At 45.2% G+C, this 285,535-nt stretch overlaps 5 protein-coding genes, 6 long non-coding RNA genes and 2 pseudogenes across 49 annotated transcripts; 6 read left to right on the top strand and 7 right to left on the bottom strand.

The window, feature by feature from the left end:
- The first annotated feature begins 1,476 nt into the window (after positions 1 to 1,476).
- LOC144581386 (uncharacterized) lies at positions 1,477 to 2,860 on the top strand. The gene is made up of 3 exons (XR_013532058.1): positions 1,477 to 1,615; positions 2,433 to 2,477; positions 2,724 to 2,860. It is a non-coding gene; the product is annotated as an uncharacterized LOC144581386 (long non-coding RNA).
- Positions 2,861 to 13,264: 10,404 nt separating this feature from the next.
- Positions 13,265 to 15,379, bottom strand: LOC144581384 (uncharacterized). The gene is made up of 2 exons (XR_013532056.1): positions 14,944 to 15,379; positions 13,265 to 14,316 (listed from the first exon to the last, which is right to left on the bottom strand). It is a non-coding gene; the product is annotated as an uncharacterized LOC144581384 (long non-coding RNA).
- A 1,248-nt stretch (positions 15,380 to 16,627) lies between these two features.
- LOC108590307 (uncharacterized) lies at positions 16,628 to 43,470 on the bottom strand. 2 transcript variants are annotated; one of them, XR_013532054.1, is made up of 3 exons: positions 43,400 to 43,470; positions 26,085 to 26,203; positions 16,628 to 17,879 (listed from the first exon to the last, which is right to left on the bottom strand). It is a non-coding gene; the product is annotated as an uncharacterized LOC108590307 (long non-coding RNA). The 2 variants fall into 2 exon arrangements; XR_013532055.1 differs by lacking the exon at positions 16,628 to 17,879 and adding an exon at positions 20,865 to 21,240.
- Positions 19,930 to 115,203, top strand: RUFY1 (RUN and FYVE domain containing 1). Of its 15 annotated transcripts, XM_054251951.2 has the most exons (20): positions 19,930 to 20,053; positions 42,396 to 42,521; positions 53,010 to 53,183; positions 55,879 to 55,996; positions 60,845 to 60,946; positions 63,636 to 63,759; positions 74,168 to 74,229; positions 77,622 to 77,687; positions 86,187 to 86,256; positions 90,173 to 90,274; positions 91,342 to 91,458; positions 92,884 to 93,051; positions 93,500 to 93,721; positions 99,428 to 99,525; positions 101,930 to 102,049; positions 103,735 to 103,864; positions 106,513 to 106,607; positions 111,460 to 111,508; positions 113,128 to 113,205; positions 114,584 to 115,203. In XM_054251951.2, exons 3-20 carry the CDS (start codon positions 53,024 to 53,026, stop codon positions 114,725 to 114,727), a joined length of 2,025 nt encoding a protein of 674 aa, XP_054107926.2. In that variant the 5' UTR covers positions 19,930 to 20,053; positions 42,396 to 42,521; positions 53,010 to 53,023; the 3' UTR covers positions 114,728 to 115,203. The 15 variants fall into 15 exon arrangements, with proteins under 15 accessions (XP_054107926.2, XP_054107925.2, XP_078220899.1 ...); XM_054251950.2 differs by lacking the exon at positions 42,396 to 42,521; XM_078364773.1 differs by lacking the exon at positions 93,500 to 93,721.
- LOC144581383 (peroxiredoxin-2 pseudogene) lies at positions 65,597 to 66,499 on the top strand (annotated as a pseudogene).
- Positions 94,693 to 95,707, bottom strand: LOC144581387 (uncharacterized). Its single transcript, XR_013532059.1, has 2 exons — positions 95,221 to 95,707; positions 94,693 to 94,986 (listed from the first exon to the last, which is right to left on the bottom strand). It is a non-coding gene; the product is annotated as an uncharacterized LOC144581387 (long non-coding RNA).
- On the bottom strand, positions 101,257 to 103,256 carry LOC144581385 (uncharacterized). Its single transcript, XR_013532057.1, has 2 exons — positions 103,165 to 103,256; positions 101,257 to 102,273 (listed from the first exon to the last, which is right to left on the bottom strand). It is a non-coding gene; the product is annotated as an uncharacterized LOC144581385 (long non-coding RNA).
- A 3,743-nt stretch (positions 115,204 to 118,946) lies between the features above and the next one.
- Positions 118,947 to 129,225, bottom strand: HNRNPH1 (heterogeneous nuclear ribonucleoprotein H1). Of its 18 annotated transcripts, none has more exons than XM_078364777.1 (14): positions 129,026 to 129,225; positions 127,734 to 127,861; positions 125,870 to 126,025; positions 125,521 to 125,664; positions 123,904 to 124,042; positions 122,781 to 122,959; positions 122,621 to 122,692; positions 122,431 to 122,564; positions 122,139 to 122,274; positions 121,689 to 121,748; positions 121,507 to 121,596; positions 120,776 to 120,868; positions 120,284 to 120,333; positions 118,947 to 119,705 (listed from the first exon to the last, which is right to left on the bottom strand). In XM_078364777.1, exons 2-13 carry the CDS (start codon positions 127,828 to 127,830, stop codon positions 120,284 to 120,286), a joined length of 1,350 nt encoding a protein of 449 aa, XP_078220903.1. In that variant the 5' UTR covers positions 127,831 to 127,861; positions 129,026 to 129,225; the 3' UTR covers positions 118,947 to 119,705. The 18 variants fall into 18 exon arrangements, with proteins under 18 accessions (XP_078220903.1, XP_078220905.1, XP_078220904.1 ...); XM_078364779.1 differs by having other exon boundaries at positions 129,139 to 129,225; XM_078364778.1 differs by lacking the exon at positions 129,026 to 129,225 and adding an exon at positions 127,984 to 128,387.
- A 40,747-nt stretch (positions 129,226 to 169,972) lies between these two features.
- LOC128931317 (uncharacterized) lies at positions 169,973 to 176,566 on the top strand. Its single transcript, XR_013532051.1, has 6 exons — positions 169,973 to 170,084; positions 171,621 to 171,691; positions 172,137 to 172,161; positions 174,147 to 174,215; positions 175,947 to 175,996; positions 176,383 to 176,566. It is a non-coding gene; the product is annotated as an uncharacterized LOC128931317 (long non-coding RNA).
- On the bottom strand, positions 173,683 to 182,577 carry CBY3 (chibby family member 3). Its single transcript, XM_078365975.1, has 3 exons — positions 182,560 to 182,577; positions 181,536 to 182,504; positions 173,683 to 176,407 (listed from the first exon to the last, which is right to left on the bottom strand). Exons 1-2 carry the CDS (start codon positions 182,575 to 182,577, stop codon positions 181,848 to 181,850), a joined length of 675 nt encoding a protein of 224 aa, XP_078222101.1. The 3' UTR covers positions 173,683 to 176,407; positions 181,536 to 181,847.
- CANX (calnexin) lies at positions 181,903 to 235,826 on the top strand. 7 transcript variants are annotated; one of them, XM_078364754.1, is made up of 16 exons: positions 181,903 to 181,964; positions 183,486 to 183,606; positions 214,104 to 214,277; positions 214,676 to 214,749; positions 215,545 to 215,603; positions 216,695 to 216,836; positions 217,300 to 217,381; positions 217,883 to 218,075; positions 222,617 to 222,806; positions 225,637 to 225,750; positions 226,357 to 226,513; positions 228,810 to 229,025; positions 229,678 to 229,797; positions 230,684 to 230,810; positions 231,615 to 231,694; positions 233,522 to 235,826. In XM_078364754.1, the coding sequence occupies exons 3-16, from the start codon at positions 214,107 to 214,109 to the stop codon at positions 233,573 to 233,575; spliced, it is 1,779 nt and encodes a 592-aa protein (XP_078220880.1). In that variant the 5' UTR covers positions 181,903 to 181,964; positions 183,486 to 183,606; positions 214,104 to 214,106; the 3' UTR covers positions 233,576 to 235,826. The 7 variants fall into 7 exon arrangements, with proteins under 7 accessions (XP_078220880.1, XP_078220879.1, XP_035146657.1 ...); XM_078364753.1 differs by having other exon boundaries at positions 181,903 to 182,024; XM_035290766.3 differs by having other exon boundaries at positions 181,903 to 182,219.
- A 2,229-nt stretch (positions 235,827 to 238,055) lies between these two features.
- Positions 238,056 to 283,713, top strand: MAML1 (mastermind like transcriptional coactivator 1). The gene is made up of 5 exons (XM_002744469.6): positions 238,056 to 238,646; positions 271,218 to 272,633; positions 274,447 to 274,686; positions 277,009 to 277,105; positions 280,042 to 283,713. Exons 1-5 carry the CDS (start codon positions 238,335 to 238,337, stop codon positions 281,019 to 281,021), a joined length of 3,045 nt encoding a protein of 1,014 aa, XP_002744515.3. The 5' UTR covers positions 238,056 to 238,334; the 3' UTR covers positions 281,022 to 283,713.
- LOC100896707 (small ribosomal subunit protein uS19 pseudogene) lies at positions 241,514 to 242,077 on the bottom strand (annotated as a pseudogene).
- Positions 283,714 to 285,535: the final 1,822 nt, after the last annotated feature.

The raw sequence follows: 285,535 nt of genomic DNA, 5'->3' as shown, positions 1-285,535 counted from the left end.
TGCATGAAGCCCTTAGACTTGCAGGAAGGATCTCGATATTTCCTGAAATGGGGAGAAATGAGTGGGATCCAAAGGGCCTGCAGCTTCCTGTTTGCCTGGGACGATTGTGCACCGCGAATGGCGCGATGGAGCCTTCCCATGACAAGAGTACTCAAGAACAGCCCAACCCGACCACTTAGTCTGTTTCCCCTTCCTTCAAAACATAAAGAAGGGGGGCCCATTCTCTGCTTCTTGGGTTTTGTCAGCTGATACCACTTTCTCAGACTCTCTAGTTGCATTAGTGGGGTGCCCTGCTGTCCAGAAATCAATGGTGTTCAGTATTGCCCAAGGTTTGACCCCCAAGAACAATTCACCCAAAGCAATTTTCTCTATCATATCATGACACTGACATCAATCCGTTGATTTGCTGATGAAATGACACATGTGCCAAGAGAAGCTTAGCCACCATGCAATGTGCATGAGTGATGAGAGGCTCTCTGTATTTTTAGTAGTGTGGCCTCCATACAAGGAAGCAAGAGTACTTGGACGTCCGAGACCCTATGAGAAGCCTATGAGAGACGAAAACTACCTGGTAGTAACTGTGCTTCCACCTCAGCTCCATGGCGTTCGCCAGGGACGACGGTGCACCTGCAGTCTGCAGGATGGAGTCGGCTGTGAGGACTGCTGTCTGCTGAGCCCCGTTCCTGTGTGGACCATCTCCTTCCACAGGAGGGTAGCCCCTGTCTAGAAGAGGTCATGTTGACTCTGCCACAGAGCAGCTGGCAGCCTGCAGTTTGAGCATCGGGGTGCCCATCGCAACTGCAATTCCTAGGTCCTCCTGATGCTGGTAGTGCCCAAGGAGGAAAGCATCTTTTGTCTGCGGGATATGAATGGGTCCATCCGTTACAGGGCTGGATGCCTCACTTACCTGTGCCACCAGAGGAACGGGGTCACTGCAAGTGATACAATCATGATGTACAGGAACTGAGGAGCAGGGGGTGTTTGGAGAGAGCTGGAGGTAGCTGGTTGGGGGTGGAGGTGGGACAACAAGGCAGAACATTCAGAACATTCAGGTCATTGCCCATCCATGTCCTATCCAGGCCCCAACCCCCTTGACTCTAGAACGCAGGGGAGACTGCAAGAGTGGCTTGAGTCCTCGGTGGATGTCAACAGAGAGGCAGGTTGGATCCCAAAGGCCTAGGCCAGCTCTGCCTCGCTGTCTGCCCAGATCCAGCTTCAGGCCCCCACGCCTCTGGGCAGCTGACCCCTCGCGGCACACTCATGCACAGCTGGCTCCCTCAGCCCAGCTTGGGTCAGCTCCTGCCTCCGAAGCCTCTTGGGGCACAACTGGGTGCCACACATCTGGCTGTCACCGTTGGGGTGAGGGGATCCTGAGCTGCACCTCAGATCTTTTTTTCTTCCCTAGGCACTGGTAGGGGTGGCTGGAAGGGGGCTTTGAGCCGTAGTCTGTTCAAAGGACATGGTGTAGGCTGCTGGTATAACTGCAGTTCTTCCCACTGGGAGAAGAGGCAGCACAACTGTATGGTTTTGCCTTCTTTCTCACATCGCCTCAAGTTCCCTTCTCCCTCCTGATGCAGTGTTCCCAGGACCAGGGCTGCAACTACAGTTGTCAGAGGTAGGGCTGATTCCTAAGCAAGAAACTGTGACTTTACTTTTAAACCTTGACATTAGAATTCCCAAGGGCCTAATTGCATGGGTTGCTCTTTCACTGCATATGGCAAGAAAAGGGGTCAATGGTGAGTGCAAGTGTATCACCTAGTGGTCGAAATTGCTCATTAGTCCTGTGCAATGGAGTGAAGGGGAAAATAACAGTTGAGGGAAAGGGATGAGAAAGTGGGTAATGTATATTGGTATTGGTAAGGGAAATCCAATATTTTTTCAAAGAAGCTCAGGGCAAGAGATGATATGTCTCTTATATCAAGTAAAGCAGATGCTGCAAAATATGAAGCCATATATTCTGAGAACACTCCCACTTTGAACCCGACAATATGGAATGGAAGCCTGCAAACATGAGTGGCTTTGCCCTGAAGACATTTTGGGCATACAATATGTTGACAGGGGCTGGGCATGGTGGCTCACACCTGTAATTCCAGCACTTTGGAAGGTCAAGGTGGGTGGATCATCAGGTCAGGAGTTTGAGAGCAGACTAACCAACATGGTGAAACCTTGTCTCTACTAAAAATACAAAAATTAGCCAGGCATGGTGGCTCATGTCTGTAGTCCCAGCTACTCAGGAGGCTGAAACAGGAGAATCGCTTGAACCTAGGAGGCGGAGGTTGCAGTGAGCCGGGATTGCACCACTGCACTGTAGCCTGGGCGATAGAGTGAGACTCTATTTAAAAAAGAAAATGATCATGACAGGCTGGACCAATTATTAATGACTGAAAGAAACTCTGGTAAACCACTAGCACCTTTTAATTTTTATTTTTCAGGTGACAACTACCATTTGGTAACGTGCTCTAACACTGGCATTGTTGGTAAGATTACAAAATTGACATTGATAGTCAAATGTATTGGGAAGCTGAGTTTAAAACTGTCCATACCCCACATTAGCTCCTCCAAACATTCTGTATATTCATGCTGTACTGCTGCATCTGCTACACAAACGCTGCTCCAAATGCAGGTGCTCAGACAGGAGTGTGCAGTTTGCTATTAGGTAATTGTGATCAAAGACAAGGGTGTTCTATGGCATCAGAAAGAATGTATTTTATCTCTGTCCCCAGGTTCTAGCACAGTGCTCCAAAACTCCTGGACTGTCCTGAGAGAGAGGAGTGCCTTTGTTATGCCAATGAGATGACCCACAGCGGGCCCAACATAGCTGCAAGATGGAGCTGATCTCCAGAAAGACCAAGAATGTGATTAGAGGGTGGGAACTTTGGGCTGACCCACCCTCAGGGATGAGAGAGGTTTTCAATCATGTAGACAACGTTTTAATCAACCATGTCTCTGTAATACAATCCCATAAAAACTCTGGACATCAGAGGTCAGGCTGGGCGCAGTGGCTCATGCCTATAATCCCAGCAATTTGGGAGGCCAAGGTGGATGGATCACTTGAGGTCAGGAGTTCAAGACCAGCCTGACCAACATGGCAAAACCCCATCTCTACCAAAAATATAAAAATTAGCCGGGCGTGGTAGCACATGCCTGTATTTCCAGCTACACGGGAGGCTGAGGCACAAGAATCGCTTAAACTTGGGAGATAGAGGTTCTTTCAAAAGCACCCCTTAGTGCATGTAAATTTCTGATTTTCTGCACATAATCTGTTTTGGAACCTAAATGACAAACAACCAAACATGTTAGAATTGTTTGTAAATGTAAATAAATATCAAGTAAGCTATAGTAATGGATAATTTTCAACGAAAGCTAAGATAGTCATAAGGATATGGAATGAGCACATGGTAAGGATTTTATTTAACTCATGATTATTGAGGACATCGGCGAGATGTTACAGCAGTTCAAAGGAGAATCCAAAGGACATATTAATAGATGAGAAATGCTGAAATTACAATGGGACACCAAACTGCAGGAGAGAGTTGTCCCTCCAGAAGGACAGAATTCACTTACATGTCTACAGACAAGATGTTACTTGCATATTACTCTCAGCTGCAATTTACAAAGTTGTAAATATACCAAAGGCAATGAAAGGCTATGACCAGATAACAGGGAAAAATATGCTTTATACTCAAGGTCGACAAATACTTTTCTTTTCTTTTTTTTTTTTGAGACAAAGTCTCACCCTGTCACCCAGGCTGGAGTGTGCAGTGGCACAATCCTGGCTCACTGCAACTTCCGCCTCCTGGGTTCAAGCAATTCTCCTGCCCCAGCCTCCCGAGTAGCTGGGATTACAGACATGCACCACCATCCCCAGCTAATTTTGTATTTTAGTAGAGACAGGGTTTTGGCATATTGGTCAGGCTGGTCTCGAGCTCCTGACCTCAAGTGATCTGACTGCCTCAGCCTCCCAAAGTGCTGGGATTACAGGTGTAAGCCAGCGTGCCTGGCAGACAAATATTTTCTACAAGGACCCCATAATAAATATTTTAGGCTTTGTGGGTTCTAAGATCTGTTCCAGCTACTAAACTCTGCAGTAGGAGGAAAGCAACCAGAGATGACGTGTCAACCAGTGGTCATGATTGTGTACCACAAACACTTATTCACTATTAATAAAACAAGCTGCCAGTTACACAATGCATAGTTTTCCATTAGAAACACCCGGTCATCTTTTTTGCTTATTCCAAATTTCTTTGCAGCCAAATAAATAAGCTTTGGTGCAAACGTTTTTGTAACAATGGTTTTGGCTTTACAGAGCCTGGGTTTTAAGTATATAGCTTTTATATACGTTCGTGCTAAATGCAAAAGTGACAGTGGCTATAGCAAGGTCTGAATAGGTAGGCTTTGCTTGTTCTCATTTGGGTGAGTTCTCATTTCCACACTTACAAAGTTCAACAAATGCTTGCCATGTTACCCAGAAATCACACTTGTAGGAATGTACCTAAGAGAAATGAAAACACGAATCCCCATGTAAGGGCTGGGCATGGTGGCTCACACCTGGTGGTAATGCCAGCAGTTTGGGAGGCCGAGGAGGATGGATCACCTGACTTCAGGAGTTGGGAGACCAGCCTTGGCAACATGGCAAAACCCCATCTCTACTAGAAATACAGCCCGGGTTGTCCTCATGGTGCCAGACATCTTGGCAGGCGCAGGCTCTCCTTGTAGTGCTGCGTATGTTGGCTGACCCAGACTGTCATGGTGCTGGCTGCACAGTCCAGCCCATTCTGTCTTCATGGTGCTGGGCATGCTGACTGACTGTCGGTCCACATGATGCTGTGAATTCTGGCTAACCCTGGCTGTCTCCGTGGTGCTGGGTGTACCGTGTGACTCGTACTGTCCTGGTCCTGGGCATGTTGGCTGGCTCATGCTTTCCTCATGGTGCTGAGTGTGCTGGCTCTCCCGGATTTTCCCATGGTTCTGTGATTGAAGGCTGACCCAGTCTGTACTTAAAGTGCAGGACATGTTGGCTGGCCCAGAGTTGGGGGGCATGGTGGATGATCCTGGCTCTCCTCATGGTGCTGACTGTGCTGTCTGGCTCACTCTGTCCTCGTGGTGCTGGGCATGCTGACTGGCTCAGTTTGTCCACATGATGCTGTGAATTCTGTCTGACCCTGGCTGTCCTCATGGTGCTGGCTCGGCTGGCTGGGCCAGCCTCCTTTTACTGCTGGGTGTGCTGGCTGGCACAGGCTTTCTGCATGGTTCTGGGCTTGCATCTGACTTGGGCTGGATCCTCATGGTGGTGGGCATGCTGGCCAGGCTCTTCTCATGCTGCTTGGCATATCTGATGGCCCAGGCTGTCTTCATGCTGCCAGGCATGCTGGCTGGCTCAGGCTGTTATAAACCTGGGTGTTCTGGCTGGCTTATGCAGTCCTCCTTTTTATGGGTGTGCTGGCCGACCTAGGCTGTTCTTGTGGTACTGTGTATGCAGGCTTACCATGGTCGTCTTCATTTTGCCGGGCATGCTAGCTTGCGAGGGCATTCCTCCTTGTTTTGGACATGTGGCTGACCGAGGCTGTCACCAGGGCACTGGGTGTGCTGGGTGCCCTGGGCTGTTCATATTGTGTTGGGTGCATTGAGTGGCCCAGATTCTGGGTGTGTTGGTTAGTCTAGGCTGCTGGCTGGAGCTGTGTTGTGCTGACTGGCCCAGGCTGCACTCATGGTGCTGGGTGTGTAGGCCCATAACGGTGAGGACACTCTGGGCCAACACTCCCCAAATAGGACACTGTGGTCCAGGCAGCAAACTCAGCACCTTGAGGACAGCCTGGACCAGCCAGAATTCACAGCATCAACTGGATAGACTGAGCCAGTCAGCATGCCTGGTACCATGAAAACAGAATGGGCCCAACAGCATGGCGGGCACCACCAGATAAGCCTGGGTCATCAACAAAATAAGGACATTCTGGGCCAGCAGCACACCCAGCACCTCAAGCACAGACTAGGTCAGTGACAAGCCCAGAACATGGGACAAGCCTGGAACAGCCAGCACATCCAGCACGAGGAAGACAGCCTAGGCCAGCCAACATGCCCAGGACCGTGACAGCAGAAGTCATGCAGCACACCCAGCACCATGGCATAGCCTGGGACAGACAGCACAAGTCACACAGCTGCCAGCTTGAGCCAGGCAGCACACCCATCACTTTGAGGACAGCCAAAATCAGGCAGATTTCTTTCTGGACCTCTATTGTGTTCCACTGGCCTTTGCATCTCTCTTTCTGCCAGCACCATGCTGGTTACCATGCCTTTGTAAAATATTTTTAAGTCAGGTAGTGTGATGCCTCCAGCTTTGTTCTTTTCCCTTGGGATTTCTTTGGTTATATAGTAATTTTAGCATTGTTATTCTACTTCAGCGAAGAATTTTCTTGGTATTTTGAAAGACATTGCATTTCATCTGTAGACTGCTTTGTATATTATAGATTTTTTTCATTTTTTGACCTCATTAATATATTTATTTTGTGTTTTATCATTTTTGTTGTAGAAATTTTTCACTTATTTGGTGACATCTATTCCCAGGTATTTTCCTTTTTTTATGTGGCTATAGTAACTGAGATTGCTCTCTTGTTTTTTTTTTTTTTTTTCTTTTTTAAGAATGTTCACTATTTTTGTACAGTAACACTACTTGTTTTTGTGTGTTGATTTTGGATCCTGTAACTTGACTGAATTTGCTTGTCAGTTTCAACAGTTTTTGGTGGACTCTAGGTTTCTCTAAATGTGAGATCCTGTCATCTGCAAACAAGGACAATTTAGCTTCTTCCTTTCCAATGTGGACACCTATTATTTCTTTCTCTTGTCAAATTCCTCTTGCTAAGACTTATAGTGAATAAAAGTGGTTGTCTTTGTCTTGTTCTCAATCTTAGAGGAAAGGCTTTGAACTCCTTACTGTTCAGTATGATATTAGTTCTGGGTTTGTCAGAGATTGTTTGGTGTTTATTGTTTTGAAGTATGTTTCTTCCATACACAGTTTCTTGGGGGTTGTATGCTGAAGTTCTATTGAATTTTATCAAATGCTTTGTATTCATCTGTGGAGCTGATTGAATGGATTTTGTCCTTCGTCCTACTGATGTGGTGTGGTGTGGTGTGTTGTATTGAATGATGTGTGTCGAATCATCCTTGCATACCTGGGATGAATCCCACTCAATCATGCACAATTATCTTTCTGATGTGTTCTTGAGGTCAGTTTGGCAGTAGTTTGTTGATTTTTGCACCTTGTTCATCAGAAATATCTATTTTTGTTGTGTCCTTGTCTGGTTTTGGTATCAGGGTAATGCTTACCTCATGAAATGCATAAGAAGAATTTCCTCCTCTTCGTTTTTTTGGGATCCTTGGAGAAGAACTGATGTTAGTTCTTCTTTAAAAGTTTGATAGCATTCAGCAGTAAGGGCATACAGTGCTGAGCTTTCTTTGTTGGGAGATTTTATTACAGACTCAATCTTGTTGCTCGTTATTGTCCTGTTCAGATTTTCTGCTTCTTCCTGGTTAGATCTTGGTAGGTTCTGTTTACCCAGGAATCTGTCCGTTTCCTGCAGGTTTCTCCAGGTGCTGGCATAGAGTTGTTCATAAGAGTCTCTCATGAGCTTTTGTATTTCTGGGTTATCAGTAGTAATGTCTGCTTTTTTGTTTCTGGTTTTATTTGGCAGCGGGGCAGGGAGCGGCGGGGGGGGGGTCCTTCTCTTATTTTGTTAGTCTAGCTAATCATTTCTCAAGTTTTTAATCTTTTTTTAAAAAAACAACTTGTTCATTGATCTTTTGTTGTCCTTTTTAGCCTTTCTTTTGTTTGGATCTACTCTGATCTTGTTTCTTTCCTTCTTCAAATTTTGGGGTGTGTGTGTGCTTTTCATATTCTTTGAGGTGCACTGTGAGGTTGTTCAATTGAAATCTTTTTACGTTTTTTTTTTTTTTCTGGTGACATGGTTTCACTTTGTTGCCCAGGCTGGAGTGCAATGGTGTGATTTTGGCTCACTGCAATCTCTACCTTCTGGCTTCAGGCAATTCTCGTGATTTAGCCTCCTGGTGGCTGGGATTACAGGTGCACGCCACCACACCTGGCTACTTTTTATATTATTAGACATGGGGTTTCACCATGTTGGCCAGGCCCTGGTCTTGAACTCCTGACCTCAAGTGATCAACCCACCTTGGCCTCTCAAAGTGCTGGGATTACAGGCATGAGCCACTGCACCCGGCCATCTTACTACTTTTTTGATGTAGGCACTTATTGCTACAAAACTTCCCTCTGAGTACTGCTTTTGCTGTATCCCCTAAGTTCTCTTTACATTGTGTTTCCAGTTTCATTTGTTTCAGGAAATGCCTTGCTTTCCTTTTTCATTTATTCACTGACCCAATGGTTATTCAGGAGCATGTTATTTAAATATCATGTATTCGTACAGTTTCCATAGTTCTTATGGTTATTGATTTTCAGTTGTATGACATTTTCATCTGAAAGAATAGTCAATATGATTTCCATTTTAAAAACACATTTTTTTTTTTCTGAGGTGGAGTTTCACTCTTGCTACCCAGGCTGGAGTGCAATGCTGCGATCTCAGCTCACTGCAACCTCCGCCTCCTGTGTTCAAGCAATTCTCCTGCCTCAGCCTCCTGAGTAGCTGGGACTACAGGCGCACGCCACCATGCCCAGCTAATTTTTTTTTTTTTTTTTTTTTGTATTTTTAGTAGAAATGGGATTTCACCATGTTGACCAGGATGGTCTCAATCTCTTGACCTCGTGATCCACCCGCCTCGGCCTCCTAAAGTGCTGGGATTATAGGCATGGGCCACTGCACCCAGCCCTTAAAAATGCTTTTTGAGATTTGTTTAGTGTGGTCTATCCTGGAGAATGTTTCATGTACTGATGAGAAAAATGTAAATTTTTCAGTTGTTGAATGAAATGTTTTTTAATTATCTGTCGGATCCATTTGGTCTATGTTGCAGTTTAAGTCTGAAACTTCTTGGTTGATGTTCTGCCTAGAGGAGTTTCCAGTGCTGAAACTGGGTGTTAAAGCCCCCAGCTGTGATTGCCTTTGGGTTTATCGTTAGCTTTAATCATATTTACTTTGATAACTGATGTTCATGAGTTGAGTGCATATGTATTTAATATTCTGTCTTCTTCCAGAATTGATCTCTTAATTATTTTATAATCTTTATTGTTTCTTTTTGTGTTTTTTGACTTAAAGTCTATTTTGTCTGACTCAAGGATAGCTACATCTGCACACTTTTGGTGATGCCTTTCATTTTTCAGCATTGTCAGTGAATCTCATATCTTCACATTTACCCACATTTAGCTCTCGCTTATGAATGAGAACACACAGTGTTTGGTTTTTTGTACCAGTATTAATTTGCTAAGAATAACGGCCTCCATCTCCATCCGTGTCCCCTGCAAAGGACATGATACTCTTCTTTTTATGGCTGCATAGTATTCCATAATGTATACGTACCACATTTGCTTTATCCAGCCTATCATATATGGACATTTAGAGTGATTCCAAATCTTTGTTATCATGGATAGTGCTGCAATGAACATATGCATGCATGTGTCTTTATAACAGAATGATTTATATTCCTTTGGGTATATACCCAGTAATGAGATTGCTGGATAAAATGGTAGTTCTGTCTTTAGGTCTTTGAGGAATTACCACACTGTCTTCCATGATGGTTGAATTAATTTACAGTCTCTTATTGTGGTTTTGATTTGCATTTCTCTAATGATCAGTGATGTTAAAATTGTTTCCATATGATTGTTGGCTACATGTATGTCTTCTTTTGAAAAGTATCTCTGCATGTCCTTTGCCCACTTTTTAATGGGGTTATTTGCTTTTTTTGTACATTTGTTTAAGTTTCTTATAGATGCTGGATATTAGACCTTTGTCAGATACACAATTTGCAAATTTTTCTCCCATTCTGTAGGTTGATTACTCTGTTGGTAGTTTCTTTTGCTATGCAAAACTCTTTAGTTATATCCCATTTGTGAATTTTTGCTTTAGTTGCAATTGCTTTTGACATCTTCATCATAAAATCTTTGCCCAGGCCATGTCCTGAATGATATTTCCTAAGTTGTCTTCCAGGGTTTTTATAGTTTTGGTTTTTTCCATTTAAGTCTCTAATCAATTCTGAGTTAATTTTTGTATATGGTGTAAGGAAGGGGTTGAGTTTCAATCTTCTGCTCATGGCTAGCTAGTTATCCAAGCATCATTTACTGAATAGAGAATCCTTTACGCATTAGTTGTTTTTATCGTGTTTGTTGAAGATCAGATAGCTGTAGGTGTGTAGTCTTTGCTATCTGATCTTGGTCTATTCTGTTCCATTGGTCTATGCTTCCACTCTTGTGCAGTACCACACTGTTTTGGTTACTGCAGCAGTGTAGTACAGTTTGAAGTTAGGTAACATGATGCCTCCAGCTTTGTTGGTTTGGCTTGGGACTGCCTTGGCTATTTGGGGTATTTTTGGGTTCCATATGAATTTTAAAGTAGTATTCTCTAATTCTGTGAAGAATGTCAATGATAGTTTAATGAGAATAGCATTGAATCGATACATTGTTTTGGGGAGTGTGGTCATTTTTATGATATTGACTCTTCCTATTCATGAGCATGGAATGTTTTTCCATTTGTTTATGTCTTCTCTGATTTCTTTGAGCAGTGACTTATAGTTTTCCTTGTGATCTTTCACCTCCCTAGTTAGCAATATTCCTAGGTATTTTCATCATGTTGTGGCAATCGTGAATGGGAGTTCATTCATGATTTGGCTCTCACTTTGACTGTTGTTGGCGTATAGGAATGCCAGCAATTTTTACACATTGATTTTGTATCCTGACACTTTGCCGAAGTTACTCATCAGCTTAAGAAACTTTTGGGCTGAAATGATGGGGTTTCTAGATATAGAATCATGTCATCTGCAAACTGGGATAGTTTGACTTCCTCTCTTCCTATTTGGATGCCCTTTATTTCTTTCTCTTACCTGATTGCTCTGGCCAGAAATTCCCATACTATGTTGAATAGAAGTGGTGAGAGAGGGCATCCTTGTCATGTGCCAGTTTTCAAGGGGAATGCTTCCAGAATTTGCCCATTCAGTATGATGTTGGCTGTGGGTTTGTCATACATATAAGCCTCTTATTATTTTGAGGCATGTTCTTTCAATATCAGTTTATTGAGTGCTTTTAACTTGAAAAAATGTTGAATTTTATCAAAAGTCTCTTCTGCCTCTATTGAGATAATCATGTGGTTTTTGTCTTTAGTTCTGTTTATGTGATAAATCACATTTATTGATTTGTAGATGTTGAACCAATTTTGCATCCCAGAAAATAAGCCTGCTTGATCATGATCGGTGAGCTTTTTGATGTGTTGCTGGATTAGATGTGCTAGTATTTTGTTGAGGATTCTTGCATCAAGGATATTGGCCCAAAGTTTTCTTTTTCTGTTGTGTCTCTGCCAGGTTTTGGTATCAGGATGATGCTGGCCTCATAGGATGAGTTAGGAAGGAATCTCTCCTTTTCAATTTTTTGAAATAGTTCATCAGGAATGGTACCAGCTCTTCTTTCTATATCTGATAGAATTCAGCTGTGAATCTATCTGATTCCGAGCTTCTTTTTTTTTGTTAGTAAGGCTGTTTACTACTGCCTTAATTTCAGAACTTGTTCTTGGTCCATTCAGGGATTCAATTTCTTCCCGGTTCAGTCTTGGGATAGTGTATGTTTCCAGGAATTTATTCATTTCTTCTAGATTTTCTAGTTTATGTGCATACAGTGTTTATAATATTCTCTGATTGTTGTCTGTATTTCTGTGGGGTCTGTGGTAATTTTCTCCTTACTGTTTTTGATTGTGTTAATATTTGAGTCTTCTCTTTTTTCTTTATTAGTCTAGCTAGAAGTCTATGTATTTTTTTTTCTTCAAAAAACAGATCCTGGATTCGTTGATCTTTTGAATGTTTTTTGGTAATGTGTCTCTGTCTCCTTCAGTTCAGCTCTGATTTTGGTTATTTCTTATCTTCTGCTAGCTTTGGGATTTGTTCGCTCTTGCTTCTCTATTTCTTTTAGTAGATCCAACAAATTGTAATTAAGTATTCTTATTTTATTTACTGTTAATATATTTTTTTTCTGAGAAAGAGTCTCACTTTGTCGCCCATATTGGAGTGCAGTGGTGCAATCTCAGCACGATGCAACCTCCACCTCCCGCGTTCAATTAATTCTCCTGCCTCAGAATCCTAAGTAGCTGGAATTACAGGCATGCACAATGCCTAGCTAATTTTTTGTATTTTTAGTAGAGACACCGTTTCACCATGTTGGCCAGGCTGGTCTTGAACTCCTGACCTCGTGATCCGCCCACCTCAGCCTCCCCAAGTGCTGACTACAGGCGTGAGCCACCACATCCGGCTCATTTACCTCTACTGTAAAATATCCAAAATAGCAATTCATATAAGAAAATCTGGGAAGGAAATATAAATCTATAGAAAAAATGTGTTCTTATAGTTAATGAAATTTCTTATTATAAAGTGTCATGGACAATAAAATGGATTTTTTAGTCTGTCATAAGTTGTAATATTTTAGTCTCTAGCTACTTTTTTTTTTTGAGATGGAGTCTCGCTCTGTCACCAGGCCGGAATACAGTGGCACAGTCTCGGCTTACTACAACCTCCACCTCCCAGTTTCAAGTGATTTTCCTGCCTCAGCCACCTTAGTAGCTGGGATTACAGGCAGGTGCCACCACACCCAACTAATTTTTTATTTTTAGTAGAGGTGGGGGTTTCACAATGTTGGTCAGGCTGGTCTTGAACATGTGACCTTGTGATCTACACACTTCAGCCTCCCAAAGTGCTGGGATTACAGGCATGGGCCACCATGCCGGGCCTCTACTACTTTTTTAAATATTACATTTTTAATATTAAATACTGTAATAAACTGATTTTTAATCATTTGATAGGCTGAGTGCAGTGGCTCATGCCTTGTAATTCCAGCACTTTGGGAGGCCTAAGTGAGTGGATCACTTGAGGTCAAGAGTTCGAGATCAGCCTGACCAACATGATGACACCCCGTATCTACTAAAAATGCAAAATTAGCCGGGTATGGTGGTGCACGTCTGTAATTTCAGCTACTTGGGAGGCTGAGGCAGGAGAATCACTTGAACCTGTGAGGTGCATGTTGCAGTGAGTCAAGATCGCACCATTGCCCTCCAGGCTGGGAAACAAGAAAGAACTCCGTCACAGAAAAAAAAATGAGAGAGACCTCTGACTTAAATTTCAAATTGTATTTTAGCTTACTTGTTTGTTGTGACTTATACTGTATATTATTGAGTGTATGAATAAAATAAATATTTTGAATGGCTCTTACTACTTGTGTGGTTAACTAAATGTTAGAGGCTGAACCACATACAAATGCCAGGATGAACTTGTATGTAACAAAGAAAAGGAAAACTGCATGAGCACATTCTGAAAGTGGAAGGCGTGTGCTGCGACCACAAGCATGAGAATGATTTGTTCTCTTTCCTCTGTCTGTGCTCATCTTGGCCATTGGCAGTGCTTCAGAGTCTATGGACAGTGGAGTCTGCCTAGGGTAGTGTTTGACCAGCCAGGCACTTCATTTGCCCTTCATTGTCTTTCTGGCTTTCCACAGTGCTGCATCCATCCAGTGTTCCTATCACACAGCGGATTACTCTTGATGACAGCATTTTTTTGGTGCTCATGAAGACTTTTTCAAAGTCATTTCCTTGTGTTACAGATATTAGGAACTCGATATAAGCTTTCCTTCGGAATCATCGATGGAGTTTGAAACTTGTAGGAACCTTATGCTGCCCAAACTCTTGATTTTCAGGACTCTAAGTTCCAGAAAATCCCAGAACTGACACAGAGTTCCTGCCTGACACAATCCTATGAAAATTCTGCAAACTGTGATCTGTCACTAAGTACTTCATAGTTGCATTTTCAGTAGTGTTGGTGAAATTTAGGCCACATAGAGGCAGGAGGAAAGTAGGAACTTCAGCTCTGTCGCTGATGCCACCAGGTGGCAGGACCTGGAGCTCCTGGCTTATGTAGCTTCACATGCAGGCGGTGCTGAATCTGGCACTGGGAAGGAGGGATGTTGACCCAAAGAATGCACTGCCAAGGGGAGATTCTTGCCATGGTCCCCAGAATGTGGTGCAGCTGAGCAGTTTAAGAACCAAGCCAACATCCTGTCTGCTTGACCTGTCTTGAGAAGCCCTTGTATTTGGAAAGTGGGCATGGCTTCTGTCTCCAAAGCTTCCCTCTTTTGGAAAAGAGGCCCTCAGTGGGTGGGGTTTATTGTCCTCAAGTCTGTAGGAAAAAAATGCGTAAGTCATCCTATACCTTTCAGCTTAAATGGCAGCATTTTCTTCTTTGTTATTTTGTTAAATTACAAAATTTGTGAGACATTTCATTGGACTTTGCTTGTCTAGGCAATTCATAGGACTTTGCTTGTCTAGGGAAATGGTGGACAGAGCAGGCGTGTGTTACTGGTGCATCCGCCAGCACCCAAGGATTCCAATAGTGAGGGAGTAGGACTGGGGGGCAGAGAGCCACATGGAGGCACATTGGCCGCAAGCCAGATAGCATCTGAGTATGTGGAGGTATTGGGAGAACATGAGATGCAGACAGACAACACAGACAGGATGGATATGAAATTGGTTTTTATGAGCACATAAACTACATGTAGTTAAATATAGTGAGGTGAATGACAGCCAGTTTCTCACTGTTAAAACATGGGAAAGGAACACTCTATAAAGAATTCCAGGGGGTGGATTAGAATTAGAGACATTGTGAAGACCTTATTGTTATACACACACACACATGCACACACACAGACACTCACAATGAAATACAGAAACATAAAGTATAGATGTCTGTATATAAGAAATATATAAATTTACTGGTTATGTCTACTGAGAGGGCCCAGTGACTCACCAGATGAAATGACCACAGGTAATACTGGATCTCAAATTCTTCATAGCACACTCTGGGAGAAGGAATCACATATCTCGATGAAGTTGCTGATAACAACATCGCACCTGGAATGGTGAAGGAGGAGCCTAGAATGCCTTGCGTAAAAATATGAGAGCTGGCCGAGCATGATGGCTCACACCTGTAATCCCAGCACTTTGGGAGGTTGAGGTGGGTGGATCACCTGATGTTAGGAGTTCAAGACCAGCCTGACTAACTTGGTGAAACCCTGTCTCTACTAAAAATACAAAAATTAGCTGGGCATGGTGGCGCACACCTGTAATCCCAGCTACTCAGGAGGCTGAGGCAGGAGAATTGCTTGAACCCAGTAGGCAGAGGTTATAGTGAGGCAGGATCACATCATTGCACTCCAACCTGGGCAACAAGAGTGAAACTCCATCTTAAAAGAGAGAGAGAGAGAGAGAGAGAGAGAGAGAGAGAGAGAGAGAGCTTTAGAAGTCTCCACCTCCCAAATCTGGCTAAGAAGCATGAAAATAAATGATTGTAACAAAATGCAGCTCATTGAATAATGTACTGATTGAGGAATTTTTTTTTATATGAAGATAGATAGATAGATAGATGGTAGATAGATGAATAGACACAGATAGGAACTGACCAGCTAGTTAGATAAGAAAGAGCTAATACACATTGTGTTACACTATCTCCCCACAAAATTCTATTCAGAGTAAAGTCCCCCTTGTAAATTGAAGGTGGATGGGTCTGGCAGATGCCACCCCACCAGGCCATGAATGATGACATCACCGGGGCTGGGACAGGTAACAAATATGGGCCCTGGAGGGAGGCACCAAGCAGAGTGCGACACAGTTTCTGTGTTCTTCCAGCCAGGGGAGATAACTGAGCCCGGTTGTGAGGGAGCCTCAGAGGTCCCAGGGAGGCTCATTCTGAGGAATGAAGAATACTGGGGATGAGAGAGGCAACAGGTGAGGAAGATTTGAGCCATGAACTTTTAAAAGTGTCACTGGTGGATACTGTTTGAGCTCATACTGCTTTTTTTTCTTTCTTTCTTTTTTTTTTTTTTTTTTGAGACCGAGATTCACTGTTACCCAGGCTGGAGTGCAATAGCATGATCTCGGCTCACCGCAACCTCCACCTCCTGGGTTCAAGCAATTCTCCTGCCTCAGCCTCCCGAGTAGCTGGGACTACAGGTGCGCACCACCATACCCAGCTAATTTTTGTAGTTTTAGTAGAGACGGGGTTTCACCTTGTTGACCAGGAGGGTCTTGATCTCTTGACCTCGTGATCCACCCGCCTCGGCCTCCCAAAGTGCTGGGATTATAGGCGTGAGCCACTGTGCCCGGCCCTGCTTTTCTTTTTTTTTCTTTCGTTTTGTTTTGTTTTGTGACATGGAGTCTTGCCCTGTCACCCAGGCTGGAGTGCAATGGTAGGATCTCGGCTCACGGCAACCTCTGCCTCCTGGGTTCAAGCAAATCCCTTGCCTCAGCCTCCAAAGTAGCTGGGACTACAGGCGCATGCCACCATGCCTGGCTAATTTTTGTATTTTTAGTAGAGACAGGGTTTTACCATGCTGGCCAGGCTGGTCTTGAACTCCTCACCTCATGATCCACCCGCCTTAGCTTCCCAAAGTGCTGGGATTACAGGTGTAAGCCACCACACCCAGCCACTTGTCTTTTTTAAAGAAGGTTTTCTTTATTTTTGCAATATCATGACTTGCTCTATTGACAAGTACCAAATGCATACCGTAAACTTACATCAAACCCATCCACCTAACAGCTCAATTCAACGTGTTTGACAGCTCAGAGCCCTGAATGACATCTTGATAAAAGGCCAAAAATTGTTTCCATGAAGATCTTCAAGGTGTTTGGCTCTGAGCACACCTTGTTAGATGCCTGTAAAGGAAGCTGACTCTCAGTGGGTCCCAGGAATTACGTGGTTACATCCAGAACAGCCCATCTGACAAGTGGCAAATACCTGTGGAAAACCAATTAACTCTGCTCCTCAGCTTACCCTGGAGGATGGTGGGGCATGACTAAATTCGAGGCTGCTTCACGTTCCAAGTTTCTTGGATTAAGCCTCATTTACAATTTAAAACATGCAAAATCCATGTTTGTACATGAAATTCATGTTTCTTCAGAACAAGAGGCTAGAATAACATGGATATTAGCACTTTGTCAGATGGGTAGCTTGCAAAAATGTTTTCCCATTCTATTGATTGCTGGTTCACTCTAATGCTTGTTTCTTTTGCTGTGCAGAAGTTCTTAAGTTTACTTAGATCCCATTTGTCTATTTTGGCTTTTGTTGCCATTGCTTTTGGTGTTTTAGTTATGAAGTCCTTGCCTATGCCTATGTCCTGAATGGTATTGCTAGGTTTTCTTCTAGGGTTTTTATGGTGTTAGGTCTTATGTTTAAATCTTTAATCCATCTGGACTTAATTTTTGCATAAGGTATAAGGAAGGGGTCCAGTTTCAGCTTTCTGCATATGGCTAGGCAGTTTTCCCAAAACCATTTATTAAACAGGGAATCCTTTCCCATTGCTTGTTTTTGTCAGGTTTGTCAAAGATCAGATGGTTGTAGATGTGTGGTGTCACTTCCGAGGCCTCTGTTCTGTTCCATTGGTCTATACTTCTGTTTTGGTACCAGAACCATGCTGTTTTTATTACTGCAGCATTGTAGTATAGTTTGAAGTCAGGTAGTGTGATGCTTTCAGTTTTGTTCTTTTTGCTTAGGATTGTCTTGGCTATGCGGGCTCTTTCTTGGTTCCACATAAAGTTTAAGGTGGTTTTTTTCCAGTTCTGTGATGAAGGTCAATGGTAGCTTTATGGGGATAGCACTGAATCTATAAATTACTTTGGGCAGTATTGCCATTTTCATGATACTGGTTCTTCTTAACCATGAGCATGGAATGTTTTTCCTTCTAATATCTACAAAGAACAAAAACAAATTTACTAGAAAAAACACCATCAAAAAGTGGGCAAAGTATATGAACAGACACTTTTCAAAAGAAGACATTTATGTGGCCAACAAACATGAAAAAATGCTCATCATCACTGGTCATTAGAGAAATGCAAATCAAAACCACATTGAGATACCATCTTACGCCAGTTAGAATGGTGATCGTTAAAAAATCTGGAGATGGCTGGGCGCGGTGGCTGAAGCCTGTAATCCCAGCACTTTGGGAGGCCGAGGCGGGTGGATCATGAGGTCAAGAGATCGAGACCATCCTGGTCAACATGGTGAAACCACGTCTCTACTAAAAATACAAAAAAAAAATTAGCTGGGCATGATGGCGCATGCCTGTAGTCCCAGCTACTCAGGAGGCTGAGGCAGGAGAATTGCTTGAACCCAGGAGGCAGAGGTTGCGGTCAGCCGAGATCGCGCCATTGCCCTCCAGCCTGGGTAACAAGAGCGAAACTCCGTCTCAAAAAAAAAAAATCTGGAGACAACAGATGCTGGAGAGGATGTGGAGAAATAGGAACGCTTTTACACTGTTGGTGGGAGTGTAAATTAGTTCAACCATGTGGAAGACAGTGTGGCAATTCCTCAAGGATCTAGAAATAGAAATACCATTTGACCCAGCAATCCCATTACTGGGTATATACCCAAAGGATTATAAATTGCTCTATTATACGGACACATGCACACATATGTTCATTGCAGCACTGTTTACAATAGCAAAGACTTGGAACCAACCCAAATGCCCATCAATGATAGACTGGATAAAGAAAATGTGGCACATATACACCATGGAATACTATGCAGCCATTAAAAAATGATGAGTTCATGTCCTTTGCAGGGACATGGATGAATCTGAAACCATCATTCTCAGCAAACTGACATAAGAACAGAAAACCAAACACCGCATGTTCTCACTCACAGGTCAGTGTTGAACAATAAGAACACACGGACACAGGGAGGGGAACATCACACACTGGGGTCTGTTGTGGGGTGGGAGGCTAGGGGAAGGATAGCAGGGGATGGGGGGATTGGGGAGGGATAACACTGGGAGAAATACCTAATGTAAGTGAGGAGGGTAGGGAATGGAGGCAGTAAAGCACCATGGCATGTGTATACCCATGTAACGATCTTGCAAGATCTGCACATGTACCTCAGAACTTAAAAGTATATATATATATATATTTTTAAAAAAGGTTATTATGGGATGACGGGCTGTTCACAGAGAAATCCCTGACCCGGGCACACACAGGCCTGGCGCCTAGCCTGCAGCTCACCTGGCAGGAGGAAGGGTTTCTCTGGGTTGCCCGAGGCGGCACAGGTAGCCCACGTACAGGAGCCTCAAGGGGCTCTGAGAACCCAGCGTCCACTCAAGCTCGTCCTGCACCTGGCAATTCACGCAGGTGGGTAGATGCACGGGAGCCAGGTCAAAGTCCCCCTCCCCACTCATGTGCCTGGGGCTCCCCGCTGCTTTTGAGGTCAACAGGGTGGGTTTATTGCACATCGCATCCTTCTTCAACTGGAGGACCCCAGAAAGCCAGAGGCCCTGTCCAGAGTATGCTGGTCCCTGCCGCAGGCCTGCTCCCAGATGCCCTGGGGTCCCGGCTAAAGACCTGGGGGTAGCAGGAGCCGGGTTTCCTCACTATGTTGCTCACAGCCACCACCTCCTCCCCGGACGCCCAGTCTGTGTGAGGTCGCCGGGTCTGTGGACGCGGATCCGAACTGGAGCTTCCCAAGGGTAATCTCCACTCCAAAGTCACTCCAGAGGAGCCCTCTGCATCCTGCTCTTTGTCAGCGCTGGTCATTTCGCCTGAGGGCCTTCAGGAGGAGCGACGCTCTCAGGCTGCTGGCGACTCTGCCGCTCGACCCATTCGGCCCCACTCGCCCACTCGCCTCTCCTTATCCCCCCTCACCTCCCTCGCCTTCCTCGGCCCCTCCCCCCCGCCCTCCCTCGCCCTCCTCCGGCTTCCGGCGCCTTCCCGCCCTCCTCCGGCTTCCCGCGCCTCCCGGGGACTCTGCGCTTCCGTCGGAGGTGCCCTTTCCCGGGACGACAGTGCTTCGCAGGCTGCTGTCAGGGCGGAGTCCGCAGGGCGAGAGCGGGGCGAGACGCTTGGGCGGAGAGATCCTGTTAGAAAACTTTCAGGTATGTTTGAAACGATTCGCGTATGTGAATCTACTTTTTGAAGTGTAAATTTTATAAAACCTAAATACAAACCACGTATTTATGAAAATTTAGTGTCTGAATTCAGAAATAATATCAATATAAAATACCAGATTTCAAAAACTTAGTGCAAAAATAGAAGGTGAGATATTTCATTCATGTTTATGTTGATAACATATTGAAACGACACTACTTTGGATATATTGAATTATTCATTTCACATACTTCTTTTTGCTTTTTAAAGTCGCTACTACAAACATTAAATTGCATGTGTTTTACATTATATTTCTACTGGATAGTGCGCTGTACAAAAAAATAGAAAAAGTATAAAAATTATCCAATTCATCTTATGTAACTAGAATTTTAAATTCTCAAATCAGATAAGATGAACACAAAAAATAAAATTATAGGGTGGGTGCGGTGGCTCACGCCTGTAATCCTAGCACTTTGGGAGGCTGAGGTGGGCGGACCTCTAGGTCAGGAGACTGAGACCATTCTCACCAACATGGTGAAACCCCGTCTCTACTACAAATTAAATAATTAGCTGGGCATGGGGGCACGCACCTGTAATTCCAGCTACTCGGGAGGCTGAGGCAGGAGAATCGCTTGAACCCAGGAGGCAGGGGTTGCAGTGAGCCCAGATCTCGCCACCGCACTCCAGCCTGGGCCACAGAGCGAGACTCCATCTCAAAAACAAAAATTAATTAATTAATTAAATTATAAAACCATATTTTACTTATGATCACTGATGTAAAACAAAATATAGCCAATAGAATCAAATAGTATACATATATATCAACTTATTATATTTTATTTAAGATCTTTATTTCTGTAACATTTCTGGTCCTATCAAAATACTTCAGCATACAAAATAAAAACCATCATAGTCTATATGCCAGTCATCACCCTCAACATGGTATAATTTTAAAACATAGGCCAGGCACGGTGGTTCACGAGGTCAAGAGATCGAGACCATCCTGGTCAACATGGTGAAACCCCGTCTCTACTAAAAATACAAAAAATTAGCTGGGCATGTTGGCGCATGCCTGTAATCCCAGCTACTCAGGAGGCTGAGGCAGGAGAATTGCCTGATCCCAGGAGGCGGAGGTTGCGGAGAGCCGAGATTGCGCCATTGCACTCCAGCCTGTGTAACAAGAGTGAAACTCCGTCTCAAAAATAAAAAAAAAATGAAATAAACAATCTTGCCCTGTAGATGTATATATACAGCAGTCCCTCCGTATCCGCAGGGGGGTTGCTCTAGGACCCTCCTCCCAAAATCCACAACGCTCAAGTCCCTTATATAAAATAGCATCATACAGTCAGTCCCCAATTTATGATGGCTTCAACTGGGATTTTTTGACTTGCTAATGGTATGAAAGCAATGGGCATTCAGAACGCTTCTCAACTTACAATGGAGTTACATCTGGATAAACCCATTGTAAATTCAACTCACCATATCTTCAGTCTATACTATGGGTGTAAGTCAAGGAGTGTCTGTATTTACATATAACCTATGCACATACTCTGTGTAATTTAAATCGCCTCTAAATTATTTGCATTACTACCTAATACAATGTAAATGCTACACTATTACCTATTACAATGTAAATGCTATGTAAATAGTTGTTAGGGCCAGGCACCGTGGCTCACTCCTGTAATCCCAACACTTTGGGAGGCTGAGCCCGTATGATCACTTGAGCCCAGGAGTTCAAGACCAGCCTGTTAGAAGGCTGAAGTGGGAGGATCACTTGAGCTCAGGAGGTCATGGCTGCAATGAGCTATGATGGTGCCACTGCACTCAAGCCTAGGCAGCAAAGCAAGACTGTCTCAAAAAAAAAAAGTTGTTGATGGCCAGGCACAGTGGTTCATGCCTGTAATCACAGCACTTTGGGAGGCTGAGGCAGGCAGATCATGAGGTCAGGGGTTCGAGACCAGCCTGACCAACATGGGGAAACGCTGTCTCTACTAAAAATACAAAAATTAGCCAGGTGTGGTGGCACATGCCTGTAATCCCTACTCAGGAGGCTGAGGCAGGAGAATCACTTGAACCCGGGAGGCAGAGGTTGCAGTGAGCTGAGATCGTGCCACTACACTCCAGCCTGAACGACAGAGTGAGACTCCATCTTAAAAAAAAAAAAAAAAAAAAAAAAGTTGTTGCATTGATTTCTTATTTGTATTATTTTTTCTTCTTGTTATTTTGATTGCTTTTGTTTTCCCAATATTTCTGATCCACGGTTAGTTGAAACTACGAATGTAAATGCCCAGGATACAAGAGCCAACTGCATATAAAATCAACTAAAACTCAGTTTAGGAATGTAAGAATTTTTCTTGTAGGCCGGGCGCGGTGGCTCAAGCCTGTAATCCCAGCACTTTGGGAGGCCGAGGCGGGTGGATCACGAGGTCAACAGATCGAGACCATCCTGGTCAACATGGTGAAACCCCGTCGCTACTAAAAATACAAAAATTTAGCTGGGCACGGTGGCGCGTGCCTGTAATCCCAGCTACTCAGGAGGCTGAGGCAGGAGAATTGCCTGAACCCAGGAGGCGGAGGTTGCGGTGAGCCGAGATCGCGCCATTGCACTCCAGCCTGGGTAACAAGAGCGAAACTCCGTCTCAAAAAAAAAAAAAAAAAATAGGAATTTTTCTTGTTTATATTATGTATATATGTGTGTGTGTATGTATATATATATATGTGTATGTATATATACACATTTTTTTAATAGGGAGGCTGGTCTCAAACTCCTGAGCTCAAGCAATCGTCCTGCTTCAGCCTCCCAAAGTCCTGAGAAGAATTTTACAACATCAAAAAATCTATTAATGTGAGCTACCACATTAAAAAGGAAAAAATATATAGTTATCTCAGTCTATTCAAAAAAGAAATTTGATAAGATTCAAAGCCTACTTATGTTTTTTTTCCCTTTTAGCTAATTAAGACTGGAAGAAACTTTCTCAACTAGTAAATTTCATATACCAAAACCTTATCTCAAAATTTTGCTTGATAAAAAAAATTGCAAAAATCCTTAATTAATTAACCCTTTAAGGTCAGGGCTAATTAACACAAAAATACTCAGTAATCTCCTATGGTTTAACACAGAACTCCACTGTCCTGGTCAATGCCACAAGAAAAGAAAAAGAAAGAAAAGATGTAAGAATCGGAAGATGAGACAAAACTGTCATAATTTGAAGATGATATCACCATCTACCTAGAAAGAAATTGTGGGCTGGGCATGGTGGCTGATGCCTGTAATCCCAGCACTTTGAGGGGCCAAGGTGGGTGAATCACTCGACGTCAGGAGTTTGAGACCAGCCTGGCCAACATGCTGAAACCCAGTCTCTACTAAAAATATAAAAATTAGCCAGGTGTGGTGGCACATGCTTGTAATCTCAGCTATTCAGGAGGCTGAGGCAGGAGAATCACTTGAACCTGGGAGGCAGAGGTTGCAGTGAGCCGAGATCATGCCACTGCACTGCAGCCTGGGGGACAGTTAGACTCTCTCTCAAAAGAAAAAAGAGGCTGGGCGCGGTGGCTCACACCTATAATCCCAGCACTTTGGGAGGCTGAGGCAGGCAGATCACTTGATGTCAGAAGTTCGAAACCAGCCTGGCCGAAATGGTAAAACTCCATCTCATCTCTACTAAAACTGTTTTAAAATTTAGCCCAGCATGGTGGCAGGTGCCTATAATCTCAGCTACCTGGGAGGCTGAGACAGGAGAATTGCTTGAACCTGGGAAGCAGAGGTTGCAGTGAGCCAAGATCATGCCCTGCACTCCAGCCCAGGCAACGGAGCAAGACTCTATCTAAAATAATTAATTAATTAATTAAAATAGTCAAACTCACAGAAGTAGAGAGTACAACGGTGGTTTCTGGGGCTGAGGGGAGGAGGAAGTGGGACATTGCTGTTGAAAGTTTCAGCAATGCAACATGAACACGTTCTGGAGATGCGCTGCACAACATCCTGCCTAGAGTCCGTAACACTGCAATGTACACTTAATTTGTGAAGAGGGTAGATCCCATGTTAAATGTTCTTACCACAAATTAAACAAAAAGAATCAGCCAATTAGAAATCCTTACTTTTAGTAAGTTTTTCTTTGAGATAAGTTATCTTCTGAGGTTTTAAAGTAAAGAATATAGGCCAGGTGCAGTGGCTCACACCTGTAATCCCAGCACTTTGGGAGGCCTAGGTGGGCAGATAGCTTGAGCTCAGGCATTCAAGACCAGCCTGGGCAACATGGCGAAACCCCATCTCTACAAAAAATGCAAAAACTAGTGGTGTGTGGTGGTGTGCGCCTGTGGTCCTAGCTACTTAGAAGGCTAAGGCGGGAGGATCACTTGAGCCCAGGAGGCAAGGGTTGCAGTGAGCCAAGATCATGCCACTTCACTCCAGCCTGGGTGACAGAACAAGACCCAGTCTCAAACAACAACAACAACAAAACAAAAAACCCTTACACGATGTTGACTCTAGATTGGTGCAACTCACTGTATGCTAAAGTGAAAGTGTAGAAGGATGGATGGAAGAAAGGAAGCGTGGGTAAATGAGGCATGTGGTAAGACAGGACTGCAAAGTGTTTATTCTAAAACCTAGGTGGTTATGAGTGTTCATTCTGTAATTCTTGCAATTTTTCTGTAGGTTTTTCAGGACAAAATGTTAGAGGGAAATACCAAAACCAAAACTCTTTGTTTTACAAGTCTATGTCTGTAAGTAAATGTGAAGGAAACATATGTGCAAGAGTTGATGTAAAAAAAATAAATAAATAATAAAAAGAAAAAACAATGTGAAGCAAACAGTTTAAATGGATACCCGGAAAGGGAAAGGAAGGAACTGGGCAGGTGGCAGGGGGGTAAGGAAGTTTGGAGAACAAAAACTTGGACTTTTGCTGTTCCATGTTTTGATTTTTTGCAATGAAAATATACTCATTTAGTCATGTGCTTTTTTTTTAAGTTAAAAAGCTCAGCATGTGAGGGTCCCCACAAGCTCATGAGGCAGCATCCCTCTTGTGCAGAAGAAGAAGTCTAGAACCAAACAGTTACAGGAGCCCACCAAGTTTATCCAGTCAGGAACGACAGGGAGGACAGGAACGAGAGCCCAGCCTGTGCTCCTCCGGGTAAAGAGGCTTTGGTAGGAAGGTCTGGACCCTCCTCTTCCTGCTCCACCCAGCTCTTCCTCCTACCTTGGGCTGACATGTATACCAGCATCCCTTCATGGCTGTCTGTGGGGCAGGAGACACACACAGCTGCACTCCTGGACTACTCCCAGGCCTGGGCATCCACCTGAATGTCCACATTGGATATGTCCTCTGCCCCCCAACTCACCCACATCCTGCTCAGCAAGCCCAGCAGATCCTTCATTCCCCTCCCCTAGTCCATGTCCAACCAACAGCCTCAACCTCCCCACCACCCTTCTCAAGCATCTGTGGTCTTAGACTCCTTTTTGAAATCCCCACTGCTTCTGCCTCAGTTCAGTCCTCATCTCTCACATGGATGACTGTGGATAGTTTCCCAACTGTCTACCAATCCTTGATCTCATCTGCCCTTGATCAAACTATCTGCCTCCAGATTCTCATTTCTGAAGCACAATTCTGAACACATCCCTCCCCTACTTTGCAAGCTACACTGTCCCCGTTACTTATGGAGAATCAAGTCCAGATGGGACCCTCCAAGACCTGCACTCAGATCGTATTTCCAGATTCCCCACCACCCACTGCGTCACTCAAAGCCAGACACACCCCTTTCCCACAGGGCGCAGGTCCTGGCACAGTCACAGGGCTCCGTGCCTTTGCTATGGCTGGCCCCTCTGCCCAGTGCCCGACCCTGCCCCAGCTCCACCATGCTGGTGAGCAGCTGCTGCTCTTTCCAGGCTCAAGCCATGTTAGCTTCTCTGAATACTTTCTTATACCGGCCCATCACCACTCAAAGAAACCAACCCCTGGCTCCTTCACGTATCAGCAGAGTCTACACTCAGCTGCCCCTTCCAACAAAGCCCCTCAGAGCATTTATTGCTTGTGGCTGCCTCACCTAGGTGGAAGTCATGAGCCTTGGTCACCTCCAGGTCTGGTTCTTCTTCTAGGTACATGGTGGGACCGCAGTTCCCCACACGCTTGAAGTTAGGTATGGCCAAATGTCCACTCTGACAACTGAAATGTGAGCAAAAAGTAGCCCAGGTCACTTTGTGAGGAAGCCTTTGGGGGTAGGTCACTATCCCCTGTTCCCTTCCTCCTGCAGGGAGGATGAAGGAAGTTCCAGAGGGTGAAGGCTTGTCCAGCCAGGTCTCTAAGTGAGAGAGCTATGGGGTAACAATGCTAACTCACAGTGGCTGTGCAGTGTGAACATGTGATATGGTTTGGCTACGTCCCCACCCAACTCTCATCTTTTTTTTTTTTTTTTGAGATGGAGTTTCCCTCATTACCCAGGCTGGAATGCAATGGCACGATCTCGGCTTACTGCAACCTCTGTCTCCTGGGTTCAGGCAATTCTCCTGCCTCAGCCGCCTGAGTAGCTGGGATTACAGGCAGGCACCACCATGCCCAGCTAATTTTTTTTTTTTTTGTATTTTTTAGTAGAGACAGGGTTTCACTATGTTGACCAGGATGGTCTCGATCTCTTGACCTCGTGATCCACCCGCCTCGGCCTCCCAAAGCGCTGGGATTACAGGTTTGAGCCACCATGCCCGGCCTCCAACTCTCATCTTAAATTCCACCTGTTGTGGGAGGGACCAAGTAGGAGGTAATTGAATCACAGGGGCAGTTCTTTCCTGTGCTATTCTCTTGATAGTTGGTAAGTCTTATTATCAAGATCTGATGGTTTTAAAAAGGGGAGTTTCCCTGCACAAGCTCTCTTCTCTGGTCTGCCACCATGTGAGATGTGCCTTTCACCTTCCGCCATGATTGTGAGGCCTCCCCATGATTGTGAGGCCTCCCCATGATTGTGAGGTCAGAGACCTCCTTCTTTTGTAAACTTCTCAGTTTCAGGTATGTCTTTATCAGCAGTGTGAAAACAGACTAATACAACATGAAATAAATTTTTGTTTGTTTGAAGTCACTAACATTAAGGGTACTTTGTTCTGAGTATTAGGATCCAGCTGTGAGCAATCCAGACAAGCTTTCTAGAGGAAACATAGCTTTCTAGCTACATTCTGGAAGGGGAAGCAGACAATACCAAATAAAACTCCAACAAGAAAATACTAGAAAGTAATAAGAACTGTAAATGAAAGAAAACCATGTAAAGTGGCAGAGGGACTTGAGGTTGGGAGGGGTGCATATTTTACAATGGCCAGGAAAAGTCTGTCTGAAAAGTTGAATTGAGCTTAGATATGAATGATGATGATAAAAAGCCAGTTAGGGCAAGACTACAAGAAAATCAGTCCAGAGGGGGAAAGCACACGCAAAGAATAGAGTTGGTGCATTTAAGGAACAGAAAGAAATCACTGGAGACTTAAGAAATCCATAGATAATGATTTTTAAAATGGGGTCACAAAGATTGGCAGGGGCCAGATCACTTAAGGCTGGTGGGCCAGAATAGATGGACAGATGGGAGAATGGATATTGGTGACGGATGTATTGAAAGATAAATAAGGGTGGAGGCTGAGAGGAGGGAAAGGATCAGGAAAAATAACGAATGGGTACCAGGCTTAGTACCTGGGTGATGAATTAATATGTACAATAAACCCTCACGACACGTTTACCTATGTAACAAACCTGCACATGTACCCCTGAACTTAAATAAAAGGGTTAAAAAGGAAAAGAAAAGGGGATAAAGATAAATGGATGGAAGAACGAGAAGATGGCTGGATGGGTGGGTGGGTGAATGGATGGATGGGAGGTTGGGTGAATGGGTGGGTAAATGGTGGATGGGAGGGTGGACAGATGGGTGGAAGGGCAGATGGATGGTTGGATGGAAGAGTAGAAGGGTGGGTGGATGAATGGATGGATGAAAACAGTCAAACTCCAGATAATTAGAAACACAAATCCATTTTAGATCACTAGGTGGTAGCCAAACATTTAGAATTGTTATGTAGTTGTGTAATCTTGATATTGGCATTTTTTTTTTTGAGAGAGGCTTGCTCTGTTGCCCAGGCTGTAGTGCAGTGACCTCCCAGGTTCAAGTGATTCTCCTGCCTCAGCCTCCTGAGTAGCTGGGATTACAGGTGCCCACCACCACGCCCAGCTAATTTTTATATTTTTAGTAGAGATGGGGTTTCATCATGTTGTCTAGGCTTGTCTCAAACTCCTGACCTGAAATGATCTGCCCGCCTTGGCCTCCCAAAGTGCTGAAATTACAGGCATGAGCCATCTCGCCTGGCCAATACCAGCATAAATTTTAAAGAATCATGATATTCTTCACTGAGGGGTAAACGAACTTTCAGCTCTGTGCAGAGCAAAGCTTCTAGACTAGGGTGGCCACTGGGCTATTAGCTGTGCAGAGATATTATGCCCTTGGCCTAGAGGCGAGCAGGTAAAATTTGGGGGGAGCTGACTTCCCAAGTGTTATGTCTGTAGCAAGCAGGCTCTGTCCATTTACAATGCTGTGTTATATAACAAATAGTATCATGTCAGATGGGTCATAATGTGAAAAAGAGTAAGAGGCACAGTTTTAGAAAGTGAGAATTTCCAGTCCTAATAAAGGAGTAAAAGACCAACAAGTTTGAGAATATTGGTTTAAGAAATGACTAGGAAGAGCTGCCTACCCTAGAAAAGTAAAGGTTCGAGTCAGGCATGGTGGCTCAAACCTGTAATCCCAGCACTTTGGGAGGCCGAGGAGGGTGGATCACGAGGTCAAGAGATCGAGACCATCCTGGTCAACAAGGTGAAACCCCGTCTCTACTAAAAATACAAAAATTAGCTGGGCATGGTGGCGTGCACCTGTAGTCCCAGCTACTCAGGAGGCTGAGGCAAGAGAATTGCTTGAACCCAGGAGGCAGAGGTTGAGGTGAGCCGAGATTGTGCCATTGCACTCCAGCCTGGGTAAGAAAAGCGAAACTCCGTCTCAAAAAAAAAAAAAGAAAAGTAAAGGTTCATTCTGGACTCTCCATTGGAAAAACAGTTTGCCTATGGAATTAAATCGTATCACTCATTCCTTCAAAACAGACTTAATGACTGTTATGGTTTGAATACAGTTTGAATATGGTTCCCTCCAAAGTTCATGTTGAAACTTAATCCCCAATGTGATAGCATTGAGAGGTGGGGCCTTTAAGAAGTGATTGGATCATGAAGGCTCTATTCCCATGAATGAATAGATTCATCATGGAAAACTAGCTGCCTTTTTTTTTTTTTTTTTTTTTTTTTTTTTTGAGACAGCCTTGCTGTTGTTACCCAGGCTGGAGTGCAGTGGCCGAGATCTTGGCTCACTGTAGCCTCCATAATTCTCGTGCCTCAGCCTCCCAAATGGCTGGGATTACAGGCATGTACCACCAAGCCCAGCTAAGTTTTGTATTTTTAGTAGAGACAGCATTTCACCATGTTGGCCAGGTTAGTATCAAACTCCTAGTCTCAAGTGATTGGCCCACCTCAGCATCTCAAAGTGTTGAGATTACAGGTGTGAGCCACCGTGTCCAGCCAGAACTGATGGGTTTATAAGAAAAGGAAGAGAGACCTGAGCTAGCTCAGTCCCCCACCATGTGTTGCCCTGCATCACACTCAGAACTCTGCTGAGAGTCCCCACCAGCAAGAAGCTCTTCATCAGATGTGGCTTCTCAACCTTGGACTTCCTAATTGAAAGAAATAAATTACTTTTCTTTATAAATTAGGTATATTTAGTTTCAGTTTCAGGTATTCTGTCATAAGCAACAGAAACCAGACTAAGGCCACGAACACTCACTCTGCATCCACTCTGCAACACAGAAGGGGCTTTCACCAGAAACCCCCAATAGAGAGGAGCCAGAGAGACAAAGGAAGGGCTATCATACAGCATACAAACTGATGCTCAGCTGCCCTGTGAACATCATTTAGGAGTACTTTCAGCGGCAAGTAGGAGAGTTACTGTGGCTTACACAGGGTCATTTACCTTGACCACTCCCTCATACTTGTCATTTTATGATGGCAGAAAGGCTGCCCTAGCTCCACGTATCACATGTACGGTCAAAGCAGGAATAAAAGAGAAAAGACACAGATCATTAGCTATATTTTCCCATATATCGAGAAAAGCAAAAGACTTCCCAGAAGTCCCAACATATTTGGTTACAGCTCATTGGTTAGAACTATGTCACATGGCACCCCAGGCTGCCAGGGAGGTAGCAAACATGGGTATCTCACCTAAGGCTAAACGGACTAACAAAATCAAGTTGCCATTAGCAAAACAACAGGTACTGGATATTGGGTGTGCAGTTAACAATGCATCAATGAAATGCAAATTAGGCCAGGTGCAGTGGCTCCTGCCTGTAATCCCAGTGATTTGGGAGGCTTTGTTGGGGGGAATCACTTCAGGCCAGGAGTTGATCAGCCTGGTCAATGTAGCAAGACCCCCATCTCCACATACACAAAAAATTAAGAAATAAAAAAATAGAAAATAGCCAGCACTTTGGGAGGCCGAGACAGGCGGATCACCTGAAGTCGGGAGTTTGAGACCAGACTGACCCACCTGGTGAAAAACCCCATCTCTACTAAAAATACAAAAATTAGCCAGGCATGGTGGTGGGCACCTGTAATCTCAGCTACTCAGGAGGCTGAGACAGCAGAATCACTTGAACCCTAGAGATGGAGGTTGCAGTAAGCCAAGATCACACCACTGCACTCCAACCTGGGTGACAGCAAGACTCTGTGTCAAAAAAAAAAAAAAAAAAAAAAAAAGGCTGGGTGTGGTAGCTCACACCTATAATCACAACACTTTGGGAAGCGGAGGCAAGTATATCACTTGATGTCAGTAGTTCAAGAACAGCTTGATCAACATGGTGAAACTCTTAGTCTCTACTAAAAATACAAAAAAATTAGCCAGGTGTGGCAGTACATGCCTGTGATCTTAGCTACTGGGGAGGCTGAGGTGGGAGGATCACTTGAACCCAGGAGGTGGAGGTTGCAATGAGCTGAGATCGTGCCATTGCACTCCAGACTGAGTGACAAAGTGAGACTCCATCTCTAAATTAATTAATTAATTAAATAAGTTAGCCAGGCATGGTGATTCGTACCTGTAGCCCCAGCTACTCAGGTGGCTGAGGTGGAAGGATCACTTAAGCCCAGAAGTTTGAGGCTGCAAGGAACCATGATTGCACCACTGCACTCCAGCCTGGGTTACAGAGCAAGACCCTGTCTCTAAAAAAAAAGTAAAGAAATGCAAATTAAGCCTCACGCCTATAATCCCAGCACTTTGGGAGGCTGAGGTGGGTGGATCACGAGGTCAAGAGATCGAGACCATCCTGGTCAACAAGGTGAAACCCCGTTTCTACTAAAAATACAAAAATTAGCTGGGCATGGTGGTACGCGCCTGTAGTCCCAGCTACTCGGGAGGCTGAGGCAGGAGAATTGCTTGAACCTAGGAGGCGGAGGTTGCAGTGAGCCGAGATTGTGCCATTGCACTCCAGTCTGGAGTAACAACAGTGAAACTCCGTCTCAAAAAAATAATAATAATAATAATAAAAATAAAATAAATAATAAAAATAAGAAATGCAAATTAAAATGAAAGGTCTTTCTTGCTTATAAAAGGTTGATAATACCCAGTGTTGGAAAGATGGAGGAAAGTTAACATTTTCAGAATTTTTCTTTTTGGGGGCAGGGTGTGGAGTCTTGCTCTATTACCCAGGCTGGAGTGAAATGGCAAGCCTGCAACCTCTGCCCACCTAGGTTCAAGTGACCCTCCCACCTCAGCCTCCCAAGTAGCTGGGACTACAAGCATGCACCACCACACTCAGCAGGTTTTTGTAATTTTAGAAGAGATGGGGTTTTGTCATGTTGCTCAGGCTGGTCTCAAACCCCGGGGCTCAAGGGATACACCTGCCTTTGCCTCCCAAAGTGCTGGGATTACAGGGGTGAGCCACTGTACCCAATCTGAACATTTTCATAATTTGTTGTTAGAAGTATATAATCCTGGCCGGTCACAGTGGCTTATGCCTGTAATCCAAGCACTCTGGAGGCTAAGGCAGGCAGATCACCTGAGGTCAGGAGTTTGAAATCAGCCTAGCCAACATGGTGAAACCCTGTCTCTATTAAAAATAAAAAATTAGCCAGTCATGGTGGTTTGCTCCTGTATTCCCAGCTCCTGGAGAGGCTAAGACAGGAGAATCACTTGAACCCAGAGGTTACAGTGAGCCAAGATCGTGCCACTGCACTCCAGCCTGGGTGACAGAGTGAGACTCTGTTTTAAAATAAATAAATAATAAAAACAAAGTGCATAATTCCCACTTGGCAGTATACTGCAAATCAAGATCTTTTTATTTTTATTTTTTTATTTTTTTGAGACGGAGTTTCGCTCTTGTTACTCAGGCTGGAGGGCAATGGTGCAATCTCGGCTCACCGCAACCTCCAGCTCCTGGGTTCAGGCAATTCTCTGCCTCAGCCTCCTGAGTAGCTGGGATTACAGGCAGGCGCCACCATGCCCACCTAATTTTTTGTATTTTTAGTAGAGACGGGGTTTCACCATGTTGACCAGGATGGTCTCGATCTGTTGACCTTGTAAACCACCCGCCTCGGCCTCCCAAAGTGTTGGGATTACAGGTTTGAGCCACCGCACCTGGCCTCAAGATCTTTTTAAATGTTAATATACTTTGAACTAGCAATTCCATTCCTAGAAAGTTATTCTAAGAATATAAGCACATGAAAATAAGGTGTTAGCCGGATGTGGTGCCTCACGCCTGTAATCCCCAGCACTTTGGGAGGCTGAGGTGGGTGGAACACCTGAGGTCAGGAGGTCGCGACCAGCCTGACCAACATGGTGAAACCTGTCTCTACTAAAAACACAAAAATTAGCCGAATGAGGTGGCACACGCCTGTAATCCCAGCTACTCAGGAGGCTAAGGCAGGAGAATCACTTGAACCCGGAAGGCAGAGGTTGCAGTGAGCTGACATTTTGCCACTGCAATCCAGTCTGGTAACAGAGAGAGACTCCATCTCAAAAAATAAAAATAAAAAATAAAGTGGTGTTAAATTAGAAAACTACCACATATCTAACAATAGGGAATTGGTAAAATAAATGAAGACAGCTCCATATAATGTAATGCAATACAATCATTTTTTAAAATTAAGAATTGGATAAAATGCAAGATTAGATTAAAAGTATGTATCAGCCGGACGTGGTGGCTCATGCCTGTAATCCCAGCACTTTGGGAGGCTGAGGTGGGCATATCACCTCCTGAGGTGGGGGGTTTTGAGACCAGCCTGATCATCATGGAAAAACCCCATCTCTACTAAAAATACAAAATTATTGGGATGTGGTGGCACATGCCTGTAACCCCAGCTACTGGGGAAGCTGAAGCAGGAGAATCGCTTGAACCTGGGAGGCAGAGGTATGATAAGCTGAGATCACGCCATTGCACTCCAGCCTGGGCAACGAGTGAAACTCCGTCTCAAAAACAAAAAAAGTATGTTTCAATTTTAAATGTACTTAAGGTGAGAATTTACCATGGTTATATAAGAGAACATACTAGATCTCAAAAAATATGCCCTGCTGTTGGTAGGAATGTAAATTAGTACAGCCATTATGGAAAACAGTATCGAGGTTCCTCAAGAAATGAAAAATAGAACTACCCATATGATTCAGCAATTCCACTTCTGAGTATGTAACTGAAGGAAATGACATCAGTACATTGAATATTTCTCTGCACTCCCACGTTCATTGCAGCGTTATTCACAATAGCCAAGATATTGAAAAAACCTAAGTGAATTTACAAATAAAGAAAATGTGTTGGCCAGGTGTGGTGGCCCACTCCTATACTCCCAACACTTTGGGAGGCCAAGGCAGGCAGATCACAAGGTCTGGAAATCAAGACCACCCTGGCCAAAATGGTGAAACCCCATCCCTACTAAAATATGAAAAAATGCACCACACCTGGTTACTTTTTTTTATTTGTAGTGGAGATGGGGTTTCACTATGTTGGCCAGGCTGGTCTTGAACTCTTGACCTCATGATACGCCCGCCTCAGCATCCCAAAGCGCTGGGATTACAAGAGTGAGCCACCATGCCCGGACAAAACAGAGTTTTTCAAATCCTAACCAATGGGTTATCTTCATATAATAAAATTTGAATATAGTTTTTTTAAAAAGAAATATATCCTGAAAGATTTAAAGATAAAAGGTCATGATGTATGTAATTTACCCTCAAAAAGTCCAAGGGAAAATGTGGATATATATATATAGATACAGGGAGAGAGCACATGTAGATTATGAGAGAAAGTGAAATGTGAGCTCCAGGTGAATCTGGGTCAAGGATATACAGTTGTACTTTGTGCCATCTTTATTCTTGTAACTTTTCTGTAATATTGAAATAATTTCTAAACAGAAAGCTTTTTAAAGTATTAGGATTTGGAATTTCCTTTGAAATATAACAACAAGTAAAATAGAATAATAGATGAACTTAGGAATGATAAATGGATAGATATGGTAAAATGTTATAATCTATGTTCAATTGGTTTTTCTTTTTTTTTCTGACTCTGTTGCCCAAGCTGGAGTGCAGTGGCACAATCTAGACTCACTGGAATTTCTGCGTCCCAGGTTCAAGCAGTTTTTGTGCCTCAGCCTCCCTAGTAGCTGGGATTATAGGCATGAGCTACTGTGCCCAGCCAATGTTCAAATTTTTTTTATAATAAAATGATGTGGGCAGAGGGGAGAACAAGGCAAAACAATATGACATGTCATGGAAAAATGTCACCAAATCAGGAAGTCTGTTGTTTTAGAAGCCACTGGAAAGGGCTTTATGCCCACCTTCCTGTTCCTACTGTCTCCTGGTATTTCCTCCGAAAGCAGAAGTTCAGGTGAACTTGAGATTCTTACTACCTTGTGGCCATTGTGAGGTGCAAAGCAGGGAAAGGACAGGTCACTCAGCCAACATAATGACAGCTCTCTCTTAGAGACACATTACACAAATTCTCAGGTTAACTTTTTCGCAAGTGAAATACCCATTTTTTAATAAATACAAGACTGTTTTTATAAAATAACTTCCATATTCTGATTGATCCTAGCAATAGCACCTACACCCCATTTAGTTACAACCACCACAAAAAAATCTGATGTTCCCAACTCAAGATAGAGAGGGTCCTCTTTATCTGAAGATACTTTCCCCAAGTCCCTGAAGCTACAAGACCATTTAAAGAAGCAAAGGTATTCATAATAACATATTCACTAATGAATTAGCCACTTAAAAACCGATCCCTACTCAAAATTTACTCCCGGCTCAACCCCAAAACATCAATCCCCATGTTCTGTACCAATGGCTAGCCAGCCTCTCACCCATTCTCAGATGTTTATGATGTAAGTCAGTTGGACAGTTACAATTGTGAATCTTACACACAATGCAAGATTTCACAGAATCAACAAGTAACGTTTGTGTGCCACACACACAAAGCCACAGGAAGGCAAGGTCAGCAGAGTTATGGACCAATCAACAAATGAACAAAAGGAAATTAATACTGACAACTCACCAGGAGCTTCAAAATAGAATGGTTTAAAAAAGTAATAAATTTAAAACAAATTAAAGTGAAGACTAAGCTTAGGCTCAAAATATAAAGTGGGCAGCAACATCATAAAATAGCTTCTTTTTTTTCTATGAGATATCCCACAAAAATATCCAGAATGATGAATAACATGGTAAATGGGAGAATTACTTTACAACTTTTGGTCAATTAGCTGAGGACTAGCTTCATCCAAAGAGATATGAATAAAAGGAAAACAGAGACACCAAAAAAAATGAGTGATTCGATTACCAAAGGATTAAAGAGGCCTTTGAGAAGAAAACAAAGAAGTCTAAATATTTTTAGACCCTCTTTCTGACTCTACAGTGAGTCAGATGTAAAATGAATGATACTGTATCTTGAATTATGTAATTTTCCAGAAAAATTAAGCACAAGAATCAACACTTGTTCATTCTTGATTCATTCTAAAAACTAGCACACAGTTGCAAACACATTCTAAATTTTGTTAAATATAAGATAAATTTATTTGGTGCAATGGCTCACTGCAACATCTGCCTCCTGGGTTCAAGCGAATCTCCTGCCTCAGCCTCCGGAGTAACTGGGATTACAGGCACGCGCCACCATGCCCAACTAATTTTGTATTTTTAGTAGAGATGCGGTTTCTCCTTGTTGGCCATGCTGGTCTCGAACTCCTGGCCTCATGTGTTCATCCACCTCCCAAAGTGCTGGTATTACAGGCATGAGCCACGGTACCCAGCCCATCTTTTTACCTTTTATTATGAAAACTCAGACATTCAGAGAAGTAGACAGAATATAACTCTTTTATATTAGTTACCTAAATTAAAAAATGTTAAACACTTTGCCATATTTGTACCATCTATTTTATTTTTTGGAAGTATTTTAAGGTGGAGCTTAGACCTTATGACATGATGCCACTTAATACTCTAATGCAGTTCCTAAAAATAAGGGCATTTTCCTACACAAGCAATCCATTATCATATTTAACAAAATGTACAATAATTCCATAATATCATCTAATATCCAGTCCATAGTCAAAGTTCCCCATTGAAAAAATGTCTTTCCCAGAAGATTGCTCTGATCTCATCAGGATTGTCTGTGGGGTTTACTACAGGTGTTGTTTTAACTTCCTCCTTTCTGCTCTACATTTTCTGCAAACTGGAAGTTAGCTCTTAAGCTGTGCTGTGCAGTACAGTAGCCACTAGCCACATATAAATTTTAATTAATTGAACTGAAGTAAAATTCAGTTCCTAGGTCATGCAAAACACATTTCAAGAGCTCAGCAGCTGCTTGCAGCCACTGGCTATCATATTGGACAGTGCAAATGGAAAACATTTCTGTCACCTCAGAAGACTCTGTTGGGCAGTGCTGCTCCAGATACCTGATGGATGGATGGATGGATGGATGTGTGTGTGTGTGTTTAGATGGAGTCTCGCTCTATCACCAGATCACCAGGCTGGAATGCAGTGGTGTGATCTCAGCTCACTGAAACCTCTGCCTCCCAGGTTCGAGCAATTCTGCCTCAGCCTCCCAAGTAGCTGGGACTATAGACACATGCCACCATGCCCAGCTAATTTTTTTAATTTTAGTAGAGATTAGGTTTCACCACATTTGTTGCCAGCCTGGTCTCGAATTCCTGACCTTGTGATCTGCCCACCTCGGCCTCCCAAAGTGCTGGGATTACAGGCGTGAGCCACCACGCCCAGCCACCCGATGTGTTTTTAAGCAAACTTCTTTTTTTAACCACTTTACTTTTCATGGATCATACCTCTGATTTTTTTTTTTTGAGACGAGTCTTGCATAGCTGAAACTTTCAACCCATTGAACAGCAATTCCCCACTTCCTCTCCCCTCAGCCCCTGGAAACCACCATTGTACTCTCTGCTTCTGTGAGTTTGACTATTTTATTTAATTAATTTATTTATTTATTAGACAGAGTCTTGCTTCGTTGCCCAGGGTGGAGTGCAGTGGCATGATCTTGGCTCACTGCAACCTCCGCTTCCCAAGTTCAAGCGATCTTCCAGCCTCAGCCTCCCAAGTAGCTGGGATCACAGGTGCCAGCCAACATGCCTGGCTAATTTTTGTTTTTTGTAGAGATAGGGTTTCACCATGTTGCCCAGGCTGGTCTCTGAGCTCAAAGCAATCCACCCACTTCAACCTCCCAAAGTTCTGAGACTACAGGCATGAGCCACCATGCCCAGCATAGGCAAACATTTTTGCCAAGAAAACTTCATATTGCATCATTCAGAAAATGATTTCACTGGTTGGGTGTTGTGGCTCATGCCTGTAATCCTAGCACTTTGGGAGGCTGAGGTGGGCAGATCACTTGAGGTCAGGAGTTTAAGACCAGCCTGGCCAACATGGTGAAACCCTATCTCTACTAAAAATACCAATGTTAGAGGGATGTAGCACCTGTAATGCCAGTTACTTTAGGAGGCTGAGGCTGGAGAATCACTCAAACTGAGAGGCATAAGTTGCAGTGAGCCGAGATTGCGCCATTGTACTCCAGGCTGGGTGACAGCAAGACTCAGTCTCAAAAAAAAAAATGGTTTACAGTGAGGTGTGGTGGTTCATGCCTGTAATCTTAGCACTTTGGGAGGTTGAGGTGGGCGGATCACTTGAGGTCAGGAGTTCAACACCAGACTGGGTAACATGGCAAAATCTGGTCTCTACTATAAATACAAAATTTAGCTGGGTGTGGTGATGCATGCCTGTAATCCCAGCTACTCAGAAGGCTAAGGGAGGAGAATCACTTGACCCTAAGAGGCAGAGTTTGCAGTGAGCCAAGATCGCACCACTGCACTCCAGCCTGAACAACACAGTAAGACTCCATCTCAAAAAAAAAAAAAAAAAAGATATATATATGGCTGAAAAATGTTGGCCAAACATGGTGGCTCATACCTGTAATCCAACACTTTGGAAGGCTGAGGTGGACTAATCAGTTGAGGTCAGGAGTCTGAGAGCAGTCTGGCCAACATGGTAAAACCCGGTCTCTACTAAAAACACAAAAATTAGCTGGGCATGGTGGCACCCGCCTGTAGTCTCAGCTACTCTATTTACGAGGCTCAGGCAGGAGAAGGCTGAGGCAGGAGAAGTGCTTGAACCCAAGAGGCAGAGGTTGCAGTGAGCTGAGATTGCACCACTGCACTCCAACCTGGGCAACAGAGCAAGACTCCATCTCAAAAGTAAATAAAAATAAGTAAAAATAAAAAATACAGCCAGGTGTGGTAGCTCACACCTGTAATCCCAGCACTTTGGAAGGCCAAGGCAGGCAGATCACCTGAGATTGGGAGTTTGAGATCACCCTGGCCAACAGGGTGAAACCCCATCTCTACTAAAAATAAAAAATTAGCTGGGTGTGGTGGCACCCAGCCACTCGGGAGACTGAGGCAGGAGAATCACTTGAACCTATGAGGTGGAGGTTGCAGTGAGCAGAGACTGCACCACTGCACTCCAGCCTAGGCAACAAAGTGAGACTCCATCTTAAAAAAATATATACAAAACTCTAAAGATCATCTGAGCCTTTCATAATCTTCTTGCTGGTTGAGGGTTGCCTTGATGTTGAGGGCCTTGCTCTGGATTACACTTTGACTTAGGGGAATGTTGTGGTTGATCTATTCAGATCACCAAAACTTCCTCCATGTCAGAAATAAGGCTGTTTCACTTTTTTTTTTTTTTACGCAATGGAGTCTTGCTCTGTTGCCCAGGCTGGAGTGTAGTGGCTCAAGTTCAGTTAACTGCAATCTCCACCTCCCGGGTTCAAGCGATTCTCCTGACTCACACCCAGAGCAACTGGGATTACATGGCCTACCACCAAGCCCAGCTGATTTTTGTATTTTTAACAGAGAGTGTTTCACCATGTTGGTTATGCTGGTCTCGAACCCCTGACTTCAAGTGATCCACCCACCTCAGCCTCCCAAAGTGCTCAGATTATAGGCATGAGCCACCCTACCTGGACTTTTTTCTTTTTTGAGACAGAGTCTTGCTCTGTTGCCAAGGCTGGAGTGCAATGGCACAATCTCAGCTCACTGCAACCTTTGTTTCCTGGGTTCAAGTGATTCTCATGCCACAGCTTCCCAAGTAGGTGAGAATACAGGCACACCATGGTGCCTGGCTAATTTCTGTATTTTAAATAAAGACAGGGTTTCACCATGTTGGCCAGGCTGGTCTCGAACTCCTGGCCTCAACTGATTGGCCACCTCAGTCTTTCAAAGTGCTGGGATTACAGGCATGAGCCACCGTTCCCGGCCACCACAAAACTTTAATTTGTTAAAAAAGAAATAAAGCGAAGCACCATAAGATGGGCCGGACGCAGTGGCTCATGCCTGTAAATCCTAGCACTTGGGGAGGCTGAGGTGGGCAGATCACAAGGTCAGGAATTTGAGACCAGCCTGGCCAGCACAGTGAAACCCCATCTCTACTAAAAAAAAAAAAACAAAAATTAGCTGGTCACGATGGCTTGCCTGTAGTTCCAGCTACTCAGGAGGCTGAGGCAGGAGAATCGCTTGAACCCGGGAGGTGGAGGTTGCAGTGAGCCAAGATAACGCCACTGCACTCCAGCCTGGGCAACAGAGCAAGACTCTGACTCAAAAAAAAAAAAAGAGATGTATTTCAATATATAAATGAGGCACAACTACCACTGAAATAACATAGCCAGACATTTGCAAGTGTAGTTCTGAACAAATCAATTTAGCTACATTCCAGGAAAATTTAGGGTACACTTACAGTAATCGTTACACTGCTCACAAAGATTTCCAGTTCTGCTTTTTCTAGACAGAAGTAGGTCTAAACTTCCCAACTCCCTAGAAATTAAACGTGGCCATGTGATTTGTCATTCAAGGCTAGTGCAGGTAATGTTTATGCAAAACTCCGAACAGGGCCTGAGAGACTACTATGAGTTGGGGCAGAGTACTCACCCCATCTACATTGACATGTAGCACAATGGGAAATGAACTTTTAGGTTAAGCCATTGAGATTTGAGGGTTACTTGTTACTGAAGGTTACTTGTAACCTTGCCTGATAAATATTGAAACTGTTCTGTGCAAAAAGAGTTTATGTTTTTCTGCAAAATGAAATTCAGTTCCAGGCTCTGATCATTATAAACAAGCTTTTCACCTACATAAATGTCCAGCAGCATTGGAAAGTCAGGAAGGATTCAGGACAATTCTGTTATTCTAGACGATTTTCATCCCTGTCTACCCACACCCAGTAAACACTAGAAGGATGCCCTCAATCTTTATACAACTCAAACACCAACTCCACAAATTCCCAAAACACTCCCATATGAACTGGCCTTTAGGGACCAGACATATCACAAAAACTAGTGCTGTGGGCTGGACCAAAACAGGTCCAGGGAGCAGCTGGGCTTCTAAAGAGGCAACACAGTTCACTCCCAATTGTTTGGTGCCATCAGGGAATATACCATGAATTACCAAATCTTCTAGTGATTCCAGGGAAAGCTAAAATGCAGATTCTATGTGAAATCGTTTGATTTCTCAATATTGGCAACAACTTTTAAAGATTTTTAAATATTCTGGGAACCAAACAAAACAGTTCTGCTGGTTTGGTGTGGCTCATGTTGCCTCACTTTGCAAAGTGTTAAGTGCTAGTGAACTTTTTGTGTTTTTTTGAGACAGGGTCCCACTCTGTCGCCCAGGCTGGAGTACAGTGGCCATGACCTCCACTCACCATAGGCTCGACCTCCCGGGCTCAAGCAAACCTTCCACCCTCAGCCCCACAAGGAGCTGGGAGTACAGCTGCCCCGCCACCGGAGCCAGCTAATTATTATTATTATTGGTATTTTAGTAGATATGGGGTTTCACTATGTTGGCCAAGCTGGTCTGAACTCTTGGTGTCAAGTGATCCACCTTCCTCAGCCTTCCAAAGTGCTGAGATTAAAGGTGTGCGCTACCCCGCACAATCGGAAAAAAAAAGTTGTTTTTTGAGACAGTCTCTGTTGCCAGGCAGGAGTGCAATAGCGCGATCTTGGCTCACTGCAACCTCCGCCTTCCAGGTTCAAGCGTTTCTCCTGCCTTAGCCTCCCCAGTAGCTGGGGCTACAGGCACGCACCACCATGCCCAGCTAATTTTTGTATTTTTAGTAGAGACAGGGTTTCACCATGTTGGCCAGGATGGTCTCGTGTGGGGATTGCTTCCGTGTGAGGCCCCTAGGAAATGGGCCTCAACATACGGTGAGCTTGAGCCCGGACACAGATCCCTGGTTGGGGGAGTCGAGCTGAGGGAAAGCAGGAACTGAGAGAGGGACTACGTTATTCAAAATAATTAACAGACATTACTTTATGGATATGAGGACATGGGAAGCATTGTGTCTACTTTCGGCTTCTTATGGTTTATTGCTTGATTGTGTCCATTTTGGACCCTTGTTACCTTCATTGTAAAATATTAACTTAAGTATTTACACTTGGTAACTTACTTATCATAACTTACTGGGTGTAACTGTAACTTACTTACCATAACTTACTGGGCTTGACTGTAACTTACTTACCTTGACCTATTGGGTGTAACCTACTTACTGGGCGTAACCTACTTACTGGACTTAACTTACTTACTGGGCGTAACTTAGAGGGTGTAACTTGCTTACTGTAACTTAAGTACATTGATCTAGCATAAACAACTTTGACTTCAGAAAAGTATATAATGAAACGTATTGCAAAAATAAAATTGCTGCTTGGACATAGCCTAAGCAAGCCCTCCAGACCCCGCTTTTCTCTTTTCTTTCCCTTCCGCGCACTCTCTCCCTCAGGTTGAACGAGACATTTAGTTGGCGGTCTCGCGGACTCCCGCAGGTCGGCAGCCCCTCGGCAGACATGCCGGACTCCAACAGTCTCAATCTCTCGAGCTCATGATCTGCCTGCCTCGGCGTCCCAAGGTATTAGAATTACAGGCGTGAGCCACCGCGCCTGGTCAAAATTTTACTCTGCATTTAGTGAAATTCTCTTCTTTTCCAAGTGAAGAAACAGATTGAATAACTCTGTCCAAGTGTATAGTGACTTACACAGGCCACATAGTTGTATACTGTAGTTAGTGACAATCGCTAACATCTGCCATGTGGTCCTTACTGCAAATCTCGTTCGTGTGTGTTGCGGGGGAAGAGAGAAAAAGAGGGGGGAGGGGGAGAGGGAGACAGAGACAGAGAGGCAGACAGACAGACAGACACACACACATACACACACGAAGTTTCACTCTTGTTGCCCAGCCTTGAGTGCAATGGCCAGATGTTGGCTTACCGCAACCTCCGCCTCCCAGGTTCAAGCGATTTTGGGAGCCTGCCTCAGCCTCCTAAAGTGCTGGGATTACAGGGATGAGCCACCGTGCCCGGTTGCAAATCTTATTTAATAATGAGGTCAGCTTTTTGTTATCCCACTTAACTAATTAATAGGAGAAGCCAGCTCTGATTTCCAGTGCACTATGGTGCACTCTTTCCTGCCAAGCCGTCGTAGTCATTCGATTAAAAAAAGAAATTCCTGCTTTCCTGCCTCGCCTGTGCGTTTCCTTAGTCGCCCTTTCAGGGCCTGTTCTCATGAGTGCCGCAGAAAAACGACGAAGTGAAAATACAGAACATAAAATGAAAATTTAAAAGAGGAAATGGTGTCACAAGGAAAACGAAGGCCAGGGGACCCCGTGAAGCGCCAGGCAGGGTGCACAACGGTCCTGGGAGAAAGTTCAAGAAGAACTTCCCGCGAACAGGTCCCGCCGGCGGCCAGGAATGCATGCACTTCTTACGTTATGATTTGGACTTTACCGAACCTCTTGAAGCGGAAGGAAGGCTTGGCAGTGAGGAAGTCGAATCCGGCAAACCAAAGAGAAAGGCGGTGCCCAGCCGCGCCCGCTCGCCCGCTGGGTCACGTGACACGGCCAAGATGGCCGACCGGGTAAGAGGCTGCCATGTGAGTTTGGAGCCGGAGCCCGGGCCGCAGCTGGCGCCCGGGTCAGAGCTCGAGCCGGAAGAAGAGTTCGAAGTTGTGGATCGAAGCCAGCTGCCTTGCCCCGGCGACCTGCCTAACGCATCGAGGCGGCGGGAGGCGGAGAGCTGGTCCGCGCCCATCCTGACCCTGGCCCGCAGGGCCACGGGGAACCTCTCGGCGGGCTGCGGGAGCGCGCTGCGCGCGGCCACGGGGCTGGGCGGCGGGGACGACGGGGACGGCGCGGCGCGCGCAGGTAGGCTTGGGCCAGGTCTGTCCCGCGGACCCGCGTGTCCCCGCTGGCCGCCGGCGCGGGCGCGGTGGGGACCAGGCTTGGAGGGCACGGCCTGCCCGGCAGGTTACGGGAGCTGTTGGTCGGCGGGCGGCGCCTGGCTGTGCGTGGGTCTTTACCCTGGCGGTTAAGCCGAGACCGCACCCCTGCAGCCCCGCGTACCTGAGCGCGCTCCCGCACCCGCGCTTCTATACTCACCCACTAATTAGATGAAGGACCTGTGCGCGTGCAGGCTCCGGGACTCTGTAGTAACTCCACACACGAAACGGAGCTGGCACTCTTCTGCTTTTCAACCACTCGGTGCGGTGAGGGTGTGGGCCCTGTGCGCAGCGGACCCAGCAGTGCCTCGGTTCACCAGCCGTACCTCCGCTCACCTCTGGCTGTGAGATGGGGATTTTAAAGTCACCCGATGATCTCTTAAAGACGTTTTCAGCCCCTGTAATGAATAGAGTGCCAGCATATCAGTGACAGTAAGATTTTGATTTAGCCCTCTAACTCCAGGCATCCAGAGCTGTGATGTCCAATACAGCAGCACGTATATGTTTTGTTTGTTTTGTTATTGTTGGGTTTTTGTGTTTTTTTTGTTTGTTTTCGAGACAGAGTCTCGATCTGTCAGCCAGGCTGGAGTGCAGTAGCGCGGTCTCGGCTCACTACAACTTCTGCCTCCCGGGTTCAAGCGGTCTCTGCATCAGCCTCCCAAGTAGCTGGGATTACAGGTGCCCACTACCACGCCCGGCTAATTTTTTTGTGTTTTTAGTGGAGACGGGGTTTCACCACCTTGGCCAGACTGGTCTTGAACTTCTAACCGTGATCCATCCACCTCAGCCTCCCAAAGTGCTGGGATTACAGGCGTGAGCCACTGTGCCCGGCCAGCAGCACACTTAGTTTAAATGTAAGATTAAAATTCTATTGAAAAATTACATCTCTCAATTTTTTTTTCCCGAGGTGGAGTTTCACTCTTGTTGCCCAGGCTGGAGTACAATGTTGGGATCTCGACCAATTCTCCTGCCTCAGGCTCCAGAGTAGCTGGGATTAGAGGCATGCGTCACCATGCCCAGGTAATTTTTTTTTGGAGACAGAATCTCATTCTGTCACACAGACGAGAGTGCAGTGGCTTGATCTCAGCTCCCTGCAACCTCAGCCTCCTGGGTTCAAGCAGTTCTCCTGCGTCAGCCTCCTGAGTAGCTGGGACTACAGACATGCCCACAGTCGGCTAATTTTTCTATTTTTAGTAGAGATGGGGTTTCACCATCTTGCCCAGGCTGGTCTTGAACTCCTGACCTTAGGTGATCTGCCTGCCTCGGCCTCCCAAAGTGCTGGGATTACAGGCTTGAGCCACTGCACCTGGCCGTCGCCCGGCTACACTTGTATCTTTAGTAGAGACAGGTTTCTCCATGTTAGTCAGGCTGGTCTCGAACTCCCGACCTTAGGCCACCCCCCCCACCCCCACCTTGGCATCCCAAAGTGCTGGGATTACAGGTGTGAGCCACCATGCCTGGCCGAATTGAATACTTTTAAATTGGAATAAAAATTGAGTGCCTGGATTACAGCGGCCACATTTTAAGTACTCGGTGGCCTTTGTCTGGCCAGTGGCTACTGATATGGGATAGTGCAGCATAGAAAATTTCCAGCTTCGTAGAAAATGCTGGGACAGAGCCAAGGAAAGGCTGTGGTGCCTTCCAAGGAGCATCATAGCACACCCTTGAGGTTTCTGATTCCTCCTCATCCACTGGTACTTTAGCTGATTACTTCAGGTAGTGATTGTGAGATTTTCAGTGGTTAAGAATGATTAATTAATAAAGTTAAAAGGCTGACTCGTTTTGAGATCCTGGCAGTGGAAAGTAGCATTAGAGGGTGATGAGATTCTGTGCAGCCCGGGAATCAGGTTCCCACTAGCTTGACACCTATTCCCAAGACTTTTTCACACATCAGTGGATGCTGGATTGCATACTCATTGACAGTCAGTACTGAAAGTCAGGCATGACATCTTCTGGGGGCTCTTAGATTTTCATGGCAGGAGTAAGCAAATAATAAATGTTAGTTCTTCCCTGATAAGTAAAATTTCCTTCCTTTAATGCAGAATCAAGGAAAAAAATTAAAAAGATAAAATGAAATGTGTCTGTACGTAGCACAGAATAATAAGTATTTGCTGAAAAAAATGCATATTTGAAAAATACCTGTTTTCCATCTATGGAAGTGATACAAACAACAGCCACCACTTATATTATCCTTCCAAGGTGCCAGGCATTAGTCTTTTTTTTTTGTCTTTTTTTTTTTGAGACGGAGTTTTGCTCTTGTTACCCAGGCGGAGTGCAATGGCACAATCTCGGCTCACTGCAACCTCTGCCTCCTGGGTTCAGGCAATTCTCCTGCCTCAGCCTCCTGAGTAGCTGGGATTACAGGCACGCGCCACCATGCCCAGCCAATTTTTTGTATCTTTTTTAGTAGAGACGGGGTTTCACCAGGTTGACCAAGGTGGTCTCGATCTTTTGACCTTGTGATCCACCCACCTCGGCCAGGCATTAGTCTTAAATCTGTACAAGTATTCATTTATTCCTTACAACAACCCGATGTGATAGCGGGACTAGCTTCATGTGTGTACGATCAGTGCAGGCTTTGATCACTGTGGTCAAAAGGGCCAGGTACTCAGAAGTGTCCCATGCTTGAAATTCTTAATAATTTTATTTTTGAATTTGTGGCTTTTGAGTGAAGTCAGTCCAATGGGACAGGTTCTCACAGCTGACCCACTTGAGCTGCCCTGGGGCTTCTCCCTACCCTCCCTGATCCTACTCTTGCCCAGGCATCACTGGGGTTGCACCTTCTGAATCTAAGGGCAGGGTGGTGGGTACCACAGCACATTAGGCAGGCAGGTGGACAGGGGCCTCTCACTCGTCGCATCCCTGCAGGGAAGTTGCAATCCATTAGGGCTGTGGTAAGGGGATACTGACTTCTGCACTTTACTCCGGGCCTGGAATTTTGCACTGGGCCTTGCAAATTATGTAGATGGCACTGAATGATGAGTACCAATATTATCCCTGTTTTATAAAGAGGTAAACTAAATTAAAGAGAAGTAACTTCACCAAGTGTAAAATGTCAATGTATATATACCATATGGATTTAAAAAATTAATTTAAGGTAAGTATTAATAACTGCCACTCAATCTAGCAAAAACTGTGACCATGGCTTACAAAGGCATGAAATTCAGGGAACTGCTGAGTAGAGCAGTGTGGCTGGTCCCAGAGGTCACCAGGATTTGAAGCCATCAGGTAGGACATGAGCAGAGACAGGGAACGAAGAAGGGCCAAGGACAGCACACTCTGCAGCAGCCCAAGAAAAGCAGTTTGGGAGAAAGACAGTGACACCACTTCAACCAGGGCCAGGCCCAAGACTGACTCATGATCTCTTCCCCGCTGATCTGCCTACACAGCAATGAAAACAGGCAGGACTTTCAGAAGGAGCAGTTTAGGAGCAGATATTGAATGTGAACAGCACTCTTGCTGCATAACATTTTTGTCAGTGGTAGAGGCTAAAGGAAATGCTGTGGAATGTTTTGAATACTTGTTTTAAAATGTCCCATGTGGGGTCTGGCATGTGATTGCATTGTCCAAGTTATCCTATTTGGTTTGGGGATTCTTTTTTAAGGTAATAAACGAACATGAATTTTTTTTTTTTTTTGAGTCGGAGCCTCACTCTGTTGCCCAGGCTGGAGTGCAGTGGTGTAATCTTGGCTCGCTGCAACCTTTGCCTCCAGAGTAGCTGGGACTACAGGCACCTGCCACCACGGCCAGCTAGTTGTTGTGGTTTTGTTTTGTTTGTTTGTTTTTTTGTATTTTTAGTAGAGATGGGGTTTTACTTTTACTGTGTTAGTGAGGATGGTCTCGATCTCCTGACCCTGTGATCCACCCGCCTCGGCCTCCCAAAGCGCTAGGATTACTGGAGTGAGCCACTGTGCCTAGCTAATGAACATGAATTTTAATAATCAAACCACACAAAAGAATATTCAGTTGAGCGCAGTGACTCAAGGCTGTAATCCCAGCACTTTGGGAGGCCGAGGCAGGTCGATCACTTGAGGTCAGGCATTCAAGACCAGGCTGGCCAACGTGGTGAAACCCCAACTCTACTAAAAATACAAAAATTAGCTGGGCATGGTGGTGCACTTTTGTAATCCTAGCTATTCAGGAGGCTGAGGCAGGAGAATTGAAACTGGGAGGTGGAAGTTGCAGTGAGCGGAAATCGCACCACTGCACTCCAGCCTAGGTGACAAGAACAAAACTCTCTCAAAACAAAACTGACAAATACTGAGTCTTCCTTCCCAGAAAATTTCCCCAGTACTATTGTATCTTTGGGTGTTTCTGCACATAGTACATGTGCTTTCCTTTCTCAACACTGGCTATTTTTACACAAGCAATTAGGATGTACACACAAGGAATAAATCTTGCTTTTTAGAGTAATGCTTCCCAAAGGATGAGTAACAAAAATGCATGTTATAAGAATTAACATGCTGGCAGGGTGTAGGTGGCTCACACCTGTAATTCCAGTACTTTGAGAGGCCAAGGAGGGAAGATTGCTTGAGCTCAGGAATCTGAGACGGGCCTGGCAATTTATTTGGCAATTCAGTAAGTGTAGAACTTCGTGATATTCTGTGTGTCATGTTAAACTATTATTAATGAAGCTTAGAGATGTGAATAGTTTGGCCAAGGTCACAAAGCCAGTAAAATTGAGAGATGGAACCACTAAAAGATTGCTCCAGGTTTAATTTTCTATGACTCTAACTTAAGTACTAACAGGACCAGGTAACCCATGGTAGGGAATGCACAAGATAGCAAAACACTGCAGGCAGCTCTCCCAGAGATAGCGTCATCCAGCACTGATTGCCAGGAACACTAGTCTTAACATTTTTTGCTATATAACCCCCTAATAAAACTCCAACTCTTTTTTTTTTTTTTTTTGACCCGGCATTTCGTTCTTGTCGCCCAGGCTGGAGTGCAAAGGTACAATCTTGGCTCACTGCAACCTCCACCTTCAAAGTGCAAGCAATTCTTCTGCCTCAGCCTTCCAAGTAGCTGGGATTACAAGCATGCGCCACCACACCCAGCTAAATTTTTGTTTTTAGTAGAGATGGGTTTTCACCATGTTGGTCAGGCTGGTTTTGAATTCTTGACCTCAAGTGATCTGCCTGCCTCAGCCTCCCAAAATGCTGAGATTACAGGCACGAGACACAGAGACCAACCGAAAACTCCAACTTTTAAAGTTAACATAAAATTCTTCATTTTTTGTTTTTTTTTTTGAGACACAGTCTTGTTCTGTCGCCAGGCGTCAGGCTGGAGTGCAGTGGTGGGATCTCGGCTCACTGCAACCTCCATCCCCTGGGTTCAAGCAGTTCTCCTGCCTTAGCCTCCTGTGTAGGTGGGACTATAGGCGCGCACCACCACGCCCAGCTAACTTTTGTATTTTTAGTAGAGATGGGGTTTCACCATGTTGGCCAAGCTGGTCTCAAACTCCTGACCTCAGGTAATCCTCCCACCTCGGCCTCCCAAAGTGCTGGTGTTACAGGCGTTAAGCCACCGCACCCAGCCTCTTCATCATATTTTAAAGTTGCTTAGAATTCATTTTCTGGTTTAATATATTGACTTTTTAAAATAAAACTCTTACATTGTTTTTTGAAATGTATCAAATGGTATGTAAATACCTTAATGAATTGGTATTTACCATCTATCTTTAAAATAGCAAGTTATTTAATATTTGAAAATTTTACATTTTCCTTTTTATTCATTGAACTTTCCATCCCAATTCTGCCATAGAATTAATGTAATAGATTTGTATGTTTTTAAAAGTGTTATTGCTCATCCTATTATGTCTCATCAAGAAATATGTAAATAAAGTTTAATAAATTTTTCTTGTGACTAAAGCTCGAATGTATAAAAACTTTTTCTTCTAGAGTGAATACCATTAAGTTTATTGGTAATGCTATGTTGATAACAGTACATAAATATAATTTTATAAAGAATTACACATACATTTTCCTTGAATTGCATTTTTCTTTTTTTGAGACAGGATCTTACTCTGTTGCTCACGCTTGAGTGCAGTGGTTCAGTCTCGGCTAACTACAACCTCCGCCTCCCAGGTTCAAGCAATTATCCTGTTTCAGCCTCCCAAATAGCTGGAACTACAGGTGCCCATCACCACACCCCGCTACCTGTTACATTTTTTGTAGAGATGGGGTTTCACCATGTTGGCCAGGCTGGTCTTGAACTCCTGACCTGAGGTGATCTGCCCACCTCGGTCTCCCAAAGTGTTGGGATTATAGGCGAGAGCCACCACACTCAGCCAATGAATTGCATCTCTTAACGACATGAATGGTGTTGCTTTTTATAATTAGCATGTATCTGTAGATGAATATATATGATTTACTGCTAAAGTGTGATAGAATTCAGCATCAATTTTAGTCCCTTTTTTTTTCTTGTTTTAGCAATATTGGTCATCTTTGAACTCTTTCCAAATTATATGCCCCAAATCACACTGATCTATTGCCAAAAATTATTTTTTGTTCCCTTATTTTCATTTAAAGCAAATAATTGAAAATTACCTGACCTGCAACCTAATCATATTAAGGACATTTTTCAACTTTTTGGAGTTACAAAAAAAAAAAGTTTTATTAAGACTTATCAAGTGGTAATTTCACTTCTTATTCTTTCACTTAGGCACTTTGTTTAACCCAGAATACTCAAAATGGTTGGAGACATCTAAATATTGCTTATTTCATTCACCTTTGCCAATGCAATACTTTTTGACAAAAATACTTTTAGTTTAATCATGTATTTCAGATCCATTTTCATCAAAAACTTAGCTGCAGTTTAGGCTCATTTAAGTTATGGAAAATGGCCATCAAGCTAATGGCACATCTTAGGATTATGAATAGTGACTGGCTGAACATAATTACATGTATTTGTTGGGGGAAAAAATTTAACTTTCTAAATTCAGTATACCCAAATAGAGGGTTAGAGACCACCCCTATTCCCCCAAGACCAAGCTTAACTAAATACTATAAAGCAGTAAAAGATTGGTCTTAACGTTTTTGGTTATTAATCATCAAGAGCAATTCCACCTCCATTTGGTGTGTGAGACCTACTGCACCCCAGGTCACTGCATCAAGAGGAAGACAGGTTAGGGAGTGAATTGCCCTTCTGTAGAGGGAGGAGAGAGTGCCTGTGAAACTTGGGAATCTGGAAATTGAGTTCCTTAAAACATCTGGGCATGCCTAGCTTTGGCAAGACTACTGTATATGTATTCCAATTTCAAGACCACTAGATTATGGAACTTGGCTTGCTGTCTTTTTTAAGGATAAATCTTTATTGATTTTTCGATTATTGCTCTCTTCAGGGTTTCTCCCTTCTCTTAAGTTTTACAAGTTATATTTCCTTTGCTAATCATTAAAGTTTTAGAATTTATAGATGTAATACAGAGGCTTCTCTCGAAATTTAAAAATAATTTGAGAGGCTGAGGCAGGCGGATCACCTAAGGTTGGGGGTTTATAACCAGCCTGACCTATATAAGGAAACCCCGTCCCTACTAAAAATACAAAATTAGCCGGGCATGGTGGTGCATGCCTGTAATCCCAGCTACTCCTTAGGCTAAGGCAGGAGAATCGCTTGAACCCGGGAGGTGGAGGTTGCGGTAAGCCAAGATCGCACCATTGCACTCCAGCCTGGGCAACAAGAGCAAAAGAACTCCGTCTCAAAAAAAATTTAAAAATAAGTAAATAATTATACCACTCCCAACCAAATGCTTTGCTTAACCCACTTTTAACCCTCTCCACAACCAAGATAAAATGCTTAGGCTGTTTCTTCTTTCCCAGCAGCTCTACCCCTACCTTCTTGGGTTTTGCTGAGATAATTTTCAAGTTTTAGTCCCCCGGTATCTCAATAATACTTATTTAAGATTTTTACTACAAGTTCACAGCCATAATATTATCGTTCTTTTAGATTTAACTGTAGTTAAGTATAAAAAATATAGTATGTATAAATATGCTCTTTAATTGTTCATATTAATAAATGTTCGTGAAATAAAACAGGCAAACAAAGGGTTAATATCCAAAATATACAGGCCAGTAAGACAAAGGCAAGCAAATCAACACGAAAGTCAATTGAGCAAGCAATTCACAGAATACTAGGAGACAATAAATAGAAGTTGGTTAACCTCAGTAGTAGTTGGGCTGCAAACCAAAAACATTATGATTCTCCAGCCCCCAATCCAATTGGCAAATAATTCTAAAACAACGTAGGTGCACGCCTGCCCCTGGGAGGGCCACGCTTTGCACTTTGAGATCTAAATTTTTAGTTTCTCAGATGCCAGCTTACTGGGTTTGAAAGAACATTTGGCAAGCACGTATACATATTCGATAATAATTGCAGACAGTCTTTATTACACTCTCAAAACAATGCGACAAGATAATGGGAATTGAAATGGAACTGTCTCTGAATTCATTTGACCCCCCCAACGGCTTTACTTACCAAAAAAAAAAAAAAATGTGCGTTAAACCTAAAATTGTACACTAGTAGTGGACGAAAGATCGGCGACAACAATTTGAGTGAGCCTGGAACTGAGGGGAAAATGCTTCCCTGCAGGTACTGGGCAAGAGAGGATGCTCTAGAAGCTTCTAGGCGGGGTGTGCACCTGCCCCAGTGCTGGACAGAGGATGCAAAATGGCGCCCACTAGCTCCGTAGGAGTGGCCTTGAGCTGGACTGGCCGAATAGGAATGTTTGGAGGCGGGATGCTTTCCCCAGCACGCCCTCTAAGAGCTTGGGGCAGGGCTTCCTGTAGTTAGCACCCTTCCATTGGTCAAAAATGGACTGGGGTTGGGAGAAGCCAATCGTTGACAGTCTTGCTAAAGCCGTCACCGTAGCAACGCGCGGAGCCGCTTGGGAGAGGCCTCTGGAGCAGAAGGCCGAGTGGCTCAAGACCCCGCTGTCCAGGTGAGGGGCTGTGGTTTTTTGGGATCCGGGACTAGTTACTGCCAATGCCGGCTATCTGCCCGCCAGGACGTCCGTGCCGTGAGCAGATCGCCTGGCCTCCTGCCTGACCCGTCTTCTCACCATTGCCGGGAGTCTGACCTCCTCACAGGCTACTAACGAAGCTGTCCCTGCCCCTGCCCCTGCCCCACAGGTTCTAGGTGCCAGATGATGGAGGAGCGTGCTAACCTGATGCACATGATGAAACTCAGTATCAAGGTCTTGCTCCAGTCGGCTCTGAGCCTGGGCCGCAGCCTGGATGCGGACCATGCCCCCTTGCAGCAGTTCTTTATAGTGATGGAGCACTGCCTGAAACATGGTCTGAAAGGTGAGCCTGAGGGGCGTTTGGGAACGTGGAAATTCGGGCTAGATATTTGCTCAGCATTTATTAATCAATGCCAGACATCATTCTAGGTGCTGGAATGCCAGCAGTGTACAGAACAGACAAGGTTCCTGTCCTCAGAAGGGACATTCTACCATGCCAGCTATATAGGCAATTTTAAATTTTCTAATAGCTAGGTTTCTTTAAAAATGTTAGATGAGATACCTTTCTGTGGGGATAAAAGAAAAATTTAAAGAAAAAAAACGGTTAAAAACCTAATTTGTTGAAATATTTTGAAATTAATTTTAATAATATATTTTATGGAACCCAGTATATCCAAAATATCGTTCAACACATAATCAGTATTTAAAAGCCTTATTAGGCCAGATGCGGTGACTCACGCCTGTAATCCCAGCACTTTGGGAGGCCAAAGAGGGCAGAGACCACCTTGGCCAACGTGGTGAAACCCTGTCTCTACTAACAACACACAAATTGGCCAGATGTGGTGATGTACTCCTATAATCCCAGGTACATGGGAGGCTGACGCGGGAGAATCGCTTGAACCTAGAAAGCAGAGGTTGGTGTGGGGCTAGATGAGATTGACCCACTGCACTCCAGCCTGGGCAAAGAGAGAGAGACTCTGTCTCAAAAAATAAAAATTAATTAATTAAAAGCCTTGTTGATGAGAAATTTTACATTCTTTTTTATACTAAGGCTTAAAAATTCACTGTATGTCTTATACTTAAAACACATCTCAATTCAGTTCCTCTGTTGCACTAACCACATCTCAGGTGCTCAGTAGCACATGTGGCTTGTGACTGCCTTCGACAGTGATGCTCTAGAGGATGAGATGGAGAATAAAGGTAGAAACAAACATAATTACAAAATGCTACCCTTTCAAGGTAGCAAAATGGGTTAAATGATAGAAAACCAAAGAAGGAACCTTTCAAATAGGGTAAAAGAAGAAGGTCTTGGCTGGGCGCAGTAGCTCACACCTGTAATCCCAGCACTTTGGGAGGCTGAATTGGGTGGATCACCTGAGGTCAGGAGTTCAAGACCAGCCTGGCCAACATAGAGAAACCCTGTCTCTACTAAAAATACAAAATTAGCCAGGCATAGTGGCGCGCCTGCCTATAATCCCAGCTACTCAGGAGGCTGAGGCAAGAGAATTGCTTGAACCATCTCTTGAACCAGGAGGCGGAGGTTGCAGTGAGCTGAGATTATGCCATTGCACTCCAGCGTGGGCAACAAGAGCAAAACTCCAACTGAAAAAAAAAAAGAGAGAGAAGAAGGTCTTTCTGGGAAGGTGAAATGTGAGCCCAGAGACTTAAAGGAGAAGAAAGAGCCAGCCATACAAGGATTTGGAGCAGGAGCATTCCTAGCTTAAAAAAAGAAATAAATAAAACAGATGCAAAGGTCCTGAGTGAGACCAACCTTTCTCAGCTTGAGAAAGACTCCAGGTAACAGATGTGCTAAGTATACTGAGGGAGAGGAGGGGAGGACATGAGGTCAGGGGAGTAGGGAGAGGCTTGACCATATATTCCCTTAAAGGTCACGGTGAGGAGTTGCATTTTATTCTAAGTGTCTTTGGAAGATCCTAAACAAGGGAAAAACGTGTCCTAACTTAAGTTCTTAAAAGAACTTATAGCTATATAGAGAATAGATTGTAATGGTGGGCAGGTGACAATATTAGGAGCAGAAAGACCAATTTTTTTTTTTTTTTGAGATGCAGTCTCCCTCTGTCACCCAGGCTGGAGTCATTGATGTGATCTCGGCTCACAGCAACCTCTGCCTCCCAGGTTCAAGTGATGATTCTCCTGCCTCAGCCTCCCAAATAACTGGGACTACGGATGCCCGCCACTATACCCAGCTAATTTTTGCATTTTTAGTAGAGATGGTGTTTCACCATGCTGGCCAGGCTGGTTTCGAACTTCTGACCTCAAATGATCTGCCTGCTTCAGCCTCCCAAAGTGCTGGGATTATAGGCAAGAACCATCATGCCCAGCCAGGAAGACCGATTTCTGCAGTTCAGATGATTATGAGGGTTTGGGGGAAAAAAAATAATCAATCATTGATTTTGCCATCAAGAAAGAAAAAGGAGGATTCTATAGGTGATTATATGAGGCAGCTGTTTTATTCCATGGGCGATACATACTTGGAGAAAGCACAGTAGGTATATCAGGGAAACTCTGTTGCCAGAGAAAGAGAGACTTACTTACTTACTTCATTTCTTTTTTTTGAGACAGAGTCTTGCTCTGTTGCCCAGGTTGGAGTGCAACAGCGTGATCTCAGCTCACTGCAACCTCCACCTCCCAGGTTCAAGCGATTCTCCTGCCTCAGCCTCCTGTAATCCCTCCTGGGATTACAGATGTGTGCCACCACGCCCAGCTAATTTTTTTCTTTTTTTAATTTTTATTAGAGACAGGGTTTCACCATGTTGATCAGGCTGGTCTCAAACTCCTGACCTCTTGATCCACCCACCTCGGCCTCCCAAAGTGCTGTGATTACAGGCTGAGCCTATGCGTCCAGCCAGAGAGACTAATTTATTACATGGCCTCTCCCAGTCCCCAAGACAAAATCAAGAAGGATTAAAGCAATGAAGTTTAGCAGCTTTCACTTGACTTTTTGGGGGGAGGCTGTGGGCCCCTGAGTAAATTTTGCAACCTGTTCTTATTAATAACACTTTTGTTTTTCTTTTTAGTTAAGAAGAGTTTTATTGGCCAAAATAAATCTTTCTTTGGTCCTTTGGAGCTGGTGGAGAAACTTTGTCCAGAAGCATCAGATATAGCAACTAGTGTCAGAAATCTGCCAGAATTAAAGTGAGTGAGAAATAGTTATGCCGATTTGATGATTTTTAAAACTTCCTCAATTTACTCATTTTTCAATTCCTTGCTGATAAAGCCCTTTCTAATTGGAAAGAGCTCTATTGCTCATTATCGACATGATCTCCAGTAAGATTTGACTCTCTCTGAGCCTCAGTTTTCTTTTCTTTAAAATGGGGACGGTGATTCCTGCTTGCCACACAGGCCAAATGACACCTTTGATTGTAAAGGTGTTGTCAACCAGAGGGCACTCACAGGAGGAAAAGGAGCTACTGGTACACCTGGAATCACTGCTTCAGATATATGTGGGTAGTTTTCTGAATAATACATTTTGGGCCAGATTGTAGCATCCAGGCCAAGGGACATTTGTAATTTGTTAGGATAGGACTAGCAAGTTATTTGCCATGTCTGGATTTGCCCTTGGGGTAGCTATGCTTAGGCTCAAAGTCAAAAACAGGCCAGAACACAAATAAGTAATCTTCTTGGAATTTGACATCTAGAAAGGGTCTTAGGGATCCTTGAGCCAATGCAAAACAGCCCTCTGCAGAGTTTTCCAGAGGGACTTGGACTGTTCAGCCTTTATTTGACCCTTCTCCTAGGGAACCAGCCTATTCCATTTTCGGATAATAACAGCCACCACCCTAGGACCTGCTCTGTGACAGGCATTGTGCTGTGAACATTCCTTTTCATTATCTCATTTAATCCTCTGCAACTGTCCTCTAGGATAGCTGTTAGTATCCTCATCTGCAAGTGTGGGAACTGAGATGAAAAGTGGCTAAGTAACTTGACCATGGTGCCTCGATAGGTGAGTGATGGGGTAGGAAGAGGACACAGGTTGTAAACCCTGAAGCCTTCTAAATCCCATGAAACTCCATTGCTGCCAAGCCCTGTGCATGCTTCTAAAGATTGGATTTAAACCTTCTATGCCAGTTCTGCCTGCCCAGCCTGTGTTGCTTATATTTAAGGCCTTTTTCACCTGCCAACCTTTCAAATGTTTATTTGATGATGACCCCCCTTTTTTTTTTTTTGAGACAGAGTCTGACTCTGTCGCCCAGGCTGGAGTGCAGTGGCACAATCTCAGCTCACTGCAACCTCCGCTTCCTAAGTTCAAATGATTCTCATGCCTTAGCCTCCTGAGTAGCTGGGATTACAGGTGCGTGCCACCACACCCAGCTAATTTTTGTATTATTTATAGAGTTGGGGTTTGGCCATGTTGGCCAGGCTAGTCTCAAACTCCTGACTGCAAGTGATCCACCTGCCTTGGCCTCCCACAGTGGTGGGATTACAGGCGTGAGCCACCACGCCAGCCTTAATGAGCTCTTTCATGAGCCTATTAAGTCTACTGCCTTGTTTCTTTAGTTGTTTTTTATATGGTACAATTTCTCATACTCTTTCTGCCCAGCTCACTCACTCCCTCAAGAGTAAAGCACCTACACAGACAAATAGTGTCCTGATGTTTTCTTTGTGCTTTGTTTATTTTGTTTTTGAGATGGAGTCTTGCTCTGTCACCCAGGCTGGAGTTTAGTGGTGGGATCTTGGCTCACTGCAACCTCCGCCCAGGCTGTAGGTTAGTGGTGGAATCTTGGCTCACTGCAACCTCCGCCTCCCAGATTCAAGCGATTTCTCCTGCCTCTACCTCCTGAGTAGCTGGGATTAAGGGGGCCCACCACCACACCCAGCTAATTTTTGTATTTTCAGTGGAGACGGGGTTTCACCATGTTGGCCAGGCTGTTTTCCAACTCCTGACCTCAGGTGATCCATCCACCTCAGTCTCCCAAAGTGCTGGCATGAGCTACTGCTCCTGGCTGGTTTTTTGTTTGTTTGTTTTAAGACAAGGTCTTTGTCACCCAAGCTGGAGTGCAATGGTACAGTCTCTCAGCTCACTGCAACCTCCACCTCCCAGGCTCAAGAAGTGATCCTTCCACAGCCTCCCCAGTAGTTGGGACTGTAGGCTGAGGCAGGAGAACTGCCTGAACCCAGGAGGTGGAGATTACAGTGAGCTAAGATCATGCCACTGTGCTCCAGCCTGGGCTACAGAGTGAGACTCCGTCTAAAAAAAAAAAAAAAAAATGCGCCTGCACCCAGTAGTTCTACTTACATGCATTTTATCCTACACCCTGTAACACATGAAAACGATATGTTCAGAATGGTCTGTTGCAGTCGTTATTTATAACAGCAGATTAGAACCACCCTAGATTTTTTTAACCCAGCTAAATATGGTGCTGTCCAATAAAGACACACTAAAGCTATTCTGTGTACTGATAATGGAAAGATTTTCAAGATGACGGATACTCGGTGAAATAAGTAGGTTGAGAACTGCATGTAAAACATGTTCAATTTTTTTGTAAAAAGGGAAAAATAATTTATAACATTTTTATGTGTAGAAACATGTCTTGGAAATGAATTTAGACAAAAAACACTATATTAATATATAGGGAAGGGGGATGGGAAGGTAGAGGACAAGGAGACAAGTACATATCTTTTAATACTGGGTTTTTTTTGAAACAGAGTCTCACTCTGTCACCCAGGCTGGAGCACAGTGGCATGGATCTTGGCCCACTGCAGTCTCTGTCTCCCAGGTTCAAGCAATTCTTGCCCCTCAGCTTCATGAGTAGCCGGGATTACAGGCATGAGTCACCATACCGAACTAATTTTTGTATTTCTAGTTGAGATGGGGTTTCACCATGTTGGTCAGGCTGGTGTCGAGCTCCTGGCCTCACGTGATCCACTGTGCCCAGCCTACTTTCTAGGCTTTAAACCAAGTGAAGATATTACCCATTCAAAAATAATGCAGCATTAAAGTGCACATACTGTTTCTGTAGCCTTTTTTTCATGTATTCTACTTAGTAATAGATTTTAAATCTCTTTGTGTATCAAATATTTATCTACAGTATCATTTTTTAAATGGCCAAATCATGTTCTGTTATATATCTAATTTAGCCCTTGTAGCTGTCTTCAAATTCTCAGTACCATAAACCATGATAATGATCTGATAACCATCCCCAAACATACATCTTTGTGTCCATCTTCAGTTATTTCCCTAGGATATATTACTAGATGTAGAATTTTGGTAATCTCTTGTCATCAAATTGCCACTAGAAAATTACACAGTTGGCTGGGCCCAGTGGCTCACACCTATAATCCCAACACTTTGAGAGGCCAAGGCAGGAAGACTGCTTGAGCCCAAGAGTTTGAAACCAGCCTGGGCAACATGGCAAAACCCTATCTCTACAAAAAAAAAAAAAAAAAATCAGCTGGGCATGATAGCGTGTGCCTACTGTCCCAGCTACACTGGAGGTTTAACACAGGATTATCTCTTGAGCCTGGGAGGTGGAGGCTGCAGTGAGCCATGATCATTCCATTGCACAACAGCATGGGTGACTGAGCAAGACCCTATCTCAAAAAAAAAAAAAGTTGGAAAGTTTATAGTCTCACCAAGCAGCACTTGAGAGGCCTTTTTTCTTTTAACATTTATGCAGGCCTGTTCCTTTTTTCCTTTCTTTTCTTTTTCTCTCTTTTCTTTCCTCTTCTCTTCTACTTCTCTGGAGAGAATGCTGGAATGCAGAAATATTACGCCTTTAAGATTAGGGCCAGGTGCATTGGCTCACAGTTGTAATCCCAGCAGTTTGGGAGGCTGAGGTAGGCAGATCACTTGCGGTCAGGAGTTAGATATGAACCTGGCCAACATGGTAAGCCCCCATCTCTACTAAAAATATAAAACTTAGCCGGGCATGGTGGCATGTGCCTGTAATCCCAGCTACTTGGGAGGCCAGAAGTCTGAGCAGGAGAATCACTTGAACCTGGGAGGCGGAGGATGCAGTGAGCTGAGATCACGCCAGTGAGTTATCTTGCCACTACACTCTATCTAGCTAGCCTGGGTGGCAGAGTGAGACTCCATCTCAAAAAAAAAAAAATAAAGATTGGTTGCACAACATTGTGAATGTACTTAATACTACTTAACTGTAAGACTAAAAATGATTAAGATGGTTAATTTTATGTTCTATGTATTTTACCCCAATTAATAATAAAACATAAAATTGTACCTTTGAGGCCAGGTGCAGTGGCTCATGCCTGTAATCCCAGTACTTTGGTATGCCAAGACAGGCCAGTCACTTGAGGCAAGGAGTTTGAAACCAGCCTGACCAACATGGCAAAACCCTGCCTCTACTGCATACACAAAAATCTGCCAGGTGCAGTGGCACATGCCTATAATCCCAGCTGCTTGGAGGCTGAGGCATGAGAATCACTTGAACCCAAGGGGCGGAGGTTGCAGTGAGCTGACATCACACCACTGCACTCCAGCCTGGGTGACAGAGCAAGACTCTATCTCAAAAAATGTTGTACCTTTGAGCTAACCCCTTAGAGATTTTATGAGCTTCAGCACTTTAACAATACTAAGTTCTCTATTAGTCTTTTGAAAGAATGTTTATCCATTGTACAAATCTGACCTGATATCTTCCTGTGATATTTTTTGAATATAAGCAAAGCAGATTGCCATTAGAAAATTGCACAGTTGGCTGGGCACAGTGGCTCCCACCTATAATCCCAACAGTTTGAGAGGCCAAGGCAGGAAGATTGCTTGAGCCCAAGAGTTTGAGCCCGGATATTGTATTATTACAAATATAGTATCTAATTGTATTTGTAGTAATACCCAAAGATGTGTGGCGAGCCATTTTCTCTGCCTGCCCAGGCCATGTGCATCCCTCCCCAACCACAAATAGCTATTCTTAGAGTATCCTCTGCATTTACAAGGCTGTGTATCATATGTGTTTTCCTGGCTAAATCCGGTTTCTTTTCTGTGTTATCGTTATGCCACAATAGTTTGATTTTCTGTTTGAATTCTAGGACAGCTGTGGGAAGAGGCCGAGCTTGGCTGTATCTTGCACTCATGCAAAAGAAACTGGCAGATTATCTGAAAGTACTTATAGACAATAAACATCTCTTAAGGTATTTCATCAACTATATTTGCTTATCTTTTGCTTGCTAAATAATTAGAACATAGGCTAGGCACGGTGGCTCACGCCTATAATCCCAGCACTTTGGGAAGCCACGATGGGTGGATTGCTTGAGGTTGGGAGTTCAAGACCAGCCTGACCAACATGGTGAAACCCCATCTCCACTAAAAATAACAAAAATTAGCCAGGCATGGTGGCAGGTACCTGTAATCCCAGCTACTCGGGAGGCTGAGGCAGGAGAATCACTTGAACCCAGAAGGCAGAGGTTGCAGTGAGCTGAGATCACACCAGTGCACTCTAGCCTGGACAACAGAGTGAGACTCCGTCTAAAAATAATAATAGGCTAGGTACAGTGGTTTGCGCCTGTAATGCCAGCACTTTGGGAGGCTGAGGTGGGCAGATCATGAGGTCAGGAGTTTGAGACCAGCCTGGCCAACATGGTGAATCCCCTGCTAAAAATAAAAAATCAGCCAGGCATGGTGGCTTATGCCTGTAATCCCAGCTACTCAGGAGGCTGAAGTAGGAGAATCTCTTGAACCTGGGAGGTGGAGGTTGCAGTGAGCTGAGATCACACCGCTGTAACTCTCCAGCCTGGGAAACAGAGTGAGACTCTGTCTCAAAATAAAAAATAAAATAAGTGTATAATGTTTACAGAAATTTACGACTGGTTCATTTTTTTATATTTGTAACTAAGCAAACATCATTATAAAAGGAATTTTCTCTAGACTATGGTAATTTACGAGGGAGGACTCTTTCCAGAGTTAAAGCTCTCTTTAATTGAGAAACAGATAAAAATAGGTAATTGAGAAATAGATCTTTTACAGCATAGCCTAAAACCCAAGTTTCTCAGTGTTTTCAAGTCATAGCTCATTATCAAACATATCTTTACACCGCAAATAATAATTTACAATATTTCACATACTCTTGAGTACAGTTACACTGAGTAACTTTGAGTTATAGATTTTGTTGTAATGAACTCTTTTTCAATTAATTTTTTATTTATAATTGACACAAAATTGTACATATTTATGAGGTACCATGTGTATGTATATACTATATAATGAGCATATCAGGGTAATTACTGTATCTCTCACTTTACTAATAAACTAATTCTTTTTCTTTTCTTTTTTTGAGATGGAGTTTTGCTTTTGTTGCCCAGGCTGGAGTGCAATGGCATGATCTTGGCTCACTGCAGCCTCCACCTCCCAGGTTCAAGCGATTCTCCTGCCTCAGCCTCCCGAGTAGCTGGGATTACAGGTGTGCACCACCACACCCGGCTAATTTTGTATTTTTAGTAGAGACAGGGTTTCTCCATGTTGGTCAGGCTGTTCTCGAGCTCCCGACCTCAGGTGATCCGAATGCCTTGACCTCCCACAGTGCTGGGATTACAGGCATGAGTCACCATGCCGGGTAGCCTTTTTTTTTTTTTTTTTTTTTTTTAAGATGGAGTTTCACGGCTGGGCGCGGTGGCTCATGCCTATAATCCCAGCACTTTGGGAGGCCAAGGCTGGTGGATCACGAGGTCAAGAGCTCGAGACCATCCTGGTCAACAAGGTGAAACCCCATCTCTACTAAAAATAAAAAAATTAGCTGGGCATGGTGGTGTACACCTGTAGTCCCAGCTACTCGGGAGGCTGAGGCAGGAGAATTGCTTGAACCCAGAAGGCGGAAGTTGCGCTGAGCCGAGATCGTGCCATTGCACTCCAGTCTGGGTAACAACAGCAAAACTCCAGCTCAAAAAAAAAAAAAAAAAAAAAAAAAAAAAAGATGGAGTTTTGCTCTTGTTACCCAGCCTGGAGTGCAGTGGAACGATCTCAGCTCACTATAACCTCCACCTCCTGGGTTTAAGCAATTCTCCTATCTCAGCCTCCTAAGTAGCTCTGATTACAGGTGCATGCCACCACACCTGGCTGATTTTTGTGTTTTTAGTAGAGACGGGGTTTCATCATATTGGTCAGGCTGGTCTCAAACTCTTGACCTCAGGTGATCTGCCCACGTCAGCCTCCCAAAGTATTAGGATTACAGGCGTGAGCCATCATACTCACCCACTAATGAGGTAATTCTTAAGATAAAAGTTCTTGTACACACACACACACACACACACACACACACACACACCCAGAGTAGCCTGGATGCCACTGGATTTGGTATATTAGCAAATCATTGCTGACCAGAGCAGTAACAGACAGGGTATGGACCCCCCACTGCAAATGGCCGAGATAACTGGGCAATAAGGAAGTAAAAGCAGCAGATGTTGCTAGTGGGATGTAAGAAGGAGTTTTATGCTTGGATGTGGGATCCCATTTCCTGTTTATATGAGCGTAAGTGGAGAAGTAGTTCATATCAACACAGAAGAGGAGCCATTGGAGACACAGGAAGGGAGAGTGACAGTCAGGAGTACAGTGGCCAAGAGGAGATGAGAACAACTGGGGTCCAGGGTCCGCATGGAGGAGTTAACCTTAGACGGGGAGGGGAGAGCCCATTCTAAGCCACGGAAGAAGAGAGGACAGAGAAGAAAAAGTGGCCCTTGAAGCAGTGAACAGAAATGAAAGGGAGGGAGGAAACCCACAGTAGTATCTACTGTCTCCAGGATACGGTTGAAAAGGCAGTGCAGGGTGGGGAAGGAATGGTGATGGCAAAGCTGTTTGTGAGCGGTGCTCTGGCCTGTCCATCTCTTTTAGTGAGTTCTATGAGCCTGAGGCTTTAATGATGGAGGAAGAAGGGATGGTGATTGTCGGTCTGCTGGTGGGACTCAATGTTCTCGATGCCAATCTCTGCCTAAAAGGAGAAGACTTGGATTCTCAGGTAAAGTGAAATTTTGGCTCTAAGTGAAACACCTTCATTAGTCCAGGGACTTTACAGAGGATCTGCAGACAGGTATTAAACCTAAAGAAGGGCCAATGGCAAAGAGCCCTCTGGTAAAGGACCGGCCAGGGGCAGGTGGGGAAGCAGCTGGAGAAGGTCTTGGAAGGGTGAAGAAGTTGCATAGCCAGAAGTACACCTGGAAAGTTTGGCAGGTTTGGGAATAGGTAGACAGCTCTCCATGGCTGGAGCAGAGGATGCTCCGTGGGTGAGGTGAAAGTGGAAGCTAGGCCCGGTTTTTAGGCCATCAGTGCCATGCTGAAAGGTGTAGCTTTTATCCCCTGAGCTTTGGGAAGCTGTCGGAAGCTTTTTTTGTTTTGTTTTGTTTTTTGGTTTTTGTTTTTTTTGATAGAGACAGGGTTTCTCCATGTTGGTCAGTCTGGTCTCCAACTCCTGACCACACATGATCTGCCTGCCTCAGCCTCCCAAAGTGCTGGGATTATAGGCGAGAGCCACCACATCCGGCCACTGTTGGAAGTTTTTAAGAAGTACACAGAAATGATCATGCCTGGATTTGAGAAAGCTCAATCTAGCAGCCATTCAGGTCATGAGTTAGAAGTGGCCAAGAGTAGATACAGCAAAAGCTTTGAGGAAACTAGTCTAGAAGTCTCGCAAGGTTGGATGGGGAGTAGGAAGATAGAGTCGGCCAGGTGCTGTGGCTCAGGCCTGTAATCCCAGCACTTTGGGAGGCCCAGGCGGGTGGATCGCGAGGTCAAGAGATCGAGACCATCCTGGTCAACATGGTGAAACCCGGTCTCTATTAAAAATACAAAAAATTAGCTGGGCATGGTGGCGCGTGCCTGTAATCCCAGCTACTCAGGAGGCTGAGGCAGGAGAATTGCCTCAACCCAGGAGACGGAGGTTGTGGTGAGCCGAGATTGCGCCATTGCACTCCAGCCTGGGTAACAAGAGCGAAACTTCGTCTTAAAAACAAACAAACAAAAAAACCAAGATATGTAAACCATTTCAAATGGCTATGTAATATTTCATTTTTTAATGTACCTATTATATAACTAGTACCTTATTAATTACCTAATTAATTTAGATTGTTTCCATATTGTGACAATATTATTGCTGAGCACATGGCTGACGCCTATAATCCCAACACTTTGGGAGGCCAAGGCAGGAGGATCACTGGAGCCCAGGAATTTGAGACCACCCTGGACAACATAGTGAGACCTTGTGTCTACTAAAAATAAAAAAAATTAGCCAGGCATGGTGGCATGCTGCCTGTCATCCCCACTACTCTGGAGCCTGAGGCGGGAGGATTGCTTGAGCCTAGGAGATCAAGGCTGCAGTGAGCTATAATCATGCCACTGCACTCCAATTTAGGCAATAGAGCCAGATTCTGGCTGGAAAAAAAAAAAAAGCAAACCCAATATTATAAACATCCTTAAAGTTTTTTGTACTCTTGTCCATTTATTTCCTTAGGATAAATTTGGGGTTGTTGTGTCAAAGTATATAGCCTACATTTTGCTAGATAAGGTAAAACAGACCTCCAGAAAGGTATTCATTTTAGACACCCACCAGCAGTGTGGGGGAGAACCCATTTCCTCCTGACACTAGATGTGATGAGCATTCTAGGTCTTTTTCAGTCTCATTGACAAAACAACTCATTGTCTCAAATTTACAAGTATTTTCATGTTTTATTTATCATTGGTGGTTCATATCCTTTGTCCATTTTTTTGAGTTTTCTTTCTGTACTTCTTTAAAGACTAAGCATGTTGACCCTTTTTCAGAATTATTTGTTAGGAATTTTTTTTTTTTTCTGGTTTCTCAGGGGTGGTTTGCTCTGTAAAATTTTTTATTTTTTGGCGACCAAGTTTAGCAAATGTTCCTTTATACCTTCTAAAGTATTGTGCTTTGAAGATCCTTCTCTATCTAAAAATTACCCTAACTTATAACATCAAATGTGGGGTGCCAGAATGCGGGTCCACGCATCTGGTTGTCCATGTGTCCAGCCTTTACCCATGCCGCTTTCAGTCATGGACTCTGGTCAGGCACAGCTCAGAAAGCCAGCCCCTGACTTCAAGGCCACTGCCCTGGTGGATGGCCTTAGGCAGGGCAAAGCTGTCAACTACAAAGGGAAATACTTCATCCTCTTTTTCTACCCTCTGGACTTCACTTTTCTGTGGCCCACAGAGATCATAGTGTTCAGCGACCATGCCGAGGATTTCCATAAGCTGGGTTATGAAGTGCTGGGCATCTCGATGGACTCAGTTCACCCACCTGACTTGGATCATCTACAACCCCCGGAAGGAGGGAGGCTTAGGCCCCCTGAGCATCCCCTGCCTATTGACATGACAGGAAGCTTGTCCGAGGATTATGGCATGCTGAAAACAGATGAGGGCATTGCCTAACAGGGCCTCTTTATCATCGATGGCAGAGGTGACCTTTGCCAGATCACTGTTAATGATTTGCCTGTGGTGTGCTCTGTGGATGAGGCTCTGTGACTGGTCCAGGCCTTCCAGTACACAGACAAGCACGGGGAAGTTTGTCCCACTGGCTAGAAGCCTGGCAGCTACGATTAAGCCCAGTGTGGATGACAAGGAATACCTCTCCAAACACAACTAGGCTGGCCGATGGATAGTGAGCTTGTGCCCCTACCTGGGTACCCTGTGCTGACCCAGGAAAGGCCAGACCTGCCCCTTCGATCTCCACAGTCTGGGACCCTGGAGGGCTAGGCCAAGGCCTTTTCCTGCTTCCACCTGGATAGTTTTTTACACACTTAATATGTAAAATGTGTAAATTTTACACATTTTTGTCATTTGTTTTGGCATAGTGTGAAGTAGGAATCTAAATTTATTAATAGTTAACCAATTTTCTCAGTGTCATTTATGTATTATACTTTTTTCTACTAATTTGAAAGTCCACTTTTATAATATGTGAAATATCCATGATATGCATTGGGTTATTTCTGAACTCTTCTGTTAGATCCCTGAATCTCTGTTCCTATGCCAGTGGCTCATTCTTTTAATGACTGGAGCCATATAGTATATTCTAGACTCTGGTAGTTAAGCACCTGCCTACTCTACTGTTCTTCTGTTTCAAACATTTCTGGGCCATCCATTCTGCCAGATGAACTTGAACATCATTTGTCAAATTCCAGAATAAAAACTCCATTGAGAGTTTAATTAGATAATAGATGTGAGTGAGCATTCTGGTCTAGTGCTGTTTTGAATGGCAGTGCCTGTAGTGTGTCATCATAAAGCATATGTGTTTGCTGCTGCTTTCTGAGGGATGCTGTTTCTTATGTTTAGAGAGTGCTGTTCCACTCCAGTTTACTTTGTGTTTCTATTAGAAATGAATGTTGAATGTTGTCAAATACTTTTTATTGGATCTATCAACATGTCATAGCTGTTTTTAACCCATAAATATAATTGAATTAATGCATAGGTTTCTTAGTGAATATTAGCCCTGAATTTCTAAAATAATCCCTACTTGATCATTGTAAACCCTTGGATTTCATGTTTACTATTTGTTTGGAATTTTTGTGTTGCTGCTTTTAAGTGAAACTGTCTGGAATTTTCTATACTACCTTTGCCATCTTTTGGTGTCAGAATTATGTTAGCTTCATAAAATAAACTGGAAGGCCAGGCACAGTGGCTCACACCTATAATCCCAGAACTTTGGGAGCCCAAGGCAGGTGGATCACCTGAGGTCAGGAGTTTGAGATCAGCCTGGCCAACATGCTGAAAGCCTGTCTCTACTAAAAATATAAAAATAAGCCAGGTGTGGTGGCGTGCACCTGTAATTCCAGCTATCAGGAGGCTGAGGCAGGAGAATCGCTGGAACCTGGGAAACAGAGGCTGCAGTGAACCAAGATCACGCCACTGCACTCCAGCCTGGGCAACAGAGCAAGACTCTGTCGCAAAAAAAATAAATAAATAAACATATAAAATAAAATCAACTGGAAAATAGCCTTCCTTTTCCTGTTTTCTACAAGTTTATTCTACAAGATCAGGAATTATTTTTTCTTTGCAGGCTTTCCAGATCTTACTGGTATGACCACTTCACCCTTATTCCTTTTTTCGGTGTTTGTTCTTTGACTACCTTAACTTTTTGCATGGTTTTGATCAACTTACTGGTTTTCTAAGTCTTGGGACAATTTTTAAAGTCATTTACAATTTTTTTTTTTTTTTTGAGACGGAGTCTCACACTATCTCTGAGCTCGAGTGCAATGACACAATCTCAGCTCACTGCAATCTCCGCCTCCCAGGTTCATGCGATTCTCCTGCCTCATCCTCTCTAGTAGCTGGGATTACAGATGCATACCACCACACTTGGCTAATTTTTTGTATTTTTAGTAGAAATGTGGTTTCACTATGTTGGCCAGACTGGTCTCAAATTCCTGACCTCGTGATCTACCTACCTCAGCCTCCTGAAGCGCTGGGATTACAGGCATGAGCCACCACGCCTGGTCCATTTATAATTTTTTTAGATATCATTTCATTCATATTTATTATGCTAGAGTTGTATGAAAGCATTCTCTTACAGCTTTAGAAAAATTTCACTGTTCTCATTTATAATGTGTATTTGCTAAATATTGATCACATTAGTAGAAATTTGTCTGCTTTGTTGAACTTTGACAAACGAGTGCTCTTATTTATCACTTCTGCTTTGGTAGTAGGGCTTTATTTGCTTTCTAATCCATTACTTTTTGCTTTGGGTATTAATTCTTTCTTATCTTTCTATTGTTGGGTTTTTTGGCTGAATTTTTTTAGATTTGGTTTTTTATTGTAAAAGAAATTCTTGCTTTTTTTTTTTTAGAATTTCTTTGAAGAGTCTTTCTCCTTATAAAAATCTTGAGTGTAGTATTTTAGGCCTGATCCTAGGCAAATTACAAAGAAAACAACTGGTAGGCCTCATGGGGGAAACTTCCCTGCCCATATCAGACTTGGGGACTACCACTGTGTTGCAGCAAGAACTCAGGCCCCTGTAACAGGTCGTAGCTGTATTCCTACTGCAGGCATCTCTGTATGGAAACCTCCTTACTGGAGGCTTGTGAGTGCAGGTTCTATCAGGAATTTCTGCTGAGACTACCTTATTAGGTTGTCCTTAATGACACATTCTTCACCCTGAGTCAGTACCTGGTACTTTCCCACTCTGAGCCCTTTCTACTCTCTCTCCCCTGGCACCAGGGTACACAAAATCCCAAAGCCTTTTGTTCAGGGCTTACTCAGCACTGGGAATCCTCCCACATGTGCATTGACCCACTTGGCCCTCCCAAGGCATCATCAGTCCATAGAGAAAATGGAACATAGGGGTGATCCTTGTGTCCTTAGCCTTTTGCTTATAAGTGGTTAAAGAGTTGCTTGATGGTTACATTCATTTTTAGTTTGTTATCATAGTTGACTATTTTGACACCTGGCAGCTGAGTTCTTGACATATTTTCTTTCAGCAATGTTTTTTAGATTCAAGAGTATAAGTTGGACACTTTTGTTAAGTGCATTCCTAAGATTTTATTCTTTTTGATGCTACTGTGAATATAAATTTTTCTATTTCATGTTAGTTGGGGAATTAAAGTCTGTCATTGTTTTTATTTATTGCATGTAGTTTTGTTCCTCTATTTTTCTTACACTTTTTTTTTGCCATTAATTTTGTATTCAGCAGAGAGAGGTGGAAGAAAGAATAATTTGGGTTGAAATACCTCAAAGTTATTCCTTTCATATGAAGTTTTCATGAATTTTATTGAATTGTTATTATTTTATTTTGCTATTTGTTTTTTATTTTTTATTTTGAAAGAAAAAAAGAGAAAGAGAAAGAGGGAGAGAGAACAGGAGTCTTGCTCTATTGCCCAGGCTGAAATACAATCTAAAAATAGGTATTAAAAACCTCTTTTATGCCGGTAATTGTACTTATCAGTGGAGACAGGAGGGAATAAGGGAAGAAAATAACAAACAGCCTACCAAGATTTCATTTAAGTCTGTGAAATGCTATGCAAATGCTGAAGAATGATTTACTTCCAATTATGTGGTCACTTTCAAAATACGTATAATGTGATACTGAGAAAAATGTATGTTCTGTGGACCTGGGGTGAAGAATTCTATAGATACTCACTGAATTTACTTGTTGCAGGTCTGAGATCAAATAATAAATGTCTCTGTTAATTTTCTATCTTGTTGATCCATCGAATATTAACAATGGGGTGTCAAAGTCTCCTGCTATTATTGTGCAGGAGTCCAAGTCTCTTTATAAGTCATTGAGAACTTGTCTCATGTATCTGGGTGTTCCTATATTGGGTGCATATATATTTATGATCATTGACTCCTATTGTTGTATTGATCCTTTTAGTCTTTGTTGCTATTAAAGTCTATTTTGTCAGAGACGAAAGTTACAACTCCTGCTTTTTTTTTTCTCTCCATTTGATTGGTAAGTCTTCCACCAAAGCTTTGTTTTGAGTCTTTGTGTGTCCTTGCTTATGAGATGGATCTGGATACAGCATACTGATGGGTTTTGACTTTTCCTTTCTGTGTCTTTGATTGGTGCATTTAATCCATTTGAATTTAGGATTAATATTGATATTTGTGAGTTTAATATTGTCGTTTAATGCTAGCTGGGTATTTTGCCCATTAGTTGATGTAGAGTCTTCATTATGGAGATACTCTTTACCTTTTGGTAAGTTTTTGGGATGACTGATACTGGTCGTTCCTGTGTGTAGTGCTTCTTTCAAAGCTCTTGTAAAGCAGGCCTGGTGGTGATGAAATCTCTGAGTGCTTGCTTGTTCATGAAAAATTTTATTTTTCCTTCATTTATAAAGTTCAGTTTGGCTGGATATGAGATTCTGGGTTGAAAATTCTTTTCTTTGAGGATATTGAATATTGACCCCCACTCTCTTCTAGTTTGTAGGGTTTCTGCCGAGAGATCTGCTGTGAGTCTGATAGGCTTCCCTTTATGGGGAACCTGACCCTTCTCTCTAGCAGCCTTTAGAATTTTCTCCTTTATTTCAACCCTGGTGAATCTAACGATTATGTGTCTTGGGGTTGCTCTACTTGAGGAATATCTTTGTGGTGTTCTCTGTATTACCTGGAGTTGAATACTGTCCTGCCTTACTAGGTTAGGAAAGTTTTTCTGAATAATATCATGAAGAATATTTTCCAGCTTGGATTCATTCTCTTCATGACATTCAGGTACACCTATCAAACGTAAATTAGGTCTTTTCATATAGTCCCATATTTCTTGGAGACTTAGCTCATTCCTTTTTACTCTTTCTTCTCTAATCTTGTCTTCTTGTTTCATTTCATTAAGTTGGTCTTTGACCTCTGATATCCTTTCTTCTGCTTGATCAATTCTACTGTTAAAACCTGTGCATACTTTGCAGCGTTCTTGCATTATATTCTTCAGTTCCATAATTCACTTATATTCCTCTCTAAATTGTCTATTCTTGTTAGGATTTCGTCAAACCTTTTTTCAAAGTTCTTAGTTTCTTTGCATTGGGTTAGAACATGTTCTTTTAACTCACAGAAGTTTCTTATCATCCACCTTCTGAAGCCTACTTCTGTTAATGGAATGTACTCCTCCATCAGGCCTTGTTCTGTTGCTGATGAGGAACTGTGATCCCCTGTAGAGGGAGAGGCATTCTGATGTTGGGTATTCTCAGCCTTTTTAGGCTGGTTTCTTCCCATCATTGTAAATTTATCCACCTGTCGTCTTTGTAATTACCGACTTTCTAATTAGGTCTCTGAGTGGATGTCCAACTTGTTGATTCCCAACGCTGGAATCTGAGCAACCCACTGTGCCGGCTAAAACAGTGGCATTAAGATTGATGGTGCTTTTCTGCCCGGGAATCTCCAGTCTGGCTTCCTTCTTAGTCCCTCCTTCAATCAGCTGAATAGGCTGCCTTCCCGGAGCTCCAAACATCGACCAAAAGGGGACCCAGTCCCGTTTACTCTGCACCAAGAACTGCTGTGCCGGCCACAAGAGTCGGACTGGCGACCTGTGGGGCTCCTCCGCAGGGAATCTCCTGGTCCGTGAGCAAAAAAATTCGTCTGAAAGTGTGGCATCCTCTCGTTCTCTGTGCTTTCACTAGGAGCTACAATCCCAAGCTGCTAGTGATCAGCCATCTTGGATCTCTCTCCGTTTTGTTTTATTTTTCTAGATAACATCTTCAGGACAATAGTTGCTTGCTTGTTGAAAAAGTTGGTACTAAAGTGTGTAATGTGAAGAGAAGTTCAACCTCCTCTTCTCACCCCACCCTCTGCCCCTGCCCCAGTCACTCTTTCTTTCCCACAGGTAATGGTAAAGATTCTGGGGGAAATCTTTCTAGAAGCTTTTCTACTTTTTCTGTGCATTTATTTACACATAGGTTTTGTTTTAAATTAAATCTTTTCTGGTCTTCTATTACTGTGTAACAAGTCAGCAGCACTTAAACAATAGCAATCACTGTATCTTTCACAGCTGGGGGCCAACTGGGTTCAGCTGTTTGTTCTTGTTCAAGAGCTCATGAGATTACAGTCAGATGGTGGCTGGGGCTGGAATCACCTGAAGGTTTGCTCTCTCCCACGTCTGTCTGTTGTGCTGAGAAGACCAAGGAGCTGGAGGCTGGAATGGCAGGGGTTTCTTGGACATCTGTATCTTTTTTTTTTTTTTTTTGAGACGGAGTTCGCTCTTGCTACCCAGGCTGGAGTGCAGTGGCGCAATCTCGGCTCACCGCAACCTCCGCCTCCTGGGTTCAGGCAATTCTCCTGCCTCAGCCTCCCGAGTAGTTGGGATTACAGGCACGCGCCACCATGCCCAGCTAATTTTTTGTATTTTTAGTAGAGACGGGGTTTCACCATGTTGACCAGGATGGTCTCGATCTCTTGACCTTGTGATCCACCCGCCTGGGCCTCCCAAAGTGCTGGGATTACAGGCTTGAGCCACCGCGCCTGGCGGACATCTGTATCTTTACATGGTCTCCAGCATTGTGGCTTCAGGGCAGCCAAGACTTTTTACATGAAAGCTCAGAACTTCAAATGCATATGCCTCAAGAGAAAGAGCTGAGTGCAAGCTGTATTCCCCTTTTTTTTTTTTAAGACGGGGTATCAACATGTTGGTCAGGCTGGTCTTAAACTCCCGACCTCAGGTGATCCGCCTGCCTTTGCCTCCAAAGTGCTTGGATTACAGGCGTGAGCTTCCACGCCTGGCCTATGTATTGCCCTTTTTAACCTAGCTGCAGAAGTCACACAGCATCATTTCTGCTGCATTTTACTCATCAAGACAGGCACTTAGGCCTCCCAGAGTCGAAAGTTGGAAATATAGTTGCCTTTTGGTATGTGTGTCAGAGAGGTTGCAGACATATGTTAGAACCATTACACATAGCCTTGGTTGCGACATAGTAGAATTACTACAATGAGGTTGTATGTATTATTGGTTGACTTGAAATTATATTCTTGAGTTTTGTTGGGTATCTTTTGTTTTGTTTTTTTGTGTGTGTGTGAGACAGTGTCTCACTCTGTCACTCAGATTGGAGTGCAGTGGCATGATCTCAGCTCACTGCAGCCTCAGCCTTCAGGGCTCAGGCAATCCTCCTCCCTCAGCCTCTCAAGTAGCTAGGACTACAGGCATGTACCACCGAATCTGGCTAATTTTTGTATTTTTGTAGACACAGATCTCACTGTGTTGCCCAGGCTGATCTTAAACTTCTGAGCTCAAGCCATCCACCCATCTCAGACTCCCAGCATGCTGGGAGTAGAGGCATGAGCCACTGTGCCCAGCTTTTCTATATTACTACACATGCCTCCACTGCATTCTTTGTTAATAGTTGCCTAGGTTCTGTGATATAGCTGTAACATGATTGAGTTAACTATTGATGAACATTAGGGTGCACCCAGTTTTCCTATATGTCAGATAAGAATGACCTCGTTTACTCATTTTCAAGTGCTTTATTTCTTGACAAAGCTGTTGATGTTTAGATGTGTAAGCGGTCTTGGTTCTCCAACTAGGGAGTGGAGAATTTTCCTGAAATACTGTTTAGACCATTTTACCAAGATTTGGGGGAAGAAAGACTCAGAAATGTCAGCTAAGGTCACCACTTTAGAGATCCAGATATTTTTTCTTATTATAATTACTTTGTACACAAATAATTTTGTTGATCTTTGTAAACAATTTGATTAGTGAATAAACAGAGAAAACTAAACTAGGTCGTGAAATTTCAGAATATTCTCTGAAATCTGCTATCTACTAAGTTTTTCTTCTAGAAGGTGGTAGGTTGGGTTTTTTTGGTTTGTTCAATTGACTGCCACTTCATAGAGCTGGTAAATGTTCATAGGAAAGAGATAAGAATGTAAATACCCTGAATTTCAAAGGTTGTTAAGGTTTGTGAAAAATAGAAAATTTTTTAAAATTTAAACGTGCATTTTATTTCATTTAGGTTGGAGTAATAGATTTTTCCCTATACCTTAAGGATGTGCAGGATCTTGATGGCGGCAAGGAGTAAGTACTGCGTTGTACATCACATTTTTAATACAATTCTGGCAAAGGTGGGTCTTCGGGCCTAGCCTAGCACTGGGTCTCCAGAAGGCTAGCAGAGACCCCAAGCCTGGAGGGGTGGTTGGGGTGGGGAATTTTGGGCAGAAGCAAATCCAGATCTGACTGCGTGATTGGGACTCGGGGTCAGGCTGAGTGACTGGGACTCGGGGTCAGACTCTGTGATTGGGCCTGGTGGAGGTGGGCAGGGCAAGTTAGGTGTGTCTGCTGTTTTCACACTCGTGGAGCCAAGAAGCGCGAGGGACAGAGGGCGTTCTGGGTTGGATATGCGCGTTCTGGGTTGGATATGCGCACCCTGGGTGTTTTCCTCCACTTGCAGAACAGGTAATGAGGCTCTTCTCTGCAAAAAAAAAAAAAAAGATTAAAAAATTCTGGCAAAGAACACTTTTTCTTGTTTTTGCTTTGAGATTTTAGTTTCTGTTTAGTTATTTTTAAGTGCAGAAGCAATGCATTATTCTCATTGTTTAAGGAATTTGGCTCTGCAGAATAGAGTGCGGGTGGAATTTCCCCATTCACACTGTCCCCGCACCTCCATGTCAATCCCACTCCTCCCCTCAGAGGAAGCTACCCTTATGGCTCCTTCCAAGACTGTTCAATGCTTTGCAGGTATTTGTTTGTTGGGCGTGTATTTTGCTTGACCATTTGTTCAAATATAAATGGACCAGAACTATATAAGTTGCCCTTGGACTTGTTCTTTAATCGTTGTATTTTAGATGTCTTTTTATGCCACTGTATAAGTCTCCCTCACCCTTGATAACAAGAGTATTCTTTTAAAATAAGTTGGGGGGGGTGGACTATAACATACTACCGTTTATGTTATAATAAAAAAAGATATGCATACATATTTATATGTTTTACTGTCTTTTTTTTTTTTTTTGAGATGGAGTCTTGCACTGTCACCCAGGCTGGATTACAGTGGCACGATCTCGGCTCACTGCAATCTCCACCTTTCGGATTCAAGCGATTCTCTTGCCTCAGCCTCCCAAATAGCTGGGATTATAGGCACCTGCCACCACACCCAGCTAATTTTTTGTATTTTTTGTGGAGAGGGGGTTTCATCATGTTGGCCAGGCTGGTCTGGAACTCCTGACTTTGTGATTCACCCGCCTCTGCCTCCCAAAGTGCTGAGATTACAGTCACGAGTCACTGCACCCAGCCCATATGTTTTATTTTTATATGTATGCATGGAACATTTCTAGATTGGCATATCAACCTTATAGTAGTGGTTGTCTGTGGAGCCAGGCATGGTAGGGAGTTTTCACTGTAAACCCTGGGATCTCATTTGACTATTTCACCTTGTGCATATGTTACCTGCCTTCCAACTCCTTTTTTTTTTCGTAGAGATGAGGGTTCACTGTGTTGGCCAGGCTGGTCTCAAACTCTTGACCTCAGGTGATCCGCCCGCCTCAGCCTCCCAAAGTACTGGGATTACAGGCGTGTGCCAACACGTGTAACCACAAAATAAACTTTAAAAAAAATTTTTTTTTTATTTTAAAGATGGCGTTTCACCATGTTGGTCAGGCTGGTCTTAAACTCCTGACCTCAGGTGATCTGCCTGCCTCGGCCTCCCAGAGTGCTGGGATTACAGACGTGAGCCACCGCGGCTGGCCAAAATAAACTCTAAATGTCAAGAAACAAAAGCTAAAATAAACCGAGTATCTACCAGTAAGGAAATAATTGAATTAACTATGGAACATCCGTAATATTCTACACTGTGGTATATTTTGCAGACAAAAAAAAAAAAAAAAAAAGACACGGGTCTATTGTGGGGAAAAGGGGAGGGCCGGTGGGAGGGGGAGGTGGGGAGGGATAGCCTGGGGAGAAATGCCAAATGTGGGTGAAGGGGAGAAAGGAAGCAAAACACACTGCCATGTGTGTACCTATGCAACTGTCTTGCATAGGTACACACCTATGCATATATACACACCTTGCATATATACAAGTCAAAAAATTCCTGGTATATATTTTATATTGTAATTATATGTACTATATGTATATTAGATAGATACCATGATTATATGCACATAGAAGGATACTCTGGCTAGGCATGGTGGCTCATGCCTTTAATCTCCACACTTACACAAGGTCAAGTGATTGAGACTATACTGGCCAACATGGTGAAACCCTGTCTCTACTAAAAATACAAAAATTAGCTGGGCATGGTAGCTGGCACTTGTAGTCCCAGCTACTCAGGAGGCTGAGGCAGGAGAATCACTTGAACTGGGGAGGTGGTGGTTCAGTGAGCTGAGATTGTACCTCTGTACTCCTGCCTGGTAACAGAGCAAGTTGCATCAAAAAAAAAAAAAAAAAAGATACTCCACAGGCTATCAGTATGGGCAACCTGGGAGAGCAGAACAAGTTAAAGGAAAAATATGACTATACCAGAAAACAAATACAGCACCCATGGCATGAACCTGTGTAGGATAATCCCCTTTTATGTGGATTGCATATGGATATATGTATGTAAAGAAATTAGGAGAGCCTTGATTGCCTGATGCTCTATTAAAAAAAAAAGAGAGAGAGAGAGAGAGAGAAAAAGAAATTAGGAGAACCTAACTTTAAAATGTTAAAGACTTTTCTTTTTTTTTTTTGCCTCACAATCTTACTCTGTCACCCAGGCTAGAGTGCAGTGGCATGGTCATCACTCAGTGTAGCTTCAACCTCCTGGGTTCAAGCAATCCTCCACCTTAGGAGGTGGAGGGACCACAGGAGTAGCTGGGACTACAGGTGTGCATCACCATGCCCAGCTAATTTCTGTATTTTTTTGTAGAGACAGGGTTTCATTATGTTCCCCAGGCTGGTCTTAAACTCCTGGGCTCAAGTGATCCACCTGCCTTGGCCTCCCAAAGTGCTGAGATTACAGCACTTTTTATTTTTATTTTTTTCTTTCTCTGTTTCTGTAGAAATGATGAGCATAAATATATATATATTTTTTAACCCAAACTGCCCTAGACTTTAGACTGATCAGCTTGGTGTTTTGGAAAGTCTCATGCTCTCGTTTCCTTCAGTATAATAAGGGTTGTGTCATCTGCTACTTGCAAAGCCATTTGCATGTGGCAGGTTGGTATTTTCACCTTGCTTGCTTGCTCATCCTGAAACCTTGGTCTGCAGGGAGCCTAATCTCCTGGCAGTCTGGCCCTGGAGGCGCTGGCTACTGTGTCCCTGGCCAGCCTTGCTCTCTGTACTCTGGGAATGTGGATGTTACTAAGCTCTGGTTGTCTCTTGGTTTCTTGAAGACACTGGTACTTCTACAAGGTGATTGGAAGGTTGGGGAACAGTTACAAAGTATTAACCATGAATTTTTTTAAAATTCTCCCTTTTTGTACTCCTTTTAAAAGGCATGAAAGAATTACTGATGTCCTAGATCAAAAAAATTATGTGGAAGAACTTAACCGGCACTTGAGGTAAGACTCTTTTTTTTTTCAATGTGACAGTTACATACTCAGTATCCTATCATTGTTTCATGGAACTTCTTTGAGTTGCCGTATATTTATAAATAACTTGTTTTCAAACCAAGAAAAAAAGCTCATGATTCAGACAACATTTATTTGTGCAAACTGGAGAAGTATGATTTCTTCTTGATAAATGCCTGGGAAATCTTTATTCTGTGCTTTATGCAGTTATATAATACAGAAAATAACTACATTAAACCTTGACTCTCCACTCCTCACCCCACAGCTTTGTGGTTGGAAATCCCTTCATAGCAAGCACTGTTGCTGCTGGGAATTGGCACACAGCACCCAGTGCATTACGGCAGGAAAAAGAGTCAAGAACCACTGGGCTAGGCTCTCTAGAGCAACATACTAGGGATCACAGGCATCTTTATCTTGATTTTTAAATTTTTTGCTGGATGCTGAATATCTGTGGATATGTTTCATGAAATACTAATCCTTGGAGGTATTTGTGGGCAATGCAGAGACATGTCATTCCATTTCTGAGTCCTCTCTGGAGAGTACATTGCATGTTACAGTTCTCCATAGGGGCAGCCTCTGGCTCCAAAAGCCAAGTGAAAAAGCCGACATGTTCCTTCCAATATAGTTAGGGACACATCGCTTTGGGGCTGTTTTTTTTATTATTTATTTATTTATTTTTTGACAGGGTATCTCGGCTCACTGTAGCCTCAAATTCCCCGGCTCAAGCAATTTATTCTCCCACCTCAGCCTCCTGGGTAGCTGGGACCACAGGCATGCGCCACCTGTCCTGGCTAATTTTTGTAGAGACAGGGGTTTGCCATGTTGCCCAGACTGATCTCAAACTCCTGCACTCAAGCAGTCCTCCTGCCTCAGCTGCCCAAAGTGCTAGGATTACAGGCGTAAGCCACCACACCCAGCCTGGAGCTCTTCTTAACTGTGCTGTTGGCTATTTTTTGAAAGAGGTTTTCGGTTGATTCCTAGTTTATTGAGAATAGTTATAAGAAATAGGCCAGGCTGGGCGTAGTGGCTCACGCCTGTAATCCAAGCACTTTGGAGGCCAAGGCGGGCAGATGGCCTGAGGTCAGGAGTTCAAGACCAGCCTGACCAACATGGAGAAACCCTGTCTCTACTAAAAATACAAAATTAGCCGGGTGTGATGGCGCATGCCTGTAATTCAGCTACTCAGGAGGCTGAGGCAGGGGAATCACTTGAACCGGGGAGGCAGAGGTTGTGGTGAGCCAAGATCACACCATTGCACTCCAGCCTGGGCAACAAGAGCAAAACTCTGTCTCCAAAAAACAAAAAGATAGATATTGAATTTTATCAAATGCCTTTTAGTGTCCCTTAAAATAATCATGGTTTTTATCCCTTAATCTACTGTGTGGTATATTTTATTAATGGGCATCTTCACACTGGGCCCTTGGGATAAACTCCACTTGATCATTTTTTATTATGATTTTTTTTTTGAGGGGGGAGGAAGGGAGGAAGGCAGGAAGGGAGGGAAGGAGGAAGGGAGGGAGGAAGAAAGGGATAAAGGAAGGAAGGGAGGGAAGGGAAGGAAGGAAATCAAGCAATGAGAGAGACATTGCCGACCTGGATCTAGAGGTTTACAAGTTGATTTCTTTTTTTTTTTAGAGAAGGAAAGAAAAAAAATGAGTAAAGGAGAGGAAGAAAGAGGAAGAGAAAGAGGGAGGGTGAACGGAAATATTGCTTTATTCTGAAAAAAAATGGGTATTAATAATGGCCAATCAATGTTTCATTTAAACCTATGAGTAGGTGTGATGTGGTATTGACAAGAATGTATATTTTGTGTATTTGAAGTGGAGAGCTCTATAAATATTTATTAAGTTTACTTGTTCCAGATCTGAGTTCGAGTCCTTGATATCCTTATTAATTTTCTGTCTCATTGAGTCTAAGTCTCTGTGTATCTGGGTGTTAGGATCATTAGCTCTTGTTGCATTGATCCTTTTACCACTATATCTTTGTTGCTTTAAAATCTATTTTATCCGATATTAGAATTGCAACTCTGCTTTTTATTTATTTATTTATTTATTTATTTATTTTTGCTCTCCATTTGGTTGGTAAATCTTTCTCCATTCCTTTGTTTTGAGTCTTTGTGTATCCTTGCATGTGAAACAGGTCTGGATGTAACATGGTGTTGGGTTTTGGCTGTGTCTTTTGATTGGGGGGATTTAGTCGATTTAAGTTTAGAGTTACTGCCATTTGATGTTAACTGGCTGTTTTATCCATTTGTTGATGTAAATTCTTCTTTATGTTGGTGCTCTTTACTTTTTGGTATATTTTTAGAAAGGCTAATACTGGTTGTTTCTTTCTGTGTGTAATGCTTCTTTCAGAAGCTCTTGTAAAGCAGGCCTGGTGGTAATAAAATCTCTGAGTACTTGCTTGTTCATAAAAGATTTTATTTTTCCTTCAGTTGTAAAGCTTAGTTTGGCTGGATATGAAATTCTGGGCTGAAGGTTCTGTTCTTTAAGGATGTTGAATATTGGCCCCCACTCTCTTCTGGCTTGTAGAGTTTCTGCTGAGAGATCTGCTGTAAGTCTGATAGGCTTGCCTTTGTGGGTAACCTGACCATTCTCTCTGGCTGCCCTTAGTATTTTCTCCTTTGTTTCAACCCTGGTGAATCTAACGATTATGTGCCTTGGGGTTGCTCTTCCTGAGGAATATCTTTGTGGTGTTCTCTGTATTCAGAACCTGGGGTTGAATATTGACCTGCTTTGCTAGTTTAGGAAAATTTTCCTGAATTATATCCTGAAGAGTATTTTCCAGCTTGGATTCATTCTCTCCGTCACATTCAGGTACACCTATCAAACGTAAATTTGGTCTTTTCACATAGTCCCACATTTCTTGGAGACTTTGCTCATTCCTTTTTATCCTTTTTTCTCTAATCTTTTCTTCACGTTTTATTTCATTAAGTTGGACTTTGACCTCTGATATCCTTTCTTCTGTTTGAACAATTCGAGTGTTTAAACCTGTGCATACTTTTCGGAGTTCCTGTATTGTATTCTTCAGTTCCATTAATTCACTTATATTCGTCTCTAAGTTGTCTATTCTCAATAGGATTTCATCAAACCTTTTTTCAAAGTTCTTAGTTTCTTTACGTTGGACTACAACATGTTCTTTTAACTTACAGAAGTTTCTTTTTTTTTTTTTTTTGGGGGGGGGAAGGAAGGCAGAAAGGAAGGGAATAAGGACGGTAGGGAGGAAGGAAGGGATGAAGGAAGGAAGGAAGGGAGGAAGCGGGGAAGCGGGGAGGGAGGGAGGGAGGGAGGGAAGGGAAGAAAGGAAATCAAGCATTGAAAGAGACATTGCCGACCTGGATCTAGAGGTTTACAAGTTGATTTCTTTTTTTTTGAGAGAAGGAAAATTAAAAAAAAAAAAAAAAGTAAAGGAGAGGAAGAAAGAGGAAGAGAAAGAGGGAGAGTAAATGGAAATATTGCTTTATTTTGAAAAAAATTGGGTATTAATAATGGCCAATCAATGTTTCATTTAAACTAATGGGTAGGTGTGATGTGGTATTGACAAGAATGTATATTTTGTGTTTTTGAAGTGGAGAGCTCTATAAATATTTATTAAGTTTACTTGTTCTGGATCTGAGTTCGAGTCCTTGATATCCTTATTAATTTTCTGTCTCATTGAATCTATGTCTCCTATCTGGGTGTTAGGATCGTTAGCTCTTGTTGTTGCATTGATCCTTTTACCACTATATCTTTGTTGCTTTAAAGTCTATTTTTTCCGATACAAGAATTGCAACTCCTGCTTTTTATTTATTTATTATTTATTTTTGCTCTCCATTTGGTTGGTAAATCTTTCTCCATCCCTTTGTTTTGAGTCTTTGTGTATCCTTGCATGTGAAACAGGTCTGGATGTAACATGCCATTGGGTTTTGGCTGTGTCTTTTGATTGGGAATTCAGTCCATTTAAATTTAGGGTTACTGCCATTTGATGTTGACTGGCTGTTTTATCCATTTGTTGGTGTAAATTCTTCTTTATGTTGGTGCTCTTTACTTTTTGGTGTATTTTTAGAAAGGCTAATACTGGTTGTTTCTTTCTGTGTGTAATGCTTCTTTCAGAAGCTCTTGTAAAGCAGGCCTGGTGGTAATAAAATCTCTGAGTTCTTGCTTGTTCATAAAAGATTTTATTTTTCCTTCAGTTGTGAAGCTTAGTTTGGCTGGATATGAAATTCTGGGCTGAAGGTTCTGTTCTTTGAGGATGTTGAATATTGGCCCCCACTCTCTTCTGGCCTGTAGAGTTTCTGCCGAGAGATCTGCTGTAAGTCTGATAGGCTTGCCTTTGTGGGTAACCTGACCTTTCTCTCTGGCTGCCCTTAGTATCCTCTCCTTCGTTTCAACCCTGGTGAATCTAACGATTATGTGCCTTGGGGTTGCTCTTCTTGAGGAATATCTTTGTGGTGTTCTCTGTATTACCTGGGGTTGAATGTTGACCTGCTTTGCTAGTTTAGGAAAATTTTCCTGAATAATATCCTGAAGGGTATTTTCCAGCTTGGATTCATTCTCTCCGTCGCATTCCGGTACACCTATCAAACGTAAATTTGGTCTTTTCACATAGTCCCACATTTCTTGGAGACTTTGCTCATTCCTTTTTATCCTTTTTTCTCTAATCTTTTCTTCACGTTTTATTTCATTAAGTTGGACTTTGACCTCTGATATCCCTTCTTCTGCTTGAACAATTCGAGTGTTTAAACCTGTGCATACTTCTCGGAGTTCCTGTATTGTATTCTTCAGTTCCATTAATTCACTTATATTCGTCTCTAAGTTGTCTATTCTCAATAGGATTTCATCAAACCTTTTTTCAAAATTCCTAGTTTCTTTACGTTGGGCTACAACATGTTCTTTTAACTCACCGAAGTTTGTTATTATCCATTCCTTGAAGAGTGATTCTGTCATCAGGAGGCGCTCGTTCTCCATCAAGCCTTGTTCCATTGTTGATGTGGAACTGTGATCATCTTTAGAGGGAGAGGCGTTCTGACTTTGAGTATTCTCAGCTTTTTTACGCTGGTTTCTTCCCGTCATTGTAAATTTATCCTCCTGTCCTCTTTGAAATTACCAACTTTCAGATTAGGTCTCTTGAGTGGACGTCCGGGTTGTTAGTTCCCAGGGTCAGAGCAGCGGCATTAAAACTGATGGTGCTTTTCTGCCCAGGATTCTCCTGTCGGGCTTCCTTCTTGTTTCCGTAGTAGGCGACTCTGCCTTCCCGGGGCTCCAAACCCCGGTCAGAAGGGGAACCTGTCCCGTTTACTCTGCGCTGAGTGCTGCCGCGTCAAGGTGCCGGCGGAACCGCTGCGCCGACCACGAGAGTCGTGCTGGCGACTCGTGTGTTTCCACCACTGGGGGATCTTCTGCTCCGTGAGCGACCAGACTGTCTGAAAGTGTGGCGTCCTCTAGTTCTCCGCGCCTTCCCTGAGAGCTGCAATCCCGGGATGTTAGCGATTGGCCATCTTGGATCGTTCCCAGAAGTTTCTTATTATCCATTCCCTGAAGTGTGATTCTGTTATTGGGATGCGCTCTTTCTCCATCAAGCCTTGTTCCATTGTTGATGGGGAACTGTGATTATCTTTAGAGGGAGAGGCATTCTAATTTTGAGTATTCTCAGCCTTTTTACTCTGGTTTCTTCCCATCATTGTAAATTTATCCTCCTGTCGTCTTTGAAATTACCAACTTTCAGATTAGGTCTCTTGAGTGGACGTCCAAGTTGTTAGTTCCCAGGGCCAGAACAGCGGTGTTAAGACTGATGGTGCTTTTCTGCCCAGGTTTCTCCTGTCTGGCTTCCTTCTTGTGTCCGTAATAGGCAACTCTGCCTTCCCAGGGCTCCAAACCTTGGTCAGAAGGGGAACCAGTCTCGTTTACTCTGCGCCGAGAGCTGCTGCGCTGAGGTGCTGTCACAGCCGCTGCACTGGCCTCAGGAGTCGTGCTGGGGACCCGTGTGGGTCCTCCAAACCTCAGTCGGAAGAGGAGCCAGCCCTGTTTACTCTGCTCCGAGAGCTGCGGCGCCGAGGTGCCGGCGCTGCGCCGGCCGCAAGAGTCGCGCTGGCGACCCATGTCACTCCTCCACTGGGGTTCTTCTGCTCCGTGAGCAACCAGAATTTGTCTGAAAGTGTGGCGTCCTCTAGTTCTCTGCGCTTCCACTGAGAGCTGCAATCCCGAGATGTTAGCGATTGGCCATCTTGGATCGTTCCTATTATGATTTTTTTGAGACAAGTGGCTTACACTGTCACCCAGGCTGGAGTACAGTGGTAGAATCATGGCTCACTGCAGCCTCCACCTCCCTGGGCTCACGTGATTTGCCTACCTTAGCCTCCCAAGTAGCAGGAACTACAAGTACACACCACCATGCCTGGGGTCTCAGTTTGTTGCCCAGGGTGGTCTCAAACTCTTGTCCTCAAGCGGTCCTCCCCACTTAGCCTCCAAAGTGCTGGGATTATAGGCATGAGCCACCTTGTTCAGCCAGGATTATAGTTTTAATAATTCAATTATCCTTTTAATATGTAACTTGACTTTCTGGGAATTTTATAGTTTCTTTCTCTGCCATCATATCAGGCTTATGTAGCATTGCAAAATGAATTAGTAAGCTTTACCTTATGCCTGGGAACAGTTTCTAGGTCATGGGCATTATTTGTCCCTTGAAAATATGAAGTAGCCGGGCACAGTGGCTCACACCTGTAATCTCACACCTTATCCCTGTCATACAGGAGGTGGTTAGATTACCAGAAATCAGGAGTTTGAGACCAGTTTGGCCAACATGTTAAAACCCTATCTCTGCTAAAAATACAAAAATTAGCTAGGCGTGGTGTTGGGCACATGTAGTCCCACCTACTTGAGGCTGAAGCCTGAGAATCGGTTGAACCCAGGGAGCAGAGGTTGCAGTGAGCCAAGATGCTGCCACTGGACTCCAGCCTGGGCGACAGAGCGAGACTCCATCCCAAAACAAAAAAAATGAAGTTAAGCATTTATGAGGCAGTGGCTTACTAGCGTTTTAGTTGTTAGTTCATTTAGGTTTTCTTTGGAGGATATATCTTTCTTTGGTTATTTATATTTTTAAGAAAAAATATAAAATTTTGGGGGTATTTTCTAAGTTGTCAAGTTGGCACAGAATTGACTCTTAAAATTTTTCATTCCCTCTGTATCTTTGTTTTTTTCCCTTTTTCATTTTGTGTCTTTTTATTTTTATATTTGCTCCTGGTTCCTAAACCTTGGTTCATTAGCCCTGCCAAGTTTATTTCTTTGTCCCCTACTCACTGGCAGCAGGGACTGGTCTTTGGCAGCATGGCCTGTTGCCCAGAAGTACAGGCTCTAGAGCCAAATCGCCTGGGTTCAGATGCCAGCAGCCCTTTGCAGATGTGTAAACTTGAGTTAATTCTTTTATGTAAAATTATGGCTGTTTGTCTGTAACATAGGCTAACAATAGGATCTACCTCATCAAATCGTGGGGAAGATTAAATGAGTTGATGTATTTAAAGTGCATAGAGGCCAGGCATGGAAGCTCATGCCTATAATGTCAGCAGTTTGGGAGGCTGAGGCAGGAGGGGGATACCCTGAGCCCAGGAGTTCAAGATTATCCTGGGCAATGTAGTGAAACCCCACCTCTACAAAAAAATAGAAACTAGCTTTACATGGTGGCAAGGTGGGAGGCCAAGGTGGGAGGATCACTTGAGCCTGCGAGGTCGAGACTGCACTGAGCCATGATCACACCACTGCACTCCAGCCTGGGCAACAGAGCAAGATCCTGTTTCAAAAACAAAAAAGAAAAAAAGTAATACATATTACTTAAAGAATATTTTTTAAATGGGGAAGGTATAAAAGGTATTTTAAAATATCCTGGATCTTTTTACCCCAAAATACCAATACCTTGTTAATGAATTTTATTTTAGGTATGTGACTGCCAGCACATTTTGGTTTCTGTCACCTTTTGTGTTGGGAGAAAAAAATTATCTTTCTAAATGACTAAAAAAGAAATAGACCAGGCACAGTGGCTCACACCTGTAATCTCAGCGCTTTGGGAGGCCAAGGCAGGCAGCGTCACCTGAGGTCAGGAATTTGAGACCACCCTGGCAAACATGGTGAAACCCCGTCTCTACTAAAAATACAAAAAAATTAGCCAGGTGCAGTGTCACATACCTGTAGTCTTAGCTACTTGGGAGGCTGAGGCTGGAGAATCTCTTGAACCCAGGAGCCAGAGGTTGCAATGAGCTGAGATCACTCCACTGCGCTCTAGCCTGGGCAACAGAGTGAGACTTCGTCTCAAAAAAAAAATATATATATATTTTAGGGATAAAACTTATTGAAAAGTATGTTGCATATGTATATTTAGAATTCTCATCTTCTCTGAGTTAATTGGAGACTCCTTTGCCTTTCCATTTAATACAGGAAATCTAGGAATCTCTCTTATTGTTTACGGGGTGAGAAAACAGTCAATTTTTAGAAGTTTATGTTTACCTAATATTATTTTCTACAGCTGCACAGTTGGGGATCTTCAAACCAAGATAGATGGCTTGGAAAAGACTAATTCAAAGCTTCAAGAGGAGGTTTGTAAGTTTTATTGAAATTTTTAGACAAAACAGAATGACCCAAGGTTAAGAGAAATGGGGCAGTCGGTCTGTGTTAAGTAGAGCTTCTTGCTGGTGGAAAGGGGACTTGTGAGCCACCAGTTGCCCCATGTGGGACAGGAGAATGTCTGTGTTCTGCCCTGTCCGAGGTGTTCCATAAGACACTGCAGCTGATCACAAGCCAGTTCTGAGTGACTTCAATTTTATCACCTCAAAGTCATCCCATAGAAGGAAATGCTCTTTGGGAAAGCCCAGCTTCTGTTGCGGAAGTGCCGTGTTGTCCTCTTTTTCTGCCTTCCTGTGATGCCATATGCCCCCTGCTGTCCAGAAAGCACAGACTCTGTCATAAGGAATAAGTATCCTAGCCCACCCCTTCTGCTTTGGCCTCCGGAGCGTGCAACCAGCCTCCCCACAGTGCGGTCTTTCTCTGTTTCCTCACTAGGAAGAGAGAATGGAAGGACAGGACAAAGGAGGGCTGAGGCCGAGGAAGAGAGCTTGCTGTTAGCTGCCCGGCAGGCTCCTTGGTGGACACATCTTGTCTCCTGTTAGCAGGAGGAGGGTGCTCTTCTGAGGCTTTCCACAGGTAGCTGTCCCCGGCTGCGTAGGCCTCCCACCTGGAAGAACGAGGGCTCTGAGAGGGACTTGAGAAGGAACACCTCCACAGCATGGAGGCAGGTTACAGCAGAAAGGAGAGCCTCAGAGCACACCTCTACAATGAGAGACCCCGTGTAAGGCTCCCTTTATGCTGACTGCTCCTTCCTGAGGCACCAGCCCTGAAAGGCTTTCAGGAAAGGCACTCATTTGTGTGAGTAGAAGGAAATTCAAGACAGTATCATAGATGGGGGTGTCATGGGAGAAACTTCATGGAACTTAGAATTGGAGGCTTCACAGTTGCCTTGGTAGATATTAGGTAGATCAGTCGTTGAGCGTCACTTTTCTCACCTCCAAATTAGGTAATAATACATACTTCACAATATTGTTGTAAAGACTAAGATTAATATCCTGTAAATGTGCTTAGGATAACACTTGGCATGTGGGAGCACTCCAGAGTTGTTTGATTTTAGAACAAGTAGATTCACTGTATCTCAGACAAGATGGCGTGCTTTGGTGAACATCCAGTTTAACTTTTGAAACTAAACAGAGTTATGTGGGGTCGTTTTGCTTTTTGAGACAGGGTCTCACTCTGTCATCCAGGCTTGAATGCAGTTTCACAATCATAGCTTACTGTAACCTCAGACTCCTGAGCTCAAGAGACCCTCCTGCCTCAACCTCCTTAGTAGCTGGGACTCTAGGCACATACCACCAACACCCGGCTAATTTTTTAACTTTTTGTAGAGATGGGATCTCACTTTGTTGCCCAGGTTGTTCTCAAACTCCTAGGCTAAAGTGATCCACACACCTTGGCCTCCCAAAGTGTTAGGATTACAGACATGAGTCACCGCGCCCAGCTTGGGTTATGTTTTCTTTAAAGGCAAATTGATGTAATAGAAAATGTGTTTCTGCCAGGTGTGGTGGCTCATGCCTCTAAATCCCAGCTCTTTGGGAGGCCAAGGTAGAAGTCTCACTTGAGCCCAGGAGTTTGAGACCAGCATGGGCAACATGGCAATACCCTGTCTCTACAAAAAATTTAAAAATTAGTTGTGGTGGCACGCACCTGTACTCCTAGCTATTTGGGAGGCTGAGGTGGGAGGATCACTTGAGCCTAGGAGTTTGAGGCTGCAGTGAGACAGAGTGACACCCTGTCTCAAAAAAAGGAAAGAAATATGCTTAGTCAAAAGCATAGCTCTCTTCAGGGTGCGCTCTCTGCATCTCCAGAGAGTGGAATGGGAATTAGCTTATGGTTTTTGCCTGCTTCTTCCCTTTGAGCAACTAACACTCCTTTTAAAGCCTTGATGTTTCTTATTTTGGGCACAGCAATTATGTGTAGAAACCCCAAGGGCCGGGCGTGGTGGCTCACGCCTGTAATCCCAGCACTTTGGGAGGCCGAGGCGGGTGGATCACAAGGTCAAGAGATCGAGACCATCCTGGTCAACATGGTGAAACCCCGTCTCTACTAAAAATACAAAAAATTAGCTGGGCATAGTGACACGTGCCTGTAATCCCAGCTACTCAGGAGGCTGAGGCAGGAGAATCGCCTGAACCCAGGAGGCAGAGGTTGCGGTGAGCCGAGATCGTGCCATTGCACTCCAGCCTGGGTAAATGAGTGAAACTCCGTCTCAAAAAAAAAAAAGAAACCCCAGGCCTGGGTTCTAAGTCTAAGTAGAGAGTAATTCTGAGGAGTTTTCGATATTGTTGACAGAGAAAGTGAGGCATTAGGTGTTTCTAGGTCCCTCCACTAGTGAATGAGAGCCCAGCCAAATACCAAGGACAGAGATCTTGCTTCTTTCTCCCCAGCTCCACCTTTCTCTCTGTATGCTATGTAATGAGACTGGAATGAGGAGGGGCTGGTTGGTGTGTTTATTCATCTGCCCTGCCTCTTGTGACAGGCTCTCCTTAGGCAGGTCCCTGACAGTGTCCTGCTCCCTTATGCTTTTCCTTCAGCCATGAGAAGTCCTTCCAGAGGAAGAAGAGGGCCTCTCGGGCATATCTTCAATGATTTGTTTTTTATTCCTCCCTACAAATTCAGTAATTCTCCCTCTAGGGATTTAAATCTACTTTTACCGATTATTATCTAGAAAAACTGGAAAGAGCCGGGCACGGTGGCTCAGGCCTATAATCCCAGCACTTTGGGAGGCTGAGGCGGGTGGATCACGAGGTCAAGAGATCAAGACCATCCTGGTCAACAAGGTGAAACGCCGTCTCTACTAAAAATACAAAAATTAGCTGGGCATGGTGGCATGCGCCTGTAGTCCCAGCTACTCGGGAGGCTGAGGCAGGAGAATTGCTTGAACCCAGGAGGCAGAGGTTGCGGTGAGCCGAGATCATGCCATTGCACTCCAGTCTGGGTAACAACAGCGAAACTCCGTCTCAAAAACAAAAAACTGGAAAGAATGAAGAGTCAGGAAAAAAAGCCCATGATCCCTTTACTAAGTGACAACTGTTCCTATCATTTTATTATTTGAAATACATTGTCTCCATCTTTTTCTTTTTTTTGAGACGGGATCTGTCTTTGTCACCCAGGCTGGAGTGCAGTGGTACAATCTTGGCTCATTGCAACCTCTGCCTCCTGGGCTCAAGCCATCCTCCCACCTCAGCCTCCTAAGTAGCTGGGATTACAGGCATGAGACATCGTGCCTGGCTGATTTTGTATTTTTTGTAGAGATGGAGTTTCACCATGTTGCCCAGGCTGGTCTTGAACTCCTGGGCTCAAGCAATCTGACCACCTCAGGCTCCCAAAGTGCTGGAATACAGGTGTGAGCCACTGTGTCCAGCCACTCTGTCTTTTCTTAACCATTTTTAATGTAGTTGATTTTTTTTTTAATACAGGTGAGAACATACCGTATAACCTTTTTTCCGTATTATTATATCTTAAGTATGTTCTCAAGTCATTAAAAGCTTTTGTAAACATTTTATTGATTACATAGTTCTGTTTTATGCTTTCACTATGATTTAACTATTTCTCTCTAATAGTGAACATTCAGGCTGTTTCTAATTTTTTGTGTTTATAAATCTTTGTCCACATTAAGCAGTATGCTATCATTTTTGTAAAGAGGGAGAAAGTTTGGAGAGGGCAAAGATGGCTCGGGGCAAGGGTGGAGGAGAGATTGTACTATATACATTTTCATGTCTTTGGAATTTAGAACCATATATTATTACCTGTTGAAAACAAGTAAATAAAATATCAAACCTGTGAACAAACATTGTCAACTGTGAAGATACAAAATTAATGTTAGTTTTTATTTGAACAGTAAGATTAATTTTGATGTTGAGAACTGTTAAAATTTTCCTTAATCAGCTTTCAGCTGCAACAGACCGGATTTGTTCACTTCAAGAAGAACAGCAGCAGTTAAGAGAACAAAATGAATTAATTCGAGAAAGAAGTGAAAAGAGTGTAGAGGTGAGAAATTGACCTTACAGTTGGACAGCAAGTTCCTTACTCAGACACACCTGCTGTCAATCTCAAGCTCATAGCTTAATAATGACCCAGTCTTCTGAATGCAAAGGTACCTTGCTTGATGTCGGAAAGTGCCTCTCACTGCCATCCCTGCCCACATCACTCTGAGACCACCTGAATCACTTGGATGGGGACTCCCTGCCTGGCCTATGGGCCTTTGCATGCCAAAGTTCCTGCTAATTCTTCAGCATCCACTCATATGCCATGTCCTCTGTGTTGCCATCCCAGGGGCCATGGGCGGGCCTGGGCCCTCCTCCCACATTCCCATGGCTCTCTGTGTCCTTCCATGATAGAGTCCATTGGCTGTTTTGTAGAATTGTTGGCTTGCAGCTCTGTCACCCGATAACTTGAGGATAGAGACCATATCTGATTCACTTTTAAATTCACTCAGTGCTAAAAACATGTTCATAAGTACTGGATGATGGGTTGAATGAGAGCTTTTTTCCATGAATGGAGCCTTGTTCTGTTTTAAAGAAAATTAAATTTAAATAGCTTTATGAACGTAACTTTTTTTTTTTTTGAAACAGAGTCTTGCTCTTTTGCCCAGGCTGGAATGCTGCGGCAGGATCTCTTGCTCACTGCACCCTCCACCTCCCGGGTTCAAGTGATTTTTCCTGCCTCTGCCTCCCTAGTAGCTGGAATTACAGGCTCATGCCACCACACCCAACTGATTTTTGTATTTTTAGTAGAGACAGAGTTTCGCCATGTTGCTCAGGCTGATGTCAAGCCCCTGACCTCAAGTGATCCACCTGCCTGGGCTTCCCAAAGTGCTGGGATTACAGGCATTAGCCACTGCACCCAGCCTATGAACTTACTTTTCGAATATCTGTTAACTTACTCTCATTCTTTATCTTCAAGTTCCAATATCTAAAATTTTAACCTTTTTCTATCATGCTTAAAAAATAAAAATTAACCTACTTTTTAAAAATTGTGGTATATTTTTAAATACTTTGTAATTAGCTTGCTTTCCATAAGCAAACAGTTCCTCTTGGTGTCCTTGTTTGATATAGATAACAAAACAGGATACCAAAGTTGAGCTGGAGACTTACAAGCAAACCCGGCAAGGTCTGGATGAAATGTATAGTAATGTGTGGAAGCAGCTAAAAGAGGAGAAGAAAGTCCGGTTGGTGAGTGTGCAAGACTACTGAGTGTCTTTAGAAAGAGTTTCCCAGTAGCCCTCTAAGTTAATTCTGTCAGCACTTTTCACAGACATGCTTAACCCTGCTGATGCTTACAGAAAGTCAGAAGCTGTTTATTTTAAAAAAAGCCTACATTTACAACTCACTTGTGGATTGTCACTTACCTTTCTTTCTGTTTTATAAATTTTGTTCAGGGATTGCTATGAGACCAGATTCATGGTTTCTTAGACAATCACTTCTCAATCATAGCCTCTGGCCTATCTATTTCCACTCAACCTGTGCATCAGTGATAGAAGTTCTTTATAAACACTGTTCTTGTGTCTGCTTTATTTCTTTGCTTGTTTGCATGGATGCAGGGAAACATGTCTTGGGTCAGGACAGAACCATTTCAAAATGGTTGCACTTTTATTGCTGTAAGCTAGCAAACCATTCCAGAAATTCTAACATTGCACTATCAGATCCCCACCAGCACTCAAACAAGACAGATACTCTTTGAGACCATGCATTCTGATCTGTGGGTGTGGAAAACATGGTTGCTAGAACCTAGACTCACCCAGCCACTGACCAGCTTTCTATTGACTTGATATGGAGCCAGCTTTAACTGGACAGTAAGGAAAAGAGGGAAACACCATCAAATCCTGCTCCAGACAGACTCTTTTCAATCTCCCTCACCTATTCTCACCTTCAGTTTGTTTTGTTTTGTTTTTTTCTTTAAGACAGTCTCACCCTATCACCCAGGCTGGAGTGCAGTGGTGTGATCTCAGCTCACTGCAACCTCTGCCTCTCGGATTCAAGCAATTCTCGTGCCTCGGCCTCCTGAGTAGCTGAGATTACAGGCGCACGTCACCACACTGACTAATTTTTGTATTTTTAATAGAGACGGGGTTTTGCTTTGTTGGCCAGGCTGCTCTCACCTGCCTGGGCCTCCCAAATTGTTGAGATTATAGGTGTGAGCCACCCCTCCCAACCTTCAGTTTGTATTTTGTTTTTTGTTGTGGGTTTTTTTTTTTTTTTTTTTTTTTTTTTGTCATGAAGTCTTGCTCTGTCACCCAGGCTGGAGTGCAGTGGCACAATCTTGGCTCACTGCAACCTCCACTTCCTGGGTTTAAGTGATTCTCCTCTCTCAGCCTCCCTAGTAGCTGGGATTACAGGTACCCACTACCGCACCCAGCTAATTTTCTGTATTTTTAGTAGAAATAGGGTTTCACCATGTTGGACAGGCTGGTCTCGGACTCCTGACCTCAGGTGACCCACCCGCCTTGGCCTCCCAAAGTGCTGGAATTACGGGTGTGAGCCACAGTCCATCGCCAGGCCTTCAGTTTGTATTTTAAGCATTGCCTAAGATTCAACCTCAATTAAATACATTTGTGTGATCTATTTTAATAACATTTTTCTTGTAAATATCCTTTGAAGGAACTGGAAAAAGAACTGGAGTTACAAATTGGAATGAAAACTGAAATGGAAATTGCAATGAAGTTACTGGAAAAGGACACCCATGAGAAGCAGGACACACTAGTTGCGCTCCGCCAGCAGCTGGAAGAAGTCAAAGCGATTAATTTACAGATGTTTCACAAAGCTCAGGTGGGAGTTGGCTTTGTGTCCATAGCACAGCCTGGTTTCTACTGCTTGCCCGTCTTGTGTCATTCTTATAGAACAATCGAGTATACACATAGAGCCCTTTGTATGTGTCAGACCTGTTCCTAGGATCTATTACGTGTTACTGATTTTTATCATCACAGTAGTCCCTGAGAAATGGGGGGAAATGTAAATGACAAGGCAGAACCAAGTGACTAAATTACATGCCCCTGGTGACATAGCTTATAAGGAAAGGTCTTTTTAACCCAGACCCAAACTTTGTCCTTCCATCTTCACTGTCTCTCCACTGTCTGTTTCCTTCTATTTCCATGATTCATTGTTTATACCAAGCATGGAGGAGTGAATTAAAGATGTAATTTAGTATTGTCTTTTCAAACTTTACCATTAAGTTAATCTCACACAGGTAACTACTTGCCTCTCCGTGTCATTTCAGGGTGGTCCAGAGGAGCTATCACAGACAGAATCAGTCATGCCAGAGTTTGAAAAATGCCATCTAAAAATTAGAAAGATTTTATTGCCCAGAACCTACCCAGAAGGGCACCATTCTGCATCCTTCTCAAAACTTTTATTTGGGCCGGGCACTCACGCCTGTAATCCCAGCACTTTTGGATGCCGAGGCGGGCAGATCGAGGATATCGAGACCATCCTGGCCATGGTGAAACCCCGTCTCTACTAAAATACAAAAAAAAAAATTAGCTGGGTGTGATGGCACGCGCCTGTAGTCCCAACTACTCAGGAGGCTGAGGCAGGGGAATCACTTGAATCTGAGAGACGGAGGTTGCAGTGAGCTGAGATTGTGCACTGCACTCCAGCCTGGCAAAAGAGCAAGACTCCATCTCAAAAAAAAAAAAAACAACTTTTATTTAACATTTCTGGTTCCTATTTTCTTGCTGAAACAGTCCCATTTCATTTTCCATGGATATAGCTTTACTCTTCCTATAACATCTATGTCACAGATAATATGAGACAGCAATAATAAACTTATTTTTTCCTGTCATTTTAAAACTTAATCGGCTGGGCACAGTGGCTCATGCCTGTAATCCCAGCACTTTGGGAGGCCTAGGTGGGCGGATTGCCTGAGGTCTGGAGTTCAAGACCAGCCTGACCAACATGGAGAAACCCCGTTTCTACTACAAATACAAAATTAGCCAGGCATGGTGGCGCATGCCTATAATCCCAGCTACTCGGGAGGCTGAGGCAGATAATTGCTTGAACCCAGAAGGCAGAGGTTGCCGTGAGCCAAGATCGCACCATTGCACTCCAGCGTAGGCAACAAGAGCAAAACTCTGTCTCAAAAAAAATATGTATTAATCAAGATTATAATAGCAACAGTAAAAATTGAAGTAAAACAAAAGAAGAAAGGAAGAATAAGCATCTCTTCCCCAGTGATAAAAAAATTTTAAGGGAAGAAAGAAAATAGTTTCACCTTTCTGACAAATCATCTATTTTAATTTTTTTAAGGTTTTCTTCTGGTATTAATTAGTAAATAGGCATAATATAAATGTGTGTTTGTTAGGGAAAACTGAACTGCTGTAAGAACTTAGCAGACCCTAAAATTTCTATTTGTTGACCAAATTTCCATGCTTAAAGGCAATGAAAAAAAAAATACACACACATTCCCATGTATATGGGAATTTGTATTTCTGTTATGTAATGGTTGCAGGATGGGCATTTCAGACTAGCACTTTTGTTCTCCGCAGTCATTCAGGGCCCCAACTGTCTGGGCCACTCTAGTTGTCACCATTCTTGCCATTGGAAGGTAGAGGAAAAACAAAAGTCCAGAGCCGGGACTTCCTCTCAGGAGTGAGACAGAAGTTGCACACATTGCTTCTAGTCATTTCCATGGGAAGGGATTGGTCACCAGTGCCACACTTGTCTCCTAGGGGGTCCTGGAAGCTCCTTTTTTCCTGAGCTACAAGCCTGGGGAAGGAAAGAGAGATGTTGGTAGACAGATCATTGTCTCTACCACAGTCGGCCCATGGAAGCTGCTGTGACATCCCAGCTGGACCCTGCATCCTCCTCAAATCTGCAGTCCCTGGCTGATGTGTAGCCCTATCCAGCAGCCCATGGGACTTGTGGCCCAGAAGGCTAGCGTCTTTCTCATGTTAGCCCATCACCCACAGCATGAAACAGTGGAGCAGAAACAAGACATACATAGTGGAAGTGCCCGTGTGGAAAAGGGAGACACAGCAGTTGCCAGCTCATGGGGCAGGAACCACGAAGGCTGCTGCACCTAATGGTGGGCTCTGTTTTTTAGCATGCCTGGCCACCCTGGTTCTGCCTTTGGAAGAATTTTTTGATCAGCTGAGGCCACATCTGAAGAGGGTTCAGAGCATACTCTCCTCGGGGGCTGTGCAGCTTCTTCAACCAGCTTCTTGCTGGGATCTCTTGGCCAGCCTGACTGTTGTAGTAGGGATCAGTCACAGGTGTTTTTCAGACCAGACTCGATGCCTTTCATAAGGCAGTTGCCTCAGTCGCAGCCTCTGTTCAGTTTACTTCTCCTTAGTCTGTGTGTTAGTGACCAGAGTTCTTCCCTGAACTCTATTGTTCTTGCTCCTGTCTTATTGCTTTGCTTCTTTGCTGTGTGTGTCTGTGTGTCTTTCCTTCTCCCTCTTCCTCTGTCATGTTAATGAGCGGTCATCTGAAACAACAGATTTAGGTGTGAGAGAAGCACCTTTGAAACAGTCTTCACTGCACCGCTGTTCTATAGCACCTTCATTGCTGTTTTTAGTCTTACCTATTTCAGGGTCCAGAAGCAGTTAACGTTTCTGGTTCTGTGAGGTCCCTACTGTTGGCCTCTTTATTCCTGTTCATCTCTCCATGCCAGCCAGCTAGCTGACTTCCACCTGTGCATGGCCCTTCCTCACAACACCTTGTTCATACAGCAGGATAGCCAACACACACTGTCCTGGCTCCTGTAGCTCTTCCCAGGCATTGCTGGCACTGCTGGCCTGTGCTGTTTGCCAAGCTTAGGCAGGTGACAGTTTTACCCAACACTTTGCCATAGCTAACAGGGATCACCAGCTTTATGGCTGCCAGCGTCTATTTTGACAGCACCCACCCCTGCCTCCCAAGTCAGTTCCACATATGGTCAGTTTTCCTTTTTTTGAGACAGGGTCTGGCTTTGTTGCCCACGCTGGAGTGCCATGGTGAGATCTCAACTCACTGCAACCTCCACCTCCCAGGTTCAACCAGTTCTCCTACCTTAGCCCCCCGTGTAGTTGGGATTATAAGTGCATGCCACCATGCCAGCTAATTTTTGTATTTTTGGTGGAGACAGGGTTTCACCATGTTTCCCGGGCTGGTCTTGAACTCCAGAGCTCAAGCAGTCCGGTCCGCTTCAGCCTCCCAAAGTATTGTGATTACAAGTGTGAGCCACCGCACCTGGCCCAATATGGTTGGTTTTCATTCGAGAAACGCCACACACCGAGTGACCCTCTGGTACTGCTAGGATTGTATCCTCTTGTTTTCACTTCAAACCCTTTTCCTCCTTTGGGCTTCCAATGTAGATGGTTGGGTCAATCATACTCCTTTTTTTTTTTTTTTTTTTTTTTTTTTTTTTTCTTTTTGAGAGGGAGTTTCACTCTTGTTGCCCAGGCTGGAGTGCAATGGTGTGATCTCAGCTCACTGCAACCTCCAGTCTCTACCCTCCTGGTTCAAGTGTTTCTCCTTGCTCAGCCTCCCAAGTAGCTGGGATTACAGGCATGCACCACCATGCCCAGCTAAGTTTTGAATTTTAGTGGAGATGGGATTTCACCATTTTGGTCAGGCTGGTCTTGAACTCCTGACCTCAAGTGATCCACCCGCCTCCCAAAGTGCTGGTATTACAGGCATGAGCCACCGCGCCTGGCCTATCTTAATATTCTTTACTGTTGTTGTTTCATACTTAATTGATTTCTCCCACAGCATAACAAGAAATATATATTTGGTTTCTGCCCCTGGTTTCTAGTATGCAGCTTCTTAAACCCTTAGATACTCTAGAGCGATAAGAGTCTTTTGTATGCTAACAACAGGTATAGCTGGGGGCTTCTAGGTAGCTTCAGGATGGTCACTGGTCGCCCAGCAGGATTATAGAGTTATAACTTTTCAGCCGCACTCCTGGAGGGAGGAGAGAAGGACTGGAGATTGAGCTAATCACCAGTGATCAGTGATTTAATCAGTCATGGCTACATAATGAGATCTCCCTAAAAACCCTAAACAACAAGGTTCAGAGAGCTTCTGGGCTAATGACTCCCTCAAGGTGCTGGGAGGGTGGCGTATTCGAAGAGATGTGGAAGCTCTGCACCCCTTCCCCCATCCTGTGTCCTGTGTGTCTCTTCCATTTGGCTGTTTCTTTATAAGAAACCAGTAATAGTAAAGTGCCTTCCTGAGTTCCGCAGCCATTCTAGCAAAGCTGAGGAGGGGGTTGTGGGAACCCCCAGGGTATAGCCACTTGGTCAAAAATGCTGTGGAAATCTGGGATTTGGAACTGGTGTTTCAAGTGGGACAGTCTTGTGGGACTGAGCCCTTAACCTGTGGAGTGTGCAGTAACTCTCAGTAATTATGGTAGTATCAGATTTGAATTCTCAGACATCTAATTAGTGTCAGAATTGGTCGTTGGTGTGGAAAACACAGTTGGTGTCAGTAATGTGACTGGAACAGCTCACCCTCACCTTTATGTTCTACTTGCTTTATTTGGGTTTGCTCTGTAGCTCATTTTCAACTTCTGAAATGCACACTAAGTGCATTGGTTTTGTCTGTTTCATTAAAAAACTTATTTAAAGTTAAAAATTACCCACAAGATCTACTTTAGCTGTGTCTGTCAAATTGTGACTGAAGTATTTCATAATCACAGAAGCACATTTTTCCCATTTTAGCATCTCTGAAATTGAGATGCATCTTTTAGTCAAGATGGCATATCCTGTTTCAATCAGCACTGTTTTCCTTTCTTAGTTGTGTATGAAATTATGGTGTTTCCTAGACTCAGTGGCATCTTCAATGCAGTGAAATAGCATATGGTATTTGCATTCTTTTAGCTCTAAGTATTTCATAATTTCCCCCCTTTTTTTTTTTTAGCTCAATGCTTTCTAGTAATATGCCATTTAGTTTTCAGATGAGACGTGTTTCTGGCTATCCTTTTGTTGTTAATGTCTGATTTTGGCTGAGCATGGTGGCTCATGCCTATAATCCCAGCACTTTGGGAGACCAGTGCAGGTGGATCATGAGGTCAGGAGATCAGGACCATCCTGGCTAACACAGTGAAACCCCATCTCTATTTAAAAAAAAAATACAAAAAATAGCCAGGGCATGGTGGCAGGCGCCTGTGGTCCCAGCTACTTGGGAGGCAGAGGCAAGAGAATCGCTTAAACCTGGGAGATGGAGGTTCCAGTGAGTCAAGATCATTCCACTGCACTCCAGCCTGGACTATAGAGTGAGACTCTGTCTCAAAAAAAAAAAAAAAAAAAGGTCTGATTTTATTACATTAAGGTCAGAGAATACAGTGTATGTCATTTTTCAGGAATTTATTAGGGCTTCTGTCTTCAGGCTTTTTTTTTTTTTTTTTTAAGACAGAGTCTCCCTCTATCCACACTCACTTCAGCCTCTGTCTCCTGGGCTCAATCGATTCTCCTGCCTCAGCCTCCTTAGTAGCTGGGATTACAGGTATATACCACCACACCCAGCTAGTTTTTATAGTTTTAGTAGAGACAGGGTTTCACCATGTTGGTCAGGCCAATCTTGAACTCCTGACCTCAGGTAATGCACCCGCCTTTGCCTCCCAAAGTGCTGGGATTATAGGCATGAACCATCGCTCCCCACTACCCCCCTGCCCCTGGCTTGTCTTCAGGTTTTTTAAAGGTGTCTCTTATAAACACTCAGGAACACACAGTGCCCCCTCCTGGCCACTCTGTATCTGTCATGGCTAAAAGCTGTACTCGTAGAAAATCACACAGATGTAGGTGTGAACCCAGTTCCACTCCTCATTTGCTCTTAACCTTCATCCAGTATCTTTCTTCTGAGCTTCCATTTCTCAGTGGGAAAAGTGGGGTGAGAGCATGTTCCTTGAGAACCCTTCAGGGCTGAGATGAACTAGTGGATGTGCCTGGCACATGGGGACAGCTGGGGAACACTGAGTCTAACCTGACTGGAATACACTGTCAAAAAGGAGCAGACACTCCAGGACCTCCCTCTCTGCCTTCCCTTCTGTTGTCAAAGCTGGGAGCCTTGACTCAGTTTGTCTTCCAGGGCTCTGGAGAAGAGCAGCAATTAGCAGAATACTCTTGAAAGTGTCACGAAGGTACAAGGTTAAAAGCCCCATTTGTAATCCAGAGCATGCTCAAGGATGCGGGACAGGCAGAGTATGAAGCCCTCCTTTGCTTTTTAGAATGCAGAGAGCAGTCTGCAGCAAAAGAATGAAGCCATCACTTCCTTTGAAGGAAAAACCAACCAAGTGATGTCCAGCATGAAACAAATGGAAGAGAGGTAATTACCTCCCACTGGCAGATATTCTCTGGAAGTATACTGAGTATTCCCTGGGCCTGGAAACTTATTCAGAGTCCCTCTCAGAAGTGCAGGGGTAATGGGATGACTGTCCTTCAAGCAATAGTCTTACCCAACAAGAGGACTAGATCAGCAGTCTTGCCTACCGTTTTTTTTTTTTTTTTTTTTTGAGACAGTCTCACTCTGTTGCCCAGGCTGGAGTGCAGTGGCATGATCTTGGCTCACTGCAATCTCCACCTCCCGGGTTCAAGCCGTTCTCTTGCTTCAGCCTCCCCAGTATCTGGAATTACAGGCTGGAACCACCACTCCCAGCGTTGCCTAGCTTTTAATCAACCTTTTGGCCACTGCATCAGATTCTCCTGTTGGTGCATTAGAACTGTACTATGAACTCCTTGACACTATCACATTTAAATACCAGGTCAGCAATTATTCAGTATAAAGTTTTAAAAAAGACCCAGACAAATAAGACCAACTTCTTTTTACGAAGTTGCTGAGGCAGTTCAGTGGAGAAAGGATAGTTTTGTCAATAAATGATGTTGGGTGCTGGGCACAGTGGCTCATGCCTGTAACTCCAGCACTTTGGGAGGCTGAGGTGGGAGGATCACTGGAGGCCAGGAGTCCAAAACCAGCCTGAGCAACAGAGGAAGATGCTGTCTTAAAAAAAAAATTATGTGGCCGGGCTCAGTGGCTCACGCCTATAATCCCAGCACTTTGGGAGGCCGAGGCAGATGGATCACGAGGTCAAGAGATCAAGACCATCCTGGTCAACAAGGTGAAACCCCGTCTCTACTAAAAATATTTAAAAAAATTAGCTGGGCATGGTGGCGCGCGCCTGTAGTCCCAGCTACTCGGGAGGCTGAGGCGGGAGAATTGCTTGAACCCAGGAGGCAGAGGTTGCAGTGAGCCAAGATCGCGCCATTGCACTCCAGCCTGGGTAACGAGCGAAACTCCATCTCAAAAAAAAATTATGTTGGAGCAATTAGCTATTCCATATGCCAGAAAATGAACCTTGGCCAGGTGCAGTGGCTCACACCTTTAATCCCAACAGTTTGGGAAGCCGAGGTGGGTGGATCACAGGATCAGGCGTTCAAAACCAGCCTGGCCAACAAACAGTGAAACCTCATCCCTACTAAAAATACAAAAAAAAAATTAGCCAGGTGTGATGGCACATGCCTGTAGTCCCAGCTACTCAGGAGGCTGAGGCAGAAAAATTGCTTGAACCCGGGAGGCTAAGGTTACAGTGAGTCGAGATGGTGCCAATTGCACTCCATTCTGGGCAGCAGAGCAAGACTCTGTCTCAAAAAAAAAGAGAAAGAGAAAGGAGCGACACAATCCCACCACACACCTGTTAGAAAAGCTACGGTTTCTTTTTTTTTTTTTGAGACAAAGTTTAGCTCTTGTTACCCAGGCTGGAGTGCAATGGCACAATCTCGGCTCACCGCAACCTCCGCCTCCTGGGTTCAGGTGATTCTCCTGCCTCAGCCTCCTGAGTAGCTGGGATTACAAGCACGCGCCACCATGCCCAGCTAATCTTTTGTATTTTTAGTAGAGATGGGGTTTCACCATGTTGACCAGGATGGTCTCGATCTCTTGACCTCGTGATCCACCCGCCTTGGCCTCCCAAAGTGCTGGGATTACAGGCTTGAGCCACTGCGCCCGGCCAGCTACGGTTTCTTTAATGACAATACCAAGTGCCAATGAGGACACAGAACAAATGGATCTCTCATACGTATATTATTGGTGGGAATGCAAAATGGCACAACCACTTAGGAAAACAGTTTCTCAAAAAGCGGAACAGCCTCTTACCATATGATCCAAATAGAAGTGAAACTTACGTCTACGCAAAAACCAGTACACATGTTTATAGCAGCTCTGTTCACTACTGTCAAATACTAGAAGCAATTACAATGTTCTGCTCTAGGTGAGTGGATAAACTGGCACATCTGTGCAGTGAAATACAGCTCAGCCATAAAAAGGAATGGCAGGGAGAAAAAAGGAATGAACCATTAATATACACAGAAACTTGGATTGATCGCAAAGATATTCTGAGAAAAAGCCAGTCTCAAGGTTATATAAAGTATAATTACATTTATATTACATTCTCAAAAAGCCAAAGCCATATTGTTGCAGAACAGATGAGTGGTTGCCAGGGGCTGAGGTGGGAGACTGTGTGACTTCAGAGGGGCAGCACTTGGGAGTTTTGGGAGTGGTGGAACTGTTCTGTATCCTGATTGTAGTGGAGCTGAATCTCCACATGTTAAAACTCACAAGAGTTAATTTTACTGTGTGTCAATTTTTAAAAGTTCAGACAGCAAAAGTATGCAAAAGTCTCCTTTCCTTACAAGATTTGCTTCATTTGTGCTCTTCTTGCTGGTGTTGCATCCAGGTTGCAGCACTCAGAGCGGGCAAGGCAGTGGGCCGAGGATCGGAGCCACAAGCTGCAGCAGGAGCTCAGTGGGAGGATCGGCGCCCTGCAGCTGCAGCACTCCCAGCTGCATGAGCAATGGTAGGGAGCTGGCAGTGAGCCTAGGCTGGGGCATGGCTCAGAAGGGACTGGGAAGAATTGGGGGCAGGTAGTGTCCTGCTTCAGCATTCATCCCTGCAGGTTTAGTATATTCCTAGGGAGCTTCTCGTCACGGGGCTCCTCACGTGGTCCAGCTAGCCTCCAGGAGGTCTGGCCACTCTCAGACCATGGTCCCAGGTTGTAGCCTTTATCATCCTTGACCAGCCCTTTCCAAAAAAACAACTTTGTCAGTGTTAAGCAGAAAGCCACCTTTCACCTAGCCTTTGCTGATGCAGGCTTCATATAATTTTATGCCCAGTTTGTCTACAGATTTTTTTAACAGTCTCACTCTGTCATCAAGGCTGGAGTGCGATGGCGCAGTCTCTGCACCTGCAACCTCCGCCTCCCAGGCTCAAGCAATTCTTGTGCCTCAGCCTCATGAGCAGCTAGGCCTACAGGTGCAAACCAAAATACCCGGCTATTTGTATTTTTAGTAGAGACAGGCTTTTGCCATGTTGGCCAGGCTGGTCTCAATCTTCTGGCCTCAAGTGATCCACCCACCTCGGCCTCTAAAACTGCCAGGATTACAGGCGTAAGCCACCATGCCTGGCCTTTAGATTTTTTGAGATGGTTTAAATGCCAAGCTAAAAGCCTGATGTTGAGAGAAGAGAGAGAGTTATCTTTATTCCCACAAAGAGAAGACTCCAGGGGTCCAGCAGTGCCCCCAGGGCCACTGAGCTGGTACAAGGGAGGAGTCAGGTTCAAGCTGAGGCTCACTCCTGGCCTCCCTCCAGGATCCTCCATTGTCAGCCTGGCCACAGGATATAGAAAGCAGAATGAGGCTGGGTGCAGTGACTCACACCTGTAATTCCAACACTTTGGGAGGCCAAGGCAGGGGGATCACAAGGTGGACGGATCACAAGGTCAGGAGTTCGACACCAGCCTGGCCAACATGGTAAAACCTTGTCTCTACTAAAAATACAAAAAATTAGCCAGGCATGGTGGTGGGTGCTTGTAATCCCAGATACTCGGGAGGCTGAGGCAGGAGAATCACTTGAACCCAGGAGGGTTCAAGGATCTCTGCAAGGAGGGTTAAAGGATACAGTGTCCCTGCTCACCTGTATGCAGAGGTTGCAGTGAGCCGAGATCACGCCACTACACTCCAGCCTGGGCAACAGAGCAAGACTCCATCTCAAAAAAAGAAAAAAAGAAGAAAGCAGAATGAATTGGCCAGAATGGAGTGGCTCATGCCTGTAATCCCCATACCTTGGGTAGCCAGAGTGGGAGGATCAGTTGAGCCCAGGAGGTTGAGGCTGCAGTGAGCTGAGGTTGCACCACTGCTCTCCAGCTGGGGTGACAGAGCTAGACCCTGCCTCAAAAAAAAGAAGCCTTTCTTCAGGTCTCTATGTCGGGAGATTCTGCTTATGTGGTCCTAAGTGTTTTAGAGCTCTCTTTCTTCTCTCCTGCATTAAGTGTCCAGTGTGTCCCTGCAGGCTTTTCTCTCCCTGGTTTCTGCTCTTTTTTGTGGAAGGGTAGGTGACCTGGGGGAGAGGGAAGCCTTGCCAAAGGGTTTAGATGCTCAAGTGCCAATTCTGAGAGTTCTCCATTTCCTGGGCAGTGAATTGGGTTGTGGATCTTCCATGAAAATCTCCCACTGGGACTAACTCAAGTTCCTTTTGGGAAAACAGCTCAAGCCTAGAGAAAGAATTGAAATCAGAAAAAGAGCAAAGACAAGCTCTTCAGCGTGAATTACAGCACGAGAAAGATACTTCCTCTCTACTCAGAACAGAGCTACAACAAGTGGAAGGATTGAAAAAGGTGAGGTGGGCCAGCCTGGGAGAATTGAGTCTGGCAGCCCCAGAAGCCCCTGCCGTGCTCCTGGCAGGCTCCTCTCTGCCCACTTTGTGTGGGAGCCAGGCAGCTCCAGGGTGTGGGAGGCTGTTCCCCGCCTAGGGAGCTCCTGTTTTAGGATCTTAAGGCAAAGACGAAGCCTAAGCCATTAAGCCTGCTGGCCAGCTCAGATAAAGGTGAGTGCAATGAAGAGAATAAAGCAGAATAGTGTCCTCAGTCGCCTGTGTGCAGAGGTCTGGGTAGGGAGCAATCTGGTGAGTAGAGGCTCTAGTGAGTGATGCCCTGCAAAGTACCTCTGGGCAGAGACTCCAGGAGCAGACAGAGGAGTGTGAGGAGCAAAGGGAAGGCCTCAGGTGGCAGGCAGGAGGGAGCCCTTCATGGGCCCTGTGAGCAGGGGGAGGAACGTGAGTTTTATTCTGAGCACAATGGGAAGCTGCTGGAGGGACAGCATCCATTTCATTCGTGGACAGTCATTGGCCACTGTGTGGAGAGTGGGTGGTAGACTTGCAGGAGAGGAAGCTGGGAGGAACCAGTAAACATCTTCAACCACATGCCAGTCCTCACCTCAGCCACTCTGCCCAAGGTCAGGTCATCCCTGGGAAGCAGACTGACCCCACCCTCCACTTCCTCAACATCACCTCAGTCTCCTGGAACACCCTCTCACTTGGAGGCATAGCCTGGATGCTGTGGGCTTCAGAGGGCAAGAGAAGTAGGGTCCAGCAGGCCCTCACTGTCTGGCTGTGGAGTTGGACCTCCCAGGAAACTCTGAGGCAGTGTGAAAAACATTTGCCCTAATGTAAAATCATCGGCTGTCTTTCCAGAGGGGAGGAGGCTCTGCGATCCTGAACAGAGCTGACTGCAGCCCGGGTTGCTATGGGGGCTCCTCTCTTGTGAGGATGGGGTGCTGTCTTCTCAGGCCCCTGCACTACTGAGTGCTGCAGGGCAACTGAGCCCAAACTGGGCTTCTCTAGGCACCTTCCCAGGAGGGGCCTTCAGGGCTGGAGTGACTTCTGGACCTGGATTTTGTTGCATTGAATGTGGTAATGGACACCGCTGCACAAGTCGAGTGAGTCAGGAAAGGCCCTTTTGATTTCTAGTGGAAAGTGCCTGGAGTTGTTGGGGAAGGGAGAGCTTCCTCAAGAGCCAGGTCAGGCTTGGAGAGTGAAAGGGAGGAAGGGGAGGGCAGAAGAGGACTTTTAGAAAGTTCTGCCTCATCCTGGGGCATACCTCCTTTATTCTGCTTCAGAATGCTTTGGTCAAAAGATTTGAATTACACAATTACTGCCTGCCCCAACAATAGGAACAGAACAATGTCTAATATCCCCTGTGAAGCCCAAGCGTGCCTCATGAGTGTGTGCACAGAAGCAGAAGCTGCAGCACAGAGTGTGCAGGGAGCTGCCCCCTGCTCAGGTCTAAGCTCCACCGTTGCTCTCCATGGTCCCAGAAACCCCAGTTACTTTCTGGGTTTCCGTCCTGGCCTTACCAGCCCGGCTCAAGGTGTCCTGATCCCAGGTGTCAGTGCCATTGTCCCTGGGGAGCTCCCTCCCTGCAGGGCTCCTCACATGGTCCAGCCAGCCTCCAGGTGTTCTAGCCATGAAATGAGGCCCAGATGACCCTCTTCATCACCCTTGACTAGTGCTTTCCAAAAAAGCAGCTTTTTGAGAGAAACAGAAAACCACCTTTCAAACTATTCTTTGCTGATGCAAGTTTCATGTAATTTTGTGTAGGGTTTTTCTATAGATTTTTTGAGACTGCGATCTGTTTTGTAAAAAGTTTATCTTTTGAAAAGAAGCTCAAATAGGCAAAGCCTCATTTGTCCTGTGAGGGTAACTTTTTTTTTTTTTTTTTTTTGAGATGGAGTCTTGCTCTGTCACGCAGCGTCGACTGTAGTGGCACAATCTCAGCTCACTGCAACCTTTACCTACCCAGTTCAAGCGATTCTCATGCCACAGCCTCCCAAGTAGCTGGGATTACAGGCATGTGCCACCATTCCCTGCTAATTTTTCTATTTTTAGTAGAGGAGGGGTTTTGCCATTGGCTGGGCTGGTCTTGAATGCCTGACCTCAGGTGATCCACCCACCTCAGACTCCCACAGTGCTGGTATTACAGCTGTTTGAACCACCGCGCCTGGCCAAGGGTAACTTTTTTTTTTTTTTTGAGATGGAGTCTCATGCTGTTGCCTAGGCTAGAGTGCAGTGGCATGATCTTGGCTCACTGCAACCTCTGCCTCCCGGGTTCAAGCAATTTTTCTGCCTCAGCCTCCTGAGTAGCTGGGGTTACTGGCATGTGCCACCACACCCAGCTAATTTTTTGTATTTTTAGTAGAAATGGGGTTTCACCATGTTGGCCAGGCTGGTCTCGAACTCCTGACCTCAAGTGATCCACCCGCCTCAGCCTCTTAAAGTGCTGGGATGATAGGCATGAGCCACCGCACTCAGCTACTTGTGAGGCTGAGGCAGGAGAATTGCTTGAACCCAGGAGGTGGAGATTGTAGTGAGCCGAGATCGCACCACTGCACTACAGCTTGGGCAACAATGCGAGACTCCGTCAAAAAAAAAAAAAAAAAAACTTGTAATCCTCTATCCAGCAGCATCTGGTTGGTTTGTTCATTTTAGGAGTTGCGGGAGCTTCAGGACGAGAAGACAGAGCTGCAGAAGATCTGCAAGGAGCAGGAACAAGCCCTCCAGGAAATGGGCCTGCACCTCAGCCAGTAAGAACCCTACTCCCCTCATCTGCCTCTGCCAGCACGCCAGTCTACCCACCACATCCCTCAGACCCCAAACCGACCTCCTTTTGGCAAAAGGAGGGTGGGCTGTTTAGGAGTCCTATCCGCTGTTCACCAATGAGCTTTCAGCAAGCTAAGCCTCAGCGGGACCCATCACTGATTTGTGCTAACCACATGGGTATGTTAGTCAGCTCTTAGTTAATTCATTGAGCACATTCATTCCTAGTGACCAGGACACTCATGTTCCTTAGCTTCATATCCAGGGCCTTAGGGAACAGATAGGTAATGAGAGGGTTGCTTGATCAGCCTACAGTCAGGCCAGAGGGAGCATGGCTTGTTTGAGAATGGAAGCCTGGCATGGGTGGCGGTGCACTCACCGGCCTTGCACAGCACAGCCCAGTCCCCTTCCTTTCTGGGAACTGGCCATTGCATCTGCCAGAGTCTGTCTGTCTGCTGTCGGTGCTGGTAGTTCTGCTCCCCTCCCACTTGACAGCTCTCCTCCCTAATGTCCCAGTCTGGACACATTGCTGTGGATACCTGGGCCTTGGGGTAGATCACACTGCAGATGGTAGAACTTGTCCGACATTTGTGTGATGATTGCATTTTCAACAGAATGGGTGGCTTTTTCTCCTCGAGTCAGGACTCATGGTTGCAAGTAACAGAAATCCAACTCAAAGTGGCTTAAGCAAAAGAAGCCATCAGGAATCGGTCTCTGTCTCCTACCTCTGCTGTCCTGTCTACCTCACAGGTGGGTCTGGATCATGCAGGGGCAAAACAGCACCCAGCAGGGCCATCTGTCAGAGGAACAAAGTCTCTCTTTCTGCATAGCTCCTAAGATGACCCAAGGTTGACTCTCTGCTCCCCAAGTACCTGTGTCTGACATAAGCACTGTGACCAAGGAGATGGCCTCGCGACCTCAGCACAGCCTGGGCTCAGGTCCAGCACTGCATACATGTGACCAGAAAAGGTCCACACATGGAGACCAAAATGAGAATCAACTTGAAACACACTAGTGTATAGACATGTGCAGCCTTAGAATTTTTCTCACAGTTTAGAAATTCTGAGAATCTAGTACTATTAAGAAAATGGGCTGGGCACAGTGGCTCACACCTGTAATCCCAGCACTTTGGGAGGCCAAGGTGGGTGGATCACAAGGTCAGGGGTTCCAAGACCAGCTGGCCAACATGGTGAAAACCCCGTCTCAACTAAAAAATACAAAAATTAGCTGGGTGTGGTGGCACGCACCTGTAATCCCAGCTACTCGGAAGGCTGAGGTAGAGAATTGCTTGAACCCAGGAGGCAGAGGTTGCAGTGAGCCGAGATCGAGCCACTGCACTCCAGCCTGGGCAACACAGCGAGATTCTGTCTCAAAAAAAAAAAGAAAGAAAAATAGGCCGGACACAGTGGCTCACACCTATAATCCCAGCACTTTGAGAGGCTGAGGCAGACAGATCACCTGAGGTCAGGAGTTCAAGACCACTGTGGCCAACATGGTGAAACCCTGTCTTTACTAAAATTACAAAAATTAGCCAGATGTGGTGGCGGGCGCCTGTAATCCCAGCTACTCAGGAGGCTGAGACATGAGTATGGCTTGAACCTGGGAGGCAGAGGTTGTAGTAAGTCAAGATTGTGCCACTGCATTCCAGCCTGGGTGACAAAAGTGAGATTACTGCTCAGAAAAAAAAAAAAAAATATATATATATATATATAGCTGGGCAAGGAATCTGATATCTCTGGTGGGAATGTGGTCTGCCAACTCCCAGATACAGGTGTTGCCCACTCACCATCTCTCCTACACCCCCTACCTTTTTAGACCAGTTCATGGCTGCTGCCCCCTCCCCTCCCGCCCTCTACCCTGCCTGCTGCCCACTTGACTGAATGCCCTATGCTGCTCTCTTCTGGCCTGTCAACTTGCCATGCTCTGGCCCCTGCCCTCCCCAACCCCCAGGGAACTCCTTGAGCAGAGCAAGGCCCGGTGTCTATCCCAATCCTCAGAGCGTAGGCCAGCTCTGAGCGCATCCCAAGAGCACTCACCAGAAGCAGACATGGAACACAGGCTGGCGTGGAGCTGGCTTCTGGGGGTTGCAGCCAGTGTTTTCCTCTTTACATTAGATGGACAACAAGGCAGTGTCAACAGGTCCACTCCTAGTGGACCACAGACCTCGAAACTGTGGATGGTCTCTAATCTTTAAAATATATCATTGCTCTTTGTGTCTGCCTGGTGCTATGAGCTCACCTAGCTTCTGAATCCCAGTGTGAGCTGCCTGGCCACTGTTCCCTCACAGCAAGTGCTGTGGGTGTCACATCATCAGGTGTATGCAAACCCAGAAAGGACTGCCTGAGGAGTTGCTTTTGTGCTCTCTCCCCTTTTCCCTTCTTCCTCTTCCAAGCCTATATCTGTTGACAGAGATGGCAAAGCCTCTTCGCAGACCCCTACATTAGCTACAGGATAATTTTCCAGTTTCATTATCTTGGGACATCTGGATTCTTCCTAAATTGTGTTTCCCAGAGTTCTTATATGTTCAGTTTGCCATCTTGACATAGCTTCCTGAGGTCTGTCCATCTGGGCAGCCTCTTTTGATCCTGTAAATATGCTGGCCTATTTTCTGTTTCTGCAGCCAGACCAGGAAGGGAAGGAGCTGCCTCTCAATCATTAGTAAAAGCCACAGGGTTTTTTCTAAATGCCTTAATGCTGTTTCCTAATCCCTCCCTTAGAAGTCTAGCCTGTGTTTCCCAGAGAACTGGCATTTTGTCACCTAGATTAGTCTAATCTGATAATAGTTCAGATTAATCTCAGTTTTGTTTTTTTGTTTTTTGAGACAGAATCTTGCTCTGTTGCCCAGGCTGGAGTGCAGTGGCACAATCTTGGCTCACTGCAACCTCTGCCTCCCAGGTTCAGGTGATCTGCCTGCCTCAGCCCTTCTATTAGCTAGGATTACAGGCATGTGCCACACTGCCTGGCATATTTTCATATTTTTAGTAGAGACAGGATTTCACCATGTTGGTCAGGCTGGTCTCAAACTCCTGACCTCAGGTGATTCACTCTCCTCAGCCTCCCAAAGTGCTGGGATTACAGGTGTGAGCCACTGCACCTGGCCAATCTCCATTTTTAAGAAAGACTTAGGTCAGGTTGGGCACATTGGCTCACACCTGTAATCCCAGCACTTTGGGAGGCCGAGGCGGGTGGATCTACTAAAAATACAAAAATGTGGCAGGTGGCTGTAATCCCAGCAACTTGGGAGGCTGAGGCAGAGAATTGCTCGAACCCGGGAAATGGAGGTTCCAGTGAACCTCCTGCATTCCAGGCCGGGTGCGGTGGCTCAAGCCTGTAATCCCAGCACTTTGGGAGGCCAAGGTGGGTGGATCACGAGGTCAAGAAATCGAGACCATCCTGGTCAACATGGTGAAACCCCTTCTCTACTAAAGATGCAAAAAATTAGCTGGGCATGGTGGTGCATGCCTGTAATCCCAGCTACTCAGGAGGCTGAGGCAGGAGCATTGCCTGAACCCAGGAGGTGGAGGTTGCGGTGAGCCGAGATCGCGCCATTGCACTCCAGCCTGGGTAACGGGCGAAACTCCGTCTCAAAAAAAAAAAATCCTGCATTCCAGCCTGGGCGAAAGAGAGAGACTCCTTTGCAAAAAAAAAAAAAAAAGTAAAAGAAAGGGCCGGGCACGGTGGCTGACCCCTCTAATCCCAGCACTTTGAGAGGCTGAGGCAGGCGGATCATGAAGTCAAGAGTTCGAGACTAGCCTGACCAACATGGTGAAATCCCTTCTCTACTGAGAATCCAAAAATTAGCTGGGCGTGGTGGCGCATGCCAGTAGTCCCAGCTACTCAGGAGGCTGAGGCAGGAGAATCGCTTGAACCCAGGAAGTAGAGGTTGCAGTGAGCTGAAATTCCGCCACTGCATCCCAGCCTGGGCGACAGAGCAAGATTCTCTCTCAGAAAAAAAAAAAAAGTACAAGAAAATTACCTGGGATGACAGGTTGTGAGCACCTGTCATCCCAGCTTCTTGGGAAGCTGAGGCAGGATAATTGCTTGAACCCAGGAAGCAGAGGTTTGCAGTGAACTGAGATCACACCACTGCACTCCAGCCTGGGCGACTCAGCAAGCTGGGCATGATGGCTCGCACCTTTAGTCCCAGCTACTTGGAAGGCTGAAGTGGGAGGATCGCTTGAGCCCAGGAGGCCAAGGCTAGTGACCTGTGATTGCACCACTGCATTCCAGCTTGGGCAATAGAGCAAGACCCTGTCTCCAAAAAAAAATTAGACTGTTTCCCCAAATTGCACAAACTGCTCATTTTATTTGCCATAGTTCTGCCAATTTAGACCATGTTCAGCCCTCTTACAGAAACAAAGGAATTGTTGTTCTGATGCTAACAAGAATGGAGCAAGAACAAATGACTGTGCCCTCTGAGCCTGCCCCTTCCAAACAGCAGGCAACAGAATGTAGGCCAGGGAGAAGCCTGCAGACTCAGGTTCCTGCTGCGGAGAGCAGTAGAGACTAGTGCAGAACAGGGCCAGGCCTTGGACTTCTGGCCTTAGGCGAACCTCTTGCCTCAGCCTCCCCCAAAATCTTTTCAACCCCTGCAGGCTAAGTGGTGTGTTTTTGTGCCAGTTGCAGCCCTCAGGCTCAGCCTCAGCCCTCAGCAGACATGGGGGCCAGTGTGATGAGGCAACTCTGGGATTGTACAAAGGCAGAAGGTATTTTAGAACATCTCATATTCTGGGTCTCCTCACAAGTCCGTTATCCTCATGGAGCTAGTCATGAACACTGGCTGTGTTAGGGATTCAGGGCCTCGCTCTCTCTGCTATGATATGGCCTTTTTCCCCTTAGGTCCAAGCTGAAGATGGAAGACATAAAAGAAGTGAACCAGGCACTGAAGGTACTGGCTTGCTAAGAACGACCTCACTGTCAGCTTGCGCTGATTGCCTATGTGCTTGTACATTTAAGCATCCCAACAGTCAGGTGAGAGTGTGTGGTTAAGGCAGTGGTGGTGATGACATATTTATAGAGAAGCCAAATGCTGCTCAGAAATGTGTCCCTCAGCTGAGAGGACAGTGATGACAGGTGGCAGGGCCAAAGCTGAACCTAGGTCTTCTGACTCCAGTTCTTCCGCCATGAGCTGTGCTTTGACAATAGGCTTAATGGGTATTCCTAAAGGGAAGCAGATGGCAGAGAGGAGAGACCCTCTCTCACAGATGTCTTTAAACAGTGAAAACCAGGCCCTTCTGTTGAAGTCAGAGGCTGGAGGCCAGCCAGCCCCACTGCAGTGCCCTGTGCCATTGCTAGGAACCACTCAAGCCAAACCCTGAGTTGGGCCAGGTTTCCACACCGTTTTGGGGAGGGCAGAATGACACATTCCACTAAAGAGCAGGAACTTGCAGGTGGCCCAGTGTGCGTGCAGGTGCCAGGCTGACCTGTAGGGCAGAGAGCGTGGGAGAGGAGGCAGACATCTGGGGGCAGAGCAGCCTGGCTTTCAGGATGGCCTTGCCTGCAGGAGCATCTGCCCTTTCACCTCAGCTGTGCGTGGCAGCAGTGCAAAAGCAGTCCTTTTCCACATGGCACTCTTCCACCTGGTGCACAGCAGGGACCCTAATGTCTCGGCATCTAACTAACAGCAGCCTGAACTTCTAGGTAACATCAGTTTTACAGCACCAGAGGGAGGATAAGAATCATAAAACAGGACTCTAGAGCCCTCAAAGCTTTCTGATGTGAGGATGAACGTCCTGGGTACACACTGGCAGCCCCAGGGGTGTGCGACTCTAGTTCAGTCATGAGGATCTGTTTGTCAGCAAGAAAATCACTTCCAGCAGATGCAAACAGGCCAGAAAAGTACCTCATGCTTCTGGAGCACCCCTGTCCCTAAGGCTGAATAAATCATAGGTGCTGCTTCTCCCTGATAAAGCCCTCCTAAGAGCCACCTTTCAAAGCCTCAGCCACCTCCCCCGTGGGATGGAATCTATCTGCTTTCCAGGGCTGTTCGGGGATAGGGCTTTGGCCCGTATGGAGAAGGGCTTCTTCAGGCCCATGGGACGCAGTGCCTGCTGTCCATTGCCTTCTGTCTTTCCACAGGGATCAGCGTCACCAAGTGTCCTAATCTTACTCAGATTTGGCCCTTCTCCCACACCTAGCAGTCCAGCTAGTCACTTCGGGCAGTGTCTCAGGCAGGGTCTGGGGTTGCAGGCACCAGAAGCTCACTCTACTTACTTCAATCAAAGGGAACTGATTGAAAGTGGGAGTGCGCCTGAGTGAGTGGATGCTGGAGACTGCCTTGAGGCCCCGGGGCAGCCTGCAGAGCCCAGGAGGCGGAGCACAGCTAGGACACGGGTCTCTGGCTTCAGCCCAACCAGGGAAGGGCCCTTCATGACAGTCCTGTGAGGCCACATCTGATGGTGAAGAAAAACAGTGCTATGAGGGACAATGGATGCAGTCAGAACACAGCTACTCACTCATCAGGGGCTTAGACAGAAAGCGGATTCTAGAATGTCCTTTCCTCTTCAGGGCCATGCCTGGCTGAAAGATGACGAAGCGACACACTGTAGGCAGTGTGAGAAGGAGTTCTCCATTTCCCGGAGGAAGGTATGTAGGGCTCCACCCACCCTCCCAGTGCCCTGAGTCATTCATTGCCTGCTGGGATTCCCCTTTCTCTGGTTCCAGAAGCCTGCATCAGACCAGGCTCACTGCCCCATGACTGTGCTCACTGGTTGGCAGATGGGCAGGCCCACCTGTCCTGCTTGCCCATGCAGATGGCTTTCTATCCTGACACCCTTTTTCTAGGAGGCCCTGGCCAGTAATAGGCCCCTGGTCCCCCAGCACATCCTTTCAGTGATTGACAGTGATTTGGGCCGGAGTGGTGGCTCACGCCTCTAATCCCAGTACGTTGGGAGGCCGAGGTGGGTGGATCACAAGGTCAGGAGTTCGAGACCAGCCTGGCCAACATGGTAAAACCCCATCTCTACTAAATATATAAAAATTAGCCAGATGTGGTGGCAGATGCCTGTAATCCCAGCTACATGGGAGGCAGAGGAAGGAGAATTGCTTGAACCCAGGAGGCAGAGGTAGTGGTGAGCTGGGATCATGCCACTGCACTCCAACCTGGGTGACAGAGCAAGACTCTGTCTCCCAAAAAAAAAAGTGATTTGATGGGAGATGGGGCTCCTTGTGTGCAGAGCTACTCTAGAGGAGTGTCACTGAAAATTCTCTGCAGCAGTACTAAAAAATCTGGCCAACTGAGGCAAAAACAGCATTTATGGGGAATCTGCAGGGCAGCAGATCACCAAAAATTCACTGGTGATCTAGGCAGGGTGCTTGCCCCTGCCTTATAGGTTCTGGGAACAAGATCACTCACCCTTGGGTCCAGGGTTAACAGTCTCACCAAGACCAGCTGGGCAGGGGAAGAGTTGGGTTTAAGCAAAACAGAGAGCTAAAGGAAACACTGCCACTGCCACCCCGCTTTCCTGCCACATCCATGTTTTGTCTGGTCCTATTAACAGCCTAGCTCTGTGGAAAAGAGGAAGCCACAGCTCCCCAAGTTTCAGGCAGTGCCTCGCAGTAAGCTCAGAGCTACAAACCATGTCCTGAGGCTGCCTTTGAGATCACATGTGCCGCTCCTGTCTTTGGAGCCACAGGAGCAGAGGCTGCAGAGGTGCTCATCTCAGTGTCTTATTAGGCACCCAGGAAACCTGTTTAGAAAGCCAAAGACCCACTCCCACCACCTTGGAATGCAGCAGTCAAAGAGAATGAACCAGACTCTTAATGTGACATGGACTAGCAGCTCACTGGCTTAGTGATGAAGTACAGCATAAGTCAATTTTTTGTCTTAAAAAAATCCCTATTTGCACAGAGCCCCTCACCACTCCATAGAAACAAATGATACCCTTCTGTGTTGGGAAGCAGGGAGGGTGTGCAGATGGCTTTTCCCTGGGTGTCCCATGACTGCCTTTTTCCTGTTCTCTAGCACCACTGCCGGAACTGCGGCCACATTTTCTGCAACACCTGCTCCAGCAACGAGCTGGCCCTGCCCTCCTACCCCAAGCCAGTGCGGGTGTGTGACAGTTGCCACACCCTGCTCCTGCAGCGCTGCTCCTCCACAGGCTCCTGAGCATCCATCCTTGGGAGCACAGCCTCAGATAGTGCCAAACTCTGGGTCTTCAGAGGCTTGGGAATTGTATGCATTCCCAAGAATCAAAGAATCAAATTCTTGCCTGGCTACTCCAGAAGATATGCCGGAACCAGCAGCTCTCACCTTTCTGTGATTTATAGAGTTAATTCCTCTGGATGGAAACTTCCATCTTACTTGGTCATATCATGGCTCTGGTTCAGATATAACTTCATGACTTTACTACTACCATTTTTCTTCACTTTTCAAAGAATTTAACCTATTTTACAGTTCAGTTCTGCTCATGAGTAATCCCATTTTCCTCTCCCACCTCCCTTCTAAAAACCTAATTTGTGCATAGCGTTTGACACACATGGGGTCTTGGAAGTGTGCCTTCTCTGCTTCAGTCAAGAGATCTGCCATTTCATGCCCTTGTGAATACCTATCGTTGGCCCTGCAATAAAATCATTTATTTTTCACTCTGGTGCATGCAGAAGCTTGTTTCAACTTCCATCACACCCTCACCTGCTGCCTCAGAGCAGCCCCTCACGCAGTCAGAGACCCAAGCTGAGTGTGAGCGGGAGGCTGCTGGTGCTGTTCCAGAGCCTGCAGGGCTGGGCCTGGTGAGCCAAAGGTAATTTGCAGTCAGCCTGCCATCAACTGGCAGAAGAAGTGACCCCTAAGTCTGTTGACAAAGTCCAAGAGTAGTTCACCTATGTAATTGGGAGTGTGATTGGTGACAGAGACACCTGTGGAAAAGCATTTGCCAGGCCACTCTTTTTGAGACAGTCTCGCTCCGTCACCCAGGCTGGAGTGCAATGGAGTGATTTCAGCCTCAGCCTTCTAGGTTCAAGTGATTCTCCCGCCTCAGCCTCCAAGTAGCTAGCTGGGATTACAGGTGCCCACCACCATGCCCAGCTACTTTTTTGTACTTTTAGTAGAGATGGGGTTTCACTGTGTTGGCCAAGCTGGTCTGGAACTCCTGACCTTGTGATCCACCCACCTTAGCCTCCCAAAGTGCTGATTACAGGTGTGAGCCATTAACACAGTGCTAGAACTGGCTTCTAGTCCCTCCCTCAGAGCCCCAGACAGGAGCCAATGGCCTAGGGCTCTTAGGGTACAGATAACTGCATTGTCAAGTACAAACAACCAAGTCTTCCAGGCCTCATCCTTATCCACCTTCTATACATATATCTTGCTGACCACCCTACCTTCACTTCCCACAGGCTCCCTACCCTCACCAAATCCAGACCTCAGGTTCCCAGCCTTTCTTTTCCTTTAAAGAGATGGGGTCTCACTATGTTGCCCAGGCTTGAGTGCAGTGGCTTTTCACAGGCACAATCCCACTACTGATCAGCACGGGAGTTTTGACCTGTTCCATTTCCGACCTGGGCCTGTTCACACCTCCTTAGCCAACCTGGTGGCTGTATACAAGTACAAATGGCTGCTGTCCAGATGGCGAGAAGCAATCTCCACCACCCAGGTTTAGGAAAGAGGGAATTCTGACTCTAAACAAGAAGCATGTTTGGGAAAGGGGAATCCCGACTCCAAACAAGTCTCAATTAATGCCTTTTCTCTGCAGTACCTTTACCAGACCAGGGATTGGTGGTTCCAAAGTTTAGTAAAGATGGTAACCTTTACCCAGCCTGAGAAATGAGGGATAGATATTCTGTGCTTCCCATGTCAACTGAAATAGGGGTGAGTGGTCAGGGTTTTGTTGTTTAAAATGCAGATTCTAGCCAGCCACAGTGGCTCACGCCTGTGATCTCAACACTTTGGGAGGCCAAGGCAGGTGGATCACCTGAAGTCAGGAGTTTGCAACAAGCCTGGGCAATGATGAAACCGTCTCTACTAAAAATACAAAAAAAATTAGCTGGGCCTGGCAGCAGGCACTTGTAATCCCAGCTACTCAGGAGGCTGAGGCAGGACAATTACTTGAACCCAGGAGGCAGAAGCTGCAGTGAGCCAAGATTGCACCATGCACTCCAGCCTGGGCAACAAGCAAAACTTTATCTCAAAAAAAAAAATAAAATGCAGATTCCAGCTGACAGGGTCAGGAGGTTGAGTCACTGCAGACAAGCTATGGAGCACAAGATTCCAAAGAACCATAATGCTTCTAGACTCCTTTCTGAGATGAAGTTTCACTCTTGGTGCCCACCCAGGCTGGAGTGCAATGGCACAATCTCAGGTCACTCCAAACTCCGCCTCCTGGGTTCAAGCGATTCTTCTGCCTCAGCCTCTGGAGTAGCTGGGATTACAGGCACGTGCTACCACACCCAGCTTGTTTTGTATTTTTAGTAGAGATTGGGTTTCTCCATGTTTGTCAGGCTGGTCTCAAACTCCCGACCTCAGACTCCGAAAATGCTGGAATTGGTATTACAGGCATTGGACAGTTTCCCTCATCACCTAGACTAGAGTGCAATGGCAAGATCTCAGCTCACTGCAACCTCCACCTCCCAGGTTCAAGCAATTCTCCTGCCTCAGTGTCCCAGTAGCTGAGATTACAAGTGTGCGCCAACACGCCAGGCTGATTTTTGTACTTTTAGTAGAGATGGGTTTTCACTGTGTTGGACAGACTGGTCTTGAGCTCCTGACCTCAGGTGATCCACCCACCTCAGCCTCCCAAAGTGTTGAGATTACAGGTGTCAGCCACTGCACCTGGCCTAGACTCGTTTCTTAAAAGCCATAGGGCTCTGGATTTAGCTTACTACTACTCCAAGTTCCTTCTTATTAGTCCCTTCTCTAACAGGGCAAGTTTTATCCCTAAATGTACCAGTTAACTAAAGGACCCAGAGAAGGAACCTTCAAGCTTTCTCAACACTGGGCCTCAATACCAAACTACATTAACCCAACAAGATTTCAGGCGCAGCACCAGGCTTATAACACAGCTCAACTCTCAACACTGCCTGCCCACTGAGAACTGCTGCTCTCTCTAGACATGCCTAAGACAAAACAAAGAATACATTCCAGACCTTTCCCTCCGCTGGTTTCCAGTCCTGGTAAGGCACGCAGCCAAGGTAGGATCTGCAAGCCCCTCCTGCTGCCCATGTCTCCTGTATGCACTGCTTCTGTGGGCAGATGGTTAGAAACAACCAACACTAAGCCCCACTCTGTCCACCCTACCTAGCCCTACCCCAAAAACTCAAGAACAGCTTCTGTGTAAACCACAGGAAGAGAAAGCTTATCCACACTTTGCTTTAAAGGGCACAAGCCTATGTTATGTGACAGCCTAGCTTGGACTCTACATTCTGAATCCATTATCAGGGACTTTGAATCTAAAGGGATGAAATAGTGGCAGTTCCTAAACTGCAGTGCCCCTAAGCATCTACTGAAGGAACTCTGCAATCACACTTTCCAAGTTGCTTTAAAGCAACTTGAATACTTGCTAGCATGTTGGCGCTCCAAACTACCATAAAGGGGATACATTTGAAGAGTTCATTTAAACCAGTCATGTTTGCTCTCAATCACTACCTATCATTCTACCTGAAGAGGTTTACATGGAATTTTGACCCCAATTGGAACTGATTTTTAGAAATTAGCCCAAAACATAAAGTTCAAAACCTCAATTTGAAAACCATCTGTGAAGGCTGGACATGGTGGCTCATGCCTGTAATCCCAGCATTTTGGGAGGCCCCCCCAAGGTCAGGAGTTGGGAGACCAGCCCGGTCAACATGGCGAAACCCCGTGCCTCAATTAATACAAAAATGAGGTGGTGGGCACACGCCTGTAACCCCAGCTAGAGAGGCTGAAACAGTAGAACTGCTTGAGCCCAGGAGGTGGTGGTTGCAGTGAGCTGAGACTATGCCACTGCAATGCAGCCTCAGCTGACATTGACACTCCACCACAAATAAATCTTCCGTGAGCTAGCTCCTTCTAGAAGGCACCCGCATATTCATCACACCTCCCTTGCCTCTGGCAACTTCCCAGCCATGCACAAAGTCCTCCTAGACATGCAGGCCATGCAGTGAGGGCACTGGTGCCTCCCGCTTTGCTTCGTGCAAGTGCTTAAAACGTTATAGGCAGTTCAGATCAGGTCCTGTGCAGCCAAATGACATACAGCCCCTCCACAAGGGCCCCAAAGCTGAGTTTACCTTCAGTTGCACTGGAGGGAAGAACAGCCTCAGCTACCAAGCCTCTCTGCCACAGCCAGAGATGTGGCCCTTGGCCCCAGGTGGGCACAGAGGACCAAGACTCACTCCACATGACACTGAAGCAGACAGTGCAGTTTTTAAAAGGAGGATTTATTTGACAAGTTTCACTTAGCGCAATATACCTAAAAGGAAATCACAATACAATGAAAGATTTAAATCAAGGCCTCAGAATTTCATACAAACACCAAGACCAAAATCCTGAAGGACTGGTATTGCGTCTCAAATTTTTCCCATTAACTTAAAAAAAGCTTAAACTTACGTGCCTTACAGGTTATTAAATGAAACTAGAATTAACAAACATGCCAAAATGTTTCACTTTTAATTGTAGACACAGCTCCTATATTGAGTTTAAAAAAAAAAAAGCATGTCTTTCAACATGCATCTGAACAGTGTTCAATGCAAAGGGTAACACTTAATATAATTCAACTGCTTTTACCTAAATACGCTTACTGCTTAAGTATATCCTACAATATAACTAACTTGAGAAAAGTTGGAACTTGTTTAACAGTTATAGTTTACTCAGCTTCACTCATATCCTAGATAAGTATTGTATTCAAAAATACTGAGCCCCAAGTCTTCATAAGAATCCTGATTTCCACTTAAAGAGAAAGCATAAATCACAAGCTTGTATTACAGAAACTGTTAAACTGAAGTTTTGTTTTTTCTTTAAAAAAAAAAGTTGACCAAGAGTCAGTGATCAGGATCAATCAATTACATTCCCCATCCACCACTCATACTGGACATGCTAGACATCCCTCCCATTCCATTCACGCCCAAAGATGCACGGCTTCCACTACTGTAGTAGCTGCTGTTCATTGCTCCTTGGCTACCTGCAAAGAGACCAATTTGACAAGTTAGAAGTAATGTCAGACTATCAGTCAAATAAAATATAGTATTACAAAAAAAAGTTTAAAAATATACGAGTATAAATGGCTGCTGTCCAAGTGGCGAGAAGCATGTTTGGGAAAGGGGAATCCCACTCCAAACAAGTCTCAATTAACCCCTTTTCTCTGCAGTACCAACTTGCCAGACTCTTGTGCTACCATGTTAACGAAATTCAGGATCAACGTGAAAAATTAAGTTTAAAGGAAAACTAGTGTTTTTCAAAAATTGCAAAATTACTTCATATTTTTAAAGCTAAACAAGGCATTTAAAAAAAAATTTACCATAAACATTCACAATGTGTCCCTCAAATGACATGAGAATAGGGAGCACAGGGGAAATCTCTCGCTTTTCCTATTCATGGTGGGCAAAAGTGAGACAACTAAGTTGGACTAAAGGCAACTCACTGTGCCCAAATGGCAGCCTCGGTTAAGTCAGAGCCATTGACTGCTATAAAAAGTGTTATTACAACATATCAGTATTTGCTATTGGGAATTTAAATTATATTTTTTGAGAAAATATTTACCTATGCAATGTTTGATTGAAAATCACTGGAGTTTTCCTGTAAAACTTGGTCTGCAAAAGGATTTTGTAGGGTAAGACTATAATACCAAAATCACCATTTAGACCAATTGAAAAAAATAAAACCAATCCTAGGTTAACAACTGACTAATAAATACGATCCTGAACCCAACCACCATTCTATTTAAAATTCTCCCTCCATCTAAAATTGATTTAAAGCTAACCAAAAGACAAAAAAGTGAACAACTTTAATGTTTTAATAAATGGAGGCAGATATTTTCTGGCTCGACAGTATTCCAAAGCTGCAATAACTAGTTTTTAATTCACAAAACACGTCCCCCTCCCAATGATTGTTTCTGGAAATTAAACTAAAAAAAGTTTACATATGAAGCATACATTAAACAACCCAATTTCACCAAAATGGAGCCTGCATGTATTCCCAACTAAAAAAAACCTGCCTAAAACTTATTCTAAGTATATTTAAAAAAATGCTTACCGTATCCACTCATGCTGCTCTGGCCACCATAGCCGCCTCCATAACCACCACTCAGCTGCTGGCTGGCTGGGCCACCATAACTGGACTGGTTTGCTGTTAAGTTAAGAAAACATTAGATCCTTGCTCCTTATGTAATGTGGTACCTGGTGGTACCGGGCTTGTAATTCTCTATCTATGATTTTCCAGTCTTGATCTTCTATTACTATAACCCTCTGCCTCCTTCTGCCTATTGTCTATAACCAGGCTGCCCTTCTATCCATCATTTGAGCTAATCAAGTATTTATAAACCAAAGTGCTAACGGTATACACATCGGCAGGACTAAAATTCACGATTCCATTAGTTAGAGGCATTTTGTGAAGATCTTATGAAATTGCTTGACTGGATTTAGTGGGGTTTCCCCTTAGTTTGATATATCAAGGTATGTTCAATATAAAGGTTTATCAGTTAACACCTAATTTATCTTAATTAGACTTTATACTCAGAAAATTTCAGTAATTTCACTCCATAGGTCCCTCCCCCAAGAGTACTTATATCTAATTTGAATTATCTATCCTAAGCAACTTCATAGTACACAAGGTTTAAGCCAGATACAAAATTCATTCAAATATCAAGAAACTGCTTTCTTTGCCTAAGTTTGTTATACTAAACTCATTAAATAGATTAACTTAACTTATAATTGACTTATACAGATATAAACGTTTTGGTTTTTAAAAAAACTAACGATATTTACACAAGCCCATGCCTCCCATCATTTGGCTACCATAAGCACCACCGCTTGCTCCTGCTGTAGAATTCAAGAAGAGTTCTACATATCTGTGTTCTGAAATGAGAGAAAAGGCATACAAGGTTAGCTTAAAAAAAGGACACTAAAGTGATATTTACACAAACCCATGCCTCCTAGCATTTGGCTACCGTAAGCACCACCGCTTGCTCCTGCTGTAGAATTCAAGAAGAGTTCTACATATCTGTGTTCTGAAATGAGAAAAAAAAAGTTTGAAAATGTTTGTTGGTGAAAGAAAACAGGATAAGCACTTTTTAAACACGTAGATCTATGAACTTCAAATACTTGGGCAAAGACTTGTTACTTCTCTTAGGTGATCTTTATAACTTCAAAATCTAGCCTTTACATATTCATCTATATTGTCAATAAAGGATATATACTTCAAGATGTAAGATGTGTATCACAAATCTGTTAAACTAATTTTTAAAAACCAAACCTTTAACACACCCCACCCTGTTCCCCAAGAATCAATCTATTACTGGAAAGGAAACTTCTCATATATTATTTTTCTATTCCTCTATTGTAAATGTTAGTCACACAATCACCTAAGAATGAGCCCATAAGTGCTCAATCACACTTACGCATATTTGCTTTGTCTTTTGACATAGCTGCCACAGCATCTTCATGAGTTGCAAACTCGACATCTGCTTCACCAGTTACTCTGCCATCAGGACCAATTTCAATGTGTACTCTCACAGGATTGAGTGGTGAAAAAAACTACAACACAAGGCAGTTCAAAAAACTGAATCAACTTCCTAACGTTACAAAATGAAACTAAAATCTCTAACATGGTGTTCCCTTTATAGTACAATAAAGTTGAGACTTTTACTGTCATACTGAAATACTGACTTGTGAGTTCCGTCTTACACTTACATTGTAAATGTCATTCTCAGTAGCTCTGTAAGGTAATCCACGCATGTGTACACAGTGTCCTGTTGTGCTCTGGAAAGTAGAGCCACCATCCCCGTATCTGTGATCAGACATTCCTGAAAAACAGTAATTGAGGTCTAGATGGACAAGAGTGTAAGCATCCTTCAACTGAGAAATTCAATTCTTACCTTACCTCTTCCAAATCTATCTGACCCAAATCCATAGCCATCATTATAGCCATTGTAATCATCATAGCCTCCATAGCCTGAAAGACAAAAAAAAATGTACCATCAATCAAACACAACACCTACACAAAGGAACTGACTTGCCAAACCTTAAGAATCCTCACGCACCTCCACCATAAGCACCACGCCTCATCCTTTCAAAGCCTGCTCCTCTGCCAATGCTGTTATATCCTCTGCCAGCCCCAGGTCTGTCATAGGGACCTGGCCGCTGCATGGCCATAAGCTTTCGTGGTGGGTCATAGTGAGTTCTAACTTCAGCTCTACTGCTCTTAAAGATTTCAATATACCTAAAGCATTGTTCATAAGGAAGGGGTAGGGAGGGGAGAGAGAACATTAGTTCATTTTATACAGGTATTTAGTTATACAAGAAAACAATCTAGTCACAGCCATGAAACTGACTAATATTTAGAGCCAGATTTCTTATATTTGCATAGGCAATGACCAGAAATCCACTCAATAAATAGTAAGACTTAATGTATACTTTATAGGAAAAAAAAAACTCACTCCTCTGAGGCAGAGCCCAACCTTAGGGGTAAGAGAGGAGTACTGTATATAAATGTTTTAGGAGGGAAATAATTCCACTCAACTTTCAACATTTCAAGTCTTAAATCCATTGGCAGCATGTATAGCAAGTGGGCTAAAAAGCCAGTCTCCACCAACAGTCTAGCCCACACTACACATTTCCTTTCGCCAATAAATATCCCAGCCTATGCTTTTAGTAAGAATCAGCATAGGTAAGCGCATGCTTCAATGAAAAATAGTCACAAGCAAAGAGAATAAAACCTTTTGTGACAATTTCTTGAAAGCTATGCTTATTAATACTATGCAGAATATTTATATACAGCAAGAAAAAGTTTGTTGCATTTCAACTTTAAAAACAAGATCAGAAAGTATCACAATTTCTTATGGTAATATTAATTTACTAGGTGGTTGTTATTACAGCTAAAGCGAGGTTTGCATTAATTTTTTAAAGCCATAGTCTCTCAACTCTATTGGGGTTAATAAGACTCACAAAATTGTAAAGTAGACCAATTAACTAGGGACAAATTTTAAACCTAAAATTTAGTTTTCATATGACATGGGACTCTGACACAGGAAGTTTAGAAATCATGGCAAAACATCAATTAACTAGGACTACAAAACATTAATTTCTTCTTTTAAGCAGAGAGAATATGGATTTAATTATTTACCATAAGAAAAGTGACATATCCAACCAACCATCCATCCCCACCTGTGCCCTATTCTTTCCTTGTGTTTCTTTAGAGCCTTTTCAGCTATTTCCTGTGAAGCAAACTGCACGAAGGCCTCCCCCGTACTCCTCCCCTGGAAGTCCACCGGCAATGTTATCCCATTTGGCACGATTTCCAACCCTTCAACCCAAGGACAAATAACCCCAGTAGGGGGGCAATATTAACATCACAAGCCCAGAAATGATTCTTCTTATAGCTTTAAATAAACCAGAATTTTTAACTTTAGGTGAATGGTATGCTTTCAACAAGTACTCTTTAAATATGCATTTCAATAATATGAAGTTCCATTATTACAAAATATAACTATTCTTAACACACCCATGGTACAGTATATATTTTTTTAAAACCAACTTGCTGAACACAGGATGCATTAAGAATTCAACTTAAGAACACGTATCAATACAACTAACTTAATGTTGAGAATTATACAAAAATTCAATTAAGTTTTAAGCATTAAACAGTTTTACTAAATTCAAAACACCTTTTACCTCATTTTATATTTCAATGCTTTAAGTTATTGGAACTTCAGCTTTTAAAAAAGGTACACATTTAAACATTTCATATAAAAACTGAAAACATTAAATCATTATTGACAAACATAACAATCTAAATTTTCAACAAAACTGATCTACACCAGACAATCATGCTTGCTTATGCTCTAACAGTAGTATGATTCACTTCTGGAAATTCCGTCTATGAAAAATCCTTTCCGTGGATACATTCTCAAGCTTACAAAAAGGACTTAAAGCACTTTCCTAGAAGATATGAAATTATGTTCATATTTAACGTTGACAGATAGCATTCAATTCTCACCAATGTAGATTAAAAACAAAATAGACGATTTTAAAAATTCTGACATTAGGACTTTATACATATATAAATTTCTAATATACAATAAACCATGAAAGGACTTCTTGCTTCCAGTTTATCACATCATAAATATTAATACTTAAAACATAAGATATCTAACATTCTGTTAAACATGCAATCTTATCAGCTCTTCAGCATAAAAACATTCAAATACTTTAGGCCCACAAACAATTTCAACACTTGTTACTTCAGATACTGAAACTACAAGCATTCAACCTACTCTCATTACATCTGATTTTCAATAAGTTTGTAACACACTGGTTAAACCAAGTCTTTCATAATAGACTTTTGCATTAAAGAGAATTAAGACCATTAGAAGAGATGTTTCTGGTCCCATGACCCAAGCGTCTCTTGCAACACAGACACCTGCCATAACTTACAACAACCTAATTCATCATACTAATCTGATGTTAAGGGATCTTACCTTTAACTTGAGGTACTTAGCTGGACAGCAATGTGAGGAAAGTAGTTAAGCTGTTGAGGGCAATCCTCAATGAAAGATCTACTCTGAACTATAATACTAAATATAGGCAAAGTTAACATTTTGGAAGTATTTCATTTCCACCTTTAAGATGGGCTTAAATTATTTGAAGGTCTCTAGGAAGAAAATATTGGCATAAATTTACAACCTAGTTAAAGACCTAAGCTACTCAACTTTAAGGTTTATTAAATCACCTTGCCAGAAGCTAGCCAAAACTCACTGCTCAGCAACAAACAGGACTACATACCTGAGAAGAACTGAACAATTTCTTCCTTGCTACATCCAAAGGGAAGTCCTCTAAGACGTACAAAGCCATCATTGGCCGTGTCAGGACTATTTGGACCAGTATGCTTCAACACCCAATCCATTTCAACGTTGTTTGACTTGAATACTGAAAGAGGTGCTTAGAATTAGTCAATTTTGGAAAATTAGATATCGAAGTTCAGACTTCCTGGGTCTTTAGATAAGCTAGGAAGAGCTGCCACAAACTCCCTTAGATAACCATTTCCATGCGGTCAAATACCTAAAATTCAGAAGGGGTAAGACCTCTATATGCAACGCTTTATTTACTGTTACTAGGGCAACGTAAATCAAACCTTCAACATATCTGTGTCCCATAGTTTCTCTGTCTTTTTTCAGGGCCAATTTGACTTCATCTTCTGATTCAAGTTCAACAAAAGCCTCGCCACTCGGTCTGCCTTCTCTGGTGTAGATGAAACGAATACCTTGAGCCCCATTTTGAATTTTGCAGTCTGGAAAGAAAACAACCGTTAATACAGAATTTAAAACCTAAAACCACCTCTGGGTGACACAGATGAAATACCTATTCCATGTCCCCCACGCCAAAAATTACATTAACTTGTGAAGACTATAATGACCACGGTATCACCAACTCCTAGAATGCCAATTAAAAAAGAAATCTCATTCCCAAGGGGATCTATTTCCAACCCATCAACATCCAATATTCAAAGCAGTTACAGAATGAATTTCTCTTTTGAGTCCTTGTTACTCATGTCTCCATCACAAATCTTTTATCAATTTCTCAGAATACTATCAAGTCTGTACTTTGTGACTTTATGGCAAACATACTTCGTTGTGAGTTGTTTTGGTCTGGTGCATTTGTCAGTTTTACTTTACCAGCAGCGACATTACGGTTTCTCATTCAAATCCAAATTGCAGGCCCAATACTAACCTGAAAGGGAATCAGTGTTACCAAGCTAAAATGCTCCAAGCTGCACAGCTGCAGCCAAACCCAGTGTTGCCCCCTGCAAGGTGGCTTCCAGTGTACTTGGTTCTTGTTTTACAGGTCGTTTTCCATTACCAACGCTAAATTCAGATAGTAAGTCAACACTACAAACGTCTTACCAAAAGCTGTCAATTTCATCCAAATAGAATTTCATCAGTCTAAACTAATTTCTTTTCCCCAGTCTAATGCTGCGAACAAGAACATTCTGATAGAAAATACTCAGGAAAACTGTGTACTGGAAAAAAATTTACACAGGCAAGAAAACTTCCCTGGGCTTCAGCGTCTTCAACTGTATAGAGAGCCATATCAAGAACTAGACTAGCAAACACATCTCAATTACCAAATCTTGATTAGGAAAACCGAAATTAAGACGTGACACTTTAACTTTCCGAAGCAGAATGCTCATTTTCAAGGAAACACCGAAACTGTAAACAAGAGGTTACACTTCAAGATATTCCAAAACATTACAATTTGTCTAATCACTCGGGAGATTTTTCTCAAGATTCAAGAAGAAATCCCATCTATGCCAATTTATCCTTTCCAAAAGATACCCAGACAGGGAGCAGTGGCTCACGCCTGTAATCCCAAGCACTTCTGGGAGGCCGAGGCAGCCGATCATTTCAGGTCAGGAGTTCGAGACCGGCCTGTCCAATATGGTGAAACCCCCGTCTCTACTAAAAATACAAAAAGATGGCCGGGCGTGGTGGTTCACGCCTGTAATCCACGCACTTTGGAGGCCAAGGCGGGCGGATCACCTGAGATCGGGAATTCAAGACCAGCCCAACCAACATGTTGAAACCCCGTCTTAAAAAAGAAAAAGAGTACAGTAAGTTAGCCAGGCATAGTGACACACGCCTGTAATCCCACCTATTCCGGAGCCTGCGGCAAGGAGAATCGCTTCAACCCGAATCGCAGTGAGCCGAAAACGGAAAAAAAAAGAAGAGCTGGTGTTCAAAGGCAGGTAAAGAAAACAAGTCTACCAGATCGGCAGCACTCCAAGAAACAGGAAGGCGGCGGGGCTTTCGAAATTTCCATTGCGTAACAGCGGTCGGCGGGGCGCGAACAGCACAGCGGGAACTGCAGTCATCCGCGCCACGCCAGGGGGCGCCCCGAGTCCCGCCCGGCCCGCCCCAGCCCGGCTGCCCGCCAGCCCGCCCGCCAGCCCGCCCGCCCAGGCCTCGAACTCGAACTCCCGCGTTCTAGTGGTAACTCACCAGAAAAAAACCTCTGCACTTCATCGGCCGAGCAAGACCAGGGCAACCCCCGGACCTTCACCACGAATCCCTCTCCACCTTCGGTGCCCAACATCATTGTCTCTTACGCGGTCCGACGTCGAAACAAACTGCAAGGCGGGGAGGAGGACCAGACCTGAGAGCGCCCATTAAGCTGTGCTCCGCCCCCGATGTACCCCCCCGGGCCCGCGCCACCCGCCCTACGGAGCAAAAACCGGGCGGATGCACCCACCCCGGCGACTCCAACACCCAACACTTCCTCGGCCAGCGAGCGGACCCCCAAAGCTGCTCTGGGGAGCAGCTGTCGGCGCTCCGAACCCTGGGGGCGGGGGTCGAGAGCCAGCGTGGAGACAAGGAAATGGCGGCGGCCGCTTCCGCTCCGCCTCCTCCGACTTCTCACACAATAGAGTCCGCGCGGCCTGCAGGCCTCGGCGGCGGTGCTGGGATTCAGCGAACAACTTTCGGTTCTCGATGGCTGCCCGCAGCTAGCCAAGATCCCCGCAGCCCTCCCAGAGGTCGGGAGGAAAACAATCCTAGCAAAAACGGACCCCACAGCGGGGGTCGCTGGACAGCTAGGGAGGACCGACCGCAACTCACCCTGACACCCAACTCCAGCGTGGGTAAGACGAAATGGCCAACAGGCGCTTGCGCAACCTAAATAAGGCCCTTTGTGCGAGCTCTGCGCACGCGCAGCCAGCTGCTCGCCCCGCCCCCTTGCGTCACAAAGAGCTCTGACGCATGCGTAACTTCAAGAATCAGCCTACCTCCGGTTGGTAGATTATTACACGCCTGCGTTTTGGACTCAGCACCCCCACCCATTAACCCGCCGGGCTTTTTATTGCGCCTGCGCTTGATCGCGAATATTGAACTTGGAGCCTCAGCGGTTTATAATTGTTTCTTGCGCATGCGTCTTCCTTGAAACCGTTCTCTAGCGTTACCCGCCAACGTGGGGGAGGGGAATGGCGCCGCCAGTTCCCTATGGGGCTGTATAGGAGTCCCGACCTCTGGGTTGTGATGAGGTGGGCGTCTTTCTACCCCTTACCCCCAGTCTTACCGGGGCGCTCCTGGCCGACCTGAAAGGAGGAGCGCGGCCTTCGGGTGTTCCCACTCCCCGCGCCGCCTGTCTCCCCTTTATCCCAAAGCTGGCCGGAGCTGATCAGCTGCAGATTGCCGAGCGTCTTGGGAACTATAGGGCTGCGGACGTCCAGCACCCGAAGCCTCCCGGATGGTGCCTGGGGCACGCCCCAGCCGTGTGTGCCTCCACTTCCCCTTACCTGCCGTCGTCGGGCCTAGGGCGCTGGTCGGCGCGGGGTTCCCGTGCCTGTGGCTCGCGCCTGTACCCCGCTTTTGCCTAACGAACTTGCATCCTTTGTACCTCTTGACCCACCTCCGGGTCGGCGGGCCTGGAACGCCCTGGGGCCCTGGCACGAGGACGGGTCGCCGGGTACTGCCTCGCGAGCGCGATCTCCTCTACGGGTGCGTGCCGGCCTCTGTGCTGGGATAGGCTCCGGCTGAATCATCCCAGCGCTGAATTGGTAACAGTGCGTGATTCCCCAGGTGGAGACCCTGCATTCGAGGCCCCTGGGTCACCCGGTGTGCACATAGGCTGCGAGATGAGTAATGTTCGTGGTTTCTAGCAGCACTGCCCAAAACCGAAGACTCCAGAGCTTCCCAGGCCTCCCTCTGTCTAATCTGGCTGCCCTCTTCACCCCAGCTCTCGTGGACACAGGCAATAAATTAACCATAAGGTAGTGTTGGACCCTGCCGCAGGGCTAACTCAGGTAGTGCAGGCCTGAGTGCCACCCTCGGAAGATTCGGGCAAAGCATGTTTCCAAACCCAGTGCCACAGAGGCCGAATCCAGTTTTGACAGGTTTGAGGAAAGTAGAGAGGACATCCAAAGAAACACAGGAGCCCAGAGCTAAGGAGGGCCTGATCTTCAAAGGCCACTTCGGCCTTGGCAAGGGTGTTAACTGCAAGTCCTGTATAAAGGAAAAGTCTTGCTGGATGTGAGGGAGACGCAAATAGAGAGCAGGCAGAGGGAATGATGGTACATGCCATGCACTCTGCTGCAAACAGAACTAGAAGCACATACCTGTGGTACCATTTCAGAAGGCACTGTGGCTGAGGTCATCAGAAAGAGAGACTCCCACCAGGTGCAGTGGCTCAGACCCGTAATCCCAGCACTTTGGGAGGCTGAGGCAGGTGAATCACTTGAGGTCAGGAGTTGGAGACCATCCCGGCCAACATGGTGAAACCCTACCTCTACTAAAGATAACAAAAATCAGCCAGGTGTGGTGGCATGTGCCTGTAATCCCAGCTACTCAGGAGGGCTAGGCAGGAGAATTGCCTGAACCCAGGAAGCAGAGGAAGCGGTGAGCAGAGATCACACCACTGCCCTCCAGCCTGGGCAACAAAGCAAGACTCCAACTCAAAGAAAACAAAACAAAAATTAGCCAGGCATGGTGGCGCTTGCATGTAATCCCAGCTACTTTGGAGGCTGAGGCAGGAGAATTGCTTAAACCCAGGAGGCAGAGGTTGCAGAGAGCTGAGGTCACGCCATTGCACTCCAGCCTGGGCAACAAGAATGAAACTCCATCTCAAAAAAAAAAAAAATACTAGTGAGGTAGAATAAATTTCATACATTTATAGCCAATTCTCTTTTACATAAATTGTCCAACTTACGTAAAAAAGGTTTTTTAATTTTTATTTTTATTTTCCTTTTTTTTTTTTTCTGAGACATGGCCTCACTCCGTCACCCAGACTGGAGTGCAGTAGTGCAAACATGGCTCACCACAACCTCTACCTCCTGGGTTCAAATGATCCTCCTGCCCCAACCTCCTGAGTAGGTAGACCACAGGCATGTGCCACCTTGCTCAGATAACTTTTTTATTTTTTTGTAGCAATGGCATCTTACATTGTTGCCCAGGCTGGTCTTGAACTCTTGGGCTCAAGGAATCATCCCACCTCAGCCTCCCAAAGAAACGTACTAGGATTACAGGTGAGAGCCACCATGTTTGGTCATGAAAGAAGGTTTTTTTGTTTGGTTTTGTTTTTGAGACAGTCTCACTCCGTCATCACCCAGGCTGGAGTGCAGTGGTGCAATCTTGCCTCACTGCAACCTCTGCCTCCCAGGTTCAACCAATTCTCGCGCCTCAGCCTCCCAAGTAGAAGTATTACACGTTTGCCACCACACCTTGCTACTTTTTAAAAGTTTTTAGTCCAGATGGGGTTTCACCATGTTGGCCAAGCTGTTCTGGAACTCCTGGCCTCAAGTGACCTGCCCACCTGGCCCCCCAAAGTGCTGAGATTAGGGGCATCCGCCACCATGCTCGGGCAAAGGTTTTTTTAATATAAAAAGTTCATAATCAGGCTGGGTGAAGTAGCTCATGTCTGTAACTCCAGCACTTTGAGAGGCCTATGCAGGTGGATCACAAGGTTGGGAGTTCAAGACCAGCCTGACCAACATGCTGAAACCCTGTCTCTACTAAAAATTTAAAAAATAGCCAGGTGTGGTGGCATGTACCTGTAATTCTAGCTACTCAGGAGGCTGAGGCAGGAGAATCATTTGAACCCAGGAGGTGGAGGTTGCAGTGAAATGAGATCATACCACTCCACTCAAGCCTGGGCAACAGAGCAAGACTCCGTCTCAAAAAAAAAAAAAAATAGTTCATCATCTTGCCTCATTGATCTTACTGTCTTGGTATACATCTTATACTTTACAGAGCTCTTTTTTTTTTTTTTTTTTTTTGAGACAGAGTTTTGCTCTTGTTACCCAGGCTGGAGTGCAATGGCGCGATCTCGGCTCACTGCAACCTCCACCTCCTGGGTTCAAGCAATTCTTGCAATAGCTGGGATAGACTGAGCACAGTGGCTCACACCTGTAATCCCAGCACTTTCGGAGGCTAAGGTGAGTGGATCACTTGATGTCAGGAGTTTGAGACAGCCTGGCCAACATGGTGAAACCCAGTCTCTACTAAAAACACAAAATTTAGCTGGGCATGGTGGTGGGCACCACCACCAGCTACTCAAGAGGCTGAGGCAGGAGAATCACTTGAACCCAGGAGGTGAAAGTTGCAGTGAGCAGAGATCCTGCCACTGTACTCCAGCCTGGGCAAGGGAGAGAGATTCCCACTCAAAAAAAGGAAAAAAAAAACAACAACAAATAGCTGGGATTACAGGTATACACCATCACACTCAGCTAATTTTTGTATTTTTAGTAGAGATGAGGTTCACCATGTTGGCCAGGCTGGTCTGGAACCCCTGACCTCAAGTGATCTGCCCACCTCAGCCTCCCAAAGTGCTGGGATTACAGATGTGAGCCACTGCACCCAGCCTATGATTGGTTTTTAATGTTTAGACATGTAGAAGTTTTAAATTTTGAGATGTCAAAGCCATGGATGTGTTCCTTTGAGATTTGTCTTGAAGCTTAGAAAGTCCTTTCCCATCCAGAGATTAAGCACATATTCGTTATCTTTGGTATCATTTGTAAGACACATTTTGTACAATTTAACCTCAATAAGATAGGAATGTGTTTTATTTTCTTCTTACTACTTTTTTTGAAATGGAGTCTCTCTCTGTCACCCAGGCTGGAGTGCAATGCTTTGGCCTCAGCTCACTGCAACCTCGGTTTTCTGATTCGAGTGATTTTCCTCCCTCAGCCTCCAGAGTAGCTGGGATTATGGAAGAGCACTACCATGTGCAACTCATTTTTGTGTTTTTAGTAGAAACAGGATTTAGTAATGTTGGCCTCAGGTGAGCTGCCTGCCTCTGCCTCCCAAAGTGCTGGGATTACAAACATGAGCCACCATGCCTTGACCAGGAATATGTTTTTTTCTGTTTTTGTTTCTTTTTTCTTTTTTTTTTTGAGATGGAGTTTCGCTCTTGTTACCTAGACTGGAGTGCAATGGCGCGATCTTGGCTCACAGCAACCTCCGTCTCCTGGGTTCAAACAATTCTCCTGACTCAGCCTCCTGAGTAGCTGGGACTACAGGCGCGCGCCACCATGCCCAGCTAATTTTTTCGTTTTTTTTTTTTTTTTTTGAGACGGAGTTTCACTCTTGTTACCCAGGCTGGAGTGCAATGGTGCAATCTCGGCTCACCACAACCTCCGCCTCTTGGGTTCAGGCAATTCTCCTGCCTCAGCCTCCTGAGTAGCTGGGATTACAGGCGTGTGCCACCATGCCCAGCTAATTTTTTGTATTTTTAGTAGAGATGGGGTTTCACCATATTGACCAGGATGGTCTCGATCTCTTGACCTCGTGATCCACCCGCCTCGGTCTCCCAAAGTGCTGGGAGGGCACCACCGCGCCCGGTCTGTTTTTGTTTCTTTGTTGTTGTTGACAAGGAGTCTCACTCTGTTGCCCAGGCTGGAGTGCAAGGGCATGATCTCATCTCACTGCAACTTCCTCCTTCCTGGTTCAAGTGATTCTCCTGCCTCAGACTACCAAGCAGCTGCGATTACAGGCACTTGTCACTACGCCCAACTAAAGTTTGTACTTTTAGTAGAGACGGGTTTCACCATGTTGGACAGGCTGGGCAAGAACTCCCAATCTCAGGTGTTCCACCTACCTTGGCCTCCCAAAGTGCTGGGATTATAGGCATGTGCCACCTCACCCGGCCAAAAATTTGTTTTAAAACCAACGATGTCGGCCAGACATGTTGGCTCACACTTGTAATCCCAGCACTTTGGGAGGCCGAGGCAGGAGGATTCCTTGAGCCCAGGAGTTCAAAACCAGCCTGAGACTAAGCACAGTGGCTCATGCCTGTAATCCCACACTTATGGAGGCAGAGGCGGGCGGGTCACATGAGGTCAGGAGTTCAAGACCAGCCTGGCCAACATGGTGAAAACCCATCTCTAATAAATTATTGCTTTTGGCAAAGATCAAGTATAGTAAAAATAGATAAATTAGCTGGGTGTGGTGGCGCATCCCTGTAATCCCAGCTACTCAGGAGTCTTGAGGTGGGAAGTTGGCTTGAACCTGGAGGCAGAGGTTGAGTAAGCCAAGATTGCACGACTGCACTCCAGCCTTGGAAACAGAGTGAGACTCTGCCTCAAAGAAAAAAAGAAAAGCAATCATAACACTGCTGGGCATGGTGGCTCACACCTGTAATGCTAGCACTTTGGGAGGCCAAGGCAGGCAGATTACTTGAGTCAAGGGGTTTGAAGCAAGCCTGGAGACAACAGGCCAAACCCCATCTCTCTAAAAAAAAAAAAAAAATACAAAAATTAGCCAGGCACAGTGACAAAAAAAATAATAATATGTTGCCCAGGCTGGCGGGCAGTGGCATGATCTTGGCTCTCTGCAACCTCCTCTGGGCTCAGGTGATCCTCCTGCCTCAGCCTCCCAACAAGTAGCTGGGACTATAGGCATATGCCACCATGCCAGTCTAATTTTTGTATCTTTAGTAGAGATAGGTTGGCCAGGCTGGTCTGGAACTCCTGAATGCAGGTGATCTGCCCACCTTGGCCTCCCAAAGTGTTGGGATTACAGGCAAAGAGCCACCATGCCGGCCAGAATCTTTTCATGGTGGTATAGATAATAATAGTGGAACTTAAAATTGCTGATATTTTAGCCCGGCGTGGCAGCGTGTGCCTGTAGTCCCAGCTGCTCCAGAGGCAGAGACTGGAGAATTGCTTGAACCCAGAAGGCAGAGGTTGCAGTGAGCCAAGATCATGTCACTGAACTCCAGCCTGGGCAACAGAGTGAAACTCCATGTCAAAAAAAAAAAAAATTGCTGATACTTTATATTTGATGTAAACTGTTGTACTCCATTATTTTATATGATGACATGTTACAACCATTAAAATAATATTTTCAGCTGGATGTGGTGGCTCACGCCTGTAATCACAACACTTTGGGAGGCCAAGGTGGGCAGATCACCTAAGATCAGGAGTTCAAGACCAGCCTGGCCAACATGGTGAAACCCCTTCTCTAAAAAAAAAAAATTATATTTTCAAGGATTTCTTATTTTGCTGTTTGGAGATGGAGTTTCACTCTTGCTGCCCAGGCTGGAGTAGAATGGCATGATCTTGGCTCACTGCAAACTCTGCCTCCCAGGTTCAAGTGATCCTCCTGCCTTAGCCTCCTGAGTAGCTGGGATTACAGGTGCCTACCATCATGCCTGGCTAATTTTTGTATTTTTAGTAGAGACAGTTTCAACATGTTGCCCAGGCTGGTCTCAAACTTGTAACCTCAGGTGATCCACTCGCTTCAGCCTCTCAAAGTACTGGGATTACAGGCATGAACCACCACGCCCGGCCATGGATTTCTTAATAATGTGAAGTAGGCTGGGTGTGGTGTCTCACGCCTGTAATCCCAGCATTTTGGGAGGCCAAGGATTTAGGATCACCTGAGGTCAGGAGTTCAAGCCCAGTCTAGGCGGCTGGGCACCGTAGCTCTCGCCTGTAATCCCAGCACTTTGGGAGGCTGAGGTGGGCGGATCACTTGAGGTCAAGAGTTCAAAACCAGCCTGACCAACATGGTGAAACCCCTTCTCTACTAAAAATACAAAAATTTGTCAGGCGTTGTGGCTCGTGCCTGTAATCCTAGCTATTTGAAAGGCCGAGGCAGGAGAATCACTTGAACCTGGGAGACGGAGGTTGCAGTGAGCTGAGATTGCACCAATGCACTCCAGCCTGGACAACAGAGCAAGACTTTGTCTCAAAAAAAAAAAAAAAAAAGACTAGCCTGGCCAATGTGGTAAAACCATCTCTACTAAAATACAAAAATTAGCCAGGCATGGTGGTGGACACCTGTAATCCCAGCTACTTGGGAGGCTGAGGCAGGAGAATCTCTTGAACCTGGGAGGCAGAGGTTGCAGTGAACCGAGATCACGCCACTGCACTTCAGCCTGGGTGACAGAGCCAGACTCGGTCTCAAAAAAAAAAAAAAGAAAAGAAAATACTTGCTGGCATCTCAGCTAATTCCCAAAACAGCGCAATGGGAGATTCGTGATATTATTTACCCAATTTTACAAATGGCAAATTGTAACTTTTTTTTTTTTGAGACGGAGTTTCGCTCTTGTTACCCAGGCTGGAGTGCAATGGCGCGAACTCAGCTCACTGCAACCTCCACCTCCTGCGTTCAGGCAATTCTCCTCCCTCAGCCTCCTGAGTAGCTGGAACTACAGGCATGCACCACCATGCCCAGCTAATTTTTTATATTTTTAGTAGAGATGGGGTTTCACCATGTTGACCAGGATGGTCTCGATCTCTTGACCTCGTGATCCACCCACCTCGGCCTCCCAAAGTGCTGGGATTACAGGCGTGAGCCACCACGTCTGGCTGCAAATTGTAACTTAAAGAGAGGTTAGAGTAATTAATTTCCTCCAGGTAGGTGCACAGCTCCATACAGCCCCCAAGAAACAGAACTCTGAGATTTTCAAAAGAAAATATGCAGATGATCCATAGGCTTGAAAAGTGTCCCTTTGACTAGTAACCAAAGAAATGCAAATTAAATAAGATAACACAAAGCTTTTTGCAACTAATTTTCAAATTAATGATCATTTAAAAGAGTAATTAAGAGAGCTGGAAAGGATACAGGGAGATGTCATCGAGGTATGCTGCAATTGGAGTATAAATTAGTATACCCTCTCGCTCAGAGCTATTTGCAGTATTCCATTAAAGCATACATACATACATTCCATTAAAGTATATATTCCATTCCCACTTTTGTACTGATTTAATTACAAGATTGTTCATGGAAGCATGAAATAGGGAAGCTTTAGAAAACAACTTAATGTCAGCCAGGCACAGTGGTTCATGCCTGTAATCCCAGCATGGGGAGACCAAGGCAGGTGGATCACCTGGGTCAGGAGTTCAAGACCAGCCTGGCCAACACAGTGAAACCCCATCTCTACTAAAAATACAAAAATTAGCCAGGCCTGGTGGCACACGCCTGTAATCCCAGCTACTCAGGAGGCTGAGGCAGGAGAATAACTTGAACCTGGCAGTGGGAGGTTGCAATGAGTCAAGATCGCACCACTGCACTCCAACTGGGTGACACAGCAAGACTCTATCTCATTAAAAAAAAAAAAAAAACAACTTAATGTCTAATGAAGTATGGAACAAATTGTAGTATGAGTGCATGGCAGTAGTGGGATGGGGAGGCTGTGAGGGGAGGGAAGTAAATTTTAGGTAACATAATGGTTTGTCCCCTTCCAAAGGGCCATAAGACATAAAAAGATATACATTACGGTTGTATCTATGTTATTAAAATGTCATGTGGTGGGGAACTAGGAAAAAACATCTAGTAATGATCTTTAAGGTGGCGATCATGAAAAAAAAGTTAAGAAAAAATGATCTACCCTCCTTGTGGTGGCTGATGCCTGTAATCCCAGCACTTTGGGAGGTCAAAGCAGGTGGATCACCTGAGGTCAGGAATTTGAGACTAGCGTCCTGGGCAACATGGTGAAAACCCATCTCTAATAAAATAACAAAAATTAGCCGGGTGTAGCGGCCTGCCTCATGAGGCTGAGGCTGGCAAATTGTTTGAACCCAGGGAGTGGAGCTTGCAGTGAGCCAAGATCGCGCCACTGCACTGGAGCCTGGGCGACAGAGCAATACTCCGTCTTAAAAAAGAAAAAAAAGGAAAAAAAAGAAGGGCCCCTTCCTCCACCCCACCCCCACACCCCCAACGCCGTGCAGCGCGGTCCACCCTTCCAGCTGTGATCCCCGAGTCTCTTGGCCTTCCCTGGAGCCCTACTGTTGTGTTGAAAAAAGACTGCCCTTGCCGGGCGAGGTGGGGCGTGCCTGTGGTCCCAGCTACTCGGGAGGCTGAGGCTGGGGGATCACTTCTTGAGTCCGGGAGTTCTGGGCTGTAGTGAGCTATGCAGATCGGATATCCGCACTAAATTCGGCATCAATATGGTGACCTCCTGGGAGCGGGGGACCACCAGGTTGCCTAAGCAGGAGGAACCAGCCCAGGTCGGAAACGGAGCAGGTCAAAACTCCCATGCTGATCAGTCGTGGGATCGCGCCTGTGAATAGTCACTGACCTCCAGCCTGGGCAACATAGGGAGACCCCATCTCTTAAAAAAAAATAACAAAGGGAAGGGAGGGAGGAGGGAGGGAAAGAAAGAAACCGCCCTTTCGACGCTGAGTGCGGCTCCACAACCATGAAAACAAACTGTGGATTCAGACCCCATGAGTGGTGAAAACAAAGGCCTCCCCACAGTGTCTGGCCATCCCCACAGTGTCTGGCCGCCTGCCGAGAAGGGTCCACCCGTTGGCCACCTAGGGAGGGAACCCAGCACCAACCAGTGCGCCCTCTGTTGTTTCTGCCGCATGCCTCCTTCAGGTGGACAATACAGCAAGTCCTTTTTGAACTTTCTGGGTGCGAGCCTCCCAAGGCTTCAGCCAAGTCATTCACAGTCTTTACCAAATCAAAAGTTCAAAAGGTACTATTGGCCAATATCATCTTTTTCTGTGAGGCGGAGTTTCGCTCTTGTTGCCCAGGCTGGAGTGCAGTGGCCTGCTCTCAGCTCACTACAATTTCCACCTCCCAGATCCAAGGGATTCTCCTGCCTCAGCCTCCTGGGTAACTGGGATTACAGATGCTTGCCACTGATGCCCAGGCTGGTCTCGAACTTCTGGCCTCAAGTGATCTGCCTGCCTCCACCTCCCAAAGTGCTGGGATTACAGGCATGAGCCACAAGCTAATTTTTTTTTTTTTTTTTTGCCTCTCGGGCCCAAGCTGTCCTTCCACCTCAACCTCCCTAATAGCTGTGACCACAGACACACACCACCATGCCTGACTAATTTTTGTATTTTCTGTAGAGATGGGGTTTGCTGTGTTGCCTAGGCTGGTCTTGAACTCCTGGCCTCTAGTGATCCACCTGCCACAGCCACCAGGTCCTGCTCCTTCATGCATTTTGAATTGGGTTGTTTGATTTGTTGTTGGCAAATATTTTTCCTCATTTTGTGGGTAGCTCCTTACATTTCTGAGTCTTCTTTATTTATTTATTTACTTCTTTCTTTCCTTCTTTTTTGGAAACAGAGTCTCGTGTTTGCTTCCCTAAGGAGTGATGTGGCATAGAAGGGGACAGAGATTCTTTACACTATAGAGTTGTTGTAACTCTAGCCTCCTGGTGTGACCACAGGATAAGAGCAGGCAGGCACCCTCAGGTGTCCACAATGCCCAGAGAAAGGGCAGCTTACCCCAGAGTCAGCAACCGATGTGACTACAGCCACAACTGCAGAGGTCTCCCTCCCAGCCTCCCTGGTGTTGTCTTTTTTGGGGATGGGTCTCGCCAGGTGCTAGTAAGAAATTACAGCCTCTTTTTTTTTTTTTTAAAGAAAGAAAAAAAAAGGAGTGAAGGAGAGGAAGAAAAAGAGAGAGAGAGAATGGGAATGTAGCTTTATTCTAAAAATGGGTATTAATAATGGCCGATCAATATTTTGTGTATTTAAGGTGGAGAATATATATTTTGTATATTTAAAGTGGAGAGCTCTATAAATATTTATTGAGTTTACTTGTCCCTGATCTGAGTTCAAGTCCTGGATATCCTTATTAATTTTCTGTCTCGTTGAGTCTAAATCTCTTTATGAGTCTTATGCATCTGGGTGTTAGGATCGTTAGCTCTTATTGTTGCATTGATCCTTTTACCACTATATCTTTGTTGCTTTGAAATCTATTTTATCAGATTCGGGAATTGCAACTCCTGCTTTTTATTTATTTATTTATTTTTGCTCTCCATTTGGTTGGTAAATCTTTCTCCATCCCTTTGTTTTAAGTCTTTGTGTATCTTTGGATGTGAGATGGGTCTGGATGTAGCATACCGTTAGGTTTTGGCTGTATCTTTTGATTGGGGGATTTAGTCAACTTAAATTTAGGGTTACTGCCATTTGATGTTAACTGGCTGTTTTATCCATTCATTGATGTAAATTCTTCTTTATGTTGATGCTCTTTACTTTTTGGTATATTTTTAGAAAGGCTAATACTGGTTTTTCCTTTCTATGTATAATGCTTCTTTCAGAACCTTTGTAAAGCAGGCCTGGTGGTAATAAAATCTCTGAGTACTTGCTTGTTCATAAAAGATTTTATTTTTCCTTCAATTGTGAAGCTTAGTTTGGCAGGATATGAAATTCTGGGCTGAAAGTTCTGTTCTTTAAGGATGTTGAATATTGGCCCCCACTCTCTTCTGACTTGCAGGGTTTCTGCTGAGAGATCTGCTGTAAGTCTAATAGGCTTCCCTTTGTGGGTAACCTGACCTTTCTCTCTGGCTGCCCTTAGTATTTTCTCCTTCGTTTCAACCCTGGTGAATCTAACGATTATGTGCCTTGGGGTTGCCCTTCTTGAGGAATATCTTTGTGGTGTTCTCTGTATTACCTAGGGTTGAATATTGTGCTGCTTTGCTAGATTCGGAAAGTTTTCTTGAATTATATCCTGAAGAGTATTTTCCAGCTTGGATTCATTCTCTCCATCACATTCAGGTACACCTGTCAAACGTAAATTAGGTCTTTTCACATAGTCCCATATTTCTTGGAGACTTTGCTCAGTGCTTTTTATCCTTTTTTCTCTAACTCTTGTCTTCTCGTTTTATTTCATTAAGTAGGTCTTCGACCTCTGATATCCTTTCTTCTGCTTGATCAATTCGGCTATTCAGACTTGTGTGTATCTTGCTCAGTTTTTGTGTTGTGTTTTTCAACTCCGTTAGGTCATTTATAGTCCTCTCTATATTGTCTATTCTTGTTAGCATTTTGTTAAACCTTTTTTCAAAGTTCTTAGTTTCTTTACATTGGGTTAGAACAAGTTCTTTAACTCCCAGAAATTTCTTATCATCCACCTTCTGAAGCCTACTTCTGTTAATGGCACACAGTCCTTTTCCATCAGGGCTTGTTCCTTTGCTGATGAGGAACTGTAATCCCCTGCAGAGGGAAAGAGGTTCTGATTTTGGATATTCTCAGCCTTTTTAGGCTGGTTTCTTCCCTTTGTTATAAATTTATCCATCTGTCGTCTTTACGATTACCGCCTTTCTAGTTGGGTTTCTGAGTGGACGCCCAGTTTATTGATTCCTAGTGCTGGAATCTGAGCAACCCACTGCACCCGCCAAAACAGCGGCGTTAAGACTGATGGTGCTCTTGTTGTATCGGCCCGAGCACAGAAAGTCAACACCAAGACAAAAGTATGCCAAATTGCAGGTTTTATTGCCGGCAACCACAGAGGACTCACATCTCTCCAACCCGTGGCAGAGAAAGAAGGGTGACAAGACCTTTTTATACCCACAAAACCACTTTGGGAGTGGGGGTGAAGGGTGGAGATGGGAATGAAAGTCTGCAGACATTTTGGGGGGCTGTAAATCACCTCCTGGGTAGAGAGGAGGGTGAGGGGGCTCTGGACATTCCAAGGGCCAGGGGACTTTTGTCATTCCGATTGCCACTTAAGAGGTTTACAGAAGTTAAGATAAACATTAGTTTATACATTATTTGGACAGGTGTGGGGTCCACAGACTTTTCAGTTGCTTAGCACCAGGATGGAATTATCTGGGGTGCTTACTCTGGCCATTACCGGTAAACAGAGGCCAGCAATTCTGGCAGTTACAGATAAGAGAAAGTATGCAGCTTTACCTTTTGGCATTTTAGCAGTTTTTCAGAGGCCGAGATTAGCATTCATTGTGAGGAGAATGGAAACAGTTTTGTCCTTTATAAAATGGCAGTGTACAGGTTCTAACTCTAGGCTAGCTATATCACACTCTTCTGCCTGGGAATCTCCTCCTGTTTACTCTGCATGAAGAGCTGCTCCGCTGAGGTGCCGGCAAAACCGCTGCGCTGGCCACAAGAGTCGCACTGGCAACCCGTGGGGCCCCTCCACTGGGAATCTTCTGGTCTGTGAGCGACAAAAATTCGTCTGAAAGGGTGGTGTCCTCTCGTTCTCTGCACTTTCACTGGTAGCTACAATCCCGAGCTGTTAGCGATCAGCCATCTTGGATCTCCTCAAGATTTTTGTATTTTTTTTTTTTTTGTATTTTTAGTAGAGATTTAGTAGATGGGATTTCACCATGTTTGTCAGTATGGTCTCAAACTCCTGACCTCAGGTGATCCACTCGCCTTGGCCTCCCAAAGTACTGAGATTACGGGCATGAGCCACTGCACCTGGCCTGAGTCTTCATAATTTCATTCTCCATTTGGCCCACTGCTTACTAGCTCCTCATTTGTGTCTTCATTTCACACATTCATCCATCCAGGGAATGTTCAAGAGCATTCCATTTGCCTTGTCCTTGGGTGACCAGAGGAGAAATGATCCCTGCCTTGGAGAAGCTTAGAATCTATCAGAGAGATGAAGAAAAATGAGCAGTTTTATAATCCAGTCCACAGCGACAAGTTTTAGCAAGTGCTATGCACCATAGTGAGAGCTCCTAATTGGGAGCCATTTGGGAAGGAGTTGGGGACAGCTGCTGAGAAAGTGATGCTTAACCTGAGATTTGGCAGGTGATGAGGCCTGGTCAGGCAGAGGGAAGCAGGCTTTGAGACTAAGAGGCCAAGGGCCTGGAGCAGCAGCCTCCAGGCTGGACAGGCAGGGAGCCGTTTCTACTTGGAGGGCAACCATTGAAGACTCAAGCAGCACAGTGACACAATCCAATTCATGTCCTTTTTTTTTTTTTTTTTTAGGATGGGGCCTCATTCTGTTGCTCAGGGTGAATGCAGTAGCATAATCATAACTCACTGCAATTCAAACTCCAAAGCTGAAGCAATTCTCCTGGCTTAGCCTTCCAAGTAGCTGGGACTATAGACATGCACCACCACACCTGGTTAATTATCTTCATCTTTAAGAAAAATTCGTTTGTTTTTTGTAACAGGATCTCCCTCTGTTGCCCATGCTGGAGTGCAATGGTGGGATCTTGGCTCACTGTAGCCTCAACAGCCCTTGATCCTCCCACCTTAGCTTCAGAGTAGCTGGGATTTCAGGTCGTGCACCATGCCTAGCTAATTTTTTTTTTTCTTTTTTTGTGGGGATGGGGTTTTGCCATTTTGCACAGGCTGGTCATGAACTCCTGGGCTCAAGTGATCTGCCCACCTCGGCCTCATAAAGTACTGGATTATACATGAACCACTTTGCCTGGGCTTAAATTTTTACTGTAGAGACACAATCTTGCTATGTTGTCCAAGCTTGTCTCCAACTTCTGGACTAAAGCAATTCCTGCCTCAGCCTCCCAAAGGGTTGGGATTACAGGTGTGAGCCACCAAGCTCAGCCCAATTTGTATCATTAAGAGATTATTCTGGCTGCTGTGCTAAGCACATTTAGATAAGGAGTCCTCCTTCCTCTCCTCACCCCATCTGATACTCACCACATACTGCTGCTGCTACTTTCCTTCTCTCCACCTGCAGGCCCTACTCTGAACCAGGCCTTCATCATGTAATGAATGCAGCTTATCTCCCTTGCTATACTTTGCCCTTAGCCTGCTCACTCTCACTGCAGCTGGAGTGACTGGTTTGTGTTGTTTGTTTGTTTGGAGTCAGGGTCTGGCTCTGTGGTCCAGGCTGAAGTGCAGTGGTCCAATCTTAACTTACTGTAGCCTCAACCTGGTGGACTCAAGCAATCCTCCTGCCTCAGCCTCCTAAGTAGATAAGACCACAGGCACATGCCACCATGCTGGCTAATTTTTTTTTTTTTTTTTTTTTGAGACAGAGTCTTGCTTTGTTGCTAGGCTGGAGTGCAGTGGTGCGAACTTGGCTCACTGCAACCTCCACCTCCTGGATTCAAGCCATTCTCCTACCTCAGCCTCCCAAATAACTGGGACTACAGGTGCGCACCACCACACCCAGCTAATTTTTCTATTTTTAGTAGAGGCGGGGTTTCACCATGTTGGCCAGAATGGTCTCGATCTCTTAACCTCGTGATTCACCTGCCTTGGCCTCCCAAAGTACTGGGATTACAGGCATGAGCCACCGCACCTGGCCTGTTTGTTTTTTGAGACAAAATTTCACTCTTGTTGCCCAGGTTGGAGTGCAATGGCATTATCTTGACTCATTTCAGCCTTGCCTCCCAAGTTCAAATGATTCTCCTGCCTCAGCTTTCCAAGCAGCTGGGATGACAGGCACCTGCTACCAAATCTGGCTTTTTTTTTTTTGTATTTTTAGTAGACATGGGGTTTCTCCACGTTGGTCAGGCTGGTCGTGAACTCCTGACCTCACGTAATCCACCTACCTTGGCCTCCCACAGTGTTGGTATTACAGGCATGAGCCACCACACCCAGCAGAGAATATTCTTAGATTTTGCTGTAGAGACATTAATTTGTGTGTTTGATTAGGAGGTGTTAGCCTTCCTGGGGATGTCATACAATTTCCTAAAACCCAGAAAATCCTGAATTCTAAAACACATGTAAAGATTTTGAGTAGGCCAGGTACGGTGGCTCACACCTGTAATCCCAGCACTTTGGGAGGCCAAGGCAGGCAGATAATGAGCTCAGGAGATCAAGACCATCCTGGGCAACATGGCAAAACACTGTCTCTACTAAAATACAAAAAATTAGGTCGGCCATGGTGACGCATACCTGTAGTCCCAGCTACTCAGGAGGCTAGACAGGGGAATTGGTTGAACCTGGGAGGCGGAGTTTGTAGTGAACTGAGATTGCACCACTGCACTCCAGCCTGGGTGACAAGAGCAAAACTCTATCTCAAAAAAAAAAAATAGATTTTGAGTAAGAGCATAGAGATGTGTGTTCTCCAGGGCTGGCAAAGGTGCAGAGAGAAGGAAGCATGCATTGACTGGTTTTGAAATCTTAATACAACTGTGCACTCCTACGGATAAATCCTAGTTGATCAAGATGCATTATCTTTTTTTTTTTAGGCAAGAGTCTTGCTGTGTTGCACAGGCTGGAGTGCAGTGGTATGATCTCTCTTGGCTGACTGAACCCTCTGCCTCACAGGTTCAAGTGATTCTCCTGCCTCAGCCTCCTGAGTACCTGGGACTACAGGCACGTGCCACCATGCCCAGCTAATTTTTGTATTTTTAGAAGAGACAGGGTTTCACCATGTTGGTCAGGCTGGTCTGGAACTCCTGACCTTGTGATCCACTCACCGTGCCCTCCCAAAGTGCTGGGATTACAGGTGTGAGCCACTGCACCCAGCCATGATACATTATCTTTCTATACAATCTTGGATTTGATATGCTGACATTTTATTAAGGATGTTTAAGTCTATATTCACAAAGGCTATTGGTGTGTAATTTTGTTTTTGTAATGCTTTTGTCAGGTTTTTGTCTTAGGTTAAGCTGGCCTTACATAAGGAACTAAACACTTCCTATATTTTCTGAAAGTGTTTGTATGAGACTGGTGTTGATCTCTTCATTTAATATTTGATAGAAAACAAGTGGTTAACATAATTTTAAAAAATTGAGCAGTCAGCTGAGTGTGATGGCTTATGCTTTTAATTCCAGCACTTTGGGAGGCTGAGGGAGGAGGACTGTTTGAGGCTAAGAGTTTGAGCCAAGCCTTGGCAACATAGCAAGACTCTGCCTCTCCAAAAAATAAAATAAAGCACTAACCAGTGGCTGGGCTTAGTAGCTCATGCCTGTAATCCCAGCACTTTGGGAGGTAAGGCGGGTGAATCACCTGAGGTCAAGAGTTTGAGACCAACCTGACCAACATGGTGAAACCCCATCTCTACTAACAATATAAAATTAGCCGGGCATGATAGCACATGACTGTAATCCCAGCTACTCAGGTGGCTGAGGCAGGAGAATTGCTTGAACCCAGGAGGTAGAGGTTGTGGTGAGCAAAGATCGCACCATTACACTCCAGACTGGGCAACAAAAGCAAAACTCTGTCTCCAAAAACAAAAACAAAAGAAAAGCTAACCAGTGAAACCATCCAGGCTCAGATTTTTCTTTTCAGAAAGTATGTATAACAAATTCAGTTTCTTGTGTTTCTTTTTTTTTTAATTTTAAATATTTTTTTATTTTATTTTATTTGTTTATTTATTTATTTTTTTTTGAGACGGAGTCTTGCTCTGTCACCAGGCTGCAGTGCAGTGGCGCAATCTCAGCTCACTGCAACCTCCGCCTCCTTGGTTCAAGTGATTCTTCTGCCTCAGCCTCCTGAGTAGCTGGGACCACAGGCGCACGCCACCATGCCCGGCTAATTTTTTAATATGTTTAGTAGAGACGAGGTTTCACCTTGTTGGCCAGGATGGTCTTGATCTCTTGACCTTGTGATCCGCCTGCCTTGGCCTCCCAAAGTGCTGGGATTACAGGCGTGAGCCACCTCGCCTGGCCTACTTGTGTTTCTTTTTAAGAATGGACCCCATGGCAAATATCCATGAGTTTTTATGGTCAGAAATTGGTCTCATGCACATCCCAGCCAATCAAGGTAAGAGAAATGGCATTACAGTGATTGGCTTAGGCAAGTCAGGATGTATCCCCAAACCAGGACAAAAGGCACCTTCTCCAAGGGTGGATCCCAAGCAAAGTCAGAGGTCTTGGCAAAGGATGGGGAAAAGGGATTATGTAGGCAACCCAGTGTCTGCTACAGAATGAGAAGGGGAGAAGAAACAAAACTGAAAGGCTCAGTAATTACACAAAAAGACTAAATTAAATCCATAAAACAGCAAGTTTGCTCTGTTTCCACCTTTACCAGGAATGAGGGCTCAGAGCAGGGCATTTTGGCAAGTAAAAAATAAAGTTACCATTTTTCTATTTGAGCCATAGCATGTACATATTACCCTACTCTAGCCTACCTCCTTCTCTCACACACATAATGGTTGTTAAAAACTTGGAGGCCAGCTGGGCGTGGTGGCTCACACCTGTAATCCAAGTACTTTGGAGGCCAAGGCGGGCAGATCACCTGAGGTCAGGAGTTCAAGACCAACCTGACCAACATGGTGAAACCCCATCTTTAAAAAAAAAAATTAAAAAAGAAAAAAGAAAAAAAACTTGGAGGCCAAGTGCAGTGGCTCACAGCTATAATCCTAGCATTTTGGGGGACTGAGACAGGAAGATTGCTTGAGGCCAGGAGTTTGAGACCAGTCCTAAGAGGTGGGAGGATCATTTGAGTGCAGGAGATTGAGGCTGCAGTGAGCTATAACTGTGCTGCTGCACTCCTGACTGGGCAACAGAGTGAAACCCTGTATCAAATATTTAAAAAGAAAATATTTAAAGTCAGCTGGTTAGCAAATTAATTAAAAATTTTATCTTTAAAAAGAAAGAAAAAAATCAAAGAAAAGAAAAAGGACAGCTTTAGACAAATTCGATTTTTCTTTCTTTTTCCTTTTTGAAATGGAGTCTTGCTCTGTTGCTCAGGCTGGAGTGAAGTGGTGCCATCTTGGCTCACTGCAATCTCCGCTTCCCAGGTTCAAGTAATTCTCCCGCCTCAGCCTCCCTAGTAGCTGGGATTACAGGAGCATGACACCCTACCCGGCTACTTTTCCTATTTTTAGTAGAGATGGTGTTTCACCATGTTGGCCAGGCTGGTCTGAAACTCCTGACTTCAAGTGATTCGCCTGCCTCAGCCTCCTAAAGTGCTGGGATTACAAGCATGAGCCACCATGTCCAGTTGACAAATTAGATTTAATAGAGTTGGTTTGAGCAAAGAGTATTTCTTTTTTTTTTTTAAGGCAGAGTCTTACTCTGTTGCCCAGGCTGGAGTGCGGTGGCATGATCTTGGCTCACTGCAACCTCTGCCTCACAAGATGGTTTTTCACCATCTTGGCCAGGCTGGTCTTGAACTCCTGACCTTGTGATCCATCCACTCCGACCTCTCAAAGTGCTGGCATTACAGGTGTGAGCTACTGTGCCTGGTCTGAGCAAAAAATATTTCATTAATTGGGCAAAGAATATTTCATTAATTACTCAAAACCAGAAGAGGGTCAGAGAGCTCCAGCCAGCAACTGGAGCTGCAAGCTTTTACCCACTGAATACAAGATAAGTAGAGAAATAACCTGATTGGTTACAGCTAGGCATTTGCTTTATTTGGGTATGATCCAATCAGTGGGCTGCCCGTAATTGGCTGAAACTCAGCTGTTTGTTACAAATACACTCCCACATTCAGTTTCAGTCAAGTATTAAGTTAGGCTGCAGTTTGTTAGGTAGAAACTCAAAGTATGGAGACAGCCTTAGGCCAGTGGCCTCCTGCTTATTTAATTTAACATGATGCGGATGACAATGCTCACTAAAAGTTGTGATCCATCACGACAACTGACTCATGAATATATAACAACAACAAAAAGAAACCAAATAGATAGGAAAGAGGCTCAAGTTACAGGGCTAGAGCCAAGGAGCCCTGTAGGAGGGATGAGGAGGCTGTTATCAGAGCCCTGTGGAATGGCCCAAAGCCCCAGAGTCCACTCTGACCTGCAGCCTCACAGGGCTATAATGTAGATGAGCATAATACAGAGCAACAGGCTGGTCCTAACTGAGTAGCTATGACCATGGCCCTCCAACTTGAAGTGAGAGAGCTCCCACACCTTCAGCTCAGTATGAACATGAGGTGTGCCCACCTTGATTTGAGCATACTTTCACTTGCCATCCATCATCCAAGAAATGAACTCTGAATTCACGGGGCTTAGAATTTCAAGGGAAATAATCTGTCTGCCTGCCTCCTTGTTTGCTAGTTTGCTTATACTATTTTGTTTCTGAAAGGATTTAGGGTGTATGAGTCAGGATGGGCCTAGTTTGCTGCAATAACAACTCCAAATCTCAGTGGCTTAACACGACAGTTTATGTCTCACAGTTCCTACTACGGGAGGTGAATGAAGCCTTCACCATCTGGAATCATCACTACGGCTCTTAAAGGCTTTTGCCCAGAAGTGACACACATTCCTTCTGCCAACATTTTATTAGTCACATAAGTCACATGGCCAAACCCTTCCTCAAGTTGCCAGGAATAAAAAACCTTCCCAGCCAGGTGTGGTGGCTCATGCCTGTAATGAGGGAGCAGTTTGTAATAATAAACACTTTGAGAGGCCGAGGCCAGGAGTTTGAGACCAACCTGACCAACATGGTGAACCCCATCTCTACTAAACACACACAGACACACACACACACACATTAGCCAGGCATGGTGGCACATGCCTGTAATCCCACCTACTCAGGAGACTGAGGCAGGAGAATTGCTTGAACCCAGGAGGTGGAGGTTGCACTGAGCCAAGATCGCTCTACTGCACTCCTGTCAAAAAACACAAAAACAAAAACAAACATAAAAACCTTCCCATAGGCCTAGAAGGAAAAAAATCAGAAATATCAGTGAACTATGGGAATGACCACCCTTGGCAGTGTGTCTGTGTTTATATTATATAAACATTGAAAAAAAAAGTGTATATATATACACACACACACATTGAAGAGCAAATGCCTCTTGCAGTAAAAATAGAGCATCTGCTTGGTAGCATTGCTAAATTTCATTTAGCCTTTGAACCATTTACCTTTGTCAATACTCACCCAATCAATCAATTAGTCAGGAGATGATGGCAGTATACCAGACAGCTGGGCCTCCTCAATGACTCCCCAAATACACTAAAGCCCTGGCCCTTCTCCCCTTCCACACCTTTCCCCCACAGTTTCCCCCACTCACAGCGGTATCTATTGACTGACAAGACCTAGACTTTTGGTCCTGAAATGTGGCAGATAATTATTTTATTTTAATTATTTTTTAGAAATGAGGTCTTGCTGTGTTACCCAGGCTAGAATCTAGCGGCACAATCATAGTTCACCGGCGTGTCCAGCTCCTGGGCCCAAGCTATCCTCCCACCTCAACCTCCCAACTGGCTGGGACCACAGGCGGGTGCCACCATGCCCAAATAATTTTTAAAATTTTTTTGTAGAAACGAAGACTCGTTTTGTTTCCTGGGCTGGTTTTGAGCTTCTGGGCTCAAGCAACCCTCCCTCTGAGCCGTCCAAAGTGCTGGGATTACAGGCGTGAGCCACCGCACTGGTCTCAAATAATTATTTTAGAGTTGAGTTTTTACTGAGTCTGGTGAATTTGACTAATGTAAGACTTCCCTCTGGCCCGGAGCGAGTACAAAAGATAAAGCGAAGCCCATGGGTCAGGTGCAAGGACAGGACAAAGCCATACAGAGTGGTGAGAGAGAGAGGCTGGGAAGGAGCCACAGCAGTGCGGGGTGGTCTGGGGAGGACGAGGGAGCCACAGCTGGGAGCGGGGGCAGGGGTAGGGAGGAGAGGATAAGCAAGCTCAGCGGTGCAGGTAGGGGTGGATGGCTACATCAGAACCCAGCTACTCAGGAGACTGAGGCAGACTTCATTGCTGGGAGATTCACCATCTCGCTCTCATGGGGCCTCCCAGCTATCCCAAATCTCCAAGAAACAGGATCAGAGACGTGCGCAGTCAGGTCCAGCGAGGAGGAGGGCGGAAGTGAACTCCAGGCCACGTCCAAATGCAGTACCCGTCCTGCGCCACCACCCCAGCCTGTGTGAGAGCCGAGGGTATCTGGGCAAAAGGATCACTAGGGGAGTCGCAAGCCAGCGAAGAAGGTGGGAGTAGCATCTAGCGCTGGAGATAGTGAAGGTTTGGGGTCCTCGCCGGCGAGGCACCCAGGGAACCGGGAGTCCCTCGGAACCTCAAAGCAGCCTCGGGAACAAGCAAAGGAATCCCGACCTTTAGTAGGGCACCTAGGGCGCGAAACCCGTCCCGTGCTCCAGCCGGCCCGCAGGGGGCGCGCGCTCCCCGAGCTCCCGCACACCTGGCAGATGGAGGCCCTGGCGCGGGGAAGCAGGGCAAGGACTTTTTTTTTTTTGAGACGGTGGGGGCGAGGGAAGTCTCTTTTTTTTTTTTTTTTTTTTTTTTTTTGAGAGGGAGTTTCGCTCTTGTTACCCAGGCTGGAGTGCAGTGGCGCGATCTCGGCTCACCGCAACCTCCGCCTCCTGGGTTCAGGCAATTCTCCTGTCTCAGCCTCCAAAGTAGCTGGGATTACAGGCACACGCCACCATGCCCAGCTAAGTTTTTGTATTTTTAGTAGAGACGGAGTTTCACCATGTTGACCAGGATGGTCTCGATCTCTTGACCTCGTAATCCACCCGCCTCGGCCTCCCAAAGTGCTGGGATTACAGGCTTGAGCCACCGCGCCCGGCCTCTTTTTTTTTTTTAAGACAGAGTCTAGCTCTGTCTGGCCTCCCTGCCCTTTAAATACTAAACATACTGTCTGACGCATGTACAAACGTGTATTATTTTGATCCAATACACATGCGGTATCTGACTTGGCCTGGCTTCCCCTGAAGGCAGCGGCTGTGGAGAGTTGATTCAGAAGTGAAGGGCCTTGGACGACCCGGCGTGTAGAACCAGCACCAACACTATTCCGCCTTACCAAGGGGTCTCCCCGCCACTCCTGACCCCCACCTCGGGCCCTGCTCTGAAGGGAGAGTCTGTGCAGGGGCACCTATGCGAAGCTGGCCAAAGCCTGCTCGGACAGCTCACCTGTGCGGGATGGAATAAAAGCTCAGGGGTTCTGATAAAATGACCTCAGAAGCCACCCGTGGGAAGGGACCCTGAGGAAAGCACACACAGTGACTACCAAGCGGCTTATGTCAGAGCCATTTGTGATAGAGGGAAATCGGTGCGTGTTTGAGATACGTTCTAGAAGGTGGAATGGCCTGATCAGAAGGTGAAGGGACAGGCAATTTTCCTTTCTGTCATCAAATCTCCTTATGTAGGCATTGTACCATCGTGCATTCCCTTCAGCGATTTATGTGAGTGCCCTCCCACAGCCTTGCAGATGTTGCAAGCTCTTGGGTTTTTGCTCATCCATCAGGTAAGTAGTGATCGATCGCTCTCTTTTTTTTTAAACGGAGTCACACTCTGTCGCCAGGCTGGAGTGTACAGGCACGATTTCAGCTCACTGCAACCTCTGCCTCTGGGTTCAAGGGATTCTCCTGCCTTAGCCTCCCGAGTAGCTGGGCTTACAGGCATGCGCCACCACGCCCAGCTAATTTTTGTACTTTTAGTAGAGACGGGGTTTCACCACATTGGCCAGGATGGTCTCAATCTCTTTACCTCATGATCTGCCCGCCTCGGTCTCCCAAAGTGCTGGGATTAGAGGCATGTGCCACTGCGTCCAGCCACAGGATGGCTGCTTAAAGCAAGAGAAAATAACAAGTGTTGGTCAGGTGCGGTGGCTCATGTCTGTAATCCCAGCACTTTGGAAGGCCAAGACAGGCAGATCACCTGAGGTCAGGAGTTTGAGACCAGTCAGGCTAACATGGCACAAACCCAATTTTTTTTTTTTAATTATTATTCTTTAAGTTCTGGGGTACATGTGTAGATCTTGCAGGATTGCTACATAGGTATGCGTATGCCATGGTGGTTTGCTGCCTCCATCCCACCATCACCTACATGAGGTTTTTCTCCCAATCTTATCCCTCTCCAAACTCCCCACCCCAAGCCCTCCCATCCCCCAACAGACCCCAGTGTGTGATGTTCCCTTCCCTGTGTTCATGTGTTTTCATTTTTGGCACCCACCTATGAGTGAGAACATGCAGTGTTTGGTTTTCTGTTCTTGTGTCAGTTTGTGGGGGAATCTGTGGGGATCGCTCCCGTGTGAGGCCCCTAGGAAATGGGCCTCGCCATACGGTGAGCTTGAGCCCGAACACAGATCCCTGGTTGGGGGAGTCGAGCTGAGGGAAAGCAGGAACCGAGAGAGGAACTCTATGTTATTCAAAATAATTAACAGACATTACTTTATGGATATGAGGACTTGCAAGGCATTGTGACCACTTTCAGCTCCTTATGGTTTATTGCTTGATTGTGTTCATTTTGGACCCTTGTTAGCTTCATTGTAAAATATTAATTTAAGTATTTACACTTGGTAACTTACTTACTGTAACTTACTGGGTGTAACTGTAACTTACTTATCTTGACCTATTGGGCATAACCTACTTACTGGAAGTAACCTACTTACTGGGCGTAACCTACTTACTGGACTTAAATTACTTACTGGGCATAACTTAGTGGGCGTAACTTGCTTACTGTAACTTAAGTATGTTGATCTGGTGTAAACAACTTTGACTTCAGAAAAATATATAATGAAACGTATTGCAAAAATAAAATTGCTGCTTGGACATAGCCTAAGCCAGCCCTCCAGACTCCGCTTTCCTTTATTCTTTCACTTCCGCGCACTCTCTCCCTCAGGTTGAACGAGACATCTACGTTGGTGGTCTCGGGGACTCCTGCAGGTCGGTAGTCCCCCCACAGATGTGCCGGACCCCAACAAGTTTGCTGAGAATGATGGTTTCCAGCTTCATCCATGTCCCTGCAAAGGACATGAACTCATTCTTTTTATGGCTGCATAGTATTCCACGCTGTATATGTGCCACATTTTCTTTATCCAGTCTATCCTTGATGGGCATTTGGGTTGGTTCCAGATCTTTGCTATTGTAAACAGTGCCACAATGACAAACCCATCTTTACTAAAAAAAGTAAATTAGCGGCCGGGCATGGTGGCTCACGCCTGTAATCCCAGCACTTTGGGAGGCCGAGGTGGGTGGATTGCTTGAGGTCAGGAGTTCGAGACCAGCCTGGCCAACATGGTAAAACCCCGTCTCTATTAAAAAAAAAAAAAAGAAAGAAAAAAAATTAAATAAATAAATACATAAATTAGCTAGGTGTGGTGGTGGGCGCCTATAATCCCAGCTACTCAGGAGGCTGAGGCCGGAGAATTACTTGAACCTGGGAGGCAGAGGTTGCAGGGAGCCAAGACTGTGCCATTGCACTCCAGCCTGGGCTACAAGAGTGAAATTTCATCTCAAAAAAATAATAATAATAAAAGAAGAGAGAGAGAGCGAGCGAGAAAAGAAAAGAAGTGTAGAAGTATAAGGGTGTGGAGAAATTGGAACCGTTGTGCACTGTGGGTAGGAATGGAAAAGATGCAGCTGCTGTGGAAAATGGTATGAAGGCTCCTCAAAAAAATTAACATAGAATTTTCATATGATCTAGCAATTCCGCTTCTGGGTATATACCCAAAAGTTGTTTTTTTTTTTTTGAGACAGAATCTCACTCTATTGCCAGGCTGGAGTACAGTGGTGCCATCCTTGCTCGCTGCAACTTTCGTTTTCCTGTTTCAAGCAATTCTCCTGCCTCAGCCTCCTAAGTAGCTGGGACTACAGGCATGCACCACTATGCCCAGCTAATTTTTTGTATTTTTAGTAGAGATGTGCCATTGCAAATTTTTGTATTTTTGTATTTTTCACCATGTTGGCCAGGATGGTCTCAATCTCTTGACCTCATGATCCACCCACCTCGGCCTCCCAAAGTTCTGGGATTACAGGTGTGAGCCACCGCACCTGGCCTTTTTTTTTTTTTAATTGAGACAGGATCTCACTCTGTCACCTAGGCTGGAGTATAATGATGGCACTATCGTGGCTCACTGCAGCCTCAAATTCCTGGGCTAAGCTATCCTCCTGCCTCACCTTCCCCAGTAGCTAGAACTGCAGGCATATACCACTGCATCTGGCTAATTATTTGTTTGTTTGTTCGCTTTTGAGACAAAATCTCCCTCTGTAGCCCAGGCTGGAGTGCAGTGACGTGATCTCGGCTCACTACAACCTCCACCTCTCAGGTTCAAGCGATTCTTCTGCCTCAGCCTTCTGAGTAGCTGGGATTACAGGGATGCGCCACTGCACCTGGCTAATTTTTTGTATTTTTAGTACAGATGAGGTTTCACCATGTTGGTCAGGCTGGTCTTGAACTCCCAACCTCAGGTAATCTGACCACCTCAGCCTCCCAAAGTGCTAGGATTACAGGTGTGAGCCACTGCACACAGGGCATCTGGCTAATTTAATTTTTTTTTTTTTTTTAAGATGGAGTTTCACTCTTGTCATCCAGGCTGGGGTGCAATGGCACAATCTTGGCTCACTGCAATCTCTGCCTCCTGAGTTCAAGTGTTTCTCCTGCCCCAGCCTTCCAAGTAGCTGGGATTACAGGTGCCTGCCACCGTGCATGGCTAATTTATTTTTATTTTTATTTTTATTTTTAGTAGAGACCGGGTTTTGCCATGTTGGCCAGGCTGGTCTCAAACTCCTGACCTCAAGTGACCCACCTGCCTCAGCCTCCCAAAGTGCTGGGATTACAGGCATGAGCCACCTCACCCGGCCCCCTTTTTTTTTTGTAGAGACAAAAGTCTCAATTTGTTGCCCAGGGTGGTTTCGAACATCTGGGTTCAAATGATTCTCCTGCCTCAGGCTCTCGAGTGTTGCAATTACAGGCATGAGGCAGCTTTATTTATAATAGCCAAACTTGGGAACAACCTACATTTCCATCAACAAGTGAATGGATAAACAAATTGTAGTATTTATTTATTTGAGACAGTCTCCCTCTGTTACTCAAGCTGGAGTGCAGTGGCACAATCTCGGCTCATGGCAACCTCTACCTCCTGGGTTCAAGTGACTTGTGCCCCAGCCTCCCTAGTGGCATGTGCCACTGTACCTGTGTAATTTTTGTATTTTTACCAAAGATGGGGTTTCACCATGTTGGCCTGGCTGGTCTCGAACTCCTGGCCTCAGTCTCCCAAAGTGCTGGGATTACAGGCATGAGCCACTGTGCCTAGACTTTTTGTTGTTGTTTTTTAAGACAGGGTCTCACTCTGTCACCCAGGTTGGAGTATACTGGCAGGATCACGGCTCACTGCAGCCTTGACCTCCTGGATTCAAGCGATCCTCCCACCTCAGCCTTCCAAGTAGCTGGGACTACAGTCATATTCCACCATGCCTGGCTAATTTTTTTATTGTTAGTAGAGTCAGGGTCTCACCATGTTGGCCAGGCTGTTCTCAAACTCCTGACCTCAAGTGATCCGTCTTGGCCTCCCACAGTGCTGGGATTACAGGCATGAGCCACCACATCTGGCCTCAAATGATTTTTCTGTATCTAATGGTATCATATGATTTTTCTCTTTTTTTTTCTTTCCTGAGACAGGGTCTTGCTTTGTTGCCCACATAGCTCACTGAAGCCTTGACCTCGTGTGCTCAAGTGATTCTTCCATGTCAGCCTCCCAAGTAGATGAGACTACAGGCACATGCCACCAGGCCCAGCTAATTTTTTGTATTTTTTTGTAGAGATGGGGTTTTACCATGTTGCCCAGTCTGGTCTCAAACTCCTGGACTCAAGTGATCTGCCCACCTCAGCGTCTCAAAATGCTGGGATTACAGATGTAAGCCTCTGCACCCAGTCTGGTTTTTCTCTTTTGTTTATGCATATATTAATAGATTTTTTTTTCCTAACATTAATCACCTTTGTATTCCTAGGATAAACTCAGCTTGCTCATGACAAATTGCCACTTCAATACATTGTTGAATTAGGTTTGCTAATAATTTGTAGGGTTTTTTTACATTTGGTTTTTCTGTTGCTGACTTATAATTAAATTGCATCTAGCTTTCTGAGACTAAGGATGATTTTCTTTTTTATGCAGTCCTTGCTGGCTTTATCAAGGTTACACTGGACATGAGCTGAGGAATGTTCTGTCCTTTTCTGTTCTCTGGAAGACTTTGTTCTTTTATGGCTGGAATGATCTATTCCTTGACAATTTGGTGCAACCTGGCTAAAAGCTGTCTGGGCTTGGTATTTTCTTTTTCTTTTTTGAGACAGAGTTTCACTCTTGTTACCCAGGCTTGAGTGCAATGGTGTGATCTCGGCTCACCACAACCTCTGCCTCCTGGGTTCAAGCAATTCTCCTGCCTCAACCTCCCAAGTAACTGGGACTGCAGGCGTGGGCCACCATGCCCAGCTAATGTTTGTATTTTTAGTAGAGACGGGGTTTCACCGTGTTGACCACGATGATCTCAATCTCTTGACCTTGTGATCCACCCACCTTGGCATCCAAAAGTGCTGGGATTATAGGCATGAGCCACCGCACCCGGCTGGGCTTGTATTTTCTTTGTGGGGAAATTTGTAATTACTAATTAAGTCTCTTTAATGATTACAAAGAAAATCCAAACTTCCTTTTTTCTCTCCTTTTGAAAAAATTATTTATTTGCTTATTTATTTATTTTTGAGACGAAGTCTTGCTCTGTCGCCCAGGTTGGAGTGCAATGTTGTGATCTCAGCTCACTGCAACCTCTGCCTCCCAGGTTTAAGCAATTCTCTGCTTCAGCCTCCTGAGTAGCTGGAATTACAGGCACCTGCCACCACACCTGCTAATTTTTGTATGTTTAGTAGAGATAGGGTTTCACTATGTTGGCCAGACTGGTCTCAAACTCCTGACCTCATTACCCACCTGCCTCGGCCTCCAAAGTGCTGGAATTACAGGTGCTCATCACCCTGTTTCTACAATAATTGATGACCACACTTTTTTCATATATAGGCCCACCCACTTTCTATACTCACATCCTAGACTACTTGTAAACAAATGGCAGACATCATATCACTTTATCTGTAAATACTCCAGTAGTATCTCCAAAAGATAAAGATTTTAAAAAAACCCATAACCCAAGTATATACATATCACGCATGTATCTAATAATACTGGAACAGAAATTTAACAATACTGCAGTAGAAAATATTTGGTCCATTTTCATTCTATTCCAGTTGTCTTAGGTGCTGTCTTTGTTGGTGGTATATGTTGTTGTTCTGTTTTGTTAGGTTTTCTTCAATCAAGAGGCAAAAATGAAGACCTTGCATCCTGACCAGTTGATATTTCTGTCTTCCCACGTATCTGCTTGAGGTTTACGAGTCCCAGCTCCCACTGCACCTGCCGTCTGCCTTTCCTTTCTCAGGACACACACAGGACTAGGAGAAAACAGACTAAGTATATGATATTACAGTATTGCTAGTTTTCTTATTTGTTTGTCTGTTTGTTTTTGAGACGGAGTCCCACTCCGTTTCCCAGGCTGGAGTGCAGTGGCATGATCTCAGCTCATTGCAACCTCTGTCTCCTGGGTTCAAGCGATTCTTCTGCTTCAGCCTGCTGAGCAGCTGGGAATACAGGTGTGTGCCATTATACCTGGTTAATTTTTGTATTTCTTTTTTTGTTTGTTTGTTTGTTTTTTGGGATGGAGTCTCACCCAGTCACCCAGACTGGAGTGGAATGGCGTGATCTCGACTCATTGCAACCTCCGCCTCCCAGGTTTAAGCAATTATCCTGTCTCAGCCTCCTGAGTAGCTGGGATTACAGGTGTGCACCACCGCACCTGGCTAATTTTTGTATCTTTTTTTTTCTTAATTTTTTCTTTTAATAGAGATGAGGTTTCACCATGTTGGCCAGGTTGGTCTCGAACCCCTGATCTCAGGTGATCTGCCCACCTCAGCCTCCCAAAGTGCTGGGATTACAGGTGTGAGCCACCGTGCCAGCCTAATTTTTGTATCTTTAGTAGAGATGGGGTTTCACCATGTTGGTCAGGGAGGTCTACTGTTGACCTTGTGATCCATTCACCTCAGCCTCCCAGGTGCTGGGATTATAGGCATGAGCCACTGCGCCCAGCTGGACCCTGTTTTTGACATGTGTGAGCATAGATAGCAAGCAAGGCTGTAAAGGAAAGGGATGTGCTTCCAGACTGACCAGGACACGAACATCATTAAGGGTGGGAATGTCTCAAGAACGTCATAGGAGAGTTGAGACTAACATGCAAGTTTTGTAACTGGTGGTTGAGGCAGGAGAAAGAATTTTTGAAGTTTTTAGAGACCGGGTCTTGCTTATATCTCATAGCGATGATAGCTTACTGCAGCCTCGACTACTGGGCTCAAGTGGCCCTCCCAACTCAGCCTTCGGAGTAGCTAGGATGACAGGTGGGCACCACTGCACCAGGCTAGGGATATTTATTGCTGTACATTTTAAAGTATGCTTTGTACTGGGTTCGCATAGGCCATTTCCCCTCTGCCTGCAGGTTACTGATGTCCCCATGTCTCTGCATAGCTGCAAATGGGACTAGGGAGGCATTACTGTGGTAACAGCCTTGGCAGGGTCAAGGAGTTCCTTGTATGGCTTTCATACCTCTGACCAGCTGAGGTCCAGGCCCCAGACCTGTGGTAATGCTGCCCATTGAGCCACCAGCTGGACTGAGGAGCAGACACGAGGCCCCCAGGCCACAGCAGAGACCTGCTGACACCACCTCCATCATCAGCCCTAATCTGGGGCCACCCTCTCATGTCCCTCATCCTCCTGCCCAGTGAAGCAGTGGCTGCTCTAGCTAAAGCTGCCAGAGAGAGAGCAGTTTTGGCTATGCCTTGAACTAGAGCATTGGTGATGAAAGGGACCCAAAATGGGAACAGCCTGACTGTCCCCATCCATTAGGCAGAGAGGAAAAGCATGGTGCTCCCCGAACTGGGAAATACCCCTGCAGTCACAAGATGAACCAGCTGTGTGGACACTGCTAGGTCTTTTTTTTTTTAGAGATGGGGTCTTGTTCAGTTGTCCAGGCTGGAGTGCAGGGACACAATCATGGCTCATTGCAGCCTCGATCTCCTGGTCTCAAGCGATCCTCCTACCTTAGGCTCTCAAGTAGCTGGGACAGTTATGTGCCACCATATCCAGATTAAAGTGCACAGTGGGAACCATTCAGAGCTGAGCAAGATGCAGTCAGGAAAAGTAGAGAAGTGGGAGCTGTGGTTGTGAACACTGTGCTCCTGGCCAGGCATGGGGAGGCAGGTAGCTTTCTGGAGAACATCCTGCCAGCTGTAATCAGATACCCTGGGACCCCTACAGAAAGGAGGACACAGCCCCATCCTGGCCAACACAGGCCAGTGCATGGGTCCTTCAGGGAACCTGTGGCTATGGCACAGTGGCATGTTTTTCACCCCTTTTACCCTGCACATGTTCTCTCCAGCACCTTTTATTTTTATTTTTGTTTTGAGACATGGTCCTGGTCTTTTACCCCATGCTGGAGTACAGTGGGGTGATCATAGCTCATTGCAGCTTCAACCTCCTAGGAAGTGATTCTCCTGCCTCAGCCGCCAGAGTAGCTGGGAACACAGGTGCATGCCACCTGTGGCCACCATATGTGGCTTACTAAAAAAAAAAAAAAACTTGTAAAGATGGAGTATGGCCTTGTTGCTTAGGCTGGTTATTTTGTTGTTGTTTGTTTTTGTTTTTGTTTTTTTTTGAGATGGAGTCTCACACTGTCACCCAGTCTGGACTGCAGTGGTGTGATCTTGGCACACTGCAACCTCCACCTCCCAGGTTCAAGCGATTCTCCTGCCTCAGCCTCCCGAGTAGCTGGGATTATAGGTGTATGCCACAATGCCCAGCTAACTTTTGTATTTTTAGTAGAGTGGGGGTTTCACCATGTCAGCCAGGCTGGTCTTGAACTCTTGACCTCAGGTGATCCTCCTGCCTCTGCCTCCCAAAGTGTGGGATTACAGGCATGAACCACTGCACCTGGTCTCAGGCTGGTTTTGAACTCCTGGGCTCAAAGAATGCTCCTACTTCTGCCTCCCAAAGTGCTGGGATTACAGGCATGAGCCACCACACCCAGCCTCCAGGACTTCTGTCCTGGGCTTTGCAGGGTCTGTTTTTCCTCTTAAGAGTTTTACTTCTTGCCGGGTGCGATGATGCCCGCCTGTAGTCCCAGCTACTGGGGAGGCTGAGGTGGGAGGATCGCTTGAGCCCATTTCTGGCCTGTAGTGCGCTATGCCAATCAGGTGTCCACACTAAGTTCAGCATCAACATGGTGACCTCCCAGGAGCAAGGGACCAGCAGGTTGTCTAAGGAGGGGTGAACTGACCCAGGTCGGAAATGGAGCAGGTCAAAACTCCCGTGCTGATCAGTAGTGGGATCGCACCTGAATAGCCACTGCACTCCAGCCTGGGCAACATAGAGACACCATCTCAAAAAAAAAAAAAGAGTTGTACTTCTCGTGCTTTTCTGGCTAATATTCCTTTCTGGACAACCATCCCTGCACAATTGCCACTGATTTTTTTTTTTTTTTTTTTTTTTTTTTTGAGACCAAGTCTCACTCCATTGCCTAGGCTGGAGTGCAGTGGCATGATCTCAGCTCGCTGTAACCTCTGCCTCCCAGGTTCAGGTGATTCTCCTGCCTCAGCCTCCAAAGTTGCTGGGACTGCAGGTGTGCACCACCACGCCCAGCTAGTTTTTATATTTTTAGTAGAGATGGGTTTCACCGTGTTGGCCAGGCTGGTTACGAACTCCTGACCTCAAGTGATCCATTCGCCTTGCATGAGCCACCGTGGCCGGCTGCCACTGACAGTTTTTACTGGCACTTGTTGTAGTCCCAGATGCCACCTGCTACCTGTGCTGGGGCTTCAGAGTGCCTAGCTGCAGGTTGAGGTCCTGGTCTTGTCACTGCTGCTCGCTGAGCCTGCTTCCGATGCTGGGATTTGCCTTCCAAGGGTGTGTTTGGGTCTGTAGAGAAGAGCCTCCTTACACGTCACATTTACTTCCCCACAGGTCATTCCTTAGCATCTCCTACAGCTTGGCCTCCTCCTTAGTCCCTGTGGCCGGTACAGCTCTCATTCCACATTCTTAAATGATTTTAACCTCCCAAAGGGTTGGGATTACAGGCGTGAGCCACTGCACCTGGCCTAAAATATCTTTCTATGATTCAATCTGTAGGTCAGACCTACCACTCTGCTGTAGTGGTAGAAACTGAACTTCAGTTAGGAGATTTTCCTGTCTTTCCCACAGGGGTGTGTCACTGTCAGAGGAAGACTGTCAGATCTCTGCAGCATGACCCTCATCCTTGTTCCCAACCTTTTCTGTCAGTCACTGTCTGCTCCCTCTCTTTGGGTGGCTGCCATCAATGACCTATTATTGTCATTGCCATAGATCCCCTAGCAGCACTCCCTCTCCCGCAGTTGTCATTCCAGTCTTGCTGCACAGTATGCTAAGAATGTTCTCTTGGCTTCTGACAGTTAAATGTTGCCATCCAGAATAAATGCCATTGCAGAATCCTGTCATCCTCAAGACACCAGGGAGCCAAGTTCCATGGTAGCGGCTCCTAGCCACAGAGGACAGCCACTGCCAGCTTTCAATGATGCCAGTGCCCCCTCACTAGCACATTCTGCATTACCTTAGTGAAGGGAACCTCCTCTGGGCAACTCCATGAAACACCTCTGGTCTCATGTAATAAATTCATTCTAACATTCCCACTTCCCTGAGCCTTCCTCTCTACCTTATTAACTGTAGGCCACTATGGTGTCCAAGCTTCTGGGAGCTGTCTGGCAGCATATGAAGACACCAGGCGTCCTTTGACAGGACTTTAGATCCCGAGTGTTGGGGGATGCTCCCTTGTCAATCAATTCCCTACCAGTCTTATATTGCCCCCTCCCCGCCTGGATCTGGTACCCTCAAGATTGCTCCCACAAGTGTTCTCCCAGGCCCTGCAACTTTTTGGGTGACTGAGCTATTTCCTCCTAGAGTAGGAAATATTTCACTGCTTGGGCTTTGCTGAAATATGATCCTGCTTATTGGTCTGCAGGCAATGAGAGGAGGTGGATCTTGAGGAGAATTAGTGTTATACTACAGGGCACTCACCTGTAACAGGGGAGATCTCTGCACTGTCTCCAGGCTAGCAAAGCTGTCCTCCTCTATCAATGGGAAGAAGGCAGTTTCTGCTGGCCAGGATGGATCAGGGGACTCTAGGGGCTCAAGGTTCTTTGGTACATCCACCGAAACATTCCATGGCAGGCCTCAGGGTTCCATTTCTTCCCTTTAAAAGCCCACAGTGGGCTGGATACTGTGGTTCATGCCTGTAATCCTAGAGGTTTGGGAGGCCAAGGCAGGAGGGTCAGTTGAGGCCAGGAGTCCAAAACCAGCCTGAACAACATAGCAAGATCCCTGTCCACAAAAATAAAAATAATAAAAGCCCCCACTTTAGGACAGGAAAACTACTGAGGATGCACAAGTGTCCTTTGCACTTCTGCTGCCCTTGTGATGAAATCCTGGGTCTCGTTTTCAGCATGTTCTACCTCCTGGCCATGGAAGCAAGGTTTTCTTTACATGTTGCCTTGGGAGAGTTCCTGGCTTTCACAGCATGCTCTGAGTAGATAGCAGGCTGAACTGTTTCTTTCATTCTCTTTCTTCTAAGCTTCTAAGGTGATTTAGAAAAGCTAGCCACCTCCATAATCCTTGCAACAGCAGCTGCTTCCACATCTTTCAAGTGACAAAGCTGCTGTATAAGAAGTTTTCTCTTCAACTTCTATCTCCTAATCTATCCTAATCACAGGTAAGAGTCTTTAGGGCACGAGGAGGTTATCACCAACTCTGTGTGTGTGTGTCTTTGTTGCCTTCTGAATAGTAAGTGATCCACTTTCGTATTCCTATTCCTAGGTCTGTCTTCTAGTGCTACTGCCAGTATTCACTGCCTTAGCTTGAATCTTCACAAAAACAGAGCTTGATCCTGGAACTTGGGCACAGGTAATTTGGTAGATTCCAGGAAACCAGTGAGAGATCGGGAAGAGTGACCCAGGGTACAGAGCCATGAGCCACAGCTGCAGCTTCAGTCAGAGCAGGGCTGACCAGATGTAACCAGAGTCCCAACAGTATCCTGGACACCTCTCCTGTCTCCTAGGGGTGCAGAAATCTGTGACAATGGCTAAGTGATATCTGCTTCCCTAGATTCAGGTGCCTATCTCTTGTGGAGTTTTGTTCATTCTAGAAATATTTGGAGAGGGCCAAGCATCGTGGCTCATGCCTGTAATCCCAGCACTTTGGGGGCCAAGGTAGGCAGATCAGTTGAGGTCAGGAGTTTGAAACCAGCCTGGCTGACATGGCAAAACCCCGTCTCTGCTAAGAACACAAAAATTGGCTGAATGTGGTTGTGCGCACCTCTAATCCCAGCTATTCAGGAGGCTGAGGCAGGAGAGTTGCTTAAACTTGGGAGGCAGAGGTTGCAGTGAGCCGAGATCACACCACTGCACTCCAGCCTAGGCAACAGAGTGAGACTCTGAAAAAAAAAGACTCAGTGAGGTGGCTCACACCTGTAATCCCAGCACTTTGAGAGGCTGATGTGGGCAGATCACAAGGTCGCAGATCATGAGGTCAGGAGTTCAAGACCAACCTGACCGATATGGTGAAACTCCATCTCTACTGAAGATACAAAAATTATTGTTCACCAGCAAGTAATTCCTCATGGTGAAAAAGAAAAAAAGAAAAATACAAAAATTAGCTGGGCATGGTCAGGCATGGTGGCTCATGCCTGTAATCCCAGCACTTTGGGAGGCTGAGATGGGTGGATCACGAGGTCAGGAGTTCAAGACCAGCCTGGCTAAGAGAGTGAAACCCCATCTCTACTAAAGAGACAAAAAAGTAGCCAGGTGTGGTGGTGCATGCCTGTAATCCCAGCTACTCGGGAGGCCGAGGCAGGAGAATCGCGTGAACTTGGGTGGCAGAGGTTGCAGTGAGCCGAGATTGCACCACTGCATTCCAGCCTAGGACTCACTCAACAGAGTGAGACTACATCTCAAAAAAAAAAAAAAAAAAAAATTAGCTGGGCATGGTGGTGGGCACTCTGTAGTCCCAGCTACTTGGGAGGCTGAGGCAGAAGAATCACTTGAACCTGGGAGGCGAAGGTTGAAGTGAGCTGAGATCACACCACTGCAGTACAGCCTGGACAACAAAGCAAGACTCTGTCTCAAATAAATAAATAGGAATATTTGGAGAGGGCCAAATAAGTGAGCAGCACTTCTCCACACTGACATACGGGACAGAACAGAACAACAAGCCCCATAGAGCTTATGTTTTAGTTGGGGGAGACTAACAATAAATAAAATATGTGGTAGGTCAAGTGTTAATAGGTGCTAGAAAACATGAAGTGGGAAGGGAGAATTTGTTGTGCAGACACCACAAATAAGTGAGAGTGAATGAAACTGGCAAGGCACTGGGAAGGCACATCTGTAAGGAAAATCAGATGGAAATCAGAGGAGCATGGTGCCCTAGAAACAGAGTGAAGGCAGGGTATCAAGGAGAAGGAGGGGTCAACTCACGAGATGCTGCTGATGCACTGCGAAGAGGACAGAAAATGGGGCAGAAGCCTTAACCACATGGTGGGCGCAGCATCCTTGACAACAGCAGGCTGGGGAGAGTGAGAGGTGAGAAATCTGAAGTTCAAGGTAGACCAGGCCCGGTGGCTCATGCCTGTAATCCCAGTACTTTGGAAGGCCAAGGTGGGAGGACCACTTGAGCCCAGGAGTTCAAGACCAGCCTGGGCAACATAGTGAGACCCTCTCATCTTTTCTTTTTCTTTTTTTCTTTTTGAGATGGGGTCTCACTCTGTCTTCCAGGCTGGAGTGCAGTGGTGCAATCTCAGCTCACTGCAACCTCAGCCTCCTGAGTAGCTGGGATTACTCGCATGTGCCGCTACGCCCGGCTAATTTTTGTATTTATAGTAGAGATGGGGTTTTGCCATCTTGGCCAGGCTGGTCTCAAACTCCTGACCTTGTGATCCACCTCCCTCGGCCTCCCAAAGTGCTGGGATTATAGGCGTAATTTTTGTATTTTTGGTAGAGACGGGGTTTAACCATATCTGCCAGGCTGCTCTTGAACTCCTGACTTCAAGTGATCTGCCTGCCTTGGCCTCCCAAAGTGTTAGGTTTACAGGCATGATGCACCACTCCTGGCCATTTTTTTTTTCTTTTTATAGAGACAGGATCTCACTTTGTTGACCAGGCTGGTCTCAAACTCCTGGCATCAAGCAGTCTTCCTGCTTTGGCCTCCCAAAGAACTTGGATTATAAGCATGAGCCACCACACTTGGCCCAAGACCCCAGGTCTACAAAAAAACAAAAAGTTAGGCCGGGTGCAGTGGCTTACACCTGTAATCCCAGTACTTTGGGAAGACAAGGCAGGCAGATCACCCGAGGTCAGGAGTTCAAGATCAGCCTGGCCAACATGATAAAAACCCTGTCTCTACTAAAAATACAAAAAAGAAATAGCCAGGCATGGTGGTACATGCCTCTACTCCCAGCTACTTAGGAGGCTCAGGTGGGAGGATCACTTGAGCCCAGGAGTTTGACACTCAAGTGAGCCATGATCACACCAGTGCACTCCAGCCTGGATGACACAACAAGTCCCCATCTCTAAAAAAGAAAAAGAAGTTAGAGGGGGTTAAGAGCAAACAAAGCACGCCTGTAATCCCAGCACTTTGGGAGGCCAAGGCGGGCGGATCATGAAGTAAGGAGATCAAGACCTGCCTGACCAATGTGGTGAAACCCTGTCTCTACTTAAAAAAATACAAAAATTAACCGGGTGTGGTGGCCTGTAGTCCCAGCTACTCAGAAGGCTGAGGCAGGAGAATCTCTTGAGCCCAGGAGGTGGAGGTTGCAGTGAGCCTAGATTGCGCCATTGCATTCTAGTCTGGGTGATGAAGCGAGACTGTCTCAAAAAAAAAAAAGAGCAAACAGGGAAGGGAGGAATGGGGGATGTGAATATAAGCAACCTTTTGGAATTTAGTTATAAAGGGAAGCAAAGAAATGACACAATAGCTGGAAGGGGATTCTCCTGCCTCAACTTCCCAAGTAGCTGGGACTACAGGTGTGCACCACACCATGCCTGGCTAAGTTTTGTATTTCTAGTAGAGATGAGGTTTCACCATGTTGGTCAGACTGATCTTGAATTCCTGACCTCAGATGATCTCACTGCCTTGGCTTCCCAAAGTGCTGGGATTACAGGCATGAGCCACTGTGCCCTGCCTTTTTTGTTTTGTTTTGAGACAGAGACTCACTCTGTCACCTAGGCTGGAGTGCAGTGGCTCTATCATGGCTCACTGTAATCTTGACCTCCCCAGGCTTGTGATCCTCCCACCTCAGCCTCCAGAGTAGCTGGGAATACAGGCACAAGCCGTCTCACCTGCCTTCCTTCATATTGACGCACAACACATTTTCTTCTTTCCTTCCTTCTCTTTTCTTTCTTCTTCTTTCTTTCTCCCTTTCTTTCTTCATTTCTCCCTTTCTTTCTTTCTTCCTTTCTTTTCTTTTCTTTGCTTTCTCTTTGATGGAATCTTGCTCTGTCACCCAGCTGCAGTGCAGTGGCACTGTCTCGGCTCACTGCAACCTCTTCCTCCCAGGTTCAAGCAATTCTCCTGCTTCAGTCTCTCAAGTAGCTGAGACTACAGGGGTCGCCACCACGCCTGGCTAATTTTTTTTGTATTTTAGTAGAGATGGGGTTTCACCATGTTGGTCTTGATCTCCTGACCTCGTGATCTGCCTGCCTCAGCCTCCCAAAGTGTTGGGATTACAGCACCTGGCCAACACATTTATCTGTAAATTCACTTAGGTTTTTTCAATATCTTGGCTATTGTGAATAACGCTGCAACGAACGTGGGAGTGCAGATAAATCTTCAACGTACTGATATCATTTCCCTCAGGTACATACTCAGAAGTGGAATTGCGGGATCATGTGGGTAGTTCTATTTTTAATTTCTTGAGGAACCTCCATGCTGTTTTCCATAATGGCTGTACTAATATACATTACTACCAACAGCAGGGCATATTTTTTGAGATCTGGGATATTCTTTTACATAACCATAATAAAGTCTCACCTTTAGTACAGTTAATATTGATGCATACTTTTTTTTTTTTTTGAGACGGGGTTTCGCTCTTGTTACCCAGGCTGGAGTGCAATGGCCCATTCTCGGCTCACTGCAACCTCCGCCTCCTGGGTTCAAGCAATTCTCCCGCCTCAGCCTCCCTAGTAGCTGGGACCACAGGCACGCACCACCATGCCCAGCCAATTTTTGCATTTTTAGTAGAGACGGGGTTTCACCTTGTTGACCAGGATGGTCTTGATCTCTTGACCTCGTGATCCACCTGGGCTCCCAAAGTGCTGGGACTAGGGGCGTGAGCCACCGTGCCTGGCCTACTTTTTTTTTTTTTTTGAGACAGACCAGAGTTTCACTCATTCTTGTCCTCTTATTCCTGTCCTCGCCGGGCTCTTGTTCCTGTCCTCCCTGTCGTTCCTGACTCTGGGTAAACTTGGTGGGCCCCTGTAACTGTCTGGCTCTAGACCTCCTCTTCTGCACAAGAGGGATGCTGCCTCATGAGCTTGTGGGGACCCTCACATGCTGAGCTTTTTACTTAAAAAAAAAAACACATGACTAAATGAGTATATTCTCATTGCAAAAAAAATCAAAACATGGAACAGCAAAAGTCCAAGTTTTTGTTCTCCAAACTTCCTTACCCCCCTGCCACCTGCCCAGTTCCTTCCCTTCCCTTTCTGGGTATCCATTTAGACTGTTTGCTTCACATTTACTTACAGACATAGACTTGTAAAACAAAGAGTTTTGGTTTTGGTATTTCCCTCTAACATTTTGTCCTGAAAAACCTACAGAAAAATTGCAAGAATTACAGAATGAACACTCATAACCACCTAGGTTTTAGAATAAACACTTTGCAGTCCTGTCTTACCACATGCCTCATTTACCCACGCTTCCTTTCTTCCATCCATCCTTCTACACTTTCACTTTAGCATACAGTGAGTTGCACCAATCTAGAGTCAACATCGTGTAAGGGTTTTTTGTTTTGTTGTTGTTGTTGTTTGAGACTGGGTCTTGTTCTGTCACCCAGGCTGGAGTGAAGTGGCATGATCTTGGCTCACTGCAACCCTTGCCTCCTGGGCTCAAGTGATCCTCCCGCCTTAGCCTTCTAAGTAGCTAGGACCACAGGCGCACACCACCACACACCACTAGTTTTTGCATTTTTTGTAGAGATGGGGTTTCGCCATGTTGCCCAGGCTGGTCTTGAATGCCTGAGCTCAAGCTATCTGCCCACCTAGGCCTCCCAAAGTACTGGGATTACAGGTGTGAGCCACTGCACCTGGCCTATATTCTTTACTTTAAAACCTCAGAAGATAACTTATCTCAAAGAAAAACTTACTAAAAGTAAGGATTTCTAATTGGCTGATTCTTTTTGTTTAATTTGTGGTAAGAACATTTAACATGGGATCTACCCTCTTCACAAGTTAAGTGTACATTGCAGTGTTACGGACTCTAGGCAGGATGTTGTGCAGCGCATCTCCAGAACGTGTTCATGTTGCATTGCTGAAACTTTCTTTTTCTTTTTTTTCCTAATTTTTTTGTATTTTCAGTAGAGACAGAGTTTCACCGTGTTGGCCAGGATGGTCTCGATCTCTTGACCTTGTGATCCGCCCGCCTCAGGCTCCCAAAGTGCTGGGATTACAGGCGTGAGCCACCACGCCCAGCCTGCTGAAACTTTCAACAGCAATTTCCCACTTCTTCCTCCCCTCAGCCCTGGAAACCACCATTGTACTCTCTGCTTCTGTGAGTTTGACAATTTTATTTTAATTAATTAATTAATTAATTAATTAATTTTTTTAGACAGAGTCTCGCTTTGTTGCCTGGTCTAGAGTGCAGTGGCATGATCTCAGCTCACTGCAACCTCTGCTTGCCGGGTTTAAGCGATTCTCCTGTCTCAGTCTCCCTACCTCCTCTGTACACGCCAGCCCTGTGTCCTTAGCACCCAGGGCTGCCAGAGGGCCTTCAGCAGCTCCCATGGCTAACAGTGACTCTATGTTTCCTAGACTTCAAGGATGACCTGGCAAAGACCACTGAGACGCCCTCAGAAGCGGCTTTATCTCTTCTCAGGGTAAAGTCTTCTTTCTTTGTCTGATATGGGAATTTTATTTCTCTTGGTTTCTTTCCATTTCATTTGAATTATTATTTTCAAATCTCGCCATGGAAATTATAAATGAATTGCAGAATTTTTTGGTGGGCAAATGCAAGAGTCCATTACCAACTAAGAACTGATTCAAGACGGCATCCATAGATGACAGCTTTAGTGACAAACTACATGGCAGAACATTTTCCTCATGGGAAATTAGTTCTTCTTGGAAAACACAGTGACTTTATAACCAAAATTATTTTCAGAATCTCCCATGAAACTCTTATGCCTTTCCACAAGTGTTTTCTAGGCTTTATTTTGGGACCATCACCTCAAGTACTATTTCCTGTCTGGGTTTTGTATGTTATCACGTAATCAAAAGACCTGTGCACACAATATACAGCACGGTCTGATGCTCAGTGTTTTCTTTTCTCTATATGCAGTCACTAGGAGGTCCCCCCAAAAAAATATGTATTCTGGACACACTCTTTTTCTAAGAAAAAAATCTTCATTGTTGAGAAAGGTTGAACTTACTGTTCCGCTTTTGCTGGAGAGCCACTTTGGATTGAGCTTTCTACCAGACATGAGGTTTGGACAGGTTGGTGTAAACAACGTGAAGAATCTAGTAAAGAACTGTGACCATCTCAATCTAGTCCCTGAAGTAGTGGCGTCATTTAGATGGAAGAGGATGGTGTGCATCACGGCTGGGAAGTGGAGGAGAGAGTTCATGTAAAGTGATCAAAAGTGTCTTTGGGAGCCTGTGCGCATTTCCCCAGAAAGCACGTTTCCATGTGCAAAGCACAACACAAGGATTACTGTTCTAAACACAAAATGCATCACCACTGCACACTTCACGTCAATCAGCCCTTCCATCCTCCATGGCAGCTTACCTAAAGGTAAGTTTCATGTCCTCACTCCTCAGGTGGAGATGCTGTGGAGATAAATTTTTCAAGCTCTTGGGCTCCTACACTGAAGAGGCAAATGTGAACTCAAGAATGGGTGAAACATTGATGCGATGGCTACTGTTGTGCACTTGGCAGACAGCACTGGCATAACTCATCACCGTGCCAGGGAGTTCCAGCACCTATGTGTGCATGTGCAAGTGTGATGGCCTGTAGAGATTTTACACACTGTCATCACAGGACGGTCTTAGTGGTCACCTACCCCAGGGTGGGAACAGCTACATTTTACAGTGGAATCCGGCGTGGTCATTAATGTGAAGCACACTTGCAGGGCTCAGAGGGTTTTGGCGCCACGATAGGTTAATTCTCAGCTCCTGGCCAAAAGCAGAGAATAATCAGCGACATATTCTGTTTTATTTAAGAACATAATAACCATAAGGCTTAGAAATGCTCTGCTTCAGTAGCACACACACCTCAGGCACAGCCTCAAACAGGAGCTCCAGGAACAACCTGGGCTTTAGCCTGGTGCCCATCTCCCCTGCTGGAACCTCCTGCACAGCTGGGTTGGAGAGGGTCAGCGCCCCCACCTGCTGCCCGCAGGACAGGCTGTCCCGGGGTCAGAGCCAGTGAGAGCCTGAGCAGTAATGGACTCCCTAGATACATGTTGTGTTGAAAAGGGAGACCAAAAGGACAGATAGCACATGTCACATGTGGTCATGTTTAAATGGTAGGATAATTGTGAGTATTTTAAATGTTTATTTTTCTTTAAAACAGATTTTTGGTGGATAAATGTTATAGACTATTTTGGCTGGAATACATATTTTAAAAGAAAGGCTGATTTTATGATGTAGGACATCTCCTAGGACAGGTGATCCACACAGCAGTGCAGGTGGATCCTGGGAGTAAATGACCTCAGATGGGATCAGGAAGGCAGCACAGCTGGGAGCAGTGGCTCACGCCTGTAATCCCGGTACTTTTGGAGGCCATGGAGAATGAACTGCTTGAGCTCAGGAGTTCGAGACAAGCCCAGGTATCCTGGCAAAACCCCATCTCTACAAAATCAGCTGGGCATGATGGGACATTTGTAGTTTTAGCTACTTGGAGGCTGAGGCAAAGGATCCACCTGGGCTTGGGAGGTCGAGGCTGCAGTGAGTCATGATTGTACTGTGGCACTCCAGCCCAGGTGACAGTGCAAGAGCAGCTTAAAGAGAAAAAAAATAGCACAACTTAGCTCAGGTCTGAATAGAAGGCTCCCTGAGATGCTGTCATTGAAACACATGTACCCTGTTTGAGATCAGCTTTCACGTTGATGAGGGTGGCTCAGCTCAAGAGCCAAGGCTCTGTCTCCCAGGGCTTTCCTGACGGTCTCCTTTGCCTCCCTTTACCACGAAGGAGGATGGACCAGCAGCTCAGCCTGTGCTGTTAACCCACCTTTTCCACACATGCCAGCCCGCTGTCCACAGCACCCAAGCCTGCCTGAGGGATTCTTTAGCAGCTCCCATGTGCTGACAGTGACTCTCTGTTTCCTAGATAGCTTACTCTTCATCTCAGGACAGCTTCCTGGAGAGATGTCCTCAGAACAAGTCCTGGCCGTTTTCAACGTGAGATCTTTTTTTGTCTAAGATGAGAATTGTATTTCTCTTAGTTTCTTTCCATTTCATTTGCTGCAAATCTTACCATGGACATTGTAGATAAGTTACAGAATTTCTTGGTGGGAAAATGTGAGAGTTCATTGCCAACTAGGAACTGGTTCGAGATGGCACTCATAGATGACAGCTTCAGTTACAAACCGTATGCAGATAACATTTTCCTCAGGAGAAATGCTTACTGTTTGAAAATTGTGGTGAATTTGCAACAAAAATCATATGGAAAATCTTATACAAAACTCTTGTGCCTTTCCACAAGTGCCTTCTAGGCTTTATTTTGGGGCCACTGCCTCGAGCGCTATTTCCCTTCTGCTTTTCTGATGTTAGCAACTGAAGAAAAGAACTATGCACACGGGACACAGCATGTTCTGACGCTCAGTGTTTTCCTTTCTCTCTGCAGAGGGACTCAGTGATTCGAGCAAGTGGTATGTACTCTGCGGTCACCCCTTTGCTAAGGAAATATCTTAGTGTTGAGAAAGGTGACACTTTCCTCCCTGCTTTTGCTGGAGAGCCACCCTGGTGTGAGCTTCCTGCTGGAAATGAGGTTTGGGCACTTTGGTGTAAAAAAAACAAAGAGTTTAGTCAACACCTATGGCCATCCACTCTAGTTCCCAAAAGCAGTGATGTCATTTAAATAGGAACAGGGGTGCATCAGGGTGGGGAGGCATGGAGGAGAGAGTCTGTGTGGAGTGATGGTGAATGTCTTTGGGAGTGTGTGTGCCTTTCTCTAGAAAGTGTGGTCCCCTGTACAAAGCACAACCCAAGGTTCGGCATTCTAGAAACCAAATTCCATCCCCACTGCACACTTCACATCAGTCAACATTTTCATCCTTCACCACAGCTGTACCAGAAGCGTAGTTTAATATCCTCAGTCCTCAGATTGGAGATGGTGGAAAGATGAATTTCCCAAGCTCTCCATTTCCTGAATGGAAAAGGCAAATGTGAACTCAGGAATGGGTGCAAAGTTGATGTGATGGGCTGCTACTCTGCAGTCCTCATGTGGCCCTGGTGTAACTCATCACCACACCAGGGAGTGCCAGCATCTGTGTGTGCATGTGGAAGGATGACAGCCTAGAGAGATCTAAGACACTGTCCATCATTATAAGATGTTCTCACTGATGGCAAAAGGCAGGGTAGCAGTGCACTGGACTTTGGGGTGGTCACTAATATGAAACACATATCGGGGAGTCACAGCCTTTAGGCTACAGTGGTGGGGTCACTTCTCAGCTCATGTTCAAAAGCAGAGAATAATCAAGGACATGGCCTGTTGTATTTAAAGACATGATTGGACCCAGTGGGGAGGCTCATGCCTGTAATGCCAGCAGTTTGGGAGGTTGAGGCAGGAGGATCACTTGAGCCCAGAAGTTTAAGACTGGCCTGGGCAACATGGTCTACAAAAAACAAAATTAGCCAGCTGTGGCTGGTCACTGGGAGCGCAAGGACTGTGTCCTTCCCATTTCTTCTCATCTCAGAGCTCAGCCCTGAGCAGCTTTCTTTGGAGTGCAGTGATGTTCTGATGCATACAGCCCTGTGCTGAGACCTAGCACAAATGTGAAAAGTTTTCCTGCTCACCCTGTGCAGTCTGTTGAGCCCCACACTAATCCAGTGGCCTGCATGGGTTCTGATCTGGGGGAAGCTCCTGAAGGCAGTGAGGTCCCCCCCTTGCCTCCTCCACTCCTATTTGGAGAGTGTTTGCAGAGGATGCTCTTTCGCTGTCACAAGCGTGCCCCTATGGGGGAGCCCCCTGGACCAGGCTGCTGTCCTGTGTGTTAGCATCCCCAGGCCTCACAGGGGCCTGCTTCTTGTGCATGTGCCCAGGAAGTACCCATCTTTGGATGACCAGATCACAGCAGCGAGCTACTCTGCAAGGAAGCACCAGGGGAGGCAAGCCATGTCTTTCTCATCTTTGTTCTTTAAACCTGTGCATTTTAGTGTGGACCTCAGTAGCATCTATGTTTATTTATTTTTACATTAATTTCAAGACATAAAATTAAAAATTCAGAACCTCCTTTCAAGAGCCATGCTTTGAGTACCCAGTATCCCAATGCTTACACTGCAGAGAGCATTGCCATCCTGTCAGAATGTTCTCTGGGCCAGCTGCCATGAGCCTGACCCAGGTTCTAGTCACTGCACTCACCTAACTCAACATGTGTGCCTCTATGTTGGAAATTCAAGGTTCTCAGAGTGGAGCTGACAGCCATAATGGGTCAGTTGAGGTGAATGGGGATTTTTTTCAGGTTTTCTGTCTAATCTGAAGGCTCCCAGCTGAGTCCACAGAGCCCAGGGAGAGTCTGAGATCACAGAGGATGGAGCAGGTCACCTGGTGTCATCCAGTGTTGCTTTTCGTGGAGCAGGAGTGCTGTTCGAGTCACTCTGAAGTCACCTTTCTCTGATGTTTGTGTCTCTGTAGGTAGCTCTGAGGACAGCTTTCCTGAAACCAGTGATGACAAAAACTCTGCCAGTAGCAGAGATACTCCAGGTGGGGCTGTGGCACAGGGTTCTTGGGGACAGTTGGGTTACACCTGTGGTTTCTGCACCTCAGCTGGGAGCTGCGAAGTTAGTAAATATAAAAGGAAATAGGTGTAGAGGTGTGGTTTGTTCTTTCTGCTTGTTAATGAGAAATGGAAGGAGTTTTGTTTCCATGGGTGTCGTGTGTGCTCTGCTCATCCCCATGATTCCTTCCCTTGTGAGCAAGATGACCTTTTCCAGAAGGCCAGATCTTTCCTGCCTGTGCCAGAGCAAACATCAAAGCCCTGGGTTTTGGGTGGGTGGATATCAACCTTTGTGAATGGAGAATGAGAGGAGTATGCTGGTGTGGCATTTAATGCTGTGCAAGAAGTGAGGAGGGACACAGCCCCTCACAGGTGCCATGTGACCCTGGACACAAAGTCCTTCACTTGTGTGCCAGGAGCCCACCCTCTCCCTCTGCACTCTGGGGACCTGCAGCAGCACCTTCCTGTCCAGCCCTCAGCATCTGCTCCTGGTCACAGGGCACTCCCTGGGTCTCCTGAAGTAGAGAATCCTCCTTTGGGATTACTCAGTGTGCCCCCATCCTAGAGACCCAAGAGGGGGGGATCCCATGCTGGAGCATGGTTCTGGCCTCCACTTCTCACCCAGTCCCAAATCCTTGGGCAAGGAATGGAAGCTGGTTTTGAGAATTCAGTGTCCAGCTGTCACCAAGGCTCTTCGTGTCCAGCAGGAATCCTAGGGTGTGTGTGTGAAGTGGCTGCTGTGTTGCTGTGGGCAGTGGCTCTTACTCTCCTTATAACCTGGTTCCTGGAATCCACTGGGCCCTGGACAGAGCTGCTGGGCAGCTGGCACAGGGGTCACTTGTCTTGTCACACCCTCCGCTCTGGCCTGACAGCCTTGTCCTGCACCCCATGCTGCAGTCAGGCCCAGCTTGTTCCCTGTGTCAGGCCTGCCAGGTGCCCTCCCACCCAGTCCTCCCACAGCTCAGGCAAAACCTGGCAGTGCCTGTTCATTCACGTGCTGAGAACCGCAGCCTCACCTGAGGATTAAGGCAGTGGGATAAGGGGCTTTCCCTAGAGTCCCGTTACAGTGTTTCTAAGCTTTCAGAAGCTTAGTGTTTGTGGGATTCTTGTGAGGGTGAGTATTTTCCAGGTCCCTAAGGTCATCCCAGGCATACAACAGTCACTCAATCTGTGACATCTGTTGTCACCCTGTCCCACAGGCCCCAACTGAGCCCCAGGCCTGTGGCAGGTGCTGCCAACCTAGGATGCAACCCATGGGTTTATGGAGGGCCTGGCAGTGCAGCCCGGCCCTTCCCTCCTGTTTTTTTGTTGGAGAGCAGCAGGATTGGTGATTGACAGGAAGAAAAGACATGGGATTCATCAAAAGAGCAGAGACAGGCCCTCGAGGAAGAGGAGGGAGGGAACCACATACTGTGCACAACATCCTGGAGATGGTGGCCGCCTCTTGGAGGAAAGGGATGACACGGCCTTGGCCTTCCCTGCCTGGGCACAGTTACAGGATGTGAGGGCTTGGAAAGTATGTGGGAAGACAGAGGCTCCTCCCTCGCTGTAGGAAGTGATCCAGGCTGCGGAGAAGGCTCTAGAGATGAGCACACCGGAGCCTGTGGGGTTGGCTCCACAGCCCCAGGACAGCAGGAGCCGAGTGCCTCCTCAAGTCTCACTCTCCCCTTTCCTTTTATGGCTGCCCCATCACCGCTGCTGCTCCCAACACCCTGAAGCTGCTGGAGCAGATATGGAAGAGTCCAAGAGTGCAGACGACCATCAGCATGTAATTATCTTCTTCCTCCCTCTCACCCTCTGACTCATGAGCTCTTCTAGCTCTGGCTCTCTCCCTCTTCCCTTCTGTTATCATTGTCCTGAGGGACTTGGTCTCATCATGGCAGTCAATGCTCTGGGTCTTCAGTGCCTGTAAAGTCCCTCTGCAGCCCTCCTGCCCACGGTCTTGGTCGTGGCCTGATTCCTGGCCCCCAGGCTGCAGCGTTGAATCCTGTTGAGCAACCCCACAGGGTTCAGGCTGGAAGTAGGGCTGGGGTCAGAAGAGCTTCGCCCCACCCTACCGGAGGGTTCCCAGTGACATATGGGTCTGCTCTGGGGACCACCCCCCAAAGCTGCAATGGGGACTCTGGACATGCACAGTTGTTTTCTTCCTCTCAGATGCCAACAAGTCCTCTCCTGGCACCTGTGGAAAAAGCAAGAGACAAAGCCTGAACAGGTAGAAGAAATGTGAGTGTGCAGAGGTGGCATGACCAGGGGAAGGCAGACAGTGCCTGTGCCCCCATGTCTGCCCCACTCTCCTGCTATCCCATCAGGACCCTCAACAGGTTCAAGGAGGATGAGGATGCTGACGAGCCTCACCTGACCTGATGTGACCTTTGTTTGTTATGCTGGAAATCCCTACAGGCAGGTGAAGGATGCCCAGAGAACATCCTCCAGGGAACACACCCTCTCCATAGCAGCCTGTGAGCCTGCTAGGCTGAGCCCTCCACAGGCTGCTCTAATGAGAGATAGGCTGAGGTGCTGGTCCAGCTACTACATGCAGGATTCTGAGGCCACACACCATGTTCTTGTCTGCAGTGCCACTGAAGCTCATTTGAGGGGACCCAGCTCTGCCCTCCCAGCCTCCTGAAGCCAATAGGGAGCATCACCAGTTTGTCATGAGCAGACATTGGGGCTGACCATGAACCCCCACGTTTCATGCCTCCTGGGAAAGGTGTGAGAGGGAGGGAGGCACCCCCGGGCTTTGCCATGCTGGCAAGCAGCCCACCCAGCCCAGCACTGCACACCCGCGGGCACTCAGTAGATCCTGGTGTCAAATAGGGGAAAAGCCAGGATCCAGGACCCCCTGGGGTGTGCCCAGTCCCAGCAGCTCCTCAGCCTCCATGGAGCCCTGGGGCCTGGGGTGGCCTCCTGGCCCCATTTCTCAACATGAGGTTGGAGACTTCTGTGTGTAGAGAGCACTGGCTTGGGCATCGATAGTTCTGTGTCTGTGTCCGATGCCAACAAAAGAAACCCTGGAAGACAAGTCAGGGCTGTGGTCACTTGGGAGAAGTTAAGGGGCACGATTCAGGGAGCCACTGTTTTAAATGTATTTTCCTATTCGAAATTTACATATACATACAAATGTGTGTTTGTCTGTATTATATATAAATACTTTAAAACGTAGTGTTTTCTGTAATCCTTTTATGCTGGAATGTATTACGTGGGAAATGTGTGTTTTGCCAAAGCATAATGATTTCCTGAATGAAAATGCACAGACAGGGTTGGTGGGGTGTTGGAAGGACCAAGTATTCTTAGGCCGTAACGATGACATGCTCCAGGAAGCTGCACACATTTAACGTGCAGTTCTTCCATCTGGATGGCATGGAGGGTCCAGGGGGAGGGCAGGTCACCACCCTGCCCTGTGTCATCAGACCTCCTGCTCCTCCCAGGGCCCGAAGGGATGGGACTCTGCCTGTTGATCTTTGAGCCTCCGCCTCCCTCTGCATCTGTTTCAGTATCTGGGTGTCCAGCCCCCTAAAGATGCCCACGTGTGTGCCTGAGCTCAGTGCCTCCTACAGGACATTTATAGACACTCTGAGCACAGGCAACCCCCTCACAGAGAGCAGCACCCAGGCCAGAGCCCTGTGGACAGACTCTGGGGAGGCCAGGGCCCCAAGGTCACCTTCCAGGGCCTGAGGAGCCCTCTGAGACCTGCACACCCACCCCAGAGAGCTCCTCCTCCTTCCTCCTCTATGCTCCCCAGTGACCTTTGAACCTCTGTGTTGCAGATTTTTTGAATATCTGGAAGGACCTGGACACAAGACCTCACCCTGGCCCAGCGACCATCTGGATAGTGAGAGTTTTAGGGACTGTGCTACATACACTTTCTGGACTTTTATATTGTTTAATTTTTAAAAAAATATTCTTGGCCGGGCGCGGTGGCTCACGCCTATAACCCCAGCACTTTGGGAGGCCGAGGCGGGTGGATCACGAGGTCAAGAGATCAAGACCATCCTTGATCTCTTGTGTTTTTAGTAGAGAGAGGTGAAACCCCATCTCTACTAAAAATACAAAAATTAGCTGGGCATAGTGGTGCGCGCCTGTAGTCCCAGCTACTCGGGAGGCTGAGGCAGGAGAACTGCTTGAACCCAGAAGACGGAGGTTGCGGTGAGCCGAGATTGTGCCATTGCACTCCAGTATGGGTAACAACAGCGAAACTCCATCTCAAAAACAAAAACAAAAAAAAAAATTCTTACTTTAGGCTAGGCGCAGTGGCTCATGCCTGTAATCCCAGCACTTTGGGAGGCCAAGGAGGGCGGATCACTAGGTCAAGAGATTGAGATCATCCTGGCCAACATGGTGAAATCCTGTTGTGGGCAGGCGACTGTATTCCCAGCTACGCGGGAGGCTGAGTAAGGAGAACTGCTTGAATCCAGGAAGCGGAGACTGCAGTGAGCTGAGGTTGTGCCACTGCACTCCAGCCTGGTAACAGAGCAAGACTCCGGCTCAAAACAAAACAAAATTCTTACTTTTTTTTGTAAGACAGAAGCTGTCATTGTAGCTTACATTTTATTCCTTAAGTAATTTTTCAATTGTTTTAGTTTTTTTTAATTTTTGTCCAATTATTCTGGAATTTTCATAATTTTGACAGATGTTTTATGCTTTGTATTATTTTCTTAATGACTTTTACCTTAGTTTTTAAAAAAAAATCCATGGTACAGTAAGTTATAGTAAGACATAGTATTTTTATTTTAGTAGTTTATATTCTGTACATATTTTCACATATGTGTTAATGTCCAGGCATGGTGGCTCACACCTGTAATCCCAGCACTTTGAGAGGCCAAGACAGGAGGATCATTTGAGCCCAGGAATTGGAGACCGGCCTGGACAACACAGTGAGACTTCATCCCTACTAAAAAAATATACACACACATATAATATTAGCTGGTCATGGTGGCTAAATTTTTATTTTGGCTTATTTATGGTGACTTATCTTTTATTTTTCATGAAAATGGGGTTTTACCATGTTGCTCCGGCTGGTCTCACACTCCTGGGCTCAAGAGATCCTCCCACCTTAGCCTCTGAAAGTGCAGGGATTACAGGCATGAGGAAGACAAGATTTTTTTTCCAAGATAGAAGACCCAATGAGATCCTTACTCCTGCTTCATCTTTTTTTTTTCTTTTTGAGACTGAGTCTTGCACTGTCACCCAAGCTGCAATGCAGTGGCGTGATCTCAGATCACTGCAACCTGTGTCTCCCAGGTTAAAGAAATCTTCCTACCTCAGCCTCCCACATAGCTAGGATTAAAGTCTCGTACCAGCACACCCAGCTATTTTTGTATTTTTAGTAGAGGCAGTGCTTCACCATGTTGGCCAGGCTGGTCTAAAACTCCTGACATCAGGTGATCTGCCAGCCTCAGCTTCCCAAAGTGCTGGGATTACAGGTGTGAGCCACCACAGCCAGCCCTCATCTCGCCTCTTGCTTGACAAACCTACACAACCTTTTTGACCTACATAGCTCTATTCCCCAGAGGATTCTGAGCTGTAGGAGGTAAAAGCCAGGGTCCTTTGTTCCTGCTTTCTACTCTGTCACTTTCATCTCCTGGGCCAATGAATTTGGCTGTTCCCAAGCAGGGCTCAGGACCAGGGTGTGAAATTCCAGAGCAGGAAGAACAAAGTCAGATATTAAAAAATGTCATCCTGATCCATTTAGTTCAGGTCCTTGATCCACTTGGATGCCTCTTTCTAAACAGGACCTGCACTGGGCTGTGGGGCTTCCTGCCTGCTGCAGGTTTGGTGGGACAGGTACCTTTCTCTGCCCTAGGACTGTATTTGTTTTCAGGTAGTCTGGCCAAAGCAATATTCGCTAAACTTAAGCATTCCTGGATCACCTTTATGAGTTTTGCTATTTTGGCATTCTACATTTAAGTTTTTCTTTACTTTTTTATGTAAAGTGTCTTCCTCCTTTTACTTATTTGTGATAAAATTCACATAAAATTCGTTTTGAAGTATACCATTCAGTGACCTTTATTATGATGTTGTGCAACTATCACCACCAGAGTTCTAATTTCTCCTCATACCAAAAGGAAGCCCCATTGTGTTTCCCCCCAACACACACACACAAACTCCCTCCTCCCACCCCTTGGTAACTTAAGCTGTTTCTATGAACTTGCCTATTCTGGAATTTTTTTTTTAAGAGGTTCTCATTAGGTTGCCTAGGCTGACCTCAAGCTCCTGGGCTTAAAGGGACCCTCTCACCTCAGCTTCTTGAGTAGCTGGGACTTCAGGTGTGTGCCAGCATGCTTGGCAATTCTGGATTTTTTTTTTTTTGAGATAGGGTCTCATTTTGTTACCCAGGTTGGGGTGCAGTGGCGTGATGTCGGCTCACTGTAACCTCCACCTCCTGAGTTCAAGCAATTCTCCTGCCTCAGCCTCACGAGTAGCTGGGATTACAGGTGCCTGCCATCACACCCAGCTAGTTTTTTTGTATTTTGGTAGAGATGGGGTTTCACCGTGTTGTCCAGGTTGGTCTCGAACTCCTGAGCTCTGGTAATCCACCCGCCTGTCTCCCAAAGTGCTAGTATTACTGGCACCCGACACGGCTCTCAGCCAACTTTTGGTATTTTTAGTAAAGAGGAGGTTTCAGCTTGTTGGCCAGGCTGGTCTTGAACTCCTGACCTCAAGTGATCAGCCTGCCTGGGCCTCCCAAAGTGCTGGGATTACAGCCGTGAGCCACCACGACCGGCCCCAATAAATCTGGATTTTTAATGTGTTATCTCCAAATTCTGAAACCTTGGCAACAAATGCAATTTTTAAGATTGTGGGTAGAGAAGACCGCATTCTATGGAAGCATAAAAGGAGGCCTGTGCTGGGCGCGGTGGTTTACGCCTGTAATCCCACCAGTATGGGAGGCTGAGGTGGGAGGACTGCTTGAGCCCGGAAGGTCTAGGTTGCAGTGAGCCATGATCGCGCCACTGCACTCCAGCCTGGGTGACAGAGCCAGACCCAGTGTTTAGGGAAAAAAAAAAAAAAAAAAAAGGAGGCCTGTAACAGAGACGCAACTCTCCAAAATGCCACACCGGCAAGTGGGGACCGCACAACCCAAGGTTTCGAGAAAGCTTCTCTTGGGAATGTAAAATACACTTACCCTAGGACTCCTAGTTTCTAAACCTCCTGATCCTAGAGGCCCAGAGGACCGACCAAGTGCAAAGCCCCCCCACACTGTTCTCAGCTCCTGCCGCACCGCACCCTCTATTCCCTGAGCGCCACGGTTCCTCCGCCTGCGGGACTTCGCCCTCGGTTACTTGTATGGCTTGCAAGGCCATTACCTGCCACTCCACCCTGTCTGGGCCCTGCCCGAGGCAAGCCTGGCTTCCAGCCCGCGCTCCCGAAGTCACGCGCAGACCCTCCTCCACGGCCCCATCGCACCCTCCCGAGATGCGTTGCTTAGGGTTGCGTCCCCCGCCGACACCCAGCACCGAGGGGCAGTCCCCGAGGCCACGCAGACCGCCCCCGCCCGCACGCAAAACCTCGCCCAGGGAACAGAAACCGCCACAGTCCCTGGCGGGTCAGGGTTAGTCACAAGGAACGAGGCGCGCATGCGCAGCGCGGGCTTTATTACGTCACTGCGAGTCCAGAACTCAAGGCTGGATCCTGAGCACGTCCCCGCTGGCGCCTGCGCGCTTGCGCATCTTCCTCTGTCGGGCGTGCGCTGCAGCAGCCGGAGTCACCTCGAGGTTGAGCTGCTTTTCCAGCAGGTGCATGCGCGCCGTGGTCTCAGTCAGCATATTCATGAGCACTTCCTGCTGCAGCTTCAGGTAGTTGCTCTCCTTCAGCAACACCTGGATCGTGGTCCACTGCTCCTGCGCCTTCCAGCCCGAGACGGTCGGCGCCAAGTGACCCTCCGTTGTCCACCGGCCGCCGCGGAACTCGAAGGCCTGGTTTTCGAGGCGTATGCGCGGCGCGCCGTAGCAGAGGCCCAGCTCGGCCTGGCGCTTGCTGTAATCCAGCAGGTAGGAGGTGGACAGGGAGGAGATGCGGCGCGCTGGCGGCCGCCGTGGCGAGAAGCGCCGCGAGATGTGATCGGCCCAAAACTGCCGCAGCTGCTCCCACACGTGGCTGGCATGGCTCGTAGTCAGGCACTCGAAGGTTGCCATGGCGAGTGCTGGGTGGACCTTGTAGGGCACGCAGGTGCTAGGAGGGGAGCCTCGGGAGTGCTGGCGACTCCCCAGCACTGGCTGCGCTCTTGCCTCGGGAACCTGGATGTCCAGAATGATGAAGGCGAGCCAGAGGGGCTGCTGGGAGGCAAGAGTATGAGTGAGCAGCTTGCTCAATACAGGCTGCCTATCAAACCTCGAGGCCGGTGGACATGGCTTAGCCCTGCAGCTAGGGTTGCGGCTGTGGCTAACCAGGTGCTGGCCACCGAGGAGCCCGTCCCTCCACGCTGCACAGGCAGCCGTCTCACCTAAATCACCTTACCCAAAGACCACTGAGTATCAGGCGCTGGGATAAATATGCAGATGAAGGACGCTAGGAGCGCCCTGTTCTCTTAGTTTCAGCTGGAAGGGTGAGGGGTAGGGAATGGTAGCAGAGACAAGTAGGTATTGAAAGGAGTAGGACTTTGCCAGGTGAGCTGAGGATGGAAAATGGAGAGCAGAAAGGCAGAGGGAAGAGCCAAGCAGGGTTGTTTGTTTATTTGTTTGTTTTTGTTTTTATAGACGTAGTTTCGCTCTTGTTGTCCTGGCTGGAGTGCAATGGCACGGTCTCTGCTCACTGCAACCTCTGCCTCCCAGGTTCAAACAATTCTCCTGCCCCAGCCTCCAGAGTAGCTGGGATTACAGGCACCCGCCACCATGCCTGGCTAATTTTTTTGGTATTTTTAGTAGAGATGGGGTTTCACCATGTTTGCCAGGCTGGTCTCGAACTCCTGACCTCAGGTGATCCGCCCACCTCTCCCTCCCAAAGTGCTGGGATTACAGGTGTGAGCCACCGCACCCGACAGGACTTTCATGTTTCAGATGTGAACACGAGCTTGGATAGGATTGGTGCTGAGAAGAGCAGAAGAGGAAGCTGGGAAGGTGGACCGGGGCACTATGTGAGGGTGCTGCACAGGCAGGCTCAGAAGCTTATACTTCTTTTTGTGTGTAAGAGGGAACTGCTGAAGGCTTACAAAGCTAGGGTTAGATCTGGATTCTGGAAACAATCTGGGAGGGTGTCTAGCATAGCCAACAGCATGATTGCCCTCATCATTCAGTCAACTAGCATATTCTCTGTGCCAGGTCCTGGTCTTGGAAGGAGGACCTGAAACAGCCTCTGCCTGCCCTCAAGATGCTCCTGATCCAGCTTGGAAGACAGATGCCTGTGTAGACCACGGTCCAGTGTGTTCACTGACATCCTAGGGTGTGTGCCATGGGCTAGAGCTATGCATAGGGCTCAAAGTAACAGACATGACAGATTGTGCACACTAGACATGACTTTTGTTCCAAACATATTATGTCCTAAGGGAATCCAAAGTCCAGATAACAGACAAGTCCCATTTTGCTCACTTCTCCCTGTACTCCCCTGCCCAGTAAGTGCTGATTCTATTATGTGAAAAAGGGAGCTATGTGTTTTTGTTTGTTTGTTTTTGTGATGGAGTCTCGCTCTGTAGCCCAGGTTGGAGTGCAGTGGCATGATCTCAGCTCACTGCCACCTCTACCTCCCGGGTTCAAGCAATTCTCCTACTTCAGCCTCCCTAGTAGCTGGGACTACCTGCACATGCCACCACGCCTGGCTAATTTTTTGTATTTTTAGTAGAGATGAGGTTTCACAGTGTTAGCCAGGATGGTCTCAATCTAACTTTGTGATCTGCCCGCCTTGGTCTCTCAAAGTGCTAGGATTACAGGCATGAGCCAACACACCTGGCCAAGGAGTTATATGTTGTTTTTAATTTCTCTTCTGCCCATGGACAGTGAGAAGAAAAAGAATTTGAGCAGGCTTCCCTCTTATACCTTCGTTAATTCATAACACACTTATCCCTCACGTATAGCTGGGCAGAGGCTGGATGGTACATGCCATCCCCAAGATGTGGTTTAGGGAGATGGTCTCTGGAAGTCCACATCTAGGCCCACCCTTGAGATTGCATCTTGTCAGAGGACCCTTCCCCATTAGTTCTCACTGTATGTTGTGCCTCACCTGGAAGATGTGGTGGAGTTGCTGAGCTCCTGTCCCAGGCCTGGCTCCGTCTCTGACCCACTCAGCTAGTGTCTACCTGCTATGACTCACAATGCCTCCAGGCCAGGCTATCCCAGGTCAGAAGGGTTGCTGAATGCTGAGCTGTCAGACAGACCCAGGGCTCTCTGCTGCATGCATTCAGTGCATCATTCATCACGTACTGTTTTCTAGGAACAATTCTAGGGAAGTGAAGAAGATATTGCCCTCATTAAGCTGTCATCCTTGGCAGGGGAATGAAGGGGGTGGTCATAAGCAGAGTCCAAGACAGGAATTTGTTCTAGAGGAACCAATAAGATAGTTTCTGAGGAAGCTAACAGAGGGTGTCATGGGTCAGGTTCCCTAGAAGCAGAGCCTAAGATGATCATTCTTGCTCGAGTGAATTATTGGGGAAGTGCTCTCAGGAGAAGAGGGTGAGGGAAGCAAGACAGGGCAGGGAAAAAGGCTAAGGCTGAGGCAGAGTGTGGTCTCACATAGAGACTAGCTTCCGCTTGCTGTCATGGAGAACTGTGAGCACAAATGGCATCACACTTAGGCCTCCTTAAGGCAAGGGAGCCAGTCTTTTGTATCCTTCTACATGTTAGTTATGGCAGGGGCAGCTAAGAGTTACCAGGCAGCACCTAGAGCACCTATGGGATGAGTGCACCACCAGTGATAGGAATTTTGGTGGAGCACCAACTGAGCAGGGAGGAAGATAATAGAATAGATGATGGCAAGGTGCAGTGTGGCTCACACGTGTAATCTTAGCACTTTGGGAGGCCAAGATGGGTGGATCACCTGAGGTCAGGAGTTGGAGACCAGCCTGGCCAACATGGTGAAACCCTATCTCTAGTAAAGCTACAAATACAAAATTAGCCAGGCGTGGTGGCATGGGCCTGTAGTCCCAGCTACTCAGGAGGCTGAGGCAGGAGAATCCCTTCAGGCTGGGAGGCAGAGGTTGCAGTGAGCCGAGATTGCGCCATTGCACTCCATCCTGGACAAAAAGAGCAAAATTCTGTCTCAAAATAAAAAAAGGAATAAGAATAGATGAAAATGAAAGGGCAGACTGGCCAACATGGCAAAACTCCACCTCTACAAAAAAACTATTAGCTGGGCATGGTGGCATGCGTCTGTAGTCCCAGCTACTCAAGAGTCTGAGGTGGGAGCATCACCTGAGCTCAAGAGGTTGAAGCTGCAGTGAGCAGTCATTGTGCCACTGCACTCCAGCATAGGTGATAGATACCCTGTATTAAAAAATTCAAAAAAAAAAAAAAGTGCCGGGCACCGTGTTTCACACCTGTAAATTCCAGCATTTTGTAAGGGCAACAAGAGTGAAACTTCATCCCCCCAACCCAAAAAAAGGAATGACTAAATGAGTAAGAATGCCTAGGCCAGGCATGGTGGCTCACGCCTGTAATCCCAGCACTGGGAGGCTAAGGTGGGCAGATCACAAGGTCAGGAGATAGAGACTATCCTGGCTAACACTGAAACCCTGTCTTTACTAAAAATACAAAAAATTAGCCAGGTGTGGTGGCATGCACCTGTAGTCCCCGCCACTCAGGAGGCTGAGGCAGGAGAATCACTTGAACCCAGGAGGTAGAGGTTGTTGTCAGCCAAGATCACATCACTGCACTCCAGCCTGGATAGCAGTGAGATTCCATCTCAAAACACACACACACACACACACACACACACACACACACAAAGACTAGTTCTGATATGTACAGTGAAGAAAACAAAATTGAAATACAGAAAGTGATTTGGGGACAGGGTGAGGGTAGGAACTAATTTAGTCATTGTGCTCAGTGAAGGCCCTTGACGTTCATGCTAAAACCTGAACAATGAGGAGACCCCAGTCCCTTGAAGACTTCGGGGTTCAGGAAGCAAGTAGCTGGGCATGTTTGAAGGACAAGTGCCATGTGTGCAGACAGTGGAAGGAAATGAAATCTGTCTTACCTGCTAAGCCCACCCACTTGACTGCAGGGGACAGACCCAGCTCCAGGAGAGCTCAAAAGCTGGAGCAGAGCCCAGTGATAGTGCCACCTCCTAGGAAATTTCTGTAATAGTTTTATTGAGGTATAATTGACATAATCAACTACATATATTTCTAATGAATAATGTGAAGTGTTTTGATCATTTGTTATGTGAAATCATTCCCAAAATCGAGATAATGAAGTTATCCATCTGGAGTTATCCATTACCTCTAGAAGTTTCCTCTGTTCCCATCACTACATACTAATTTGCATTTTCTATTTATATGTGTATATATGTGTGTGTGTGCGCGTGCGTGTGTGTGTGTATTTATTTATTTATTTATTTTTTGGACAGAGTCTTGATTTGTTGCCCAGGCTGGAGTGCAGTGATGGGATCTCTGCTAACTGCAGCCTCCGCCCTCCCGGGGGAAAGTGATTCTCCTGCCTCAGCCTCCCAAGTAGCTGGGATTACAGGTGCCTGCCACCACACTGGGCTATTTTTTGTATTTTTAGTAGAGAAAGGGTTTTACCATGTTGGCTGGGCTGATCCTGAACTCCTGGCTTCAAGTGATCTGCCCACCTTGGCCTCCCAAAGTGCTGGGATTACAGGCATGAGCCACTGTGCCTGCCTCAGCATGTATTTTTTTGACATTGGCTTCTTGCAGCATAATTATTTTAAGATTTATCCCTGTTGTTGTATTTATTAACAATTCTTTGCTTTTTATTGCTGAATAGTATTTCATTGTATGGAAACACCACACAATGTGTTTTTCCATTCAGCTGTTGATGCACATTTGGGTTGTTTCCAGTTTTGGAGCTATTGCAAATAAAACTGCCCTGAACATTTCTGTTGTCTTTGCCTGGACACATGCTTTCATTTCTCTTGAGTAAATGCCTAGGAGTAGAATGGCTGGGCCATATGGCAGGTGCTTGTTTACCTTTTTATGAATCTGCCAAACTTTTTCCAAAATGGTTGCACTGCATCCCCACCAACAGTGAGTGAAAGTTTCTGTTTTTCCGTATCCTCGCCAACACTTGGTTTGGTAAACATTGTTTTTTAAAAAAATTTGCTTAATTAAAAGTATTGGTGGTGTTTTTGAGACAGGGTCTCACTGAGGTGCCCAGGCTGGTCTCAAACTCCTGGGTTCAAGCGATCCTCCCACCAGGGCTACCCAAAGTGCTAGGATTACAGGCAGGAGCCACAGAGCCCAGCTAGTAAGCCTTTTTAATTTTAGCCATTACGGTAGCGTGTCTAAATTGTAGGGGTTTTGTTGTTTTAAATTTTTAACAGCAGGCTGGACGTAGTGGCTCACGCCTGTAATCCCAGCACTTGGGGAGGCCGAAGCGGACATATCACAAGGTCAGGAGTTTGGGACCAGATTGGACAACATGGTGAAACCCCGTCTCTACTTAAAAAAATAGAAAGATTGTGCCACTGCACTCCAGTGTGGGTGACAGAGCGAGACTCTGTCTCAGAAAAAAAGAAAAAAAAATTTTTTTTTAACAGCAAGCAGATTCTTAATAAATTTGTTTTCTTATTTTTTGAGATGGAGTTTTGCTTTTGCTGCTCAAGCTGGAGTGCAATGTTGTGATTTCAGCTCACTGCAAACTCCACCTCCTGGGTTCAAGCAATTCTGCCTCAGCCTCTCAAGTAGCAGGGATTATAGGCGTGCGCCACCATGCCTGGCTAATTTTGTGTGGTTTTTTTTTTTTTGAGACGGAGTTTCACTCTTGTTACCCAGGCTGGAGTGCAATGGCGCAATCTCGGCTCACCGCAACCTCCGCCTCCTGGGTTCAGGCAATTCTCCTGCCTCAGCCTCCCGAGTAGCTGGGATTACAGGCACGTGCCACCATGCCCAGCTAATTTTTTGTATCTTTAGTAGAGACGGGGTTTCACCATGTTGACCAGGATGGTCTCGATCTCTTGACCTTGTGATCCACCCGCCTCAGCCTCCCAAAGTGCTGGGATTACAGGCTTGAGCCACTGCGCCCGGCCTTAATTTTGTGTTTTATTAGAGATGGATGGGGTTTCACCATGTTGGTCAGACTGGTCTTGAACTCCTGACCTCAGGTAATTCGCCTGCCTCAGCCTCCCAAAGTGCTGGGATTATAAGCGTGAGCCACTGTACACAGCCTGCAGTTATTAAATGCTAGATAAAAGTCCTTTGTTGGATATGTTTCAAAAGTATTTCCTCCCAGTCTGTGGCTTGCCTTTTAGGGCAAAAGGTTTTAGTTTTGATGATGTCCAATTTACCACATTTTTTCCTTTTTCAGATTTTTTTGTGTCATATTTACAAACTCTTTGCCAAACATAAAGTTACTAAGATTTTTCTCCTGTGTTTCATTCTAGAAGTTTTATAGTTTTAGCTTTATATTTAGGTCTGTGCTCCACTTTACGTTAATTTTTGTTTATGGTGTTTTGTTTTTTTTTTCCACACAAATGCCAGACTGACTCAGCACCATTCACAGAAAAGACTGGCCTTTCCCACACTAATTGCAGTGGTGTTTGTGTTATTTATCACATGACTGTGGAGGTGTGGCTTTGCTCATCATGTGACTATGGATGTGGCTATTTCTGTGTTCTGTGTTCTTTTGCCTGGTCTGTTTATCCTTGCACCAATACTGTTGATACCTGGTAGTATAAATCTTCCAATAATATGTTTAAGATTGCTTTGGCTTTCTAGGTCCTTTGTATTTCTATATAAATTTTAGAATTCACGGCCAGGCACTGTGGTTCACGCCTGTAATCCCAGTACTTTGGAAGGCCAAAGCGGGTGGATTACCTGAGGTCAAGAGGTTGAGACCAGCCTGTCAATGTACTGAAAGCCTGTCTCTACTAAAAATACAAAAACTAGCCAGGCATGGTGGTAGATACCTGTTATCCCAGCTACTTGGGAGACTGAGGCATGAGAATCACTTGAACCTGGGAGGCCGTGGTTGCAGTGAGCTGAGATCACACCATTGCACTCCAGCCTCGGTGACACAAGGAAATCCTGTCTCCAAACAAAAAGAAAAAAACAGAATTCAAATGTCAGTGTTCACCAACAAACCCTCATGCTCATTATTTAAAGCTTTCTCTTCTTGTCATGAGGACACTCGAGCTCAAATCAACCCCAGGAAGGTCGCCTGATGGACATGGAATTGGAGCCCAGGAATATTTTAACCAAGACAGTAATTCATATTCATTCTTTCTCCACAGTGGGTCTATGTTATTAAAGTCAATTTTCAGTGAGGTGTGGTGGCTCATGCCTGTAATCCCAGCACTTGGGAGTCTGAGGTGGGCAGATCACTTGAGGCCAGGAGTTCAAGACCAGCCTGGCCAACATGTGAAACCCATCTCTATTAAAAATTTAAAAAAAAATTAGCTGGGCATGGTGACATGTGCCTGTAATTGCAGCTAATTAGGAGGCTGAGGCAGGAGAATCACTTGAAGCCAGTCTAGGTGACAGAGGGAGAATCTGTCTCGAAAACAACAACAACAAAAAACATATTTCAGACAGATCATAGGTGACCACCAGGAATGGTATACAACTTCCCTTATTTCATGGACTCCCAAAAAGAGAAAGCTACAAAACCCAAGGAAGTCGTTCTTTTTTCTTTTTTGAGACAGAGTTTCACTCTTGTTACCCAGACTGGAGTGCACAATCTCGGCTCACCACAACCTCCGCCTCCTGGGTTCAAGCAGTTCTCCTGCCTCAGCCTCCCAAGTAGCTGGGACTACAGGTGCGGCACCACCATGCCCAGCTAATTTTTGTATTTTTAGTAGAGACGGGGTTTCACCATGTTGACCAGGATGGTCTTGATCTCTTGACCTCGTGATCCACCCACCTCGGCCTCCCAAAGTGCTGGGATTATAGGCATGAACCACCCCGCCCGGCCTCTTTTTCTTCTTTTTTTAGTTCTCCCCTACTCCTCAATGTCCTTGTTTGATTATTTGAATAAGAGAAGTTAGGAGAGATGATGCGTAATTCCCACTTAACATGCATGTTAACTCCTTTCACAAGAAGACCTTGATTTTGAGGACATTTAGTGAAGACTTCAGAATTTAAAGATTTACAATTAAAAAAAAAATGGCTCATGGTTCCTTTGAGGATCCCCATCTAAGTCACTGAAAAAATGAAGTTTGGAGCCCATGAGGAAGGGGAGGGTGTGCCACCAGGTCCAACAGGTCTGAGTTGAAGGACAAAGTTTTTTCTGATGGCAGAAAGGAAAGGAGAAGAGCACCTGAAGATTTTTCCACATCACAAGCATTTGTACCACATTGGGGCTGTGAATCACAATGAGTGAGAATGTCAGTGGGTCTTTTCTGGCAAAGAGGAATATCCCCCAAACCAAGGAAGCTAAATCTTGTTTTTCCCCATGGAAGTTTCAGTCTGGCTTCTGAGATATTCTGTTAGTGATATTTGCCCATCCCTGAAACAACATGGTGTTTGTTCTCTGTGCTAATACAGCTTTAAAAAAATGTTGACTGGGCGCAGTGGCTTATGCCTGTAATCCTAGCACTCTGGGAGGCCGAAGCTGGTGGATCACTTGAGCCCAATTCATGACAAGCCTGGGCAACATGGTGAGGCCTCGTCTCCACAAAATATACAAAAATTAGATGTGGTAGTGGGCACCTGTACTCCCAGCTACTCGGGAGGCTAAGGTGAGAGCATCACCTGAGCCTGGGAGTTGGAGGCTGCCATAAGCCTTAATCACACCACTGGATTTCAGTCTGGTGACAGAATGAGACCCTGTCTCAAAAAATAAAAAAGATAAACAGGTATTTTTCTTTTTTAAAAGCACACACTTCACTCAGCACCTCCATTTTCTCTCTTTTTTGCAAGCTGCCTTTTCAGGAAGAACAAATTTACCATCTCCTCTTTGGTTCATCATTCATTTTGCCTTTTTCTTTTTTTTTTTTCTTTCGCCCAGGCTGGAGTGCAATGGTGCAACCTCCACCTTCCAGTTGCAAGTGATTCATTCTCCTGTCTCAGCCTCCCGAGTAGCAGGGATTACAGGTGCCTGCTACCACACCCGGCTAATTTTTGTATTTTTAGTAGAGACGGGGTTTCATCGTGTTGGCCAGGCTGGTCTCCAGCTCCTGACCTTGTGATCTGCCTGCCTTGGCCTCCTAAAGTGCTGGGATTACAGGCATGAGCCACCGCGCCCAGTGTTTTTTTCTTCTTTAGCTTCTACATCATTTCTTGGTGACAGGAATACATGGGATGTGGAGCAAAGGGGTGGCATTTGTGGTAACCTAGGCCAGGGCCCATTGCTTCTGTCCCTAAGCTGCTCTCAAGCAAACGTTCCCTAAAATTAATTCCATGGATGTTCCTCGGAATCTGCAGGTACTCTGTGAAAAAAAAAAATAAATTTTCCATTTTAATTTCAGTAAAAAAAAATCTCAAAAGTCACTTTGGGAAGCTGAGGCAGGTGGATCACTTGAGGGCAGGAGTTCAAGACATGCCCAGCCAACATGGCAAAACCCTGTCTCTACAAAAAATACAAAAATTAGTTGGGCATAGTGGCACATGCCTGTAATCCCAGCTACATGGGAGGCTGAGACATGACACTTGCTTGAACCCAGGATTACAGGCGTGAGCCACCATGCCTGGCCCCACTCACTTTTTTACACGGCTTAGTCTGCCTGATCAAACAACCATATAGTGGCTAACATTTCAAAATGTTAACCTGACAGATAGTCTTGTTTAAATACATATAGGCCAGGTGCAGTGGTTCATGCCTGTAATCTCAGCACTTTGGATGGCTGAGGCAGGTAGATCACTTGAAGACAGGAGTTTCAGACCAGCTTGGCCAACATGGTAAAACCCCGTCTCTACTAAAAATGCAAAAATTAGCTAGGCATGGTGGTGGACCCTGTACTACTCAGGAGGCTGAGGCAGGAGAATCGCTTGAACCTGGTAGGCAGAGGTTGCTGTGAGCTGAGATCACGCCACTGCATTCTAGCCTGGATGACAGAGTGAGACTCTGTCTCAAAAAAAAGGTCAGGTGTGGTGGCTCACACCTGTAATCCCAGCACTTTGGGAGGCCAAGGCGGGTGGATCATTTGAGGTCAGGAGTTTGACACCAGCTTGGCCAACATGGTGAGACCCCTGTCTCTACTAAAAAGACAAAAATTAGGCTTGATGGCACACGCCTGTAATCCCAGCTACTTGGGAGACTAAGGTAGGAGAATCACTTGAACCCAGGAGGCGGAGGTTGCACTGAGCTGAGATCGCGCCACTGCACTCTACCCTGGGCAACAGAGTGAGACTCCATCTCAAAAAAAAAGGAACATAAATGTTAATTTGACTTTTTGGTTTGTACTATAGGTAAAATTATAAACATGGTTTTATATTGACAGGAGAGCTATAAATTATAGTGGGTTTATGTTTATATACATTGATATATTTTTTAATTAATTTTTTTGAGACCATGTCTCGCTCTGTTGCCCAGGCTGGAGTGCAGCAGCACAATCTTGGCTTACCACCACCATGCCTGGCTAATTTTTGTATTTTTAGTAGAGATGGGGTTTCACCATGTTGGCCAGGATGGTCTGGAACTCCTGTCAAGTGATCCACCTGCCTCAGCCATCCAAAGTGCTGGGATTACAGGCGTGAACCACTGCGCCTGGCCTATGTATATTTAAACAAGACTATTTGGCAGGTTAATATTTTGAAATGTTAGCCACTATATGGTTGTTTGGTCAGGCAGACTAAGCTGTGTAAAAAAGTGAGTGGGGCCAGGCACCAGTGGTTCAAGCCTGTAATCCCAGCACTTTGGATGGCTGAGGAGGATGGATTACTTGACAGGAGTTCCAGACCATCCTGGCCAACACAGGGAGATCCCATTTCTACAAAAAAAAAAGTGAGTAGAAGTGCCTGATCAAGAAATGGAGGATTAAGCAGAGGTCAGTTGGCTCTGAAAGACCGGAAGAGCCACTACACTTCAAACCCAGCTCAGGATGGCATGAGGTGAAGCAGTATTCTTTTCCTCTCCTTGGGTTGACATCCCTATCCTTGAGGTAGTTTCAGTATATCTCTGTTCCTTATTATTTTCATTTTTTTTGAGACAGAGTGTCGCTCTGTCACCTCAGCTAGAGTGCAGTGGGGTGATCTTCGCTCACTGCAACCACGGCCTCCCGGGTTCAAATGATTCTCCTGTCTCAGCCTTCCGAGTTAGCTGAGATTACAGGCATATGCCACCATGCTGGCTAATTTTTGTATTTTTAGTAAAGACGTGGTTTCACCATGTTGGCCAGGCTGGTCTGAAACCCCTGACCTCAAATGATCTGCCAGCCTCGGCCTCCCAAAGTGCTGGGATTACAGGCGTGAGCCACCGCGCCCCGCCTTTGTGAGGTTCTCAGCATATGGAAAACTGAAGACGTGCTAAGAGTGAGTTACTAAAATGGTGGCTTATCTTAAATCTTTCCATGGCACCATCCTTTCTTTCATCCTGTCATCCCTGTATCTCTCTGCCCTGACACCTAATCTCACTTCAGGAAACATCATAAATTGAAAGTTCAAATAACCTCGGATTATATTATTCTGGACTGTGCGACGAGGCAGCGCAGGCTACTGGGCCGAGCCATGACTCCGCAGGAACTGCGGCGCCGGCTCGCCCAGCGCGGTGCAGTGCACGCCAGGCCGGCCAGGCGCCCGCTGTGGGTTCTGCTCATGCCCGTCGGGGCAAACGGCCCTCCTTGGCCGATCGTCGGACTCCTACCCCTTCTGCCAGCTGGCAATTGCCCCGTTAGCGAAGGGCGCGTGAAGGGTCCCGGGCCTCAGCCCCGGGAGCCAGACGGGTGAGGGTCACCGGGGGTTGGATTGGAACGCCCCCGAAGGCACCAAGGCAACCGGGCGCGGGAACGCCTGCTGAGTCCGCCCCGCCCAGCCCCGGGACGCGCGCGCCCGGTGGTCTCGATCCAGCGTGGTCCGCCCCTCACCTCCCGCCCAACCAACAGCAACTTCCTGCCTCACTCCCGGCCAATCCTCACACTCCACGAAGAATAGCGGTAGGGGGTGTACGGGAAGGTACGTAGAGCGATGCCCACGCCAGCCAACTGGATGTAGGGGCTTGCGCGGGAGGGCGGGACTTGGCGCCGGCTGTGGCTACTCAGGGGCTAGGGGCGGACGCAGGGCCGGGCTTCGTGCGGTGGGGATTGCTCGCGCGGTAGCGGTGGCCGAGGCCTCTTGGTTCTGAGACACGTGACGGTTGGGCCGCCTGTGCCTCTGTCTTTACTGCAGCGCGGGGCCAAGGTGTGCGGGCGGGACGAGGCACGGGCACCCCTTCTGTCCCCGAGAGGCTGGAGGTGAGACGGGAGACCTGAGCGCGTTCTCAGGCCTGTGAGGACCCAGGGGGGCTGGGAGCGCCGCTGCGGCTGAGGGGTCGGGCGTGGCCGGGGACTGAGGGGTCGGGCTGACGCTCCAGGGCCCAGGCCCCGGCCGATGCGCCGGCTGTGAGCGGGGAGGCCCGAATCTGGGCCTCTTTGGTTGGGGAGCCGGCCCAGGCCGCGCCGCCGGGGTCGGGAGGCGTGGCAGGTGCCCAACAGCCGTCTTTGACCGCTGGGAAAGCTGACTTACACCTATGGCTTTGCTTCTAGGGCTTTCTTAGCCCTCTTTGCAGGCTGCCTGGGCAACCGCGAGGTGGGCTGGAGTAACCGGGTAAAAGTGTAGAATGGAATCTGGCCTACTAGGTACTCCTAGTAGTAGGGAAGGGCGCTTTAGATCGAGAGAGAATGTTTAGGATTAGCGTTACAGTTTAATATTTGAAAATCCAAAGCGAAGACTGATCTCCAGCTGCCTTAAGAGAAAGGGGAATGTACTGGAAGGAGAACACGCAGTGGTTGAGAAACTTAACTCTTAACATTTACAGCACCTATTCGGGAGGGGAGTATACAGTCGGAGGTTGACAGGGCGTTAAAAGCAGGAAAGCACCGCAAAGTTCCTCTAACGCATCTCTTTACAGTGGAGGCCTACAGGTATGAAATGACTGGCCCAAGGTCATGCGATTAGTTTAATGATGGTGCTGGGATTATAGTTCAGGGCTAGGCAATGCAGTGGTTAACGTTAAGGCCCTGGCTCAAGTCTTTCATTGGTCATTTGTTGCTATGTGAACTTCGGCACTTTTCTTACCCTTTGTGCCCCTGTTCTTGTCAAGTAATGGATATAATAATACCTGATGCGTTTGTGAGGATTAAGATAAGTCACAAAATAAGACAGGGAAGTTCGACATTTAGTAACTGCTCGGTATTTACTGCAATACATCATAATCTGGAAGGTGTTGAACCACTACACTGCCATCCTAGCCTTTGAACTGGTTAAGTCCTGTTTCTCAGGACCTGAAGTCACAGTTAAGGTGATGGAAGAAACTGGGCATTGTGTATTAACTGCAGGGCATGACACAAGTGATTGCTGTTTGAGGGAAGTTAAACTGAGCTTAATATTAAAAGCTTGAGAGGAAAAGATAAACCATAGTTAAATCTTATTACCTGCCTGGCACGGTGGCTCAAGCCTGTAATCCAGCACTTTGGGAGGCCGAGGCGGGTGGATCACGAGGTCAAGAGATTGAGACCATCCTGGTCAACAAGGTGAAACCCTGTCTCTACTAAAGATACAAAAAATTAGCTGGGCACGGTGGTGCACACCTGTAATCCCAGCTACTCAGGAGGCTGAGGCAGGAGAATTGCCTGAACCCAGGAGGCAGAGGTTGCGGTGAGCCGAGATCATGCCGTTGTACTCCAGCCTGGGTAACAAGAGCGAAACTCCGTCTCAAAAAAAGAAAAAAAAAATCATTCTGTATCTCAGTCCTTTCCCAGCATTGTTTGAGGGTCATGAATAGAATGAACTGCCATGTTGATCAACTGTTGTACATTTGGCATAATTATACTTAGAGCAGAGGTAAAGGACTATGTGGGAGTTCTTTGCATCAACCAGGGTGTGCAAACCAGCCGGGTAACTGGATCAAGAGAATGCTCGAGTGAACTGTGTGTTGGGGTGAATGCTGCACAACAGAAATTTTCTGACCTATGTGCAAATGGATGTCAGCATTCCCCCACACCTTACTATCTTGACTCTACAGTTCATTTAGCACATTATCTTCTCAGGGCCACAAGGAGTCAATGTTTTGACAGAAGTCGTTGCTGCCGTTTTGGCAGTCACATTGTTACATCCTTTTAGTTAGAGTTCTCTTTACCCTGGGAAGACAGCTTAAGGGGATGAAGTGGCAGTTGGTGAGCATGAATTGCAGGCTCATGAGACTTGAGTTGTGGGCCCAGTGTGGTAACTAGTTTTTGTTCCACTTTGGTTTCCATAACTTTAAAATAGGAATGAGAAGTCTCCTTGGTGCCTCACCTTTAGGGAGCAGATCAAATGGTGAACATGAAACTACTTTAAAAAGTGTAATGAGAGCCCTGCGCGGTGGCTCAAGCCTGTAATCCCAGCACTTTGGGAGGCCAAGGCGGGTGGAGCACGAGGTCAAGAGATCGAGACCATCCTGGTTAAAATGGTGAAACCACGTCTCTACTAAAAATACAAAAAATTAGCTGGGCATGGTGGCGCGTGCCTGTAATCCCAGCTACCCGGGAGGCTGAGGCAGGAGAATCGCCTGAACCCACGAGGCAGAGGTTGAGGTGAGCCGAGATCACGCCATTGTACTCCAGCCTGGGTAACAAGAGCAAAACTCCATCTCAAAAAAAAAAAAAGTGTAATGAGGCCAGGGGCGGTGGCTCATGCCTGTAATCCCAGCACTTTGGGAGGCTGAGGCGGGCAGATCGCAAGGTCAGGAGTTCAAGGCCAGACTGGCCAACATGGTGAAACCCCGTCTCTACTAAAAAATGCAAAAATTAGCCGGGCATGGTGGCTCATGCCTGTAATCCCAGCTACTTGGGAGGCTGAGGTAGGAGAACTGCTTGAACTAGGACCCAGGAGGCAGAGGTTGCAGTGAACTGAGATCGCGCCACTGTACTCCAGCCTGGGCTACACAGCAAGACTCCATCTCAAAAAAAAAAAAAAAAGTGTAATGAATTGACTGGGCACAGTGGCTCACACCCGTAATCTGAGCACTTTGGGAGGCTGAAGTGGGTGGATTACTTGAGACCACCAGTTGGTGACCAGCCTGGCCAACATGGTAAAACACTGTCTCTACTAAAAATACAGAAAAAAAATTAGCTAGGTGTGACGGCAGGTGCCTGTAATCCCAGCTACTCAGGAGGCTGAGGCAGGAGAATTACTTGAACTTGGAAGGCAAAGGTTGCAGTGAACAAAGATTGCGCCATTGCACTCCAGCCTGGGTGACAGAGTGAGACTCCATCTCAAAACAAAAAAAAGTGTAATGAATTGTGCAAATAGAATTGGCAGTTCATAACAACTCCTAGGAAATAATAAAAGTGCCTAAACATGGCTGGCCATGGTGGCTCACATCTGTAATCGCAGCACTTCGGGAGGCTGAGGCGGGGAGATCAAAAGGTCATGAGATTGAGACCATCCTGGCTAACACAGTGAAACCCTGTCTCTACTAAAATTACAAAAAATTCGGCGTGGTAACACACGCCTGTGGGAGGCTGAGGCGGGGGAATCGCTTGAACCTGGGAGGCAGAGGTTGCAGTGAGCTATCACCACCACACTGCACTCGAGCCTGGACGACAGAGTGAGACCCCATTTCAAAAAACAAAACAAATAGCTTATGGTAAAACTTGTCAGAAAAGTCCTGGTTGAATGCTTTGTTAACTGCAGCAAATGTACTCTTTTTTCTTTTTGCGATGGAGTTTCGCTCTTATTACCCAGGCTGGAGTGCAATGGTGTGATCTCGGCTCACCGTAACCTCCGCCTCCTGGGTTCAGGCAGTTCTGCCTCAGTCTCCCGAATAGCTGGGATTACAGGCACGCGCCACCATGCCCAGCTAAGTTTTTTGTATTTTTAGTAGAGATGGGGTTTCACCATGTTGACCAGGATGGTCTCAATCTCTCGACATACTTTTAAGCTGAACCGTGATCTGTAACATTATTTCAGAATTTCCATTTTTTAAAGAATTTAGGCCAGGCATGATGGCTCACTCCTGTAATCCCAGCACTTTGGGAGGTGAGGTGGGTGGATCACATGAGGTCAGGAGTTCGAGACCAACCTGACCAACATGGAGAAACCCCGTCTCTACCAAAAATACAAAAAAATTAGCTGAGCATGGTGGTGCATGCCTGTAATTCCAGCTACTTGGCAGGCTGAGGTAGGAGAATCACTTGAACCGAGGAGGAGGAGGTTGTGATGAGCTGAGATTGTGCCATTGCACTCCAGCCTGGGCAATAAGAGTGAAACTCCGTCTCCAAAAGAATCATCAGCATATGATTTCTGGGTATTCACACCTTAAACCTACTGTAAAGTTTACAGGAGAAATGAAAATGCTTTGGAAAAATCAGTTCTAATGTTTTTGTTAATGGAAAACAAAATCTAAAAATGTAAGGCAGTATAGATTTATTTGTCTATTTTATTTTGTTTTTAGAGACAGGATCTTGTGCTGTCGCCGAGGCTGGGGTGCAGTGGCATGATCATAGCTCACTGGAACCTTGAACTCCTGGGCCAATTGATCCTCCTGCCTTGGCCTTCCTGGTAGCTGGGATTACAGATACGAGCCACCTCACCCAGCTTAGATTTATTTTTTATTTTATTTATTTAATTCTGACTTTGAGACAGACTTCTGCTCTTGTTGCCCAGGCTGGAGTGCAGTGGCGTCATTTCAGCTCACGGCAACCTCTGCCTCCTGGGTTCAAGTGATTCTCCTGCCTTAGCCTCCAGGGTAGCTGGGATTACAGGCTTGTGCCACCATGCCCAGCTAACTTTGTGTTTTTGGTGGAGACAGGGTTTCTCCTCGTTGGTCATGGCTGGTCTCCAACTCCCAACCTCAAGTGATCTTCCTCCCTCTGCCTCCCAGAGCACTGGGATTACAGGTGTGAGCCACTGTGCCTGGCCTATTTTATTTTATTTTATTTTTGAGCTGGAGTTTAGCCCTTGTCACCCAGGCAAGTACGATGGCGAGATCTCAGCTCACTGCAACCTCTGCCTCCTGGGTTCAAGCGATTCTCCTGCCTCAGCCTCCCGAATAGCTGGGATTGCCATACCCGCCACCACACCCAGCTAATTTTTGTAGTTTTAATAGAGACGGGATTTCACCATGTTGGCCAGGCTGGTCTCAAACTCCTGACCTCAGGCAATCTGCCCACCTCAGCCTCCCAAAGTACTGGGATTACAGGAACCATTAAAATTTAACAAAATGTGTTACCGAGTAATGCCTAGTAATAATAAAAATCACTGCTAACATTGAGTGCATGCTGTAAACCAGGCACTATTGTAGTACTTTATATACATTTTGTTCATAAATGATTTTAAGAGATATATATTGTTATTATTTTAGATACAACAAAACCTAGGCCCAGAAGTTGACAAGTTATTCAGTAATTAACCAGTGTTCCTTGAGCCAACTTGTGTTCCTGTTCATGCACACTACTGTGTTTCTTTTTTTTTTGAGATGGAGTTTCGCTCTTATTACCCAGGCTGGAGTGCAGTGGCACGATCTCGGCTCACCGCAACCTCCGCCTCCTGGGTTCAGGCAATTCTCCTGCCTCAGCCTCCTGAGTAGCTGGGATTACAGGCATGGGCTACCGTGCCCAGTTAATTTTTTGTATTTTTAGTAGAGACGGGGTTTCACCATGTTGACCAGGATGGTCTCCATCTCTTGACCTCGTGATCCGCCCGCCTCGGCCTCCCAAAGTGCTGGGATTACAGGCGTGAGCCACCGCATCCGGCCTTACTGTGTTTCTAGTTGTGACCTCGTACAGATTACGTGACTTCTCTTAGTCTTAGTTACCTCACCTGTGAAATTGGAATGACAGAACCTTCTGGGGTTCTTATGGGGAATATAAGTGCCTACAACTACTTACAGTGCCTACAACCCACAAGACTTAACATTTTAAAAGGATGTATTTGGTGAATGAATAGTTTACCTGAAGGACTGCCTCATTTTAAAAATAATGCACTGCCTATTTTACTTAATTTTTTTCTTTTTCTTTCTTTCTTTCTTTTTTTTTTTTTCTTTTTGAGACAGGGTCTCACTTTGTTGCCCAGGCTGGAATGCAGTGATTGAATCATGGCTCACTGCAGCCTTGATCTCCCAAGGCTCAGCTGATCCTTCTGCCTCAGCGCACCCCAACCCCAAGTAGCCAGTACAAGCGGTGGGCGCCACCAGGACCTGGCTAATTTTCGTGTATTCTGTAGAGATGAAGTTGTGCCTTTTGGCCCAGGTCTGGAACTCCTGGGCTCAAGCGATCTGTCTGTCTTGCCTCCCAAAGTGCTGGGCGGGATTGCAGGCGTGAACCACCATGCCCAGCTATCACTTAATATTTTTTATAAAACAAGAACGATGCCAGGTGCGGTGGCTCATGCCTGTAATCCAAGCACTTTGGGAGGCCGAGGCAGGCGGATCACGAGGTTAGAAGTTTGAGACCAGCCTGGCCAACATAGTGGAACCCCATCTCTATTAAAAATACAAAAATTAGTTGGGTGTGGTGGCATGGGCCTATAGTCCTAGCTACTCGGGAGGCTAAGGTGGGAGAATCGATTGAACCTGGGGTCGGAGGTTGCAGTGAGCCGCGACCACGCCATTGCACTCCAACCTGGGTAACAAGAGTGAGACTGTCTCAAAAAAACAAAACAAGAATGTTAAGTCATTTCTTCTGTCTCTCTTAATAATTTCTCAGGGGTAAAAGGAATGAGAGCTCAAATTTCATTTCTTTTTCTTTCTTTCTTGTTTTTTTTTTTTTGAGACAGAGTCTCACCCTGTTGCCCAGGCTGGAGTGCAGTGGCACAGTCTTGGCTCACTGCAACCTCCAGCTCCTGGTTCAAGCAATTCTAGTGCCTCAGCCTCCCAAGTAGCTGGGATCACAGGTGTGTGCCACCATGCCTGGCTGACTTTTGTGTTTTTAGTAGAGACAAGGTTTTGCTATATTAGCCAGGCTGGTCTTGAACTCCTGGCCTCAGGTGGTCCCCCCACCTTGGTTTCCCAAAGTGCTGGAATTAACAGGCATGAGCTACTGCACCCAGCCCAAATTTGTTAACCTTATTTATTTAGAGACCGAGTCTCACTCTGTCACCCAGGCTGGAGTTGCAGTGGTATGATCTCAGCTCACTGCAACCTCCACCTCCTAGGTTCAAGCGATTCTGATGCTTCAGCCTCCCAAGTAGTTAGGATCATGGGTGTGTGCCATCACGCGTGGCTAATTTTTGTGTTTTTAGTAGAGATAGGGTTTTGCCATGTGACCAGGCTGGTCTTGAACTCCTGGGCTCAAGCAATTCTCCCACCTCAGCCTCCCAAAGTGTTGGGATTACAGGTGTGAGCCTTTTTATTTTTATTTATTTTATTTAATTTTTTTTTGAGACGAAGTTTCTCTCTTGTTGCCCAGGCTGGAATGCAGTGGCACGATCTCGGCTCACTGCAACCTCCAACTCCCAGGTTCAAGCAATTCTCCTGCCCCAGCCTCCCAAGTAGCTGGGATTACAGGCCCATGCCACCATGCCCAGCTAATTTTTGTATTTTTAGTAGAGATGGGGTTTCACCATGTTGGCCACAAAGGTCTCAATCTCCTGACCTTGTGATCCGCCTGTCTCAGCCTCCCAAATTGCTGAGATTATAGGCGTTAGCCACCAGGCCTAGCCTATTTATTTATTTTTGAGACAGAGTCTTACTCTGTCACCCAGGCTGGAGTGCAGTGGCACTATCATAGCTCGCTGCAGCTTCGAACTCCTGGGCTGTGGTCCTTCTGCCTCAGCCTCTGCAATAGCTGGGACTACAGACATATACCACCACTCCTAGCTATTTTTTAAATTATTTTCTTTTACTTTGGTAAAGATGGAGTCTCCCTATGTTGCTCAGGCTGGTCCCAAATTCCGGGGCTCTAGTGACGTTCCCACTTTCCCTTCTCAAGGTGCTGGGATTACAGTTGTGAGCCGCTGTGCCTGGCCTAATTGCCGGCTCTTTCAAGGCTCCATGTCTGTAGTAATTTGTAATTTTGCCAATATGGGAATTTTAAATGGGCACACTGTGAGACAGTTGTGTACCACTTGTAACTAGTACCCTTGTTAGGGATTATACAGCCACCCAGCATTTGCATTCTAGTTCAGGGGGCTCTGCTGTAGAGTTTGAAGGTAGTAGGCTTACCATGATGAAAATTATGAGTTTGTGTCTCTAAGACGGAGAGAGAGAGAAAGAGAGATAATGGCTTCTAAAAGAAAACCACCAAATGAAGGGCTCCAAGAAAGTAAGAAAATGATGGCTTTCAAGCAGAAAATAAAAGTATGAGGGAAACTGCAATAATGGCATTCAGGAATGCAGGAAAACTCACAGAAGCTCGTCTGTCTTAGTGAGCATGAGCTGTGAAGTAGAATTGTAGGAAATATGGTGTTTCTTTACCAGAGGAAAATGTTAATTAGTTAAAAGGTAGTTTCTTAGGATTCAAAATCTAGAGACTACTTGCTTTGTGGCTTTGGGGTATTGGGGACTGTACTGTTGTTTTTAAAGCATTGTTGCTTTGTTTTTGGGTTACTTGTTATATATTTCCTTTTCATAATCTTAGACAAGAATGGATGACATCAAAGAAAAGTATGCTGTCTGCTTAGGAGTCTGTACAATGAATACAAATGAAGACTGAAAATGGGGAAAAAAATGGCCGGGCGCAGTGGCTCAAGCCTGTAATCCCAGCACTTTGGGAGGCCGAGGCGGGTGGATCACGAGGTCAAGAGATGGAGACCATCCAGGTCAACATGGTGAAACCCCGTCTCTATTAAAGATACAAAAAATTAGCTGGGCATGGTGGTGCGTGCCTGTAATCCCAGCTACTCAGGAGGCTGAGGCAGGAGAATTGCCTGAACCCAGGAGGCAGAGGTTGCAGTGAGCCGAGATCACGCCATTGCACTCCAGCCTGGGTAACAAGAGCGAAACTCCGTCATAAATAAATAAATAAATAAATGGAAAAAAACTTATGAAACATTCTCAGACATTAAAATGCATAAAAAGTCGGCTGGGCATGGTGGTTCATGCTTGTAATCCCAGCACTTTGGGAGGCCAAGGTGGGCATATCACTTGAGGTTAGGAGTTCGAGACTAACCTGGCTAACATGGCACAACCCCACCTCTACTAAAAAAAAAAAAAAAATTTTTTTTTTTCTTCAAAAATTAGCTGGGTGTGGTGATGAGCACCTGTAATCCCAGCTACTCGGGATTCTGAGGCAGAAGGCCAGGGAGGTGAAGGTTGCAGTGAGTTGAGATTGCACCACTACACTCCAGCCTGGGCGACAGAGCAAGATTGTCTCCAAAAAAATACATATATGTGTGTATATATATATATTTCATATATGAAAAATCATTTTGTGTCTTTAAGACTGGAATTAGCAAGCAGGGTATATTTTATTCGGAATTAGAAACCTTTAGGTTCTTGTCCTAATTCTGCCAATAGCTCTGTGATTTTTGGCAGATCATTCTTTGGACCTCAGTTTTTCCTCAAGGGGAGTCAGACAGCATTCTTTTATTATTTATTTATTTATTTATTTTTCACCATGTTGGACAGGCTGGTCTTGAACTCCCAACCTCAGGAGATCTGCCCGCCTTAGCCTCCAAAGTGCTTGGATTACAGGCGTGAGCCACTACGCCTGGCCAGACAGCATTCTTATAGCATATTTCAGCCACAGGATTTTTTAATGAGGGGATAGGGGGGCTCAGTCAATTGAAGCATAATAGTGGAACATCCTTTTTTTTTTTTTTTTTTTTTTTCCAGATGGAGGAGTCTCATGCTGTTGTTCAGGGTGGAGTTCAGTGGCGCAATACTGGTTCACTGCAGCCTCCACCTCCCAGGTTCAAGCAGTTCTGCCTCAGTCTCCTGAGTAGCTGGGACTGTAGGTGCATGCCACCATGCCCTGCCTAATTTTTTTATTTTAGTAGAAACGGGGTTTCACCATGTTGGCCAGGCTGGTCCCAAACTCCTGACCCCGTGATTCGCCCTCCTAGGCCTCCCAAAGTGCTGGAATTACAGGCATGAGCCACTGTGCCCGGCCTTTTAAATAATAATAATAATAAAAAGCAGCTCAGTGTTGTGGCTCACGCCTGTAATCTCATACACTTTGGGAGGCCGAGGTGGGGGGATCACTTGATTATGTCTCTACTAAAAATACAAAAAATTAGCCGGGCATGGTGGCACATGCTTGTAATCCCAGCTATTTGGGAAGCTGAGGCGGGAGGATCACTTGAACCAGGGAGATGGAGGTTGCAGTGAGCTGAGATCGCACCACTGCACTCTAGGGAGACAGACTGAGACTCCGTCTAAAACAAAAATAAAAAACAGAAACTTGCGCTAGGCACAGTAGCTGAAACCTGTAATCCCAACCACTTGGGTGGCTCGGTGGCTGAAGTGGGAGGATCACTTGAGCCTGGAAGTTCGAGGTTGCAGTGAGCTATGATTGAGCCACTACACCCCAGTCTGGGTGAAAGAGCTAAATCCAGTCTCTAAAAAACAAAAAAACTTTATTTTTTAGAAGAGTTATAAATTTGTAGAAAGAGTACAAAGATAGTATAGAGGATTCCCATATACCTCACATCTAGTTTCCTCTGTAATGTAAGTTTCCACTTAATATTGTACATTTATTATAATTAGTGAACAAATATTGATACCAGTATTGACGATAGTTATAACCAAAGACCATACTTCATTCAGATTTCCTTTGTTTTTCCCACTGTCCTTTCCTGTTCCAGAATACCAAATTACATTCAGTTTCTTAGACTCCTCTTGTCTCCTCAGATTCCTCTTGGCTATGACAGTTTTTCAGACGTGCCTTATGTTTGATGACTGTGACATTTTAAAGACATGGATCTTTGGGAGGAAGACAACAGGGGTTGTAATTGCTGTCTTTATCACATTGTGTCAAAGGTATATACCATCAACATGATGTGTCACTGCTGATGTTGACCATGATCATCTGGGTGAGGTAGTGTTTGCCAAATTTTCTCTGCTATGTTTTCCCTCCCTTTCCATAGCCCACAGGTAAGCATCAGGGGATCGTGCTCTACCTCCTTGACGGCAGGCTGTCTGCCTAAATAACCTGAAATTTTGCATGGGAAATTGATCCCTCTTCATGTAATTTTTCATTCAGTTATATATTTTTATGGGTATTTATTTATTTATTGGTGCCCTGACTCAAATACGGGGTATTTATTTTATACTCTTTTTGTTGTTGGTGGTTTTTCTTTGATAGGGATGGGGTTTCCATATTGCCCAGGCTGGTCTCGAACTCCTAGTTTCATGAGATCCTCCTGCCTTCGCCTCCCAAAGTGCTAGGATTATAGGCATGAGCCACCATGACTGGCCTATATGCTTTGGATTATAATCCAGTGCCCTTTTTTTCTTCCTCAGACTGTTCCTGTTCTGGCCATTGAGAGCTCTTTTAGTAGGCTCTGTGACATACCCCCATGATTGTGGGTTTTTATTGTTGTTAATGTTACTGTTTTTGAGCACTTCTTTATTTGCAGTACAAGATGCTTCACGCTTGGTGGAGGTTTTTTTTGGACTTTTTTTTTTTTTTTTTTTTTTTTTTTTTTTGCTTTTTATAGAAACAAGGTCTTACCACATTGCCCAGGCTGGTCTCAAACTCCTGGGCTCAAGTAATCCTCTTGCCTTGACCTTCCAAATTGCTGGGATTATAGGTGTGAGCCACTGCTTTGGCCTTTCAGAATTGTCTTGTATATTTCCTGCTCCAGTGCTAGAATCAGCCATTTCTCCAAGGAGCTTTGTTCCCTCTTTTTGGAGAATGGTATTAAAAACTAAGATCTTGGTATTACGTATGCTTATTGCTACTGGAATATAGGTTCTTCTTGGCTCTGCTAGCTCAAAGGAAGGAAATACATGTGTGTGTCCTACCTGCTATGTATGCACATATCTATAAATATTTCTATATGTAACCCTGTGTATATTAAGCTGAACATGAGTTCATACTGATGTCTTTAATTCTCTTCTGTTACCTGGTGAATTCCTCTAGCCTCCTTCCCTTTTTTATCTGTAAATTCCCCCTCCAACAGTGAGAAAGTGGCTCCCACCACCCATTTACTTAGTTGTTCAGTTACAATATGCATGCATAGCAGTATCAGGATTATTAACCCGTATACTCATGGGAAACAGTGCTTTTTTTTTTTCCTTCTTTAGCAACAGGGTCTTACTATGTTGCCAAGGCTGGCTGAACTTGAACTCCTGGGCTCAAGTAGTCCTTCCACCTTGGCCTCCCAAAGTGTTGGGATTGCCTGGGCAGAGCACTGCTTTTGTACAATCTAGTTTTACTGACTCTACTCATTTCCATAGTTACTTAAGTGAGCACCTTTTACCTCTGCCCTCTTCAGTGAGGTTGTTTCATAGATTTGTAATAGATTTTTGTCACATTCTGTGTGCTATCCTTGGATCATTTGACCTTATAAATGATTTTTTAAAATATTTTATACATTAAGATTCACTTTCTCAACCAGGCATGGTGGCTCACACCTGTAATCCCAGCATTTTGGGAAGCCAAGACGATCAGATTGCCTGAGCTTAGGAGTTCAAGACCAGCCTGGGCAACATGGTGAAGCCTCGTCTCTACAAAAAATAAAAAAAGTTAAAAAAAATTAACTCTGCTATATAGTTTTGTGGGTTTGTACAAATGTATGATGTCATGTATCCACAATTATATCATTAAGCATAATTTTACTGCCTAGAAAATTGCCCTGTGCAGAAAAAAGAAAATGGCCCTGTGCTTTTATCTATTCAGTTTAACTCCCCCTCCCAAGCCCCTGCCAACAGCTGATCTTTTTACTGTCTCTATAGTTTTGTCTTTTTCAGAATGGTATATAATTGGATTTATATAGTACGTCGCTTTTTAGACTAGCTTCTTATACTTAGCAATATGCATTTAAGATTCATCCATTTTGGCCAGGCACAGCGGCTCATGCCTATAATTTCAGCACTTTGGGGGGCTGAGACGGAAGTATCACTTGAACCCTGGAGTTTGACATCAGCCTGGGCAACATAATGAGACTTCATTTCAAAAAATTGTTTTGGCAGGAGGATCACAAGGTCAGGAGATTGGGCTCATCCTGGCTAACACAGTGAAACCTCATCTCTACTAAAAATACAGAAAGTTAGGCCTGGTGCAGTGGCTCACGCCTATAATCCTATCACTTTGAGAGGCTGAGGTGGGCGGGATCACAAGGTCAGGAGTTGGAGACCAGCCCTGCCAATATGGTGAAACCCGTCTCTACTAAAAATATGAAAAAATTAGCCAGGCATGAGGGCGTGTGCCTGTAGTCCCAGATACTCAGGAGGCTGAGGCAGGAGAATTGCTTAAACCTAGGAGGCAGAAGTTGCAGTGAGTGGTCCGTGATTGAGCCACTGCATTCCAATCTGGGTGACAGAGTGAGACTCCATCCCAAAAAAAGAAAAAAAAATTAGCTGGGCATGGTGGTATGTGCCTGGAGTCCCAGCTACTCGGGAGGTTGAGGCAGGAGAATTGCTTGAACCCAGGAGGCAGAGGTTTTTTTTTTTTTTAAGTGCCCAGGTGTGGTGACACATGCCTGTAAATCCCAGGTACTCAGGAGACTGAGGTGGGAGGATTGCTTGTGCCTGGGAGGCGGAGGTTGTAATCAGCTAAGACCATGCCACTGCACTCTAGCCTGCGCAACAGAGACCCTGTCTCAGATTTTTTTTTTTTTTTTGATGGAGTCTAGCTCTGTTGCCAAGGCTGGAGTGCAGTGGTGTGCTCTTGTCTCACTGCAACCTCTTCTTCCCGGGTTCGAGCAGTTCTCCTGCCTCAGCCTCCCTAGTAGCTGGGACTACAGGTGCATGCTGCCATGCCTAGCTAATTTTTGTAGTTTTAGTACAAACAGAGTTTCACCATATTAGCCAGGATGGTCTGGATCTCCTGATCTTGTGATTCATGCCCCCTTGGCTGCCCAAAGTGCTGGCATTACAGGCGTGAGCCACTGTGCAGGCCAAAACAAAATTTTAATTTTTAATTAAAAAAAGGGCAGGGAGTGGTGGCTCACGCCTGTAATCCCAGCATTTTGTGGGGCTGAAGCAGGTGGATTGCCTGAGCTCAGGAGTTCGAGACAAGCCTGGGCAATATGGTGAAACCCCGTCTCTACTAAAATACAAAAAATCAGCTGGGCATGGCAGCGTGCGTCTGTAGTCCCAGCCACGAGGGAGGCTGAGGCAGGAAGAATTGCTTGAACCCAGGAGGCAGAGGTTGCAGTGAGCTGAGATCGCACCACTGCACTCCAGCCTGGGCAATAGAGGAAGACTGTCTCAAAAAAAAATAAAAAAAGACGTATTCATATCTTTTTGTGGCTTGATAGCTAACTTCTTTTAATTGTGAAACAGTAATTCATTATATGGATATATTACAGTTTGTAATTTACCTTTGAATGAAATTTTAGTTGCTTCTAGTTTTGGACGATAATGAATAAAGCTATGTAAACATTGATGTACAGGTTCTTCTGTAACCATAAATTCACATTTGTTCAGTACACAAGAGACTGATTGCTAAATAGTATATGGTAAGACTACACTGGCCTTTTTGAGAATCCACCAGACTGTTTTCAAAGTGGCTGTACTATTTTGTATTTTCACCTGCAATCAATGAGTTGTGTCACATTCCTGACAGTTTTTTGGATTTTAGCCATTCTAATAGATGGTAGTGGTTCAAGTTGAATATCTGTTATCTGAAATGTTTCGGACCAGAAGTGTTTCAGATTTCAGATTTTTCTGGACTTTGAAATATTTGTATTATACTTAAGGTTCAGCATCCCTTTCCAAAAATCTGAAATTTGAAATGCTCCAATGAGTATTTTTTTTGAGTATCAGGTCGGCACAGGTTGCTGATTTTGGAGCTCTTCAGATTTTGGAATTTTGGATTAGGAGTATGCAACCTATATTGCATTGTTGTTTTACTTTGCAATCCCTAGTGACAAATGATGTTGAGCGTCTTTTTCTGTGCTTTTTGCCATTGGCATATTTTTTCTTTCTTTTTTTCTTTTGAGACAAGGTCTCATTCTGTCACCCAGGCTGGGGTGCAGTGGCACAATCTTGGCTCACTGCAACCTCCTCCTCCCAGGCACGGGTAATCTTACCACCTCAGCCTCCTGAGTACTGGGACCACAGGCCTGCGCCTCCGTGCTTAGCTAATTTTTTGTATTTTTGGTCAAGAAGGGGTTTCGCAATGTTGCCCAGGCTGGTCTCGAACTCCTGAGCTCAAGCGATCCTCCTGCCTCAGCTTTCCAAAATGCTAGGATTACAGGTGTGAGCCACTGTGCCTGGTCCATGGCATATTTTTTTTGGTGGGGTTTCTGTTCAGATCTTTTGCCCGGTTTTTAACTGTTTTCTTGTTGTTGAGTTTGAGTTCTTTATGTACTTTTAAACAAGTCGCTTATCAGGTGTTGTTTTGCAAGTACTTTCTATGTGTGAAGTTGTCTTTTTTTTGTTTTGGGGAGACAGGGTCTTGCTCTGTCACCCAGGCTGGAGTGCAGTGGCACAATCTTGGCTCACTGCAGTCTCTGCCTCCTGGGTTCAAACCTGCCTCAGCCTCCTGAGTAGCTGGGACTACAGGTGTGTGCCACCATGTCTGGCTAATGTTTTGTATTTTTAGTAGAAACAGGGTTTCACTGTGTTAGCCAGGATGATCTCATCTCCTGACCTTGTGATCTGCCAGCCTCAGCCTCCCAAAGTGCTGGGATTATAGGCATGAGCCACTGTGCCCAGCCCCATCCCCCCACATTTTTTTTTTAAGAGACAGGGTCTTGGTCTGGTCACCCAGGCTGAAGTGCAATGACATCACGGCCCTCTAGCCTCCGTCTCCTGGGCTCAAGTGATTCTCCCACCTCAGCCTCCCAAGTTGCTGGAAGTACAGGCATGTGCCACCACACTTGGCTAATTTTTAATTTTTTTTTTTTTGTAGATACAGGGTCTGACCATATTGCCCAGGCTGGTCTCGAACTCTTGGGCTCAAAGGATCTTCCTGCCTTGGTCTCCCAAAGCATTAGGATTATAGCCATGAGCTACTGCGCTCGGCTTACTTTTTTTTTTTTATTCTATTGCATCATCTTAGAAGATTTACCTTTTTTCTAAAACTTAATTGGCTGAAATGGCAGCCATGGTTGTGAATCAGTGCACCATCTGTATTTATGAAGGAGCCCCCTAATTCACCTTAATTCCATTTCTTTTTCGTTTTTGCAGGGGTTGGGGAAGTGAACTTTGCCTGAAAAATACACGTTTCCATTGTAAATAAGAGAGCAAAAATTTTTATTTATTAATTATTATTTTTTTTTTTTTGAGACAGAGTTTCGCTGTTGTTACCCAGGCTGGAGTGCAATGGTGCGATCCCGGCTCACCGCAACCTCTGCCTCCTGGGTTCAAGCAATTCTTCTGCCTCAGCCTCCCGAGTAGCTGGGACTACAGGCGGGGGCCACCATGACCAGCCAATTTTTGTATTTTTAGTAGAGACAGGGTTTCACCTTGTTGACCAGGATGGTCTCGATCTCTTGACCTCGTGATCCGCCCACCTTGGCCTCCCAAAGTGCTGGGGATTATAGGCGAGAGCCACTGCGCCCGGCCCTATTAATTTTTTTTGAGTTGGAGTCTGGCTCTATCATTAGGCTGGAGTGCAGTGGTGTGATCTCGGCTCACTGCAATCTCTGCCTCCTGGGTTCAAGTGATTCCCCTTCCTCAGCCTCCCAAGTAGCTGGGACTACAGGCATGTACCACCATGCCAGCCTGATTTTTAGTGTTGTACTAGAGGCAGGGTTTCACCATGTTAGCCAGGATGGTCTTGATCTCCGGATCTCATGATCTGCCCACCTCAGCCTCCCCAAAGTGAGGGGATTACAGGCGTGAGCCACTGCACCCAGCCTTATTTAGTTTTTTTAGAGACAGGGTCTTGCTCTGTCATCGAGGCTAGAGTGCAGTGGCCCTTTCCACTTTCCCCCTTCCCCTCCTCTTCTCCCCTCTTTAAAAATTTGTGGTATCTGAGTAGCTGGGACCACAGGCATGCTCCTCTTAACAGTTTTTAAACCTGTACTTCAGTAGTGTTAAGCATATTTATACATTGTTGTGAAACATCTGGATTTCTTTCATCTTGCAGGATTGAAAATATCCCCTTAAACAACTCTCCTTTGCCCCCTCCTACTAGCCCCTGGTAACCACCATTCTATTTCTGTATCTGTGAATTTCACTATTTAGATATCTCATATCTAAAGAAAGTGAAATAATAAAGTATTTATTAGTTTGTGAATTGGTTATTCTACTTAGCATATTGTTTTCAAAGTTCATCCATGTTATAGCAGGTGATGAGATTGCCTTCCTTTTTGAGGTTGAATAGTATTCCACTGTATACCTATACCACATTTGGTTTAATCATTCATCCATTGATGGACATTTGGGTTGCTTCTACCTCTTGACTGTTGTGAGTAGTACTGCTATGAACACAGGTCTGCAAATGTCTCTGAAACTATTCTTTGTTTGTTTGAGACAGTCTTGTACTGTTTCCCAGGCTGGAATGCAGTGGAGCCATCACAGCTCACTTTATTTTTTATTTTTGAGAAGGTTACCCAGGCTGCAATGCAGTATGTGATCTCGGCTCATGACAACCTCTACCGCCCAGGTTCAAGCCATTCTCCTGCCTCAGCCTCCCAAGTAGCTGGGATTACAGGCACACACGACTATGCCCAGCTGATTTTTTTTTTTTTCTGAGATGGCGTTTTACTCTTGTTGCCCAGGCTGGAGTGCAACGGCATGATCTCAGCTCACTGCAACCTCCACCTCCCAGATTCAAGCAATTTTCCTGCCTCAGCCTCCCAGGTAGCTGGGATTACAGGCAAGCGCCACTAGCCTGGCTAATTTTGGTCTCCGTGTTGGTCAGACTGGTCTCAAACTCTCGACCTCAGGTGATCCACCCACCTCGGCCTCCCTAAGTGCTGGGATTACAGGCATGAGCCACCACGCCTGTCCTGCCCAGCTAAATTTGGTATTTTTAGTAGAAAACAGGGTTTTGCCATGTTGGCCAGTCTGGTCTCGAATTTCTGACCTCAGGGGATCTGCCTGCCTGGACCTCCCAAAGTGCTGGGATTACTGGCATGAACTACCATGCCTGGTGTATTTATTTATTTATTTCAGTGGGAGTCTTTCTCTGTGATCCAGGCTGGAGTGCAGTGGCACCATCTTGGCCTACTGCAACCTCCACCTCCCAGGTTCAAGCAATTCTCCCTCAGCCTCCTGAGTAGCTGGGGCTACAGACATGCTTGGCTAATTTATTGTATTTTAGTAGACATGGAGTTTCACCATGTTGACGTGGCTGATCTCGAACTCTGGAGCTCAGGCACATTACCAGCCTCAGCTTCCCAAAGTGCTAGGATTACAGGCATGAGCCACCACACCCTTCCCAACAGCTCACTTTAGCTTTAACCACTCAGGCTCAAGCAATCCTCCCACCTCAGCCTCCTGAGTAGCTGAGACCACAGGTGTGTGCCACCATGCCTGGCTAAAATTTTCTTTTGTTGATTTTTTGTGGAGACAGGGTTTTTTATTATTATTATTATTATTATTATTATTTGTAGAGACAGGGTCAGGATGCATTGCCCAGGCTGGGAAATAAGGTCTTGACTAACGGAAGTTGAAGATTCTTTGGGGAATAGCATGCAGAGCAGCTATAGAGGTAGAGGGCAATGATTGCTAGCCAAAAGACTTAGAGATTTTTGCAAACATGGACTCAATGATAGTTTTTGGGTGATGAGTCTATCTTGGTACATGTAGGATAGCTTGAAAGAGGAGAAAGAAACTAGAGCCCGTAGTAATATAAGGTAACATTAAGTATCCTGATGTCGGTAATGGAGAAGGATGAAAGACTAGGATTGATTGGGTGACAGTGCGGGCAGAGAGCATGAGGAAAAAAGGACATCTTGTATGTGTGTGCACACACATTTCTAGTTGTATATCTTCTCCTTGTTTTCTCCCCCATCTTTTAGCTATACCTTTTCCGGCCCAAAAATGAAAATATACCTACTACCAACTATTTATTTCTTTAAATCTGTGGTCCTTTCAAAGAGAGCCCATTACCACTGAAGACATGTCTAATATAATACACAGGGCACTTACTTGGTTAGAGAATAATAATAAATAAACATTTTAAAAAGCAGCTTGTTCTTGGTTTAATATTCTTGTTGAGTTCTAAAACTGTAATTTGAAAACATTTCTATTGATGTTATTTGAGCAATAGTATCCATATTAAACCTTTAATGTGAGAGGAGTTATCTCCTGTTATCTTTCATTGTAGTGTTTTAACAGGCACCTATTGTAAATTAGTGTATGAAAGGGCTTTTGTCCCTTGTAAAGCACTTTACAAATGCAAAAGTTTGTTGGAAATTGTATTTGAATGCCCTACATCTGGGTAACCAGTACAATATTTTCTCTATGTGGACAGTTGTGTATGTTTGAGTTTTATTTTGAAATTTTCTTGATATTGAATCTTTTTACTGATTTTAGGGAAACCCTTTAATCTCTCTAGTCTACCTTTCCTTATCTATAAAATGAAATAATAAGTTCTTTTTATCTCTGCAATTTGAAAGCTTTAATTTTAAATGAGAGAGAGGTTAGTGGTCTTTATGAAGTTTGATAGGAGGCAATACATTTAACTGATTTTGCTCTTTTTATGTGTAGATCATGGAGGGGAAGTGGTTGCTGTGTATGTTACTGGTACTTGGAACTGCTGTTGTTGAGGCTCATGATGGACATGATGATGATGTGATTGATATTGAGGATGACCTTGATGATGTCATTGAAGAGGTAGAAGATTCAAAACCAGATACCACTGCTCCTCCTCCATCTCCCAAGGTTTGAAATGGTCTTTGAATCTATTCCTTTTACCTCTTGAGATGATAAAATTATGAACATAGCCAGGCGCAGAGACATGTAGTCTCAACTATTCAGGAGACTTAGGCCAGGAGTGTGAGTCCAGCCCGGACAACACAGGGAGATGCCATCTCTTAAAAGGAACATCGTGAAGAGATAAATTTGGATCCTTTTCAAAGGGAAAGCAAAATTTGCTAAAATACTTATTGATCTCTCTGGCAGCTTTTGTTATATTTTGCCAGAGGCCAAGTATATGGATTGAATTTGAAAGCCAGCTATGAAATTTTTGTGATCGTTGAAAGCAAACCAGAAGTATAAATTCTAGGTAAAAAGGCATGTTGCTGAAAATTTAAATTTTTATATTTATATATTTAACACAGGTCACCTACAAAGCTCCAGTTCCAACAGGGGAAGTATATTTTGCTGATTCTTTTGACAGAGGAACTCTGTCAGGGTAAGTGTTTTTCAGAGAAATGTATCTTAGATTCAAACATTATGTAAATAAGATGTGATAGTGGATTCCTTTTTGGATAGTATCTTATGGTGAAATGTCTAAATTTATTTTATTTATTTATTTATTTTTTGAGATGGAATTTCGCTCTTTTGCCCAGGCTGGAGTGCAATGGCACAACATCAGCTCACTGCAACCTTCGCCTCCTGGGTTCAAGCAATTCTCCTGTCTTGGCCTCCCAAGTAGCTGGGATTGCAGGCATGTGCCATCACGCGCAGCTAATCTTTGTGGGTTTTTTTTAGTAGAGACAGGGTTTTGCCATGTTGGCCAGGCTGGTCTTGAGCTCCTGACCTCAGGTGATCCACCTGCCTCGGCCTCCCAAAATGTTGGGATTATAGGGGTGGGCTACTGTGCCCAGCCTGAAATATCTGACTTTAATGTCTTCAGTGTTAATATCCTTGTAGGAAAATAGTCTTTTGGTATTTGTGGTTTTTATATCCATTCCTTTCCCTCCCCCACTCTACCCTATATTTTGTTCTTTGATGGAGAAAAAAAATTTTCTCTTGATCTTAAAACATTGGTGGAATTATCTCATAGGTTTGGTATTTTTTCTTATAGGTTTGTGAGTTTAAGATAATGTATTATCATTAGTTATGTGACAGATTTAAAAATTGAAATTAGAGTGGCTACAATAGGCTAAGAGCAGAGTAGGTCCTACTTTATGAGTATTTTACATAGTTTTCCCTCATAAATCAACTGTCATTTTAAGACTGATTTTGGGATTTGTGGTAATTACAGGTGGATTTTATCCAAAGCCAAGAAAGATGATACTGATGATGAAATTGCCAAATATGATGGTGAGAATTCCATTTGGTTTAGATATAATAGCAGATAGAGGTTTAACATGTTGTCTCCATGGCATTTCCTAAGACTAGTTTAAAAGGAAATAATAAGCTTTAAGATTTTTCCATGGAAGTTTTGCCATCTTTGTGTGTTGCCTAATCATTCTTTTTATTTTATTTTTAACTTTTATTTAAGGTTTAGAGGTTCATGCGTGGCCTTATATTTAATAAGATTAGATCTGTTTAATCACCTGTGCTGCTGAATGTTGGAAATAGGTCATTTCTATACAGTAGTATAATATACTACAGTTTCAAAAAAACATATCCTAATAATATTTGTCAAAGTGTGTTTTTTAATTTTTTATGTATTTATTTTTTCTGGGATGGAGTCTAGTCTCTGCTGCCCAGGCTGCTGGCAAAATATTGGCTCATTGCAACCTCCGTTTCTTGGGTTCAAGCAATTCTTCTGCCTCAGCCTACCAAGAAGCTGGGGTTACAGGTGCCCATCACTACACCTGGCTAATTTTTTTTTTTTTTTAAGACGGAGTTTTGCTCTTGTTACCCAGGCTGGAATGCAATGGCGCGAACTCAGCTCACTGCAACCTCCACCTCCTGGGTTCAGGCAATTCTCCTGCCTCAGCCTCCCAAGTAGCTGGGATTACAGGTACACGCCACCATGCCCAGCTAATTTTTTGTATTTTTAGTAGAGACGGGGTTTCACCATGTTGACCAAGATGGTCTTGATCTCTTGACCTCGTGATCCACCCGCCTTGGCTTCCCAAAGTACTGGAATTACAGGCATGAGCCACCGCACCTGGCCCTTAATTTTTGTGTTTTTAGTAGAGATGGGGTTTCACTGTGTTGACAGGCTGGTCTCAAACTCCTGACCTTGGGTAATCCACCTGCCTCAGCCTCCGTAAGTGCTGGGATTACAGGTATCAGCCACCACGCCTGGCCCAGTATAATAGATTTATACAACTCAGAGTGGGGTTTTTTTTGCGGGAGGGCGGGTGGGTTTTTTTGTTTGTTTGTTTGTTTGTTTTTGCTATTTAAAGGGTTCTCAGAGGCAGAGTTAAGGAGTGGAACTTTTTTGTATTGTCTTGTAGGAAAGTGGGAGGTAGATGAAATGAAGGAATCAAAGCTTCCAGGTGATAAAGGACTTGTATTGATGTCTCGGGCCAAGCATCATGCCATCTCTGCTAAACTGAACAAACCCTTCCTATTTGACACCAAGCCTCTCATTGTTCAGTAAGTGAAATACTTGTTGGATAAAAGCTTTCTAGAAAGGGTAATGTTAGAAGACATTATACAACTTTTACTCTGTGTTAAAAATTATTTTGCAAATAGTGATCAGATAAAAAATGAGATTATATAGGTTGTGTTAGGGATTTTTGGGTGAATTTAAACATCTTGTAATTAATATTTTTTCCTGCCCAAAAAATTATTTTGAAAGAAACTGATTACTCATTTTCCTGACTAAATGAATTGCAGATTGTGCAGAACATATTTACTGGAAATGTGCATTAATGTTCAGTTTATTTATTTTTGTGGAATTTGGTAGCTATTTAAAAGCAATAGAAGATGGAATCCTTTGTAAGGGTAAACATTTGACCTATCATAAAACATGACGAAGATGAGGGAACAAGTACGTTAAGAGAGTTTAGATCTTTCAAAATGCCATACAATTTTCAGCTTTTCTCTCTGATATTAGGTATGAGGTTAATTTCCAAAATGGAATAGAATGTGGCGGTGCCTATGTGAAACTGCTTTCTAAAACATCAGACCTCAACCTGGTATGTAATCCCCATTTCTGGAATGTGGCTGGACACCCACTATTACCTTGTAAGAATTATGTAATTTTGTAATACTTGTGAAAAATAAAGGCTTCCTCCCCTGCTTTTTAACTCTTTTGATAAGTTGGGAATATTGACTTTGACATTAATGTGCTTTCTATTTGAAGTGTGACTCTCTAAGTTGTTACCAGCTGTTTTTATCTGAATTTCTGATTTTGCTTCTGTGTAAGTTTTGGTTTTAGCAAACTTATTTTTTTGTTTTATGAGAGAAGCAATAACTATCTAAATATGTGTATTTTTTTTTTTAAGTACTTAAATATGTTATTTTAAATTTACTGATGATTACTGATTATTCCTTTTCACTAAGCCTTATAATTAGCTTTTTCTTTAACTGTCACCAATATATTTGGAATTTTATAAGAATTATTAGACACTTTTGAAATGTTGCTTTTGAATACTTTGACTAGAGTGGTTTCAAATAAACCTTTTTTGCTTCTGAAGGATCAGTTCCACGACAAGACCCCTTATACGATTATGTTTGGTCCAGATAAATGTGGAGAGGACTATAAACTGCACTTCATCTTCCGACACAAGAACCCCAAAACGGGTATTTATGAAGAAAAGCATGCTAAGAGGCCAGATGCAGATCTGAAGACCTATTTTACTGATAAGAAAACACATCTTTACACACTAAGTAAGAAAAACCATTCGTTTGGGGGCTTATGGCATTACACTTATATCATCCATTTAACTTAAACATTGTATGTCTGGCTGGGTGTGGTGTCTCACACCTGTAATCCCAGCACTTTGGGATGCCGAGGTGGGTGGATCACCTGAGGTCAGGAGTTCGAGACCAGTTTGGTCAAAATGGTGTAACCCCAGCTACTTGGGAGGCTGAGGCAGGAGAATTGTTTGAACCCGGGAGGGAGCCAAGATTGTTGTGCTACTGTACTCCATCCTGGGTGACAGTGAGACTCCGTTTCCAAAAAAAAAAGATTGTATATTTAGAGAGTACACCAGCCTGCAGATAAGAATCTCGGCCAGGTGTGGTAGCTCACACCTGTAATCCTAACACTTTGGGAGGCCAAGGCAGGTGGATCACTTGCAGTCAGGAGATTGAGACCACCCTGGCTAACATGGTAAAACCCCGTCTCTACTAAAAATAGAAAAATGAGCTGGGTGTGGTGGTGCATGCTTATAATCCCAGCTACTTGGAAGGCTGAGGCAGCAGAATTACATGAACCCAGGAGGCAGAGGTTGCAGAGAGTTGAGGTCGTTTCACTGCACTCCGACCTGGGCAGCAGAGCAAGACTCTGTCCACCTCCACCAAAAAAAAGAATCTCTTCACTTAATATCTTAGTTGGGAAATGAGTTTAATTTGTCAGCATTAAAAGAAGCTCCTTGGCCAGGTGTGGCGGCCCACACCTATAATCCTAGCACTTTAGAATGCTGAGTCGGATGTAGGCTGAGTCTCTAGTCTCTACAAAATATTAAGAAATTAACTGAGTATGGCGGCGTGTGCCTGTAGTTTCAGCTACTCAGGAGGCTGAGGTAGGAGGATTACTTGAGCCCAGGAAGTTGAGGCTGCACTGAGCCATGATCTTGCCACTGCACCATAGCCTAGGTGACCGAGTGAGATGCTGTCTGGGAAAAAAAAAAAAAACTTCTTTTCCACAGGAACTGAGGTTTGAGATATTTTTAAGAATAGGTATTTTTAGCCAGGTGGCGTGGCTCACACTTATAATCCCAGCATGTTAGGAGGCTGAGGTGAGCAGATCACTTGAGGTCAGGAGTTCAAGACTAGCCTGGCCAAGATGATGAACCCTCATCTCTACTAAAAAATAAAAAAATTAGCCAGACGTGGTGGTGGGTGCCTGTAATCCCAGTTACTCAGGAGGCTGACCAGGAGAATAACTTGAACCCGGGAGGGTGGAGTTTGCAGTGAGCCAAGACCTCGCCATTGCACTCCAGCCTGGGCAACAGAGTGAGACTCTATCTTAAAAAAAAAAGAAAAAAAAAGGATGGCTGGGCTAAGTGGCTCACTCCTGTAATCCCAGAACTTTGGGAGGTTGAGGTGGGTGGATCACGAGGTCAGGAGTTTAAGACCAGCCTGGCCAAGATGGTGAAACCCCATCTCTACTAAAAATACAAAAAAATTAGCTTGGCATGGTGGTGGGCACCTGTAATCCCAGCTATTTGTAAAGCCCAGCCCGTAGGCTGAGGCAGAGAATTTCTTGAATTTGGGAGACAGCGCTGAGATCTGCCACTGCATTCCAGCTTGGATTGACAGAGCAAGACTTCATCTCAAAAATGAAAATAGTAGTAGGTTTTTTTATATCCTATAAAGAACTTTGCTGACCTACCTAATTTCTTCCCCCCTTTTTTTGTTGATAAATGTTGAATAATAAATTATATATACAGTTATACATAAATCCAATAAAAATAGACAGTTTTTCAGAAGTATCTTGTAATTGAACTTCCAAGTTTGTGTATAATTGTCCAATACCTGGACACTTGACAACTAAGTTGAGTCCTTTGGATATACGTTTTTCTGTTTGTTTATTGAAGCTTTTCCTGCCAGCTTGAGATCATAAATAAACATGCCTCTTTATGAAGAATATAATAGCCTTTTTAATTTTTTTTTAGGTGGAGTCTTGCTTACCCAGGCTGGAGTGCAGTGGCCTGATCTTGGCTCACTGCAACCTCTGCCTCCCGGGTTCAAGTGATTCTCATGCCTCAGCCTCTGGAGTAGCTGGGATTACAGGCTCATGCCACCATGCCCAGCTAATTTTTGTGTTTTTCGGTTTCAGTTAACAGCCAAACACACTAACCCATTGCGCCACAGAGACCAATTTTTGTATTTTTAGCAGAGACAGCTTCACCCTGTTGGCCAGTCGGCTCTCAAACTGCTGACTTTAAGTGATCTGCCCACCTCAGCCCCTGAAAGTGCTGGGATTACAGATGTGAGCCACTGCACCTGGCCTAGAATATAATAATTTTTCTTTTTTTGTGCTATAGATTCTCGCTCTGTTGCCCAGGCTGGAGTGCAATGGCATGATCTCACCTCACTGCAGCCTCTGTCTCCCCAATTCAAATGATTCTTCAGCGTCAGCCTCCCGAGTAGCTGGGACTACAGGAATGTGCCACCATTCCCGGCTAATTTTTTTGTATGCTTAGTAGAGTTGGGGTTTCACCATGTAGGTCAGGCTGATCTCAAACTCCTGACCTCAAATGATCTCCCTCCCAGAGTGCTGAGATTACAGGCATGAGCCGCCACACCTGGCCCGAACTTTGTTAACAACACAGGGCGTGAATTTCTTCCTCAAAAAAGCATTCATTTTCATTATCACTGACACAGCAGCATAGGATTCCTTGTCTGGATGTGCTATAACCTGATCAGTCGCATATTAGATATTTAGGTGTGGAATCCAGGCTTTGGTATACATCATACTTAAGATGCTTTTATGGGGCCTATGGGGCTGGGTGCGGTGGCTCACGCCTGTAATCCTAGCACTTTGGGTGGCTGAGGTGGGTGGATTGCCTGAGCTCAGGAGTTGGAGATAAGCCTGGGCAACATGGCAAAACCCTGTCTCTACTTAAAATACAAAAAATTAGCTGGGCATGGTGGCATGGGGCTGCCTGTAGTCCTAGCTACTCTGGAGGCTGAGGCAGGAGAAACGCTTGAACCTGGGAGGTGGGAGTTGCAGTTAGCCCAGATGACACCACCACACTCCAGCCTGAGTGACAGAGCGAGACTCTGTCTAAAATAAAATAAAATTTTAAAAAATGCTTTTATGGGCCGGGCGCGGTGGCTAAAGTCTGTAATCCCAGCACTTTGGGAGGCTGAGGCGGGTGGATCACGAGGTCAAGAGATCGAGACCATCCTGGTCAAAATGGTGAAACCCCGTCTCTACTAAAGATACGAAAAATTAGCTGGGCATGGTGGCACGTGCCTGTAATCCCAGCTACCCAGGAGGCTGAGGCAGGAGAATTGCCTGAAACCAGGAGGCGGAGGTTGCGGTGAGCCGAGATCGCGCTATTGCTCTCCAACCTGGGTAACAAGAGCGAAACTCCGTCTCAAAGAAAAAAAAAAAATGCGTTTATGGATTTAAAATTGTTTTTTCATTTTGCATGGGGGTTAAAAATAGAACCATGAGGCCAGGTGCAGTGGCTCACACCTGTAATCCCAGCACTTTGGGAGGCCGAGGCGGGTAGATCATGAGGTCAGGAGATCGAGACCATCCTGGCCAACATGGTGAAACCCCATCTCTACTAAAATACAAAAAATTAACTGGACATGGTGGCAAGCACCTGTAGGCCCAGCTACTCGGGAGGCTGAGGCAGGGGAATTGCTTGAACCCGGGAGCCAGAGATTGCAGTAAGCTGAGATTGCGCCCCTGCACTCCAGCCTGGTGGCAGAGTGAGACTCCCGTCTAAAAATGAAAAAGTAGAACCATGAGTCGACATGCAATTTTTTTTTTTTCTTTTCTTTTTTCAGACAGTCTCGCTGTGTTGCAGGCTGGAGTGCAGTGGCCCAATCTCGGCTCACTGCAACCTCCACCTCCTGGGTTCAAGCAATTCTCCTGCCTCAGCCCCCCGAGTAGCTGGGACAGGTGGGTGCCACCATACCCACCTAATTTTTTGTATTTTTAGTAGAGACGGGGTTTCACCAAGTTGACCAGAGTGGTCTCAATCTGTTGACCTTGTGATCCTCCTGCCTTGGCCTCCCAAAGTGCTGGGATTATAGGCGTGAGCTACCGCGCCTGGCCGAGATACATCTTAATAAATTAGAGGTTTGTGTTATTTCAGTAATAATATCAGCTCTATTAAAAATGAAGAAATGGACCTTTTGTACTGGGAAGTTGTTATAAGTTATTTGTCTGCTGACTCGTGTATAATGAATTGTGTAAAACCAATAATCGTGTTACTTTATGTAGGTTTCATGATTTGTGTGTGTGTGTGTATGTCTATAAAGTCTTTGGTGTTCAAAATTTTAACTGTCATTTGCTGTAATTCTTAGAAACCTGAGAAACTAACCATTTATGTTTTATGCATAAGGAACAGGGCATTAAGTTACCCAAGACCCCAGAGCCAGGCATTGTTCTTACCCCAAAGCCTCAGGTCATGATACTTCTGTGCTGTTTCTTCAAGTTAGAGGTCATGATCTTTTGTCTTATGGTAAAGAGAGCTTGGGAAATTAACTATTTTTAATTGTGTTTATTTTTTTTTTTTCAGTCTTAAATCCAGATAACAGTTTTGAAATATTAGTGGACCAATCTGTTGTGAACAGTGGAAATCTGCTAAATGACATGACTCCTCCTGTTAATCCTTCACGTGAAATTGAGGACCCAGAAGACCGGAAGCCTGAGGATTGGGATGAAAGACCAAAAATCCCAGATCCAGAAGCTGTCAAGCCAGATGACTGGTGAGTCTTGGGGAGCTGTCTTCAAGTATAAGGGAGCATTTCATATATTCCATGTGGCTTGAACAAACAAATGGTGGTTGAGTAAGCTCTGATAATTTCAGTAATCCGTGATGCAATCTAACCTGTAGAGGAAATAGAGAGTACTATAGCTGAGAAGGGGCCATAGTACTATATATAGTGTCATAGTCTGTTTTGACTCACCATTTTATAAGCCGTAAAATGCCACAGTTGATAGAGTTTGTCCATGAAGACACTGTTGGTTTGTGGCAGAATCTCACATTCCTTGGCTTGACTACTCCAGTGCTTCTGTGAATTCACATTTAAAGCCAAAGTCCTGAAGTATTAAATTTTAATTTGAAAAATAATCTTTTTCCTATTTACACAACACTTAGTTCTCTGTTCTGGGTTTGGTGGTAGAATACAAAGCCACAAGGACACCACCATCTGCCTACACAGAGCTTGCAGTCCAGTTCTGAGGCATGTTGTTGGCATGTGGTATGGTAAGGGTTCATGAGAAGTTGCCACAGGGGACCAGAGCACCAGGTGTCCCTAACCCAGGCATGTTTTCTTGGAGCAGAGCAAATCAGATTGAGACTTGGAAGTGAGGTTAGAGTTAAGGAGTTGGTGAATATGGGAAGGGGTGTTTTTGATTGAAGAATGTCACCTGCAGAAGTAGAGGAACAGCAATGAGCTTGACATGCAGGGGAGAAATTAGATGGCCTTTTATATAGGGAGCACATTGAAGAGTAGGAGAAATTAAGATCGCTGGGGCTGGATTCTCATATATGGCTATCTTTGAATAAATTCTTACTCTTTGTAAAAGTATCCTCCTATGCTTAGCCTAGATGATCTTTTTCCTCCCTGAAAGGTGAGATACATGTAACTGAATTTATATGCTGCACTAGTATAAATGCCAAGTTTATTTGTATATTTGGTGTCTATTAGGTTTGGACTTAGCTTTGTTCAGTATTATATTCCTTAACTAGCTTTATCACCTAAGAAGGCCCCTGTACCCATTAAGCAGTCACTCCCTGTTTCCTCCCTGCTCAACTCCCAGCATCCACTAACCTGCTTTCTGCCTCTCTGCATTTGTCCACTTTGTACATTTCATATAAATGGAATCATACAATGTGTGGTTTTCTCTGTCCAGTTTCTTTCACTTAACATAGTGTTTTCCAGATTTATCTGTGATGAAGCATCTATCAGTACTACATTCCTTTTTATGATTGAATAATACTCTACTGTGTTGATAATGCCACATTTTATTTATCCATCCCTTGGTGGGCATTTAGGTTGTTTCCTCCTTTTTGTCTGTGATTATGAATGATGGTGCTATGTTTTTTCTTTTTTTTTTAAGACATGGTCTCTCTGTGTTTCCTAGGCAGGAGTGCAGTGGTACGGTCATGGCTTATTGCAACTTCCGCCTCCTAGGGTCAAGTGATCCTCTCCCGCCTTAGCCTCCCAAGTAGCTGGGACTGCAGGCGTGCACCACCACGCCCAGCTAATTTTTGTATTTTGTTTGTTTGTTGAGATGGAGTCTTATTTTGTCTTCAAGGCTGGAGTGCAGTGGCATGATCTTGGCTCACTGCAACCTCTGCCTCCTGGGTTCAAATGATTCTCATGCCTCAGCCTCCCAAGTAGCTGGGACTACAAGTGCACACCACTGCACCTGGCTAATTTTTGTATTTTTAGTAGAGATGGGATTTCACCATGTTGGCCAGGCTGGTCTGGAACTTCTGAGGTCAAGTGATCCGCTCACCTCAGCCGCCCACAGTGCTAGGATTACAGGCGTGAGCCACCGTGCCTGGCTGTGGTTTTGTTTTGTTTGGTTTGGTTTGGTTTGGTTTGGTGATAGGAGTTTCACTCTTGTTGCCCAGGCTGTAGTGCAGTGGTGCGATCTCAGCTCACTACAGCCTTTGCCTCCTGGGTTCAAGCTGTTCTCCTGTCTTAGCCTCCTGAGTAGCTGGAATTATAGGTGCATGCCACCACGCCCAGCAAATTTTTGTATTTTTTAGTAGAGACAGGATTTCATCGTATTGGTCAGGCTGGTCTTGAACTCCTGACCTCAGGTGATCCGCCTGCCTCAGCCTCCCAAAGTGCTGGGATTGTAGGCATGAGCCACTGTGCTCAGCCTTGTGTTTTTTTTTTTTAACTAGAGACTGGGTTTCACCTTGTTGTCCAGGCTGGTCTTGAACTCATGACCTCAAGTGATCCTCCTGCCTCAGCCTCTCAAAGTGCTGAGATTACAGGCATGAGCCACTCTGCCTAGCTAAAGACATATATTTTCATTTCTCTTGGGTATATATACCTAAAAGTCAAATTGCTGGGTCATGTGGTAACTGTTTAACTTTTTGAGAAACTGCCGCAGATCAGCAGTACCATTTTACTTTTCCACCAGCAGTGTATGAGGATTTCAGTTTCTCTATATTCTTTCCAATGTTTGTTTTTATGAATCTTTTTTATTATAGCCACCTTGGTACTAAGCGGTATCATGGTTTTGATTTGTATTCCCCTGATGGCTAATAATGTTAAGAATCTTTTCATGTGCTTATTATGTATTTGTATTGTATATTTGTATATATTCTTTGGAGAAATGTCTATTAAAATCATTTGCCTATTTTTAAATTGGGTTGTCTTTATATTGAGTTGTAATGAGTTCTTTTACTAAGCCCTTAGCAGATATATGATTCACAAGTATTTTCTAAGAGGAATTATTTTAAATTTTGAGATTAAGACCAAAATGTTTTTAGAATACTCTGTTTCCGATCCACAAAGCAAGACTACACTGTGATCAGTGTTGTCATAACTGGCTTTTTCTTTTGTGTTTAAGGGATGAAGATGCCCCTGCTAAGATTCCAGATGACGAGGCCACAAAACCCGAAGGCTGGTTAGACGATGAGCCCGAGTATGTACCTGATCCAGATGCAGAGAAACCTGAGGATTGGTAAGAACTTCAGTTAACTTTTTTAATTACCTGGTTTTGAAGATGGAGTCTTGCTCTGCCTCCCAGGCTGGAGTTCAGTGGCACAGCCTTGGCTCACTGCAACTTTCAGCTCCTGGGTTCAAGCGATTCTTCCTGCGTCACCCTTGTGAGTAGCTGGGGTTACGGGTGCATGCCACCACACCCAGCAAATTTTTATATTTTTTCTATTTTTAGTAGAGATAGGCTTTCACCATGTTGGCCAGGGTGGTCTTAAAGTGCTGACCTCAAGTGATCTCCTGCCTTGGCCTCCCAAAGTGCTGGGATTACATGCGTGAGCCACTGCACCCAGCATAAGTTACCTGTTTTTATTGAAGTGAAAGTTAATACTTAAATATAGCTAATTTCCCAAATTTCAGGGTAGAATTTGACAATTTTAGTTATATACTCTTCTTTTTTAAAAAAATGCATTTTTTCTGAAAACCGTTGTTACTGGAAATACAGAAACACAGGAGAGGGTGGTCTGATACATTGAAAACATTTCAGCAGGATCTTGGAAGCCCCGGGCCAGCCAGCTGCTTAGAGTCCTGCATCACAGAATGTGTTTATAATTTGTTTGTACCTCCAAAGGGATGAAGACATGGATGGAGAATGGGAGGCTCCTCAGATTGCCAACCCTAAATGTGAGTCAGCCCCTGGATGTGGTGTCTGGCAGCGACCTATGATTGACAACCCTAATTATAAAGGCAAATGGAAGCCTCCTATGATTGATAATCCCAGCTACCAGGTTTGTGCTTCTTGATGGTTGAGTTACTTTCATTAATCTGTTTGTATTCAGATAGAAGTTTTATCTAGAGTGAGGCTGCCAAGATGGTCTTTATATTCAAGCTATTGAATTAAAAGCAGAAAGTAAACTTCCTAAATTGAAAGAGAGCTTAATGGGTTAGGTGTTCCAAAGATAAACCTAGAAATTGGAGAGAATAACTTTCTTTAACTTTTCTTCCTTTTTTTTTTTTTGAGACGGAGTCTCCCTCTATTGGCCAGGCTGGATAGAGTGCAGTGGTGCAGTCTTGGCACAGTGGGTTTAAGTGGTTCTCCTGCCTCAGCCTCCCAAGTAGCGAGGAGTACAGGTGCACAACACCTCACCCAGCTAATTTTTTATTTCTAGTAGACCCGGGGTGTCACCATGTTGGCCAGGCTGGTCGAACTCATGACTTCAGGTGATCCATCTGCCTTGGACTCCTAAAGTACTGGGATTACAGGCAAGAGCTACCATGCACAGCCAAGAATAACTTTCATAGTTACTTTGTAACTATATATTTTTTAAAAAGAAAATGGAAAACTGTTGATTTGGGTACCCTGCTCTTGGGTGCCAGGGTTGCTTCAGCCATAGGATCCAAAGCTCAGTCTGAGCAATCTGTGATGTGACGAGTAGAGAACTGTGGTATGAGTCAGCATCTTGACTACTTCAAGTCGGCTCACTGCTTGTCCTCGATGTTTACAACTATAAAAAAACTGAAGGCCAAAGGAAATGGTGAGGATACAAGTAGTAAGGTTATGAAGCTTTGGATCTCATGCAGAAATGTACACGCTTAGACCTTTGTTCCTTTTGTCTTTCTAGCCTAGTGAAATCATTATCTCTGTAAACAGTGGCATTTAAAAAAAATTTTTTTTTTTGAGACAGTCTCCCTCTGTTATCCAGGCTAGAGTGCAGTGGTGGAGTCTCGGCTCACTGCAACCTCCACCTTTCAGGTTGAAGTGATTCTCTTGCCTCAGCCTCCCCAGTACCTGGGACTACAGGCACACGCCACCACCCCAGCTAACTTTTTGTATTTTTAGTAGAGACAGGGTTTCACTGTGTTAGCCATGATGGTCCCAATCTCCTGTCCTCATGATCTGCCCACCTTGGCGTCCCAAAGTGCTAGGATTACAGGCAGGAGCCACCATGCCTGGCAAAATTATTTATAATCATTAATTTGTACTTTGTCTATTTATATACATATACTAATATGTTTTTCTGTTGTAATTTTTAAATTTTTTTCTCATAGTCTTTAAAGATGTTACGTTAATGTATTTCTAATTGTGTAGTCAAGCAATATGATAAAATAAAAATTTTACTTTAAAAAAGTTGTCCTGGCCGGGTGTGGTGGCTCATGCCTATAATCCCAGCACTTTGGCAGGCTGAGGCGGGTAGATCACGAGGTCAAGAGATTGAGACCATCCTGGTCAACACGTTGAAACCCTGTCTCTACTAAAAATACAAAAGTTAGCTGGGCATGGTGGCGCGTGCCTGTAGTCCCAGCTATTTGGGAGTGTGAGGCAGGAGAATTGCTTGAATTCAGGAGGTGGAGGTTGCAGTGAGCCGAGATCCCGCCATTGCACTCCAGCCTGAGTAACAAGAGTGAAACTCCGTCCCAAAAAAAAAAAAAAAAAGTTGTCTGTTAGGCTGGGTGTGGTGGCTCATGCCTATAATCCCAGCACTTGGGAGGCCAAGGTGTGTGGATCATCTGAGGTCAGGAGTTGGAGACCAGCCTGGGTGACAGAGTGTGACTCCGTCTCAAAAAAAAAAAGAGAGAGAGAAGTTGCCCTTTAGTTCTGTTGGTGGTCATTTAGGTGGATTGTCACTTGGCTTTCAGAGTCACTGCTACAATAATAATTCTTGTACATGTCTGGGTGTATGTAGTAAGTATTTCTCTAGGTGGTTATCTGGAAGTGAATAGCTGATTGGTGATCATGTACATTTTATTCTAAATCACCACTGAAGAAGTGTCTACTGAGTTATCCTCCTGCTCTCATCAGCAGTTGATAAGAGTGGAGGCTGTTGAATGGGCTAGGAACGAGAGGGGTTGGTTTGGGCCAAGGTCATGGGTGATAGTAGAAATTGGAAGTAGTTGGAGTCCTGGAATCTTAGAGGCAGAGTGTAAAATAATCTGTAGCGTTTATTATTTTTTTCCTGTTGCTTATTTCAAGTTTCATGAAATTGGCATTTCTCTCCATTGTTCATGCAAAATTCCATTTACAGTAGATTCACCATAAACTTCTGATCATTATGTGAAATAATTTTCTAAAACATTTTTTTCTAGGGAATCTGGAAACCCAGGAAAATACCAAATCCAGATTTCTTTGAAGATCTGGAACCTTTCAGAATGACTCCTTTCAGTGCTATTGGTTTGGAGCTGTGGTCCATGACCTCTGACATTTTTTTTGACAACTTTATCATTTGTGCTGATCGAAGAGTAGTCGATGATTGGGCCAATGATGGATGGGGCCTGAAGAAAGCTGCTGATGGAGCTGCTGAGGTTTGTGTTTGCTGCTTGTGTTTTTGTATGTGTTATTGTAGGGAGCTGATATTTTTGTGAAAATCTGTGTTAAGGTTTATCTTTTCCTTCATTTGGCAATATTGGCATAAAAAGTATAACCATATGCCTAAGAAAGACACATTATTGAGTTTGGGGGCATGATTTCATGAGTCTATAGTGGCTTTGGAGTCTGTTTGTGTTATGTGCAGGTTTTCTAAAATTATTTGGGTATATATTTTGAAATTTGTCATTTAGGCTATATTATAATGCACTTTCATATGTTGAGTCTTGCTTTACACTACATATGGAATTTTCAAACAACTGGTTATGTGGCCAACCTAAGAATTGGAGAGCCAGGGATACTGAGATAAGAAATTCACTGGATCCCGAGGTTAAGGGAACCTTTTGCAGGTGGTGAAGCAGCCAGCTTTTGCACCTATGAGAGTGAAATCATCTTGATTATAAGGAGAGCAAGAAGATGGAGACTTTCTCTAATTTCTTTTTTACATTGTATGAACATCTTGGGTTGAACTCTGAAAAAGAAGATCCTGCGTGGTGCCCTGCCATAACTGAACTGCAGAAAAACAGCACGGCTTGTGTTTGTTTGCTGTCGAAGGCCAGAACTGTCAATCAGTCCTGTCTTGTTTTTCAGCCAGGTGTAGTGGGGCAGATGATCGAGGCAGCTGAAGAGCGCCCGTGGCTATGGGTGGTGTATATTCTGACTGTAGCCCTGCCTGTATTCCTCGTTATCCTCTTCTGCTGTTCTGGAAAGGTAAGAAGTTTTAGTTTTGTTTTGTTTTTAGAATCACTTTTAGAGACATCACTCTGGTGATTATAAAAAATAACTAAGATATGTTGCCTGAGGTTTTCTTTGTAGTGGCTCAGTAATGACTGAGCCATGTATGGTGCTGACTTTAGAAAACTTACTTACTGTTCCTCAATAGCCATTTATTGTGTCCAGATGGGAGCAGGATTTGTAGCCCCTTGGTCGCTACTGTTATCTTAATATGTTACTCTCCATAATGTTTGATATTAGCTTTCTAAAACTATAATAGACTTAGATATAAAACTAACCACTCAGACAATAATCAGCTTTTCCTGCTGGCATAGATAGCTATTTCTGTTCTTTGTAATTCTGTCTTTGGTCCCTCATTATCTATTCTTTCTTCACCTTCCCCACTCTCAAAACAGTATGTTGGGGTACCATAGCCTTACTGTTAGTTTTTCTTATTTAGCCTTTGTTGCATGCTATCATAAAAAAAGAAAGTTTTATTTTGGCCCTCTACTTCTGCTAAATCAGGATTATGCTTCATCTGGCATTCATAGCACTTTGTAACTGGATCCCAAGTTCTTTTTCCAGCCTCATCCTCTGCCACTATTCTGAGTATCTGTGCCTCAGTCACCTTGACTTTTTTGACCTGTACTCTCCTACCTGGCCCTTTTTGTGTTCTGCCTTGAAATGTGTGTGTGCGCGCGCACACACACACACACACACACACACACACAGGCTTTTCAGGGTAGGAAATAACATCTTACTCGTTTCTGTATATCTAACCCTGTATGCAGTCTGGAACAGAACTTTGCCTGTAGGCATTCAGGAATATGATAACATGATACATGAACATGTAAACGAAATTGTACTTTGGGGAATATTTCAGAAACAGACCAGTGCTATGGAGTATAAGAAGACCGATGCACCTCAACCAGATGTGAAGGAAGAGGAAGAAGAGAAGGAAGAGGAAAAAGACAAGGGAGATGAGGAAGAAGAGGGCGAAGAGAAACTTGGTAAGAAATAAGAGTCCAGATAATCTGCTTCACACCAAGACCCGACAATGTTGTTAAACCTTTACAGTCAAGTTAAAGATTGTTTACAACCAGGTGTGGTGGCTCAGGCCTGTAATAGTAGCAGTTTAGGAGGCTGAAGAAGGAAAAATGCTTGAGCCCAGGAGTTCAGGGCTATAATCAGCTAGGATAGTGTCACTGTACTCCAGCTGAGCGATAGAGTGAGGCCCTGTCTCGTTTTTTTTTTTTTTTTTTAAAGACAAGGTCCCACTCTGTAACTCAGGCTGGAGTGCAATGGCATGATCATGGTTTACTGCAGCCTCGACCTTATAGGTTCAAATGATCCTCCTACCTCAGGCCCTCAAGTAGCTGGGACCACAGGCATACACCATCATGCCCAGCTGATTTTTTTTTTTTTTTTTGAAATGGAGTCTGGCCCTGTTGCCCAGGCTGGAGTGCAGTGGTGTGATCTCAGTTTACTGCAGCCTATGCCTCCCGGCTTAAAGCTATTTTACCACCTCGGCCTCCCAAAGTGTAGGGATTATAGTTGTGAGCCACCACTCCCAGCCAGATCCTATCTCTTAAAAAAAATTGTTGGACAGGCACAGTGGCTCCCATGGTAGGAGAACTGCTTGAACCTGAAGGCAGAGGTTGCAGTGAGCTGAGATCATGCTATTGCACTCCAACCTGGGCAACAAGAGCAAGACTTCATCTCAAAAAAAATTGTAGATCTAGAGATGTGTTCTAATGCTAATTGTCAACAAAAATAATGATAAGGTTTGCTCAGTTGTTTAACTTCTGTCTTAGAAGAGAAACAGAAAAGTGATGCTGAAGAAGATGGTGGCACTGTCAGTCAAGAGGAGGAAGACAGAAAACCTAAAGCAGAGGTAAAAGAAAGGGGTCACACTTTTTTTTTTCCAAGTTGAAGGTACATTTATGTAAAGGAAATATTTTGATAGGGTAGTTTACAGTGGCTTATGGCAGTAAAATTTCTGTTAAAGCCAATTTTGTCGAAGTGGGATTCTATGTGATATAGGTCAGTGTTTTGTTTGATAATTTTAAGCTACATCTGAATCTCAAATGTATCCTTTTAGCTGAAAATGATTTTCTGGAATAAGCAGAAGGTTGTAGGGAGAAAATAAAATGCTTGCTAGGAAGACAACGTTAGGTCATTAAAAACCTATCTACCTCTCCTCACTAAAAAATATTTCTTGTACAAATAACTGTGTACCTTAAAGGGTATTTCTTGTACAAATCACTGTGTTCTAAACTTCTTGTCCCTGTTCATAGATTTGTTCATTCATTTACCTGATATTTATGAGTGCCCATTTTGTGCTAGGAATTGTCTGTAAATGAGACAGACAATGCTGCCTTTAGGGAGCTTAAATTCTGCTTGTGGGAAACAGGCAATGAGCAGTAAACATTGTAAGGAAGTAAATAACATAGTATATTAGGAAGTGATAAACTCTGAAAAATTAAGGCAGGAAAAGCTATTAAAAATGCTAGAGGTAGGGCGGATCACCATGTTAAAACCTTATTGGACAGATGACATTGGACCAACGACTTGAAAGAGATAGAGAACTTTTCCATGGGGATATCAGTGGGAAGAGCATTCCAGGCAGAGAGAACAGCCAGTTTGAGCCCTAAAGTGGTTGTCTTTTAAGGCCATTATGGCTAGTGGGCTGAGAGACAGAGTGGAGAAAAGAAGGGTGGAGAAGGCTCCAGAGTAGACTGTTGTGTGGACTTGGCTTTCCCTCCTAGTGAAGTGCGCAGCTATCACAGGCTTTTGGGTACAGGTGTCACAGGATGATGACTGTGTCTGCTGTGTTTCCTATATATCAGAGAGACCAGTTAGGAGGTTCCTGTAATCATCTAGGAAAGATACAGCAGTCCCACAAAGGGTGACAGGAGAGGAACAGCGGGTATGAGAACTAGTTGGAGTTCTGGCTTGGTTTTGTGGTAGATTGGACATATAGAGTATGAGAGAAAAGGAACAGTCATTGTCTGTACCATTGCCTACTAATGTCCCTTTCCCAGCACTTCTGTGTTTGAATCTGGTCTCTCCTGGAAAGCTTTCCTCAGGTACTTGCAGCTACAACAACTCTGCCTTCCTATTACTAAAGATCAATGTTATCTGTATCTTTAGTATATTTTCAATGGATATGTTCTTTCTTAACTAGAATGCAGTTCTTGAAGGTAGAGACCATGTCTCCCCCAAACTTCCTCACGTTAAAAAAGTTGCTGACACATTTAAATAAAGGGAGTATTTTCATAGGGTAATTTATAATCTTAGCAACTGGTAATAGAGTACAAAGAGCAGCAGCCTTGGAGTCAGTCTACTTGGATAGCCTTCCATCTTCATGAATCCTTGGTTTCTTATCCTCAGAATGGGGATAGTGTGGCCGTAGGCCAGTAGATTGTTGGGGATTAAGAAATCACAGTGTCTGATCCTTTTTTAAGAAAATGTTTATGGATTAGATTGATAAAATGTATGTTTATAGAAAACAATAAAGACCAAACTGAATTAGACATAATTCCACTCCTCTGAAACCACCATTCTTCTTGGTGCATTTTTCTTCAAATCATTTTCCTCGTTTTTTCCTTAAATAAATTATCCTCAGCCTGGCTGACCTTGAAAATAAGATGAACTTTTATTATTTTTTAAATGTGCTAATTATACTGAATTTCTTTCTTTTTTTTTTTTTAATCAATAGGAGGATGAAATTTTGAACAGATCACCAAGAAACAGAAAGCCACGAAGAGAGTGATACAATCTTAAGAGCTTGATCTGTGATTTCCTTTCCCTCCCCCCCCACCCCCGCAAAAGTGGTCCTAGGAGAGGACCTGGCACACCTTAGGTTGAAACTCAGAAAACTTCAAGATGTTACTATCAGCAGGTTCCAGTTGAACAGTAGTCTGTGTAACTTTAAACATCTAGCAGTAAATACTTGCAGTTGTGATATAAAGGACCCTGTTTCTGTAGAAAAGAAAACATTTAACATAATGGTTGTGAAATGTAACATGAAGTAACTAACTTTTTTTTTTTGTAACATCTTTGTTTTTTAAAATAGAATGATAGAACTTTGCCAATCTTTAAGATCTTGGCTTAATTTAATGTATTGATCTGTTTGTGTAAACATAATACCACCATTTTAAAATGTTGGGGGATGAGTTACAGTTTTTATAATACATTTTTTTTTTAAGTTTGGTATTGTAAAACGTTCACATCTCTGTCCCTCAAAATTGATAATCACGTTTAAAGTGCAGTCATTTATAGCTATAATCTTGTTTTGTTTGTTTCAATTACTCAGTTCCTCCTAAGGAAATTGAGGAGAGGGACTGGTGGAAGCCCAAATTTATATGAAAGTTGCATTTAAGTTGTATTAAAAATAGATATATGAAATGGAAAAAAAATCGTTCACTTGATGTTGGTTAGACCAGAAAGTGCGTGTGTTCTGTAGCTCAATTCCCAGACAGCTTTGCAGGTAGTGGAGGAGGTGGCTTCATGTGGCCCTTGGGCATTCATACTCCACTTGGGAGCGTCAGGCTGTGGCCTTCTGGAGCAGGTGGCTTGTTAAGGCATCCTAGCAGGGCATGGCACATGAGCTCCGGAGTAGGTATGTTCATCACTTCTTCCACTGTGTTGACACTTTTCCTTACCTGTTTCCTCAGATCCCCAGCTTTCTCCTCTGCTATGCATTTTCTTCACAGTGCAGCTTGCAGTCTGTTCCTGAAAATGATTATAAGCCCTGCATAATGTTAAGCTTTATTGTGATTACATGTATGTTTCTTCTTCTTTCTTTTAAGCAGACCCATACCTTTCCAGGGTCAAAGTACAGAATAGAATACAATCTTTGATTTTTATCTGTTTCTTTTACTCTGTATAAAGACTTCAGAAGTCTAATTCAGAGGCAAGCCAATACAGAATTGACTGCAGTTGAACAGACTAGAAGTATTTGTGGGAGGGGTGACATGAAGCATGAGTTACCTGATTTTTTGTAGCTGCTAAATATTTTAAGCCTTCATTTGCAATTCATGTAACAGTTGTGTCATAAATTACACAATAAAGCAGTCCTGTTCAAATTTTTTTTTAATGTGGCTTGTAGAATTTTTTAAAAAGTGATCTTAGGTTTGTTTTTTCATACAGAATGCAGATGGGTGCTATCAGAGCCTCTCCCATACCACTATAATGTAATGTTATTATTACTCTACACTGAAACATATTCAGAGTTAGATGTTATTTTAGCTTTAGTTCTTTAGAGGCTTTCAAATGTACCGATGATACTGTTCCTTGCACTGAATATATAAACACTCCACAGTGTTTATATTGGGGAGGAAATATATTTGTAAAAAAGGAAGGCTGTATCTATTTTTTTTTTCTTTTTAAAGTTCATTTAAATTCTTTTGAGAATGGGATGCATTTTTCTTGCTGTTCAGTGCTTTTTCCTTTTCATCTGTTGTTCTGTGGTCACAGTGACCTTAGCTACATAGCAGACTTTCCCAAATGTATTGATTACAAATAAACAGTTGTTACTTAGCAAGACCTGAAAATATGTCTGCAGGTTTCTCCTTGAAGCAAATGGGTGGGATCATTGTATTTCCAGAAATCTGCCTCCTTCACCCTCCATTGATGGTCTGTGTCATGCCTCACTTTCTTCTAGCTGAGCTTTAAATCATTAGAGCTTAAATTGTTAGATTGTTCATTGCCTTTCCAGGGTTATTTAGTAAAGTTTGTTCAAAACAAAAATGCCTTTTCTCGGTTCTTTTTTCAGTTTTTGTTGAAGGTCTAGCATCCTGATTAAATGTCTGACACATTAATGAATGACTAGCAGCAGTTTTCAACTCTTAAAAAGGCACTTATATTATGATTTTACATGCTGGTTACCTGTTCCATTGTTGTAAAAGGCCCACTCTCCATCAGATGTGTTCCTCCGTTTTCTTATCCACAAAGTACTCCTCACTTTTTTCAATTTGTCACGTTACTAAATGGTGTTACATTAAAGCCCTGTGTTAAGTGTCTGCTTTTGACTGAACTACTTCATAGTAACCTTCAGTGTGTGTGTTTTACTGTGTTCAGTTAGTGGGTTGATCTTCCTTTAATTGGCCATTATGTCAGAGTTCACTAATATGCAGAAATGATTATGCATGATGAAATAATGACTTTATCTCACCACATGAGTTTGATGCAGTCTTTTATCTTTAGCTCTTGCCTTCTCTTCCTACCCACTTGATTGTGGTGCACTAGTTTCTGTTGTATAATAATGTGGACAGCAGCTCAGAAAAGGAGGGAATTTTCCTGGTGATTTGTAGTTAATATTCTTTAAGACTTATGGGAACCATTAAACTTTGAAATTTTTATTAGAAAATTCTTTGTTCAGAATCAGACTCCATATTTTACATATACTTAAATACTTCAGGGATATTTTTGAAAGTTATGCCCAGTTTTTTTAATGTGCTATTAAACTTTTAGATCACATACTAAAGAAAAGTATGTACACAGATTGTAGTGCTCCTAGTTCCTATTTTTTTCTATTAACAAAATAGTTCTGGTGTAAAATTTATATGTTTGAATGCTAAAAAAAGAAAAAGGACTGCATTATGGCACTTTTGCCTTGGTGGCCCACTTTCTCCATTTAAAACATTAGAATTTGTATTTTTCTGCCGAATTTGTATAAAAATATTTGACTGTTGTTTTCTCTTGATTTTAAAATAAAACCTCATGAGCCCTAGTAAAAAGCTAGAGTAATAAATGTTTGAGCTACTGATTGTATATCTCAGTGTGCAGCCTCCTGCCACCTTCTGTTTAACCTTTTAGCAATTAGAGTGCCAATATCTAGAGTTCCTGATATCCTTTGGCATCACACACACACTATCTAGTTTTAGTACTAACACTGCTCCAGTCCCTCTCCTTGTACCTTTTGCCTACTGGTTTTAATAATGGGGCATAATTGTCCTTGGTTTGGTTTTGTTGAGTGACTCAGTTTTACCTAAAGGACTGTTTTTGGTCGGGGGCGGTGGTTCACACCTGTAATCCCAGCACTTTCGGAGGCCAAGGTGGGCAGATCATGTGAGGGCAGGAGTTCGAGACCAGCCTGACCAACATGGAGAAGAGAAACCTCATCTCTACTAAAAATACAAAATTAGCTAGGTGTGGTGGCGAATTCCTGTAGTCCCAGCTACTCGGGAGGCTGAAGCAGGAGAATCGCTTGAAGGCGGAGGTTGCAGTGGACCGAAATCATGCCATTGCACTCCGATCTGGGTGACAGCACCACTCCGTATCAAAAAAAAAAAAGTTTTGACTGAAGTATCATCCTTTCCATTTCCAGTTCCCTTTAATGCTTTTGTTCACATCTTCTGGACTTTTAAGTAGTGAGTAATACTGCCCTTTTTTGTTGTTGTTGGTCTCCCTCTCGCCCAGGCTACAGTGGCGCCATCTCGGCTCACTGCAACCTCCGCCTCCTGGGTTTTCAGGCGATTCTTCTGCCTCAGCCTCCCGAGTAGCTGGAATTATAAGCGCACGCCACCACGCCCGGCTAATTTTTTTTTTGTATTTTTAGTAGAGACGGGATTTCACCATTTTGGTCAGGCTGGTCTCGAACTCCTGATCTCGTGATCCTCCCGCCTCGGCCTTCCAAAGTGCTGGGATTATAGGCGTGAGCCACCGCGTCCGGCCAATACTGCACTTTTCAAACTTTATCGGGCTTTAATAAATAGGTGGAAACTACCAGTGATTCGGGATGGTGCAAGAGGAAACTACCAGTCCACTCGACGATTCTGACCAATTATGGGGCTGGCTATAAGGAATGAGGTCAAAGTAAAACGACTGACGTTAAAATAGCTACTTCGAGTTTATCAAAGCCAAAAATTTTTTTTTAATGATCTGTATACTGCCAGGCGGGCGACGGGGACTGGCCAGCTGCGCCTCACCCGCCTGCCCGATTCCTCTTTCCTCTGGGGAGCCGGAAGGGAACTTCAACCGGCAAAGTGCAGGAAACCAATAGCCGCCTCTTGGACGGGATCCTGTCAGTCATGTTTAGCTCCGTCCCTAGGACTGAGGCCCGCCCAGAGGACTCCCTCCGCCCTTCGCTTGAGAGTTCCTTTTAAATACCGCTCTGGCGCCCGAGCGCGCCTCTTGCGTGCTCGTCCCCACGCCCTTGGGCGGCCGGTTCATTCCTTCTCTGGTTGGTAGGGGCCCCTGCTCATCAGCCATGACGCACAAGGTCTCTTACCGAGGCCCCGCCTTCTTCCGAGAGCCCAGAAAACAATTTTAAGATGGCGGTGGCGGCGGCTGCACGGAAAACAATGGGGTCGGGGCGGTGGGGACAGGCCGAGGCTTGAAGTGGGCAGCAAGCGCCGGCTGGGGGTCGGGCCAAGCGGGGCAGGAGGAAAATCCGCCGCCGCGCGCGAGCTAGCTCCACTGCCCTCGGGGTCATGGCGCGGCCGTGAGGCGGACAGGGGTAACCGCGGGGAGCGAAGCCCGCAGTGCCAGCCTGCTGCCCCGGGCCCAGCCCGTGCAGCCCGCGGCCCATGGTGCTGCCCACCTGCCCCATGGCGGAGTTCGCGCTGCCGCGGCACAGCGCGGTCATGGAGCGCCTCCGCCGGCGCATCGAGCTGTGCCGGCGCCACCACAGCACCTGCGAGGCCCGATACGAAGCCGTGTCTCCCGAGCGCCTGGAGCTGGAGCGCCAGCACACCTTCGCCTTGCACCAGCGCTGCATCCAGGCCAAGGCCAAGCGCGCCGGCAAGCACCGGCAGCCGCCCGCCGCCCCTGCCCCGCCGCCCGCCGCCCCAGCCCCGGCGCCCGCCGCCGACGGCCCCGAGCACGGCCGCCCGGCCGCGGTGAGTAGGGCGCGGGAAGGCGCTTGTCGTGGCGGCAGTCCCCGCTCCCGAAAACGCTTCGTCTGACGCGGATCGGGCCCCTGGGAGACTTCCCCGCATCTCTTGGATCTGACTGGAGGGAGGGTAACATGGCAGGGAGCTGAGAGGTTGTCATCTTCGGGAAGTGGCACGGTGGCGTTACTTTGGGAAAACAGCACCGTGAGGGCCTTGTAGGAGGCCTGATCTGGGAAGGCGGCGAAGGCTACCGGGAGGGTTTTTCTTCCAGACTTGATTCCGCGATATTGAGATCTTTATTCGAAATAGACTAGCATTAGAGTTGTCTGTGATGGAGGGAGTTCCTGCACTGTAGGCCTGGCCTCATTTATTCTGCAATTTATTGGCTCCTTGCTCTTCACTAGATCCTGTGCTATAAGCAGGGTCAGAGCTTTCATATGGAAGTAAGTTGGCCTTCATTTGACCAACTCAGACTCCTTTGCAAAATCAAGAAATCTTTGGAAAACGTAGTAAAATGTTATTAGTTGCAAATAAGTATTTCTTGTTTAGCCTGAAATTTCTGAACTTGAGATTCCTGCAATATTGTTGAATTTTAGTTTTAATTTATGAGGCCTGTTTAAAATCTCTGATGATGTTAGATTGTTGGTAAATTATGCCCTTTGGGCTCTCAGTAAATTTTCCTGAAATTTGTTGGTTAGAGGTTTTTCTCCCTGAAACAGAGAGAGACAAAATGTTTCAGTGGTTTTCTTGGGGATTTTAGGTTAAAACAAATGTTAAAATCTACTTTGTTCTGTGTATTTAAAAGTTTATACCTTTATTATCTCTCACCTGGACTATTGCAGTGCTCCTCCCTAACTAACCAACCAGTCTTTAGGCATTTAGTTTCTTTTCCCTTCCTCTGGAAATGCTGGAAATCCTTCTGTTGCTTGAAGGAATGCATTCAGTGTCTTTGGTTTGGCTCTTGGGACCAGTCTGACCTAACCTATCTTTTAATGTCCCTCACAGATCATCTGCTCTGGTTGAATTATTTTTCTCATTATCTCCCACACTAGCCTGGATTCCTGGGCCAGAAAAAAAAACCACTCAGATTTCATTGCTAATTGTATCAACTGGTCAAGCCTTCTCATCTTCACTTTTCTCATTTGCAAACTAGGGGTATGTTGAGCTTACTATCTCCCAGCGTTCTCCCCTACCCCCACGCCCCGCTCCCTCATTGCCCAGGCTGGAGTGCAGAGACACTGTCATGTCTCACTGCAGGCTCAACCTCCCGGGCTCTAGACTCCTCAATTCTCCTGCCTCAGCCTCCTGAGTAGCTGGGTCCACAGTTGCATACCACCACATCTGGCTAAATAAAAAAAAATTTTTTTTCTGTTAAAGATGGGGGGTCTCTGAAGTCCCTCTGCGCCCAGCTGGAAGTAGTACTTGGGAATAGTTGGTGGTCATTACATATGAAGTAAATAATGAAAGCTCATAAAAATCATAGTTTTATACACAAATAGTTGCCTTGAACACTCCCTAGAAAGTATATTAGTGGGGGCTGGGCACAGTGGCTCACGCCTGTAATCCCAGCACTTTGGGAAGTAGAGGCCGGCGGATAACCTGAGGTCAGGAGTTGGAGACCAGCCTGGCCACCATGGTCAAACCCTGTCTCTACTAAAAATACAAAACTTAGCTGGGCATGTGGTGTGTGCCTGTGGTCCCAGCTACTTGGAAGGCTGAGGCAGGAGAGTCCCTTGAACCTGGGAGACGAAGGTTACAGTGAGCCAACATCACACCACTGCACTCCAGCCTAGGCAAGGGAGGGAGACTCTTGTCTCCAAAATATATATATATATATATATATATAGTAATGATTCAATTTTTGTTTAAAGTTATTCCAAGAGTTTAGACCCTATATGATTTTTTTAGTCCTGAATCAGTGAAGGAAACTGGGCGTGCTCTTTGAAGAGAAATTAAATCTCAGTGTGTTAGAACTTGAATCTAACTTACCAGTCATTCCTTTTGGTGTCAGAACATAATTAGATGTGCCATGTTAAGTTGATGTCTTTTTATCATGTTAAACCTTGACCCCATGGATTTCTTGAGTTTGAACTCTATGGTGGATGTGTTCTGTGTCTCTGCTAGGAAGAGGGATGCTTTCCACTTGGAGTCCAAGTGTTTCTAGCTGAGTTCTTTGGCCTTGGATTGGGGTCATAGGAACAGAAGATAAGTATCAATAAGAAAACAGTGGCTCCTTCAATTCAGAGTGGGGAGAGTCCTTGAGTATGTAGGATTTTTGCCTTGGAGAAAACAGCTTTGCACAGAGATGGGAAGAAGTTACCTCTTAGTCATTGTTATTTTTGACAACTTCATGTGTTTGATGTCATTAATATTTCTTACATAAGGAATATTACTCTTATTTTTTACCAAGTGAACTGTATTCTGTTTGGCAGTCATTTCAAAGTTATTTCACCAGCAACCCATTTGTACGACTGAGAAGGGATCACATTTACTGCTAGAGTTTATTTCACTTCAGGTTATTGTTTTCTTAGGATATCCCACCACAGCAAAGTCTTAGCTACTATCTGCTTAGTCTGTCAGAGATGAATCAGAAACACTCTCAGGCTTTTTCTCTATTCTGGTTTTCAAGGAATGAGCCCACGAGGTTTTCATTTCTTTTCCTTTTTTAATGAAACAGGGTCTGGTTCTATCACCCCCCCCCCCCACGCCAACCCCCCCCCACCCCGCCCACCTCCCCACCTCACCCCCTGGTTGTAGTGCAGTGGTGTGATCTTGGGCACTTAATCCTTGAACTCCTGGGCTCCAGGGGTCCTCCCACCTCAGCCTCCTGAGTATTTGGGACTACAGATGTGAGTCACCTTGTCTGGCTGGAAGTTGCTTTTTCTACTTTGTTTTAGGTGTGTGAAGTTTCTCTGTGTGTGTGTCTCTCTCTATATTGGCGGGGGAGGAGTGGGGGGAGCTAGATCTGTGTGCCTTTATTAGCAGAGCCTCTATTTGAGGGGGATTAAGCAGCAGGAGTGAGTGGCGCCGATACCTGGCTGGCAGTGCTTCACGGGCTTGTAGGTGATGGAGAACTTGCCCAGGTAGTGGCCCATATTCTCCGGCTATATCTCCACCTGGTTGAAGGTCTTGCCGTTGTAGATACCTACCATGCTGCCCACCATCTTGGGCAGGACGATCATGTCCCGCAAGGGCGTTCACCACTTCCGGCTTCTCCATGGGCGGTGCCTCCTTCTTGGCCTTGCGCAGGCGCTTCAGCAACGAGTGCTGTTTCTGCCGCAGGCCCTGGTTCAGCCGCAGGCCCTGGTTCAGCCGCCACGCTGGCGCTCACTGTACAGTAGCATCAGCTGCTCACAGGACATGTCCAACAGCTGGTATAGGTCCACGCTGCGTTAGGTGAACTTGCGGAAGGTCCACTTCTGCTCTACCTTTGTCATCTTGCCGGATCCTCAGAAAAAAACTCTCACTTTTTTAATCTTTTATTTGTAAATAATTTAAAACTTAGAAAAGCTCTTAAGTTTGGTACAAAGAACATCTGGATACCCACTACCTAGATTTATCTGTTGTCACTGTTGTGCCCCATTTGCCTTATCATTTGCGCATTTTCTCTCTTCACTGTCTGCCTCTTTCTCTGTCTCTCAAACGTTTATTCTCTGAAACACCTGAGAGTATGGTGCACACCTCATAGCTCTCTGTTCCCAAACACCCCATCTGTACCTTTTAAGAGTTAAGAAAGCCAGTCGAGGTGGCGCACACCTGTAATCCCAGCACTTTGGGTGGCTGAGACAGGCGGATCACAAGGTCAGGAGTTCAAGACCAGCCTGGCCAACATGGTGAAACCCCGTCTCTACTCAAAATACAAAAATTAGCCCTGCGTGGTGACAGATGCCTGTAGTCCCAGCTACACGGGAGGCTGAGGCAGGAGAATCGCCTCAGCCAGGTAGGTGATGGAGGTTGCAGCAAGCCAAAATCATGCCATTGCCCTCCAGCCTGGGCGACAGATTGAGACTATGTCTTTAAAAAAAAAAAAAAAAAAGTTAAGAAAGCTGTTAATTTTGTAGACCAAACTCGTGTAAGAATTATGCAATAACAAATTATTTCCAGGAAGTAGATATTTCTGAATATAAAACAGATACTGTACTATAATCATGTGGGGTAGTTTTTTTTTTTTTAAAGATGATCTTTAGGATCTTTTTTAGGATTTAGGATCTCATTTCTTCCGGTAATGCCAGAGACCTTGTCTAGCACCCCCTTTTTTTGTCTTCAGTATCTCCCTTCCCAACTGAGCCTTTCCCTTCAGCTTGATATTATGAACAAATATTTTCCATACTGACAAGTCCTGTGTTTTCTCACTCTCAAAATAGTATTCCATATTCTTCCTTCCCTTTGCCCTTTCTGTTTGAACATTTACTCTTTGAGCCCATGGTAGTACAATAAAGGACACCAAGGATGGACTTGCCAAATTCATTGGCTTTTTTTTTTTTCTGAGACAGGGTCTCACTCTGTTACCGAGGCTGGAGTGCAGTGACACCGTTATGGCTCTCTGTAGCCTCGACCTCCCAGGCTCAAGTGATCCTCCCACCACAGCCTCCTGAGTAGCTGGGACTACAGGTTTGCACCACCACACCCTGGGTAATTTTTTTTTTTTTTTTTTTTAGTAGAGATGAGGTTTTACCATGTTGCCCAGGCTAGTCTCAAACTCCTGAGTTCAAGTGATCTGCCCACCTCTGCCTCCCAAAGTGCTGAGATTACAGGCATGAGCCGACATACCCAGCCTCATTGGCATGTTAGTCATTATTCCTTATGATTTCTTCCTTTTCTTAGCTTCTCCTCTCTTCTGATTTTCTTTTTAGCTTTCTGATTTTTTTCTCAGTCTCCTTTCTATTTTCCTTATTAATTCAAGCAGCAAATATATGCAGGCTCTGCATATGCGGATTCAACCAATTATAGATATAAAATATTTTTTAGAAAAAACAGTAAAAAATAGTGCTACAACAATTAACACAAATTTTAAAATGCAGCTGGGTGTGGTGGCTCATGCCTGTAATCTCAGAAGTTTAGGAGGCTGCGGTGAGATGATAGCTTGAGCCCAGGAGTTTTAGGCCAGCCTGAGCAATATAACAAGACTCCATGTCTAAAACAGAATAGAATAGATAAAATTAAAATGTAGTTGGGTATGGTGGCTCACACCTGTAATCCCAGCACTTCGGGAGGCCAAAGCTGGTAGATTTCTTGAGCCCAGGAGTTCAAGACCAGCCTGAGCAGCAGAGTGAGATGTCATCTCTATAAAGACAAAGTAACATGCACCTGCATTCTCAGCTACTCAGGAGACTGTGGTAGGAGGATCACCTGGGACTGGGAGGTCAAGGCTGCAGCAAGCTGTAATTACACCACCACATTTTTTATTTTATTATTATTTTTTAGACGGAGTTTCACTCTTGTTACCCAGGCTGGAGTGCAATGGCACGATCTCGGCTCACCGCAACCTCCGCCTCCTGGGTTCAGGCAATTCTCCTGCCTCAGCCTCCTTAGTAGCTGGGATTACAGGCACACGCCACCATGTCCAGCTAATTTTTTGTATTTTTAGTAGAGACGGGGTTTCACCATGTTGACCAGGATGGTCTCGATCTCTTGACCTCATGATCCACCCACCTCGGCCTCCCAAAGTGCTGGGATTACAGGCTTGAGCCACCATGCCGGGCCTACACCACCACATTTTAGCCCGAGTGACATCAAGACCATACCTCAAAAATAGCCAGGTGCGGTGGCTCACCCCTGTAATCCCATCACTTTGGGAGGCTGAGTTGGGAAGATCACAAGGTCAGGAGTTTGAGACCAGCCTAATCAACATGGTGAAACCCTGTCTCCACTAAAAATACAAAAGTTAGCCAGGCGTGGTGGTGTGCACCTGTAGTCCCAGCTACTCAGGAGGCTGAGGCAGGAGAATTGCTTAGACCAGGGAGGCTGAAGTTGCAGTGAGACAAGATCACGCCACTGCACTCCAGCGTGGGTGACAGAGCAAGACTCAATCTCAAAATAAATAATAAATAAACTAAAAAAAAAGAATGTTTATATAGTATTTCTATCATATGAAGTATTATAAGTAATCTAGAGGTGATTTAAAGTATACAGGAGGATGTGTATGTTATTTGCAAATATTAGGCCATTTTATATAAGGGCCTTTATATATTGAGCATCCTTGGATTTTGATGTCCTAGTGGGGCTAGGCGAGGGTCTTAGAACTAATTCCCCATGGATACCAAGGGAACTACTATATACAGCAATGAATAGGACAAATTAAAATTCTGCTCTCGTGGAGAAAGAAGAGATCAAGAATTTTAAGTTAATTTCGTTATAATAAGAGCTAAGCAAAAATTTTAAAAGCAGAGTAATGATACTAAATGACAGTAGTAGCTTAAGATGTCTTGATTTGGGCTTTATGATTGGGAGGCCGTCAGTCAGCTGAAACTCTTGGAAAAGAACATTCCAGTTAGAACTACTCCTGTCTGAGGCAGGAAACTTCTGAGCGGGTGTGAAGAACACAAAGCAGGCCAGTGTGTCTGGAGCAGCATGGCACGCAGGACCAGATCAAGCGCAGTGGGAAGCAGTAGCAGGGTAGGGAGCAGAAACATGATATGATCCAATCTAGGTCTTTGTGTGTGTGTGTGTGTGTGTGTGTGTGTGTGTGTGTGTGTGTGTGTGATGGAGTTTCGATGTTGTCACCCAGACTGGAGTGCAATGGCACGATCTCAGCTCACCGCAACCTCTGCCTTCAGGGTTCAAGCAATTTTCCTGCCTCAGCCTCCCAAGTAGCTGGGACTACAGGCGCACACCACCATGCCCCGCTAATTTTTGTATTTTTAGTAGAGACGGGGTTTCACCTCGTTGACCAGGATGGTCTTGATCTCTTGACTTCGTGATCCACCCACCTTGGCCTCCTAAAGTGCAGGGATTATAGGCGTAAGCCACCCAACCTAGGTTTTTAAAGATTGTTCTGGTGCTAGGTGGAGGATTCCTGGGGTTGGTCTCAACAAGAGTGGATGCATTTAAAGCTTTTGTAGCTCTGTAGATGCCAGGGGTGGGGCTGGAGGTAGCAGTGGAGCTGAAGAAGAGGAGATGGGTTTTGGACAGTTCCCTGAGGGCTGAGGTCACAGGACTGGGTTGCTGGACTAGAAGACTTTGTTTTAGGGGCAAGAGAGAGGGGAGTATTCAAGGAAAATTCCTAGTTTTTTGGCTTGAGAAACTTTCTTTGCACTTTAAAAATATTAGTGTTTCCTGGGCAACTATATTTCTGACCACTTTCACTCTTTTTTTTCCCTGGGCTATTGATACTTTCATATCTTCATTTATTATCTGTAACAAGATTCTCCAAATCCCCAGTCCAGATCTGTCTTCCAGATTTCAAATCCAGATTTCCAGCTGTGTACTGGACATTTTCATCTTTCCAGGATATATTTCCCACATATCCAAAATGGACTTTCCCTTTTTCCTACCAAATCATATATTCCTTCTAAATATTTTCCCTAACCCACTCATCCAAAGTAAAAACCAGGGAATTTTCCACTCCTTTTCCTCAATTCCCAGCATTCACTTGGTGGTTCTTTCTACCAACATTAAACTCCTACTGGAGCCAGGAATCATGGTAGATGCTGAACCTGTATCACAGAGCCTAAGTGGGAGCAGATGATACATAGGTCATTGCAAAGCCAAGTTCAGGGCTAAAGCCTGGGAGAATATTGAAGAAGGAGGATGCCTTTTTGGTCAAGTTTGGAAGGCTTTAAAGAATTGACTCTTGACTGGACGTGGTGGCTCACACCTATAATCCCAACACTCTGGGAGGCTGAGGCAGGCGGATCACTTGAGGTCAGGAGTTTGAGACCAGCCTGTCCAAAATGATGAAACCCTGTCTCTACTAAAAATACAAAAATTAGCCAGGAATAGTGGCATATGCCTGTAATCCCAGTTACTCAGGAGGCTGAGGCAGAAGAATGGTTTGAACCCAGGAGATGGAGGTTGCGACAGAGTGAGACTCCATCTGAAAAAAAAAGAACATTTTCCCCACCCATGCTTAGTGGCTTACACCTGTAATCGCAGCATTTTGGGAGGCTGTGGCAGGCCGATCATTTGAGGTCAGGAGTTCGAAACTAGCCTGGCCAACATGGTAAAATCTGTTGCTACTTAAAAAATACACACACAAAAAAAAATTAGCTGGGTATGATGGCATATGCCTCTAATCCGAACTACTTGAGAGGCTGAAGCAGAAGAATCACTTGAACCCAGGAGATGGAGGTTGCAGTGACCCGAAATTGTGCCACTGTACTCCAGGCTGGTGACAGAGCACGACTCTGTCTCAGAAAGAACATTTCAAATGTTTAATATGTGGCTATGCATGAAGACTTGAGCTCTTACCAAGGGGCATTTAATAGGATTTGATTCCTTTAGGACACTAAGCAAAAATACTAAATTATGATAGTGTATAGTTCTTTGAATTTGGGGCTTCAAATCTAGAGGCTGGAAGGTGAGTCAGGTCAGAAAAAGCCTTATATTTGAGACTGTTTGGACAAAATAATTTTGAAACACTGTGAACCCCCTAACACTTTTTTTCTTTTTTTTGGAGACAGAGTCTTACTCTGTCACCCATGCTGGAGTTCAGTATTACTATCTCGGCTTACTGTAACCTCCGCCTTCCGGGTTCAAGCGATTCTCCTACCTCAGCCTCTTGAATAGCTGGGATTACAGACGCCTGCCCACCACAATGCCCAACTAATTTTTGTACTTTTAGTAGAGACGGGGTTTCACCATGTTGTTGAGGCTAGTCTTGAACTCCTGACCTCAGATGATCCTCCTGCCCTGGCCTCCCAAAGTTCTGGGATTACAGGCGTGAGCCACCGCCCCCAGGCCCCCTCACACATTTTTAAGTTGACACCTAGCACTTTTCATCTTAGGGTATTAAGCTTATGAAAACCTATAATGCATTTTTTTGATTGATCAATTGTAAACTAGTTTATTAAATGAAATAATACATTTAGGTAACACAGCCTTATAAATGCTACATATATTTAATTTGAATCAACTATTTTAAAAGGAGGAAGGAGCAAAAAGTGCTTATAGTTAAAGGAATATAACTTCCAGAGAATTATAAATATTAACATTTAAAAATAAAATCACATCAATTTTTAAAATGTAGCCAGTGGAATATAACTATTTTAGCCATATGCTATCTTTCATCAACTGTTTAAAGAATGCTTTAACAGAAATTTTAAATTCCTTTTTCTTCTAGAACTTTCATTCTTTTGACACTTGGCCCACATAATGCTTTATTTTAACATAATTCATGTGGGGAAGTCTTTTTATTGATCATTCTAGCACATTTCTCTGCAAGAAAAATAGGAATAAATATTAAAATAATTTTTTCTTTTTGAGATGGAGTCTTGCTCTCTAGCCCAGGCTGGAGTTCAATGCCATGATCTCAGCTTACTACAACCTCTGCCCCATGGGTTTAAGCAATTCTCCTGCTTCAGCCTCTGGAGTAGTTGGAATTACAAGCACACACCACCACGCCCAGCTAATTTTTGTATTTTTAGTAGAGTCAGGGTTTCACCATGTTGGCCAGGCTGGTCTTGAACTCCTGACCTCATGCTCCTCCCACCTCTGTCTCCCAAAGTGCTGGGATTATAGGGGTGAGCCACTATGTCTGGCCAAAATAAAAATTTTAAATTTACTTTCACCATTCTGGATGCATCCTTTTGCTCTTTTTTTTTTTTTCTTTTTGAGACAGAGTCTTACTCTATATTCCAAGCTGGAGTACAGTGGCATGATCTCAGCTCACTGAAACATCCACTTCCTGGGTTCAAGCAATTCTCCTGCCTCAGTCTCCCAAGTAACTAGGGTTACAGGAACACGCCACTACTCCCAGCTAATTTTTTTCTTTTTTCTTTTTGTTGGGGGCTGAGGGCAATGGAGTTTCGCCTTTGTTGCCCAGGCTGGAGTGCAATGGCTCAATCTTGGCTCACTGCAACCTCCGCCTCCTGGGTTCAACTGATTTTCCCGCCTCATCTTCTGTAGTAGCTAGGATTATAGGCATGCGCCACCACGCCTGGCTAATTTTGTATTTTTAGTAGAGCTAGGGTTTCTCCATGGCTGGTCTCAAACTCCCAACCTCAGGTGTTCTGCCCACCATGGCCTGCTGAAGTGCTGGGATTACAGGCATGAACCACCTTGCCCGCACTGGCTAATTTTTGTATTTTTAGTAGAGACGGAGTTTCACCATGTTGTCTAAGCTGGTCTTGAATTCCTGACGTCAGTAATCCAGCATGCCCAGCTGCTTTTGCTGTTTTTAAAGTTGATTCATACAAAATAATATATGTAGCATTTATAAGATTGAGTTACATCTATTTCTTCTTTCAATAAGTTGAGTTGTAGTAATTTAGTAAAAAAAAACACACAAGCATTATAAATTTTTATAAGTAATTATTAAGCAAAAAAGTACAAGTTTTTAAGAAATGCCCTCCTTAATGAGATAGACAGGGCTCCCTTCCTCTCCTTGATTTATTCATGTCACCATAGAGGAATATCACTTGTTGCCAAAATAGGAATTCAGTTCTTGATTTTTGTTTTTATAAATTTAAGCCCCAGAAATTCTTGCTGACATAAATAAACTATAAAGGAAAGGAATAATGGCTGGGCGCAGTGGCTCACACCTGTAATGCCAGCACTTTGAGAGGCTGAGGTGGGTGGATTACTTTAGGTTGGGAATTCGAGACCAGCCTGGCCAACAAGGTGAAACACTGTCTCTACTAAAAATACAAATATTAGCCGGGCGTGGTGGTACGTGACTGTAATCCCAGCTACTCAGGAGACTGAATCACTTGAACCCAGGAGGCAGAGGTTGAAGTGTGTTGAGATAGTGCCATTGCACTCCAGCCTGGGCAACAGAGGAAAACTCCATCTCAAAAAAAAGCGGAGGAGGGGGAAGTAAGTTTAGTTATAGCAGAGTTTTTTCTTTCTTTCTTTCTTTCTTTTTTTGAGATGGAGTTTCATTCTTATTGCTCAGACTAGAGTGCAATGGAGCGATCTCAGCTCACTGCAACCTCCGCCTCCCGGGTTCAAGCGATTCTCCTGCCTCAGCCTCTGTAGTAGCTGGGTTTACAGGCATGTACCACCACACCTGGCTAATTTTGTGTTTTTAGTAGAGACCTGACCATGTTGGTCAGGCTGGTCTCGAACTCCCAACCTTAGGTGATCCGCCCACTTTAGCATCCCAGAGTGCTGGGATTACAGGTGTCAGCAATGTTATTCAATATTTTGAAACGGGAGTTGTGTGCCCAAAAAAAATCACATGTATCATCAAAAATTAATTTACTTATCAGTTGACAACTTGGTTAGGTAGTCTTTCAATTTCATCGAAAACTAAGAATTAGAAACCATTCAACTTGCAAAAGGATTTATCTAGTCATTAGTCTTCACATTCAGTGAGAAATATTAGCAAAAAGTCTTTAGCAAGTCTTATAAATTAGTTATTGATTATGCCTGTTATTCTTTCACTTAGAGGTACCTTGTTTCTTTGTGGTTTCCTGTCCCTACCCCCACCCCTGAGACAGAGTCTCAGGCTGAATTTATTTTTTTATTTTTTGTAGAGATGAAGTCTTGCTCTGTATCCCAGGTTGGAGTGCCGTGGCTATCTATGGGTGCTGTCATGGTGCACTACAGCCTTGAACTCCTGGGCTTAGCTCCCTAGGAGCTGGGTCTTTCACACTTTTAATTAGTGTGTTTTTGCTGTTCTCTATCGGACTGTGAGCAACTTAAGAGTAAGACCAAGAGTCTGGCATTATACCTGCTGTGTTTGGCAGTCATCAAACATCTGTTGAACATGTGTGAATGGTATTATAGAAGGAACTCTGAAGTGAGAGTCAGAAGCTGTATGGCTTTGGGCTAGGACCAGTTTGGAAGTGGAGTTGGTAGAGGTAAGGTGGTAGGCCCTGATTTGCACACCCTTGTTTAGGGCATCATAGATCACACTAGGATGGCACAACCTAAGTGTCCGTCACAGATGAATGGATAAAGAAAATGTGGCATATCCATACAATAGAATATTATTCAGCCTTAAAAAGGAAGGAAATACTGTCATATGCCACAACATGATCTTTGAGGACATTATGCTAAGTGAAATAAGACAGTCACAGGCCAGGCGTGGTGGCTTATGCCTGTAATCCCAGCACTTTGGGAGGCCAAGGTGGGTGGATCACGAGTTCAAGACATTGAGACCATCCTGGTCAACATGGTGAAACCCCGTCTCTACTAAAAATACAAAAATTATCTGGGTATGGTGGTGCGCACCTGTAGTCCCAGCTACTCGGGAGGCTCAGGCAGAAGAATTGCTTGAACCCAGGAGGCAGAGGTTGCGGTGAGCCGAGATCACGCCATTGCACTCCAGCCTAGGTAACAAGAGCAAAACTGTCTCAAAAAAAAAAAAAGTCACAGAAAGATAAATATTGTATAACTCTACTTATTTGAGATGTCTAAAATAAACTCATAGAAACAAAGTAGAATGGTAGTTGTCAGGGGCTGGGGGAAGAGAGACGGGAGTTGTTCATGGATATAACTAGATGAGTAAGTTCTAGTTATGTAACTGCATTTAGTTAACACTATCATATACTTTATATTTTTGCGTGTTTTTTTTTTTCATTTATTTTATTTTTTTATTTTTTGAGACGGAGTCTCACCCTATCGCCCAGACTGGAGTACAATGGCACGATCTTGGCTCACTGCAGCCTCTCCCTCCCAGGTTCAAACGATTCTTGTGCCTCAGCCTTCTGAGTAGCTGGGACTACAAGTGCCCACCACCATACCTGGCTAATTTTTTGTTGTTGTTTAGTTTAGTTTTGTTTTTTTGAGACGGAGTTTCACTCTTGTTACCCAGGCTGGAGTACAATGGCACTATCTCGGCTCACCGCAACCTCCGCCTCCTGGGTTCAGGCAATTCTCCTGCCTCAGCCTCCTGAGTAGCTTTAGCCCAGTGTGGTGGCGCGTGCCTGTAATCCCAGTTACTTGGGAGGCTGAGGCAGGAGAATCACTTGAACCCAGGAGGCAGAGGTTGCAGTGAGCCGAGATCACGCCATTGGAATCCAGTCTGGGTAACAAGAGCCAAACTCTGGATCAAAAAAAAAAAAAAAACTCGGAAATACTTTATGAAATTTATGTGTGAAGCACACATAGGAAAGTGAGCATATCAGGAATCAGAATGTCTTTGGACTTCATGGCAGCGGCATAGGAAGCAAAAAGAGAGTTAGAACAGGCTTTCAAAATTCTGAAGGAAAATAATTACTATCCTAGACTCCTATATCTAGCCAAACTATACAACAAGAGTAAATATAAAAAACGGTGTTTTTTGTTTTTGTTTCGTTTTGTAGATTTTTTGCTCTGTCGCCCAGGCTGTAGTGCAGTGGCACAATTTTAGCTCACTGCAACCTCCCCCTCCTGGATTTGGGCAGTTGTCCCACCTAGGCCTCCTGAGTAGCTGGGATTACAGGTTCCTGCCACCACCCCTGGCTAATTTTTGTATTTTTAATAGAGATAGGGTTTTACCATGTTGGCCAGGCTGGTCTCGAACTCCTGACCTCAACTGATCTGCCCACCTTGGCTTCCCAAAGTGCTGGGATTACGGGAGTGAGCCACTGTGCCTAGCTGAAAAAAGTTTAAAAAATTTAAATGTTGCCGGGCGCGGTGGCTCAAGCCTGTAATCCCAGCACTTTGGGAGGCTGAGGTGAGTGGATCACAAGGTCAAGAGATTGAGACCATCCAGGTCAACATGGTGAAACCCTGTCTCTACTAAAAATACAAAAAATTAGCTGGGCGTGGTGGCGCATGCCTGTAGTCCCAGCTACTCGGGAGGCTGAGGCAGGAGAATTGCCTGAACCCAGGAGGCGGAGGTTGCGGTGAGCCGAGATCGCGCCATTGCACTCCAGCCTAGGTAACAAGAGTGAAACTCCGTCTCAAAAAAAAAAAAAAAATTTAAATGTCACATACTCCTTCTCAAGAAGCTACTGGAAGATGTGCTTCACCAAATTGAAAGACTAAATCAAGAAAGAGTACGACACAGATACAGCAAACAGGAGCCCAACACAGAAGACATGGCCTGGAGGCCCATGGAGGATGGGGAGAAATTATTCTGGGGTGGTGGCTCTGTACCACATGTGCAGGGCGACTGAGCCATACTGAGCAGTTCAAACCACGGGGTGAACTGTCTTCACCAAGACCTCACTTCCATCAGGCCATCTTTAGCCCAAGGACAGAATGCCTGGAGGAGCCAGGCCTAGGTTCTTGGTAGTATCGGCTTGGCCATGCGCTAATAAGGGGCTCCCCTCTCCTCTGCTGAGGACACACATCACTCACAGAAGTTTCCAACTTTACCCCCGCTGAGAGCTCAAGGCAGGCCATGGCGGGCTTAGAAACAGGTAATACAGGGCAGCCCCCTCTCTTTGACCGTATTTCCACTGCAGGTCCAGCGCCTGGTCCCACCTTGGCCCTGACAGATATCTGACTGTGCTGAGCCCTGTTTTCCCAATACTCCCTCGAGACCTTGCTCATAACTTCCCCAGGAGGGGCCTTGACAGCTCCCAGAGAAGCAGAAGTCAGACTACGACATGGAGACTGATTCGCTCACCTCCTAGAACCTCTGTCCAGCGGAGGCTGGGTTGCCCTCTCCTTGCACTGCCAGTGTGCACCTGCTTTCTGCTTGAATATTTATCATTTTTTATATTCATTTACATGTAGTTGTAATAGTTGCTCAAATAGTGAAATAGCAAATAAAACTACCAAATGATCTTCGGTAGATGTGGCCACATACTCTCATCTGCAGATTCTTACTCAGACTTCACATGCTTACTCTGTGAGCCCTTTCCTGATCGCCTTATTCCAAATAAGTCATAAGTCTACCAACTCCCTCCTTCTGTGATTTATTTTCTTGGGAGTACATCTCAGCTAGAATATAAACTCCAGGAAGAACCTGTGGTTTTGTTTGTTTTCTTTTCTCTGCTATATCCCCAGGGCCCAGAAAGTAGCTGGCTCAGTCAGCTCTCAATAGATTTTTTTTTTTTTTTTTTTAAGATAGGGTCTCTGTCTGTCTCCCAGGCAGGAGTGCAGTAGCCCCATCGAGGCTCACTGCAACCTCTGCTTCCCGGGCTCAAGCTGTTCTCCTGCCTCAGCCTCCTGAGTAGCTGGGATTTCAGGCATGAGCCACCATGTCCGGCTAATTGTATTTTTTGTAGAGATGGGGTCTTGTCATGTTGCCCAGGCTGATCTCAAACTCCTAAGTGCAAACTGATCTGCTTGCCTGGGCCTCCCAAAGTGCTGGGATTATAGGCCTGTTGGCTCTTAGTAGATTCTTATTGGATAAATTGAGATGATGAAGAGGATTTTGCTAGAAAGAGAAAAGTGGACAAAGATGATGATTTCCAGCAAGGAGGCAGCTGGCATGGAGGCACAAAGTACCTGCTGTATCGACCCCTGTGTGCAATATGGAACCTGCTGCTGAACCCAGGCAGCAGGTCCTGGGGTCTTCCATTATCTTCAGTGCCATCCTGAAAACTTAAAGTCATTCCAGGCTACTTTCTGGTTTTTTTTGGAGACAGAGTCTTGCTCTGTTGCCCAGGCTGGAATGCAGTGGCACCATCTCAGCTCACTGCAACCTCTGCCTCCCAGGTTCAAGCAGTTCTGTCTCAACTTCCCGAGTAGCTGGGACTACAGGCACATACCCGGCTCATTTTTTATTTTTAGTAGAGACAGGGTTTCATCATATTGGTCAGGCTGGTCTCAAATGCCTAACCTCAGGTGATCACCCATCTCAGCCTCCCAAAGTGCTGGGATTACAGGCATGAGTCACTGTGCCGGGCTGCCTACTTTCTACAGCTACACTGTCCATGAAGGTAGCCACCACCCAGGTCGGGCTCTTAAGCATTTGAAATGCACCTTGTTCAAATTGACTTGTGCTAAAAGTGTAAAATACACACTGGATTTCAAAAATTTAGTACCAAAATTTTTTTTGATATACTCATTTTGGTGGCTCTCGCCTGTAATCCCAACACTTTGGGAGGCTGAGGTGGGCAGATCATGAGGTCAAGAGATTGAGGCCATCCTGACCAACATGGTGAAACCCCGTCTCTAGTAAACATACAAAAATTAGCTGGGCATGGTGGCCCATGCCTGTAGTCCCAGCTACTCAGGAGGTGGAGGTTGCAGTGAGCGGAGATCATGCCACTGCACTTCAGTCTGGCAACAGAGCGAGACTCCATATCAAAAAAAAAAAAAAAAAAAGATAGGTATTGTGAGCACTGACCAGTGCTCAGGGGAGGAAAGAACCAAGAAAAAGAGAGATGAATGGAAAACAGAAAAGCATGTGGATTGAATGAGGTCCTTAAGAAGTCTGGTAATGGGTGGCAGAGAGCTTGGCTGTGGAAAGGAAGGGCGCCACTCTCGCATGCACAGAGCCCCTCACCCAAATCAGAATTTTTTCATAAATGGGAAGATTGTGGTATGTATACTTTCAGGAGTTGTCATAATACAGCTTTTCATATAGAAGAGCCTGATTGTGATCATAGAATAACAGAGTTCTAGAGAATTTTAGAGAGGTCTAGTCTAATCAACAAATAATTATCTGCTATTCTCTAAGTTAGCTCAAGTTTGTTACTCCAAAATAACCCTCTGACCCTCTGGCTACCAACCAGTCTCTCTCCTCTACTTTTCTTAAATAACAGCTTTACTTATTTATTTCATTTTTTATTTCAATAGTTTTTGGGCCATAGGTGGTGTTTGGTTACGTGGATACATTCTTTAGTGGTGATTTCTGGGATTTTGGTGCACCTGTCACCCCAGCAGTGTACACTGTACCCAACATGTAGTCTTTTATCCCTCACTCCCTGCTCCCCAGTCCCCAGAATTCATTATGTCATTCTTATGTCATTACATTCTCATGCCTTAGCTCCCACTTATAAGTGAGACCATACTGTACTTATATAACAGCTTTATTGAGATATAATTTACTTGCTATGCAATTTATGCTTTTTTGGGAGCGGGTGGTAGCAACGGGGTTTTGCCATGTTCTCTGGGCTGGTCTTAAACTCCTTGCCTCAAGTGATCCACTCATCTTGGCCTCCCAAAGTGTTGGGATTATAGGCATGAGCCACTGCGCCCGGCCACAATTTTTTATTTAAAGTGTACACTTCAGTATTTTTTTCATATATTTACAGAGGCATGCAACTGTCAGCACAATCAATTATAGGACATTTTTATCACCCCAGAAGAAAATCATCACCCCCACTGCCCTCCAACCCTAGGCGACCACTAGTTTATCTCTTTTATCTCCCTTTTTTTTTTTTTTTTGAGACGGAGTTTCGCTGTTGTTACCCAGACTGGAGTGCAATGGCACGATCTCAGCTCACCGCAACCTCCATCTCCTGGGTTCAAGCAATTCTCCTGCCTCAGCCTTCCAAGTAGCTGGGACTACAGGCGTGCACCACCATGCCCAGCTAATTTTTGTATTTTTAGTAGAGACGGGGTTTCACCTTGTTGACCAGGATGGTCTCGATCTCTTGACCCTCGTGATCCACCTGCCTCGGCCTTCCAAAGTGCTGGGATTATAGGTGTGAGCCACGGTGCCCGGCCTATCTCCCTTTTTAAACTAAACTTGGGGAATAACAGTCCATACCGTTTCTACTACTCACCTCCCAGTACTCAAGTGTTTTTATTCCATCACTGCTCTGAAACTGTTGAGGCAATGTCATCCGTAACCCTCTAACTACCAGACCCAGTGGACATGTTAAGCCTTTGATGTATTTAGCCTGCTGCTGCTTTGTGCTCTGTCTGGCATGGACTCTTCATATACCTCTTGGCTGGATTCTTGCTCTTCCTGACTGATTGGATCTGCTCATGGCTTCAGCTGCATGCCATGCTGATGACTGTCTTTTCACAGAACTCATAGTCAGTATAATTCACTGCCTTTTGGCCGTTACCTGGATGTCATGTATTCATGGCTAAAGCTCAACTCAACCTTCTGTACCAAGGAAAACACTGCTTTGCTTTGCTTTTTTTTCCCTACTTACCCATGTACTGAAATCAGAAACATCTTTCTCCCTCCTAATATAGTTGGTCTGTAGTACATGGTGAATTTTCTTCCACCCTAACTCTAAAATAATTTCTTTCTCATACCCACAATCAAGTCTTCATCTCCTTTTCATAGATTATTTCAGCAGTTTCCATAGGGCCTCTCCTCCCCACATAGTCATTATAGAGCACTTATAAATACACAAATGTGACCTCATCTTCTAAGCCTATTAAAATGCTATTCAGCACTACAACACCAATAAGGATGCCCCTCCAACCCTCCTTCCCCCAGCCCCCACCCCATCCAGCCTGGCCCCAAATCTGAATCTGATCAAGCTTCTGACTACCAGTTCACAGGAAATATAAGGGATAGGAGAACTTGTAAAGAAATGGTGATACAGGCCAGGCACGGTGACTCAGGCCTGTAATCCCAGCACTTTGGGAGGCCAGGGCAGGCAGATCACCTAAGGTCGGGAGTTCGAGACCAGCCTGACCAATTTGGAGAAACCTTGTCTCTACTAATACAAAATTAGCTGGGCGTGGCACGCATGCCTGTATCCCAGTTACTCAGGAGGCTGAGGCAAGAGAATCGCTTGAACCCGGGAGGCGGAGGTTGCAGTGAGCTGAGATCTCACTATTGCACTCCAGTCTGGGAAACTCCACCTCAAAAAAAAAAAAAAAAGATAAGAAATGGGGATACAAACAGCTAGCTATGGAAGTGGGAAATTCTACAGAAGTGATGAAGCTTCTTAGACAAATAATTGTCAAAGGAAAAAAAAGAGAATTGTTACATATCGAGTCTTGAGAGTTTGTCAACCAAATGGATTGTGTTGGATCCTGATTTGAATAAACCCACTGTAAAAACAGGGTTTTCGTTTGGTTGGTTGGTTTTGTTGTTGTTGTTGTTGCTTTTGGACAGAGTCTCGCTCTGTTGCCCAGGCTGGAGTGCAGTGGCATGATCTTGACTCACTGCAGCCTCAGCCTCTCGAGTAGCTGGGATTACACGCACACTCCACCATTCCTGGCTAATATTGTATTTTTAGTAGAGACAGGGTTTCACCATGTTGACCAGGCTGATTTCGAACTCCTGACCTCAAGTGATCCACCCACCTCGGCCTCCCAAAGTGCTGGGATTACAGGCATGAGCCACCGCATTCAGCCCAATTTGATATTTTTAATATCCAATAATGATGTTATTACTTTTCAAATAGCTTTTATATTTTAGGGATGAATATTGAAGTATTGGCTGGGAGTGGTGGCTCGCGCCTGTAATCCCAGCACTTTGGGAGGCAGAGGCGGGCAGATCACTTTAGGTCAGGAGTTCGAGACCAGCCTGGCCAACATGATGAAATGCCGTCTCTACTAAAAACACAAAAATTAGCTTGGCGTCGTGGCTCATGGCGGTAATCCCAGCTACTTGTGAGGCCTGAGGCATGAGATCCCTTGAGCCTAGGAGGTGGAGGTTGCAGTGGGCCAAGATTGCACCACTGTAATCCAACCTGGGTGACAGTGAGGCATTGTCTCAAAAAATAAATAAATAAAATTGAAGTATTTAAGGAGAAATGTGATTCCCAGGTTAACACGGAGTGGGTGGGCACAAATGAGACAAGATTGGCCATGTGTTTCAGCTGGGTAGTGGATAAGTGGAGCCTCATTAATACTTTTCAGTCTGCTTTTGATGTATGTTTGAAATCTTCCATAATAAAGGAGTTAGTCTGTCTTTAAAAGATACTGATGAGATAGGAATTTTGAACACAGATGGGATGTGAGATAATTATTTTTAAAAACTTTGTATTGGCTGGGTACAGTGGCTCATGCCTATAATCCCAGCACTTTGGGGTGCTGAGGTCAGGAGTTCAAGACCAGCCTGGCCAACATGGTGAAACCCTGTCTCTACTAAAAATACAAAAATTAGCTGGGTATGGTGGCGGGTGCCTATAATCCAGCTACTCAGGAGACTGAGATAGCAGAATCACTTGAACCTGGGAGAGGGAGGTTGCAGTGAGCTGAGATCACCCCACTGCACTCCAGCCTGCGTGACCAAGTAAGACTTAGTCTCTAAAACAAAAGAAAAAAAAAGACCTTTTTGTTATGGTAAATACATATAACATAAAATTTACATCTTAACCATACATAGATGTGTATGGTACAGTGGCATTGAGTACATTCACTTTTTTTTGTTTGTTCGTTTGTTTTTGAGAGTCTCACTCTGTCATCCAGGCTGGAGTGCAGTAGTGTGATCTCGGCTCACTGCAACCTCCGCCTCCCGGGTTCAAGCGATTCTCCTGCCTCAGCCTCCTAAGTAGCTAGGATTACAGTCACGTGCCACCACGCCCAGCTAATTTTTGTTTTAGCAGAGACAGGGTTTCACCATGTTGCCCAGGCTGATCTCAAGTTCTTGACCTCAGGTAATCTGCCCACGTTGGCCTCCCAAAGTGCTGGGATTACAGGCATGAGCCACCACACTTGGCCTGTTACTTTCTATTTCTATGAATTTGACTACGCCAGGTACATTATATAAGCAGAATCAATATAGCATTTACTTTTTTGTAACCAGCTTTTTTTTTAAAGATGGGGTTTCACCATGTTGGTCAGGCTGGTCTTGAACTCCCAACCTCAGGTGATCCACCTGCCTTGGCCTCCAAAGTGCTTGGATTACAGGCGTGAGCCACCACGCCCGGCCTGTAACCAGTGTGTTTTACCTGATAAGATGTCCTTAAGGTTCATCCATGTTATAAATACGTGTCACAATGTTGACCTTCCTTTTGAAGGCTAAATACTATTCCATTGTATGTATATATCACTTTTTAGGGGGGAAAGGGGACAAGGTCTCACTCTGTCACCCAGGTTGGAGTGTAGTGGCTCCACCTCAGCACACTGCAACCTCTGCCTCACCTGGCTAATTTTTTGTAGAGACAGAGGTTTGCTGTGTTGGCCAGGCTGGTGTCGAACTCCTGAGCTCAGGTGATTCACCCACCTTGGCCTCCAGGTTGCTGAGATTATAGGCATGAGCCACTGCGCCTGGCCTATATCACATTTTTTAATCCAGTCAACTATGGGCACTTGGATTGCTTCTCCTTTTCGGCTATTGTAAATAGTGCTGCTACAAACAGAGGGTCACAGATACCTCTTGCATTCTTCCTGTCAATTCTTTTGAGTAGATACTCAGAGGTAGAATTGCTGGATAGTATAATTCTGTTTTTCAGTTTCTGAGGAACAGCCACACACTTTTCCATAGCAACTGCCCCATTTTACATTCCCACTAATAGTACACCAAAGTTCAGTTTCTCCACATCCTTGCCAGTACTTGTTATTTTCAGGTTCTTGTTTTATTGTAGCCACCCTAATGGGTGTGAGGTAGTGATGAAAAATAACTGTTAATGTTTTAGGTATAATAATGATATCATGTGTCTGGGAGCAGTGGCTCACGCCTGTAATCCCAGCACTTTGGGAGGTTGAGGTAGGCAGATTGCTTGAGGTCAGGAGTTCAAGGCCAGCCTGGCCAACATGGTGAAACCCCATCTCTACTAAAAATACAAAAATTAACGAGGCATGGTAGCACACACCTGTAGTCCCAGCTACTTGGGAGGCTGGGACAGGAAAATCACTTGAACCTGGGAGGTAGAGGTTACAGTGAGCCGGGATGGTGCCACTGCACTCCAGCCTGGGTAACACAGGGAGACTCTTCTCAAAAAAAAAAAAAAAAGCCAGTGGAACTCTAGATCATCTAACCCAGCCATCTTTATTTTATAGATCAACAAAGGAGATTTTAAATGGATTACATCTTAATATCACACAGACAGTTGGCAATTGCCTGCTTTGTTTTCATGTCCACCAAGCAACCTTCTGAGCCTCATTTGGTTTCCCAAATTGGGTTTTTCTGTGAAGAGAATATACTGACTGCCTGCCAAGCACAAGAATGAATCTAGTTAACAATTTTGTTTCTCAGTGAATTCCAACTTTCTGCTTGCTCATCCTGCAGAAAGAGATTCTATTGTTAAATACTTAAATAGCCTTGCTTTTTTTTTTTTTTTTTTTTGGACATGGAGTCTTACACTGTTGCCCAGGCTGGAGTTCAGTGGCACAATCTCAGCTCACTGCAGCCTCCACCTCCCAGGTTCAAGCAGTTATCTGCCTCATCCTCCCAAGTAGCTGAGATTATAGGTGCCCACCACCACGCCCAGCTAATTTTTGTATTTTTAGTGGAGATGAGGTTTCACCATCTGGGCTAAGATGGTCTTGAACTCCGGACCTTGTGATCCACCTGCCTCAGCCTCCCAAAGTGCTGGGATTATAAGTATGCTGCTTCCAGCAGCTTTGCTTTTTAAAAAAGCTCCTTAAAAACTTTCTTTTAAAAAAGGTGATAGTCATATGCTAAAACAACGTAGAACTATACACATGTATTATACTGATAACATTCCTGCGTTTGCTATTGTGCTGTAATTACGAAAAATACAACCATTGGGGGAAACTGGGTGAAGGGTGCACAGGACCTGTCTGTACTATCTTTGCGATTTCCTGTGAAAGTATAATTATTTCAAAAACATTTAAATTAAAAAAGATGATGTGAAAATGTTTAGGCACCAAACTACAGAGTTTTATAGAAAATGCATTCCTCTGGAACTTACCTTCTCTGTGTCCTCAACAAGTGGATTCAGTGACAGGAATGAAGCTTACAGGGATCTTTAGTTCTCATCATGCTGTGTTATTTGCATTCTAAATCAGTGACTTCCAAACTAGTAAGACATCTAACGTCTTTAAAAGTTGGAATTAGTAGCAGGTTATATTTAGTTGTGTGATTTTTTTTTTCTTTCTTTTTATTATTTTTTTAATCAACAGTGTCTTTCTCTGCCCCCAGGCTGTGTTGTAGCGGCACCATCACGGCTCACTGCAGCCTCCCTCCTGGGCTCAAACATTCCTCTTACCTCAGCCTCCCGAATAACTGGGACTACACGCTACTGCCTGGCTAATTATTTTTTTTAAAGACGGGGTCTCACTATGTTTCCCAGACTGGTCTTGAACTCCTGGGTTCAAATGATCCTCCTGCCATATCCTCCTAAAGTGCTGGGGTTACAGGCATGAGCTACCACACCCAACCTGGTTTTTTCTTTTTTAAAAATATTTGTCTGGGCATGGTGGTTCATGCCTGTAATCCCAGCACTTTGGGAGGCTGAGGCAGTTGGATTAGCTGAGGTCAGGAGTTCGAGACCAGCCTGACCAACATGGGGAAACCCCGTCCCTACTACAAATACAAAAATCAGCTGGTCCTGGTGGCACACGCCTGTAATCCCAGCTATTCGGGAGGCTGAGGCAGAGAATTGCTTGAACCCAGAAGGTGGAGGTTGCAGTGAGCTGAGATCACGCCACTGTACTCCAGCCTGGGAGATAGGGTAAGGCTCTGTCTCAAAATAAAGAAAAAAAAAAATATTTTACTTGCTGGACACTGTGGTTCACACCTATAATCCCAGCACTTTGGGAGACGAAGGAAGGCAGATTATTTGAGGTCAGGAGTTCGAGACCAGCCTGGCCAACATGATGCAACCCCGTCTCTACTTTACAAAAATTAGCCAGGCCTGGTGGTGCACGTCTGTGGTCCCAGCTACTAGGGAGGCTGAGACAGGAGAATAGCTTGAACCTGGGAGGCAGAGGTTGCACTGAGTCGAGATGCACCACTGCACTCCAACCTGGGTGATAGAGCAAGACTCAATCTCAAAAAGAAAAACAAAGATTGTGGCACTAGTCTGCTGGATTTCATCATAGCATAGCTTGTTTTTCTGATAATGACACCTTGCTGGGTATCTGTGCTTCACCTAGGGGAACGTGCTCCTTTTTGTACAGTTTGAAACTCGCTCTGGCCTGCTGCTGGTGTTTGAGATGCAAGCTTCTCTTTCAGCATCACTCTTGGAAGTGGGATTAATGCACCAGTTCTATTCTGACAAACGGGGTCTGTTGGCAGCAGACACCCAACGTTCAGAAGGGATCCTTCTTGAGACATTAAACCTTGGAAACCTTGTATAATTTTCTCAGTTTCACTGGCAAGAAAACAGGAACAATGGTGCTCATCCTGTAGGGTTGTTTTGAAGGTTGAGTGAGACCCTGAATTAACTGGGAGTAATTGGTTAATAATAATTAACTAGGAATACATCATAAGTAACTGGCAATGAGTGGTCAGCAAGCATATGACCTAAGTCACGACTTGTTCCTACAGCACTTGGTTCAGATGTGTGCTTTATCAAGTAACAACTTGCCATGGATTTCCCTTCTTCAAGTCATTGAAACTTTGAGTGTTCCATGCAGTGGACCCACTTTACCTGAAGAGAGGGTTGGGCTCCTGAGTTTCCTGTGGACATACGGGGCATTGAGAGAGAAATGCGAAAAAGGGATTGGGCTGGAATTGCCAATGGTTGATAATTTTTGCCTCAAAAACTTTCGATGTTCTAAGTCCTACCCTCTCGTGGAGTCCCAGTGAGCCACACAGTCCCTCTGACTCTGATGAGGAACACAGGTTGGGAGGGAGGGGTCTCAACACATGGTTAAAATAATTCGAGAAAGGGAAATGGATGTTCATGAAGGGAGTGAAGTGGGTGGGTTCAAGAAATGCTAAGGAGGTGTAGACTCCATAGGACTTGGGTACCAATTATGTGCGGGGACTAAGGAAAAGGGGGAAGAAGGCTCTCTGGTTTCTGGTTTATGTGATAGGGCAGCTAGTAGTGACACTCTTATGGAGAAACAGGAAGGAAACAGGACTGGGGAGAGGCTGGCCTCAGTTTTGGACAGATGTCATCTGAGTCATCCCTCAAGTAGACAGGGGCTCAGTAGGTCTTTGGATAGACAGGAGTAGGAGCTCTGCAGGGGTAGGGCATCAGATGGCACATTTATCAAGTGCTGGTCTGAGGCACTGGGGTCTCTACTTGGCTTTCGAGTGTCAGGGGTTAGGCCCATTCAGATGAGTGTCTCTGGTGAGGGGATCAATAAGAAAGTACTGTGGGGTGGGTGGTAGGTGATCTGGATGATGGAGGAAATAAGCCACCTCAATTAGAAGCTGAATCCCCAGAAAGGTTAGAGGGAAGAGATGCTCTGGGCAAAGAGAAGAGCAGGTGCAGAGGCCCCATGCAACACTGAGGAGGCACATTTGAGAACCTGTAAGCCATAAGCGGGTCACATGACCGCAGCATGGTACACAGCAGGGAGGGTCTTGAGGGAGGTCGGAAGCGGGAAGGGCTGGGTAGATCAGCGTTTGGTTCCCAGAGAGTTGGGTTTATTTGAGTGTGATGTTGTCATGGGAATTTGAAGACATGGGAATGTGTGAAATCTCTCAGGTAGTTTGTAGAGTGAAAGAGGACTGTGCTATTTGATGGAAGGACAGAAGAAGGGGAGACTTCTGAAATGATACTAGAAACAACCAACTATAAAAGCAGAAGAGAATGCAAGAAAAGTGGTAAAGAAAAGGGGAACTTTAAAGATGGAAGGAGGCCAGGTGCAGTGGCTCACACCTGTAATCCCAGCCCTTTAGGAGGCTGAGGCAGGAAGGTCGCCTCAGCCCAGGAATTTGAGACTATCCTGGATAACATAGTGAGACCCCTGTCTCTACAAAAATAAAATAATAATAATTAGCTAGACATGGTGGCTTGTGTCTGTGGTCCCAGCTACTCAGGAGGCTGAGGTGGGAGAATTACTTGAGCCCAGAAGTTTGCGGCTGCTGTGAGCCTTGATCACCCACTGTATTCCAGCATGGGCAACAGTGAGACCAAGGGCCAGGTGAAGTGGCTTGTGGCTGTAATCCTTGCACTTTGGGAGGCTGAGGCAGGTGGATCACCTGAGGTCAGGAGTTCGAGACCAACCTGGCCAACATGGTGAAACCTCGTCTCTACTAAAAATACAAAATTAGCTGGACGTGGTGGTACATGCTTATAACCCCAGCTGCTTGTGAGGCTGAGGCAGGAGAATCACTTGAACCTGGTAGGCCGATGTTGCAGTGTGCTGAGATCACACCATTGCACTCCAGCCTGGGCGACAAGAGTGAAACTCCCTCTCAAAATAATAATAATGATAAAGATGGAATTATTAAGTGACAGATGATAAGAGGGAGAGGAAGGGAGTCGGGGGAGAGAGGGAAAGGAAGGACTGAAAATGTGGCCTGTGTGTAACAGTAGGAAAATCATTGCTGACCTTGGAGAAAGCAGTTCTCAACTCCTCCCTTCCTTTTCCCCACATCCCATCAATTCCCAGATTGGCAAGGAATGGAATCCATATTACCATATATCAAGGTGCTGGCTCTAAGGGGTGGGAACTGGTAGAGTCTGGCTGACAGGAGGATGACAGAAGAGGTAAAAAAGAGGAGGCAGGAGGAAAAGCCAATATCCTGATGAGTAGGGCTAGGAAGCAGCTGTGGCTGCCAGTGCATAAGGAGCACTGATGAGAGAACCACACCTGTCCTCAGCAGCTGTGTCTCTCAGTGCAGAGTGGAAGCATCTAGGTGTGGTCATTTTTATGATGAGTTTGGCCACAAAGCATGCTGGGATTGCAGCAATGGGTGGCTGAAGGAGGATGAGGAGACTAGGTGAAGGATTATCCTTCCTCTAAGGCTAGCACATGATGGGTGAGAGACTTAACAGGATGCTGTTTAGAGTGTGGCCAGCTCCAGCTTGATTCAGAGCAGTGGTGGTAGCCTGGAGCCCCTCTCCCAGAGCAGAGGATGGCAGGTGGCACTAGGGGAGTATGGCCTCCCAGGGAGGAAGCTGGCACAGGCTAGAATGGGAGTTAGGTCAGCAGAGTATCTTGGTTTAATGCTGAGCACACGTGGTTCTCCAGCCGACCATGAGCATCTGGTTTTATTATCTCCCACGACTGGGTCTTCCTGTGCACCACAGAAACTCTTCAGTAGTTACAACAGGAACCTTTGAGCTGAGTGTTAAAACACTCACTCTGAACGAAGAGAGCCCCAAAGAGGCTTTCTGTGAACAACATGGCTGTTAGATTCACCTGGGTGCAAGGGGGCTGAGGCCAAAAAGAGCATCAATGGAGGGCGGTGGGATAGGAGTTTTACAGGTTTGGGGTGAGCAGTAGAAAGTTGCAGAAGTTACAGTTGGCGGTTTTTTGCAAGCCGGGAGGGGGTCCTAGGGTGTGGAGTCATGAGGTTGGCCAAGCTTGGTTACAAAGTCCAACAGCCTTGTCAGTTGAGGCCAGAATAAGAAACAATAGAAGAATATCTCAGGTTAATTTGATCGTTTCTTCCAGGAACTCATCTGGGGTGTACATGCAGGTCACAGAGATTACCATGCCATTCATGGCACCTTACAGTGAGCACCCAGAAGTACCAGATGTGCTGGGAGCAGGTTCCTGTATTGATACATGGCAGCCAGTCTAGTATGCTTTATAGCACCTTCTATGTTTGTTCTTACATAACTTTTAATCTGTTCAGGCTGTTTTCTGTCTTTATTGTGATTCTTGGAGTTTAGGCTCCAAGGCTTACTTATCTTCGCCCTGCTATCAGACCCTCCTGCGAATGCTTAGGGCTTAAAAATCTGCAGGGACCACCACATTCCTATCTCCGCCTACATTATTCCAGTTAAATTTTGTGAGTAGTTGAGAAAATGGTCCAGTGTTTCCTTTGGTTAAAAGTAATAGATATTGCAAAATTAAGTAGTTACTTTGGAACTTCTCTGTAGCCGTTTGCATGTGAATATTGAATGAGGGAGTGGTAGCTTTTGTAATTGTTAGGGCAAAGAAAGATTGTTTCTATTCTGGGACAACCAGCTGACTCATCAAGTGCCTTGACCCTTTAGATTTCTTTCTTTTTCCCTTAAGGAAAATGGAAAACTGAGCTCCCAGGTTTGCAGATAGCCCAGACCTGGCACTGTGGAACAAAAGAAAATGGTAGAAAATATGAAAATCAAGGAAATTTTAGCAACTTTTTTTTTTTTTTGGTACATTTTTGGAGTGGCTGGTACTGGTTAGCAACTCATTTTTATTTCCTCTGACCATTTAAATGAGTATGAATTTACCTTCCACAAAGGAAAACTTTTCAAATAATGGATTTTTTAAAAGATCCATTTTAGGTGCGTGATTCCCTTCTACCCCTAGATGGCAGTAGAAAGCAGAAGAACCTGCATGAAAGTAAAGCAAATGTCCTGCAACTGTGGGGCGGAGTTCCTGAGTCCTAGGATTGTTGCTTACCTGTGCCCTACAGTTCCATTTGTTAGGCATTCCGGTGACTTTTCTTTTTTCAGACCGACTTAGTTACCCATATATGGATTTTTTTTTAATACTGACTTGGCTAGATTTATAGAGCACTGTGTAGTCAGCTTTAACAGTTAAGAAATAAGCAAATTTTGATGTGGAGAGAAAGAAGGAACAAAGACATTAGAATTGGGGCTTAGAGGTTGAGAAAATGGTCCTCCCTCGTATCCAGTGGGTAGTCTGCTGTTAAGAACTGATGCCTGTGGAGTTGCCCCAGGTGAAAAGGCAAAAAAAGAGATCCAAGATGGCTGATTGCTAACAGTTCGGGATTGTAGCTCCCAGTGAAAGCGCAGAGAACGAGAGGACGCCACTCTTTCAGACGAATTTTCGTCACTCATGGACCAGAAGATTCCCAGTGGAGGGGCCCCACGGGTCGACAGTGCGACTCTTGTGGCCTGCGCAGCGGTTTTGCCGGCGCCTGCGCAGCAGCTCTTCGTGCAGAGTAAACGGGAGGAGATTCCCAGGCAGAAGAGCACCATCAGTCTTAATGCCACTGTTTTGGCCAGCACAGTGGGTTGCTCGGATTCCAGCGCTGGGAATCAATAAACTCGGCGTCCACTCAGAAGCCCAACTAGAAAGGTGGTAATTGTAAAGACGACAGATGGATAAATTTATAACAAAGGGAAGAAACCAGCCTAAAGAGGCTGAGAATACCCAAAATCAGAACCTCTCTCCCTCTACAGGGGATTACAGTTCCTCATCAGCAACAGAACAAGCCCTGATGGAAAAGGACTGTGTGCCATTAACAGAAGTAGACTTCAGAAGGTGGATGATAAGAAACTTCTGGGAGTTAAAAGAACTTGTTCTAACCCAATGTAAAGAAACTAAGAACTTTGAAAAAAGGTTTAACGAAATGCTAACAAGAATAGACAATATAGAGAGGAATATAAATGAACTAACGGAGTTGAAAAACACAACACAAAAACCTAGCGAAATATGCACAAGTCTGAATAGCCGAATTGATCAAGCAGAAGAAAGGATATCAGAAGTCAAAGACCTACTTAATGAAATAAAACAAGAAGACAAGATTAGAGAAAAAAGGATAAAAAGGAATGAGCAAAGTCTCCAAGAAATATGGGACTATGTGAAAAGACCTAATTTACATTTGATAGGTGTACCTGAATATGACGAAGAGAATGAATCCAAGCTGGAAAATACTCTTCAGGATATTATTCAGGAAAACTTTCCAAATCTAGCAAAGCAGCACAATATTCAACCCCAGGTAATACAGAGAACACCACAAAGATATTCCTCAAGAAGGGCAACCCCAAGGCACATAATCGTTAGATTCACCAGGGTTGAAACGAAGGAGAAAATACTAAGGGCAGCCAGAGAGAAAGGTCAGGTTACCCACAAAGGGAAGCCTATTAGACTTACAGCAGATCTCTCAGCAGAAACCCTTACTCAGCAGAAAGCCAGAAGAGAGTGGGGGCTGATATTCAACATCCTTAAAGAACAGAACTTTCAGCCCAGAATTTCATATCCTGCCAAACTAAGCTTCACAATTGAAGGAAAAATAAAATCTTTTATGAACAAGCAAGTACTCAGAAATTTTCTTACCACCAGGCCGACTTTACAAGAGCTTCTGAAAGAAGCATTACACATAGAAAGAAACAACCAGTGTTAGCCTTTCTAAAAATATACCAAAAAGTAAAGACCATCAACATAAAGAAGAATTTACATCAACGAATGGATAAAATAGCCAGTTAACATCAAATGGCAATAATCCTAAATTTAAGTTGACTAAATCCCCCAATCAAAAGATACAGCCAAAACCTAACGATATGCTACATCCAGACCCATTTCACATCCAAAGATACACAAAGACTTAAACCAAAGGGATGGAGAAAGATTTATCAGCCAAATGGAGATCAAAAATAAATAAATAAAAAGTAGGAGTTGCAATTCTCTCATTAGATTTCAAAACAACAAAGAAAATAGTGGTAAAAGGATCAATGCAACAATAAGAGCTAACGATCCTAACACCCAGATACATAAGACCCATAAAGAGATTTAGACTCAACGAGACAGAAAATTAATAAGGATATCCAGGACTTGAACTCAGATCCAGAACAAGTAAACTCAATAAATATTTATAGAGCTCTCCATTTTAAACACAGAAAATATACATTCTCCACCTTAAATACACAAAATATTGATCAGCCATTATTACTCATTTTTAGAATAAAGCTACATTCCTGTTTTCGCTCCCTCTTTAAAAAAAAAAAAAAAAAAAAAAAGGAACTGATGCCTGTGGAGTTGCCCCAGGTGGGACACCCAGACCAGGATACTTTACCTGAGCTCCTAGGGCTGATACGGAAAGCCAGGTGGCCCTTCTCTGCAGTCAGAGAAGCTAGCACAGGGGGTTCCCTGTCTCCTCTGAACTCTGTCTAAAGATAATAATGAGGGCTGTTGGCTGGACGCGGTGGCTCACACCTGTAATCCCAGTACTTTGGGAGGCCAAGATGGGCAGATCATGAGGTCAGGAGATCGAGACCATCCTGGCTTACACAGTGAAACCCTGTCTCCACTACAAATACAAAAAATTAGCCGGGTGTGGTGGCACGTGCCTGTAGTCCCAGCTACTCGGGAGGCTGAGGCAGAAGAATCGCTTGAACCCAGGAGACAGACGTTGCAGTGAGCCGAGATCATGCCACTGTACTCCAGCCTGGGCGACAGAGAGAGACTATGTCTCAAAAAATAGATAATAATGATAATGAGGGCTGTCACTTGGAACATTTTCAAATAACATGCCATAGATGCTTAGGGTTTGGGGGAAGCAGGGATGGTACTAGGGGTGGGGGACAAAGGACAAAAACAGTAATAAAGTAAACACAGGAAAGGAGCAGCGTGTGTTCAGAGGCTGAGCATAGGCACCTCCTCTGGGCAGTGGAGTTGAGTCCTGACTGCAGCACATGCAGCTGGGGAAGTAGTAGAAAGATTCCACCTTCTGTTCCCTCATGATCCCTTCTGGCCTGTTCTCATCATGAATTCGCTGCCCTTGAACTCCCAGAATACTTACTGTACGGTGCTCTCAGCCCATATCCATGTCTCTGTATGTCCCATGTCCTGAAAGCTCACGAGCGGAGAAGCTGCCTTGTTTGTCTTTATGTTCCCCATAGCACTTGTCTGGCACAAGGCAGAATCTTACTAAGTGCAGTGGCATTAATCCATTGAGGAGGAAATGGGAAGCAGAATCACAGTGTCAGAACAGACATGATTCTGTTCAAGTGAATCCTGATAAGAAGTAGTGAGGGGCATGGGACTCAGCATGTAATCCCAGCATTTTGAGAGGCAGAATCCAGTGGATCATCTGAGGCTAGGAGTTTATGACCAGCCTGGCCAACATGGTGAAACCCTTTCCCTACCAAAAATTAGCCGGGCGTGGTGGTACACATCTGTAATCCCAGCTACTTGGGAGGCTGAGGCATGAGAATTGATTGAACCTGGGAGGCGGAGGTTGCATTGAGCCAAGATCATGCCACTGCACTGCAGGCTGGGTGACAGAGCAAGACTCCATCTAAAACAAAAAAAGAAGTGGTAAGGTTTGTGAGAGTGGAGAGGGGGAGCAGGGGAGTGAAGTTGATGAGGAGGAAAGTGGGACAACAGCAGAACAGCAGAAGCCTGCAGGGTAAGTGAGAAAGCAGCCTGGCCTGGGGAGAAGAGGTGGGCCCAAGAATGGGCATGGGCCTGGCCTGCACAGCCAGGTGGAGATGTGGTACCTGTGGGCAGCACCCACCAAGACCTGAGAGAGACTGTGCTCTTCGGGGCTCCTCCAGTTGACAGCAGCAGAAACCCAAGTTAAACCAACTTAAATACAAAAAGGGATTTATTATGGCCTGCATAAGTAGAAAGCCCTAGGGGATGGGCGGTCTCAGGTACGACTAGATTCAGGGCTCTGATGTTGCCCTAAAAAATGTATGTATACCCTCTGGCCTTTTTTTGTTGGCTCCATTCTTGGGCAAACCTCCAAATGGAGATGACTGTGGGCAGCCTTATGCCTGTGTCCTACAAAGGCTTTTGCACTGATGTGTTACTTTCCCACAGCTGAGCTAGACACTTCTGACTGGCCAGGTACAGGACTGTCAGGGAAAATGCACGTGTGGCCCTAGAAGTGGGAGTGTAAACTGTGCAAGCAGAACCCACTGGCGAGCATTGCAGGGACATCAGCCCTTGGCTTGTTACTGTCATAAGCAGAGCAAATTCATATGTATCTAAGTCATACTTTTCAATGTTTTTTAGCATCTTCATGATACAGTGAAGAGAAATCTTGACAGCACCACTTCCCCTCAGAATGGCGATCAACAGAATGGCTATGGGGACCTCTTTCCTGGGCATAAGAAGACTCGCTGGGAGACCCCTCTGGGAGTTGCCGTCTCTTCCAATGGACTGCCTCCAGCCTCCCCCCTTGGTCAGCCTGACAAGCCTTCTGGAGCAGACGCCCTGCAGTCTACTGGGAAGCACTCTCTAGGGCTAGACTCTCTCAACAAAAAGTGTCTGGCTGACTCAAGCCTCCACTTGAATGGAGGCAGTAACCCCAGTGAGTCATTTCCTCTGAGCCTGAATAAAGAACTGAAGCAGGAGCCTGTCGACGACCTGCCTTGCATGATCACTGGGACTGTTGGCTCCATATCACAAAGCAACCTCATGCCAGACCTCAACCTTAACGAGCAGGAGTGGAAGGAGCTCATCGAGGAGCTGAACAGATCGGTGCCGGATGAAGACATGAAGGACCTGTTTAATGAGGACTTTGAGGAGAAGAAGGACTTAGAGTCTTCTGGTTCTGCCACACATACCCCCTTGGCACAGGACATTAATATTAAGACAGAATTCTCTCCAGCAGCCTTTGAGCAAGAACAGTTAGGCTCTCCCCAAGTGAGGGCCGGGTCTGCAGGGCAGACCTTTCTGGGGCCTTCCTCTGCCCCTGTGAACACAGATTCCCCCAGCCTCGGGGGCTCCCAAACCTTATTCCACACCTCTGGTCAGCCCGGGGCGGACAGTCCCAGTCCAAACCTGATGCCGGCATCAGCCCAGGCCCAGAATGCACAAAGAGCCCTTGCAAGTGTGGTATTGCCCAGTCAGGGTCCAGGAGGGGCCTCAGAGCTGTCCTCTGCCCACCAGCTCCAGCAGATCGCTGCCAAGCAGAAACGTGAGCAGATGCTCCAGAACCCACAGCAGGCCACCCCCGCAGCAGCCCCAGGCCAGATGTCCACGTGGCAGCAGACAGGGCCCTCCCACAGTTCCTTAGATGTCCCTTACCCCATGGAGAAGCCTGCCAGCCCTTCTAGCTACAAGCAAGACTTCACTAACTCCAAACTGCTCATGATGCCTAGTGTGAATAAGAGTTCCCCTCAGCCCGGAGGCCCCTACCTCCAGCCCAGCCATGTGAGCCTGCTGAATCACCAGCCACCGAGTAACTTGAATCAGAACTCCATGAATAACCCAGGGTCCGTGCTGGACTACGGCAATACAAAACCCCTTTCTCATTACAAAGCAGACTGTGGGCAAGGCAGCCCGGGGTCTGGCCAGAGCAAGCCAGCCCTGATGGCTTATCTTCCCCAGCAGCTGTCCCATCTGGGTCACGAGCAGAACTCTTTGTTTCTGATGAAGCCAAAGCCAGGAAATGTGACTTTCCGATCACTGGTTCCATCTGGCCAGGTAAGAATGAGCCTTCGCTTTCTGTTCCTCTGCTACACATACCAGTGAGGTTACTGGCTACTTGGATATTAGTCGGGTCCCAGGTAGTTGTGGGAAGAGGGAGGATAGTTGCTGTCATCTTTTGCTTCTCTTGGGAGTGGAAATTTATAAAATAAGTTCCCTAGCATAACTTGATTTTTGTCTACACAAAGGATTGAGGAATCACCTGCATTTACTCCAGTGCCTCTTTCATGCCATAGGATTTAAATTAAGTAATTTGTGCCTGTGCTTTGCAGATAAAGATTACATTTAATGTGCTTCTTAGAAGCTTGGCTTTTTTATTTTTACCACCTTTCAGATCTCCATGTTCAAAATCTCCTACTTTTTGGTAAGTTTATAACATTTTAGGCACATGCTGCTTCCCAGCACAGCTCAGCTCTATGGTTACTTCATCATGGTTCTAAAGCCTAGTAGCATCAAATGGCTCCATGGGGTAGAAAATGGCCCTTTGGGTTGTCTCCTGTTTTCCAGTACTGCAGGTAAGCCTGCAGTGAGAACACCGTTGTGTATTTGTAGTACCTGCTAAATTTTTACAAATTAAAAAGCCCGGTGCTGGTAATATCATGAGGAAATAGACACATTCCTGTATTGATGAGTGTGTGTAAATGAGCTCAGTGATTTTGGGAAGTCGTTTGACATTAGTATTTTTCACAAGCTGTGAAGTGTTCCTATGCATTGACACACTATACACCCTACAAATTGATTTAAAGAAATAATCCAAAATAAAAGAAAAAGTTATATCCAAGATATTCATTGCATGGTTATTTCTTTTTATTTTTTATTTTTTCCTTAACATGTGTGCCATTGCAGCGTGGTTATTTCTAATAGCCAAAGCAGTTTAGGCATCTTCCAGTATTGATAATTCCACTTATTTCAGCCAATAAGATGTCTCACACCATTAAACACTGCCTGAAGAAAGACTCAGCTGCACAGTGAGGGTACTTATCATTTGGGCAGTACTTTGCACTTTACGAAGCACTCTCAGTAACTCTTAAGCTTCTGGTGACTAGAGTGAAAAAATTATACTACAGAATCTTAGAATGAATAAGGACGAGAAAGGAGCTCAACAAGTTGAACTGGTTTAAATAATGATTGCTTGCCTTTTCTAAGTTTTCCCCTTTTCTTCAAAATGTCAGTAATGATGAGATAATACTGTGGTAGCCTTTGACATGACTCACTTTTGGTCTTTATATTGGCAGAGAATATCTGTTGAAGTTCTCATGATACTTAGTATTTTTTGAGGATGGCTATTTGACAAAAGCTAAGCAGTCTCTTCCCAGTAAAATGCTTGTACAGATGTACTGTTTCGGGACATTCAAGGATAGCCCCAAATCCAAAGTTTATGCACATGGGACTGAGTGGTCTCCATTGACCAAAGCCCCCTTCAAAGTATTCTTCCCCTGTTGGCCCCCTCTGCACTCAGATGTCCTGATACTCGAGCATTTGTAAGCCTTGATTGCTGACTAGAACTGTTGTGTGCAAATATAAGAGCTTATGTATATGCTTAATGTAAGACCATTCCTTTGTCACTGATGAATCACTGGGAGCAAAACTAACACATGTGTAGTAATTGTTCATTGTTCAGTGCCTGTATGCTCAGATGTCATCACTTTTGGTCTTTGGCCGAACCCTGTGGGATGGTTGTTGTTGGAGGTCAAAAGGGAAGCAGAGACTTGGCTTCAAGAGAGTGAACCTTGAATGAGACTCACTGGTTGGAGCTTATTTGGTCTGATCCAAGCTTAGAGACTTCACAGTCCCTTATCTGTGTTGACAGGAGCAAAACCCTTCCAGTGTCCCTGTGCCAGCCCAGGCTGCCAGTGTTGGGACCCAGCCGCCTGCCGTGTCTGTGGCCACCTCCCACAACAGCTCCCCCTATCTCAGCAGCCAGCAACAGGCTGCTGTAATGAAGCAGCATCAGTTGCTTTTGGACCAGCAGAAACAAAGGGAGCAGCAGCAAAAGCATTTACAGCAACAGCAGTTCCTTCAAAGGCAACAGCACCTTCTGGCAGAACAGGTAAAAAAGAAAGGTAGAAGGAAACCACAGCTCCCCACCTTTGCCTGCACCCTGAGTCACTGCTGCAGTCACACTTTCTGTTTGTGCATGTGGATTTGCACTGACTTGCATGCCTGTTGTTAAGAGCGCTTTGCCTTTTAAAAACCTCTTTCCAGGCCGGGCGCGGTGGCTCAAGCCTGTAATCCCAGCACTTTGGGAGGCCGAGGCAGGTGGATCACGAGGTCAAGAGATCGAGACCATCCTGGTCAACATGGTGAAACACCATCTCTACTAAAAATACAAAAAATTAGCTGAGCATGGTGGCATGTGCCTGTAATCCCAGCTTACTCAGGAGGCTGAGGCAGGAGAATAGCCTGAACCCAGGAGGCGGAGGTTGCAGTGAGCCGAGATCGTGCCATTGTACTCCAGCCTGGGTAACAAGAGCAAAACTCCGTCTCAAAAAAAAAAAAAAAAAAACACCTCTTTCCAGGAATGTGGTATTTCTCAGATAGGGGTAGTCTATGTCAGAAGCTCCTTTGTGTCACTTAGTGGAGACTAATGAAGGCAGACTCTGGGGCTAAAACTATTTGTGGAAGGGACATTTTCCCATGTTTCTGGTCGGCAGCTTCCAAGCCACTGAGCCTACCTGTCTGTCAGTTCACTATGGGGCCAGCTTTGCTGCCACTGCAGAGCCTGTTATAAGCCAGAACGTGAAGAGGGAAGTGAAGTTGTCTCTGAGGGACACACAGTTCACTCTCATGGTTACCAAGTGTAGTGTGCAAGCACTACGAAGGGTTATAAGTGAGAGTTCTCAGGATTTTAAATTACATCTTTTTTTTTTTTTTTTTTTGAGACAGAGTCTCACTCTGTCACCCAGGCTGGAGTGCAGTGGTGCAATCCCGGCTCACTGCAACCTCTGCCTCCTGGGTTCATGCAGTTCTCTGGCCTCAGCCTCCCAAGTAGCTGGTGTTACAGGCATGCACCACCATGCCCAGATAATTTTTGTATTTTTAGTAGAGACAGGGTTCCACCATGTTGCCCAAGCTGGTCTTAAACTCCTGACCTCAAGTGATCCACCCATCTCAACCTCCCAAAGTGCTGGGTTACAGATGTGAGCCACCATGCCCAGCCTTAAATTACATTTTTAAATCATAAGAACCGGCTCTAGAGAGTGAAATTCATTGAGGATAATCATTGCCTTAGTTCTGCCTTTAAAAAAAGCAGCTTTATTGAAATGTAATTCCAACAACATATATTTTATTTGCTTAAGTGAACAATTCAGTCTTTTTTTTTTTTTTTTTTTTTGAGACGGAGTTTCGCTCTTGTTACCCAGGCTAGAGTGCAATGGCGCGATCTCGGCTCACCACAACCTCCGCCTCCTGGGTTCAGGCAATTCTCCTGACAGCCTCCTGAGTAGCTGGGATTACAGGCACACGCCACGGTGCCCAGCTAATTTTTTTTGTATTTTTAGTAGAGACGGGGTTTCACCATGTTGACCAGGATGGTCTCGATCTCTTGACCTCATGATCCACCCGCCTCGGCCTCCCAAAATGCTGGGATTACAGGCGTGAGCCACTGTGCCCGGCCCCGAACATTTTCATTCCCCCAAAACAAATCCCATATCTATGAGCAGCCCTTCTCCCATCCACCAAGCCTCTCCAGCTCCTGGCAGCCACTGGTCTGCTTTCCGTCTCTGTAACTTTGTCTATTCTGGACATTTTATATTTATTTATGTTTATATTTATGTTATGTCATATTCAATCATATACTGTGTAACAGCAATTTATTCCTCTTGGTAATTAAATAATATTCCATTGTATGAATATGCTACATTTTATTCATTCATCTGTTAATAAACATTTGGGTTTCTTGTTTGGGCTGTTATGAGTAATGCTGCTGTAAACATTCATGTACAAGTTTTCTTACAGACATCTGTTTTCATTTTTATTGGGTAGATACTTGAGAGTGGAATTGCTGCATCACATGATAATTTTTATGTTTAAGCTTTGGAAGAACTGTCAGACTTTCCCACATGCTATCTCATTTTACATTCCCACCAGTCAGTGTATGAGGGTGCTGATTTCTCTACATCCTTACCAACCACTTGTTATCATCTGACTTTGATTCTCGCCATCCTAGAGGGATCTCACTGTGGCTGTGATTTGCATTTTCAAATGTGATTTGCCCTCCATTTTTTAAAAACTGATATACGTACCTTTTAAAAAAGCCATTGCTCCCTAGATCTGTTTCATAAGTTACTTTTCTCTGACCTTCCTCACTCTCTTTGTTTCCAATTTTGTTTCATGTTCGTTTTGTTGTTTTGTTGTTCTTGGCATTTTCTAGGAGAAGCAACAGTTTCAGCGCCATCTGACCCGCCCACCACCCCAGTACCAAGACCCGACACAAGGCAGCTTCCCACAGCAGGTTGGACAGTTCACAGGTAGGGGGTGTCTTCATGAGGAGCAGGGGCAGGGGAGGCCACTGCCTGGTGCTGGTTGAATCCCTGCTGTCTGTGCAGCTCTGTGCCTTGACTTCATCAAGCTGCTTGCATTGACTTCATCATATACACCTCTGTTTGCCTAAGGGGCCTGGTTTTCTAGTTATTCCACGGCATCAGGAGAAGAGGGCATAAAGGCAAACCACTAGAACTACCTTTGCTGGGTCCCTGGCTGTACGGTTTTCTGAAGCAAAATCATTTCTGGTTGGAGGACATCTTATCAACAGGAAATGGCTTCTGTAATTCTTAAGAAAGTTCTTTGCTTCTGCCTTATGTGTCTTCAAAAAATGACTCTCCTATCTTCCAGATAAGGACTTAGTGCACTTGTGTGGCCTTTTGCTTCTTTCTCTCCTCCTGCCCGCTTACTTGAGAATCACAGAGGGCAGCATCACTAGTAGACAGTTGGCCAGAAAAGGGTAGAAAGCACACTTGAGTCGCTGTCGCCTCAGAGATGTGCCAGGGAACTTCATAGGCCATCCCTCCAGAAATGCACAGAGATTTCAGGGGATAGACACAGTAGGCTCTGGTCTGCCCCACCTCCCTAGCTCCTCTCAGAACATCTTAGAAACCTCTGTTTTTGCTGGGCATGGTGGCTCAAGCCTGTAATCCCAGCACTTTGGGAGGCCGAGGCGGGTGGATCACGAGGTCAAGAGATCGAGACCATCCTGGTCAACATGGTGAAACCCCGTCTCTACTAAAAATACAAAAAATTAGCTGGGCTGGTGGCGCCTGCCTATAATCCCAGCTACTCAGGAGGCTGAGGCAGGAGAACTGCCTGAACCCAGGAGGTGGAGGTTGCGGTGAGCTGAGACATGCCATTGCACTCCAGCCTGGGTAACAAGAGTGAAACTCCATCTCAAAAAAAAAAAATAAAGAAACCTCTGTTTTTCCTGGGGTGGGCGTGGTGGCTCACGCCTTTGGGAGGCTGAAACGGGCAGATCATGAGGTCAGGAGTTCGAGCCCAGCCTGGCCAATATGGTGAAACCCCATCTCTACTAAAAATACAAAAATTAGCTGGGCATGCTGATGCGTGCCTGTAATCCCAGCTACTCGGGGGCTGAGACAAGAGAATCGCTTGAATCAGGGAGTCAGAGGTTGCAGTGAGCCAAGATCACACCACTGTGCTTCCAGCCTGGCAACAGAGTGAGACTGTCTTTAAAAAAAAAAAAAAGAAAGAAAGAAAGAAACCTGTTTTTCCTTATTTGGGACCTTACTATAAAGGGTCCCAGAGAGAGTGACCACAGCTGTGTGTCCTGGAGGAGACTAGGTGAAGTTTATGTGTGTGCTACCTGCAGATGAAATCTGTAGGCATCTCAGAAGCCTGGGCCTGACCCATGTTTCCTGCCTTCAAACCCATCTGACATTTTGCGGATTATTGATGGGAATGAAGTAGACTGTTTCAGCTCTCCTCTTTTCCTCACCCCAATTTTTGTTGTTGGCTGAGACGGAGTCTTGCTCTGTAGCCCAGACTGGAGTGCAGTGGTACAATCTCTACTCATTGCAACCTCCACCTACTAGGTTCACGCGATTCCCCGGCCTCAGCCTCCCGAGTAACTAGGATTACAGATGCCCGTCACTACACCCAGCTAGTTTTTATATTTTTTAGAGACAGGGGTTTGCTGTGTTGGCCATGCTGGTCTCAAACATCTGACCTCATGATCCACCGGCCTCAGCCTCCCAAAGTGCTGGGATTACAGGCGTGAGCCACTGCACCTGGCCCCTGTTTTTACTATGTAGTTACTAGTAGAGAGGAGGAAGAACAAAGTACTGAGTTGTGGCCAGTCCCTGATCAATGATTTTCCTACCCACAAAACCTATTTCAATTAATGGTGTTGCCATGTGTCCACTGCTTAAGCCCGGAGGCCTACACAGCAGTTCCCTGAGCACAAGGGCACTTTGTGTCTCATCCTCTGCTGTCTCTCCAGCACAGCACTTGCCACAGAGTGGGTACTCAGTGAAAATCTGGTAATTTCCTGTGGCAACTCCTCCCTTGGCCATCTTATCATTTCATGGTACAAACAGTGTGCCATAAGATGTTATATTATCTGGTGACATGTCACACAGTCCTGTGCCTCTATCCCCTGTTCCCACATGGTCTGCCCTCCCTCATCTCCATGACTGAAAAGCCTCTCTCCAGCATGGTCTCAGTAGCACTCTCAGTCCAGCCATTGTTAGGCCTTACAACCCCGTTCATCACACACCATCCACAGCTCTTCCCTATCTGGCCAGGACCAGCTCTTTCATTTTATCTCTAAACCACCTGGCCACTGTCTCCATACCCTGGCCATGGCCTGTCTCTAAAAGTTCCCCACATAGATGCCTTTTTCTGACTCTGCCTTTGCACACTCTTGCCTAGAATGCTCTTTTCCCCAAACTGTTAAATTGCTAAACTTCCACGCCTTTAAACCCAGTGGATTCATCACCATCTCTCTGAATCCTTCCCCAAGGCTTCCCAGATGTCAGGGCTTCTGGCCTGTACCCTGCAGCCTGCTTGCTAGGTGTGCCCCATCACGCCCCATCGTGCCCTGTACTAACTTTGCCTCCCAGAGGCAGATCTTGTGTTGGGTCCACCTCAGAGTCCCCAGTGCCTACCACAGGGCCCCCACAGAGCAGAAATATGGTGGGTGCTTGAAAGTTAAATGAAGCAGCCTACTGGCTTTCCCTCCCCTGGGGATTTGCCCCTCCTCTGTGCCTTTCTGAACCCTATCATTGTTGCAGAGACCAGGCCTCCATTCCATGGGAGGCTTTCTGCCCCTGCCGCCCCTGGGGCCCTCTACCCAGCGTGCTGTGACCGTGAGACTTCTGGTGCTGCAACTCGGGTCTCACAGGGACCCAGTGGTGGTCAACTCTTGACTGCCAGACTCTTCTCTGTCTTGTAGGGTCCTCTGCTGCCGTGCCCGGCATGAACAACTTGGGTCCGTCCAACTCCAGCTGTCCTCGAGTGTTCCCTCAGGCTGGAAATCTGATGCCAATGGGCCCTGGACATGCTTCAGTTTCCTCTCTCCCCTCAAACTCGGGCCAACAGGACCGGGGTGTGGCTCAGTTCACTGGCTCCCAAAACATGCCTCAGAGCAGTCTCTATGGCATGGCATCTGGCATAACCCAGATAGTTGCCCAGCCCCCGCCACAGGCCACCAATGGACATGCCCACATTCCACGGCAGACCAGCGTGGGCCAGAACACCTCCGTCTCTGCTGCCTATGGGCAGAACTCTCTGGGAACCTCTGGCCTCTCCCAGCAGCACAATAAGGGGACCTTGAACTCTGGTTTAACCAAGCCACCAGTCCCAAGGGTGTCACCAGCCATGGGAGGCCAAAATTCCTCCTGGCAGCATCAGGGAATGCCGAACCTGAGTGGCCAGACACCAGGGAACAGCAACGTGAGTCCCTTCACTGCAACCTCCAGTTTCCACCTGCAGCAGCCCCACCTGAAAATATCTAGCCCGCAGTTCTCCCAGGCAGTGCCCAATAGGCCCATGGCTCCCATGAGCTCAGCAGCTGCAGTGGGGTCCTTGCTGCCCCCAGTGAGTGCACAGCAGAGGACCAGCGCCCCTGCCCCAGCACCACCCCCAGCAGCTCCTCAGCAGGGCTTGCCTGGCCTGAGCCCAGCAGGGCCTGAGCTAGGGGCCTTTAGCCAGAGCCCCGCCTCACAGATGGGCAGCCGAGCGGGGCTACACTGCACCCAGGCCTACCCTGTGCGGACCGCGGGCCAGGAACTGCCTTTTGCCTACAGCGGGCAGCCAGGTGGCAGTGGGCTCTCTAGTGTCGCTGGACACACTGACCTGATCGACTCCCTGCTGAAGAACAGGACTTCAGAGGAGTGGATGAATGATTTGGACGACCTGTTAGGCTCTCAGTAATGGAGGGATTTGTAGTGTTTTTAGTGTTTATTCATCGTATATTTTTATTCTCAGATTCAAAGACAGAGCAACTACTTTGGACCAAAACCCCATGGCCTGGGGTGCTGGGCAGGTAGAGTCCAAGCTCCAGGTGAGGCCTGGCCCTGGGCAAGGTCTGTGGCTGCACAGCCCTCAGGCCAGCAGTTGCAGTCCATTGGGCTGGCCCCAGCCCATCTGCTGGCATCAGTACCTGGTGTTGGGACAGCAGAATAGGGTTCTAAAGGTGGTTTTCTATCCAAGTGACCAAAAAACCAACAGTAACAACAGTGAAAACTCACAATATCGTACTTTTAAAACTCTGTGCCATCATAGTGATTTTTATCCAAGATTTCTCCACTTACCCCAGTGCTGGGGACAAGTCTTTGTTGAAACTTTATATAGCAGAATTATTTGCAATTTGTAGCATAGAAAAGATTTTTAAAATTTTTTACAGGTTTTTAAACAGATTAGGATAGGTGATGGTTTAAATCAATTAAGTGGCATTGGAAACCTAGGGTTTCCCTTTGATTAAGAGCCTTTTTTGTTTCTGCTCTTTGTCAGCTTTCAGGGGAGAAGGAGGCCACTGGAAAATTATTTCCCTGAGTGCAGGCTGTTGACTGTGTATGCCAAAAAGGGACAGAAGACATGTGATAGCAGGTCTGGTGACACAACTAGGATCTTCCTAGCAGCTCCTCCTCCCTCCCAAGGACCCCAGGACTCCCTTCCTCACATGTCCTGGCAGCAGGACCCCAGGCTACATGTGGGGGGTGGAGAGGCAGTGTCCTGGAGTGTTCTGCTTCCCGCCTTCTGCAGTCTCTCTGAACATGTATGCTGCCCGTGGTGGGAGCCTGGTCACTGTGTAGTTGTGCACAAATGTCTTTCCTTTAACCGTGCCTCTCCTTCCTCTCTGCACCCTAAATGGAAAACAATTATTTGCTACATTGGAGGGGGAAAGCAAGAGTCTTAGAATTCCTAAGGGAACCCTAGCATAAAGGTTTTGAGAAAGGAGGCCGCAGGCCGGCCCACAGGAAGCAACTCCACTTTGTTTGACAGCTTCTGCCACTCCCATGTCAGATGACTTGCACTTTTTAAAGAGATTGCTTTATAACACTAAGACATCCTTTCTAAAGATTCAAGTGAACTTGACTAAGCTGAGGGTCTGCAAAATAGAATATGACATGTGAGCTGTTGTTGGAAAACAAAGATGGAGGAAACACTTCCCCATAATGAAAGCGAAGTGGTAAGCATAGGGTGAGACCCTTTTACACAGAATGGTGGAAAGAAAAGAGAATGCTGGGCCGGGTGCAGTGGCTCACGCCTATAATCCCAGCACTTTGGGAGGCCAAGGTGGGTAGATCTCGGGGTCAAGAGATCGAGACCATCCTGGTCAACATGGTGAAACCCCGTCTCTACTAAAAATTAGCTGGGCATGTTGGCATGTGCCTGTAATCCAAGCTACTCAGGAGGCTGAGGCGGGAGAATTGCCTGAACTCAGGAGGCGGAGGTTGCGGTGAGCCGAGATTGTACCATTGCGCTCCAGCCTGGGTAACCAGAGCAAAACTCAGTCTCAAAAAAAAAAAAAAGAAAGAAAGAAAAGAGAATGCTGGAAATTGGCTTAGATGCCGAGTGTTCTATGGAGAAACTGCAACCCCATTTTTATTTCCCTGGAGTCTCTAAATGGATCATTCAGGAGTATGTATTCTATGTGAAGAACTGAGCCAAGGAAAACATTCACGCAACCAGCCTGAGTCACGTTGAGGGGACAAGAGGTTGTACACATATTGGTAGTTATTTTGCACCAGCAGTGCCTTTTTCACTGGGGGTACTTGGACCCTCAGATCTTCTCTAAGAGCCATTTGCCACCCCAGGTGGTATGTGGGCCATTTCTCCTTAAAATACCTTCCCTACCTTTCCCATGTATTCAGTTTAGCTCTCAAAGAAGTGGCGAATCATAAAGCCAGTGAAGATTACACTCTCTGTGTGAGTTCCCCAGTCTGAAGGGGAAGAGGGTTACGTCAGTGGCTTTTCTCCCAAAAATCGGCTGAAGGCTGGTTATGGATCCTTGTTCCTCTCCTGACCCCCTCTGGCTGCTGTCACATCTCCCACCCCTGTCCCCCAAGGCTTGCCAGCCCTGCACTCTGCCTTAGTCCTGGGGCCAGCGACACAGTGGGCTCCTCACTTGCTGCAGTGTCATAGCAATAAAATGTGATTCTTGGGGTCACCCCAGGGAGCTGCCCATGGCTTTATTTATGAATCTGGTTTTTGGGAGTCAGGGGAGGAGATGACTTTGCTTCTGTGCACAGCCCTGTCTTCCAGGAGCCACAACTCAGAAGAAAAGGGTGCTCAGACTTTTGTTATACACATTTGCTTTGTGTAAATAAATGTTTACAATTTTATATGAAAGATGGAATAAGCGCTAGAGCTTCCAACTGTATATTTTTTACTTTTATAGATTTTTAAACTATGATCCTTTATATATGTGTTTGGGGGAGCAATGATAAGTTTTATGGAAAACGGTTGGTATTGTTAACTTTTTATTGTCATCGAAAGTGCATAAAAGTCCTATTAATCCCCATATTCTTCTACTGCCCTTAACTCTGGTATACACCAAAAAGAAATCTTTACTTTCTTTGTTTTATCATTATAAAAATAAAGTATTTTGCTAGAATGGAAACAGCCTTTGTTTTTGACATAACCTGGGATCTGCTGGCAGAAGTTTGGAGTTGGTTTTCTTTTGTAATTTAGCTGCTTGCTTCTTTTTTCCCCCACAAGGAACATCATATGCTTTGCTTTTCTTGTTTTGTTTTTAAAGAAATGCTTACTGAGTCATAGATTTAGCCGCTCTCTTATTGGAGACTGTTGGGTGGGAGTAGCCTCAGAGGAGCTTCTATTATCTGGTGATAGATAATCAATTACAGCAAGCATCACCCCAAGAATGCAGCCTGTCCCCTGGGACTCACAGGCATCTCTGCAGCTGATGGAGGGGAGCTGGACCGGATGACTGTGCTGTCTTAGCTGCGGGGTGCTTCTCGTGCTTCATGTAGAACCCATAGATTTGCCCCCGAAGTCTGTCTGCTCCATGTCCTATTTGGTTTCTCTTCGGCATAGAGCTTGGTTTTCCCTTTTTTATTGTAAGAATGGTGTCCTCTGCCATGTCACACTGTGAAAGGGGACCAGATGACGGAGCCTGGACCAAAAGGGTGAGTGAACCCTCTCACCTGAGAACTCTTCCTGCTCTACTTTGCTGGGAGCAGGGAGCAGGGCAGCCTGGGAGAAGCCAGAGTTCCTCAAAGGGCAGAGAAGAACAGCCTTCAGGGGTCCACAGCAAGGAAACATACCACGATGGACTCAAAAAGCTAGATTGCAATAATAAAAAGGGGAAGATATCTGTGACACACAGGAAACAGTGTTTGCAGCCATGCCATAGAAAGCACAGTAAGGGAGGAAAACCCCAGAGACTCTGTGAAGTCTTGCTAAGAATGCACATTATGTCCCGTGATCCAAGAACTTAACCGAGAACAGAAGTGAGTGGCTCAGCCTGTGAGATGCACGGCACTTAGCAGTGCTCAGTGCTGACTTCAGTATGAGTGGCTGGCTGCTGTATGAGTTTTTTGTGGGAAGAAATTTGGCAGAAGTTATCAAGCTCCTTAAAATGTTCATGCTGTGGGCTGGGCATAGTGGCTCATGCCTGTAATCCCAGCACTTTGGGAGGCTGAGGCAGGCGGATCACAAGGTCAGGAGTTCAAAACCAGCCTGGCCAATGTGGTGAAACCCCATCTCTACTAAAAATACAAAAAGTAGCTGGATGTGGTGGTATGCACCTGTGGTCCCAACTACTCAGGAAGCTGAGGCAGAAGAATTGCTTAAACCCAGAAGGCGGAGGTTGCAGTTAGTCAAGATTATATGATTGTACTCCAGCCTGGGTGACAGAGCGAGACTCCATCTCAAAACAAAACAAAATGTTCATGCTGTGTCTGCCTCGGTAGTTGCAATTCTGAGAAGCCATCCTCGAAAATGACTCTGGGTACAGAAAAAGTACAGCAGTGGTTTTTACAGTCACAGAAAACTGCTGCTTACAATATAGATTAGGAGACGCTAAACTGCTGCCATAGGGGATTGGTTACATAAACTGGTATTTCCAATCCATGAGATAGGATGCAGCCATTTAAAATATTTATGAAGGTTTCAGACATAGTCATTTGGAATAATGGTTTTGTTGGGGCTCTTAACTTTCAAGCTAATAGAAATCTGGCTAATATAACCCTATGAATTACCTCCCCACAGACCATTTTTAAGGTTCCCAGTAACTTTCAGAATCAAAGGAGATGCTGGACAGCCAGGCCACAGTAGTGGCAAGGGCCCGGCAGTTTCAGGTCCCTGCAGCCTGCCACCACCCCAGGTCTGAGTCACCAGCCAGGCTTGCAGGACTAGGTAAGGGACTGTTCACTCAGCAAATGTTTAGGGAGTACCTGCTGCACCCAGGCATTGCCCCAGAG

Source organism: Callithrix jacchus, chromosome 2 (genome assembly GCF_049354715.1).
Source record: "Callithrix jacchus isolate 240 chromosome 2, calJac240_pri, whole genome shotgun sequence".
Taxonomy (NCBI): Eukaryota; Metazoa; Chordata; class Mammalia; order Primates; family Cebidae; genus Callithrix; species Callithrix jacchus.
Note: the sequence above shows the minus strand (reverse complement) of the source record. Positions and strands in the feature narration are given on the sequence as shown.

What these genes read in the sequence shown, in the direction of transcription:
- CANX (XM_078364754.1), top strand. Translation starts at nt 214,107, where the DNA reads ATGGAGGGGAAGTGGTTGCTGTGTATGTTACTGGTACTTGGAACTGCT. An exon ending in GCAGAGAAACCTGAGGATTG is followed by an intron (nt 225,751 to 226,356) that starts GTAAGAACTTCA and finishes GTACCTCCAAAG; the next exon opens with GGATGAAGACATGGATGGAG. An exon ending in TTGATAATCCCAGCTACCAG is followed by an intron (nt 226,514 to 228,809) that starts GTTTGTGCTTCT and finishes ATTTTTTTCTAG; the next exon opens with GGAATCTGGAAACCCAGGAA.
- MAML1 (XM_002744469.6), top strand. Translation starts at nt 238,335, where the DNA reads ATGGTGCTGCCCACCTGCCCCATGGCGGAGTTCGCGCTGCCGCGGCAC. An exon ending in AGCACGGCCGCCCGGCCGCG is followed by an intron (nt 238,647 to 271,217) that starts GTGAGTAGGGCG and finishes AATGTTTTTTAG; the next exon opens with CATCTTCATGATACAGTGAA. An exon ending in CACTGGTTCCATCTGGCCAG is followed by an intron (nt 272,634 to 274,446) that starts GTAAGAATGAGC and finishes CTGTGTTGACAG; the next exon opens with GAGCAAAACCCTTCCAGTGT.
- RUFY1 (XM_054251946.2), top strand. Translation starts at nt 43,513, where the DNA reads ATGGCCGACCGGGTAAGAGGCTGCCATGTGAGTTTGGAGCCGGAGCCC. An exon ending in AGAAATCTGCCAGAATTAAA is followed by an intron (nt 55,997 to 60,844) that starts GTGAGTGAGAAA and finishes TTTGAATTCTAG; the next exon opens with GACAGCTGTGGGAAGAGGCC. An exon ending in GAAGTGAAAAGAGTGTAGAG is followed by an intron (nt 90,275 to 91,341) that starts GTGAGAAATTGA and finishes TGTTTGATATAG; the next exon opens with ATAACAAAACAGGATACCAA.
- HNRNPH1 (XM_035290773.2), bottom strand. Translation starts at nt 127,830, where the DNA reads ATGATGTTGGGCACCGAAGGTGGAGAGGGATTCGTGGTGAAGGTCCGG. An exon ending in AAAAGACAAAGCAAATATGC is followed by an intron (nt 121,749 to 122,138) that starts GTAAGTGTGATT and finishes TTCTCATTTCAG; the next exon opens with AACACAGATATGTAGAACTC. An exon ending in AGCAAGCGGTGGTGCTTACG is followed by an intron (nt 121,597 to 121,688) that starts GTAGCCAAATGC and finishes CTCTCATTTCAG; the next exon opens with AACACAGATATGTAGAACTC.